The sequence below is a fragment of the Stegostoma tigrinum genome, chromosome 5 (genome assembly GCF_030684315.1).
Source record: "Stegostoma tigrinum isolate sSteTig4 chromosome 5, sSteTig4.hap1, whole genome shotgun sequence".
Lineage (NCBI taxonomy): Eukaryota > Metazoa > Chordata > Chondrichthyes > Orectolobiformes > Stegostomatidae > Stegostoma > Stegostoma tigrinum.
In genome coordinates, this window is record NC_081358.1 from 40,588,406 (window position 1) to 40,802,426 (window position 214,021).

Here is a 214,021-nt window from a genome sequence, read left to right on the forward strand (position 1 = left end):
GGTGGCAGCAGAGTCGAACTCTCTGCAGCAAACAGCAATTCATGCTAAATCAATTAGTAATTTCTAATTTTGTTTTAATGGATTTTTGTTAACCAAAGATTCTAAAGATTACAGAACAAAAGTAGAGTAAGGTCATAGATCAGCCATGATTTCATTGAGAAAGAAACAGACGGAGGGGCTGAATGGCCACTTCCGATGACTAATTTTCTATCTTATAGCAACTTTCATTTTTTTGCTGTATCAACTTCAATCTAAATTGAAATATAAATGAAGCTAATTGTAAGGGAACAAAATAAATCAAGAACCAAGAGGTTAAAAATATAATTCTGTGCCAGCAGTCATGGGTGACAATTTCACTGCGAGAATAAGCAATTGTAAATAAATTGTTTACCAAGGTCAGGCAGTCAACTTAAATCAGCGCTGTCTGTTGAAGCCTACCTCATTTTTATAAGCTTGTCAAAGATTCAAAAGGTCAGGCATTTGTTTTGTCAAATGCATTTATATTTATTTAAATACTGCAGAAGGTGAATTTTACATTTGGACAATGCATCACACCTGGGTGAAGATTGCTGCTTATATCACCACCTACTGGCACTGAAATGACAGTGCAGTTTTTAAAGGGCAGGTGCATTACTTTTTAAATGAAAAACATCAACTCCTGATTTACTCCAATTTTAACTTTTTAGCTGAAAAATTCGAGCGTTGAGTAGTTTTTAAAGCCCTTTCGCTTTAATGGTTTCCAATGAATTTGACTTATCTGCCAGTATGAACGTTAGCAGGATAAGTAAAATTATCTAAAACTGACTGATCTTTTGCTAAAACTAATCACTATGGTCACTACAATAGTGCTACCTCCTTTAATTTGAACATGTTTCACAAATTGTGGAGCCTTATCAATATGCTATTGAAAAGAAACACAATTTGAGACAGTAAAGGGCTTTTGTAACAACAGGAGCCAGTCCTGGTAACATAGGGACATTCAGCCCCTCAGCCTGTCTGTTATTTGGTAGGAGACCTGCGTCCTAATGGTACACATCCAATATGCTTCATATCCCTTGGTACCTTCTGCCAACAAAATCTATCAATCCAGGTTTACTAACCATTGACTGCCATTTATAGAAGAGAATCATTATAATCATAGAACACATACAGTGCGGAAAAAGGCCATTCAACCCATTGGGTGTGCAAAAATTCTCTGAAGAGCATCTACCAGACTCAGGCCCCACCCTATCCCTGTAACCCTGCATTTTACCATGGCTAATCTACCTAGCTGCACGTTCCTAGACATGAGGTCAGTTTAGCTTGGCCAATCCACCTAACCTGCATATCTTTGGACTAGAAACCCAAACTTCTACCAACATTTACATGAGGAAATGTAGAATTATGGGGTTGTAGAATTGTACATTACAGAAGGAGGCCATTTAACCCAATGTAACTGTACCGTCTCCTGAAAGAGCTATCCCTCTAATCCCATTCTCCGGCCCTATCTTCATAGCCCTTTAAATTCATCACTTTTAAATAAATATCCAGGATATTTATTTATTATCGCGGCGGCACGGTGGCTCAGTGGTTAGCACTGCAGCCTCACAGCGCCAGGCACCTGGGTTCGATTCCCACCTCAGGCGACTGTCTGTGTGGAGTTTGCACATTCTCCCTGTGTCTGCATGGGTTTCCTCTGGGTGCTCCGGTTTCCTCCCACAGTCCAAAGATGTGCAGGCTAGGTGGATTGGCCATGCTAAATTGCCCATAGTGTTCAGGGGTGTGCCGGTTATAGGGGGATGGGTCTGGGTGGGATGCTCCAAAGGGCAGTGTGGACTTGTTGGGCCAAAGGGTCTGTTTCCACACTGTAGGGAATCTAATCTAATCTAATATTTTTGAAACCTCCTAAAGAATCCACCTCCACCACACTTTCAGGCAACACATTCCAAATCCTAACAACTCTCTGAGTAAGAAGTTTCTCCTCATCTCATGCCTCACACTCTTACTGGCAATCTTGAAATTATGACACCCGGTTACTGACATACCAACTAGTGGAAGCAGGAAATCCATCTTCACCTTGTCAAAACTGCTCATTATGTTGAAAACCTCAATAAGGTCACTTCTTAATCTTCTCTGCTCCAAGGAGAATGATTTCTCTAAACTTTCCTTGCATCTAAAATGCCTCATTCCTGACATCATTCTTGTAAATCTCCTTTCAATCTCACAATGAAATGGAAAATCTATGAAAGGTGATCTGACCAATGATTTGTAGAGGTGTAGTGTCATTTCTTTGCATTTATACTCTATACCCCTATTTATAAACCCATTTCAACTTGCCTGGCCATCTTCAGAGAATTATGCACCCCAAGGTTCCTTTGCTCCTGTACTCCCCTCAAAGGTGTACCATACAACTTGTATTGTTGCTTCTTCAACCAAAATGCAATACCTCACGTGTCTCTGGATTGAATTTCATCTGTCAGATGCCTGCCAATTTGGCCAAACTGTCAATGCCCCTTTGAAGTCACTCAGCATCATTCTCACAATTCACTCTTCTCCCGAGCTTAGTATCATCTGCAAATTTAGAGATTTTGCCCTTAATACCTATTTCAAAATTGTTTATATAAATCAGAAAAAGTAAGGTTCCCAACACTGATTCCTGGGGAACACCAATTCCAGCTTGTCTCCAGTCTGAGAAATGCCTGTTTATACCTATCCTCTGTTTCCTATCTTTTAGATAAATTCTAGTCTGTGCTACCAAGGACCCATCAGGATAGTCTGAGGTTCTGGTAGATGCTGTGCTATTAGCTGCCACTGCTCCCAGTGCCAATGGTCAAATGAGGAGCTGCCAGTCTCTCACTGGCCAGCAGCTTTCAATGGGCAAGGCCTCCGATACCAGAGACCTCAACCAGGCCCAAAAGCGTCACCCAAGAACCTGATGGCACTTGATTTCTTCTGCCTGGAACTAAATAAAAACGAAAGAACTGTGCATGCTGTAAATCAGGAACAAGAACAAAGTTGCTGGAAAAGCCCAGCAGGTCTGGCAGTATCTGTGAAAGAAAAAACGGTTAATGTTTCAGGTCAGTTCTGAGGAAGGGTCACTGGACCCGAAACGTTAACTCTGTTTTTTCCTTCAAGGATGCTGCCAGACCTGCTGAGCTTTTCCAGGAACTTTGTTTTTGTTCTGCCTGGAACTGACTGCTTCAAGAATGAGGGTTCCTTGCCGGTTCTCCAACTGATGAGTGAGACTCCCCATTAATTCTTTAAAGTTCAGGCCTGTACATCTTCAAAGGACAATATCTTCTGAACAAGTCACAAAAGTTGCACGTGCCAAGATGTGACTTTCTATGGAAACTTTGTACCTTTTACCCAGTCAGTCAGAATCAGAGAATTGTAATGGTACAGAAGACAATTTGACTCATCATGCCTGTACCAGTTCTATTATCAGGTGCTGATTTCCTGCCTTTTCACCACATCCCTGTACAAAATTTCTATCCAAATAATCCTCCAATGTTTCGGCTGCCTCAATTGAACCTACCTCCACCACATTTCCAGGCAGTTCATTCCATACTGTAACTGCTCGCTAGGTGAAAAGGTTTTTTCTCTTGTCACTCTTATTTCATTTGCACATCATTTTAAATCTATGGTCTCGTGTTCTTCCTTGTTTTACAAGCAGAAACAGTTTCTCCCTATCTACTCTGTCCAGCCTGCTCCTGATATTGGAAACATCTATCAAATCTCCTCTCATGCACCTTCTCTCCAAGGAAAGGACTTCCAACTTTTTCAATCTATACTCAATGTTGGAACCATTCCTGTAAATCTTTAAGTAAGAATTTTACTTCTACATGTGTCAGTAAAGAATTCTTAAATATGTAAGGCTTTCTTGTAAATATTATTCTCTTTACAATCCACTAGTCAGCTATGGAATATTCACTTTGTTTTGGAACTCTAAAAGTAATAATAATAAAAAAAATTTTTTTTTTCTGTGCCATCGTTATTCCAGTCTGAGTGACCATAACTTAGGAGACACCTTCTTACCTCCCTCATGATAGAATCAGGCAGTTTAGGAGGTCATCCAACCTCTTTAATAGTGTGACTAGATCATTAGTCTATGCCTCCAGATTACCATCCAGTAATATAACTGTTATGCGCCTGGATTCAATAATGTCAATCTGCAGCTGAAACATTTTTTTTAAAAAACTTCCATTTCATTGACTTTCTGTAGCTTCATGCAAAAGTTGTCTCCATCTTTCTTGATCAATTCTGTCTTTCATCTTGATGTCAGAAATGATCAGTATGTTCCAACTGGCATCTATGTATTTTACCAGTTTAAGTTGGAGTTGAATTAAGTTTCTAGCTGTTTGAATATTGGCATTTGGATAGTAATTTGTGGTTTGATTGCTAAGTAAAATGATTGCGTTTTGCATCACAATTCATGCATACATTGAAAACTTGATAGGCTTACATTTTCATCGCAGTATTCACTGTACTTGTGAGCCACATATTGGATGAATACTTTCTTACAAGATAGCATTTTCTGAGTTTCAGTTGAGCCAGTTCTTAGCATAAGGTAATGTCGTGACTCTGCTCATGTGCTTTGCATTTGAAAACCATAAATCCCAGGAACATATTCACCTGTGAGTTAAAAACAAATGCATGCTCAAACTGTGGATAAAAAAGTAAACGTTGCATTTATGTCATGACTGACATAATCTAGAAACTTTCCAGCCAAAATAGTTTTGAAGTGCTCTTATAATGTAGGAGCTATGTGGTTCACATTTAGTTCTGCAGAAGTTAACAGCACTTTCTTAATATGTCTAAATCATTTTTATCTGTAAGCTCAGATTTGATCCCTGTGTAATCAGTAATGATAAGGGTGTCATATCTTAAGCTGGTTAATTTTTTTTTTCTTTTTAATATCTTCTGGCTTATTATGTCTGACAGGATTATATTCTGAATGTGAAAGAAAATACTACATTTTCTAAATGATATTGCTTAAGGTTTCTCATTTTATTCTTTAAGGTGCTATAAGAAATAGTGTCTTGGAAATCTGAAATCATTATCATGAGTCTTTCTTGCAAGGTGTCAAGGTATTATTAATACCTTGTAACAAAACCATGCATTACACTGCACTGCACATTCACATCGAAAACAGAGATCAGGACTGTCAATCTTAGGATGCAGTGGTTCAGTGTTAACATCTTACATGCTGTGGGACATTTAAGTGTGCTTGATTGTGCACATGTTTAATCCATAGATAACCATGAATTATGGACATGCAGAAGGAAGAGTTGAAAAGGGAAAAATAACATCATTTAATATAGGTTTCAGTCAAAGCTTTGTTCATTTATGATTCTGTATAGTGGATATGCAAAAGTATACATACTTCAAATAATAAAATGTGAGGCTGGATGAACACAGCAGGCCAAGCAGCATCTCAGGAGCACAAAAGCTGACGTTTCGGGCCTAGACCCTTCATCAGAGCTCATTTTGTGCTCCTGAGATGCTGCTTGGCCTGCTGTGTTCATCCAGCCTCACATTTTATTATCTTGGAATTCTCCAGCATCTGCAGTTCCCATTATCTCTGATACTTCAAATAATGTTTGCATGGAATTTTCCATCCCTGTTTTGGAATGGACAGTGTTGAGAAAGTTAGGAAAATACAGCAAGACTATATACATCAGAATCTTGATTTTGAGAAGAAGTTCTGGATTTTCCCCCCATGCTTTAGATGGAGACTTCAGAGTCTTGCTATTCAATTGTAACTCCATGCTTTTGCATCTTATTATTAGCTGTCCTCAACTTAATTCTAAAATATAAAGAGAGAACATTGGAGAAACTCAGATGTTCTACCTGGCACTGTCTGTGGAGAGAGAAACAAAATTAATGTTTCAAGTTCAGTGTGACTCATTACCTGATGAAACTCCACAGATGCTGCCAGATCTGCTGAGTCTTTTTGCTTGCATTTCATGTCTTCAGCATCCTTAATACTTTGCTTTTGTTTTTGCCTTATTCTTATACCACTTCCAATTGTTCTCTCCTTCCCCGAGAAACTAGATGGCACACCTTTCTGACATGAAATTCCGTGGGGATACCCAGTGGTAAAGCTCACTGAATGCTTGTCCTGGCCATCATCCAACTGCTCCTTCAGCGCAAAGTTGCTGCAAGTCCTGTAGACACCATCCTCCTCAATTCTTCACCCACCCAACCAGACATTGGTAAACTACCAACCTCCCCACATCATCATATCTGCTGTCAGACCAACTCTTGCCCATCTTCAACCTTTCAACACTTGATCTTGGAGCTCAGAGACATCTATAATTTGAAAGTGTCTGCCAAGTCACTAAGCACACAGACACACACAGACACACAGACACACACACACACACACACACACACACACACACACACACACACACACACACACACACACACACACACACACACACACACACACACCTGCACATAATGTAGCTTACAGTTATGAGCTTATGTCTTTAGAACTCTCACTTTGCACTTACTTGGGCACTGCCAGCCTCTGTGGCTTGCATTCTCCCTTCAGTACAGAGGAGGAGGCAGACAGCTTATCACAAAACAGTGCAGGGAATGGATAAGTAGTTGTACATGACCAGGTTGCATCAATATCAGCCGCACGGCATGTGCCAGCAGGCTACATAGCAGTCACATGGTATGGGCTTCCACCAAATGACCATTGCCTGAAAGTCAAAGGTGTGTAGTCTTTCGTGGGGCCAAGGGAGATCCATAGGCAGTCAGAGAATATAATTATCTTCACCCAAGAAATTCATTTCATATCAATCTGGGTAGTTGGCCATGGGATCAGTCAAATGGTTGGTTACTAGAGACCAGGGATTCCTGTCCTTTCAGTTTTGGAATTGGTGTATTGTCAGGCCTTCGGGTCAAGTGCAGCCAACAGACAGGTCAGTAAGTGAGCAATGGAGAGATTAGTCTCCGGGCTGTGCCATTCCCAGTTGGGGTTGTCCTGATTGGCCACGGTCAGTCCTGGGAGTTTGGGTAAGAACAGACACAAGGATTTTAAGGAGACAGTCTGTGGAGTTGTAAGAAAAGTGACCATTGGATGGTATCACTAAAGGGATGACTCGAGTGAAACAGACTCTTCAAGATTTAAGAGTGAGACTTCATAGAGCATAGGAGGGGAATGGGAGGCCAGTGACCGTCACTATGGCTTCCACATGGGGAGAATGTATGGCAAGTAAAGGTGATCAACACGAAAAGGAGCAAGACAAATGAAGGCAATCATGTTGTTTCTCAGGTGGAGCCTGGAAAGCACGCGCAAGAAATTAAATTTTGAACCATATCATGTTGGATTGAATGTTGACCGTACGAAAACGACACAAAATGGCTAATACCATATGCGATCTGACCCAGAATAAATTACTTTGTTTTTCCTTTGGGGGGAAATGAAACGTTTGATATTTGAAGCCTCGTAAGAGGCAATTGCAATAGTCAGGACCACATAATGAAGCATATCTGAATTCAATTTGCATTTCATCAGCAGAATGCAGAATTATGGACTCGAGTGAACACAAGCTTATCATCTACACACGAATTGCTTCCATGTCACGTAAGCAAATGAAATCAGACAAAAGTACTTAAAGGCCTCTCCTGAACATTTCATCAGAAGCACAATCCATGGCTATGACTGGAAGACAACACTCTGGAGCTGCCACATTTGTCCATTGAACTGTAAGCATGCAAGGATATAGGCTGTGTTGCTTTTTCTTTTGGGGGAGCACTGCCACCATGTTGTCTTACTGGCAAAATTCTACTCCCCTAATGTAGCTTGAAAAGTTTGGTTATACAAAATATATTTGGCTCAGGTGATATACCTCAGTGCTACATATAGAAACATAACAATTATGTCCTTGGGAATGCTCCATGCCACAATCTGAGTCTTCATAATGGTGGATATGAGGCACCAGGCTTTCCGTCAATAAAACTGTGAGATCTTTCTAAACTCCTCCACAGATTATCAGCTCACACATCTGCCCTGGGCTTTACCTTTTGGCCTTGATTCAAACCTGAGGATAGAAAGAACAAAGCAGCAATTACAACTTTGTCAGCAAACCCAACAAGAACAGCAACCTCCAGCAGCTGCTGCACACCATCGAAACAGAGAAGCAGCAAATGAAGATCCACCAAGATGGTGGAGGAGAATGCAGACAGTCCTTATCCAGAGGCCTTGTTGTCATATTCTTTAACTGTCTGAAACAAAATGTAGTTGGCAATTAAAGATGTCTGGTGCCATCATCTTTGAACTCCATTATCTGCTAGAGTAGGTTTTGTGCTCAGGAAGATAGTATGGCAATCGCATTCTGGTCATTAGGGTCCCAGCCCGTTTGCCCAGAAGATGTGGGTGATGCTCCCTTGGGGTGTGTAGATCTAGAGGGCCTGCTGACAGTGTGCCACCCCGATGCAGGCTCATCTTTCTCAACTTGGATTTTAACATCATTAGTAAGGGGGAGGCAAAGGGGCCAGGCAGCTCTGGAGTGTTCTTAAGAATCTCCGGGGATACTGTGTGTGATATCTCCTCTCTGTGGGAACTTGTTGACATTATCTTTTTGCTGTGAGAGGAAGGGGCACCTGGAGTCAGGTCAAGGTCCCTCACACTCCTGACCCCTGTCCAACCATTGACACTGAGCTCAAATGGTTAGAGTGATGGAGTGCAGCTTTGTTTCTATATCAAGGTGTTGACTTGAGACTCTGTGGTGGTCATCACCTCTCCATGAAATATCCAGTCACACTGTACTGATAATGTTGGTGGATTCCTTCATCTTTCGATCCAATTTACTGTGTGCTTCTAACAAACGCTTGCTGTTCCTGGCCTGTCTGTATGTTGTGATGGGGCACTAATGGTGTAGATCGTGGGATCCTCTATTGCTTGGTGCTGAGCAGGGCCATGCTCCCTGACAGTCATCAGAGTGTCAGAAAAAAGTGGTATTTATCCTTCGATCAGCTGTGGAAATGTGCCACTGAGCTGATTACTATTGTGCCCCCAAGTCTAATCTAGAAAAGAATACCCACTGAGGTGAAGATCTCTGAGCTGATGGATGGAGCAAGAGATAGCCTCATTGGTGCATCTCTGAGATTTCTGTAGCTTCTTGCTCAGAGGTAGAGGTGGAGCTGAGGGTATCCAGCACAGACATCTTCCGGCTGGAGTTTCACTGAACATGCATTAGAGTAGCGAGGGAATTAGTTGTGCAAGATGGTTAAATGTTTGTGCAGGCTAAGAATGAGTTAGCAGTGATGTTAATGGGAAAGTGGCAGCACAGCACAATGAAGCTTTCTGGGTTGGTTGCAGATGGAGTTCTCACTACCCCCACAAGTGGTTTCCTTCTTCTTCTCCTCGAGAAAAGTGAGAATCCTTACATCTGTCAACTGTCTGACAGTCCGGGCCCTCTTGGCCTGGTTGTGGATCAAGGTTTCATCCAGTGAGGCAAAGAGAGGGATCAAATGTGATGGAAATGGCTTGAAAAGCAATTGGTTTTGCTGCAGGAACAGGGGATGTGGTGCGGCGAATGAACGGGAAAGCACAGACAGGGCAGAACATATTTGTTGTTGTTGTAGGGGGTGAGGTGGGTGAGCCCTGTCGAGTGCACATGGACATTGTAATAGTGAGAGTTGTAGTCAGTGAGCCTTGGTGCAGTCACAAAGTTTGAGTGACTCACGGCCCTGGGAGCATGAGGGATAGAGAGAAGATTGTGGTACTTATGCTTTTGGAGTGTAGAAGATCAATGACACAGTTCCTGCACTACTGTGCATTCCATTTCACTGAGGACGCAGGGCTGACACTGACTGCAATCTGTTTCTTAGGTTGGCAATGTCTGCTGGCAGGGCGTCCTTTGCATTGTCTACAGGATAGCCCTTCTCTGTACCAGCCTGCCCATCAGCACCTCCAGGTCACTCTTCCTCAGTAATAACCACTATGTGAGGACTAGTTCCTGGCTTGGAGAATCGGACCATAACATGATAGAATTCACACTGCAAGCTTGAATCAGATGTAATGGTGTTACAATTAAGGAAACGAGACTACAAAAACATGAAGGAATATCTGGCCAGAGTTGATTGGAAGGGGAAGCCTAGCAAAGAAGACAATGGAGTAGCAATGGCAGGAGCTTTTGGGGGTAATTCAGAAGGCACATCAGAAATTCATCCCAAAGAAGGAGAAACAAAATAAGGAGAGGACAAGGCAACCATGGCTGACAAGCAAAGCCAGCAACAGTGTAGAGGCAAAACAAAAGTATATACTGTGGTGAAGATCGGTGGGAAGCCTAAGGATTGGGAAGCTTTAAAGTACAGCAAAGGTTGGCTAAATAAGCCATAATGGGGAAGAAGATGAAATATGAACATAAATTAGCTGGTATTATAAAAGAAGGCTGCATTAGTTTCTGTTTAGATGTACAGAAGCTAAGAGAGAGGCAAGAGTGGACACTGGACCTCTGAAAAATGAGGCTGGAGAATTAGTAATGGGGAACAAAGAAACAGTTGGAGGTACTGAATCAGTGGTTTGCATCATTCTTCATGGTGGAAGACACCAGGAGCACACCAGACCTTCAAGAGTCAGGAGGCAGAGGTGGATGCAGTGACCATCACTAAAGAGCAGGTCCTAGGGAAGCTGAAAGTTCTGATGGTTGATAAATAACCCAGACCAGTTGGGCTGCACCCCAGAGTTCTGAAGGCGGTAGTTAAGGAGATTGCAAAGGCATTGGTGGTGATCTTTCAGGAATCTCTGGAATCAGGGAGGTTGCCAGAGAACTGGAAAATGGCTAATGTAACAACTCTGTTTAAGAAAGAAGGGAGGCAGAAGACAGGAAACTATAGGCCGGTTAGCCTGAACTTGGTTGTTGGTAAGATTTTAGAGCCCATTATTAAGGATGAGACTGCAGAGTACTTGTACAATAGGGCTGAGTTAGCGTGCCTTTGTCAAATGGAGGTCATGCCTAAAAATCTGTTAGAGCTTTTTGAGGAGGTAACAAGCAAGTTAGATAAAGGAGAGCGAGTGGACTTGATCTATTTGAATTTCCAGAAGGCCTTTGATCTGATGCCACACAAGTGGCTGCTAAATAAGATATGGGCAAATGGTGTTGTGGGTAAGGTACTGGCATGGATAGAGGATTGGCTGAGTGGTAGAAGGCAGAGAGTGAGATAAAGGGTCTTTTTCAGGATGGCAACTGGCGACCAGTGGAGTTCCACAGGAGTCCATGTTGGGACCACAACTCATGTTATACACTAATAATCTGGATGAAGAAACTGAGAGCATTGTCAATATGTTTGCAGATGACACAATTACAAGTTGAAGAACAGGTAGTGTTGAGGAGGCAGGGAGAGGCTGTAAAAGGACTTGTACAGGTTAGGACAGTGGACAAAGAAGTAGCAGATGAAGAACAATGTGGAAAAGTAATGCACTCTGGTAGGAAAGGTAGAGGTGAAGACTATATTTTAAAAAGGGAAAGACTATGGAAATAGGAGTTCTAGTTCAGGATTCTCTGAAGCTTAACATGTAGATTCAGTTGGCATTTAGGAATGCAAATAAAATGTTGGCATTCATTTTGAGAATGCAACAGCATGCATGAACTGCTGTAGCTGTATAAGGTTCTGGTCAGACTGCATATGGGAGGACGTAGGAGAATGGGGTTGAGAAATGTTTCAGCCAAGATCAAATGGCAGAGCAGACTCAATGGGCTGAATGGCCTAATTATGCTCCTATATCTTAGGCACTTATCGTTTTATTATGATGCCAATAGCATAAAGGCTGCAAGGTACTGGCAATGGTGAGCAATTCCACCTCTCCTGCCATGTAATTTTAAGGGGATCAAAGAGTCTGGGTATAAAATTAACTGGGTAAAGAGAAGAACATTGTATAGTTGCTTTGAGCATGGGCAGACTGGCTTCCAAGAAAATGTTTCAAGTGAAAATGGGAAAATTCAACTCTTAGCACCTGAGTATGCACTTACGTATGTGTCAGGTTTATGTAGCGAATTGGAGAAGCATTAAGGATGGAAACTCTTTGAGTTCTGCTGGCTCCAGCTGCTGTCTATTTATTGGTGTTTCGACATCTTTGTGTGTTGACATGTCTGCCTGTACGTCAATGTCTATATCAGGTTGTACAAATATCAGTCTGTGTAAACACTCCATGTGCTTCTGGTGATGAGCTCTGCCTGTGATGTAAAGGAAAGTCATGTATTTTCTGGTGTAGGAGATATGTCGATCTATTGAGAAGCTGTGAATGATTAGACAAGAATGAAATTGTCCCAGCCCCTGAACAATGTGGGCAATAATGAGAAAGTTGGAAGAATCACACGAGATAGCCAACAAGGAGCTTCACGGCATCGGGAGCAGAATTTCCCATTTTCCAACTAAATGTTGAATGATGAGATGGGATTCTTGCTTGTGAGACATAGCATGTATTAACATCTCATTGTTATCTCATCTTCCTCAATAAACGTGCAGCTTCCCAATTTTTACACCTGCTGGACAGAAACCAGACTGTAACAGTCCCCAACACAGAAGTCAGAGCAGTTACCTAGAGCCTAGAGACTACTTGCTGCATGGGTAGTGACAACATGCATCCCAAATCCACTTGGCTCTGGCACATACCAACTCCACGGCATCACCATCACATGTCTCCAAACCACTTACCATATGTATCTGCACTGCAATACTGCTCTGGCATCACTCATTGAAATACCAGTACAAGGACATTTTGCACAGGGATGGGTACTGATCTCATGGATTTGACAAGGGTGCAGCTCAGAGCTGCTCACTCTCTTTTTGTGCTCACTTACCTATTTCAATGCTCACTGCATCACTGCCTTGTCTTGCCTTTTGTTGATTTTCTCCCTCAACCTGACCTTAAAAGCTCACAGTATTTTTGACTCGCCTTGCTCTTCAGCGTAGATATAAAGCTAGGCAGCTCATCATGGCTGTCATCCAAGGAAACATCATGTTGCCGTCTGGCACTATGCTCTGTCAATCTCATACCTACACTACATGTGAGCAGCCTATGTGGGAAGCACACTGCATGTGTTTCAACCAAATGGCCTTGTCTTAAAATCTAGGGCTAAAAGGCCTCAGTCAAGTCAAGGGGAGGGGTTGCTTCTATGGTGGGCACTGGGGAGAGTAGCACTGAGTTAGACAGGGTTATACTTGGATGGCTAAAAACAGGTAAGCTGTATGACTTGCAGAGATAAATTGGAGGGAGATGTGGGTGAGGCCCACTTTGAGACCCCTTCTACCCAGGTAACTGACATAAAAAAATTCAGTGAGCTTCAACTCTTTGTCCACTCCCCTAAGCGCAGAACAGTTAGCAGACTTAACATGACTTGCTCTTTCTATTTCTCAATTTCCCATTTTTCCTATTCTCTTTCTTGCTCTCACTTTTTCCTTTCCATCGTTTTCTTCCCTCTTTTCTCTTTTTTTTGCGGTTTCCTCGATCTCTAATTTCTGCAGCTCCAAATTTAATCTCTGTACTGCTATTCTATCCATTTCACCATCCTCACTTTACAATTGTTCCCAACCAATTGCAGACTTCACAAGTGAGAGAATCAGTGGAAACCTGTGAAGGTGCTGGTGGCTGGCAGCACAGGTGGGCACTGCCAGTGCAAGGTTGGTATCATGAAGGCAGCTCAAAATAGAGGCCAACACTGAAGGTTTGTAAATTATACAAAATATGATGATAACGTGAAAAGTATAAAATGGTCTGCAGCCCCAGGCCACCATCACAGAGGAGGAGCTGAAATAGTCTGTGGTCCAGGATGTGGCCTCTGACGCTCCGCATGTCTATGTTGGGTGGCTTTTGCTGTATGAACCTGTTGTTTTGTGGGCACCAACGTGCACCCTGCTGGCATGCTGCTGAGACATCGGCTGTGGTCTCTAGTGCATTCACCACCCAGAAAATCCAGGCAGAGTCTGGAGACTGCACGTAACTGGTACTTTAATTGGCAGTTTAATTTCCATTTCTGTATTTAACGCAAGCTATAACACACAGCAATGAATTCAATTTGTTTGGCTAATTCACTTGGAAGGTGAAATAAGTTTCTGATTGTGAAGTAGATTTGTCACAATTTGTACGCTAAGTGATGTTGCCATGTTCCATCTGACTATTACATGATTGCTCAGGTAATATTTAAGCAGTGATTTTAAAATGAGATTGTTTACAAATAAATGCAGAGAATCAAAGAAGTGCTGCATTGCAGAAAGAGACTATACAGCCCATTGTGCGTGCACTGGCTCTTTCAATGTTTGATTTTAATTATCTCACAGTTGAATGGGTTCAATATAGAAGGCCGTAGTATTTACAGAACCAGGCCATTTGACCCATCTAGTCTATGCCGGTGTTTATGCTCCAGATGAGCCTCTTCCCATCCCTATTGGAACAGGAGTAGGCCATTCAGCCCTTTGGAACCTGCCTCATTATTCAAACTCAGTGCCCTGCTCTTGCTTTCTCTCCACAGCTCAGATCCCACTAACCCTAAGAACTGTTTCCTTTTCAAAAACATTCAAAATTTTGGCCTCAACCACTTCCTGTGGCAGAGAATTCCTCAGCCTCACCACTCTCTGGGTCAAGAAATTTCCCTTATCTCAACTCTAAATGGCCCACACTGTATCCTTAGACTGTGACAACCTGGATCTTGACTCCCTGGTCATTGGGAACATTTATCTGGCATTTACCTTGTCTAGTTCTGTTGCAACATTATAGTTTTCCACTAAATCCATGTCAATATAATCTTAATTGATCCATTCTCTTGTCATAGGTCAGTTCTGCCGTCCTAGTCTGGTAAATGTTTGTTGGAATCCCTCCATAGTCAGAACATCCTTCCTCAGATACGGACTCAAAACCGCACACAAAACTCAACGTGTGCTCTAACCAAAGCCCTGTACAATTGTTCCTATACTTCAATTGTCTCACAATATAGGCCAACATACCATTTACCTTCTTCATTGCTCACTGCACCTGCATGTGTTTTGTTACCAAAATGGGTAACCTCACATTTATCCACATTACACTTCATCTGCCATGCATTTGCCCACTCGCTCAACATGTCCAAATCACACTGAAGCATCTCTGTACCTGTCTCTCAGTTCACTTTCCCATCCTTTGTGTCATCTGCAAACTTGGAGATTATACATTTCATTTCTTCTTGGTGATATTACATTCAGTTCCCTCATTCAATCATTAATTCATATTGTGAATTGCTGGGGTCCAAGCACTGATCTCTGTGTTACCCCATTAGTTACTGTCTGCCATTCAAAACAAAACCCAGCATCTGCAGTTCCCATTATCTCATCTCCATTTATTCTTACTGCTTTTTTCCCACCTGCCAACCAGTACTCTATCCATGTTGGTTAGCTACTCCAACAATCAGATTCAACTGATCTTCTATTTCTTTTTCCCCAATGGACTGGAACTAATTACCCACTAAATGCATATTTACAACCCCTTCTCTAATGAATAATACACCTCACACAGCATGAGCTCTTGTTAGATTATGTTGCCAAGAATTCCAGAGCAGCCTCAATTTTGTAATCCAACCACCACCCCTCTGACACCCAAACAGACTGCATAATTCGCACCAATGCTCCTGTAATTCACATCCGACTGGATCCAATTCCATCCTATGACTGTTAATGTACCCTTTGTCTCACAGTACCAACAGACACAGGACTGGACATAAACATTTAACAGTAATGATCATGCCTGGATACACAGCTCTTTGTGACACACCCTACCCTGCCAGCACTGCAAACTAACCAGGGAGCACAGAGCCTATCTGGGGTGCAGTGGTAGTATTTTTGAGCCAGGAGGCCTGGTTCAAGTTCAGAGGTGTGTACTGCATCTCTGAGCAGGTTGATTAGAAAATAACTTTTAGGACCAAAAAATGCTGCCATACTTACCTTTCATCTGGCCAGTTATCCTGATTTTTCTGAACTTCACTTGGAGACACGTTGGAGACTTCAACTCAGTCAATAACCTTGACTTAACACGCTTGTAAGGACAACAAGGTAAATATCTGTATTCCTGAGCAAAGCCAAGCTTGCAGAGTTCAAACCTCTTATAAGCAATCAGGTTTCTGAAGGCAACGATTTCTTGAATGCGTCGAAATTAATTTGAATGGAACATTTACTTACTTGTGCTTTTAATGATGCAAATACATACAGGCACGCTTCCCGACACCCGCAGTCAGGAAAGCCAATCTGCCTTTTAAAAACAGACAATTTCATTGCTAAAGTTAATCTGTCAGACAGAATTTAGATTTTTGGATGACAAGGTGTAGAGCTGGATGTACACAGCAGGCCAAGTAGCACCAGAGGAGCGGGAAAGCTGACATTTCGGGCCTAGACCCTGAAGCCTCCTACTGCCTTAGATTGTTGGATTCTTGGCCAAGTAATTTTCACCACCTGTCATTCTTCTCACCTCCTCTGGAGGATTCCACCCTGTGTCGCCTCTCAATATTTTTTGCGTGTGGGCAAATTTGATGGTTAAGAAAGCAACAATAAAGTTGGTGGCTTTGCAATTCCCATACATACAGCACACTTAAGAGGCAAGTTAATTATCTCATTTCTCATCATAGCAGATTTGAATCTGTTCTCTGTTCACTTTAAGCAGGTCATTTAAACAACACATTATTCATGAACTACCAGAGTCCAGTCAGTTTAAATATCTTTGGAGTTATTTAATCAGCTTAAAGACATCCCATTGTGTTGCAGGTCTAAAGGGCTTTTTGCAAAGACGTCTGTTCCTCAAACATGAAAGTTTGTGTTACGTGACATTTTTTATGTGCATTCCTCTTGAGTGTGTCAGACGTGGCTCATTGGGGAGCACTCTCTGCTCAGTCTCACAAAGGCAGGCAATATACAATCGTTGTTAGTATTGGTTCGGAAGGTTTGTTCAGACTTGTATTGTACCAGTTATTAGATGGTGTTGGATTTTCAGGAGGTGCCTGTTGAGTTGAATATTTCAGGGCATCCCATGATCTCATTTCCTCCATTGTATTAGTTGCACAGGGGGTCCGATTTATGAACATCCAACTTATACTATGAAATGCATTCCTATACAGGGGTGTAAGTATAAATATCTGACATATGAACATTTCCTGTACTTATGAACAACTGCCTAAAATTGTCCTGCATTGTGTTCCAAGCCGAGTACAAATTAATCAGTGAACAGACTCAGAAACTGTATACCTTCACAATCTGGGGATTGCTTGTAAGTTAAAAAAAATCATAGCGAACACTTAGAACAGGAAATTGTTGGGAATTCACAGCAGACCAACAACATTTGAGCTGGCAGGACAGATTCATGTTTTACTTGTGATCTTGCATTTGAGCAGATAGTTTTCTTATTTCCTTTTAAACATCTGACTGCTAGGAGGAAAGTGGGTGAGAAGGTGAATGAAATGTCTTTAAGATTTCCACTCTGGCTATAACATCAGTAGAAAATGACGGAAATCCCGAAGAATGAGGAAACCAGACATCTTCTGGTCATTTGTATCATTTCTCTGTTGATTTTTCGCCGAAGAAACTTTCCTGGATGTTTCAGCATGTACGGGAATGGATGGGTTTAAGAATATTTAAACAATCAGCCATTACATTCATCCCAGTGCAAGGGATACAGTGAGATGCCTTCAGCCACTGGGATTCCCTCTTGTTGAGCTGTTAATAGTTGGTCATGTTGCTGAAAGCTGCTTTGCATTGTTGGTGTGAACTTCATAATCAGTTACAGTTTTGTTGGCATTCCCTTTTACTGTCTGCAAATAAAAGATCATGTTTTGAAATGTCCAATTGTATGCCTTTAAATGGTGGTTCCCCTACTGTACAATGACAAATTGCAGCTCTCCAGTGGGGATAGAGTAGCACTGACTTTGTGAGGGTGTTTGGATGAGATGAAGCTGTGGACAGGTAAACTGCGGGCCTGGTGGTTAAACAATCATGAGGGTAAGAGAATGGATAGCATTTGTCAGGGAGCATCAGCCATGCCAGCTATATACTGTGAAAAGTATGATTTTGTGGCAGCTGTGCCATGACATTGCCAGTGAAGGGCAATGCCAGATTGCCAATGCCTTTCAAAAATGGCATGGGTGTAAGTGGTGGCAGTCTTTAGGGGGATTGCCAATGAATAGCAAGTAGTTCTGGGAAGTAAGTGCAGTACGAAGGGGTCAGAATCAGACAATAGAGTTACCACAGGAGTATGGTAGGTTGATAATGAGGTGAGTTTTCTATGGTACAATAAGAAAACCCATTCAGCCTTGTGGTGGAAATTCCTCCTAAAAAACTTGATGTAGCTTGGACTTAGCCAAAGAAACAACGCTCAGCCATTTGATTCAAATCAATACTTCACAAAGAAAACAACTTGGTCCTCGAAATTTGTAAAGTCTCTATTCCTGGACTTGGGTATCTGAGTGTCACAAATTTCCAATGGCTTCTATTAATGCTTTTGCACAGAAAATTATGATATCAGTTCGTAAATAAATGGCTAAAGACTCAATGTTTGCAGCAATTTCTCAACATTAACTCAATATTTTGAATGAAATTGAATGAGCTTTATTATCGCATGTATGCAAATGAGTACAGTGAAAAGTTTACAAATCACCACTTACGGCTCCATCTTAGGCACAAAGCACAAGTGCAAAGATTTTTCAGTGCAAGTTCTTAGGAAAAATAAATGAGGAAATTAAACAAATAAAATGTCTAGCATTACAGATCACAGGAAGAAATTAGAAAGCAGAGAACTAAAACGTTTAGAGTAACAGTCCTTCCAATCCAGTTCACGCTGGTATCTAGCCTCCAGTCCACACCGTGCTTTGACTCCAGACTGTGTGGGGTTCACATTGAGGCTGTCAAGACTGAGAGCTGGCTCTAGAATGACCACGAGGCTGGAAGTCCACGCTGAGGCCACGTGAGGCCGAAAGACCCCCATGGGCTGCTGCCGAGATACATGAGGATTTAACCGATACGAGTATTTGCTGTTTCAGTCCATAAGAATTGAGCTGAATTTTATCAGAAATTGGCTTATGTCAATTTTGGTAGGCTTCATGGAACACTTTTGCGAGGTCTAATGGGTTTTCTCACATGATGTTCCCAGACTCACCTCATTAGTTGTACACCACAACCCACAGTGCCCTGTTCATTGTTTCCTCCCACTCACCATTGATGGAAGGACTGACCTCTACTGGGCCATCCTGGAGATCTGGTGCTTGAGTCAGTTTTAAAGTCCTGCCATGCTTCCTGTCAAATACTGGCAGTCTGGAATTGCTCTTCTCCATGTATATAGAGGAAGGGCAACCCCAAAGAAATACTTCTCAGAACACATAGGTGGCATGACTGTCAATTCACTGTACAAATAAGTGTACATCTATTGCTATCGAAGAGCCAGATGACACAACATACCCATCTTTAACATCATCCCATTTGCAACCCTGTCTATGACACCTCAGAGCGTAGTGTAACCCAGCTTTCTCATCATTCAATGGGAGACCATTACAATTGACAATAGGTGCAGGAGTAGGCTATTCGGCCCTTCGTGCCAGCACCACCATTCATTATGATCATGGCTGATCATCCACAATCAGTATCCTGTTACTGCCTTATCCCCATAACCCCTGATTCCACTATCTTTAAGATTTATTCAGCAAAGTCTTCAAATGCTTCAAATTGTTACTATTTTTGCAGCAAAAGTGAAAGTGACCAAATAGTGAGAAGTTGCTTTTACCTCTGGGAATAGACAGGAGCTGCTTGCCTTTCAAGCACCAACAAATTTATAACTAATGAATGATCATTGAAGCAAGCTCAGATCTACCTGAACTAGGAGTCAGTGAAACCCTGTCTGACTTGCAGCACGCAATGCTACAACTCTTCATCATATCGAAGGTGATATTCTTCCTGTTCGATATCTTCCTCTTCCTAGTGAGAGCAATGCTCCCACTGTCCCAGCTTCTCAAATTCCACCACATCCTTCTTTACCTGCTGCAGATGTACAGATCACAGTGTTTATGATTATGCAGCAGGCGCTGCACTGTACTTCAAGTCCTAGCACCCCCCACCCCCCCACTGTCCAACCCAAGTGCCGTATACTCACCTTCAGCAGGCCTATCATCTGCTCCACCACTTCCCTGGTGTAGAATGGGCTGCATTGTATCTACCCTTAGCTTCAGTCCAATGGATGTTTAACAGAATTATCAGCCATGGTAACCCTTGTCTCTAGTAAGGCATTCAACCCTTGAAACAAACCAGGAACGTGAGAGTTCTTAAGTACACAGCATCGCAATAGCTTCATGGTCACCGGCTCAGACTTCACAGAGGTGGTATCAATGGTCACAGATGAGTTGTACATTGATGGAATGGAATCCTTTTCTTATAACAGAAGTCATCTGTTATAATATGGCCCTCTCAATGCAATGTGTGTACAGTCTATGCTGCCCTGCGCCTGCGGGGCAATCGGCTATGTTGCTAAAGCCTACTTCCCACTGACCTCAGAGAAATGCAACGGAGAGGTGTGATGTGGCATAAACTGCAGTGATAAGAGCTTGCTGCCCTTGTACAGGGTACTGGTAAGACCACACCTGGGCTATTGTGTGCAATTTTTGTCTCCTTAGAGTCATAGATCATACAGTTGTGCAGCTCAGAAACAGATGCTTCAGTCCAACTTGTTATCGAAATTAAACTAGTCCCATTTGCTAGTATTTGGCCCATATCCCTCTAAACCTTGGAGAGACTGAGATAGCATTATATTCACTAGAATTGAGGATCTCATTGAGATCTATACAATTCTAACAGGACTAGGTGTGTGCAATGCAAGGAAAGATGCTCCCAATGAAGGAGTCAAACATGGTTCTTAGGGCTAAACAGATCAAAGAATTTGGAGAGAGCATGGGATAATGGTACTGAACTGGATAATCAGCCATGATCATACTGAATGGTGGAGCAGGCTTGAAGGGCCAATTGGCCCACTCCTACTATTTTCCATGTTTATATGTATTACTCTCAAATGACTGTCGCACAGCTAAGAAGCAAAGAGGGTCATGGAATGCTTTTGCAAGGAACTTTACCATTGGAACTTATAATCATGAGTGCTGCACAGGCCAAGTTGTGCTGAGACAGTGGCAGATTTTGAGTGCTGTATGAATACTGAGACCTTGTCCTCCCATCCCATATCACCCAAGAAAGGTCATATTGCATGGAACAGCATGATGACAAATAATTCCAGCTCAAGGGATGAGGAATTCAGTTCTGTGATCCTATGCAACTCATGAGATTTTGCATCATCTTTGTGCTTTGTGGCCCACAGATGCCACATTTATGGCCACTTGTGATTTTCTGCTTTACACAGCTGATTATCTTCAATCTGCAATGACCAGTGACATGGTGAAGACTGACTGTGACCAGCACTTTAACCCCACACAGTTGCACACTGCATGCATTTTGCATGCAAGATACTATGATTACAGATGACTTCAACCTACACTATGAAAGTGCCTGATTAATGCATTTTTCCCCTTGAATGGCCTGACATAACTTACAAATAGAGCCCACGTGCACAGACAGGTAAAATAAACACTGACTACACCCATTGGTTGCAGCCATTTTCAATTTGTAGCATGCATTTGTAATTCACCTGAGTATGGGAGACAATGCAGGTCACACGTGGGGCAGTGAGTTGCAAACTCAATTTGAAAATCATGGTCTTGCCCCTTGTTCTTTTCTCCCTGCATTCCTGTTGAGCCCATCAGAACTAAACTTCCACACATTCCCAAACACCTCTTTGAATATCCTCATCACTTTCAACATTACTTCCTGACCTCCAGCTCTACAGTTTAGTCACGCTAACCATTGTCTCACTATCAAACCATGCTGATGGTGACCACTGATAATTGTGCCCCCATCCTGCAGTATCTCATGGCTTCAAATGCACCAGTGCTTTCAGTCATTGTATGTTGAAATTTCCTCCTTTGCAATTATTGTCCCCTCTGCATCCTTGCATGCTGCCTTCAATCTGCAGAATTGAGGTCTCCCACTTCCCTACCACAAAGTTAGCCCCTGATAATCCCCTTAACTATTTCCTAACCCACTGAACGACTTGCCCCAAGTGATGAATGACTAGACTGATCTGCATGCAGTTCTCCAACTAACTTACTGTGAGCACCGAAACTGGCTGAATCAAATCTGCAGGATTGATCATAGCCCACTTTCTACACTGTGATGACACATAGCTCTGAACTTGAGCCCAATCTACATAGTGATAAATTTTCTCCGATAACACTGCTGTAAACTGTCTTCGGATGTCTCCCTAAGTTAAATGTTATATTTAAACACACGTTCTTAATGTTTGAATAGCTGATAAGTAAGTATGGAGGAACATTACAGACTCTTAGATCTTTCACTTATGTGATCTGGATGGTTTTATGCGAAAATTTCTTTCAGTAGATTAAATAGGTCAGGGCTTAGTCCACAACTGGATTAAGTTGCACATGGTGCTTGGAAGGTACAGACTCAGATGGAGTGAATCATCTTTTTATCATTTTGTACTTTTTTTTCATCATGTGAGATCCGGGAGTGATTCGATCCTGTTGACACAAGAAAAGACAACTACAGAAATTATTCTTCATTAAAAATTTTGCATTTACACAGCACCTTTCACAATATTGCAAAATGCTTTACAGACAACTGAAGCTCACCCTTGTCTTGTAAGATCTATAAGTTAGATTGCACACATCAAGTTCACACAAACAGCAGTCTGATGATGACCAGATAATCTCTTTGGTGATGCTGCATAAATATTTCCAAGGACGCCCGGGATAACTTGCCTGCTACTTTTTGGAAGATTGCCAACAGTTCTTTTATGTTGACTTGAGAGGACAGATTGGACTCAATGTTTCTTTTAAAAGGCAGTGCATCTAACATTGCTGCAATCCCAGAGTAGAATCCTTGATTTTGTGCACAAGTTTCCAGAGAGGCCTTGAACGCACAACCTCCTGACTCAGAAGCTGGCTTTCCTTGTCTGCTCCCCACTCACAATAAAATAGGAGCTAATTAAAAATCACCCACTCGGATTGAACAACCTTCCAAAACCAACAGCAACAACAGAGAGCTGCATCTGATATTAATTATCTTTCCATATTTTTACAGCGTGGAACCATTCCTGAGATTTTTTTAACATCTTTAATTGCTTTTGACATTTGTTTAATGGAGGACAGTCTCAAGTATAAATAATAGTGGGTAAGAAGGGATCACCTCTTGGTTCTGCTCTATTTGGGTGTAAATAAAGCATGTTATGAATAAATATCCTTCCTTTAATTACTGCCATCTGTTTGACGTACACCCATTATGCAGACCGGGAGTTGAGTTCAGTTAGGAGGTGATATTCATGCAGAACCTTTGAAGACAGCTCTATCTTTCTCATTCACAGATGCTTGGAGTGAAAACTCAGCCAGTAACTCATTTTTTAAACATTAGATTTTCGTCTTTTGTCTTTCAGACATGTTCAGCAACATTGTCGAAAGAAAATTCTTGGCAGATCAAAGAGGTCATAAATGCTGATTGGGGATGGTACCACTTAATTGACAAATCAAGATTACGAAGCTGCGTGTCACACTTATTGGAGAAAAAGCAACATGCCTTTCGATTTACAATCCTGCTCCAGTAAGAACCACTTTACGTCTGCTTTCATCCTCCTTCCCAAATAGCCTTGGTGGAATAAAGAAAAGCCAGTTTGGAGGGCACAGTGACCTTCATATCAATTATTTACTGATAAGTGACAAATTAGAAAAAGCACTAGGTGACCTGGGCAATAGTTATCCTTCAACCTGTGTCACTAAATTAGATTTACCTGTTCTCACACTACTTCGCTGTTTGTTGGAACTTGCTGCGAGTAAATTGGCTTCTGCATTTTCTTACATTATAACAGTGAAAATGCTTCATAACACTGAAATGTCTGTCAAACAATTTGAGATATCATAAAGTTGTGAAAAGTGCTGTATAAAACATAGAGTTGCAGTCAATTGACAGTACAGGAACAGGTTAATTGGTCCATGTAGTGCTCATGTTCCATACAAGCCTCCATCCATCAGACTCTATTTTATATAATCACCATATCTCTGTTCCTCTGTTTTTCATGCACATATCTAGCTGTCTCTTAATGCATCAATGCTATTCATCTCAAAAAGTCATTGCAATAGTAAATTTCAATTCTAGTAATGAACATTGTAAACATTTTTACAAAGGCATGGAATTCTTTGAGCCCAGCAGGCTAGACAAATGACACGCGTAAAGCAAAACAGAAAAAAAATAAGAATTTCGGAGATAGTAAGAACTGCAGATGCTGGAGCCAGAGTTAGCACAGTGTGGAGCTGGAGGAACACAGTAGGCCAGGCAGCATCAGAGGGGCAGGGTCAGTCCCAAACCGAAACATAGCTTTCCTGCTCCTCTGATGCTGCCTAGCTTCAAAAATAAGAATTTGCCCATTTGTCACATCTTTCAGGATGTTGACATACCCCAAAGCACTTTATATCCAATTAGTACTTTTAAAGTATATTTGTGGGTCATAAGAAACATGGTGACAATCTGCACATAGCAAACTTCCACCAAGGAGGAATGAAATAATTAGTATTTTGAGTCATCAACTGAGGGACAATTAAAGACCAGAGCAAGTGACTGTTCCTCTTCTTCAATATAGCACTGTGAGATCTTATAGTTCTACTTGAGAAAGCAGATGGGGGCACATTTTAGCATCGCATGTGAAATACAGGACCTCCGACAGCATTACAGTCCCTCAACGCTGTAATGATTGGCAGCCTAAATACACATTACAGTCTCTGGCACAGGATATGAGATAAAACCTTCGGCCTCAGAAGTGAGAACACTACCAGTGAGTCATTACTGACACTTCCCAATAACCTGGAGGACACAATGTTCCCTTAAAGAAAAATAATAACTTTATTTTGCATTACTTTCAGAACATCTATGCCCGGAGGTGTTCGTAGCTACGTTATGACAGGCAATTGTTGTAGCAACAGCAATTTTAGGAATCTTGGCAAAATCAGAGTTTAAAACTGCATAAATACATGGACCTACGTCCACTGTATTTCAGAACCAGAATCTGCGAAAGTACATATTACACTGCTCTCCCTTCCACATGACACTCAAATTTCATGTTCAGAGGCACAAATACAGATGTTTTGCAGACTTAAAGGTCACTCCTGCATGTGACTGCGAAGACTAGAAATTCAGAATCAAGTTACACCATTACTTTTCTGAGATTTCAACTACCACTTTTCCCAATAGCTGTGCAAAAGCTTTTCTTAAATAGTTTAGGTTTGCATTTGAAGATTTATTTTTCACCTCTGCCCTTGAGAGAAACAAATCAACTCAGAGTTGTCACAAAACTACATTTCTCAGGCATTAGGCTGGGGCAATCCGAACATTCTTTCAGACTTTGTTTGCAAGTGTTGATTTTGGAAGTTAATTCTTCCTGTTCTGCAATGAAGAGTCTTTGGTCAGTTTCCTCAGGGCAGCACATTAGCACAGTGGTTATCACTGCTGCTTCACTGTGCCAGGGGCCCAGGATAGTTTTCAGCCTTGGACAACTGTCTGTGTGAAGTTTGCATGTTCTCTCCGTGTCTGCGTGGGTTACTTCCATATGCTCTGGTTTCCTCCCACATCCAAAGATGTGCAGGCTAGGTGGATTGGCCATGTTAAATTGTCCATAGTGTCCAGGGATGTGCTGGCTAAGAGGATTATGTATGGTAAATGTAGGGATCCAGGGATAGGGTGGGATACTATTCGGAGGGTCGGTGCAGACTTGATAAGCTGAATGACCTCTATCTGCTCTGCAGGGATTCTACAATTCTTTGTTTTAGCTCGTGGATTTCTTTATATTGAATTCCCAAAGTATTTCAATCAAGGTATCATGCGCTTTCACAGTAAGGGAACAAAATAATTCTTAAACAAAATAATTCTGGGAAGTTTTCGTGTTAAAATATCAGAAGCATATTTTAAAGAATAGAATTCTTGGTGATTGTGGGAGGATTATAATACAATTTAATAGAAATCCTGTTGTTAAAACATACATGATCCCCAGAATGGTTCTCCTTAACTTAGTTTACAAAACCTTTGAACAAAGAAAATGAACAAATAAAAACCTTCCAAATTAGCTTAATTTAAAAAAGGCATTCAAGTTTGAATATGAGGATAGTTTGTGCAGATGGGGAGGAGAATGTTCAGGAGCTGAAGGTGGAGTACTGGGTAGGAGCAGGATCATTTTCGGGACTGACTTTCACTTTCGTTAATAAATCTTTTCAAAAAGCCACGATTTGTTTCCAGAACAGTGTGTGTGCTTTGACTGGGACAGCATGAATGACGAAAGAACCACTTATGTTTCAATTAGTGCAATGTCAGTAAGGACATCTTCATCGATGGGGATGCAGTCATCCAGTACAAGGCAGTAATGTGTATGCAGAGAGCTAGGAGTTCATCATCAACTGGGTCTGCTCTATCAAGTTAGTACCTTCTTTATAGCTATACCTTGGGCTTACTCCAACACAGTTATCATGAGCATCAACTGTAACAGATAAGCATTTATTACATCTTACAGGAAAGTCTTTATTATTTACTAAGTTCCTATTGCAACATCTGGATATCTTAAAGGGCTTTACTGCCATTTTTTGCGAGTGTAGTCACTGTGGTAATATTGACGATGTGGCAGTCAATTTGCATACAGCAAGGTTCATCAAACAGCAACACGATAATAACCAAACCATCTGTTTTTCTGGTAATTTAGAGGCTGAGAGGTAATTATTGCCCACGGAGAACTCTGACTCGAAATATGAGATCTTTTACATTCAATCTGAGAGGACAGACAGGGATTCAGTTAATGTCTCATCCAAGATACAGCAGTGCTGCACTCCGCCAGTCCTACAACAGACTGTCGGTCTAGAGTTTATGTTCAGCTTTCTAGAGAACCTGCAAATTTCTGCTTCAGAGGAGAGCACTGGCAGACTGCCTCAATTTAGCACTGAAGGTACCCAAGCTATTTTGCGGCAATAAAGTGCCACATACCATCTACCAAGTTGGTACAGGAAGGGGAAGTTGTCACAAGTAGAAATAATTTTTGAAACAAATATCACAAAGTTCAATGTAGAAAAGGACTGGGAGTGGATCAACTACTAATAGAAGTCTAGGCCCAGATTATTGTGATGTTGTGAAGGCTCCAGGTACCTTTTAAAATTCTGGATGGTACCTGGTTCCAGCAGTCCCATGCTCATTTTCACCGTTGCCAATTTTTCCTCATAGAGAAGAAAGAACAGTGCAGGAGTCACACACGAGGGTAACTGAACTCAGCAGGACTACTTAAACTCAGTGCTGAGTTTCAAACAGACTGCATGTTTGGTATCGCAAGGGCCTTAACCCTGCAGAAATGAATCCAGAAATTGTTGGGAAAGCCCATCAGGTCTGGCAGCATCTGTGAAGAGAAATCAGTGTTAACATTTCGGGTCAGGTCAGAGGAAGGGTCACCGGATATGAAACATTAACTCTGATTTCTATTCACAGATGCTGCCAGACCTGCTGAAGTTTTCCTGCGATTGCTGTGTTTGTTTCTGACTTAGGCACCACAGTCTTTTCGGGTTTTCCTTAACCCTGAAGCACAGTAGTTACAAAGTTATGCCTTTTGCAAATACTCTTGAAATATATATGAGACATATAAGAGATGCGTGAAGTTATTTAATTCCAAGTTATTTAAAAAAAAGTATAACAACCTGCCTGTTTCAGTGGGGTGTAAAAAATATCCATGCTGCAAAGTTGTTTAAATCACTAGCCTTTTAAAAATGTTAACTCATAGGCCTGTGTCAATGCAAGGTGAAAACAAAAAGCTCTATCAATTACAATAGCTGATTGTTGCTAGTATCCCAATTGCAGTCATTATGTGGCTATTAATGCTTGGCTACTTTCCACAATATTCTATTATCTCTGTAGGCGATTCAAAGTTCATAATTTTATTCACAGCTCAAAGCATTTATTGCAGGATTAACTGTCTTTGAGCAGTAATTAGAAAGAGATCGAACACCTGAGGGGACTGAAATATTTTGAATGGGACTTCAGTAATAAGAGTGTTTTTTTTTCAAAAAGGCACTAATAGATAGTTAGATATTAATACTTATGTCATCTCAACATGCTGAGGTCTGTCATGGTGAATATGGGTGAGTTGGCATGGAAACAGTGAGAGCAAAGGCTGGTGGATAGGAATCATGGTGGTCATGAGTCAGCAATACATTGCTATGGGAATGTGCTGGGGCATGATTTGACATTATGTTGGTCAGGAGCAATGAGCAGCTGTGGGATTTGTTCGGTTGGAACAGGTGGGATGGATGAGATATAGGAAATGCATGGTTGGGTGAGGTGGCAAACAGGACACGGGCTACGTGGCTTAAACATGTAATGAAACAACTCAGACAAGTCCCAGCAAATAGAAGTACTCATTTTAAACATTTTTTTCTCAGCATTCTCTGTGATCTGTGTCTATGGTGGTGGGCTTGACTCTATCCTACAGCCACACCTCTTGAGTGAAGATTATACCATTTGGGTATGTTTCTTCCATGGGGAATGTGAAGAGTTGGATCATTCCCAACTTCCACATCCTGAATCAGGAGCAAAGATCCAGGTCACCATCACAACTCTGAACTATCTCCACAAATTATTTCAATGGTACAACTTTGACTAGAATATAAAACATTTTGGCTATCCTGACATTATGAAACATACTAAATAAATAAACAGACATAAATAAATAATGGATGGATATCTTGGTTTGGGAATACATTTACTTGAATGCAACTAGGGAGGAGGGACTTCAATTCCATGGAGGGATTAGAGAAGCTGGAATTGCTGTCCTTGAAAGCAGGGAAGAAAAAGAGACATTTCAGAGATATTCAAATAAATAAAACAAAAGCAATAAAAATATTTTTACACTGCAAGCTTTTGTGATCTGGAACTGTTTAACAGGGTAGTGGGAGCAAAGCCAACAGCAACATTCAAAGTTGAATTACCTCAGTACTTGAAAGGGAAATATTTGGACTGTAAGGAACATCGAGAAGAGTGGCAGAATTGCATAGCCCTTTGAAAGGTACAGCATAGGCACTGATGGACTGAATGACCTCATTCTATGCCAGATAATTCTTCAATTGCATAAGTCTTTATTTTCTTTTTATTGTCCTAGAATATGTCCTAGAATATGTCCAGAAAACCGATCTATATATTGAAAGGCACAAGTGTTCTCAAAAAAACCCCACAGAATGGCTTATTTTTAATGCTTAACATTTGTTCAGTCCTTCTTCACCTATTCATGTATCAAATTCAAAAATACATAAGTGATGCATTGTTATCAAAAGTTTGGTGGCATTGACAGAAAAGTAACTGTATAGTTAGCTGCTGGTAAAATCCTGTTTACAATGGTTTGTATACTCCTTCTGCTTTTGCACTGGGAGTTACAGTGCAGAAAAAAAGCAATTTGGCCCAAGAGCTCTATGTGAATATTTATATATGACACCAACCTCCTTTAACTTTATTTCATCTCTGCCTAATGGCATATCCTTCTGGTTGAAAAGAATGAGCAAAACAGGAAAGGGATGTATGAGCAATCTCACACATCCCACAGAAAAACATCAGTGTTTCCCGATTATCATAGATATAAATATCCTGGAATAATGAGGAGATGTGGTTTAGCAATGGATAAGATTTTCAGATAAACCATTTGTGCAGACTTTAGAGCAAGGAACTCATGATACAACTAGAATGATTATTAATGTTCACTTTTTTTAATGAAGATTGCAGGAGGATATGTTAGGAACAATAGCAGGCATACCTAAAAATTTCAGTTTTAACCCAGTGAAGCTACAACCCAAGACTACTTGGACATCGAACATGAAAAAACAGAAACAGCATGCAATAGACAGATATTATGATGCTGGCTGATGTTACAACTGGACAAGTCAGATCACAGACTGAAATCTGGCTTGGTACATCTTTTTGCTAGCTCAAAGAGGTGATCCATCATTGAAACACAAGCTTGCAGTGCTGCAGATGTGGTATTAGGAATAAAACAAAAGTTTATTATGCAAAAGAAATGAAGATAGAATAAGTCAAGCTATTTACATATAACACATTTTCAAAGATTTCAAAATGCACAGTCAAATAAAATCCAATATACTCCAACACCATCACATCACAGTATTCAAATATCAGAAAACGCTCACTTCACTATTGCAGTTGACTCAACTGCTTCTTTCCAATTCCCAGCCTTGGGAGCTTGTTAGCCTCTCCCTTGATTATTCACAACTGACCTTATACATTTTTCAGCTTCAAATAGCCGTTCAAATTCTAATCAAATACTTCTTGTCTATAAATTTCAAACTAAAACCCTTTCACTGAGATAATCTATTTCCTAACTAGGCTGAACTATCTTCTTTCTTCAGGAGAAACATCTTACATTGCATCTAACTTCAAACAGGATTTATGTGAACCTAAACCAAAAGCTGTCCAACCATTTTTGTTTTCTTTGTAGCCAAAAAAAATCAATGCCTGATTCTTCTAAACCAGAAGCAAACTTTTGAATGTTTATTTCGTTCAGTTGTAAAACTCTCACAATGCAAACAAATTCCCATTATCACTCCATGTACTCTCTTGTTCTCTCTCTCTCTCTCTCTCTCTCTCTCTCTTTCTCTCTCTGTCTCTTTCTGTTTCTCTCTTACTGGTTTAAATAAAAATCTGACAGAAGTTCTGACAAGTTAATCATTAAGCCTCATACTCACAAACCAAAATCCACATGCCACTAATTCAAAATCCAAACTCTAAAGTAAATGATATTAAAATATATATAAATCACATACGTTATATTACATACAGCCATGTGATCCCATAGCCAACAAATCAGACGTAAGCTCTGCAGTCCTGGCACAACATGTTGGAAGTAGTGGTGGTTAAATAACTCATTGGAGGAGGAGGAGGTTCTATAAAATATTTTATTCTTATTGATAGAGGAGTCCAGCATATCACTGTAAAAGACAAAGCTGAAATGTTCGCAAAAATCTCAGTAAGAATCTTCTGGATGATCCATTTGAGTCTCCTCTTGAGGTACCCAACATCACAGATGCCAGTCATCAGCCAATTTAGTTCGTTCCATATGATATGAAGAAACATCTAAAGATACTGGATTCTGCAAAGACTATGTGCCCTGATAACTTTCAGGCAATAGTACGAAAGGCTTTTGTTTCAGAATTAGCTGTGCTACTAGGCAAACTGTTTCAGTACATCTACAACGCTAGCATCTCCCTGATGCATTGCACAGGTATGTCCTATCTACAAAAAGCAGGATAAATGTAATCTCTCACTTGTCACCTTATCAGCCTATCCTTCATCACCACTTATTTGCTAAGTGATGGAAGTGATCAGGATAGTGCTATCACTATATATCAAACAGCACTTGCTGAGCAATAACCTGATCACTGAGGTCCAGTTTCTACCAGGGTCACCCAGCTCCTGACCTCATTATGGCCTTGGACAAACAAGAGATGAAGTGAGAGTGAATGCAAGGCTGCATTTGAAATGGTATAGCATCAAGGAGCCCTAGTAAAATTGGAGTCAATGGGAATTAGGGGAAATCTCTCTCATGGCTTGAGTAATATCTTGCACAAAGGAAGATGGTTGTAATTGTTTGAGATCAATCATCTGAGTCCTAAGCCACTACTGGGGGAGTTCATTAGTTCATTAGGTGCAACCATCTTCAACTGCTTCATGACCTTCTTTCCTACTGGGGTGGGATATTTTCTATGATTGCACAATGTTCAACGCTATTCATGACTCCTCAAATATTGAAGCACTTTGTATTTATTTGCAATAAGGCCTTGCCAACATCCAGGCCTAGATTGATAGTGGCAAGTAACATTCATGCCACATAAATGGCAGGCAATGACCACCATAAACACCAGAGATCCTAACCCTTGACTCTTGATATTTTCTCGCATTACCATCACTGAATCCACCACTATCAACATTCTGGAGTTTACCATTGATTAGAAACTGAACTGGATCAGCCATTTAAATAGCCAAAAGTATTTAGTTACTGGAACAGATCAGAAGTTAGGAATTGTGTCGTGAGGCACACACATCCTGCCCACCAACAGCAAAGCCCAAGTTACAAGTGTGATGGACAACCCACTATTTGCCTAGATGAGTACAGCTCTAACAACATCAACAGAATTCAACACCATCTGGCAAAAGCAGCCCATGTATTTGGTACTGCATCCATCACTTTCAACAGTTACTCACTGATGCCTAGTGACAGCAGGATGTACTGCCATGACTCATCGCAGTTCTGTTGACAGTTCCTTTCAAATCCACGAACTCTGTAACTTAGAAGGACAAGGGTAGGGGCATGACATCACTGCTGGCTGCAAGTTCCTCTTTAAGCCATGCACCATCCTGACATGGAACAATATTGCCATTCCTACGCTGTTGCTGGGTCAACATCCTGCAGCTCCCTTCTTCACAACACTGTGGGAGTATCTAGCCAGCCTGAACTGCAGCGGTTCAAGAAAGTGGCACACTATCGCCTTCTCAAGGTCAATTAGGGATGGGCAATAAATGCTGGCCTAGCCAACAATACCAACATCACGTGAATAAATGAAATAAAACCTGAATATTGGCACTTTCTTGATCCACTGCAGTTCACGCTGCTAGATACTCCCAAAGTATTGGTAAGAAGGGAGCTGCAGGATTTTGACCCAGCAATAGTGAAGGAATTGCAATGTTGTTCCATGTTAGGATGGTGCACGGCTTAAAGGGGAACTTGCAGACAGCGGTGATGTCACGCACCTGCTACCCTTGTCATTTTAGTTGCAGAGTTCATGGATTTAGAAGGGACTGTCAACAGACCTTGTTATCTCAGACTCCAGCGTCGGCAGTTCCTACTATCTCTGCGATGAGTCATGGCAGTACATCTTGTTGATAATACTAACCAAAGGTTTCTGAACGTTTTCATCTTTGCAATCAGCAGTACAAATGCAAGGATGCCGCATTTCAAATGATCACAACAGTTTATACTACAGGAGAAATAGGGGCTGACTGGTTGGCAATAATTCAGTTCCATTACTTTCAATCCAAGACGTATTTGTGCATTTGACTTCCACCAGCTGCCACGATGGGATTTGAATTCATATCCCCAAAGCATTAGTCAGGATCTCTAGATAATGAATCACAGAAGTGTTATGGCACAGAAGGAGGTCAATCATACCTGCATGGGCTTCTAAGCGAAACCATGAGGTAGTACCATTTTCCTGCCTTTTCCCCATACCTTGCACATTATTTCTATTTAAATGGTCATCCGATCCCTCTTGAATGCCTGAATGGAACTTGCCTCCATCTACTTCCAGGCAGTGTATTCAGGCCCAAACCTTATATTTAGTGAAGCAGATTTTTGTCACATCATGTTTGCTTCTTTTGCAAGCCACTTTAAATCTGTGCTCTCTCGTACTTGTTCCTTTTCTGAGCCAGAATAGTTTCTCCCAATTTCTCTGTCTGTCCCTCTCAAGGCATAGAAACGTTCTAATATACCTCCTCTTAGCATTCTTCTCACCAAGGAGAACAGTTGCAACCCCTCTGATTCTACGTTCCCTCCAATTCACATGTTGCTGTGCGGATCTCTGAGGTCCGTGCATGGTGGGAACCTCTGGAACAAATGTCAACATGTTCACACACCAATCAATGAGTACACTGTGCACAGACCCTTTAATCATCTTCATGGCTGTGAGACTCAGAGTCCAATCTGTCTTCATAACTGAAGTTTCTCACCCTGAAACCATTCTTGCAAATCTCTCCAATGCATTGACAGCCTTCCTATAATGTGGCACTCATAACTGTTCATAATATTTTAGCTAAGAGCTGAGAGTGCGGTGAAATGACCACTACACCACCATCTCCTCATACTTTAATCTATAATTTAGGTACTTGAATATATATTCACACATGAACCGTGAGCTCTGGCTGCTGAACTGAAAGAGTAGAAAAATACTTTCTTTCCACATTTTCAACTAACAATAGTGGTTTGGAGAAACCCTGGTGGGGGGATATAACAAAAATCAAGAGGTCAACCATTGTTAGAACAGAAACTTATTAAATTTAAATCAAACTATTGTTACCAAGGGTGAAGATGCCACCCAGCCCTTCAGTGAACAATGATCCCTAAATACTTCTATTGTGCTCACAGAATCTGCATGCATCCTTTCTTTGGACAATGGACTTGAGCATGGACATGCCCACAACAGACATACAGACAGTCAGGTGCTACTAACTGCTCCGCATCCCACTGGCTGGACAGACCCAGGAGCAGACCCACAAGGATGTCTTCCAAAATGCCAATCCCCCTCCGCACAGGGTGCCCATATGTCAGGGATGAGAGGCTGAAGTGCAACCAAAAACGTAAAAGCAGCCCCTTTCAGAAACAAAGCAAAAGATGCAAACAAAACATTCAAAGTAAACGCATTGCCTCTAGGCCATAAAACCTACGTGTGGCCTGGTAGCTGGTGAACCTACTCAAAAGTTTATTGTTTGATTCTGCTGCATGCAACACCTTCCACTCCAGATCACTGAAGGAATGAGGGAGAACATCCTTAGAGAAAGTCTTCTTCTAGGGACCTCCACAACCAGAAGAAAGAACATTACCCCAAAGTGTATCTGGGTGGCAGGCAAAGGTGAGGAAATGGTGAGAGCCTCCTCTGTGACTATTTCAAAGGTACAAAGGAAACTTCTTTGAGACAGCTCAAACTCTTAGGGTATAGGATCCCCTGGAAGGGTTCGATATCCAGGACCAGTGTCAAATTTGAGATGGATGCAAGTTTATCTGGAAGCTCACCGCATGCTTGACTTGCCCTTCTATTCTGTCCGTCTATCCAGGGATAAAATCAGCAAATCCAATTTCCTTAAAGGCTTCTAAAATAGCAATAAGACTTATGTAATGTGATATTCCAAGTTGCTTCATGGAAGTGTTTATCATAACAAAAACCGACACAGAGCCACGTATAAAGAAGACATTAAGAGATGAAATAAAAGTCTGCAGACGAAGGAAGTCAATTTTAATGAACATCTTAAAGGAGAAGGGGCGGTGCAGACTATAATAGAGGGGATCCCATGGTTTAGACGTCTCTAACAGCTGCCTACATATGCCGGTAACATATGCACAAGGCCTAATGACTATTTTAGGTGGGCGTGTGAATTCAACCCAGAGGGAAAAACCATGAATAAACCGGTAACATTTGAAAATGAACATGTTTGGTATGCTGGAGCTCAAATTTGAACGTCGATAAAAGAATTGTCATTCTTGCCAGAATCATTCACAATTTTTATTGGTTTTTCCTTCTGGGCGGTAAATGGTCCTGATCCCTGTTGGGGTGGATTACTCTCAGGTGCCCTTAGAATGCTGGATATTGGCTCCACAATTTGGCAATCATTCTGCCTATTAGGAACAAGGTCTAATTCCCACCTCTGATGTGCCTAAAATCTGCATTCATCTTCTTTGAGTTTGATTCTGTCTGACTGCAAACCCTGGAGTTTTGTCTTGAAATGTGCCATGCTCCGCTTGGTTTGGCAGCTCTGTTCAAGATCATAAGCAATTGGTTTTTAAACCTGCCAAACACAATAATTCTTGCTCATGGTAAATTATGTGAGTTTACATTTTATACTATTAACTTGTTTTAACCTGTCTGTTGCAAAATGACAGCAGTTGAAGATTTGTTTTACTAAGTCTTAAATGATGGCTCCTTTGCCGTGTCTGCAGTGTGATGTCACTGGCGCAAAGTCAGGACAGCAGCTTTTCAGTTGGAGTAGGGTAGGTCAAGTGTCTCCTGCAGCACAGTGGGCAATGCTGGGCATCACAATTCAGGAACAATATAAAGGCAGCAGAAAGGGCATAGAGGCAGTTTACTCGGACGCTGGGAGGGATGAGAGAGTTCAGTTATGAAGAACGATAGAGAAAGTTGCAACTCTTCTCAGAAATCACTGAATGGTTACAGAAGGATATTATTTGGCCCATTGTGCTCTGCACTGCCACTCTGTCTTATCCCCACTATTCTGACACATTTTTCCTTTTCAGATATGAATCTACTTTGCTTTCGTATTGTTCAGCTGAAGCTGCCTCTACCACACTTTTGATAGTGCATTCAAGATTAACATGACTCAATGCATGAAACCAGTTTTCCTCAATCTTTCAGTGCTTCTTTTGCCAATTATCTGAATCTGTGCTGTCCCTTTCTCAATTCTTCCATGAATAATTTTCCACGAGTGTTGGATAGAGCTAACGGATACAAACAAAAAGAGGGTGTTGTGTGATTAAACACGGCAGCGCTTTCAAAGTTTGTAAGTTGCTATGATTTCATTTACTTATTATTTATATATGTAGGCTTTGCTGTCATTTATTGACCGACACTCCTCCCTTGGCCTCCTGTCCCTGTAAACATCTCTCTCCCACACATCTGCCAGTGACAGATGAAATCCAGAAGATTTAAAACCTATCAGATGGTGGAGACCCTCTTGCTGGACCTCACTTACCACTCCCGACTGTTCAATCCATCTACTGCTGGCTTCTATCCTCATGCCTCATTTATAACAATTGTCCTGAGCAAGATCTACCAGTAGATATTTGGATAATGAAATGGGAAACACAGAAAGTCACCAACAAGTTCCTTACAATAAATCTTACCAGCTGAATGGCAGGCTTTGAGCTGCCACAGCAAAGGTGGCCCTTGAAAAAGAGGTTCTGGACATGACAGAGCTCTTGTAAAACCAACTTCAATAGTTAGTGTCCCAGTATATAAATCCCTGATGTACTTGTGGATCGGCAGTAACAATGCTCACATTATTGAAGAGTCTCCACTCTATGGACCACATGGTGGATTAATCACCTTAAACTCAGCAAATGAAGGGGCTTTGCTCAGGGGATTTGCATTAAATTGATGAATAATTATTGTCCATTTCCTGTGCCTTTGAGAAGGTGGTGGTGAGCTAACTTCTTGAACTACCATAGTCAATCTGCTGCAGCTACATCGCTGAGAGAGGATGAAAGATCTGTCTCTTAAAATCTCTGATCTCAAGGCGCACTGAGCGACGTGGGCTATGATGAGATCTGTGGGAGAATCATGTGAGAAGTCTGACAAGGCTGATCCTGGAATCAGGAGCACCTCGCTCCATCTTTTGTGCTGTTGAGAATTGACATAGTGAGTTTCTCATGAGTTAGCAGTGAGTTGCTAATTAAGGGAGCTTGTGAAATGTCTTGTTAATACAATTCATTAATATCCAACTTCCTACCTTATCAAAGATACCAAATAAGCTGGACTGTGAGACAAGGAAATCAGAGTGGGTACCTGGCAACTTCAGTTAACCACTTGGTCTGAAGGGTCTCTGGTTAAACTCTGTGGGCACTGACAATGAAAATAACTCTGGATATTGGCATCCACTATATCCCTGAGTGCAACAGTCTTCTTACAGCAGTATTACAATGATAGTTCAGGGTAAGACAATGAGTCTTGATGAAGACCAAAACGTTGACTTCTCTGCTCCTCAGATGCTGCCTGGCTTGCTGTGCTATTCCAGCTCCACATTTATAGACTGTAGCTTCCAGCATCTGTAGTCCTTCCTGTCTCCTGAAGCAATGGCCGAATGCTGTTATCAGTCGACTATTAATCAGGAGGCCCAGGGTCTCTAATCCACATACAGGAAGCTTCTGTACTTCAAAGTTGTACTGGTAACTTATTACATTAAACTGCTCATTCACAGTACATTGGAGTCACTAGCTAGGCCAATATGTATTGCCAACCCCTTCTTGGTCAGATGGGAACTAAATTTCAATGGGTCTGGAGTCACATGTAGGTCAGTCCAGGAAAAGATGACAGATTTCCTTCCTTAAAGGATGTTAGTGAGCCCGACTGGATTTTCCAACAATCAACAACAGCTTTGTGATTTCATTTCATTGGATTGAAATTCCAGCAGCTACCTTGACGGGATTCAAACCCGGGTCACAGAAACACTACCTGGTGTCTCTGGATTAATAATCTAGTGATAATATCACTGGACCATGGCCTCACAGTGAACTATCATTGTCATACTGCTATAAGAACATTGCACTTAGGGAGGGGCACCCAGCTTATGGAAAGGACCAGGCTGCATCTCTGGGCTCTTTGTTCACTGTTGTAGCAGTCATTCACTCTGTGAATGCTCACAGCATCCTTGTCTTATATTGCCTCTGTGCGCTCTGGCCCCATAGCCAGAGTTTACCAGCCTCATATTATTTGTCTTTTCTCACCAATTAGTGCAGTCATACAAGTCAAGAAACTGGCTGAAGTTGTTCAGCAGATGTCAGTTTAGTCAAAAGGGATAGCCTTCAATCAGGAGATTCAGTAAGTCAAGGGCAGTCTTGGTCAATCAACCATTCAAGGTGGTCAGAGACAGGATGATCTCCGCATAATGTAGCTGAATGTAAGGCAGCCAACCACCCGTCCTGGCTCTTTCTGACCTATTTTGTGCTGTTTTCCTTTTGGAATGAGAGAGAGGCAGGTATTTTAGGAGGTGGAAATGGGTGGCACAGCTTTGACTATTGGTGCAGGTGGGGAAGTGTCCTGAGTGAGTGAGTGGGCAGTGCAGAAGGCATGAAGTGTTAGTGGTGTCGGGATTTGGTGGGGGGGGTGACAGTGAGTGAGGGAAGATGTTGCAGTGGGAGAGCACGAGCCTTGCTGGGAGATGGATACAGTAGCAGAGATCAAATCAGTGAGAGATTTCAGAGAAGATGGTGGCATTTATGCATGTGGAGTGGATAAGGTCATTGACTTTCTTTCATTGCTGCTAGGCATTCCTCCAGGTGGTTACCTCCAACCAGGTTGGCATGGTCTGGTATCATGGTTTCCTCTGCTGGTTCTAGAGGAAGAGATGACCCGCAGTGACACTGCACTCCCCCCATTCAGCAGCACCTCCAGGTCCCTGCCTGCAAAGCAGGGCAACAATTTCTCCCTGTCTGCCACATTCGAGGCAAACGTCAGTAATCATGCAGGGCAGCTCTGAACTGACAGTGCTAATCTGGGTGCTCAACAGGCTTAAAAGACAGCGCAGGCACAAGGCATGCTAGTTAATTCTAGGATATCCTAGCAGTGGCACGTGTTCTGGAATGGCACATGGTAAGATGGGGCTAGATTTGGACACAAGGAGTATCCTACAATGCGATGAGTTGGATAAGATACAGCATGGGGAAAAATGATAGACCTCAAAAAACTCTCCTAAAAGCCCAACACAATTTGCACTTGTGCGAAAAAACAGTAAGATTCAATTCATCATGTAGGACAGCTTCTAGGAGGTACATTAATCTGAAAGAGCTGAATATCCAACTGGGAATATAAATATCATTTCTTTATTTTCCAAAGCAATAGATAACCCAGGAGGTTTTGAAAAATTTTGCTACCATCATCAGCTGTTGTGACTTGAGGAAATTTAGGGAGTCTACGAAGTAATTTTTTTTTAGAAAGTGCTGCATTTAGAAAAATATTTTGTATAATGAAGAGAATTGCCATCAATTGTGACCAGGTAGTTCTGTATAAATGTGAAACAAGGACAATATTACATAGGGTATGCCGAGACATAGCAAGCCTTTGATGCCAGCGAGAGCAATAATTCCTCAGAGACCAATGGACAATGATACAGATGTCAAAAAAACTAAAGATTGTGGAGGACATGTTTGATGTGATCAAATATATTCTAAAATGCTGGCAAAATGAGATCAGTTAGACAAGACAATCATGTTCAGAGAAATAAGAAATCAGGCAATGGAAGAAGCCCACAATAGAAGATGGCTTGAGGCTGTAAGGAGCTGGCCAAAAATGTCAGTTATATTTGCAGTCACACAGCACTTGGAAGCCAGTATGAGAGAGTGCTGTGACCATTTCATCTCGGATGTGAGCTAAAAACATTTAATTTTGTTGAGTGCCAGTTTGCAATGATCAGCTTCCTGCTTTGCTCTTGTTCCAATGATTTTGACAGAGTCTGTCTAGGACCTGGCTTCTCAACATGAACTCAACCATTGTACACAATGCATATAAAATCTGGCTTTCAAATACATTCATTAAAAAAGGCTGTCTGTAAAAAACTTTACAATAAAACTTGACCTTTTTAAATAAAAAAAGGATGCACGGCCAGAAAAACATTTCCACATTGATTGTTGCTAAAGTTAAGAACAGTTTAATTTTAAATTCCTACTTCATCACTCAATAAGCATTCGTATTTCACAGGCATCAGCTTTAACTCAGTAGTTGCTTTGATTGTTTAATGATGATTAAGGATTGAATAAGCAGGCTCTTTTTTTCTAGAAAAGGAATGGCTGAGATGTGGCTTTGTTAAATAAAGGTGTTTAAAATGAGGAAGGGATTTGATAGAATGTATGCCATGACATCTTCATTTGTGGGGAGCCCAAAACTAGGACTATAAATATAAAGTAGTCACTATAAATCCACTAGGGAATTCAGGAGAGTCTTCTTTACCATTGTGACCAAAATGTGGCTTTTGCTTCCATAAGTATTAGTTGAGACAAATAGCACAGATCCATTTAAGAGTAAGTTAGAAGTGTACAAATAAGAGAAAGAAAGAGAAGAATGGAAAAGAATTTAAACATTGCTTATAAAAACACAAAAAAAGTCAAAGCTTTTCATCAGAGATAATGGGAACTGCAGATGCTGGAGAATCCAAGATAGCAAAGTGTGAAGCTGGATGAACACAGCCGGCCAAGCAGCATCTCAGGAGCACAAAAGCTGACGTTTCAGGCCTAGCCCCTTCATCAGAGAGCTCTCTGATGAAGGGTCTAGGCCCGAAACGTCGACTTTTGTGCTCCTGAGATGCTGCTTGGCCTGCTGTGTTCATCCAGCTTCACACTTTGTTATCAAAGCTTTTCATCTTTCATTTATCAGGATCAGTATGTAAGAAACATGGAAAGAAAAAGACATCGATTACATATAGCATGACAGGACAGTGCTGATTGGCTGGGCCATCGTTGGAATGAAAATATAGCAAGGATAGCTAACTGTCAATCTCCATTCTGAGACTGGGCAAGTAGATGCTGATTAGTGAGGGTATTGCCATGGGAACACAGCAATGATTGGGAATCTCTATGACTCCTCTTCTTCAATGGAACATACGTACGAATTCCTTTTGCTGACGTAAAATGATTTCCTGGGTCTGCAAATTCTAACATACACAAGCACACTGTGAGTCCATCTGATAATCTTAAATTGGTTTCTGCTGTAACTTTTAGTACAGTCTGCATTACTTACGAAATGTTTTCCATTTGCAAAATGTTATACATGGTATTCTGTTGCTTTCAAGCAGAGGCCATTTGAGCATGATTAGCACGCTTCTCATTGGAAATAGTCAATAAGATGTGTTGCTGAAATTGTCAACCAGTTATCAGGGTGTACAGCCTATGTACCTTGCATCACACTGGTGCTGAAAATGATACTGAACATTACTCATTTGTGTGGTCAGCAAAAGGATTTTTTATCTTAACAACAGCATCCTTTTAGTGAAGAAAAGTACTGTTGGGTTTACTGAAACATAGCAGTGTGAAACTGCTGGTCTCAAATGTCGGATAAATTTTTGAATTGCCTTCCACTTCCAAGACAACTTAAGGGTGACTGAGCACCAATTTGCGCAAAAACCGAATTTGAATTTATGCAAAATACAGTGAATGATGAGGGCGTGCTAAAACCATCTTGCCTGATAATGCCTAACCTGATCAATGAATTCAACATAAAACATTGGTTCAATATCAGTCGGAGTATTTGCCCATTTCAGAGCTCCAAACTTTAGGAAAGATGAGAAGGTATTAGAAAGAACTTAGTTCCAGAGATGAAAGACTTCAGTTATGCAAATAGATCAAGAAATCTGGGTTATTCAAAAGTTATGAAGAGTTTTGATAAAAGTCCTCAAAATCAGAGGGGTCTCAACAGGAATGCTGGGAGAGCTGTTCCTATTTGGCAAAAAGGATCGAGAATAGGAAGACGATAAAGATGGTCGGCAAATGAAGGAACAGCACCATGACAAATGTCTGTTTTGCAGCAACTGGTTAGGCTCTGTTTTAAGCTGCTTGAGATTTTGCTGGTTTTCATGGCGTCATTTACATTGAAGCTTTCTTTCTGGTTGGCTAAACATAGCACAGAATATAAAAGCTAAAATGATAATTCAGTCAATGAGAATGATGAGAGAAAGAAAGGCAACAGTTAGACAACGGGGAAAGTCTGTAGAAGGAAGAATGCAATGGTAAAATCCTGTTGCATCTAAGGAACAGCAATCCAAACATTCCTATAAATCAACTAGTTTTTAATTTGACTGAGTAATAAAAGATGTTATGAGTTACACTGGTCTAACTGTGTCAATGATTTATCTTTCAGATATAACTGAGCCCAAATATATACCTTGTTCATTTCACCTATTGACAGACTTTACTGATTTAATTATGTTTTTAAAATGATTGAGACAACAAAATATCTTAACTCTGCTGAGATTTACATCAGTAATAGGTTACTACGACCTGCTTGATACAGGATTGCTGAGCTGTGTGAACTGTACAACCACAGAAGGTGCTCCCAGAATAGCAGGCAACCAAGTCTTTTGCTTGTTTGATCTAATGTAAGTATACTTTCAAAATACAGTAAACCTTTGATCATTGTGGTTACTTAGAAGAATAAGCCATTGGTAATCATAAATATATGAATTCAAAGAACGTAAGATGTACAAAACACTAGAAACATTAATAGTTTAATTATAATGACTGGAATGCCTTCATTTTGAAATTTGTTCTTCCTCTGTGGTGCATATTATTTATAGTACATAACAGGCTAATCTGCCCAACAGTTCCAGGCCAGTATTTCTGATCCACATAAGACCCCTTCCACCTGATTTCATCTCACCCTATCAACATAGTCCTTTATTTCTTCCTTTATTCCTTCCTCTCTTACACACTTACAGAATGGTCTTGGTATCTTTAGGAATTAAAGACGAATTCCTCAAGGACGTCACAGCCAACAAATCCAGGAGAAAATCTTAGGGTTTTTAAATAAAGCTTGCACTTTCCTTGAACACTTTTTGAATTATCATTTTTGAAATATTGAGAGATTGAAGAAAAATGTGTTTTGACCAATGGTCTTGAATCATCCAATTGCTTAAAAAAAGTCTGTCCAACTCTAAATTGTTTTGCAAAAGACATTAAACTGGAACGAAATCCTCAGAAAAATTTCCGTTTGAGTCGGTAAACTTATGAACACATTTCTGTGGCATCTGATTTCACATTCTCAGCATAATTCATAAATGAAAATGTGGGGATGCAATTTTTTTAACATTAGAATCACTATCTTGTGTGATCGAAGTTGAATTTTCATTTGGGTTTATTAATGCATCTGCAGTGTAAGGTTTCAGAGTGTGCCTACTGCCAAGAGTGAGTGATTCGTGGAGCTATGATGTAGATCGTTTTCACTGATACTGTGGATATCTCAGGCCATTTACTTTCTGCAATGAAGAAAGCTATTTGACCCATTGTGTTTGTGTTAGGTCTCGAAAAGAGCTACCTAATTAGCTCTAAATCCCCTGTTTCTCGCCCGTAATACTTATTACTTTATAAGTGTCTGTTCAAAGAAGTGACAATGTTACAATATCTTACTTCAGGACACTGGGATATAAATTCAAGAAGATGTTCCAATTGACACTGGGGTCATGAAACACAATTAACCACGCAGTCTGAAATACATTTAGACTTCAAACAACCTGGAACTGTGTTTTATTTCGCCTTAGGGGACACATTCATAACTTGTGTATCCCTTTTAGTTTTCAGTTAGCATAAGTTCTGGCCAGAGCTGAATGATTAAAACCATTGTGCCTGTAGAACTAAGATTTGTTTAAAAACAGGTTAACTCAATGCAAAGAGATAGTAGAAGGGTCCAGACACAAATAGTCAGCTTTCCTGCTCCTCTCTTGCTGCCTGGCCTGTTGTGTTCATCCAACTCTACACCTTGTTATCTCTTAACTCAATACAAACTGTTTAGTTTAAAGCTCTAGACCAGAAGTGTTCGGTTAAAATGCTGAAGGAGTTATTTGAAGGTGAGAATGTATAAGTTCATTTGTATGAAGACTCAAGGAAGAGGCTATCAGACTCTGAAGACTGGAAATTGAAGCCTCAGTTAAGATAAGCCTTACAGATGAGGTAGTGAAGGGAATTTTCTCTGTTGTGGGTGCTATAAACAAGTGCTGTCGGGATGACTATGATTGTATTTTACCATGTGCTTTGAAATCTTTATACTTGAGTTGTACATAAACAATTTGCTTTATTCATTTCTCATGCAGATTTTTTTGTTGTATTGCTTGTGCCAAAACTGTAGCATTGTCTCCTTATGTTTCCACGAAGGACTAGCTCAGTAAAACCAAAAACATAAAGCCAGATCTCAGCCTGGGATTTGACTTGTCCAATAAGGACATCAGCTGTGACCGTAACTGTAACCAACACTACACAGTACTCCAGATGTGGTCTCTTTTGTGGCCTGGACACCTGGAACATAGCCTCCCCACTACTGTATTCAACCCTCCTTACAATAAACAAAAATATTCTATTAGCTTTCCTAATTATTATTTGCTGAACTTGTGAACTAGCATTTGTGATTCATGCACTAGCACATTTAGATGAAATCATCTTAGAGCTCTGCAATCTTGCAATGTTTCGGTATTATGCTTCATTTTTATTCTTCTTGCCAAAATGGATCATTTCACATTTTTCCATGTAATATTCTATTTGTCAGATTGTTGCCACTCACAATCTATCTATATCCTATTGTAACCTGCTATATGTTCTTCGCAACTTCCCTTCCGATCTTTATAGCATCAGTAAATGTAGCAAACATACCTTTTGTCCCTTTATCCAAGTTATTTGAATAGATTGGAAACAGTTGATATTCCAGCACTCACCATGGCAAAGAATTTGTTACATCTTGCCAACCTGAAAAAGACCCAGTTTTGACGACTCTTTGCTTCTTATTGGTCAACTAATTTTAATACTCTATCCCCTGAACCACGAGCCACAACTTTCCACAATAATCTTTGATGTGAAACTTTGTCAAATGCCTTTTGGAAATCAAAGTACAGCACATTCACTGATTTTCCTTAATCCACAGTATGTTACTTTCTCTGACACTCCAACAGATTAGCCAAGTATGGCTTCTCCTTCACAAAATTATGTTGATTCTGAGTGATTATTTTGAACATATTTAAGTGCCCTGTGATAATTATTTTATAATAGCATCTAACATTTTCCCTATGACAATGTCGTTGGCTAGCCTGTAAATTCCTGCTTGTTATCTCCCTTCCTTCTTGAATAAATGATTTATATTTGCTAAAATTCCAATCTAATGGAACCTTCCCTGAATCTAGGAAGTTTTGGAAATTTAAAACCACATATCAACTATCTCACTCACCATTTCTTTTAAGATGCTAGGAAAAGTCCACCAGGACCCAAACACTTGTCAGCCTTCAGCTTCACTAATTTACTCAGTACCACTTCTCTAATGACGGTGATTTTCTTCAGTTCCTTCTTCTCTTTCATTTCCTAATTTATGGATCCATCTGCGATAATACCTTCCTCCTCCATCATGGAGATTGATGAAAAATACCTTCTCAATTCATCTGCCACTACCTTATTTTCAATTATCAATTCCGCAGACTCACTTTCTACAGGGGCAATGTTCACTTTGTTAAAGCGTTCGTTCTTTTAAACAAATGAATAACTTTTATTATCTGTTTTTGTATTTCTGGCTAGCTTTCCCTTGTCCTCCAATTTTTTCCTCCTCTTACTATTCATTCTTTGCCATCTTTTACACACTATCCAATCTTCTGACCTGCCACCTTTCTTTACACAATTACATGCTTCACTTTTAAATTTCACACTATCTTTAATATTTCTGGTTAACCATGGACAGTGGTCAGTATCTTGGAATTTTTCTTAGTTGTTGGAATGTATTCATTTTAGAAATATCCACTTAAGTATCTTCACTGATCTCTGATTAACATTGAGTCAACAGTCTTGATAACATTCTTGTAAATCTTTTTTGCACCCTTTCCCATTAAATAAAATCCTTCCTACAGCAGGGCAACCAGAAATATACTCAGTACTCCAAATGTGGCCTGTCCAATGTTTTGTACAGCCGTAACACGATGTCCCAATTCCTGTAATCAATGGTCTGATCAATGAAGGCAAATATACCAATGCCTTCTTCACCACCCTGTCTACCTATGACATTACTTTTAAGTAACTATGTAACTGCACCCCTAGGTACCTCTGTTCAACAACACTTCCTAAGGCTCTACCATTAAATGTGTAAGTCCCGTCCTGGTTTGTCTTACGAAATGTAACACCTTGCATTTAACTGAATTAAGACTTCTTTCTGGCTTCCTAAATGTCTGATATCCTTCTATATTCAAGCACCAATCCAACTTATTCTGCAGCCATGTTTTTGTGTGGCAACAAGATCATACTTGTTTTCTCTAATTGTGCTCAGTTCATCTACATTATTACAAATATTGCTTCATGTGAGAACAAAATCTTGTAGGGGTCTGAAAAAAATTGGGCTATGGCGAGATGTGAGACAGAGTTGGACAAGATATCCCGGAAGGCCTGTCGTGACATCAGGAGTCACCCATACCAACATTTTATGCAACTGCCAAGTGGCGAATTACCAGTTGATGAAGATTATTGCTTGTGAAATACCTTATTGAGGGCACAACTTACCTCATTAATATTCAGCTTTCTATCTTGCCAAATTTACAAAACAACTCACCATCTGGAAATATTGACATGAAAACCAGCGTGTACTCTATTGCTTGCTCTGAAAACCCCCATGTGGCCCACCGAACTGTAACAAGGGGCACAATCCACAGGTGCCAGCTGCCTATACATTTTGTCCATGGATATTGGCATCCAGCATCTGTTAATCCTTCACAACCATTGTGGCAACCTCTCCAGTACCTCGCAGGCCATTGAGGAAGAACACATGCATTCGATAAAGCATTGCAGGTCACGTCAGAAGGTGGCATGAAAAGGCCGTTGCAGGGGCCTTTGGCATACAGGGACAGATAGCCAACTCACAGATGGGATAAGGTTGTATCCCAGAGCTGCTCACTTGCTGGATTAGCTCAGACTCACTTAGCAACTACCTGCAAGCTCGCAGTACCCTGCTTTGTCATTCCCTGCTATCGCATGCCTGTTAGTGCATTTGAGTTTCACCCAAAGCCAATGGCTACCACCACATCTGTTGTAAAGTGCTGTTTAGTGCATCTACACTGACAAGCTACTTGTCAATACGGATGTTTCTGTGGTGGGGGAAACATGTCGATGAATGGCCCACCGAGATGATAATCTAACACCTACAGCATGTGACAGCTGCCTGTGCAGCAACCACTTCATTCAAACAAATAGCCATGATGGAAAGTGGGTGAGGCAAGTCCTCAGTCCACTTTCAGTCAGAGATCTCAGTGCTGTCAGTCAGTGGCACAGTCAAGTATTCATTTGGGACATGATCATGTGATCTGTCCCAGTCCAGACAGAACAGGGGCTGAAGGGGAGGGAGGGTGTTTGGTGGTCAGTCCCGTGGGGTGGATGCAGAAGCGGAGATAAGGCCATTGACAGGAATCCCTCAAGGGGTATGAGGAAGAGCATTGAAGGGTGTGGCAGGCTACAGGGAAAGGAAGCAATGGCAGAGATCATCACCATGGCGTCCACCAGAGGATGGGTATCATCAAAATGGAGTGCCAGGATTCAGGGGCAACAATGACAGTTATAAGTGGAGCTTTACAAGATAGGTTTCCATATGGGATAACAGGTGGATACGTTGGCTGCTGGGTTCATAAGGAGACAAGTTGGAGCCCAGTGCTGACCATGTTCAGGGACAGGGAAGATGCTCAGAAAGTCACTCTGCTCAGTCTTCGGCTGGGAAAGCTGACCAATCAACAATCTCCTCATAACACTGGCTGCTGCCCACAAAATGTGGCCCGTGCTGATGCTCCTTCCCCTTAGCCTCTCCACCAACAGTGCCACCCCAACTCTTCCAATGCTCCTTCCCTGAATTCCCATGGCAACCGGGCCTCACCTTCCCTCCTGCCCTGGAATGCCAGATCTTGGACTCTGAGGATTGCTTGCAGTCCAAGTCCTACTCACTCTAACCTCTGGCATGACTAGAACTAGAGAGCTCCTGAGTGAGGAGTGACTCACTTGGGAACAGCTAGTTTCAGCAGCGATGTGTCACCTACACTTTGAAGGATGAGAAGGGAAAACTCCAACATGTGTAAATCCTTGCCTCTGTTATATGGTAACCAATTTGCATGATCCCACATATAGCAACCTGGTACTGAACAGACCATTGGTGATGTTCATTAAGAGAGAAGTATTGGCCTAGGTCTTTGGTGGGAACTCCTTTGTTCTTCTTTGAAGTTGCGCTGTTGGATCATTTACACCCAGCTGAGACGGCAGATGAAGCAATGGTTTAACTTGCCACTCCAAAGATTGCCATTTCACAAAGTCACCATTAGAATATCATATCACTGTGGGAACCAGAAATGTATAAAATAGGGCAACAAGTGGATTATAGAAACTTTTAATATGGAACCAGACAAGGAAATGTTTACACACTATTAATCCAGAAAAGTGGAAAATCCAAGAATTAAAATTACACTAAATCAAAATGCATGGATTCAAAATGTATTTCTTTTTAAAAAATGATAACGACAGAATAAATACCAAACATAAACAGCATTAAATATATGGGTCTAACACTCCAATAAAATGATAGTAAAATAACATTGCAACACAATTCTGCAGGGAGAAAAAGTAACCTTTGTCATGCCATAAACTACTATTGGAAGTAATTTACATAACTTACTGAAAGTATTGAGATTAATAAAAGTTCTTAATAGAAGTTACAATCAAACCAGCAAGGTGGGGACAACATGGGTGGATGGAAGAAATATCAATCTCCTGAGCTTGATTCTTATGCTAAATGTGGATAAAATATATTTTTTGCTCTCATCAAATATTTCTACCTATAGTCAGACTTCACTTGGAATGGAATGTTGCATCATTACACTTGGTGCTCCACAAAATATTAAATGCTACACTGAAAACAGAAAAACATAGATAGAAATATACAAAGCATGGTAACCTAGAAAACCAAACATTAATGCATACAGTTTCTTTAAAAATAGGTCGAGGTATTAGTGATCAAGTTTTTGTTGCTTTCTGGACAGTCCTAATTTAATCACACGTATTTTTCCATGAGATTGGTCGAGGCAGTGTGCACAGGAATAGATGGCGAGGGGCATAAAGAAGATACTGCATGTTGGGCTTCTCACTTGTTTCATTTTGGATATCACTTTATGTACGGTTGATTGCTTTACAGGAGGGCTGTAAAATGTAATAAAACAAAATTACGATGAGAAGAAATGGAACACCTGAATATAATTCAAAAACATAAATAAAAAGAAGCAGAAATGCATTGTGTGCGTGCGTGTGCGTGTGTGTGTGTGTGTGTGCACATGTGTGTCTATTAGTGAGCTCTTTGGGTTGAGAGGATTTACTCTCACATCCATCTCATTCACAAGGAGTTCCCACACTTTGGTACGATTCCACAGGATCTGTAATGAATTTCCGAGTGGATAAGATGAAGCAGTTAACTAACTGATGTTTTAAAAGAAGTTGATAAGATAGATAGAAACGTATTTCTCCTGGGGGCAGTCCTGAAAAAGGGGTCATAAACTCAACTTTAGGAGTTAGGCTGGTCAGTGGTGATATCAGGAAGCATCTCCACTCAAGTGGTGATGGAAAACTAGAGCCATTCGCCCCAGGAAGGTGTTGAGATTGGAGAATCAAACAAAAATTTCAAAACTGAAATTGACAAGGCTTCTGTTCAGCTACAGCATTACCAAATGGACTGAAGAAACGGATCAGCCATGATTTAATCGAGTTGCTGAGCAGACAGGGCAACTGAAGAGCCTCCTTATGATTCTGTGCTCCTAGGTTTGTAGAACCTTAGAATGACCACTGCACAGCAGGCTATTCTGCACATCTTGTCTATGCCTGTTCTTTACCTGAGCAACTTGCTGAGACCCCTCAATACAATATCCTACATTAACATCTTTTTTCCTTCAATTATATGATTCAACATTTTTTTGAAAACTTCACCTGAATCATCCTTCACAAAATTTTCCATCAGTGCATCCTTGATCCTAACCACTCGCTGTGAAAATGGCTTTTCCTTATGTTGTTTTGCTTCTTTTGCCAATCACCTTAATCACCAACCTTGATAGACCAATGGCAACAGTTTCTCACATGAGCCCTCACATGGCTTTGAACACTTCCATAAGTATCTTGTTTCCTCTAGGAAAGGCCCCAATTTCTCCAACTTAGCCACATAACCGAAGTTTACCATCCATGGAACTTTTTGTTGTGAATCCTTTCTGCAATCCCGCTCATGCCTGCACATCCTTTCTAACATGTCATGCCCAGATTAGGACAGAATATTCCAGTTGAAGACCAAGGTGCCGCTCACCTGAGGCATTGTGAACCTCAGGTCAAAGTGCCACCAGCTGTCTCACTTTGATGAGAGAGCAGTCCTATAGTCCTCTCAGATGATGGCAGCTTTACCTAAATAAAACTCTGCACAGTGGCAGACAACATTTAGGTCGTTTCCTAAATAATTTGTTCGTAAGATCTTCATATTAAGTTGGCCAAAGAAATCTGTATGTAATCTATATTACAGACTATGTTGGAACAATAACCTCCCACCACACTATTACCGCCAAGAACACAGTTAGCAGGAAGAATGATAGGGCCCAGGAGGAGGTTATTTGGCTCATCATACCCAGCTCTTTGAAAGATCTACCCATTTACTTTCATTCCACTGCTCATTGTCGACAGTCATGCAATATTTTCCTGCTTGAACTATTTACCAAGTGCCCTTCTGAAACTTACTGCTGGACCTGCTTGCAACATCCTTTTAGAACAGCATATTCCAGAACATAATAACAGCTTCTTCTGTAAGACATTTCCCTATATCTTCCAATAGATGAGAGCTCTCTGGTAGTGATTAAGATTTTGTTCAGAATGAGAGGTTCTGCAGTTGAGATTTTTAGTTGCCGTGACCTGCTAAGAAAATGATAACTCTGACTAGGGAAACTAGAATACAACATCACAGAGAGTTTGAAAATTTAGGACTAAGCCAGGAAGAAATTTCTTCACTTAGAGGGTTGTGAATTCTTGGAAATCACTGCAGCAGGCAACTGCGGATGCTCAAATAAAAGCAAAATGCTGATCGGCAGCAAACACAGATGCTGATCAGCAGGTCTAGCAGCATCTGGGGACACAGAAACAGAGTTAATGTTTCGAGTTCCAAGATTCTTCTTCAGAACTGTGGATGCTCAGCAATTATATATATTTAAGACCAGGGTCCATAGAGTTTTAGGCCCTAAAGTGGTTAAGGGGCATAGGGATAAAGCAGGAAGGTGGAATTGAGGTTAGTCATGATCGTTTTCAAGGACCGTGTAGATCTGATGGGTCAAATGGCCTGATACAGTTCCTATTTCTTGTGTTAAGTTCATACATTACAGGACAAATCAGGAGAAATTACTTTAATTGGGGCATTTTTATAAGCAAAGAAATGCTTTTCATTTTAAATGGGTAATTTTTGTGAAGAAGTGTGCCTAATCACTATTACTTTTGGACATCTGATGTCAGGGGTCAATTTTAAACTAACCTGCCCACTATTATATTAATGAGATTAGGTACTAGGCTGGCTTGAATTGCACTCCACCTAATTTTAAACAGTAATAAGGGGTCAGGTCATAAAACCAATATTGTACACAAACCTCAGTTTAAAATGAACCAATACTCCCCAAAGATTGACAGTGAGAAACAGAACATTTCCTCATCGGTGCTTAACAAAATGGATGGAACAGAATCTTCAGAAACAGTCAGTAAAATTCTTGGAATCCAATGCAGGAAAAATAGAACTGGATTTATTCCTTCTCCATATAGCAGGAAATCTCAATGTCATGCTTACAGTATTCATTGGAGCATGTGTAGCGAAATCATTGCTCTCTTTACTGGTGTTCAGTCTTTCTATTCCATATTATGCATGGCATTAAATTGCATCTGAGAGAGCTGTACTGGCAGTGCAAATGCATCACTGCTTGAGAAATTTTACAGACTCCTTAGGTTGTGATTTGCTGGTGCTTCATCTGTTACCTATGTAAGTAACTTCACTGCTTTCGCACACTCGCAATCATACATATGGTTCACGCATTCTTGATAATCAGCAGTCCTTGAATTTACCATTAAAAGAGTAATTCTGAGCTCCTGTATTCACCTGTATTGAATCAAAATTGTCCATACTGTACACTGATGGCTTCTCCTTGCATCCTGTAATCCCAAATCATGCAAAAATCACAAAAGTGGAGAACAGAACCCAGAACAGCCAAAATAGAACATGAAAAACAATTCTTTTGAGCATAAAACAATACCAACAGGTTGCAATGTAAGAACAAAAACTCTTTGGGTAAGTAAAGTAACCTCACAGGACAGTCCTGAGCATTAGAACAATGAGTTGATATTTCGGATCTTAGTGTTCAACTGATGACCATTGCGTTTGTTTTATCTCACAACAAGCCTAAACCCAGGACAGCGCTTCTTACCAGGATTTTTTGTTACTTTTCCTCTGGCTTCTGCGTGTCAAACTTTGTTTTTGCAGTGAAAATAATGGTTTGTGTAAAATATCCTGAAGAGTGGATGAGTAAAGGGTTATTCAAATTCAGTTTGTATTTGATATGTCATTAAAATCTTGTAAGTATGAGGTCATGTTAACATTTAGTACCTTTCTGCGGATAGCAAGAATGCTTCCTGTTTACGTGGCCTGCCACACTGGCTTTTAATTTTTAACACATATTGTTTTTGCCAAAACAGTGTCATACATTTCAAGAAAAACATCTGAATGTATCTTTGACCAACTTTGACCTTCTTTGTTTTGCAATAAGTTATAATGATATGGTGAGGGATAAATTGCACGTGTTTCTAACACTATTATCTAGCATTAGACTCACAATGTCCAGTTCAAAGCAATGGCTGAGTTTCCCGAAGTCTATCAACATTGAGAGAAAGACCTAAAAGCAGGACCATATGTCTAAAATAATGAGGATTTAACCAGTCAAGTCCTCAATGTGAATAATCAATATGCGTTCTGAATGAACAACTTTTCAGCATTCCTCTTGCAGACCAGTATTCTGTTGAGCTGCAATCATTCATCTTGAAAAAAAGACACATTCAACTTTTGGGTCACGTTAGCATTTAGAGATTGTTCCTGCACTCTCTGAGTCCTGAAGTGACAGCATCATTGTGTCCCAAGTTCTGGCCCCACTGGAAGTGGAAGGAAATTTCCTGAAATTCGCAGACTGGGAACGGGTATCAATCCAGTACTGTTGTTCCTGCAGTCTGGCAATCCGCTGAAAAATGACCAAACTGTTTATCCATTGCCGTGTAGAGGTCAACATCACTCCGCGAAAGTCTGAACCGACGATCTGGATACTGGGTGTTGTCAAATGGCACGTGATGAACACATTGTACATGGGTTTTCAGATTTCCCTTCTGCGAGGCACTGTAAGGACAATATCTGCATTGGAAAGGTCTCTCTGCTGAAGCACATAATAGAAAACTGAATTAAGAGTCACAATTCCAAAAAACAAATTGCTTTTCACATATTCATGTGTGCTTAGAACAGTTTCTGCTTTTATCTAGAATAAATCAGCAGCTCTTGTACAGTATTCCCTCAAATGCCAAGATCCAAACTTGGCACTTAAAGCTTTCTGCATCATTATTTACCTCTCTTTTCCTTTAAGAAACATCGGAGGAACCCATCTCTTTGACCAAGCTTTGGTCATCTGTCCTAATGTCTCTTCCCATGGCTTTACACCTAATGTTGTTTGTTTGCACACCTATGAAGCACTTTAGAGTGCTTTGTAATCTTAAATGTTCTATGTAAATACATGCTGCTGTTATGGTATAACAGCATGTGACAAAGTATGAAATATGGCTGTTCATGTTTAATAGGCAGCAAATGCACAACATACATGAAAGTTTTAACATCTTATTGCTGTTTATAAGTAGGCAATATAGAAATACCAAGAAATATCTACTAAATTCTGAAGAAAAAAATACATTTACACAGATATTTTTACTTCTCCAAGTCACATCTGCATTAGTTATGGCTCAGTGGTAGCAGAGAAAACTTGAGAAGTTTTCAGTTCAATTGCCCTTCTGGGGCTTGAATGAAAATCAAATATTGAGCAAGTGTTGCACTGTTGGAGATGCTGATTGGATGAGCTAATCAACTAAGGACCCACATGTCTGCTTGGGTGGATTAACAAGATCCAGTGGCACTATTTCAAACAAGAGTCATTCCAGGATCCCCTGGCCAATGTTTACCCTTCTGTTGAAGTGCTGGAAAAACTCAGCACATCTGGCAGCATTTGAACAGAGTTAAATTTCGAGTTCAACATGACTGTTCTTCAGAACTTCAGTTCCAAAGAAGTCTTTAGACGCAAAATGTTAACTCAGTTTCTGTTTATCTCTCCACAGATGCTACCAGACCTGCACAATTCTCTAGCATTTTCTGTTTTATTTCAGATTCTCAGCATCTGCAGTATTTTGCTTCTACTACCTCAAAAACAGATGATCTGGTCATTGCACACACACCCTTGTTCAAAAGCTGTTATATTCTTAACTTTTCCCAGTTCTGACAAAAGGTCACCAATACTAGGGCAGATTTTCCACTGGCCACACAACCATTATTCCAGTGTCTGTGGACATTGCACATGGGGATGCTGCTGAATCCCCATGGCGGCATGTTCTCAAGGAATTGCCTGGGAAATTGAAGATTCCACAGGACATTTCCAGTATGCTTGGAATGTTTGAAAGTCTCCATTTAACTTGAAGACTTTGGAGGATTCCAAAGTAATTAAGTAAAATATCTGGCACCTCACCCTCCCAGCATTCTGAGCTTATGTACTAATGGTTATACAGAGAGGTGATTGGAATCTCCTCTCAGAAATCCACAGCTTCCTTCTTTTATAGAAAAATGGACCAGAGCAGCAAACTGCATGAGACTGCTGCTCCTCAGAAAGTCCAGCCCGCTAACTCTACAGATTTGCTGAGTGTTTCCAGCATTTTCTGTTCTTACTCCAGTAATATTGGATGAATTACATTAAAACTGTTCCTCATGCCCTCAATGGTTATGTTTATTAATCTTTCAAGCTCAAAGAAAAGAAGGATTGTGCATCAGGAGCAAGAAAAGGTTCGAAGAATGGTGTGACGCTTCCTGCAGGCATTGCCCCATTGGTCAATCATTCAGCATCATTGATCGTCTTGGTGCCAGAGTAATTTTCAACCAGAAACACTAATGGCCTATTAGTGTAGGGCAAACAGGGATTTACTTTTGGATGGAGATGAGAAAGAAAGGAAAAACAAATAGAGGCTTCCGGGGGGAGTTGGGAGGTTTGGACCAGGGACAATTCACACTGTGTGGCTCACCATATCCCATCCCTAACTCTCTAACTTTATCCCCCATTCATTCAACAGGAATCTCTGAATTTACAGGTTTAACTTTGCTGTGATTATCCCACTACATCCCTGACCAAAGTCTATTGAACCACTGACATAAAATTCTTCTCATAGAGACTGCTTAAATGGTACCCTCAAATTCTCCATTTCCCCAACAAGAGGAAATGTCTTCTCCGCATTTGAGATAACAAAGTGAAGAGCTGGATGAACACAGCAGGCCAAGCAGCATCATAGGAGCAGGAAAGCTGACATTTCGGGCCTAGACCTTTCTTCAGAAATCACGGCATTTGGAGATGAAAAGATCGAGGGAGGTTAGGAGGCCTTGGGATGGTGTCCAAGAGGAGGGGGTGCGTTGGAGGTGGGAGAAGGGGTCAGTTGAGGAAGAGATAGGCTCACGGTTAAAGAAGTAAGCGTGGACGCGGCGGAAAAACTGCTCAACACCCAAGCGTGACCAGTACTCGTTGATGTTTGGGTGGAGGGGACAAAACTAAGACCTTTATTGAGGTCTGACCATTTGTCCTCAGTAAGGGGGAGGTCTGGGGGAATGGTGTAGACTCGGCAGGGCTGGGTGTTGCTGTCTCCTCGGGAACTGATGGTTGTGGAGGCGGTGAGCGGAGCGACGTTGACGTCGGCTGTGGGCAGAGTTGCATTGGCTGTGGGTGGAGTTGCGTTGGTGGGCGGAGTTGCAATGGCATTGGTGGTGGGCGGAGCTTCATCAACATCGGTGGAGCAGGGTAGGAGGCGGCAGCAGCAATGACAGTAGCTGTGTCCTCAGTTTCTATGGTGTTGGGCTTGCAAATGGAGGCGGTGACATTTGTTGCCCTGGAAGTGGTGTATCCGGCGGCGGAGGATGTGACGTCATCTGTGGTTGCTCCAACAGTGGACACATGGTGGCGGGCATATTTTAGGGAAGGTCCTGGGTAGGGTTGGGGATTTGGGAGGTGGAGGAAGCCCAATTTTGGCGGTGGGCACCAGTAAGTTTCTTGTACTTACGGTTTGTTGTGTCCACTAAAGGTGAGTAGAATTGTGAGTTCAGGTTGTGAATCCTACGAAGAATAAAAAATAGGAGAGGTCCTTTGCAGGTATGGGAGAGAGAGGCACTGAGCTGGGGTAGGCTGGATTCTAGTGCTTGGAGATGCCGGCGCATAGCTGTGTGTGTGTTTCACGAGTTGCAGGGAGAAACGCTTCTGAAGGGTCTCAATGTTCTGAGTATAGGTATTGTCACAGTTAGGACCAAATTGGGAAGGCCTGAATGTGGACTGTAGTCCATTGGGGATGATCTGGTTCCGTAGGTAGGTGCTGAGGAAGGTGATGTGGCTATAGTACCTGGTTTGCCTCAGGACGTGGTCGAGCAGTTTCAAGGCTGAAGAGATTACGAGAGAGTTGCAGTGGGAGAGAGATCCACTGAGGTTCTTCCAGAGGGAGGAGGGTAACTTCTTCAGGGACAGCATCCTTAGAAGAGGCTTCGCAGTGGAGTCAAAATTGTTTCAAAGATAGTAGGAACTGCTGGTACTGGATAATCTGAGATAACAAGGTGTAGAGCTGGATGAACACAGCAGGCCAAGCAGCATCATAGGAGCAGAAAAGCTGACGTTTCGGGCCTAGACCCATTTCTGAAGAAGGGTCTAGGCCTGAAACATCAGCTTTCCTGCTCCTATAATGCTGCTTGGCCTGCTGTGTTCATCTAGCTCTACACCTTGTTATCTCAGATTCTCCAGCATCTGTAGTTCCTACTATCTCTTCTCAGCATCTGCACTGTTAAGCACTCCCACTTGTGAATCTTAAATGTGTCAATGAAACCACCCCTCATTCTCCTAAATTCCAATTAATACCTTTATACACATTCTTTGTCTATTTTAGTCACTTTGCTATCTATTTGGCAATTTGCCCTTTGTCACTACACCACAGTTGTTTGATATTCTATCAGATAATATGAATTTATCTGCTACAGATGCACAGCAAATCTTCAATTTTTTTTACTACTCTCCATTCAGCATGTTTAATGATCTAGCCAATATCAAGATATCATAATCTGACAGGAGTTGAAATCTTGAACATCAGCTCAGGTTAAGATTCAAACCCAAGACTCCTAATACATAATACAGCTGCCCAAACACTTTCCACTTGATCAATCAAAAAGCTGGTCACCGACATAATGTGATAAAAGAAAACATCAGAATAGAAATGTTCTCTAAATAACTTGTCTGTATCGCAGGGAAGTGTGCTTTTCTTTAGTAAAGAATGAAAGACAAAGGTAGGTAAAAAGTCAATGCAGAATATAAATGCAAAGATATGAAATTGGCAGAGTAATGAATGGGGTTCAGAAGGATGGAGATTGTAGCCATTTGAGAATTTAGGTCACTAACTATCTTGGTTCAATTACTCATATTCAGTATGGAAAGGTTCCATTGATCCTCAAGGACCAGGATTTAGTCAACTCAAACAATCATTTTTATAAGCCATTTTATATTCTAATCAAATGCACAATTACCTCAAAAAGGGAAATGAAAAATGCTACCTTATGCAATCAGGATGATGGAATCTATACTGTTACAGAGCAATGGTATTACAAAGGAATCAACAAATGTACAGGGATGGAACAAACCATTTTAGTCCAACTGGTCAGCACTAGTGTTTCAATGAAAGGTCATTCATTCTGTTTCTTTCTCCACTGAAGCTGTCTGACCTCTCGATTATTTCTAGCATGATCTGATTTTATTTCAGTTTTCCAACATCCGCAGTATTCTGCTTTTCAATTGAAGAATGCATTCCAGTCTCCAATTCTAGTGCTAACTAGATAGGCTAAAATGGTCTTTTCTATCGTTGTACCTTTGTCTAATCCTTTTAACACCATAGCTCCATAACATTAAAGATTCCATCATCCTTGTACCAATGAAAGTTCATTGACTTGAAACACTAACTCCCTTTGCCTTTTCCATAGAGAATGGGATGAGGTAATGGTGATTCACTGGACTAGGATAGTTCTTGTGTAAATAAAGTTCCATTCTCAAACTGAGGATACATTTCAGCTGTTGTGTGACACCATGCATTGTGCTAAATGGGACATCTTTCAAACTGATATAACAACTGAAGGTGGGGCATCCATAAGATGCTGTGAAGTACCAACAACAACATAGTTGTAGCCAACCATAATCTCAATACTTGGCATATGCCCCACTCTATCATTACCATCAAACTGGGAGATCAATCCTGATTCAATGAACAGTGCAGGAGGACATGCCAGGAGTAGCATCAGGCATTTCTAAAAAATGAGATGCTAACTCAGTGAAGCTATAATATAGGGCTATTTGCATGACAAACAGTGGAAACTGCAAATAACAGACAGGCCTAAAGGATTCTACAAACAATGCATCAGATCTAAGCTCTGCAGCCCTGTCATATACAATTGTGAGTAGTAGCACACAATTAAACAATTAAATGAAGTGGAGACTCCACAATATTCCCACCCTCAAATATGGGGGGGGGGGGGGGGGGGGGGAGCATATTAGAGCAAAAGACAAGGTTGAAGAATTTTCATTTACAGCCAGAGAAGCCAAGTAGATGACTCATCTAAACTTCTTCCAGAGACCTCCAGCATCACAAATACCAGTCTTCATCAAATTTAGTTCTCTCCACATAATGCAAAGGGTTTGGTGAAGGCATTGGAAACTATAAAGCTACAGACACTGACAACGCTCTGCCAATAATACTGAAGAGTTGTTTTCCATAACTGGCTACACTGACACCTTAAACCAAGCTGTTCCCGTATGGCTAAAACATTGGCATCTACCCAACAAGGAGCAAAATCGTCCATGCATGTCCTGTACACAAAATGGACAACAAATCCAGTCCTGATCTTGATATTTAATGGTGTTAGCTTCATGGAAAGTTACTACCAATATACAGGGGTCAACCGCTGACTAGAAACCATATTGGGCCTCGTATATAAATACTGTGGCCACAATCAGAGCCTAGAAATTTCTGTTGCAAAATAACTCAGTCCCCGACTCCTCAAAATCTGCCCACTATCTACAAGTCAGGAATATGAGCGAACACTCCCCACTTGCCTGGATGAGTACAGCTTCAACAACACTCAAAAAGATTGACAATGTCTAGGAGAAAAACAACCTGCTTGACTAGCATCCCATCGACCACCTGCAATATTAATTTCCTCCACTACCAACATTCAGTAGCAACAGTGGTGCACCATCTACAAGATGCACTACAATAACTCACTAAGGCTCCTCTGACAGCACCTTGCAAATGCATGTCCTCTATCATCTAATAAGATAAGGGCAGGGCATACATGGGGACGCCATCATCTGAAAGATCCCTTCAAGCCACATGCCAATCTGACGTGGAATCCTGGAACTCCCTTCACAACAGCATTGTGACATCCCTACACCCCAAGGACTGCAGTAGTTCAACAAGATAGCTCACCCCCACTCTCTTCAGGCTTAGTTGACGAAGCCCATATACAGTCATAATCCAACAACATGGAAACAGGCCCTTTGGTCCAATCAGTTCATGCCAAACATAATCTCAGACTCAATTTGTCTCACCTGCCTGCTCCTGGTTTATATCCCTCCAAATCTTTCCTATTCATGTACTTATCCAAATGTCTTTTAAACATTGTAATTGTATCCACATCCACCACTTCCTCAGGAAGTTCATTCTTCTGTATAAAAAATGACCTCATTTTTAAAAAAAAAATCTGTCTCCTCTTATCTCTATAAATGACTTGAAGAAAGACTAACCTGCTGAGTACTTCCTGCATTTCCTTTATAGTTATACAGATTTTATCTATCATTGTCTTAAGCAGTCCATTGGAAATATAGCTTTTTTGTCTCTTTATGAAGCAATCACTAACCTCTGGAGCCCTCTGACTAAAACTAGTGGCTACAAACATAAGTTAGTAACTAAAAAATCCATAAAATGCATTCATAAAAATCTACTTTGCCCAAAGAGTAGTGAGAATGTGGTACTCATTACTGCAGGGAATGGATGACCTGTATTACATTTGTATGTTTAAAGGGAAACTAGATCAACATGGGGGAAGAAGTGGAAGGATATAAACAAAGACTTGCATTTCTACAACATCTTTCATGACATTAATAACAAATTTTGAAGTATATTTACTGAAACAATGTAGCAATATCCCATGAGTAAGTAAAAAAACAGAACCCAATTTGCACACCGCAAGCTTCCATAAACAGCAAATCTGTGACAGTGATCACTGATCTGTTTTGATGATGCTAATTCATGGATAAATATTAGCAGAACAAAATTCTTCTGTTATTCTTCAATATGACACTTCAATATAATGTGTGGAATTCTTTACCACAGTGGGCTGTCGAGGCTGGGTCATTGAGCATATTCTGGGCTGAGATAGACAGATTTTTAATCAGTGAGGGAATCGAGGGTTATGGCGAAAAGGCAGAAAAGTGGAGTTTGAGGATTATCAGATTAGCCAGAATCTCATTAAATAGCAGAGCAAACTGGGCTGAATGGCCTACTTCTGCTCCTATGTTTGGTGATCTTATTGTTTCAAACCGCAGTTTATGTTCATGTGAAAGCTGTTCAAACACAAGATTTACAGTGTTCGTTGGAGAGGAGTGTTAGGAGGATAAATAGCAGCAGAGTAGGTGGCTTGAATGTCCTGTTTTGGTGATGCAGATCCTTTGTAATTCAACATCATACATGGTTTATACTGGGCATAATGGGGCTTTAGTATTGGCTCCAACAGTAAGCTTTATCCCTTTTCCTTTCCAGATCGAACATTTGTTGATGGGACATTTACACCTGATACCATATTCAAGTAAAACTGCTGCTGCATTACAGCTATCACAAAAATAAGCTTCTACAATGGAAGTGAAAATCACAGTATTACAAGCCCAGCAACCTTTGTGCTGCTGCGTTCATGAATAGCTTCCCACTGGTACTGATTCATATCACTATAAGAAAATATCTCACAGGAAGATGTTTTCTGTCCATCAAAGCTTAATAAAATGTCACCCGAACATTAACAATCTCAAGTCCGGAAACAAATTCAAACATCCAGTTGCTATGGTATATGAAGAATCATTGCTATGCCACCTCATTAGAATAATCATCGGCCTTATGCTGAGATTTTAATGACACTGTTCATATTTTTCATTTTTGTTGATGGACAGGACACACTGAAAAGATATTTAGGTGGGAACACTGAATTCTGTAGCTTTGTTGAAGTGGACTGTGTGGTTGCAGATGTAAAAATAAAATGTTTCATTGGTATAATGCCTTTAACAGAGCAACACATCCTAAGATGCTCCACAAGACCATCATTAATCTAATATTAGCAGTGGGCCCATGAAAGATATCAATATTGCTTGGTAAAAAAGGTAAGGTATCAGGAGCACCTTAACAGAGGAGAGGGAGGTCGAGTGCTTTAAGGTGAGAAATTCCAGAGCTCGAGGGCTGAACAGTCAAAGGCAGAACAATTAAGTTGTTACATGTGCAAGAGGCCAGGATTGGGGGCATGCAGAGATATCAAAGGATAGTGGAGTTTAGAGGGGATTACCAAGATACAGTGGGCCATGACATGCAGGGATTTGAAAGGAAGAATGAAAATTGTTAAGCGAGGTCATTGCATGGCCATTAGCCAATGGAGCTCAGTGAGAAAGTGACGATAGATGAACTGTACTTGGCATAAGTTATGGACTGCAAAGTTTGGATCAGCTCAAATAGGCTGGATGATGATTAAGGATGGGAATAAGAGCTGGTAAAGCAGAGAATGACTACATGAAAATCCTTGCTAAGACCATAAAAATTGACAGCTTGTGGAAGGTCACAGGGTCCATTAATTGTGCACCTCACCTCATGACGGCTAGGCCATCATTGCTAACCACTTCTTCCCAAGCTTTTGCTGTCAGCTCAGCTCCTGCGAAAGGTCAACAAAAAAGGGGAAGTATAAAACAAAATAAAGGGCCATTATGAGACAAAGCACACTGGAAAATTCCCAACTCTTTAAATGATCAAAACCAGCATTGAAAAGAACATAAATATGGGAAAAAAGAATTAGTTACAAAAATTATTAAATGTGATATAAGCCACGACTAAAAGGTCAAGGCAACTTTCCACAGCAAAATACTGTGAAAGCTGAAAATTAGAAATAAAGACAAAAATGCTGCAAACAATCAGGGGGCATCCACTGTGAGAGAAACAGATAACATTTCATGATTGATCTTTCAACAAACTGGAAACATGTTTTAAGCAAAAAATATATTTAACTGAGCTTCACTGTTGCTTGTAACAATTTGACCTTGGTTTTCCAACCAGAATTGAAAAACTTACTCCTGATCCCGACTGGATTTAAAAAAGTACAAACAACTAGGTCGGAGTTTTCTCTTTGAATGTCCAGCCCAGGAGTCTCCCCAGTTCTAGTAGTCAGGTGCAGAGCAGGAATTCACAGAGTCAGTTTGGAGTGGTTAAATCCACATTCCTTTTAGATGATAATTCCAGGATTGAAGGCACCTGAAGCTACTTTTGTTGTGACTGACACAAGGCAACTGAAAGGATTGGCATACCAGGTGGTTAAGGGTTAGGGTGTTGAGTGGGTCAGCAAGTAGACAGGCAGATGGATGAGGGGCTGTAACGCCAGTTGGATGAGTAGATAGGGTGGCAGGTATGTTGGTTGAGTACTTAGGGTAGGGGGGAGAAGGGGGTTAATACATCCACCAGGTCCTGGTGGACAGGGTTGTACAGTGAAGACCACAACGCTGGACCCTGGTCTGGGTTTGCCACTTGAGTCAGTGCAGTGTCAGCTTACTGGGCGAACACCCAGTGAAGTGGGGAGAAGATCTTCTTCATTCCACCAGCGTAAGTGCTGTCTGCCACCTTATCCTTAGCTATCACTGCAAATGCATCCCCTCTCATCAAAGCCCACGCTCTGCCACTCTCATTATTGCTGGCAACATCTTCCCTCACTCACTTGTATCCAACCCAAACCCCACATCACGAACCCTCCACCATGCCCTCTGCACTGCCTACTCACGCACTCACTCACCTCCCTTACTTTCTCCCCAACTTATACCAGCAATAACAGCTGTGCCACACACTATTATCTCACACTATCCCTCTCTCATTGCAGAAGAAAATGGCCCAGAATAAGGCAGGAAGAGCCAAGATGGGTGGTGGGGTGCCCAACACAGCTCCTTACAATCTCCTTCCCCGACGAGGGGAGGGAAGCTGACCCTGACCTCTTCAAGCCGACTGACTGATCCCTGAACTGATATCAGAGATTCTCAACTTCAAGTATAGAAAAGGTTGAGAGTAGGGAGGTCCGAAATAAAGTTTCAGGGACACAAGATGGCACCAGCAAGCAAGAAGTTGGTTTAAAGTGTGTCTACTTCAACGCCAGGAGCATCCGGAAAAAGGTGGGTGAACTTGCAGCATGGGTTAGTACCTGGGATTCGATGTTGTGGCCATTTCGGAGACATGGATAGAGCAGGGACAGGAATGGTTGTTGCAGGTTCCGGGATTTAGATGTTTCAGTAAGAACAGAGAAGATGGTAAAAGTGGGGGGGAGGTGTGGCATTGTTGGTCAAGGACAGTATTACAGTTGCAGAAAGGATGTTTGGGGACTCGTCAACTGAGGTAGTATGGGCTGAAGTTAGAAACAGGAAAGGAGGTCACGCTGTTGGGAGTTTTCTATAGGCCTCCAAATAGTTCCAGAGATGTAGAGGAAAGGATAGCAAAGATGATTCGTGATAGGAGTGAGAGAGACAGGGTAGTTGTCATGGGGGACTTCAACTTTCCAAATATTGACTGGGAACACTATAGTTCGAGCACTATAGATGGGTCAGTTTTTGTCCAGTGTGTGCAGGAGAGCTTCCTGACACAATATGTAGATAGGCCAACAAGGGGCTAAGCCACATTAGATTTGGTACTGGGTAATGACCCTGGCCAGGTGTTAGATTTGGAAGTAGGTGAGCACTTTGGTGATAGCGATCACAATTCTGTTATGTTTACTTTAGTGATGGAAACAGATAGGTGTATACCACTGGGCAAGAGTTATAGCTGGGGGAAAGGCAATTATGATGAGATTAGGAAAGATTGAGGGAGCATAGGATGGGGAAGGAAACTGCAGGGGATGGGCACATTAGAAATGTGGAGCTTATTCAAGGAAAAGCTCCTGTGTGTCCTAGATAAGTATGTACATGTCAGGCAGCGAGGAAACTGCAGAGCGCGGGAGCTGTGGTTTACGAAGGAGGTGGAATCTCTGGTCAAGAGGAAGAAGAAGGCTTATGCTAGGATGAGATGTGAAGGCTCAGTTAAGGCGCTTGAGGGCTACAAGGTAGCCAGGAAAAACCTAAAGAGAGAGCTCAGAAGAGCCAGGAGGAGACATGAGAAGTTGTTGGTGGATAGGATCAGGGTAAACCCTAAGGCTTTCTATAGGTATTTAAGGAATAAAAGAATGACAAAAGTAAGATTAGGGCCAATCAAGGATAGTAGTGGTAAGTTGTGTGTGGAGTCAGAGCAGATAGGGGAAGTGCTAAATGAATATTTTTCAACAGTATTCACTCTAGAAAATGACAATGTTGTCGAGGAGAATACTGAGATACAGGCTACCAGACTAGGTGGGATTGAGGTTTACAAGGAAGAGGTATTAGAAATCCTACAGAGGGTGAAGATAGATAAGTCGTCTGGGCCGGATGGGATTTATCCTAGGGTCCTCTGGGAAGCCAGGGAGGAGATTGCCAGGCCTTTGGCATTGATCTTTAACTCATCTTTGTCTACAGGAATAGTGCCAGACAACTGGAGGATAGCAAATGTGGTTCCCTGTTCAAGAAGGGGAGTAGAGACAACCCTGGTAATTATAGACCAGTGAGCCTTACCTCAGTTGTTGGTAAAGTGTTGGAAAAGGTTATAAGGGATAGGATTTATAATCATCTAGAAAAGAACAAATTGATCAGGGATAGTCAGCATGGTTTTGTGAAGGGAAGGTCGTGCCTCACAAACCTTATTGAGTTCTTTGAGAAGGTGACCAAACAGGTAGATGAGAGTAAACCGGTTGATGTGGTGTATATTGATTTCAGCAAGGCACTCGATAAGGTTCCCCACAGTAGGCTATTGTACAAAATGCGGAGGAATGGAATTGTGGGACATATAGCAGTTTGGATCGGAAATTGGCTTGCTGAAAGAAGACAGAGTGGTAGTTGATGGGAAATGTTCATCCTGGAGACCAGTTACTAGTGGTATACCGCAAGGGTCGGTGTTGGGTCCACTGCTGTTTGTCATTCTTATAAATGACCTGGATGAGGGCGTAGAAGGATGGGTTAGTAAATTTGCAGACGACACCAAGGTCGGTGGAGTTGTGGATAGTGACGAAGGATGCTGTAGGTTGCAGAGAGACATAGATAAGCTGCAGAGCTGGGCTGAGAGGTGGCAAATGGAGTTTAATGCAGACAAGTGTGAGGTGATGCACTTTGGTCGGAGTAACCGGAAGGCAAAGTACAGGGCTAATGGTAAGATTCTTAGTAGTGTAGATGAGCAGAGAGATCTCGGTGTCCATGTACACAGATCCTTGAAAGTTGCCACCCAGGTTGACAGGGCTGTTAAGAAGGCATACAGTGTTTTAGCTTTTATTAATCGAGGGATCGAGTTCCGGAACCAAGAGGTTATGCTACAGCTGTACAAAACTCTGGTGCGGCCGCACGTGGAGTATTACATGCAGTTCTGGTCAGTGCATTATAAGAAGGATGTGGAAGCTTTGGAAAGGGTGCAGAGGAGATTTACTAGGATGTTGCCTGGTCTGGAGGGAAGGTCTCACGAGGAAAGGCTGAGGGACTTGAGGCTGTTTTCATTTGAGAGAAGAAGGTTGAGAGGTGACTTAATTGAAACATATAAAATAATCAGAGGTTTAGATAGGGTGGATAGGGAGAGCCTTTTTCCTTGGATGGTGACGGCGAACACGAGGGGGCATAGCTTTAAATTGAGGGGTGAAAGATATAGGTCAGATGTCAGAGGTAGTTTCTTTACTCAGAGAGTAGTAAGGGGATGGAATGCTTTGCCTGCAACGGTAGTAGATTCGCCAACTTTAGATACATTTAAGTTGTCATTGGATAAGCATATGGACGTACATGGAATAGTGTAGGTTAGATGGGCTTCAGATCGGTATGACAGGTCGGCACAACATCGAGGGCCGAAGTGCCTGTACTGTGCTGTAATGTTCTATATATTCTATATAACTTACTGTGCCAGGAGCCCCTGAGTGAATGTGTCTGCCTTGACTTGATGGAGAAATGCTCCTCTTAGACTCTGAGACATTGCTGCTTGATTGAAGCATGTGGAGTGTGTCTGCTGCATATTGCAGCCGGCACATGCTCCAGATGTGATATTGACATAGCATGGTGATGTAGAGAGACATTTCCAGCTCCTTGACCAAGACATGCTGCCTGGTTTTGGGTCTGCGCTAAACAACAAGGTAAGACCAAAGTACTGTGATTGAGTGGTCAATGCTCTAAAAGACAAAGCAAAGTACGGCTGTCATGAGCACCCCAAGGGTGCAAAGTGAGTGAGCGGTAAGAGAGTTGCAGACTCTCAAAAGTCCTGAGATGCTAGTCCAGTCCATGAGCTAGATGCCTGTGCCCTCCAAAGTGCAGCATGGCTCTGCAGAAGCATATTGTAAATGTGCAGATGAGACATGATGATGCAAAGATGCTGGCAAATGTTATTTGTCAACATCTGTGGGTGTGGGACACATTCCATCTAAGTTTCTTTTCTCTTGCGTGGACCTCCAAGGACGATATACGGCATCAAGGACTGGACTTGGGAATCAATGCTGAGAAATGCACTGACAGGCGCATTCAGACACTCGGAGTGGGTGTGCCAATGGGTAGCTTAGAGGGAACATTGCACATGGAGTGCATGTAGGTGTTCCCATGGAGCTTGCACAGAGATGTTGTGCAAGTGGTGTCACCTGGTACCCACTCTGGCTTTCATATTGGGAATTCTCGACATCTGGCTTCAATCAGGCAGGTGGAAGAAATATTAGTGTGCTTATTAATGAGGCGAGATAAACTAATAATGAGCATGTTAATGAATGATAATCTCTACTAATGGGCTTCTTGCCACTAACTAGCAAGGATTTGGTTTCAACATCTAGGACTTGATTGGGAAAAGCAACATTTTTGTCTTGACATTGGCAAGGGCCTCAAACAATATTTCCCATGATTCTCCCAAATTTCTCACTGTAGCTTACATCATTCAAGGCCTAGGAAGGTCTTGCCCAACATCTCCTAACTGTGAGCTGGGAGGTTTTCAAGGGCTTCCAGATGCTAGGTATTTGACCAATGGAAGTTTCAACTTCCTGGGCAATTTGTGCAGTTAGCTGTAGAATTTGCATGGTCCCAATGTGCAGTTCCCACAGAAAACCTGGGCCATTACATTATACTGCACCATGGAATTTTCTTTCTCTTTTACAAAGAAATTCAAAGTTTGGGAATGGGTAATTCAGCCAATGGTGTCCACGTTGTTGTTTATACTTCACCTGAACCCCTGCAGCCTCTTGAAGCTAACCCTGCGCCCACCAATATGTCCACTTGCTGTGAACTCCCAGCCAAACCCATGAGTCCAGGCTGCATGACACTTCTTAGCATGTCGTCCCAGCTGTGATCACCAAACATGCCAGACAATTTCCTGGCGGCTCTCCCAGACAGGACTCTCCTTCGATGGAGGCTGAAGTTTCACTCTGAGGTGATTAAAGTTTCTCGGAGTGCAATTTGGCTGCAGGATCTCTGAATTAGTGGGGTCAAGGTGACTTTTCTGTCAGTGGGATGGAGAAGGGATTGCCTCATCAAAACTACCCCTATGTGACTTCCTCCTATCACAACAACTTTTGCCTGTACTTAAATTCACTTTTGCAGCATGCATGCTTTATTCAACTTACTTCTGGTCCATCCACTGTGAGAACAGGAACGAGTGTAATAATAGGTGATTTTGCTTGCAAATGGCTCTTCATGTATAAATGTGTGCATGTGGTAAGAGGCTGTATTCAATTTATCTATTACAGGTACACAATATACAGCTAGTGACACAGATTCAATGACATTCTTGTATGTAGGACTGTGAGCCTCCGATTTCTTTCTACTTGATGTCTAAGATTGGAAGTCAGGATTGCTGTACCAAGATGAAAGTCTCCACTAAGTACGGCATAGATTTATGCTTCTCTGCAGAACAAACAAAACGAAGGACACTGAGATCAGTCACTCCATCTTCAGAAAGATGCTCTCTCTCTTCTCTTCAGCTTGGGTTCATGCCAATGTCATGGAGATGCTTTACCACTCACCCCACCCCCACTAAATACAGCAGAATTTTGAACTTGATAGAGCACAACTGTTAACAATTCACAGTTTTCCTTAAAATGAAAACATTCCTATTGTGGCAGTTGCTAAAAATAGTCTATCTATGGGGGCAATCACTTTTGCAGCAAAATTAAAATAGATTTTCTGCTAGTCCGTAGAGAAACAGGAGCAAATTCAGAATTGAATCTGGCTGTTTCTAATTGAAGCAGCATGTACAACACACAAAAGCCCATCTATCCTTCATTGCAGTTACTTTCTGCATTTAATATTCTCAAATTATATTCATATCAAAGCAAGAAATGAATGTCACGGTGAAAACTGAATACTTTGGAGTCATCAAATCACTGTATGTTAAAGGTAAAAGGGCTAAAGACTTTAAAATCATAAATATTAACAAGAACAGGGAGGTTCATTTACAGCCAATCTAATGTGACAAATGGTCATATTCCTATTAGCTAAATTGTATATTCAACACATGGATTACTTTAAAGTGAAGAAAATTGAAAATTCTTCCTTTCTTAAAATCTGAATTTCCTGTAGTATATCAGTACATGTTTTTGTGGGGTTGTTTTGCAAATTTAAATCACTCACAGCATGCAGGCATGCAATTCCAGAGGGAACAACTTGTCATAAAGTATAATTTAGCCAAAGGTCTGAGACGAACAGTGTTTGATAATAAGACAGACTTGTCTCAAACTTTTTAAAGTTATTAATAATTACTACTATTGTTTGTCGGCTGGTATGGAAACAATAAATTGTTTTCGGAGCCATGGCAGTTGATCAGAATACCTCACTGCATCTTGGATATATCAATAGAAGCTTCCTTAAGCACCACTGCTAAAAGCAGTAACTGCATTTCTACAGCGCAGTTCACAATCTCAGGAAGTCTCAAAGCGCTTTCCAGTCACTGAAGTACTTTTGAAGTGTAGTCATTGTTCTAACATATATAAAAAAACATGGCAGTAGATTTATGCACAGCAACGTCCCATAAATGACACTGTGATGGTGACAAAATGATCTGGTTTTTAGTTGATGTTGATTGAAGATTGATGATGACCAGGACACTGGGGAGAATTTGCCCTGCTCTTCAGCACCAATGGGATCTTTCTTACTCACGTGAGAGGGCAGACAGTGTCTTGGGTTAATGCCTGATTCCTTCATTAATGTACTGACCTAGATTACAGCTAGCAAATCTCTGGAGTGGGACTTGAACTCATGACCTCCAGACTTAGAGGCACAAGTGCTGCCCACTGAACTGTGACTGAGACGCATATGTCTGTAAGCAGTTATCAATCTATAAGAGGTCATTAGCTCAGTGTCCTTCGACAAACTCCAGATTTTAAGTCTTCAGATCTACAGCACCGCGGATAAATAATGCAGTGATAAACGAACAACATCATCTATAGGGTAATGAGCAGAAGGGATTTGTCACCATCCTGTGTCCCATTGATTAGAACTGACACCACAGGAAAGGTGAGTGATTATCAAAGTGTAAAATACGTGACCAATTCATTGCTGATGAATGACAACATCAGTTCAAAAAGACCAACATCGACCAGGCAATTATGATGCTACCGAGGCAGTCTCAAATTCCAAGAATCACCATCCCGTCATCATTGCTGTTGTTCTGGAACTTTGGTAATGATCTAATGAAGTCATTGTCATATACCATGGTAAGATAAATCATCAAATGGGCCTGGGTGTCTCTTAAATGCCCTTTTTCACACAAGGGAGGATAGCAAGTAGTGTTAAATGTAAACAGTCTACTTGTGAATCAGCCCAAATAAGTTTTACCCTGAAATAACCAAATAAAATTATTCTTTGACTGATTCAAATCCGAATATGTTTTGGGTGATGGGAAATGCAAGTTCAATTAGTTTGGCAGCTGCTTTCTCAAAGATTGTGTGGAAAAATATGGTTGGGCCAAGGGTCCCTTCTGTACTATCTGATTCTATGACTCGATAAATAATTCTAGCTCAAAAAATTAAGTGCACTAGCACTGCTGAAATACACCACTTGCCTGTTGCCACTTGAGGAATGCAGAAGGACTTTTGCACTGAAACAAAAAAATACAAGTGTTAATATGTTTTAGTTTATATGGAGAATACTGTATGTTTCATGTTATTACAAAACTTTCAAGTTGTGAGTAATGAACACTCACCGTAGAAGAGGGAGGTGATGGCCTAGTGGTAATATGGCTGCACTGTTAATCCAGAGATAGTAAGAGCTGCCAATGCCGGAGTCAGAGATAACACAATGTGGAGCTGGAGGAGCACAACTGGCAGCTTTCCTGCTCCTCTGATGCTGCCTGGCCTGCTGTGCTTTTCCAGCGCCAAACTGTGTTAATCCAAACCCCCAGATAACATTCTGGGAATTCAAGTTTGAATCTCGTCGCGGCAGATGGTGGAATTTGAATTTAATAAATATCTGGAATTAAGAATCTAATGATGCCCATGAATCCATTGTCAATCGTTGGTAAAAACTGATCTGGTTCACTAATGCCGTTTGGGGAAGGAAACAGCCATCCTTACCTGGTCTGGTCTACATGTGACTCCAGGCCCACAGCAATGTGACTGACTCGTACCTGCTCTCTGGGCAATTAGGCTACCTGGCCAATGACAACCTTATCCCATGAATGAATTAAAGAAAAATTCCATAGGTCTTCTGTAAAGTGGGCTGGTTTTGTAAATGAGTTCGTAGGAACTGCAGATGCTGGAGGTAGCAAGGTGTAGAGTTGGATGAACACAGCAGGCCAAGCAGCATCAGAGGAGCAGGAAGGCTGACGTTTCAGGCGTAGACTCTTCTTCAGAAATGATTTCTGAAGACAGGTCTAGGCCCGAAACATCAGCTTCCTGCTCCTCCGATGCTGCTTGGCCTGCAGTGATTTTGTAAATGAACAGGTTTCACACTGAAAAGTTATAGAGGCTACATTTTACGTAAAAGAAAATCTCAAACATACGTATAATGATTTGCTCCATGATTTTGTGAATGCTGCTGCATGATTATTTATTGCAATTCATTACATCTATCAAAAATAAAGCAGCTCTGAAAATGAAAATTTAAAGACTCTGCTAAAGTGCCATGGAGGAATTTCAGTTGAAAATGCTGAGTTCAGCGAGCACCTTCAAACTGTAACCCTGCAAGCCTAACTCTTAAACTTGCAACTGTCCCTGAATCCAGCTCTGATCTTTGTCTTCTGATGTATTAAATCACTATGATCTGCCTTTAACTCAAAGAGCTTGGCTCAATTCCCAGTCTAGGTCATCATTTACAGAACGGTTTGCCCGAATGGCATTTTGCCCATGTTTGAGCTGACTCACCACTAAGACAAGGCAAGGTTGTGGGAGTGGATGGAAATTTCTCAGGAAAGTACCACCTCCAGATGCCTAAAAATACAAGCTGCCCTTGGAGCAGCACAGATGGATAGGAAAGGCCAGGCAACCATGGCCTCCTTCTGTGCTCTATCACTCCAAGGGATCTCTCTCTTGCAGTATGGAATCCAAGTTGCAGGTAAGTGTAAAGGGGATAAAAGAACACAGTTCTTGCAAGTTTTAGAGACTTTGGTTACGAATTGTCAGTGCTTTAATGGTGTTCTATCAGAATGGAAACTCACTACTCGTCAAATGCTGGTGATTAGCGGACAAAACAAATCAGGTCTGAAAACAGTCACAACCCAATTTTACAGCCACTGAGAGAAGTTCAAGATGAAAGAACAATGGAATGATCTGGTGTTGCTATACAGAAAAGCTTCACTAAAGAAGCAAGAGGAAGGCAAGGCTAATATAAAACACAGCAGGACTCACAAAACAAGTGCACAAGCCTTTATAAATCTGTCGACGACTAGCTAATAAAGTAATAAGCAGATCATGTACTGAGAATTTTGTTTGTAATTTATATTGTGTGTCCTCTATGTCACTCTTCTCTGCAGCTCTGAAATGAGTTGTGAATGCCTCCAGCTTTTGATTAAATCAGCTGGGGGTAAAGATCTTCGTAATAACAGTGCATGACTGCATCAGGAATGAAGGCGTACAAAATGGCTTAAATCAATCATTAGCGATTCAGGATTAAATCCCTATGCCTCCCCTGTTCTAAATGCTAACTGGAGACATTATTCTTATGTGATCATATTTGCTTAATTCTGTGCAAAAAACAGATGAATCCTGAGCAGTGGTTTCACTACTTCATGCACTTTAGTAGAATGGTGTGATTTTCTGATTGAAGCACATCTGGATTTTCTAATTTAAAAAAATACAGCATTTTACAGCCCAGAAGGAGGCCATTCAGTTCACAATGTATGTTCCAGCTCTCTGAAAGAGTGATTAATTAATTCCATTCCCCCTTCTCCTTCTCAGCTCATGAAATATTTAATCCTTTTCAAGTATTTATCTAAAGCACTTCTGCAAGTTACTATTGAATTTGTTTCTATTGCCTTTTCAGGCAGCACATTCCATATCACAACAATGAGTTCACCGTATCAAAGAAATTCTCCTCATCTCTGGTTGGTCTAGTTCCTCCTACAGTCCAAAGCTGTGCAGTTTAGGTAAACTGGCCTTGCTAAATTGCCCATCATGTTTAGGGATGTGCAGGCTAGGTGGATTAGCCATGGGAAATACAGGTTTACATGCAGAGATTAGGGGGCTGGGTCTGGGTGGGATACCCTTCAGAGGGTCAGGGTGGGTTTGATGGGCTAAATGGTCTGCTTCCACATTGCAGGGATTCTATGGGATGAGGTCTCCCTCATTGGGTTTTTAACCGATCATCTTAAATCTGTCTCCTCCAAACACCGACTCTCCTGCTAATGGAAAGAATTTACCCTTACCTACCTTTACCAAGAATTCTAAATTTTACCTTCTCTGAATCTCCCTTAGACTTCTACTCTAAGGAGAACAATTATCTAATACCTCCACATAATTGAATTCCTTCATTCCTGGTACCATTCTGGTAAATCTCCTTCACACCTTTCTGTGATGCAATACTGTAGCTGAGGTGTAACCACTCAGTTATAAACATTGAGCAAAACCTCTATATCATCAATACATATCCTGGCTCAGAAGTAAATAGTTCATTATAATCCTCAACTGAGGCTGATGATATTGCATGCAATTCTTAACCACTTATTGTTGAAAAGTGAGACATGTGGCCAAAGCTTGTGCTCATCAGGACAAAAACAAGAAAACCAAATTTCAAATGATCACAACAATTCATACAACAGGAGTTTGGGTGCTGATTGGTTGACAAGTCAAATCTGAATGTGTGGTTCAGGCATTTCCATGAAGGAAGAACCAGTGAAATTTCAAGCTCTTAGATATTCAAAACAGACACACACACAAGAACATTGTCATCTTGTTTGCAGAGAATGGATCCCTGTGCATGAATGCATATGGATTCTAACAAGTGTAATTGATGGTCTCAGCAGATTACTTCTGACAGTTGGTGATAATGGGAGCTGCAGATGCTGGAGAATCCAAGATAATAAAATGTGGGGCTGGATGAACACAGCAGGCCAAGCAGCATCTCAGGAGCATCTGAGAGTTCCTTGCTCCTGGTCGTCTTTTTCTGCTCAGCCGGGAAGGTCAGACAGCATTTTACAAATTGTGCTGACTTGCTCTTCTTAAAGATAGTCAGTCCCTTTTAAAATAGAACCACACTGAATAATATCATGGCAATTCTACGTGTGGAAAATGAACAGCAGGGCAGACAGAGGATTCCAGAGTGACAGATGTATCACTTGCAGCATTAATGGTGAAAGTAGGCAGGAGGAGAGAAGCTGTAGTTCTGAGGTGTCCAGGACACAATAAATGACCACCTTGGAGGAGCAGGAGGCTAGCAAGGTCAGTTCCTAGATTCTGGTCCTCAGGATTTGGCAGCAGTACCACAAGAAACACCCTGACCTCTTTATGGATGGTCAAGGGCAAATGATTGCTGCTCCAAATGACATGTCCAACCCACCACAACACCAATTTCTCACACTGTCCAATGCACGACACTCCCATTACTCACCCAGTAGTACTACTGCCTAATCATGACTGACACTTAAAACACATGTATACCAGCTCACCCTCACATACCTAGCAATGCTGTCTGCATTACAATGTCCTCTGCAGAGGAGGCTGTTCTCAGTATCATGGAGCTGACTGTGACAGAGCTCGTGGTATGTGGCATATCTGAGAACTTTGAGGACCATAATTTGTTCTTGGCTTCTGCCTCCTCCCAACAGAAAAGTTGCTGACAGTGTGAACTCTAGTTTTCCCCCACCATCCAACCTGCTGCCCCACTTCCCTTAAACTAATGTTCACCTTCTAGATGCCTGCTGTCAGGTACCTAGATCTGCCACCTGATCAGTCACGGCAGCCACAGGGGACAAAGCGAGAGACAGCATCACTACAATAGCAATAAAGAGAGCACCACTTGATCCAACAGCAGCTTGGCTACTCACTGTATATACTTTGAGGCTAGAACTAAGTCGGAATCAGTGTGTGATGAGTCACTGGGCATGAGCAGGCTCTGGGAAAAGACAGTTGATAATCACAGAAAGGTCCTGCTGTGGAGGAGTCTAATGAGAATCTTGATATGGTGGCATCTCGGATGAGTGTGGACATAGAGAGCTGGGTGCATTTGCTGATGTGTCACTCCTGTCCCTATCAAAAAGCACCGAGATAGTTGGTTCACAGTTACCACAGAGCACCCTCTAAAGCCTACTCTCTCTGTGGCTACTACTCTGTCTCCCTGCACACTGCAGAGCCAGAACCACAGGTACCCCACACCTGTTGCAGCTTTTGGTGGATAGATCACTGTCTCAAATGCCATTCCTTTGAGGATATCGTAATGCTTTCAGGTAAATCCAAGAACTGACCGTATTTCTTCATTAATGCTCCCAAGTACTTCTGCAGACTTTGCAAAATGACCTTACCTGTAATCTGAATGCCTGGCATTGGTGCAGAGTTTGTCTTACATCTCAGTGTGTGATGTTTGCAGAATGATTTAGACATCTGTTACTCGTGCCAAAGTTATCAAAATCAGGTAACCAAGTAGATGCTTGGTAGAAAGGAATTTGAAGACTGGTCGAAAAACATAGTATGCACTTGAAGTTTTTCACCTTGCACTCATCATTACACATGATTGCTTCTTTTGAATTTTAGTGTTTTTGTCTGTGTCCTTACCAATTTCCATCTCATCCGCCAACCTCTTGTCATGTACGCTGGTATGATGCCTGGTATCTAAGCCGTGTGGCCAATGACTGACTGATTAAATCAAACAGCACTTTCCTTTCATTGTTGGCAATGGGCAGAGTGCAGACTATATTCTTCCAACTGCCCTACTGGAACGCTAAACAAAATGTCTATGTATGGTGTGATTCATGATTGGGATGCTTCTGCCGAACAATCTTAAGGGTACCAAAGCCTACGCTAATAACCAATTTAAGGTAATTAATCAAATTTGTAACATAACTCACATAGGCTTGCCAGAGGTTGCATTGATTCAGTGATTAGGGATGCCTTCTTTGCAAACCAAAGTAATACGTTCAAGTTCTGTGATAATGGGAACTGCAGATGCTGGAGAATCCAAGATAATGAAATGTGAGGCTGGATGAACACAGCAGGCCCAGCAGCATCTCAGGAGCACAAAAGCTGACGTTTCGGCCTAGACCCTTCATCAGACAGACTCTCTCTGATGAAGGGTCTAGGCCCGAAACGTCAGCTTTTGTGCTCCTGAGATGCTGCTGGGCCTGCTGTGTTCATCCAGCCTCACATTTCATGTTCAAGTTCTGTGACTGTTTTGAATTATCCAGGAGTTAGGGAGTCTCTAGTTCCTTGCTGCTTTCTTCAGTTCAGTGCCTCAATCTAAATCAACTTGCCAACCGATCAGCACCCTTTTCTCTTGTATAAATTGTTGTGATCATTTGCAATTTTGCATCCCCTAATTTGTTATGGTTTGATGAAATAGTTTCTATCTATTTACTCTGTCAAAACCCTTGTGTTTTCTTTTATCAAACAATCTGGCGTATAGAGAGATATTGTAATAATAGACTTCAGTAATATATTTTTAATAATATCATACAGAGGCATAGGAAGAAGCTCCCATGTACACGGTACCTATTAGAAATTTGCTCTTCGACATGACTTCAGAGAGCGAAACATACAACTATTGCTTTGTTTAAAAAAAAACTGGACGGAAATTTGTTGAGTTACTATAAATGAACGTTCAGTCCACCGAGGGAATCTTATATGTCGATTCAACTATTTTGAAATTTAATTGCTTGGGGATTCACAAAAGGTACATTTTCAAACCTGTCAGCTGAACTTCCTGACAAAGAGGCTTGCGAACAGGAAAACCTTGACAAATTTTATGAGTGATCTGATATTTAGACAGTGACACACCTGTCACCATCATGAATTATGATTTCATGTATGTTGTAAATTTGGACAAGTGACATCTGCCGGGACCCGAAATAAAGCATGGTGGGATTTCAGAAATAACTTATGAATCTTCTTTTGGAAAGTTAGCAAGTCAAATCAAACATGCAATCTAACAACCAAAACTTGTTCACCACTAAACTAAAAGACATATTTCAAAGAATTATTGCAATAAAAAATTGGATTCCCCTCCATGAACTGCAGGACAATAATCCAATCAAAGTGTTCAGAACACATCATAAACTGCAACAAAAGCTAAACACTGCATAGGCTGGAAATGTAAAATAAAATACACATGAAAAAGACTTACATTTGTGTAACTGCCAACTGCATCCACAAGACATTGCAAATTCTGTTATAGTCAATGAAGTAACGAAGTGTAAACATAGTTGTATTGCAGAGAAAACAGCAGTCTGTTCACACACAGCAAACTTCCACAACAAACAATAATGATCATGTAGCATACTTTAGCAATGTTATTGAGGGATAAATGTTGCTCAGGAGGGAAAACTCCCTTGCCCTTCTGCAAAATCATGTTATGGGATCTTTTCCATCAACCTGAGACAGATATTTGGAGTCTCAGTTTAGCATCCTACTCTAACGGTGGTGTTTCTGAAAGGCAGCAGTCCCTCAGTACCATGCTGAAGCATGATTTCCATACTTGGACTAACAATGTTCTGACCCAGAGGAAAAATCACAACTCACTGAGCCACCGCTGAGATGAGATGAGGTGGTGTATGTGTATATTCACAAAAAACTGCATATCATTCATTTAGCTATCTTCAGTCATACATTGTGAGCACAGTCATTTTAAACTAGACACAGAAACGTTCAGCATTCATTATGCAATTCTTCACATGATATACAAATACGTAGTTTAAATGCTCCTACAATGAAATTTACTTGGTCTTTACAAACCTGAAGCACAAACTTTGTTTACGAAAAGCACTGGAATGTCTTTGTGTGTGAGATATTCACATTCAGTTTTGGTGTGAATTTTTTTTGTTTTGTTTTTCCTCATGCGCTGCCGTAAGGTGAAATTGCACAGAAAGAATTCATGCAATAAAAACACGATAGGATCACAGCAAAAAGCAGACATGAGATTGCTACGTGAGCACAATGAGGATGGCTGATGCATCAGAACAACAGCAAGGCTCCATGCTTGCTTCTCATAACTGTAAAGAGCGCTATGAATTAAAGAGGCAGAGAGTGAGGATAGCAGCAATTTCTCTTGAAAGGCTGCTGCTCCCTGTCAATATCAGTGTTATTCTGATTGTATAGATCTGTAGGAACAGGTAAACAAGCAGAACTCTCCCCATTAATGACAAGAGGCTGAATGTTGCAGTGGAAATACTGCAGTGGGAGGACAGCAATCATGCTTAAGCCACACGTAATGTTTTCTGCCAGGAAGAAGATATTGGTAGTGGAAATGCTGTCTTTTACTCTCAACAGGTATGGGAGAAAATGGGGAAGGAAGTTTCAAATTTGAGGAAAGGTGCAAAGGTGAGATTATTCACACTTTGATCATTCAACAAAGTTTAGACCTGAAATATGCTCGCCACAAATTCTGTTCTCCAAACACGGTATAACACCAGTAATGGAGGATGGCATATAATGACATAATTCCTTTTAGCCTGACACCAGAACTCCTCTTGCAAAAGTCCTTCAGACTGGCCTATACAAATGACTTCTCGACTGGTCTTAAAGAGTCACATTATGTTTCAAGTTGCAGCACCAAATCAAAATGTAGTCTGAAACTATCAACCATATAAATATCTGTACTAAGAGCAGAGTGTACCACTATTCGCTACATGAATGCTGAAGGGGTGACTGCAGTGTTTGACTGTCAACAGTGTTGAAAGAGATGACAATCCCTATTCTTAAAACGTAAAGCTTTTGTAGTGAAGTTTTCCTTTTCTGTAAATAGTAAACACTTGCTTGGCCTATTTAACAGTCATAGTTCTTCATGCAAAATAACTCCATGTAACAGAAGATCAAAAGAAATCTGAGCACTATAATATGCGTTCAAAAAACTCTGCACATTTTGGATTTCAGTTTGCATTGATAACTCTGTAATCCCCTCTAACCTTTCAGGAAATCTCCCATGCCTCTTGTGCACTCCCACTCCCTTCACTTCACTAATGTGGGCCATGCCTCTATCGTCTAGTCCTGTTCTGGAATCTTGCCCCTAATCCTTACTGGCATTCTCTCTTTCATGAAGATGCTCCAGCAAGTCTTTGTCAACAACAATATTACACCCTCATGATGCACAGTTTCAAATCTTTTCTGGTAAGACGATGATGTGAATGCATGTTGCTGTTGTGACAGATAAATTGACAAGTGGTCCCAATCAAGTGGGGTGGTGTCTGGCTGTGGAATGGTTCGGGGTTCCTGAAGGTAGTGTGGGGAAGCTGATGATGTTTAATAGGCTTGATGATGGTGAAAGAGGGGAGCAAGACTGGTTCCTGTTTATTAAGGGGATGTGTTGCTCAGGAGATGATTGGATTTTGGGGTCATGTAGAACCATCTTGCTCCTCTTGGTTCGCGAGCAGTGCTGTGAAAATCCTTCTCTCATAGGTTCAGCCCCTCCCGCTGCCTTTCACATGCCAGTTTTCACGAGGCCAGGGAAACCCAGCCGACATGAGTTAAGAAACAGAATGAAATTCAATAATATACAATAAAATTGAGTTGAAAGTTCACAAGGCGCTTTATCATATTTCAATGACCAACTCATGTCTTTCAAATAGATTGGTTACCTCATCTTCACCCTCATTCTCTCTGTTGAAAACCAGAAGTGGGAAGATTCAAGTTGAGTTTATGCTTCAGACTGTTTAAATTGAACCTCCGATATAAAACCCCACGCATATTCGGGCTCTGTCCATTATTTTGCATGTCTCCTTTTTTTTCCTTTATTCATTCAAGGGATGTGGGTATAATTGGCAAAACTAGTATCCACTGCCATTCCCTATCTGTTCTTGATCTTGCCAAGTCATTACTGTGGGTCTGGAGACATGTGACCACCAGACCTGCTAACTTGGCAGATCTCTTCACGAAAAGAAAAGTTAGCGAATCAGCTGGGGCTTCTACCAAAATCAGTGACAGTTGTCATGGTCCACATTACTGAGACTAGCTTTTAATTTCAGATTTCAATTAAAAGACGCTGTAAGATATGACGCCAAGTCTCCAGAGTATTAATTAGCTTGAGCTTCTGGATTATTAGTCGCGTGACATTGCCACTACACCACCATTGCTGCCAGTACCAGGCAAGTGTTGAGATATTATTACCTCAATGATAATATGAGCATTAACTGCAGTTCATTACATATCAAATGTGAATAACTGGCTTTCAGTACATTCTATCTATAAAACAATGATGTTCAATGTAATTACTTCCACAATCTGACCACTGGGTATGAACAGATGAAGACCCTGCCACATCAACAAAGATCTTGCAAAACTACACTGAGCCTTCATGTTCCAGAGCAGTTTTTCTTCAGGGTATGGAGGAAAACTGGAGGCTCTACATGCCTGTCCCTTTAAGAATTCTGTAGAGCATTTTTAAAGGTACAGACAAATGGCATGGAAGCGAATATGAAATGAGAGGCACAAGGAATGTTTGTCTCTTTTTAAAAATAGAACTGTTCACAAGGCAGGGATTTAAAGGTCTAGAAGCTAGGTAAAGATAATTTCTTTTAGCCAAATGGATGGTGAGGATCTAGAATTTCTGTCTGAATAGATGGTAGAGGTGAAAATCCCATCACATTTGAAAAGCTCTTGTAGTTACACAATATCAAAGGAATATTCGAGGTTGCAGAAGAAGAACCGAGGAAATGGAATGAGGGTGGATCAGTTTTTCTATTGGCCAGCACAGACATGATGAGCTGAATGGCTTCCTCTGTGCCATAAATTTACATGATTCTATGAATAAGAAAATCCATTCAGCTTATCTACCTCAGAAGAACTGGCAGTACTCTGTAACAGATTCCAGGGTGTTCTGCCTCTACGCTTTTGACTGCATGTCTGTTGCTTATGTTCAGCATTCTTTGTGCAAAGGGAATTTTCTGACATCAGAAGTTAACGTCTCACTAAATTTGTCAAGTTATATTTTCAGCCTTCTTTTAAGTGACAGCATTGTGTCAGATTGTTTCCTTTTCCACCCTGTTTACAGGATAACTTTGATATTTTATTTTTATTCACAGGGCCTCCTTTAAAAGGCTAAACACTTCAGATTTCTATAATACTGAAGCCAGTTCTCTAATGTTAATAGTTGGCTTAATTTGATACCATTACAAAGCCTCAAAGCTCTCATTGTGTATCAGTGAACAAGCTAGGCATGCTCTTGTTAATGTTCTAACCTTGAGATGGGCAATCACATGTCCGAGAGATGTCATCTGCTACTTTGTACAGAGGAAATACACTCTGGTGCAGCTCATGTCAGTCATAAGCCTACTCCTCTTAGAGTAATCTTGTCCTCACTGTTTCCATGCAGAATGCCCTTGTTAATGATGCGTGTCGAAGCAATTTCACCTCTTGGGAATGCTGCATGGTTTGTTACTTTGTACTGCGCTTTTGGGTTCAGGGCAGATGGAGAATGGTATTTTTATTGGCCTCAGGCACAAGTTTTTGTGACTAGTTTTGTTAAACAGTTGTTTTTAGTCAAAGAACTTTGTTAACTGGCCTTATGGGATTGCCATGTAAGTAATTCTCCTCTCCAATGCAAATACATGTGAGGGAGCTACTGACGAAAATCTATATTAATAGATTATTTCAATATAATGTGTTGCATGATCTGCTGGAGGTAGTAAGACCTCAAATATAGTCACTTATTTAAGATATTCTTTATTTTTATTTTTTAAACATACAGGAGGTAAGATTATTTGTTTCCACCAAGCAATCCATACCCTGTGTACATATAAAGGGCGGGGGGAGGAATTACTTTTTGTGCAGGAGTAGCAAAATACAAGAGATGGCAAGGAGGTATTTTGACCAAAGTTAGGAACAATCTTCCCCTACACTCCTCCACATGGCTAAGGCACAAATGCACAATCTGATTGACACATGCCATACAAAGGCTGCTGAGAAACTATAGAGTTCAAATTAGAGGAACACTGGCTAAAAAGAGAGTTGAGGACTGGCTTTCCATACTCATTGCTGCAAACAAGCTTTGCAACCATTTCACTTTATATTTGACTGGAAGTGTTCATTTCCTGCCAGTCAGGAGCTCATTTGAAACATTTTAGAAAAGTTATTTCTGTTTCAGACAAGCAAAACACCCCACTAATGCGGGAAACCACAGTGTGTTCATTATGTTTTATTCATACTTGAAGACAGGCAGCTTAAATTAAACGGGTCTGATCATAGCTGTTGGTTTGTCGGTGAAATAAACCTGGTCCAACTCACTCAATTCAGCTGCATGATTTAAACAAATTCATTTCTAACTACTCTCCTGCATCTGTGTCTGTGGGTGGAAGACTGTCCTGGCAGTTTTCTATTTAAATGCCTGTCACTATGTGGTTTTCTCCCTATTTTTAATCGCTGAATCAGACTACTTGCATTCTCGCCATCCTACTCGACCCAGAGTTAGCTTTCAGCTCATTATCTTCTCCAACATAAAGACCTCCCAGTTCCACCTCTGCAATGTTATGTGCCTCGATGCATATATTGCTGAAACCCTCATCTTTCCCTTAAAGGCCTGGTCATCCAACTCTCCCCTGCTATATATCACATGCTCCCATTTCCCACAGCATTGCTGGCCATGCTTTCAGTCACCTAGGTCTCACATTTGGAGTTCTTTCTTTCGAGCAGTATGCCTGTTCATATTCTACTCTTCCTTTATAACTCTCCTTGAAACCGCGCCCCCGCCCCCACCCCACCTCTTGGTCACCATTCATGACTTCCTCTTTGACGGCTCATTGTGGCTCAGTGGCCTCGAGTTAGAGAGTTGGGGCTTTTGAAACCCAAAGATTTGAAGGGGAAGTCTTAGTAATACTGCAGTGCAGCGTTGACGGAGTGCTGTAGTTTCGGACGTACTGTCTTTCAGATGGGAAGTTAGAACAGAGACACTGCTCGGCCACTCAGATCTTTCCATTTTATATTTTATCTTTATCTGACCCCATCAGCACTATTTTGAAGAAGAACAGGTTTTGTCAACATCACTGAAATAGGATTACCCATTCATTATCATGTGGATGCAACTGGGAGTTTGCTGTGCACAAATTAGCTGCCATATCTTCTACATGCAGAAGTACTTCGTCGGTTGTAAAGTGATTTAAGGCAGCCTGAGATCATGAAAGGTGCTCCTAAAATGCGATATTTCTTTTGAATTTTTTTTGGTTAAGTGTTTTATCGATTCTGACTCTGGGAAGTGTCTTACTGATTCATCTTAAAACTCTACTCACCTGGACTTGTTGCTATGTTACTTTAATGCCACCTTATCAAGTGCATTCTGAAGTTCTATGCAAACCAAATCCATTGCAGTGCTCTAGTCTACAGTTAATATAATACTTCATCAAAACAATAAAACTGATTTCTTTGAGAAATCCATGTAACTTTACACATAGCTAAGGAACACTATTTGCCATAGTTTTAACCATTCCTTTTCTCCATCCTTCCAGCTCCCATCTATGCAACTTAAGCTGCTTTCTAATTTATTGTCCCCTGTACATGACAATGTACAGCTCTTGGCCCCTTTTGTGGGGGGGGGGGGGGAATGGGGGAAGACAGCCAGTGTGTGATCAGGAAACTGGCAGTAGGAAGGGGGTGAGAGGGTGCTGAAAGCCACCACCAACTCCATCTTTACTGCTCACTCCTCTGCAACCTCCACCCCACAACACTCCTTCTGTAACCTTGCCTGGGTCCCTCCTTGATCTGAAGTCTCCTGTGAGTGTAGTTGCAGCAGCAACCACCATCTCACCTTTGGTGCTACGGGCACAGATGAGCTGCTGTGTTCATCCAGCTCAACACCTTGTTATCTCAGATTCTCCAGCATCTGCACTTCCTACAATCTCTGCTTGTTCCTGATTGGCCAGCTGCTCTCAGCAGCCAGGCCTTGTTACCAGGGTCCTTGCTCCTGGGGAATGGCCTGTCAGTTGCCTGACAACTGTCCGAGTGGCACAAGACGTGGTGGGCCTTCTTTGAAACAGGCAATGCAGGGGGTCTTGCTGAGATTCCATACGGGAGCTGAGACACCACAAAAACTGCCCAATGTGTATTCACCTCTCTGTGGCAGGTAAAATTGCAGCTCTGATCAGAGGCAATGCTACACGTAATCACAGTTTGCCACTTCATTTTTCAATTACAATGTGGAGAAGTTATTAACAATGGCTCACAACTTTAAGATGTCAACCCTGAGACAGGACATCTGCGCAACCCAATGGCTGAGGTTCCCAAGCTGTGTGTTGCATTGGGGTCCTGAACTGAGATAATGGAGTTACAAACCATGAGGCAACAATGCCAGCCATATTGCTCAGTGCTAACAGCTGTGAGATACCTTTAAATTTTTGCATTTTATTCTGATGGTGCATCTGGCATGATCGACAGTTCTTTGAGGCCCTGACTATCACTGCAGCTGCAAAAAATAATCTATGAAAACGTATCTTTTACTAAAGAAACCCACCATCCCCAACCTATTGCTCTACAGGCTGAAAGCCACCGCCAGATTACCCTCTCCCAAACCAAACCAATTTTCACTCTGAGGCCACATGAAATTTGGAGCATTAAAGTGAAATTACATTGAGAAACACTTCTAGCAATGCTGCTCTATGGTTAGAATGTGACCTCAACATCACATGGAGTCATTCAGGTGAATAGCATTGATGCATTCAATGGACAGCCAGGTAAGTACAGGAGGGAAGGAGGAACAGATGCAAATAGTGACAGGGTGAGATGAAGTAGGGTGGGAATAGGCTCATGTGGAGCATAAGCACCAACACGACTGGTGGCCTGATTCTGTGCCATAATTATATCCTAGCATGCTCCTTTAGCACAGACCTAATGCAGCAATAGGCAGGTTATATTGCCAACTGGGGACACAAGTCTCATTTTTTGAAGCTATTACAGCAATTTAATAGTACAATCACAAAAGATACCAGCTACTAAGACAGTTAGCTTGTGGCCAGAAAATAGCAATTTAATACAACACTTAGAGTTGGAGATTGTGCTAATAGCTGCCTGGAGCCACTGCCCTTTTTAATTTGAACATTTATGCTGAAGAAAGCAATCACTGACAACATTAATTATAAACATTTGAGTAAGAGTGCCCGATGCTTGCATTACTTACCATTTGGCCTCTGTCACTTTTCATCACTCTGGCTTACCCATGCATCATTCACACTTATAATGATGCACTTACTTATCTGACTGTCTTATATCATATACAGATGTCTTCTTCACAAGCTAAATCCACTGCAGGCTTAACTATCAGACTTGATTCTTAATGACTGTCTATAACCAAAGTCTGCATTTGTTGAATTTTAAAACAGCCTCTGCATAAATTGCTAATGTTAAAGCATTCAATATACCCTTAACATTTTAATACAGTAATTCATACAGTATGCATCATAGATGGTTTAGAATGGTTAGCAGGGTAGGTGGGTGAACAACTGTTTATACACAGAAACAGGAGGAAGTCATTCAGTCCCTTGAGTCTGTTCTGCCATTCCAATGGATGTTCTGTATCTTAACTCCATCTCTCCACTTTGGCTCCATGACCAGTAATACCCAGCCCTAACAAAAGTCCATCAGTCTTAGTTTTGCACATTTTAATTAATCTCCCATCTTCAACCCTTGATGAGGTTGACGTGAGTTCCAGATGTCTACTATTCTTACTGCAAAGAAGTATGAGCTGACATCACTTCTGCTTGGCCTAACGCTAATCAAAATATTTTAACCCTTTGTTTCCCATCAACAAATTAAATCCTGGCTCTTCAATACTTAGGAAAGTAAAAGACTAGGCTTCAGAAACAGTTCTTACAATTCAGTCTTTTATATACAACAGCAACTTATATTCTTTAGTGTCTTTACTGTAATGAAACATCCCACAGTGCTTCATTACAAAACAAGATACGTCAAGAGCTGTACAACGTGATATTAGGTCAGGTGATCAAAAGGTGGTCAAAGAGGAAATTCCAGTGTTAGTGCTTTCCCTCATTTACCTACACCCCCTTCTTCACTAGTAATTAGCTGTTGTCCAGAAAAGGACCAGAGACATCTCTCTCCATTAGAGAGAAGCAACTAATTATATATAGCTCAACGATAACCACTCCACAAGCATGGGGTGAGGCTAGGCAACAGGCTTCCATGAGCTACCACAGCTAATGCTGGGTTTGGGCCCACACTGTCATCATTTAAGCTAACCGATCTCCAAACTTTAACTAGCCACCATATAGGCTCATGGTGCAACAGCAGAATGGAATGTGACTCTAAAACAGACAAACTGACATGCAAGGACCCACAAACTCATACCGACTATTTTTTGGCATTCCAAATTGTGCAGGCATTCAAAACAAAACAAAATTAATCCAACTTCAGGCAAAGGTAAAATTAATTGTCTGAGGAGTGTGCCTCCACAATGTGAAAGAAATAAAGTTCTGCACTTAGAAAAAGAGACAATACAGAAACAACCACTATAACTGTCGCAACTTCATGGAAAAAGGCAAAATTGAAAGTAAAAGAAAACGAGCCTTGCAAATTTAAGGTATTTAGACAAATGGAAAGCATGGCCAGTGATTAGTGGGTCAGGAAGATCTATAATAAGCTGTATCACTAATCGAGCCTGAACTTTGTGAGAATGCTGAAGTATATTAAAATGGATGTTATCTATGCTTCATTTTCATAACGCTGTTGGCAAATGAATTCATTTACATGTCCAATTCGAACTGTGACAATGACATCTGATAAATATGTAAAAGGTTACTTTACAGCCCAAGAAACAATGACATTTGCTTACGGCACATATGGAGTTTTTAACTACAGAAATTAATTAGCATTACAGATCCTCAAAGCATTTGCATGTGTCTATCAATTATAGGCAGGGTTATTTTTACAACATGGGTGGAGACTGGGAAAAGAAGGATTTTAATGATGAGGTATGGGAATCACAACATAGAACAGGGAATGGTACAATGTAACAGATAATGCCCCTTACCTGCATGGGATTTCATGTGTGTCCTGAGATGCCTGGGTTGACTGAAACTTTTTCCACATTCTCCACAGGTTGCGTCTCTGTGCTGAGTAGCAAGCATTCCTACAGTCATTAAGGAAAAGTTGAGAAAGAACATTATTTCAGGATGATACATCATTAGTATGTCTAATGTGTTGTTACATGAGGCTACCCTTCAGGCCCTTAGATGATAACTGTCAGGTTTCATCATAGCAGCCTTTGTCATGGTTGGCACACACAGAACAGACAGGCTGCATGGATTATGTTGAATTAAATGAATGTGCACTAAGAAGTGCCCACTTTAGGCATGTGTGCATTTCACAGTTAACGGATCCACTCTTCATCCCATCACTGCACCTTGTCTAGTAGGCCCATCAAACTGGTAGAGATAAATCACATGACTAACAGGATGTCAACACAACAAGTGCTTCATTGTCGCTTCTGGCCTTAAGATCTTGGAGACAAACGCAAAATGAACAGAGATATCCTGGACTCCTCAAATTTCCAACTGCCATCTAACTGCCTTCCTAAGCTCAGGCCTTCAAGACTCAGGCTTAATGGATATCTATGAATGGAAGTGTCATCAGACAAGACAGCTCAAAAAGGAATGAAAATTCCTGTCTCTGTGCTTTGATAAACAACAGTAAGCCTACTGCATATGAAATAGGACTGCTGATGGGCAGGTTGCTGTATAATTTCATAATCTTGCTGTTAGAGAAATAAATGATATTTTAGGTCAAAGAATCATTGTGAGTGAACTCAGAAAGTGGTTTCCACTGAGTGACAGAAATTCCTTGGCAAAAGCTGGTAAGTTTAATATATCAGTGACAAGTAAATAGTTGCTTGATAGTAAGTAAACATTTCTAAAAGAAGGCAAGAAGCTGAAGCTTTTTGTCTTGCACACATCAGAACTAAAATGAAAGAAACAGACTTGAAAAAAGGGACATCTACAACGCGAGGACAGGGTGCTGATTGATTTCGCCATCACTGGCATTGAAATACAGCAATTGTCAATCGTCATTCTCAGTCTCAGAAGATAGATTCTGATTACAGATTTCACACTACCTCAGATTACATCGGAAGAGGTTGATTTCGCAACAATGTTTGGACAACAGGTGTAACTACTTGTTTCAGGCTGATACTAATGCGGTAAACTGACATTTTTTTTCCATTGACAGGAACCTTTGGTCAAACCTACCGACTGTGGTTCTGCCTATCACACAATTGAGCAACCTGACATTGTGGTGCCAGCTATGTAGGCCGTACATCCCAATGACTGATAAATCATGTCAAACAAATGTAGCATTAACCATTCAGAGTAAGCAGCACACCAGTCACACTCAGCTAATCTGTGCAGGCAAGTGTCAGAACACCATGTCCAACATTGGATACAATTTTTCTCTTCAACAACATTTATTAAATAATCCAGACTCTGCTAAGAGTTACACTGGAAGCCAACTTAACATCAGTGGTTGAGCTCGCATGATGTATTTGGCATACTAGAAGCTACATATATTAACGCACATAACTTATGTCGGCAAAAGGAATTTGAACACCTTTCTTTCATGGAAGAGAAGGGAGTGAAAGAGACTGCTAATCTCTGCTATATTTCTACAGCAACATTCTATCCAAGCAGAATCTACCTGTCTGACCTCATACTGAAGATGGAAACTTGACTGTTCTTGCTGCATCTACATACCAATGATGGCCAATTAATCAGTACCATCTTCATGTTATATATATTGGCATCTCTTTTTTCAAGTCTGTTCCTTCCATGCTAATCCTGATGAGTGCAAGACAAGAAAAAAAAATCCTATGACTTCTTAAATTCTATTAGCAATGTTTAAATCAATGACAACATACACTTGAAAGTATATAGTTCCTGTAAAGTAGGAAAGTATGCAGGGCTTCCCAGGAGCAACATTTGACACAAAAGGAGATATTAGAACAGGTGCTTAAAGATTTGCTTTAAAAGGACAATTTCATAAAGAGTCTTGACCAGGGAAGTGAGGGATGGGGCAGAGCGGTTTAAGCGAGAATGTCAGAGCTCAGCACCTTAGCAAGTGAAGGAACAAATGCTAAAGTCACACCAATTAAACCAAGACTAAATCTTCTTTGTGGAATGTACCTAACTTCGTCATCTGAAATTAGTCAGAGAATATTGTTGAATTTAAAGTATTCAAAATCTGTTCATCACAACAGATTTTTCATAGAATCACTACAGTGTGGAAACAGGTCATTTGGCCCAGCAGGTCCACACTGCCCCTCCAAAAAACTTACCACCCTGACTCTTTCCTACCTTTACATTTCCCCATGTCTAACCCAAATATCCCTGGACACTACGGGCAATTTAGCATGGCCAATCCACCTAACCTGCACATCTTTGGATTGTGGAAAGAAACCCATGCAGACATGGGGAGAATGTGCAAACTTCACATGGACAGTTGCTCGAGAGTGGAACTGAACCCGGGTCACTGGCGCTGTGAGGCAGCAGTGCTAACCACTGAGGCACTGTGCCATCCTTTTAAAATCCCTCACTGTTGGAAAATGACACCTGCAATTCATCTTATCTTTACCCCTTGATGAATCTATACCCCTCATTCACCTTATCCATACGCCTTATTTTATTTGACGTAAGCCTGAATCTCAATCATCTTGATAGTTATTTGAAGCATTTGTACAACAATGTTTTAGAGGAACTCTTACAATTTATTCATGTCAGTTTGACATCTCATTCAAAGCTGTTATTTCAAGTTGTCCAAAGAAGTGTGTTTGTAACCTGTACAGATGCATTTGCAGATTATACTAACATGCAAAATTGCAAATATTCTATCAAAATGGAAGTTCCTGGGGAATTATTCTTTAATCAAAGAAAGGCAGCAAATGTTGTGTGGCAAAAGCATGTGGTTGTTCCTGTGAGCCAGAAATCTGAAGCAAAGCAGGAAACATAACTTCAGGCAAAAGACAGGGTCAATGGCATACATGGATCACCCTTTAAAATACCAGTATGGATATGATGGGCTGAACGGCTTCTTCCAATCCATTTGGTCCTATGCTTAGATTGAGAGATGACTCTCTCCCTGAATCTTGCTGTGGTGATGCTGGGTGCTATTTAGACCAGCATTCAACAGGTGTTTAGTGTTGTTCAGCAAAAGGAAACATGGTGGAGGCGTTCATTGTTTGCATCGGGAGCTGTAATGGACTCTGAATGTAATGCAGTGCAGCAGGTTCTTGGCAATCATTTGATGTCCCATAATGCTGTTGTTAGTTGATATGTTTGAACCTGATGGAAGATGGACAGATTATGCTCCTATCCAAGTGACTGCAGCTTGACTGGTTGTTTGCACTTCAGAAGAAAAAGTAATTTATTGGGCATGCTCCTTAACAAGAGACGGTTAGAGGCTGGGAATTCTTCAGTGGCTGATTTATTTCCTGGGTCCCCAAAGAATGTTGCTCACCTTTCAGTCAATAGTTACAAATGAGATGGAATACCCTCTCCTTGTTTGGGATGAGTGCTACTCCAACAACACTCAAAAGGCTTGTCACTGTCGTGGACAAATGAGCCCTCTTGATCACCACCCCATCCAATACATTACAATTCACTCCCTTGGTCACCAACATACAGTGGCAGCAGTGTGCACTATCTGTCAGAATCTAGTGCAGCAACTCACCTGCGCATTTTCAACAGCACCTTCCAAACTTAAGACCTATACCACCTAAAAGAACAATTGGAGTGCATGCCCAAAAGCACCACAACCTGTAAGCACCCCTCCAAGTCACGCATCATACTTACTTGGAACTGTATTGCCATATCTTCTGTCTTACTGGTTTAAAAATGTGGAACTCCCTTAACAGCATTATTGGAGTCCCTCCACACTAAGAGTGCAGTGACAGAAGAAGAAGGCTCACCACAGCCTTCTAAAGAACATTTAGCAATGGGGAACAAAAGTTGGCCATTTTAGGGAAACTGTGAACTCATGAATGAATTAAAAAAACTCTTGTTAAAGACGCGCTTTCAATACAAGTCCACTCTATCATTAAACTACTTACTTTGAATTCCATAACTCTGGCCTCAACTCATCTGCTACTGGAGTACTTCTCTAGCCTTTGTCATATCTATACTTTACCACGTCAATGTCCTCTTGATCAGACTCCCATCTTCCACCCTGTGTAAACTGTGCTCATCGAAAACTGTCTAAATATTAAGTTGCACCATGTAACCATTACCCCTTTATTTACTGGCATACACAGGTTTCCAGTGTGGAAAGTTAACTTTAAAATCCTCATTCTTGTCGACTATTCTCTTCACAGCCTCACTCCTTTCTTTCTTTGTAACTCCCCCAGTCCTACAACATTTCAAGATTTCTGTATGCCTGCAATTCCAGCCTCTTTTCTGATTTCATTTACTCTACTACTGACCACGCTTTCAGCTATCAGAGACTAAAGCTCTGGAATTCCTTCCTTAAAACTCTCTGCTTCTCTCTCCTTCTTTAGAGTGTTCCTTAAAGTCTATTTCTTTGACCAAGATTTTAGCCAATTCTCTCAATGTCTTCTTCAATGGTTAAGTGGCAAGTTTTTAATTTGATAATTTTCTTGTTGAACACCCTGTGCCTTTGTTACTGCTAAAGACGCAACACAAATTATCCAATTCAATTATTCTGATACATTAAAGACTCAACCATGTTTAAAGGGTGTTGTGGTCTCTCCTACCATGATGGTGCATCATAACATATTCAAACAGGTCAGTTTAAAAAAAGTTAATTAAATCAATGTGGATTTTGATTCGTGTACCTGCCCAGGTAAGGACGATGAAATTTCCTTCCCTAAAGGACATGATGAGTTTTCAATAACAATTTATTAATTTTCTTGGCACCATCACCGACAATGATTTCTTTTTCCAGTTTTATCACTTGCTACACTGGAATATGAATTCCTGAAGTCTCTGGAGGACATGCCACATGCCCAATCATCTTTAACTAAATAATAATAGCAGTTGCTTATTTTTCTGACTTCCTGGAAGTGAGGTGCCATACTGTATTCTAGAAGACTGTAAGATATAACAACAGTTATCGGCCATTTGGCTCAACACGTCCGCTCCACCATTCAATAATATCATGACTGATCTGACAACTCCTCAACTCTACTTGCCTGTCTTTTCCCTATAACCCTTAATTCCCTTACTGATTAGAACTTTTTCTATCTCACCTTGAATTATACTTAATGACCCAGCTCAACAGTCCTCTGTGGTAAAAAATTCCACAGATCCACTACTCTCTGAGATTCCTCCTCATCTGCTTTACAAAAGTAACCCCTTATTCTGAGATTATGCCCCTAGTCCTCTACTCCACCACAACGGGAAACAACTTTTCCACATCTACCCTGTCAAGTCTCCCAAGAATTTTATAACTTTCAATAAAGTTACCTCTCATTCTTCTATATCCAATGGATATGGGTCCAACTGACTCAACTTCTCCTCATAAGATAGTCCCTCTACACCTGGTATCCATGTAGTAAACTTGCATCCAATGCTAGTATATTGTTCTTAGATAAAGGGAACAAAACCATTCACCGTATTCTAGCTCTGATCTTACCAATGCTTTGTATACATATTAGTGAAATAGATAGTGCAACCATATTACTGTAAAATATCAGACAGCTGAACAAACATCCCTTTCTCCAACTGATGTGTCAGTCATCTTATATCCATGTTAAATCCAACAGGAAAAAAACGTTGGTTCACGGGATCAATATCTAATATTTAAGAAAAAAACCTGTCAACTTTATGACATTTTTATTTTAAACAAAAGAGGAATCTGACACCCTTCACTAAATGCATATTCTTTCCTTTTGAGTATTTTTTAAATCAAAACTGAGCAGCACTGAGGTGAATTCAAAATCAGAAAAACACTCAGGTCAGATTGTCCTGGTACTGAAATTTTGAATTTCATTTTGGCTGTCATTCACAAAGTGGACTTGCAAGAATGGTGGATATGTTTGAGTTGTGGATAGTGACAGTATAGGACAATAGATAAAAGCAACAATGGTCTAATACAGTAATATGTTTTTGTGCATAAAATAAGTAGCTATGTTAATTAAGACTATTCTAGGGAATTGTGACGCCTCACAATGGAATAACAGAACTAAGATTCCTAATGATCAGCAAGATTTTTTTCTCGTGATCTTTCACTAGCCTAACAGCAATGCTGAAGCAGGAAAATTTAAAGAAATAGTTATATTGTACCAGATTCCTTCCCATATCTCCAGCATCACTTTTCATACAATCACAGAATCATGCTCTATAGATCGAAATCATCTGGCCCATCATGTATGGTCCACCCTGGGGAACTGCTGCCAGCCAACAATGGTGCCATACTAATGCCTCTAAACGTAATCTCTGGATTACCTCTCATTCCAGAGGCCAGTTAGGAGTTAACCACATCACCATGGGCTTGGAGTCACATGTAGGCTAGACCAGATAAGGGCAATAGATTTCTTCCCTAAAGGACATCAATGGGCCAGATTTGGTTTTACAACAATTGTTGATAGTTTCATGATCACCATTAGTAAGATTAAGTTTTAATTCCCAATTTTATTCATGGAATAAGAGTTCCACCAATCACCATGGTGGGATGTGAACCAATGCCCTTAGAGCTTTAGCCCTCTAAAGTGGCCCAGCATGTCAGACAGTCCAAGGGTGATTAGTGATGGACAACAGATACTGGCCTTGCCAGGGATGCCCACATTCCATGAAACAATTTTAGAAAAGGCTTTTCATTATCAGTTTCTGGCAACGGGACTTCACTGTCTGCTACAAAATGCAACCCATTAACTCTGTTTCCCTGTTCACAGATGCTAGTTGAGCTGACAAGTGTTTCTAACATATTCTGTTTTAATTTCAGAAGGACCTATTCTACCGAACAGTATTCATAGTGTTGCTGTTACCAAGGCTTAATTTTCTTGTGTATCAGTTACTAATCCACATATTTCGTGTGAGCCATCTGAAAAAGACTTCCACTCTGCTGAGAGATAAAAATACAAATGAGCTCATAGTAAAGCTTCAATTATAGAGTAAACTGAAATACTAACTTGCTTCAGCTCTTGGATCCAGAAAGGGACTGTTCACTCTCCAGCTTTGGTACAAAGCAGATAAATCTTGTGGATTGTAGGTTGCTAGCATGTCAAAAGAATTCCTGTACTTGATCCTGTCTTCCTGTTCATGAGGTGATGCTGGCTCAAAAGTGCCTAATGACATAGAATGTCCTGCTGGACTGGAGCGTCGTGGCATTTGCCCATCTTGTACGTAGTACCCTGATGATGCCAGTTCAGCTATTCTTGCTGATCTGTATTCTGATTGAGGCAGCAGATTGGCTTTGTGTTTGGTCTGCCGGGCAGCTGTGGGCAAGGTTTGGCGTCCTGACTCTAGACCAACCTGGGTGGTTGTTGGATATAGTTGGCAACAATTACCAGAAACTGCACCACTGACACGACTGTCTTGAAGAAATCGATCTGTTGTGATCTTCTCGGTTGCAGTTCCGTATGTCTGAACTGCAGGGCGTCCATTAACAAACTTGTTTCCAAAACTACCAGCTTGTGAAATCTTGTGCTCTAAACTTATATTTGATTGCACATTTTGTTCTGAAACAAAACCATATTGCTTACGATTGTTTGCTTGCTGGTACCAGTAACTATCTGGAACTGGGCTTATAGACTTCGTACCGGCAAGAGGGAGGGAGACTCTGTGCTGTGAAGGAGCATGTGACTTGCTTGAGATCCCTGACAACAAGGGAGCAGCTTTGGGTGTTGGTGATTGCCTTTGGCAAGGGGGATGGGTACGTACCAGTCTAGGTGTGGGCATGGGAGAACTTACTTTACTGTTCAGTACAGGAGGAGGACCTGTGCGTCGACTGCTAGTAACTCCAGGCAAACTCTGACTCGTGGCTTTCAGCCCATTCCGGGATCGCCATTTTGGAGTTGGCGTATTGAGGTTCAGCTTGTGTAGGACACGCTGATGCATCAGGAGCACTTCAGGGTAAAGGGTTGTGTGATCGCAGAACTGGCAAAAATGTGTGATCATAGCATTCTGTGGTGGTGAGGTAGGTGAACCCCGGAAAAAGAAATTATCATTGCAAGCAAACTTTTTGAAAAATGTTAAGGTCAAATCTAAGGGAAATTCATCTTGGGCTGCATTTGTGTTGTGATCAACGACATGCACTTTATCTGCACCTTCTGAAGGCAACTCTGAACTCTTTCCACAGTCTGGTTTGTTCTGAAAACCCGCTGGTGAGCTGGGCTGGAGGATGCTTTCTTCGACTCTGTATGATCCAACAGACCCTTGCTCTTGTTCAACCCTTGGTGCTTCCATTTGTGAAATCAAACTACATTCCCCAGAGTCTGGAGGGAGCCCTTGAACATCCAAGCAACAGTTATCGTCTTTTGAAGGAAGAGAGCTTCCTGGTCTATCAGGCAAAGACTCGTGACTCCCGTTTGTGGGAACTGGAATATCTTCCTGAGATTCATTCTGAGGAGACAGATGATGGGAGGCTGGGTTGCATGGAGGTAAAGGTGGCTCAGTCACTGTGTAGTCACAAGGCAAACATTTGTATGGCTTTTCTCCTGGGGAGATACAGTAAAACAAAACAGTTTCAAAATGTGTACTTTCACAAATAATACACATTTATTATTTATAGGCCAGGAATAATTAATTTGGCGCATATCATATGGGAGAACTAAGATCTGCATTGCTACTGAACTGTTCATGACTTCGAGACATTCCAAAAGCACTTGACAGCCAATGATATACTTCTTGAATTGTGGTTACTGTTATAATGTAGAAATTGCAAGAGCTAATTGTTGTGTAGCAACTTGCCATGTACAGCAAGGAGACAAATGCTTTATGTTCCCCAGAAGCTGTAAGGAAACCCTTTAACATCCAAACAATAAGTTACATTCCTTGAAGCGAGAGGAATTCTGGTATATCAGGCAAAAGACCACAAAACCGGTTGGTGGGAACTGGAGATTCATTCCAAGGAGCCAGATGATGGTAGGCCTGAGTGGCACTGGAGTAAAAGTGGCTCAATCATGAGTCATCAGGCTAACCCGATCCTCTGTTTGAAAGATGTTGTTTGAAGGGTAAATATTGCTCAAGGCATGGGGGAGAATTCCCCTGCTCTTCCTAAAGGAGTAATTGGGAAAGGACGGACTGAGCTTCAGTTTAACACCTCATCCGTAGATGGCATCCCCGACTGTGCAGCATTTTCAATTACGTTAGACAGTTACAAACTATTAGCTACTGTGTATTGTCTGCTTCTGGATCACATTGGCTCAGAGTTAAAAAAAAGGCTTCCATTTTAAAATTCTCATCTTTGTTTTTATAACTGATGGAAAAACAGATATACATGCATGTTCAAAAACAGTGATGTGTTTGGAAGGGTACCTTATTTCTTAATTTTGGTATTGTTCCAAATGGCTTCCTCTTAGATTTGCAGTACTTTTCCATTTTTACTTGTACTAAACTCTATTATGCACACGTAATGCTTATTTCTTCTAGAACACTGGGCTTCAACAACAACTTATACAGCAGCTCTAACTTAATGGAATGTCCCAAGGCAGTGCAAAAGTGCATTGTAAAATAAAGGATGAACTGAGTCTTATGGGAAGATACTTGATCAGGTGATAAGAACCTTGGCCAAAGAGTTAGATTTTAAGGAGTAGGAAAGTGAGGTAGAGCAAGGGTATTCCAGAGCTTGTGGCCCAGGCAACTGAAAGCACAGCCACAAATTGTTTTCAATATAAAACTGGGATGCACGAAAGGCTAGAATTTAGGTGAAAACAGGTATCTTAGAGAAACTGGAGATGGTTACAGAATTGGGAAGGGACCAAGGCCACAGACAAATTGACAATAAGGGTGGAAATTTTAAAATCAAGATATTGCTTGACCTCACCCAATATTGGACTGGAATTCATGCTCCAAGTCCAAATTCTGCATTCATACTAATTATGTACATATCATCACTAAGCAACATATCATCCATTACTTAGGATGCTACAGGAAGGTTTAAAACATAACTTCTACTAAATGCTTTAATTTTATATAGATTTTATGGCGCAGTATGGCACTATTATATACCGGCATTTGTATTCCATATGATTCTCTTGTCACCTTCATATCCCCTGACAGCATGCCCCTTTATTTCTTTCTCTCACATGCACTGATCCAGCTTCCCCTTAAATGCCTCAATGCTATTCACCTCAGTTAGTCCATGAGACAGTGAGTTCCGCATTCTCATTGCTCTCTGAGAACAGATGTTTCTTGTGAATTCCTCATTAGGTTTATTAGTTACTTATATTTATGGCTTCTAGTTCAGGTTCCCTCGAATGTGAGAATATCTTCTTGATACCTAACCTATTAAACACCTTCAGAATTTTTAATTCTGCTTCATTTCCTTGTATGAATGTTAATTAAGTCAAAAAAGCATCAGAAATCAGCGTGACGGACTGCCCCAATTACAGCACGACAAGGTTATAGCGACCAAGTTAAAATGTATGCTTCACATTTCAAATGTGCCAACCTGGCAGAAAGGATAGTTCTGTAAAGTAAGAGAGCAAAATTCACATCATACTTTGAACAAACTTTAAAATATTGCTTGTCTTACATCTACAAATTTCACAAAGGGTGAGATTCCATTCATAATTTAAGTTTGTCCTTTGACTTAAAGAACTGAAATGTCACAGTTATTGGAAAAGATTGAAAACAGGTTGAGATTGTTTTTTTTTGACTGATCTGGCTGAGGGCTGTAAAATTATGACTGGGTTGGGCAGGGTAAATGTGCAGACTGTTTGTTCCACTTGTGAGAAAACATAAACTGAAATACCAAAAATCCAGGATAATCACTAATAAACAGTAGAGAAAAAATGCTTTATTCTTTAAGTATTTGGGATATAAAATGGAGATCCTGTGGTGATCTGGATCATTACACCACAAGCCCCTAGTATATTGACATACATTTTGAATATAGACTATTGGATTGGTGCTAACTTTGAGCTTGATCCATAACAAGTTTACATAATTTTTCATTTCACATAGTTGTAAATTTTAAAAGTCACAACAATTTGCTTGTATTGTGTGTCAAAGTCTAACTGTACAGAGCTGGACACAAAGCCCTAAAAATTCTGTTTCAAGCCAATCACAAAAATGAAGTCTTTATTAAATTCTGTGTTGTTCATTTTCTCTACAGCTTCAATTCTGGTGGAATTGCTTTTGGAATTCTGGTGACTCTGCATATTGCAACGATTCCCAAAAATGATCAACTATGTTTTAGTCTTTCACATAAATCATTCACAGAAGTTGAAGAAAACTCAAACAGTTCATTACATTACTAACTCAGCTTTCTAAGTTGTGATCGTCATAAAACTACTCAGATGCACAATGACCCAGATCATAACTCTAATGGTAGACTAGTCTTGCTTCAGTGACTTCTTTCACATTCAGTGACATTATCATAACACTAACATCTCCCCTGAAGCTTCCTCCTCTAGAGGTCTCCAGGATAAGTGCACTCCTCAATTCTGGCCTCCTATGTCTTGCTTATTTGTATTGCTCCACCACTGGCGATTGAGCCTTCAACTGCCTTGGCCCTAACCTCGGAACTTGCTGCATACATGTCTACATCTCTCTTTCCCCCTTTAAGGCAATTTTTTTTTAAAGCCTCTTTGATTAATTGTGCTATTACTCTATGTGGGTCTATGTCAAACCTTATTTGATAGCATCCCTGTGAAGTGCTCTGCAATGTTTTCCAACATACAAGGTGGCATAGAAATGCAAATAATTGTTGTTAGTGATATCACAATTTATTAATGGGTAATATGCCTGAAATAAGTGCGCAGAGGACGGTATCCCGTCACCAAGTCACTCTTTATTTGCACATGGGGATCGTTGACACTGAACCAGCTCCTTCAGAGCCAGCTCTCAGAGTTATCAGAACCAGTGACACAGAAATAATGGGAACTGCAGATGCTGGAGATTGCTTGGCCTGCTGTGTTCATCTAACTTCACACTTTGTTGTCTCAGAACCAGTGACACTCCTGCTTTTATCTGTCAGCGAGGGTGCTCTGATTGGACCAGATTAACAGCTCCAATCTGGGAACCCACATACCATGACATTCACTTGGCTGATCTCATTACAATTATTACATCTGTGTCTCTCTGAGTCTGAGGACATGGGCGGGTTCTTTTATTTGTTGCTCCTTCAGGGCACTGGATCAGGTTCCTCCAACTCTTCCTGATACGGGCGGTGTATAACACACAGGGGCTCGCTCCTTGCACCTGGGGCATCTCGGAAGAAATTAATTCTCCTCTTCAGGCAGCAAAAATGTCAAGGCGGTGATATCCTCAATTCCAAGGTATCTTCAACACTTGACAGAGAAGGAGAACGCACAGGTTCTGCAGCAATTGGAAAGAGAGTCGAGGAGCCATGCACGTTTTGCTCCTGTACGGTTTGCGAGCTAGCAGCTTTCACATCGTCCATGTGCTTGTTCTGAACCGTCGCACCTATCCGAACTTTATACATCGTGCGTCGACCATGCTTCTTACCCATGCAGGGCCATTCCTGTGGTTCCTACACCAAACCTCATTCCCGGAAGCAAACTGTCTCTTTCACTTTGTGGAGTCTTGTGTCCAGCATTGGCATTTCTGATGCTGTTTCACCCTCTCCTACCCCAGTTTGGGAATATCAGATTTAACTTGGTGCAGAGTTTTCTCCCCATTAACTGGAGCTATCCCTGCCATTACATGAGGGGTGGTCAGACAATCAAATAGGAACAGGGACAGTTTGGTATTGACTAAAACCATAGGCAGTTTCCTTAAGCCTGCCTTCAAAGTTTGGACTCCTCTTCCTGCCAAACCATTGGATGATGGATGGCATGGAGCTGCCCTTGTCTGAGGGATACCATTTGACTGTAGGAAATACTCAAATACCCTGCTGGTAAACAATGACCCATTGTCTGTGACCAACACTCCTGAAAGTCCTTGTATTGCAAAACATGCATGTAGCTTTTTTTATTGTGGTCCCCATGTCTAATGGATAAACTTTATGCACATCCAGCCACTTTGAGTGGGCGTCCACAATGTCTAAAAACATTGAGCCCATGAAAGGGCCTGCATAGTCAATGTGTAACCGAGTCCAGAGTTTACCTGCTCATTCCCACAAATGTGGGGGAGCTGCTGGCCGTAATGTTTGTCTTATTGACGTTGTGGGCACTGCCCAACCCATGCGGCTATGTTTGCATACAATTCCACCAACAGACATAACTTATTACCAACATCTTCATTTTGGAAACTCCTGGATGATCTGGTGGAGTTCAGTCTGAATCTGATGGGAGCTTTTCCTGGGGACAATTACTCTTGCTGCCCATAACGATATGCCATCTTCTACTATGCCCTGGTCTCACTGGATCCAACAAGGCCTCAGTTCTGGTTGTGATGGTCCTTTGGTTTCCCCCATCACCACCAGCTGTTTCAGATTTCCAGGACTGGATCTTTCAGTGTCCGAAGTCTGATATTGTCAGCTGTGACAGGAAGTGTGTCTAGAAAATTCAAAATCATTATGTACTCTTCCAATGGCAGTACCACTGGAGGTGTGTCTGCCAGCAGGAATTGGCTCATTGCATTGTATTTGCTACTTGGCCTCACAGACAGTATTCCAACTTGCAATTGTTCGCATTTTGTATCAAAGCCCATTATTGCCCTTGGCTTGAAGCTACAGGCAACACTGCCTTATCCTCTTTAAGTAGATCTAGCAGGGGTTTGTTGCCCATTATTATTACAAATTTGTGTCTGTAAATGTATTGGTGGAACTTCCTAATTTCAAATATGACTGTCAAATCTTCCTTCTCTAACTGGGGGTCTTTATGGTCTGGGTTAGACAAAGTCCTGGATGCATCTGCTATTGGGCGTTCCTCTCCAGTTGGACACCTATCAGCTAATACTATACCGATGCCGTAAGGAGACGCATCACATCACCAGATTTTGCTTGGGATCATACTGTGTCCACACCTCAGAGGATGATAGCTCTTCTTCACTTTCCCGATGGCTTTTTAAAGTGAGTGGAGGTAGATATAGGGAAGACGTCAGAAGTAGGTCCTTTACTCAGAGAGTGGTCGGTACATGGAATGCATTGCCGGAGAGGGTAGTGGAGTCGGCCTCATTAGGGGCATTTAAGCAGCTATTAGATAGGCATATGGATGACAGTAAAAGGTAGGGGTGGAGGTTAGATAGACCTTAGGTTTAGGGTAAAAGTTCGACACAATATCGTGGGCCGAAAGGCCTGTACTGTGCTGTACTGTTCGATGTTCTATGGATTGACTACATGACTTCTACAAGGCTGACTTTTTTGTTAAGAGTTGATGCAAAGGTGCCAGGACAGAGGCCAATCTGCATATGAACTTTCTGTAATGTTTCACCAACACAACGAAAGACCTAAGTTCTGGTGACATGGGATTCGGGGCACTTTTGATTGCCCTCACTTTATACTCCAATGGGTGAAACCCGGTCTTGTTGATTCTGTAGCCCAATAAGTCACTATTTCTCCCTTCTTAGGTGTATGCCAGCCTGGGAGAAGCATCTAAGGGCTGTGTCCAAGTTCTCTAAGTGTTCCTTATTGGTCTTCAATGTTATTAGCATGTCATCTCAATAAATGGTAACTTGAAGTAGACCTTGCAAAACGTTTTCCATCATCTGCTGAAAAACTGCACAGGATGACAATACCCCAAATGGCAGTCTCATATACTGGTACAACATATCTCGTGGGTTTTGATTGTGGCATAGTTCTGGGAATCTTCATGTAACTGCAATTGCAAATAAGCTTGGTTCATGTCCAGCATTGTGAAGAACAACCCCCTGCCAGTTTAGCAAATATCTCCTCAATGCAATCACATCGATATTTATTCAGCTGTGAAAAGTGGTTTACCATTTGCTTAAGATACCCACAAAGGCAAATTGATCCATCAGGCTTCACAATTGATACAAATGCTGCCCATTCCACAGACTGGAAACTTCCTGTCACCAAGTTACCCTTTATTTACACGTGGAGAGTCGTTCACACTGATCCAGCTCCATCAGAGCCATCTCTGAGAGTGAATAGAACCTCTCACACTCCTGTCTACATCTGTCAGCCAGGACTCCCCGATTGGATTGGACTCGATTAACAACCCCAATTAGGGAACTCATATTCTATGAGGTCCACCTGACAATGCCTATCACATAGTCAGAGGTAAATCATATTAAAAAAAGGTGTAGCAATTGAATCAGAGCTGATTTCAGGCAATGATCAGTGTGAAAATTGTGTTTAATGAGATTAATGGTAGAAAGTATCTAAATACATCCATCAGATCATCCTCATAACAAGCCTGTGCCTCACGGAATCAGCTGACCACATAGTTTGACAAGGATCACAGGTTTGATGTGTGTAGGCCTGTCAGTCAATGTTTGGCCAGAGTCCCAAAAGCCCCATTCTTACATTTTATCAGTACAACCCAGAAGGATATAATTCAGCCCATCCAGTCCACGTGAAGTTAAAAAGGGCAATCCAGTCAGTCTCATTGCACTTCATCCCATAGCCCTGAAAATTTAACTGCCCATCAAATTTTCTTTTAAGATACCTGATTCTATCTGCTTCCAACACCCTCGGAGGCAATGTGTTTCAGGTTGTTACCATGCACTCCACTGAAAAATTCTTCCTTACTTTACTCCTGCATTTCTTACCTCAACATTAAATCTGTATTGTCTTCTGGTCCTTGTACCATTGACTAATAGCATGAGCTTCACTTCTTCGACCTTAGTTGAACTTGCACACCTCCATGAAATCTTTTCTGTAATTCCATTGATCCAAGAAGAATAACTCAACTTCTCCAGATCAACTTTGGAGCTAAAATCCCTCGAACCTGGAGCAATTCTGTTAAATCTCCTGCACATCTTCTCAAGGATCTTATATCCTTCTTAATGAGAACTGAAGTCTACACTCTCTTGTGGCTTAACAAAAGCACACAGGCTAGGGGTCCAATGATGGATCTGCTATATAACGTGTAATAAGCTTTTCTAATTCAGTCATGGGACATGGGTGTTGCTGGCCTGGCCAGTAATTGTTGCCTGTCCCTAATCTAGCACTGGATTGCGTTTCCAGTGCAATTCAGGTTCAAGTGTTTGTCTACAAGTTGGGTGCTTTCAGTCCACACAATAGATGCAACAACTCTCCTACTTGAAGACTATCATAAATAAGATTCCATATCTACAAGATGTATTCATTATCTGCACTTCTGTATTTGATTACATATGCTGTACCTATTTAGGTTTTCTTTAAATTCTTCATTAAAAGTTCAAGAGATTTCCTTCTTGCTTTCTTAGTCTGTAAAGTGGAAACATGCCACTAGGTGGTCCCATTTCTAAACTGCATCGAGATCTCAGCTACAGTTCTGACGTTGCTTTACAATTACATCATCCATTGGAGCTCTTTCTTCACTAGAGAGCAGCAGAGACTGCATTAACTTTCAAAAAGAATTGAAGTTCACTGCAGCTACAGAGAACAGCTTTAAATTGCCACTGAAAGAAAATACATGCAAAACAAGTGCTGTGCCAATTATACACTGGCAAAAATCCCTTGAAATACAGAAGGCCACCGGCTCAACTTTTTGAATTCTTGATATTCACTCATAACTGACATCTAATTACATGCAAACAGCCTGAACAATTACAAAAAGTAACCAGTGTCAACAATTTGCTCCTTCCTGACACATAAAATTCATTGTAATTCCTCTAGCTGTTGTCTTGAGCAATCTCAATTTGAACTACTCCACTGGCAGACATGCCTTCAGCTGCCTGGACCTCAAACTCTGGAATTCCCTCTCGATGTCGTCATACCAGTCTATTTCTCGCCTTCATTTAAGACTATCCTTAAATACCTAAAATTTTCCCTCTCTTCGTGGTCATCTGCCCTCATATCACCTTTGGTGCCTTGGCGTTAAGATTGGTTTGATAACAGTCCTGAGAACCACCATGGGACACTGCACAGTCCTAACAGTGCTTAGTAAATATTGGTAATCTTGCTATATGGGCAATGCAGCTAAGATTCACCAGGCTGATTGCTAGGTTGGCAGTGTTATTGTATGAGAAAAGATTGGGTCAACTGGGCCTGCATTCACCAGAGTTTCGAAGAATAAGAGGGGATATCATTGAAATGTATAAAGCGCAGTCGAGGGCTGGGCAGACTTGAAGTTTGTGTTTCAGGTTGTTACCATGCACTCCACTGAAAAATTCTTCCTTACTTTACTCCTGCATTTCTTACCTCAACATTAAATCTGTATTGTCTACTGGGATGATACTTCCCCTGGCCTGTGGGGTTTAGACTAAGAGGTCACTATCTCAAGATATACAGGAGACCATTTTGGACAGAGATACAGAGATTTCTTCACTCGGAGGGTGGTGAATCCACGGAATTCTCTACCATAGAATACTGTGGGGGCAAGGTCAATGAATATATTTAAGAACACGATTAATAGATTTCTTGAAGCTACTAGTTTAATTTGGGAAACTTGGTTAGCATGGACTAGTTGGACGAAATGGTCTCTGTTTGTGCTGTACGACTCTATAGCTCTAAGAGTGTTGAAAGAAATGGGAAGAGAACAGGAGCATGGCATTGAAATAGAGGATCAGCCATTATTATGTTGAATGGTGGAGGCGGCTCAATGGGCTTATTGGTCTAATCCTGCGGCTATTTTTGATGTACCTTTGTTGTTAGTTTTCTCAAAGACATTTATCAAAATTTTAAGCAGATTTTCCAAAGGCACAGGAGAAGGTACAAAAGAAGATTTACAAAGATGAAGGCAAAACTGAGCTTATAACTATCAGGAAAGAACAGAAGGGCTGGGATTTGTCTCTCTAGAAACAAGGATGCCAAGGAAGTGTTGTGATGAAAATCTTTAAGATTATGATATGGTTCAATTCAATAGATAGGCATGGAGATGATGGTCCTACTTGCGGACAAAATTCATGGAGCATTCACAATGAAGTTCAACATGGGGATGAAAGGAATTGAACGATATGTTGATAGGCTGAGATGAAATAAGCTGGGAGGAAGTTTGCAGTAACCATAAACACCAGAATTGAATCATTAGGTCAAATGGCTTGTTTCTGTGCTGTGCCTTCTCTGAGATTCCACGCATGTTTGCAATTTGACATGAGAAGTAAATAGTTAAATTGTCAGGCTTTAACACATAAAGCAGGGCTGATTATTATTAGAAAGCTTGTAAATTTCCATCTGGAATTTTAACATTTATGGGTATAAATATGGAGTGGAATATCAACTGATGCAAAGTTTTGTTATTATGCATCCTAGGTAACAGTCATGGATAAATAAACGTTATCTGTTCTCATACGATGTTGTACAGAGCCTTTCAGCAACAGGATGAACAGCAGGATATTTCTTGAGGGACCCCAGTTCTATCAATCTTCTTCTTTCCCTGCATCAGATTTCGCAGAATTCATACCACACTCATATTCATCAGTAGCGAATGGACAAGTTCTCTGCCCCTGGATCTCCTGTGAGGAGGATCAGAGAACAGCTTTTTTCTCTTCCACCTTCATTTCTCACATTACTCTGCCTTGGGGAATGAACATCAGGTACTTCAGGATACACTCCTGCTTTAACAAATTCACCCCTAGTCTGATTACAACCAGGCAACTGTGGAAGCCTCCTTTGTCTCATATAATCATAATAACTTTCTATTCTTTCACCCTCATGTGTTTATCTGCTTTTCAGATGTCAAACTGAGGTGGTGTGTGTTCTCCCAAGTGGATTTAAAACATTCTTCAGCACTATTTGAAGAGAAGGGAGAGAACTTCCCGGTATCCCGGCCATTATTTATCCTTCAACCAACATCGCTCAAAAATATTTATCTAGTCTTCATCACATTACTAAGTTTGGGAACTTGCTGCAAGAGCAAATTGACTATGCATGTTTTTTTCATTCACTGATAGGACCTGGACATCAATAGCTGGCCAGCATTTACTGCCCATCCCTAGCTGCCCTTGAAAAGGTTGTGGTGAGACTCCTTCTCAAACAGCTACAGTCTAACTGCTACTGGTGGATTTCTTACATTACAACATGGACTGCATTTCAAAAGTGCTTCATTCACTATAAGGCAAATTTGGACATCCTGAAGTATGAAAGGTGCCGTATACATACAAGTCTTTCTTTGTACAGGGAGTACTGTAAATCTGTAGCTCTCTTCCAAGTGGCTCAAAACTTTGGTACTCAATTGACAACAGCAAAATAAGATTTTGTTATGAGTATTAACAGTTTACAGAACCAAATAAAGAGAAGATGGAGTTACAATGTAGATTATCAATTGTCTAATTGAATGGTGGAACAGGCTTAAGGGACAGAATGGACCCCTGCTGTTCCTACGATCTGCTAGTCTTCTAAAACAGCACAACTGGGAAATGACAATGGTACTAGTGGTTTTAAATAAGCCAGCATGTAAAATTATATGCAACACTCCGAAATATAGATGGATTTCAACTACTGCCTATACTGAGACACAGCATCTCCAGGATCATCAACTAAATTTGACATTAAGCCAATAAGGATACAGGACAGCAGATGACCAAAAGCTTGGGAAGAAAGTGAAGTTTTAAGGAATGTCATGAAGGAGGAAAGTGATGTTGAGATGCCGAGATGTTTAGGAGGGAGCCTCAGAGCTTTGGATCTTGACTTCTGAAGGTACAAACACTGGTAGAATGAGAAAAAAGTTTGTTTAAGCTTTTCTTTCATACTGTTGAATGACAGATAGTTCTGTTGCTTTTCCAGGAGGCCATAATATTTTGATTTTGTTCCACCAAGTGAAGCAATCCTGAGTGAGCTTTTCCCAGGACTCCAGGTCAATATCAAACTTTCTAAGCGAAGCTTGCAGAGTAACATTTTATTTGATTGTCATGACAGCCTCATACTTTCACTCTGCACAGAAAATCTGGGTCTACGGTCTAATCCATCTCTGGCTAAAGACATTTCTCCTGAATTTTCTGGTTCAATTTGTGGTTGATTATCTTATATTTACGGCCACTTGTGGAATTATTATAAGCCATTTGCCTCAAACTGCTCCATGAAGTAGCCAGGTCATCTTGCCTATTTTTGTTGCTGATCCTGACCTAAACCAAGCACTTACCCACTTGACAGAAAAAGCTCAGAATGTTTACGGCCTGCTCAAAATATCCTGACTTGAGATATTTTCCTATAGAAATAAAACTGGCATTGGGATCAGTGTGTAGTCATCACTGGGAATAAGGATAGGAACACTGCCTCACTTTGTATCTTGTCAAAAATTGTCTGACATAAAGCTGTAATTGGCTGGAGAAAGATCTACGCATCGTTTCATGTGCAACTCAGAACACAAAAGACTGCTGTTCTGGTTTGCATCCAGTAACTTTTGAAAGAAAAAGTTTCTTGAAGAAGTAATGATTCCTTTACAGAGTGTAGCACAAACAGTATGACTAACATTTACATCACACCTTTAAGTGGTAATATGTCCCAAGCTTTGGAGAAGCATTAGCCAACAGTTGACAGTTGAGTCATGTAAGGAAATGTACTATGACATGCAGATTTAGGTTTCAGGAGCTACTTCAAGGAGAAGAGAGAGAGGTAGAGATATTTTGAGAAAATTGTAAAGTTTAGGACTGGGTGCATGGTTCCTAAATGGTGAGGCAATTTTAAAACTCAGGGTTCATAGCAGGTCATAGAGCTGGAGGAGATTTCAGATAGTGAGGGAAGAGGGCCACAGAGGGATTTGTAAACAATTTATAAAATCGAGTACAGTATAAATGTTCCAGTATTCATCTACTTTCCCCACAAAATTCGTCACAATAATCAGCAAGAGTGGCACAGTGGATAGCACTGCTGCCTCGCAGTGCCTGAGACCTGGATTCAATTCCACCCTCGGGTGACTGTGAAGTTTGCACATCTCCCCGCGTCTGCATGGGTTTCCTCCAGGTGATCTTGTTTCCTCCTGCAGTCCAGTGTTGTGTAAGTTAGTTGAGTTCTGAGGAAGGGTCACCAAACCTGAAACATTAACTCTAATTGCTCTTCACAGATGCTGCCAGACCTGCTGTGCTTCTCCAGCAACTTGTGTTTTTGTTTCTGATTTACAGCATCTGTAGTTCTTATGGTTTTTATGTCGGGTTCGGTGAATATGCCCTACTAATTGCCCATATTGTGTCCAGCGATGTGCAGGTTAGGTGGATTAGTCATGGGAAATGCAGGGTTACAAGGATAGGATAGGGGAGTGAGTCGGGGTGGGAGGGTCTTCACGGGGTCAGAGTGGACTTGGCAGGCCGAATAACCTGCATCCACACAGTAGGGATTCTATGATAAGCCAGGATGGTAAAAGATTGCATCTGAACTTTAGTTATGTATTCATAGGATGTGGCGTCACTGGCTAGGCAAGCATTTATTAAGAGAGAAAAACATGCAAGTATTTGTATTGTGTAAATAGCAGTAGAAAGTCTAACAAATTGCATGTCAGGGCTCAATTTGAACAATCAAATCATATATTGCTGTTTTCTAACCAGACATTTTATGAGTACAATGTGAGATTCATGCTATGTATGTTGATTTGTATGCTAATTATAGACAATTTTTAAAAATGAATAAATGTTTATTTCTACTCCAGAAAAGTGCATTAATGAGAAAAAAGCTCAAAGAAATAACATTAATTGAATTTTAACTGTGTTTAATTATATGAGAAATGTCAGCATTATCTGGTGATTCATTTGAATCCTTATAAATAGACAGAGGCTGAAACTGTGGGTGTTGAGTTTGGATGTATATGCTTGTAATGTGCAATTCTGCAAATAAATACAAAACTGTGTAAAAATTGAATGGATTGATTCTATTCTTCACCATTGAGTTTTCTAGAGTTTAAGGAATAAAGTTTTTATGTTTTCTCTCCTTATTCTAAGTAGTAAATGTTTAAGGGCCATGCTAAAAGCTAGTAGATGCTGAAGAATTTGTGCAGCTTCTACCAGTGATAATTTGGATGGAGAGTTAGGTATTAACTGAACCTCCAGACATCAGAATGATCAAAGCAATGAAATATCTATCATTTTCGGAGCAAATCACTGGTCGTTCATTTCAAAAATAATCAAATTTGCAAGCGTTCTGAAAATCAGCAATATAATTGAATTCCATGTTTCCAATCCTTGGATACATTTGACACTAGGAGAAGGGGTAAGCTTGAGTTTTTGCAATAATTTAAGATGTCCAACATCAATAGGCACAGAGGTTCCACAGTTATACTTTTGGACTGGTAATCTTGAGCAGGGAGACAGAGCCCAAAGTGGGTTGCAGGCTGATGTTTTTGGGCTGTGAGCTCTTAGACAGCAATGGCTGCCACAAAGCTATGTTCCCTCCAGACTTACAGGTCCTCTCATCACCCATTCACGTCCCTCTTGCAGTTCTCACCAAGGGCTGGTGACAATTCTCAGGCCTTGAAGTCCGGTCAGAGTGAGAGAAAGTTTGGAAAGCACTGATACAGATCTAACAATCTGAAGTCTTGAGTTCAAATCCCACTACAACACCTGAGGAACTTAAAAATAAAAAAGCTAGTAACACTGGTCACAGCCATGAAGTGACCAGATTGTTAAAATAAAAGAAGTCTGGTTCACTAATGTTCTTCAGGCAAGGAAATCTGCTGTCCTTATTTAGTGTAGCTTTTATGACCTCAAATCCATAGCAATGGGATTAATTGTTATCTGTCCTCTAAAATGATCTAACAAACGTTCAGTGATTAAGGATGAACAATACATGTTGACCTGGCCAGCAACCCTCACATCCTGTAAATGAGTTTAAAAAAAACTCATGATTTTCATCCCTGGTGAACTCAGCAAGTGATGTTCAATCTGCGACTGCATTGATATGGAACATGTTACACGATCTCAGAGTTAAAATCGCCCTTATTACAGTACACTTTGTGTGGTCACATTGTGGTCATTACGGTAGCCCACACTGCATTCAGTCTGAGGTACACATGTTGGCAGAATTCAGGTGGATTGTAAAGTGGATGAGAAAGTATCAAAAATATGCTAAAGATAAAACAGTTGTAACATTCTATAGTAACACCATGTATTGAAGGCTCTTTGATTAATTTATACTGCAGTCTAAAGCACCACACATGCACTGGTGAGCCTGAAAAGGTTGCCCTAAATGCCACTAAGACATATATGTAAAACAAAATTCTAATTTATTAATGACAAGCAAAAAGAAACTCAGCAGGTCTGCCAGCATCTGTTGAGAGAGAAACAAAGAGTTGCTGGACTCAAAATGTTAACTGTTTTCTCTCCAAGGATGCTGTCAGACCTGCTAAATTTCTCTAAAACTTTCCCTTTGTATTTCAGATCTCCTACATCTGTAGCATTCTGTTTGTATTTCGTTATTTGATTTGTTTGGTATAAAATATCAGATTACCTATCAAGATGTTTCCTGATGGACCTTAAGTGCTGTGAACACTTCTTAAAAGAACAGAAAACAAAGATCAAGGAACAATACAGCACAGAAACAGGCCCATGGGCTCACCAAGACTGTACCAACACACGACGCCTTATCCCTATCCCACTATTTCTTGCCTATTCATATATCTGTCAAGATAGTTCTTAAACGTTGCTATTGTATCTGCCTCCATCCCTTCCTCTGCTAGCACATTCCAAGCACTTACCACCCTCTGCGTAATTAAAAAATTGCCTTTTCAACTCCTTTGAACTTACTCCCTTTAACCATAAACCTTTGTTGCTAGTAATTGACATTTCTAACCTGGGAAAAAGACTCCGAACATCCATTCCATTGTTGCCTTTCATAAATTTGTAAACTTATATCAGGTTGCTTCTCATCCTTCAGTGTTCAAGTGAAAACAAACCAAGTCTGTCCAATCTCTCCTCATAGCTAATACTCTCCAAACCAGGCAACATCTTGGTAAACTGTTTCTATACCCTCTCCGAAGGCTCGACATCTTTCTGGTAATGTGGCAACCAGAACCGTACACAATATTCCAAATCTGGCCTAACTAAAGTTCTATCTAGCTCTAACTTGACTTGACAATTTTTACATTCTATGCCCTGATCAATGAACTCAAGTGTGCCATTTGTCTTCTTCACCATCTTACTCACTTATGTTGCTACTTTCAGGAAACAGTGGACCTGTACACCTAGATCTATCTGTATGTTAATACTGCCAGGAACTGCCATTTACTACACTTACTATTTCCCTCCTTCCAAAATGCAACACCTCACAGTTGTCCGGATTAAACTCCATTTGCCACTTCTCCGCCCAAGTCTCTAGCCCATCTACATCCTTCAGCAACCTCCGGCAATCTTCCTCACTATCTGCAGCTCCCCCAACCTTTCTGTTGACTGCTAACTTATAAATTAGGCCACCTACATTCTCTTGCAAATCATTTGTACATATTACAATAACCGGCATCCCAGCACTGATCCCTGTGAAACACCACTAGTCACATATCTCCACTCAGAAAAACAACTTTTCAATGCTATTCTCTGGCTTCTATGCCAGTTTGGGATTCACCTTACCAGCTCGCTGTGGATCCCATGTGATTTTAACTTTCGCATCAATCAGGTATGAGGGACCCTGTCAAAGACCTTGCTAAGTCCATACAGTCAACATCTACCACCTGCCCTGATCAATCATCTTTGTCATTTCTTCAAAAAACTCAATCAAGTTTGTCAGACACTACCTTCTCCACACAAAGCTATACTGCCTATCTCTAATAAGTCTATGTTTTTCCAAATGTGAGGAAATCCTATCCATAAGAATTTTCTCCAATAATTTCCCTCCCACAAACTTAAGGCTCACCAGCCTGTAATTTCCTGGGTTATCCTTGGTGGTCTTAAACAAGCAAACAACATTGGCTATCCTCCAGTCCTCTGGGACCTCTCCAGTGGCTAAAGAGGATACAAAGATTTTGTACCAGGCCTCAGCAATTTCCTCACCTGCCTCCCTTTGAATTCTGGTATAGATCCTATCAAGCCCTGGGGGCTTAGTGCTTTTTAAAACACCAATCAGCTCCAATTTTACACTGATATACCAAAAAATATCAGCATACCCTTTTTGAGACTCAATCTCCAACATATCCTTCTCCTTTGTGAATACTGATGCAATGTATTCATTAAACATTTCACCCACTTCCTCTGGCTTTGTGCATAAATTCTGTGCTTTGTCCTTAAGTGAACTTACCTTTCCCTCACTACCCACTTGCTCTTTCTACATCTATAAAGTGCCTCGGGATTTTCCTTAATTGTGTTTGCCAGAGACATTTCATTTCAAAATACCAAGAGGTACTAGAGAAGGTGAAAAAAGACTTTTTACACTAACTTGAACTGCAAGGTAATACCTAAAGCTGCACTAGGCATTAATTAGATCACACGTCAATTACTGTGAACATTTTTCATCTCCTTATCCAACAAAAGATACACTGGCTTTGGAGGCAGTCCAGTGAAGGTTCTTAAGCTGACCGTAAGTATGGAGGGATTTACTTATGAGGAAAAGTTGAGTTGGTTAAGTTTGTACTCACTGGACCTCATTGAAGTATCTCTGATTCTTAGAGGTCTTGACAGGGTTAGTGCAAGACAAGTTATTTTCTCCTGTGGGAAAGTCTAGGATCACAGACTGCAACCTCAAAGTAAGGGGCTGCCCACTTAGGAGAGGGATTAACTGGAATTTCCTCTGTAAAAGCATAGTGAATTTGTGGAATTTCTTACTGTTGACAGGTTGGATCATCAAACATATTCAAGACTATGACAGACAGGTTTTTAGTCAGTAAGGGAATCAGGAGTTATGGGGAAAAGGCAGGAAAGTGGAGCTGAGTATCAGCAAATTAGCAATATTTCACAGAATGGCAGAGCAAACTTGATCGTCCAAAGAGCCCAGTTCTGCACCAACATCTAGTAGTCTTACGGTCAGTCAGGAATATGTCAACAGGGGCATTTCTATAATGTTTGCTTGTGTGGATGTAGATGGGATGTCTCAACAGGTGAGATCAGAATGAAGGACCATAAATACATGACAGCCACCAATAAATCCAATAGAGAATTCAGGAGAAACCACTTCACCGACAGAAATGGTTAGAATTTGGAATTTGCTACCACAGGGAGTGTTTGAGGTAAACAGTTGTGATATATTCAAGAGGAAGCTGGATAAATTCAGGAGGGGAAAGATATAGAAGGGCTTAGCCACAGACAGATGGAAGAACCCACGTGGAGAACAAAATTGACACAACCAAATGGAAAATGATGTGCCACTATGCAGTAAACAGTTTGTTGTACTTTATAATGAAAAGAAATACAGACAGATTACTTTGCAGCTGATGTTTATAAAGTGAGGAGGAAATAGAAACTTAACCAAATAGTGCACATAGAAAGAAAGTCACAAACGGAAACTGCAGACCAGGAAAGGTGACCACTATTACTGGCTCACCACAAACATACCACAAACGTAAAAGCAGAGCAGAGCAATGGGAAACGGAGTCAACTTATATCTAAATTAAACTGTTATTTGAATTCTGATATTTTATACACCAGGGTTGTCCCAAGCTTTTGCATGGGGAACGTTGGGCTATATTTCAAACTATCTCTTACTTGGAAGGGCCAGTGAGAAACGTTTTTTCAAAGGTAAGGTTTGCTTTGACACAACAGTAAACATGCACTTCAGAAATGGAAACTTGAAACAAATACATCAATAATTTTAATAAATTAATAATGGCCAAAATTGGCCTTTGAAAAGATCTGAGCAATTAACTATTAAATCTTTGGGGTTTTTTTTGCCTTTTAGTTGAGACAGGAAGAGCCACAGAGAGGCAAGCTATGTCCCGAAACCTTAACAGCAGAGGAGGTGATGGGACTGGGGCTAAATTAAGGAGTTGGGCTTAACTAACATTGATTTTGGTTCACTGCTGGTGGTATACACTCTGAGTTAGCTTCCACAGACTTCATATAGGAGTGGGGTCTGGAAGCAGAGTGCTTGTCAACCTGGATATTCTTCCCCTCCCAGTTCAGTGTGGGGATAGGTTTTTTGGCACAGAGAGCAGGCAGGAGTGGATGCCTGCATTTTTGTGTGCCCAGATAGCATCATTCACTCACACAGAAGCATAAAATCTCTCACACACAGAAACAGATTCACGCGCACACACCATGGCCCCAAACGGCATAATCTCAGAGTACGGGGTCAATTATTTAAAACAGATATGAGCAGGAATTTGCTCTCTCAGAGGGTGGTGAATGTGTGGAATCATTTACCACAGAAAATTGATCAGATTATTCAAGGCTAAGATAGAAAAAGTTCTAATCATTAAGATAATCAGAGTTATGGGGATAAAGCAGGAGAGTGGAATTGAGGATTATCAGATCAGCTATGATCTCATTGAATGGCAGAGTAGATTTGTTGGGCTGAATGTCTACAACTGCTCCTTGATCTTATGGTCTTAAGGTGCAATCACTCTGGGAAACTTGGCAGCCAATCACTCACAGCACATGCAGAGAATTTTCATCTGTATGAAAAGCAGGAAAATTGTCCCCAGCATGCTGACCAAAATGTATTCTTCAGCCAATAACACTCTGAAACAGATTATCTGCTCTTGATCAGATTGCAGCATGTGGGAGCTTGCAGTGTGCTTACTGGCTGCCACTTTGCCTGCATTACATTGGACAACAAACTACAAAACTTACATTGGGTTCCCCTTTGTTCATGGAAGGTGCTGTATAAATGCAAGTTATTTCTTTAATCTACAGACATGTTTGCCAATATCTTACTCGCCATTGTCAGTTTGCTCACTCATTTAAAAATCAGCGTTATTTTAATTGCTACAGCAGAAACCTCCCCTTTTAATTATTCAAAGTGTTCTCTAAATTCGACAAGAATAGATTAATGTCAAAACTATATTAATACATCTTATTAGGCTTACACTGAGGTTTAGGAATGAGATTAGTGCAGTGATAGTAGTCTCCCTACAATGTTTTACACTAGTGTGGGTGGGGACAGAGACTGACTGATATCGCTCACTGCATTTCATTCTGCAGAATACCTTAGCCCTCGTTACAACTGAAAGTGCACTGCAGCATTATTACAGCATCTGAATGTAACCGAGGTAATAAGTTATGTTAAAAAGAGTTAAATTTAAATGTTTGATATGATTACTGAAAAAAGCATGGACTAAACCCGAGAAGTTAATAATAGCAAATGATAATTGACAGAAGATATGTTACAAGCAGCTAGATTTTAACTTTGCTTTTGTAGTTCAACTTATTAACGACACATCAGTGCCGGTAACCTTTGCCAATATATTTATTGACAAAGTTCAGTGCACTTACTTTTCATCGACCTTTGTGTTGCAAACTGTCATCACATTTCATGTTATGATGATGAAGATTAGGAAAGAAATGCAATAATGCATTCTAAATGATGCCCAACTTGTCACAATCACTATTGCACCATGCCATGCTGCTTCTCTAAATTGTTCTGGACGTGATTCAGTTTGATAAATGAAGGGTTTTGATCAAATAAATGAGGAGAAACTGTTATCACTGGCAGTAGAATTGGTAACCAGTGGACACAAAGAGGATTGCCGAAGAACCAGAGGGGAGATTGGGTGATTTTTTTTCCTTGGCACGGTTAGAATTTTTGGCTTTAAGATCAATGCAGCAGAAGCGTGCTTCAGTTCAGGGGGCCCCAGCAACAGTACTGGGCAGAAGGGAGTTGTTCCAATAGGCCAGGCTTTACCTGGACCATACTGGGACTAGTGTCCTTGTGACTCGAATAACTGGAGATGGATTGTGAGCCTTAAATGGATTAGAGGGAAAGATATTTCTGAAGTTGGGATACATAGGCTCACAAAGCAATTGGGTCAGAAGCCCTGAGTTCAAGTTCCACCGCACTGGATGTGTGTCACGATATGACTGGACACATTGATTAAAACAGTTTTTTTTAATGGCAGCATTGCAAGGCAACTATTTCAATATTGATACCCAGAGTGAGACAGGAAGGAACAGAGTGTAAAATTATCAAAAAAAATAGAATTAGAAGGGGGAAAAAGGCGAAAAGGCAAAGTTAGTAGCTCTTAAGTGCATGTTGGATTCGGAAGAATATAATTGTGTTAATGGTACAAATAAAATTAAACGCATATGATCTTATGGAGAAATGTTCCAAGGAGATCAAAGATGTAAACTAAATGTTCAGGGACATGTGACTTTTCAAAAGGACAGGCAGGATGGAATGGGTAGTGGTGTAGATTTGTTAGCATGACATGGAATATCTGCAAATGCAAGACTTTTTCTGTGCTGCAGGCCACTCTGACTATCAGAAATATTCAGCTTTTCTATTCTTCCTGCCAAATCGCATGACTTAAAATTTTAGGTATGATCAATGTGGAGTAGGATGGGGTGGGTGTGAAATCCTTCTCACTTAGATCAGGTAGATTAGGGTGGATAGGCAACTAGGCTGGTCCAGCTGCTTGCCTGCTGATTGCAATAATAATCTTTCAAGATAGTTATAAGCTCACAGTTCTGGTAACATTCTTGTAAATTATTTTCCACCCTCCGCAGTGTATCTATATTGACTTTCAAATTACATGGAATGCAACTGTACAATACTTCATATTCTATCCAAGGTTCTGCACAAGTTTAGCATAACTCTTCCACTTCTCAGCTCTGTTCTTCTAGAAATAAAGCTCAGTGCATTTTTCCCCCTTCAGATAGCCTTATTAACCCGTTTCACTCCTTTTCATGATTTTGTGAATTTATACCCCTAGTTCCTTGGCTCTTCAAGTTCAAATCGCTATTTTCCAAATATTGTGTGACCTTCTTCATTTTTGTTACCACCTCACACATAGTTATGTTGAAATGAATTTGCCAATTATTATTACATGCTATACAGTTACTTATGCCCTCCAGAAATTTGTCGCAGCCCTCCTCAGAACTGAATATGCTCTTGTATTGGCTGCAAATTCAAAATTTCAGGCATGCACTATTTCATCAGCATCCTCTAATACAGAAAGATAGAGCCTACCTTCTGCTCTCCACTATAGTCTGACTTCTTAGCCTATATTCTTTGGTCTTCTTTTCCTTAACCTTTAACAATAAGTTCAGGAGCTCATGAATTTCTCTGTCAGCTAGATTGAGACTGGCCATTGAGCTGCATCTGCCTCTTTAATCCTTTTCTTTTTCTAGATGGTCACAGAAGTGTATTTTTAGGATTGTCTTAAAAAGAAAGCCCACAGAGACAGGAAAGAAACTCCAGGACTCAGAGACGCATGCAACTGAAGACATTTGATTAGGGCAAGGAAATCAAGCATGTTGAGGAAGCTAGAACGAAAGGAGTACAGAGATCTCAGAGGGTTGTGGAACTGCTTAAAGTTAAGGGCCTGGAAAGGCTATAGAAGAATTTGAAAAGAAAGATGGAAAATTTAAAACTTAAGTGTTATCTGATTTTTTATTCACAGGGGCGTAAATTGAACAGGACTGAATATGAGCTAGAAAGTGGAAAGCAAGTTTTTGATGAGCTCAATTATAACCAGGGTGCAAAGTGAGAGGCCAAACAGAAGTGAAATGGACTGCAACTGACCAGATAAGACACCTATCAGAACACCGTTTTGACACAAGCATGTTTTCTTCTAATGGCAGATATATATACCTTTCTAACTGGATGTGCAAACATCCATCAATAACCTACTGGGGCCTGTACATACCACTCGAAAGGTAATTGCTTACCTCTTTCTGATTGTGGCTGTGCATCATTAACTGAATGCATCTCCATACCCTCTTCAGAACTGTCGACATCTTCCTCCTCCAGCCCTGGTGCCAATGAATCTTCTGGGGTTGAGGTCGAGCCCGGAGTACTGGGCCGGCTGGTTGAAGTAGAGTCTGCTTCACTTGTGGAACCGGGCTTAACATCCTGGCTAACCTGTCCACCTTCATGTCTACTGCCTCTATTCTTTCTATGTACTCTGGAATGGAGCACCACCTGATGATAGGTCCGGAATGCTTTCCCACATTCCAAACATTCAGTACTTTTATTCTGTGAAGATCTCCGCCCATTGCGTGACATGGGTCTGATATCTGTGCCATTGTTGCTTTCCCCAGAGGTGGCTAACTGACTTTCTTTCTCTTGTGCACTATTTGTTCTATTGCGTTTCTTTGGACAGCTGCTGTTATGAGTGTCTTGTTCCCGTTTGCGCTTCTCAGTATCAGTGAAAATGTATGCTCCCTTTTCTTTATCACAGATAATATCGGTCTCTGGCATGGCCTTGTCTGATCCAGTGAGATCTGCCACTTTTCCCTTTGTGGCCAACTGCCAAGCTTGATAGCTACTCACAGGATCCAGTTCAGCAATGCCCTTAGCAAACAAACGACTTGTAAAAGTATCCAGTGACAGAGATGGTCTCAAGTTCAGAGACCTGAAGAAACTGTCCTTTGTGCAGTTTTTGGTGGTGCCATTCATCACTGCCTCCCTTACAGTCTTTATCTGTTCTTCAGGATGTTCCTCAAATGTTCTAATGTGCAGCTTTTCGTGTTCTTTTAAGGTTTCTCTGCTTGGGAACAGGTAACCGCATTTCATGCAGATCTGGTACTGTGAGCAAGTAATGCTCATTCCATCTTCTTGCACCACATCATTAATGGTGGCTAAACCCTCAGAATCAGTTTTACTGACTTTATTTCTGTTTCTGCTCCTCGTGGCATGCACCTTCATATGGTTCTTGAGAAACCAGCGTTCCTTGAACCTGCGTCCACAGACATGACAACTATATTCAAAGGAGCCATTATGTTTCTTCATGTGGGCCTTTAAAAACCAGGATTGGTTGAAGGTCTGATGGCATGTTTCACATATGAACTCACTGGTTGGCTGTTCGACATTGTCACTCTCGCCTTCATTATTTGGCTTCTCCACGGTAATGTGAACTTTTTCTATGTGGCTTAACAACTCATCGTCTCTAAGCGTGACATACTCGCACAATTTGCACTTGTATGACTTGTGCTGTAGTTGCACATGCTGATCCAATTGGTCTTGTTTCTCAAACCTTCCTTTACAACATGAACATTGGAATGCAAAGGCACTCTCAAGAGAATTTGGCAGAACTTCCTTCTCTTTCTTAAGCCTCCTTAGAACAATCTTTCCGTTCTCTGCCTTTGTAAATCCATTCTGGGCTTGGTTGCAAGATGAAGTGCTCTGTGCAGAGCTGGTGGGCATATTAACATTCTCCAAAGTGTTGAACTCAATGGGCTGTTGCTCGCTCAAATTTGTGTTTTTTCCGTCACTCAAGTCTCCAATTTTGTGAGTCCGGATGTGTATTTTAAGATTCCCTTTCTGAGAAGCTCTGTGGTCACAATATGGACACTTGTAGGGTTTTTCACCAGTATGGGTTCGCATGTGGACTGACAGAACACTGAGGAAAGTGAAGCTCTTTTCACAAATGTGGCAAGTAAATTTTTCAGCCTTCTTCTCTTCACCAGCATCTCCAATGGGATGGTCATGATGTAACATGCTAAGGTTGTCTGCCTCTCTGTCCTCCTGAAACTCCGTGTCTACGTTCTCTTTTAGATCCTTCACAACTGGCCTGTTCCTCAAACGCCTGCTTGGGGGAACCATCATAGCTATTTGACAAGGCTCTTTTGTTTGTTCCTGGGAACCCAGTGGTTTTAACAACAACTCCATTTAACTCCTTCAAGTGCCATCATTACAGATGTGTTCAGCTGTCAAAGTTGGCCAAAAAGTTCAGTTTCTTCAGCAATTGGACTCATCAGTTGAAATTATCATTCAAAGGAGGGGCCAAAGCCTAAAACTGAGAAGAACAAAACACATTTCAGGCATTGTCACTGAACATGATTTCAAAAATTTCTTACCCAAGTTCTGCACTATTAATGCTTGGAGAGTATGTAAAACGCAATGTATTAAGAAGAAGAAATATTTAGGACACGAGCAATGAGGAGGAAATTTGGGCCAGGCTTCCTGCTGATAGCTATCAAATATCAGGAGAGCTTTCATGTGGATGTCAACAAAACATGATCACCCTTGGATTGTTTTGGCTCCATCCACCATCAAGACAGTGTCCTGCCATTCCCTGTTTACATGCTTAGTTGCCCTGCCAGAGCCTGTAACACAATACCCAGCAATCACAGTAAGTTATTGTATTGGTACAGCAGGCTATTAGGGAGGAAGTTGTCACAAAATGACTGGAGTATGAGTAAAAAAAACTCTGCTACAATTAAACACAGCTTTAGGGAGACTACACCCCTACTGCCTTGTGCAGTTTTAGCCTCTTTACCTTAAGAAGGATACAGGACTTTAAAAAAAATTCACAGATTGATTCTGAAAAAGAGAGGATTATCCTACGGGAAAGATTGCATACAGTAGATGTATAGCCCCGGGGGTTTAGCAGAACAAGACGAGATCTAGCTGAACCATTTAAAATTTACAGCACCTTAACAAGGTTAGATACTGAGAAAATGTTTCCCTGGCTAGGATCATTGCGTCTTATCACGGGGATTGGCCATTCAGGACTGGGATGTAGAGAGATTTTCTTTTCACTCAGCGGTTGTAAATTCTTGGTGTTTGCTGTCCAGAGAGTGGTGGGTTTTCAGTTGTTGAGTGTATTTGAGGGTGTTTGGGCACTAAGGGAATTCAGGGAAATAGAAACAGTACTGGAAGAAATGGACAGAGCTGAATTGAATTAGCTTTATTGTTACATGTATTCAAATGAGCGCTGTGAAAAGTTTCTAAGTCGCCACTTGTGGCACTATCTGAAGTACAAGGTACCTAGGTACAGAATCTTATTGCATGGTGGAGCAGGCTCAAAGGGCTGAATGGCCAACAGCTGCTCCTATCCAGTTCCCTCTCCCCATGCCCCTTTTCTGATGAAGGGTCTAGGCCCGAAACGTCAGCTTTCATGCTCCTGAGATGCTGCTTGGCGTGCTGTGTTCATTCAGCTCCACACTTTGTTATCTTGGATTCTCCAGCATCTGCAGTTCCCATTATCACTGGTACAATTTTAACCTCACTGCAAAGCCTCTTCCAGGGATGCCTAACCTGAAGAAGTTACCCTCCTCCCTCCAGACCAACCTCAGGGAATCTCTCTCCCACTGCAACTCTCTTGTAATCTCTTCAGCCTTGAAACTGGTCGACCATGTCCTGAAGCAAACCAGGCACCACAGTCACATCACCTTCCTCAGCACCTCCATTTCCTACCTACCACCTCATCCCGCCTCCCTGACCTGTCCATCTTCCCTGGACTGACCTAACCCCTCCCTACCTCCTCACCTATACTCTCCTCTCTACCTATCTTCTTTTCTCTCCATCTTCGGTCCGCTTCCCCCCTCTCTCCCTATTTATTCCAGTTCCCTCTCCCCATCCCCCTCTCTGATGAAGGGTCTAGGCCCGAAACGTCAGCTTTTGTGCTCCTGAGATGCTGCTTGGCCTGATGTGTTCATCCAGCTCCACACTTTGTTATCCTATTTGTTATGTTCTTTTAAACGAACAGTACCATTGGTGGGCAAGGAAGAGTGGCTAAAGTATGAATAATACTTGAAAACAAAATGTAAAGGAGTCAATACCTTTTTCAGAACTCCTAGGGAAGCAGGTGAACCATCTATTAGAAAAAAATAATCTTTGTAACATTTGTACAATTACTGCTTCTTGTTTCACACAGATTCCTCTTGTTGGGAAAAACAACACACAAAATTTACAGAATTCCTGCCTAGCCCCACTTACAAGAAAAATTTTCATAACTTTTTTGCATTTTATGCACAATTATAATCTGATCACATTACAGAGTGTTTACAAAACAATAACAGGGTGGTTGGACTTGATGACCATGGAAGGTGTGTTCATAGCAAAGACGTGGAAGTTAATTATTAACCTACAAATCATTCCAATATGTTTAGGGCAGGCAGTTAGAGTGGCAGAGTTCCCAGTCAGCCAGAACGTATGTGTGGCGGCTGCCTCCTGACTTTAAAAGACTCCATGCATAGGTTCTTGCTAAGGAATACACTCTGTGGCAAGCATCCTTCTCACTTCAAGGGACCAGCAGAGAAGTAAAGCTGGGAGAATCAATATTCCACTCCTCATGGGGTAAGACTCAACTAGAGGCTCAGTGGTAACTTTGCCAACACTCCAGGATTGCCTCGTGGTGTCCTAAACTAGGAATGAAAGATTAATCTCACTATTGTAAGAAAAAGACAGGTGTAAAACTGTCGGGACAACAAACGACAGTGCATTTACTTTCAGCAGCTATCAATATATGAATATATGAATTAGTAGCAGCTGTAAGCCATTCAGTCCTCGAGACTGTTCCAATGTGCAGGAAGACTGTGACCTCACCTCCGCTTTCTTGCCTGCCTCAACACCCTTTGACTTACTTGGTAGTCAAGACAGAATCAGCCTCATTCTCAAAAACATTCAATGCCTTGGCCTCTCCTGTACTCTGTGGAACTGAATTCCACAAACTTGCAATCTTCTGAGAGAAAACCCAACTCTCATTGTCTCCATCTCAAATGGGAGACAGCTTATTTTTAAACCAAGGCCCTCATTCTAATCTCCACCATAAACGGAAACACATTTTCAGATTATGATAACAAGTCTCCCCAGGATCTTGTTTCAACAAGATTACGTCTTATTCTTCAAACTCCAATGGATATAGGGCCAACCTGTCTAACCTTTCATTACAGGATAACCTGCTCATCCTAGGAGTCAGTCCAGTGTACCTTTTCTGAACTGCTTCTCTTGCAATTATTTTTTTTTCTTTCTTAAGGTCATCAAAACTATACACAGTACTTTCACTATTTCCCAGTACAGTGGAAGCAAAGCCTTCTTACTTTTAGAGTCCATTCCTTGCAATACATAACAATATTCTATTTGCTATCTGAATCACTTACTGCATCTGCATATTAACTTTTGTAATTCTGGTAGCAGAACATACAGATTCCTCTGTACGTCAATTTGTTTGTTTTCTCCTGTAAAGCAAAATGGGAGACATACAGGTGAAAAGGTCTGCTCGAAAGTCAGAGATCATCCAATCAGGTAATGAAGGAATTGGTTCAATATCTTCGACTGGCGCAATAAGGGCAGATGTGGCAGGAATCCAATGGTAAGAATCTGGGTGCTTGCAATTGGAGGTGAGTGGTCACTCAATCACTCTTCAAGAAAGCTATCCAATTCAACATGACTTACGTTGTTGTGGACTCTCTGTATTTAATAGTCTCTGACAGCTTAACAGCTAAATGTAAAAACAAGTCAAGAAGAGAAATTTCAGCAAAATCTCTTGTTCTCCAAAGTTATTCCTGCAACATTTGACAAATCGTGTCTAAGTTGCTCACCTACTGTATTCAAGGCTAGGTAAATTCCCCAGATGTGCCTCTAAAGTACAAGCAATAGTTGAGCATTTGATAACATTAGTCCTTTTAAAATATATTCATCTACTTTGGAAAAAATAAATAACTGGATAGACATAGTGATCAAGAAGTGGGTTAGATCAACAGTAACAGTTTGACAATCAATAGCATCACTAAATGAAGGTAGTGAGATAAAGACAGCCAAGAATGGATACTGGAAACAAAGCCCAACAACCTTGCCCTGACAACAACTTAAGCAAATATTGAGTACAGAACCAGAAGGAAAAGTCACCTAAGTGGACTACATTAAAATGTAGAATGAGGGAAGTTTAAAGAAAGCCAGAGAATAAATAAGATAATGTCAATAAACCCACTAAGGCTGTGGGGACATCGAACAATACAAAATGGACAGAGCAATCTCTCCCTTCTTGGCCAAAGTCGGTACTTTGGGAAGACCTGCAACCTTGGTAGGGAATTCAGGTATGTTAGTCATTTCTTTTAAATGGTGTAGTGGGTCGGGATCAGATGCTTATTTAACACCCTATCCAATTTTATCCCCAAGCCAGAAATGAGCCCAGACATGTCATCTGAAATGGAGACAGGAAATTGAAGGAAGTCACCTTAGGTTGTTCTTGAACAATGTGGCTGAAGAAGTGCTGTTTCAGTTAGTAGATTATAAATGCACATCTTGCTTTCTGCCTTGCAATCAGATTGAAGCAAATTAAAATAAAACACTTAGTATGATACAGATGAAGAACAATATAAAGGATAAAATATATAGTACAAAGTAATTATTTTCTTTTAAAAGTCATTCAAAGGAGTTTCTTAAGAAAAATGTATGAATTCCTAGAAGGAGCACTGGGATATTACATCAACTGTGCAGGTCACATTACCTGAAACAACTGTACTTGAAGACTGTCCTGCATGATAAGCAAAAGCTATACGATCACAAGATTACAACATAAACATCCAATCTGGACATCTTCCAGAGCAAAAGAGAAGCCAATCTTTGAGCTGCTAATTGATTCCACATGGAAATAAAGTCCCTTTATTTGTGGTGCTGAAAGATGCAACATGATCATTTTGAGTTCAGATATACCAAAAAGCATAAAAAAAAAACTGGCAGCACTAGCACTGTTTACGTAACCCGTTCTCTTATATTCATCCTATATTCAACATAATATCATACACATGGTAAGAAATGGCATTTGAGAGAGGATATGTCAAGCCCGTTTTTTGTCATGGCATGCAATTGATCAATAGGTTCTTTATACAGTCTCGCTCCATCTCCCTTTTACGTCTTCTTTTCCCTCTTCAACGTCCCACTCTCTGACAACTCCAAGAGGCACTGGAGCCATTTCATAAGATATTAAAATTGAATTGGCTGGCAAAAAAAAATTATTTTTCTCTAAAGTAATGGGCCACTGTAACCTAATGGGCTTCTATGACTAAGTTAGCTTTATTACCTTAAATACCAACATACTTCTGTGTGATTATCTTCTCAAACCTCTACTGATAAATTAAAGCCTTTTGGCTGGAAACTAGAGGAGCGGAAGTCCTTTTTTAATGCCACTAAGTGCTTCAGTCACCCAGTCAACAGTGATCAGAATTTGTTAATAAGCAAGAGACTTTTTCGATACCACTCAAACCTTCAAATCATGAGCAGACAATTTCCTAAGGGATGTAACAAGCCAATCACTCAAAAATAAACATAGGTTTAAGCATTTAAGTTCAAATCTGCACCACACAGGCCCCAAAATAATTAAAATTTTTTGTGAAGTTATTTAACGAAAGGAATCACATTCTGAAAAGTTTCCTCAAAATTGTGCATTTCAGTTCCTGAAAATGGTGTGGAGCTAGGGTTTTAATATGGTTAAAATACGGCATGAACTTTGGAAAATTTCGCCCCGAACACTTCCACTACCGCTGAGCACAAAATAGTACATGAAGGCACGGTGTATTCTTAATAAGGTGAGCAGCATCAAAGTGCATAAGAAAATTCATCACGAGTCACACAGGGACCCAGCCAAATATCTTGAGCAGTTATTTAATTTAGTGAATTATACTTCAGTAACCCTGGACAAAGTATAAATCTACAAACAGAGCAGAAATGGGTTTGAGTGTTCAAAATCCAGTAAAGTAAAACCCCGGTGTCTCCTGATATCCCCCTGCTTTGCTACCTGCATGTTTCGTCAAGGCAACCCTGTTCACTCCACAGATTACCCATGACACAAAACAATGACCCTCTTGCATTTCCATTCTCCACATCCTTCACCCTCCCCATTCTCTGATAGTTGAAAACACAGGAAATAATGTGTGTTACAGTTCAGTCAGGGAGTCAAAGTACAAAAAAAGGACACAGACAAGTTGATGAAATGGATGGACGGGTGACAGGTAAAGTTCAATCTGGAAAAAGGTGAAGTCATTCAATGTGGTATGAAGTCCATGAAGCAGCAACATCATGTAAAAGGGGTGCCAGAGCAGAGGGACCTGGTTGCGTATGCACATAAATCACTGAAGGTAACAGGACTGATTAAGAGATAATGGGAACTGCAGATGCTGGAGAATCCAAGATAATAAAATGTGAGGCTGGATGAACACAGCAGGCCAAGCGGCATCTCAGGAGCACAAAAGCTGACGTTTCGGGCCTAGACCCTTCATCAGAGAGGGGGATGGGGAGAGGTTCTGGAATAAAAAGGGAGAGAGGGGGAGGCGGACCGAAGATGGAGAGAAAAGAAGATAGGTGGAGAGAGTATAGGTGGGGAGGTAGGGAGGGGATAGGTCAGTCCAGGGAAGACGGACAGGTCAAGGAGGTGGGATGAGGTTAGTAGGTAGATGGGGGTGTGGCTTGGGGTGGGAGGAAGGGATGGGTGAGAGGAAGAACAGGTTAGGGAGGCAGAGACAGGTTGGACTGGTTTTGGGATGCAGTGGGTGGAGGGGAAGAGCTGGGCTGGTTGTGTGGTGCAGTGGGGGGAGGGGACGAACTGGGCTGGTTTAGGGATGCAGTTGGGGAAGGGGAGATTTTGAAACTGGTGAAGTCCACATTGATACCATTAGGCTGTAGGGTTCCCAGGCGGAATATGAGTTGCTGTTCCTGCAACCTACGGGTGGCATCATTGTGGCACTGCAGGAGGCCCATGATGGACATGTCATCTAAAGAATGGGACGGGGAGTGGAAATGGTTTGCGACTGGGAGGTGCAGTTGTTTGTTGCAAACTGAGCGGAGGTGTTCTGCAAAGCGGTCCCCAAGCCTCCGCTTGGTTTCTCCAATGTAGAGGAAGCCACACCGGGTACAGTGGATGCAGTATACCACAGTGGCAGATGTGCAGGTGAACCTCTGCTTAATGTGGAATGTCATCTTGGGGCCTGGGTTAGGGGTGAGGGAGGAGGTGTGGGGGCAAGTGTAGCATTTCCTGCGGTTGCAGGGGAAGGTGCCGGGTGTGGTGGGGTTGGAGGGCAGTGTGGAGCGAACAAGGGAGTCACGGAGAGAGTGGTCTCTCCGGAAAGCAGACAGGGGTGGGGATGGAAAAATAGCTTGGGTGGTGGGGTCGGATTGTAGATGGCGGAAGTGTCGGAGGATGATGCGTTGTATCCGGAGGTTGGTGGGGTGGTGTGTGAGAACGAGGGGTATCCTCTTTGGGCGGTTGTGGCGGGGGCAGGGTGTGAGGGATGTGTTGCGGGAAATGCGGGAGATGCGGTCAAGGGCGTTCTCGATCACTGTGGGGGGAAAGTTCCGGTCCTTGAAGAACTTGGACATCTGGGATCTGCGGGAGTGGAATGTCTTATCGTGGGAGCAGATGCGGCGGAGGCGGAGGAATTGGGAATAGGGGATGGAATTTTTGCTGGAGGGTGGGTGGGAGGAGGTGTATTCCAGGTAGCTGTGGGAGTCGGTGGGCTTGAAATGGACATCAGTTACAAGCTGGTTGCCTGAGATGGAGACTGAGAGGTCCAGGAAGGTGAGGGATGTGCTGGAGATGGACCAGGTGAACTGAAGGTTAGGGTGGAAGGTGTTGGTGAAGTGGATGAACTGTTCGAGCTCCTCTGGGGAGCAAGAGGTGGCGCCGATACAGTCATCAATGTACCTGAGCAAGAGGTGGGGTTTGGGGCTTGTGTAGGTGCGGAAGAGGGACTGTTCCACGTAACCTACAAAGAGGCAGGCATAGCTGGGGCTCATGCGGGTGCCCATGGCCACCCCCTTAGTCTGTAGGAAGTGGGAGGAGTCAAAAGAGAAGTTGTTGAGGGTGAGGACGAGTTCAGCTAGGCAGATGAGGGTGTCGGTGGAGGGGGACTGGTCGGGCCTGCGGGACAGGAAGAAGCGGAGGGCCTTGAGGCCATCTGCATGCAGAATGCAGGTGTATAGGGACTGGACGTCCATGGTGAAGATGAGGTGTTGGGGGCCAGGAAATTGGAAGTCCTGGAGGAGGTGCAGGGCATGGGTGGTGTCACGGACGTAGGTGGGGAGTTCCTGGACCAAAGGGGAGAAAATGGACTGATTAAGAGAGTGGTTGGTGGGTGACATAGTGGCACAGTGGTTAGCACTGCAGCGTCACAGTATCAGATTTGATTCCAGCCTTGAGTGACTGTCTGCATAGAGTCTGCACATTTTCCCTGTTTCTGTGCAAGTTTCCACCAGGTTTCCTCCCACAGTCCAAAGATGTGCAGGATAGGTGGGTTGGCCATGATAAATGTGGGTTATCATGGATAGGAGGGCAGTGGGTCTGAGTGGGGTACCCTTCAGAGCGTCAGTGCAGAGTCAATGGGCCAAATGGCCTCTATACGCATAGTAGATATTCAATGATTTATAAAGTATACAGTATCCTGTGGTTTATTAAGAGGGAAGAGCAAGGAAGGTATGTGTAGATTGTATGAAACACTGATTTAGCCTTAACTGCAGTATTGTTTCCAGTCCTGGGCTCAGTCTTTTTCACCTTGAAACTGTACTATACATACATCTGTGGTAGTTTACTAATGTAATTTGCTTCATTGCAATGAACAAATTGCAGTGCAACACATAGATCTTGAAAAGCTGATTATTCTGCTAAATGCAACACAAATAAAACATGGTTAATTGTTCATCACCAAAAAACCATCACTAAGCTTGAGCATTTCCCGCCTACAAAGTGTTTGTACAGTTAGGTAAGTGCACATGCTGAAAAGCCACAGGCCATGACAAGATGAAAAAGATTCTTAATTGGTTACCAGATGACTTTCTCACTTGTACAAAACTCTTGTAAAAAGGATTTCACACTTTGGTTATAAATAGTTAGACCATACAAGATTTAAATTAATAAACCAGACTTCTGCAATTCAATGAGAGACGTCATTCATTTAATAGAGACAGGTATAAACAGAAAAGACGAAATAAGGGATTGGGCATATAGAGATTTTGTTCCTTGAAACATTTTATTCTTTTACTATTTATTCAATTAGAGAAGAAAGTTTTTTGATTTTCTAGTGCCTTTCGCAAAATCAATTATATTTTAATCACGTACTGTAATGAAATGTTGTAAGATACTTCATGGGAAACCAGGTATGGCACTGAGCTACATAAGGGGATATTCAGGCAGATAACAAAATACTTGGTCAAAGAGGAAAGTTTTAAAGAGAATGTTAAAAAAGAAAAGTATAATAGCGAGATGGAGCATTGGAGGGTAGGTATTCCAGAATGTGCGGCCCAGGCAGCTGAAAACATAGCTACCAATGGCACTGTGTATATTGTCTCAATGTTTCTCTTTATTCACTCGTGGGACATGGGCACTGCTGGCTGGCCATAATTGATAGCCCGTCCCCAAATGCTCTCAAAAGTGGTAGTGGTCTGCTGCTTTCTTGAACTGCTGTACCACGTGCTGGGGGTTGAACCACAATGACCTTAGGGAGGCAATTCCAGGATTTTGACCTAGTGACAGTGACGGAACAGAGATATATCTCCAAGTCAGGTGGTGAGTGGCTTGGGAGCAAACTTACAAGTGTTCTCATGGATCTGCTGCCCTTGTCCTTCAAGATGGAAGCGGTCATGGATTTGGAAGGTGCAGTCTGAGGATTTTTGGGGAAGTTCTGAAGTGCATCTTGTAGATAGTACACACTGCTGCTACTCAGCGTCAGTGATGGAGGGAGTGACTGCTTGTGGATGTAGTGCCAATCAAGTAGGCTGCTCTGTCCTGGATGGTATCAAGCTTCTTGAGTGTTGTTGGGGGCTGCACTCATCCAGGTAAGTTGGGAGTATTCCATCACACTCCTGACTTGTGTCTTGCAGATGGTGGGCAAGCTTTGAGGAGTCAGGAGGTGAGTTACTGGCCACAGTATTCCTAATCTCTGACCTGTTCTTGTAACCACTGTGTTTACATGGTGAGTCCTGTTGAGTTTCTGGTCAATAATAACCCCCAGGATGATGATAGTTGTGGGATTCAGTGATTCTAACACCATTGAATGCCAAGGAGCAGTGGTTAGATTGCCTCTTATTGGAGATAGTCATTGCCTGACATTTGTATGGCGTTAATGTTACTTGCCATCTGTCAGCCCAAGCCTGGATATTGTCCAGATCTTGTTGCATTTGAACTTGGACTGGTTCAGTATCTAAGGAGTCATGAAAGGTTGGCAGTCTAATCTTATGATGGAGGTCAGGTTACTGATGAAGCAGCTGAAGATGGCTGGCCCTAGGATACTACACTGAGGAACTCCTGCAGAGATGTGCTAGAGCTGAGATTACTGGCGTCTCCCAAAAACCACAACTATTTTCCTACAAGCGACCTGTGGATAGTTTTCCCCAATACACATTGGTTCCCATTTTGGTCGGGTCCACTGATGCCACAAACAGTCAAATTCAGCTTTGTTGTCAAGGGCTGTCACTCTCACTTCACCTCTGGAATTCTGCTCTCTTGTCCATGTTTGAACCAAGGTTGTAATGAGGTCAGGTGCCGATTGGCCCCGGTGGGACCCAAACTGGGCGTCACTGAGCAGGTTATTGTTGAGTAGGTGCTGTTTGATAGCTCTGTTGATGACACCTTCCATCACTTGATTGATGATTGGTGCAGATTGACAGGGCAGTAAAAGGCCACATTAAATCTGTCCTGCTTTGTGTGTAAAAAGACGTACCTGGGCAATTTTCCACATTGTTGGGTTGACGCCAACGTCGTAACTGTATGGGAAGAGCTTGACGAGGGGAGTGGCAGATTTTGGAGGACACATCTTTGGTGCTTTTGCCAGAATATTGCCACAACACAGCCTGTGCATATCCAGTGTCTCCAACCATTTCTTGATATCATGTGGAGTGAATCAAATTGGCCCAAAGCTTTTAATACTAAGAGATACTTTTGATATCTAATCATTGGTGCAATGTAGAAAATATAACACCAATTTCCGCATAACAAATTCCCACAAACAGCCATGAGTAATGACCCAAGAACCTGCATGTGGTATGATGGTTACGGTGTAAATAATGGCCATGACACAGGGAGAATTCACCTATTTTTCCTTCTAAATAGTGACATATTTGTGCTTGACTGTGCTCACAGTCACCAAAATAATACCTTCTTTCGCTCAGCTCTACGTTTGTCCAAAACAGTATCCTGAACAACAACAGCAAAAACTTGCATTGTTACAGCAGTTCGAATGTTGTTAAACATCCCATGACGCCTCACAAATGTGTTATAGCCATAAATTTCACATTGAACATTTACAGAGATATTTGGAGAGGTAACCAATAGCTTGGTTAAAGTAGTAGATTTTAAGAAACATCTTGAAAGGCAGCAAAGTAAGGAGCAGGAGTAAATTCCAGAACTTAGGGCTCAGGCAGCTAAAGGCTTGTAACGAAAACTGTGAATCCACAAACGACCAGAACTGGCCGACCGCTGAGATTATTGGAGAGGAGATTATTGAGATATGGATGGGCAAGATCATGGAGGAAACTGCAATGAAGAATGGGAATATTAAAATCAAGGTGGTCGTGACGTGACGACTGTTCAGGGTGGCTGAATAGATCTTTGCTCACAGGGAGCAACAGGTCCCACAAACTGGTGGTAACAGAGTATAGGATTTGCTTCCATTTCTTTCCTTCTCTGCCACTGGCTTGCCTCATCAATATTTACGATTCAAAGTATAATGCAGCTTATAGACCAATTGACGACATACTGAATGATTGGTAACAAACTTCTCCCAGTCTTTAATACTAACGGTGCCATGAACAAGTACAGCTTCAGATCACCTTTGTATTATTTACTTTCTCCAACCCTAGAATACTGGTCATTTAAGAAATGGGAAAGCAGGAGCTGGTGGTTTTTTGTGATCTGGACATGATATCCAGTCTAGAGAAACCGACACTGCAGTTTTGCCTAAATACTTGTACAGTTGTCTTCAGGAAGGACAGCAGCATTTGTTTGGCAACCCTCCCACTGAATAAAAAGAATGTGGCAGAGACATTCCAGGAGAAAGACATTTCTCAAAAGCTCTTACATGTTGCTAATACACAGTCCAAGTGTCACCATTGTACAGGAACACAGTGATGACAGCTGTTCTGAATATTAGATGTTTGTTGACCTGTGGAAATCATTGTTGTCAAACACTGACTGCCATAGTTTCTGGAAAGCTGAGTTGGCACAGCCTAGCTGGTGTAAGATCTTTTGAGATAAGAAGCGGTGACAGCCTTAGAAGGGTTCAACATACTCCAGGATCCACGGTGGCTCAGTGGTTAGCACTGCTGACACTTAGTGCCAGGGACCCGGGTTCAATTCCAGCCTCAGGTGACTGCCTGTGTGGGGTTTGCACATTCTCCCTGTATCTGCGTGGGTTTCCTCTGCGTGCTCCGGTTTCCTCCCACAGTCCAAAAAATATGCAGGTTAAGTGGATTGCCCATAGTGCCAAGGTGGGTCAGACATAGGAAATTATGGGAATGGGTCTGGGTGAGATGCTTTACAGAGGGGCCGTGTGGACTTATTGGACCAAATGGCTTGTTTCCACACTGTAGGGATTCTATGATTTGATCCTGAAGACTCTTGTAGTTCAGTGATTATGTCCTCACCTCTTGGTTAAGAGGCGTATGTTCAAATCTGATCTGCTTCAGAGGTGTGTCATCTGAGCAAATTGATTAGAAGGTATCTATAAATGCAAGCTTTAAAGGGGCTTTTGTGACACAGTGATAGTGTCCCTGTCTCTGAGACAGAAGACACAGGTTCAAGTCCCACCTTCTCCAGAGGTGTGTAATAACATCTGTAAACAGCTTGATTACAAAATAAATATTCCAGAGTCCCTCTTTCAACATATATTCCACTGGAACATTTGGCAGACCAGATATGGGTTGACACATAAGGTTTCTTCAGGCAACATTCAAAGACAGTATTGAGAATTGAAGAGTTCAAGAATGGGTTGGAAAGCTGGTGCAAAATGGGCAGCAACAGTGGATTTACTGCAACTATTGTATGTCTCCCTGGTGATCAGTTCAGGAGATTTCTGACTATTGTTAGCAGCAGTCCATTATCTCAATGACAAAGCAGGAGTTCAGATAAACATAGGAAAGTCACCAATCAATATACTATTCAAAATATGTAAACACTTAAACAATAGCTATTATGCTATTCTGTCATGTCCAAGAATCTGTTTGTGCAGCAAAAAGGAAAGATAAAACACTAATCTGTTAAAATGTGAGTTAAATCGTTATTCTCAAATTAGGATAATCCAAACATAAAATGCTTTCCCTTTAATTAACAAAAAAGCACCTTAAATAGTTTAAAAATGCATCCTTAAATCCAGGATATCCTGACATTCTTGAGCATAATGTTTAGATTACAGAGTGTTTTCTGATCTGAAAACAGACATTGTTGTAAAGGCACAAGCTCTTTGAGAAACTCTGAGACTTTCATCATATCAGCACTACACCCAGAGGGAGAACAAAGGACCATCATTTAAAAAGAGCCTTTAGTAAATACATATATTATAAAGGCATGTGCTTGTTCACTCTTGGAACTTGCACACGGCTGGGATACTTTAGCATTCCAAGCAGAATTATTTTTTGAGGGGGAAGAAGGCATTTTTAGAAAAATATAAAACATCTGAGAATTGAAGCCACCTGTCAGGAAATGTGAGTGGAAAATGACATGAACACCCCACAGCATTCAAAATAAGATGAAAATATGAACATCAGATGTATGAGATTGTACACACACATTTATATACACAAAGCAATAAAGGGGTTATATTCTATACTAAACATAAACAAAGATAAAAGAAAGTTTTGCATTATGCATTGTTTTTTTCCAACCTCTATACATCCCAGGGCACTTCCAATCTCTATACATCCCAGAGCTAATTGAGTATTCTTGAAGTCCGGTCACTGTTGTAGTGTATGAAATGTGGCATCAAATTTACACAAAATAAGGTTCCACAAACAGCAACATAATAATAACCAGTGATATTTTTTGTGATAATGCTTGACATGTTAAAAATTTCTTAAACCTGGCAAAAATTCCATTGGTCTCCTTCAAAACAGGATTTTCTACATTCATCAAACAGGGGCTCTTGGCTTAACATCTCTGCTAAAAGCTGGCATCTCCAGCACAGCAGTGCTCCCATATTAGATCACTGGGATAGCAGCTTGGATTTTGAGTTGTGCTTGACCGGATAAGTGCCTGACTCAGAGGTAACAGTGTTTGGGTCATAACAGTCATTAACGGCTATGGTCTACATTCATGTAGGGTTGTTAAACATAATCTCTATTCACAAAAGCATGTCACTTAGAAGCCTCAAGATTTGTGCCCTGTCTCCTTCAGATAAAGATTTAATTCCCGATTGAATTTGATGCTCTGCTCTTTCACAGTTCAGAGATAAAATGGCAAGGTTGCCACAGTGCTATGAGACCACAGGACTGCTCTCTCATTAGAAAGAGACAATTGGGGGTGGTTTCACCTGAGCATCATGATGCCTCAGGTGAGGGGAGATGTTGAGAACGAGAATCCTTTATGGTAACCTTAGTCATTACAGGAATTGCACCCACACTGTTTGTATTACTCTGCATTGTAAACCAACCATCTAGCCAACTAAGCTAACCAATTCCCTATTTCAGGGACAGAAGCTTCATGAACAGAGAATTGGGATGGATCTGAATTGGGTCCTTTTAACTTAATTTGACAACTTAATGATCTCTCAGTTGGTAGTTTTTTTATCTGTCCCTGCTGCTTTAACAAGTAACTGGGGTAACCTTTCTCCAAGTGATGGAAAAAAGCATAGCTTCTACTATTACTATCCATAGTTCCTGGCTACAACATGCATGTATAAGTGTGCAAAAGTGTATGTTACTGCAGCAACTCCACAGGACCTCGTTAGATGAGCAGTCAGATTGGTGCCAACAGCATGAGGTTTGGTCCCATTTTGGCTGGGATGGATTCAGGGTCAGCCTCCTTGCCCTACCTGTGGTGGAGATGCATATGTTCTGTGTCGGATCTGCTCTTGGATAGAGAACTGAAGAAGAATCTCCCCAGCTGAACTCTACCTTACATAAAATGAGGATTGCTTTCTTCTGTTAAAGCACCATGTTGCCATCAATCTGCTGCAGGTTAAGGCTTGTTTCTGAACACCAATATGGTGCCTCCTTCTGGTAAAGATGCAACATCCTTCTGAATCATTCTGCTTCAGTTTGCTTCACCTCATAATCAGTAAAATGGTACCACTTCCTAGTTTACTCTGAAATTTAACATACTGTTAAAGCATTGTTGCTTAGATATAAAATTAATGCTGAATGAATGCTCGATTTTCATTTGCATTTGACCTGCTGTTCAACTGTTAACTCTATCACTTTCTGCTTTGTAGTAATATCAATATTTCTGCTGTAAAAACCAGTCACTGATAAATCCAATAGTGAATTTAGGAGAAATTCTTTACCTAGAGTATGGGGAGAACGTGAAACCTGCTAACACATGGACTAGTTCAGATGACGAGGATGGATGCATTTGTAGGGTAGACAGAATAGCACAGATGCACTTCTACAGACATGAAGGAACAGAATAGATGTTTAAGATTATATGGTTAGATGCATTAAAGTGGTAGGAAGCTCATGTGGTGCACAGATACCAGCATAGATCAGTTGGGCTGATTAGCTTGTTTCATAGCTGCATGCTTCATGTAAATGTTAATTAGATGAGTGAGATTTAATATTCCACTTGGTAAATTACTAAGGCTGGCTCTGTTACTCTCTTCACCTCATATTTGCACTTCTCTACTAAACAAGCAGTAGTCAATGATACTATTGTTCTACTTCATCATAAATTAACTGATTACGCCATAGTCTAAACAATGTGGGTTCAAACCTCACTCCAAATCTTAGAATTACAGAATCCCTACAGTGCAGAAATAAGCCACTTGGCCCATCAAGTCTGCACAGACCCTGACCCCGCACGAGATTTTTAACACAGCTAACCCACCTGACATGGACACTACGGGCAAATTTTTAGCCTGTCCAATCCACCTAACCTGCATATCTTCAGGCTGTGGGAGGAAAACAGAGCACCCAAAGGAAATCCAACCAGACCTGGGGTGAACATGCAATCCTGACCTGCAGACCGCAAATCATTTACTATACTCCTTATACACTCACGATCATGTGGCCTAAATCAGTTCTAACTCTATTTACAAATTTACTGATGACATCGCTGTAGTCAGTTGGATCGCAAACAACGACAATTCAGAGTACAGGAAAGAAGATAGAGAGATTAGCGGCATTGTGTAAAGACAACAATTTCTCCCTCAATGTCAGCAAATTGAAGGAACTGTTCCTGGTTTACAGCATCCGCAGTGCTTTCGGCTTTTATGAAGGAACTGGTCATTGCCTTCAGGATGTAGAGTAGAGGATACGCCCGTGTCTATCAATGGTGCTGAGGTGGAGAAGTTCGAGAGCTTCAAATTCTTAGGTGTAAATTTCACTAAAGATGTGTCCTCATCCATCCTTGTCAATGTTACAGTGAAGGAAGCACGCCAATGCCTCTACTTCCTCAGAAGGAGAAGGAAATTCTGCATGTCCACAATGAATTTATCAATTGTTATAGGTGCACCACAGAAAGCATCTTATCTGTATGCCTCACAGCCTGGTACAGCAACTGCTCTTCCCTAGACCGCAAGAAATTACAGCGAATTGTGAATGCTGCCCAGATCATCACGAAAACCAACCTTTTTTCCATTGACTCCATTTACAGTTTCAGCTGCCTCAGGAAAGCAGCCGACGTAATCAAAGGCCTCTCTCACACCAGTTAACCTCAGGGGATCTCTATCCGCCTCCCCGTCTCTCCCAATTTATTTCAGAACTCTCTCCCCCCTCCCATTTCTGATGAAGGGTTTAAGCCCGAAACGTCAGCTTTTCTGCCCCTAAGATGCTGCTTGGCCTGCTGTGTTCATCCAGCTCTACACTTTGTTATCTCAGATTCTCCAGCATCTGCAGTTCCTATTACCTCTGATACAATTTTAACCTCACTGCGAAGCCTCTTCTAGGGATGCCTAACATGAAGAAGATACCCTCCTGCCTCCGTACAAACCTCAGGGGATCTCTATCCATCTCGCCCTCTCTCCCTATTTATTTCAGAAGCCTCTCCCCCTCCTCAATTTCTGATGAAGGGTCTAGGCCCGAAACCTCAGCTTTTCTGCTCTTAAGATGCTGCTTGGCCTGCTGTGTTCATCCAGCTCTACATTTTGTTATCTCTTATATATCTCTTTCATCAGGCAGAAGATACATAAGTTTAAAGACATATACCAACAGATTCAAGAACAGCTTCTTCCCCGCTGTTATCAGAATTATGAACAGACTTCTTATGTATTAATATTGATCTTTCTCAGCACTTCTCTGCAGCTGTAACACCGTATTCTGCAATCTATTCTATTACTCTGTTGAACTTATGTAAGATACAATTTGTCTGGACAGCATGCAAAACAATACTTTTCACTCATGTCTCGGTACATATGACATAATAAAGCAAATCAAACTCCACATTAACATCCACCCAAGACTGGAATCGAACCTAGGGACTATGAGACAGTACTAAACTGTGCCACCAAGCCATTGTGAGCATATGATTGTGGCTCTTGATGGAACCTTGCATTGTAACAACCAAAGCCTTTGGAATGAGTAGTTAAACAAGGGGTTCATTGATCTTTTCAGTTGGAGATTAAAATCTAAACACAATTTGAAGAAAAGCCCTGACCAACAATCCTTCCTTAACCAATTCAAAAAACCAGGCAAACTGTCTTTCATTCTACTTCTGGGATTGTGGTTGGCACAAATTGTCTGCAAGGTGAAAGTGACCACTATCAAAGATAAATTGTACAAAGCTTATACATGCTAATTCACCATATTCTGCAGATCATGATTCCCAAATGGACACATATAGTCATTGAACTTGGATTAGTGTTAAGTGGTAAATTCCTGCCATTTAATAGCACAAGCATGTGGAGAGGAACAGCGCAGATATAACAAAACAGAATTGAGAATTTTTTTGATTTCATGCGCAGTTTTCCAGATTACCAACATCTTTTTTAAGTTTTATTTTTATAGCTCTCTCAGTGCACAAATAATAAATTTCTATTGAAATCTGTTCCACTGCCAACAAAACATCAGACCATTCAAACATGATTTTAATCTAATTCTATAAATATCTTTATATTCCAATTCTTGAGAACTAAAGGAATAGCAAATGTTGGAATGGTGCTGCAAATGGGACAAGAAATTCTGAAGCCAAAAATAAGACTTCCTCTTGAAATACAGGATCATAAGCTAAAAGCTCATTTTCAATGCAGCTAAGCTCTGATTGATGGCATGAAACGCATTCACTATATTGAAATGTAGAATACCACTGATGACAAAACCTTGGGGATATGCTATTCTCAGAAAAAAAATCAATAAACTATTATGAACAAGCAACATTATTTCCTCTAACAATTGCCCATTTGAAGAAATGCAAAGAAGGAACTACCACCGATCAGAATCATAACAAGCACAAGTGAAAAACATGAAAACAATGAATTAAAGATCCACTGGCATTCTTAGTAAAATAATTTCCAACATGATATTTAAAGACATGCTACATACTTTAACACATATTCATTAACAATCTGCCAAAAGCTTTGATATTCTTCAATTAAAGCTTTATTCTGCAAGATGTCCGGAATTTACTGCAGAAATTTTTTGAACTTATACTTGCTATACTGTTATTAAAGGTTTTACCTCTTTAGGTGGGAGTTCCTTGCCAAACTAAGCACAAATCAGCTCTAGTTTCACTATTCGCAATTATGTGGATCACAGGAACAGGAGGAAATAAAAACATTGAGTTGTAAGATTGTCATTGGAACCAACAAAGGGAGCAGATGGGAAAATTTCAACACAATTATTGATTTCTTAGATTCAACCAGACTTGCAAGGTTCAGGAACCAAAGCCAATTTGAAACAGACGATCAAAACACCAAAATTAATCAAATGTGTGCCAAGACTGTACAACAAATATCTTCCTTTTGCCAGCCCCACCCCCACCAAACTCAGTCCCTAGATATGTTTTAAAGTTTAAATGTGGAATATTGTAGAATGCAGTTATCTGTTATGTTATGAATTGCTTTTCAAGCAGATTGAAAATCTATCAAAAGCTATTCTGATTTAATGGAAATATTTGTTTGACAAATGGTGCAGGAAATTTCAATTTCTAATTCATAGAATAACACGTTAAGCCAGTGCAAAAGAATATACCATGCATAAACAACCTAAAATGTATTCTAAAAATGAAACAGATTACATTTAGAAAATACGCATTCCTTTCTGCTATCTAAAGGCTCTTTTCTAAAAGCCAGGAAGGACCTACATTAAAATCATATTATGATGTGGATTTACTGCTCAAGATTTCCATTCAAAATGTAATGCAACTGATGCAATGAAGCCAATAATATATGCTTGGGAAATCCACAATGTACAGATGTTTGAATCACATACTCCTACTTTCTAATCCTCCGAAGGCAATATTTTAAACTTGCACAAGAAAAAAACCCCTAATTAAATAACACAATCACAAAAATGGTGCAGGAGAGAGTAATCCAAATTTGACATCTCTGCGATACAGTTCAGTTCAAGATACCCTTTCAACATAAATAGTCAAGCAGTTACACAAAGTCGACTTTTACAATAAGTGTTCACTTTTCAATTGAGCCTGAAATAACAGCACATCCAATAGTTTGGGTCTGGAATTAGTGCCCAGCACAGATTCACTGTTAACTGATCTTGAAACTATTATGTCTGACCTATGTTATTTAGCTCTGGTGTTACCCACATAGAAAATCAAAGAACAAAATCACAGTCAAGGTGCATGAAACAGGCCAGACAGCTTCCTCACAGCAAGTTTCCACAAAGCCAATAGTCCTTTGATCAGTTTTAGTGGTGTTGGTTGGAGCATAAATAGTGGGCAGGACATAGGAGATTTTCCTTACTATACTAAACATTGCCATACTGAGTCTTTTCCATCCTCCCAAAGACAGCAAGTAAGGCCTCAATTTAACATTCAAAAGATGGCAATTCCCAAAGTGCAAAACTCCTTCTATACTGCATTAGCAATCTCAGCTCCAAATTTATTCTCAAGTCTCAGGCATCTCTACTCACAAGTATCTGATTCAGGCAAGAGTACGACCTGCTAAGCCATGGTTAACAGACGGTGATATCGATCTGTTCTGTGACAATATCTTTAAGTAAACAGCCTAATACATCAGCTCTATGGAGATCTGAAGTCGCAGCATTTCAATTTGTGGTGAATTTGCTTTAACATCCCACAAATCAATCTTTTATCATAATTTCAATCTTCTGTAATCCAACAGTACTGTAGCCTAATCTTCAACATTTTTATTAGCAATTGTCAACGAATGTATCAAACAGCATAGAAAAATGCTATTCACCCCATCATCCCTATAATGGCTCTTTGAAAGAACGATTCAATTAATCCAAATCCCTAATTCTTTTCTCCATGGTTTGGAAATCTTTCCTTTGTAAGTGTGTATTGAATTTCCTTTCGAAAGTTACTATTAAAGTTGTTTCCACCATGTTTTCAGGCACTGAGTTCACTGTGTCAAGGCAAGACTTTTCTCGTATTTGTGGCTATTCTGCAAGAAATTGGCAAATGATTGAACAAACTTTACGATAAATATCTACTCAGAAAGTACAATCTACAGTACACATGTATACTTTCCCAATGAGCTGAATGAGGTGAACAAGAGATTCCCTAGGATCAGACAATTAAAAATTTCACACCAAAATGCTGCAATGTTCAAACATGCTTAGATATTGCAGTAGTACAGTTGTCAGCAATAATGCAAACATTATGCTAAAGTATAATATTATGTCCTTAAAACACAAATCAAGTTGTAAAGTGTTTCTTTCTTTTCATGCTCCTATCTTCACCCTATTCTTCATTCATGATTTATTTCTGATCATTTTAACATGATTATTTTCTCTACAGCTGAATATCCCCCTTCTGTTCCTTTGCAACTTCAAAAAAAATCACAATGAAAATTGTCAGTGCATTCCCATTCTGAAATTCCTGCAAGATTGCCCGAAGAGAATCACAAGAGTCAACAACTTTGTAAATCTGAGGAGGTATTGTGGTGTAGTAGTCATACCCTTACCTATAGACTGGAAGATTTGAACTCCAGTCTCGTCTGCCATGGAGGTGTGTGCTAATATGTCTGAATAGGTCGATTTAATTTTTGCTTTTTTAATAAGCAAGACCAAATTTTTCACAGATTCACAAAGCCATGAATTTTCAATCCCCGATCAGGAGCAGAGTTGGGATAATTCCCCTGCGGTACCACAAACCTGACCTGGGTTAAATTACCTCAGAAGTTCAGATTTTGATCCGGTGGAGTGAGGGTAGATGGAAATGGGAGTCAAGCATGCAGAAAGAATATGGAGACCACCAGGCATGTCATATCACAACCAAACGGGCCAATTATCAGTTTTCAAGTCCTTGCAATATACTTAGGGCAAGAGGTAAAAGCAGAGAGGCTCCTGGTCAGTTGTGTTTAATAGGGGGTTGCACCCCTCGAACTACTGACCCTCTGAGCCCCCTCCTCCCATATGCAATCTAACCAACCAAATTTTCCAAATCTCAACAACCTCCTCAAGCAACACGCTAACCCTCCATCTCCAAACACTTTAGAGACCCCCAGCAACCCTCTGCCACCCTCCACACCTCCCAATGCCACCTCAACCAGGTACCAATCTTAGCCAGTTACTTCATCCACCTTAGCACATCACATACCTACATATTCACTCATTCATTCACATTTACACTTAATATACTGAGACGCTCTGTGACATTTCAACTCTTACTTGCTGGAGTGCAGTAACTAGTGCTTTAAAGGTTGGGAGCGGGGGGAACAAGGTCTCTGCATGGATCCTCTCTGCTGCTCCTTCTGAGGTTTCCTGCACTGACTTAGTTTGGGAGAATCCTGCACTGGAAGATTGGCCAGGCAAAGAAATCAGAGGAAAATAACAAGGTAACATTTTGCCTGGTTTACATCGGTGAAAGAGGTACTGACCGGAAGACTTCAGCCATTGAAACCATGCCCTGGCGTCCTCTCAGGTGCATGTAAAAGATTCTACGGCACTGTATTTTGAAGGAAAGAAGGGCAGATCCTTTAGGTGTTTCGCCAATATTTTTACCCCACTCAACATCACAAAAAACAGGGCTAAAGTCATCATGACATTGTAGTTTGTGGGAGCTTGCTATGTTCAACTTGGCTGTTGCATTTTCTGCGCTACAACAGTGACGGCACTGCAAGTAATGCATTGGTTGTAAAGTGCTTTGAGGCATTCTCTGATTATATGAAAAGCATTATCTAAATGTCAGAGTTTCTCTTCCTTTCGCGTGCCAACAGGGCACAGTCCTGGCATGGTTTCCATTTATGCTGTATCGTTGTATGATTCTATGCAGTTCATGATTATGTCCATAAAAACCTATTACAATGCTGGACCCACGACAAATATCCATTTGACATGCACTGTTGTATTATGTAGCTTAGACCTCTTGGAGGAATTACAGTACTCCTCATTTGCAATGTAGTTTTCTACTGTAACTTGCTAACTTACAATATGTAATGAACATTTTTTTTGTTCTTGTTATTCTGCTGTGATTTCCACATGATCATCCTTCATCACTTAGTACAGTGTGCCTTTGATTAATTGTTGCTTCTGAAAGGGGTTGTAAGCTGGAAATCACATTTCATAGAATCATAAAATTCCTACTGAGCAGAAAGAGGCCATTCAGCCCATCGGGTCTGCCCCAGACTTTTCCAGATTTTCAGAGTCACCACAGAAGTTTCAGATTTTTAAGACATATTCAGAATTCTTCAATTTACCTGTCTTTCAGATCCAATTTGACAGAAAGCACGGACCAGGTTTCTATACTGAACAAGGTGACTATTTATTACAGATAAAAAGTTTCCAACTAATTAAACAATTATGTATCATCGATGTATGAAAACTCTAACCTCTTTATAATGTACCCCTCTATATACACATATAAACCAACAGACATGAAGAAAACATGGGTGACATGGGTAGAGGGAAAGACTAGAAAAGCAATTCAGAGGTCCCTGTTTACAGGATTCACTTAGATGGTTCTTGTGCTGATCAGAAAGCTGCTTCGCAATCTTCCCTCTCAAGATACTTTTACTCATCCTTGATGGTGATTCAGGCAGCAGATAATTGTGTGATATTAACAGCTGTGATGGTAGGTGAGGCTGCAGCAGGAGGGAGATCCCCAGTTGCTGCAATTTCTTTGCCATTGGAACTGGATTCACCTTCATTAAAGGACCGTGTGTCTGCTCAAGTGCAAGAGCATTCCTACATTTTAAAGACACCCTGCACAAGGTGTTGAACTAAACAGATGACAACCCTGCCTCGCTCAGAAGAAACCGACTTGGGCGAACCCCTTGGATGAAGGGACACAATTCTTCAAGAGCACCATCAGCAGGAGGAAGAGATAACAAGGTGTGGAGCTGGAGGAACACAGCAGGCCAGGCAGCATCAGAAGTGCAGGATGGTGAAGGAATCTGAGAAAAGATTGCGAGTGACTTCAAGGCCAAGAGTCAAACCACTTTCCAGAAACACAATGTGTCAGAGGTTTGGCTTAGGAACAGGCTCATCAGCCATGCTTCGACTCACAGTAGGCATGACCACAAAATTTCCGAGGAGAACAATCATACTCATTTGAGAGTGATTGCTGATGATAGCTTTTACCTGTTTGTGACCGCTTCCTATTTACAAAGGTCTTTGATATATCAATTAAAAGTCGCAGCTTACAACAACTAGAAAGAGGAAATAAATAAAACTATCTAGAGAGCAAAGACACCTTCAACACTCCAGCGGTCTGGTGGTTTCAGCCAGAACATTCCCACCCCCAAGCTGTTCAGCTACCTGGGAGGCAATCTCATAATTGTTGGCAGGCAGACGGTCTTTGTCATTGATAACTTGTTACTAAAAAAATACTAATGAAGAGTATCTTGGTTACTTTTGTTATAAATCCGTCAACAATTTTTAGTTTTAAAAAACAGTTCTTTTCAAATTGCAGTTGAAAATCAAAAACAAAATGTTACAGTCTTTACACTAATACGAGAAGTGGGAATTGGTGGCAACTTTCTACTCAAGATCTTCATACGGTAAGGTGAACATCCAGTAAAGCTCCCCCTTACAATGAGGTGCCAACTGTAGACAGCTCTCACAGCATCTATGCATGGCAGCTTTGCAAAACAAAAATCACAGTTGCTTTGAATTATACTTAAATAACAACATTTAGCTGGGGCAGATTGAAGCAAAATTTTTGTCATATTTGTCTGGCATTTTAATTTGTCCACTTAAATAATTTAAAAATGCCATTTGTAAATAGATCATTGCAGTAATTATATTTTCTGATCCCATTTTCCCATCCGTAGGGTTAAAATGTTAACTGGTTGCATCTGTTTTCTTCAGTTTTTGTTGGGAGCAGATGGATTCCTGTAATGAATTGTTCTTCATTTACTGTAATGAATATATTTTTTCAAAATTTTGAAATATTTCTTAGTTAGACACAGTCAGTTTTTGTCTCCCCCTGCATTCCTAGAAATAGATCTACAAGTGAATTACAATCATCCATTTACTAACATTTCCCAAACTATTTTTGTTCGAAGATGGTATTTAATGTGGATTCTTTCTACAACTTTGAAGTGTGACTCTATGCACAGTGTATAATGTCTTAGGGTGCAACTGAAGGCTGTGAAATCGAACTACAAAAGTCTTGCCTTGCTAAGTGCATGAGCTGTGAGCTAAAAAAGTGAATTTTGCAGTATATTCACTTTTGTCTTTAAGCTTTTGTACATTGTTTGCTGGGTTGATTAATCAAATCTGGAGTGATTAATGAAATCATTGGTCAGACAGCTGATTCTGCAGTGCTCATAAACCAACACAATACAAAGTGAATCTCTATTAGCAAAATGTCGGTTCAGATATTTCTTGTGTATATGAGTTGCATGGTCTTTCCAAGCATTCTATGCCAAATCAAAAGGAGCACCTGGATAACAGGGTACCTTTAGTTTCAAAGTACAAGGCTTGCAGACAGAGGGAATGTTGCACTGTCAGAGGTGTCATCATTTGGTCTGCCCTGTCAGGTGGATATAAAAGATCCTGCAGCACTATTTCAAAGTAGAGCTGAGATTTTCTTCAGTGTCTTCACCAATATCCAATGGTCAACCAAAAAAGCACAGGTGATCTGGACATCATCACATTGTTAGTTCTGAGGAAGGGCCACTGGGCCAGAAATGTTAACTCTGATTTTTTCTTCACAGGTGCTGCCAGACCTGCTGAGCATTTCTAGTAATTTCTGTTTTTGTTCCTGATTTACAGCATCCACAGTTCTTTCGGTTTTTATCATCACATTGCTGTTAGCGGGAGCTTCCTGTCTGCAAATTGCCTGCTGCTTTTCCTACATTACAATAGCGAGTACATTTCTGAAAGTACTTCTTTGCCTCTAAAAGATCCTGAGGTTGTGAATGGTGCTACTTGAATGAAAGGTTTTCTTATTATGCAAACAAGAGAGGGTTACATTAAATGGTTAAGTGTATATAATTACAAGTTTAGGTGATGTATGTTTTCTGCAAATTCTGAGACTGTAAGCTATTAGGTGTCTGATTCATGATGCTAGATGGCGAGATGTAGCAATACCCTTTAGTCTGACAGAGCAAACAAGTACAACTAGGAATTCTATCGAAAAATAAGGAAAGTGGAACAAAACTGAGCTTTAGAAAAACATGTGGTGAGATAATTTCCTCTTTTAGGACAGTCACTAATGTAGATATAAATAATTTAAAGTGGTGTAAGAAGCATTAAATTTAGCAGAATTGTTAGAATTTCCAAATTAATAATAATTAATTATAATGTCAGAAAACACTGTAGATTTGACAACAATTTGCACTTATATAGTGTCTTTAATGCCTAGGGACATTTTTTTGAGGTTGATAAATATCTTCTATGCAGAAGTGCAGAAGCAAAATGTTTAGTGCTTTAAATCAGAAGTGCATACTGCAGCCTCTTAAAGTGGATGCTACAAGATTTTAATCCATCAGAATAATTTAATTTTATTGGAGATCACAGAAATTACTCAGTAAATAATGTAAATCTTATGACTCTGAGGTAATGAGAAATATCTCCTGTAATCTTTCCATCAAAACACGGATAACAGTTTGAATGGCATTTGATATACGGTTGTATTGATAAGGTTAAACCCTGCGGTTCAATCCAAATTTTCCACTGCAGCTCAAAATAACATTCCACATACGGTGCATTTGGTAATTGCCAACTCTGTGTCTACCTTCTACAATGATAGTGAGAGGTCATACAACAAAAATGCCCTCCTTTCATGATAAGAAGCAAATGCATAACTGAAAAGATCATAATCAAACACATTCAGTATACACGCCTAAACCTGGTTTCATCACTTATTACTTCCCCAACACCGTTATGCACATCCCCTCCCTCTCAACTAACTCTTGAATGGCACTAACACTGACAGATTAAATACCATTTAAAGGTCTGCAATAACTACTAGCAATTTCTTTTTGATGAGCTTCAGGCAGCACTTTAATCAATGAAGGAAGAAAAAATTGATCTATTGTCTTAGTGGTTTTAATGAAAATATTGCAAGGGGTTTTCATCTTGTTCAATATCTGATGATTCACATGATAAACAATGGTACTGAAATATCCAAAGCAGGAAGGAAAATATAGAATGAGTTCTGAGCTTATATTATAATTCAATGTAGCAACTACAATCTCAGTTCCATTTATTTCCTGTTGTTTTACATCAAGGACTTCAGCACTATTTAACATTGTTACTGGTTCAGCTGACATTGCATTATAATTGAAAGGAAATATTCATTTTCTATCAGACAATAACTATTGACAGATAAGTGCAGTAGTAACTGCAGAGATGGAATGAAACACAGGCAATCAAGGTACTGTAGGGGAAGCTACACTGATCCCCAGTCCAGTAACATGTAAACTTTAAAATCCCTCCAAGGCTTTGCCATTTCTCATTCAGTGACAATTTCCAGCCCTTCAACATTCAAGATCTCCACTATATCTGCAAACCGCTGCAGCCCTATAATTTGCTGAGATCTCTTCACTCCTTCAATTCCGGCCTCCTGTGTATCTCCTAATTTCTATCGCTCTACCACTAGTGGCCATGCCTTCAGCTGCTGGGGCCCTAAGCTCTGGAATTCCCTCCCTTGACATGTCACTCTCGGTCTCCTCCATTAAGAGACTGTCTAAAATCTGCCTTATTATATTTGCATGGTTCGTTTTCAAGTTTTGTTTGTTGACAGTTCAGTGAAACATCTTGAGGTGTTTTACTACCTTTAAGGTGGGATATAAATGCAAATTGTTGTAGTATTTCAAATCATTGTTCCGAACATGAATGAAATAGAGACAACACAGCCCATCTTTGCTTCAGCTCATTGATCTAGAAGAAAAACAGTTAAACAAAACAACAGGTACCAGTTGGTGCAGACCACGGGTTCACCTCAGACTGTGATCTGCATCATATTACTATAAAGAACTGGCACTTGTACCACAGTGCGAACTGCACAAAAACTTATATTGGATTGGCCAAATCTAACTGTTTCCAACCTTTCTGTTACATCTGAACCTGAGATACACTTCTGACCATCTACCCAGGCTATCACTAAGATTCCTCATGTTCACTTTTGTAACTCTGCATCAGTTACAGCTCTTTCCACGTTGGAACCCTCATCCATGCCTTTGTCACTCTTAGACTTGTCTGTTGAAGTGACATGTGGCAGTCTGTTTTATTCTCCCGTCCATGAATGTCAGCTTTACCAAATCTTTGATGCAAGTCCTGTTTACCTATCATCCTGCTAATCTATACTGGATCCAGTCTGGCAATGATTCAATTCTCAGCCTTGTTTTCAAATCTTTTGGCTGCTTCAACATCCCCAATTTCTGCAATCCCTTACTGCTATTGTTATGTTCTTAGCAAAAGTGGTCTGTTGATTTTTGACAAAAATCATCTGATCTTTAATACCTGGAATCTTTCATGGACTAAAATGCCGTCAAGAAGGGAAAAATGCTGACTTAAGGTGGCCATCAACAAGTGAAGCCTTAACCCCGTTCACCAAATGGTGCTTTCCCATGAATAGCCCGACGCTAATTCCAGCATAACTCAACAGCTCTTACATGACCCCAAAGTTTCATTCTAGGGTCACAAGGTTGAGACAGTTCCTGAAATCATTGATGAACAAGACCCAGTATGAAGTGAAATCAGGATGTCATCAAAATGTCTGAAACCTCTGTATTTCCTGTTTGATTTACTTCTTTCCGGAAGTGTCACATATTAGGATGAAAGACTCATCTGCACATTATCAATCTTGAAAAGAACAAATTAAGCCAAACACAGGAATAAACAAGTGTACTATATTTCAAGCAAATGCTTTTGAAGAGAAAAGAAAGTAAACAATAGATTTGGAACAGCAGAACTGGGAAATTTTCCCTCCCTCCCTGCTTTTTCTCTTTACCTTAGAAAATAACAACAATGAAAAGCAAATTAGAGAAACATCTATTCATTGTAAACTATAGATGATATCCACAAATTTCACCATTGCAGTGGATACAAATCAATAATTAAACAACTGTGGTCTTAGGTGAAAACAACTTCTCAAAGACTCTAAGGATTTGTTTTTAGAACTTCACATTCTTGATCTTTCCTTTTGTAAAATACATGCTCCTTTTTTTAAAACTTTCTACCTGTGTCCATGTGTATGTGTTTGATTTAGTATTTTGTTACTTTTCTTGGGATCAGTAAGTCAGAAAATTCCTCTGTCCTTCACTCAAGAACATACCGTAATTGGCTCCTTCATGTTAAATTGACAAGCCATATTTTAATTGAGGGATGAGAAAAATAATTTAAAATATTTGTTGTGGTCAACTAAAGGGATTAAAAAGAGAGAAGTCATTTCATTCCTCCTCACCTGAACGTTACACTTAACAGCCCCTTGAAAAATCAGCACTTCCTCAGCTTTAGCAATTTGTGTGCTCCAGATTTTCATTTCACCATCACAATTGGCAATGCCTTGAGTTGCCTAGGCTCCTCAGCTCTGGAGTTCGCTCAATACACCTCTCTACTTCTCTTCCTTCCTATAAGGCATTCCTTAAAACCAGCTTCTTTGACCAAGCTTTTGGTCATCTGTTCTAATGGATGAAATTTAATGTCCGTCAAGATGTGTCTGGAACTGGGGAATCTTGGTGTCTTCCCTACACCCCACCTCTACCACCTCCCCCCAGTCAAGGCTGAGTCCACAGAAGGAAGATTTACAACAGGAAAAGTTGGGACATACTGGATTAGAATGTTGAATTCACCACACAAGTAATTGAACGGAATATTAGGAATGCATTTAAAAGGAAGTTAGATGAGCAGCGAGACACAAAGACATAGAAGGAAATATTAATATGGTAACTGAAGTGTTTCTGTGCTGCTAATTTTTATAATTTCACATCACAATGGTAAATCACCTTCCAGTGTGAAGGTCATTGATGCACAATGACCTAAGTCCTCACAGAGATTCAGCAGTCCCAACTGAAATAATAACAGACTCAATCCTGAGTAAGACCTACATATCGAGTTAGATCGCTTTATATATCATTGGAGAGCATGAAAGTGAAAAATACCATGAAGTGTTATGAGGCAGTAATATTATCCGGAGGTTCCTTTGGCGGTTATAAGCCACTCAAGCCTTGCTCTTGCAGTTTATGACATCTAAATCTTCACGATTAGATTACTGCTTTGTAATCACTCCCAGGTACCCATTAGTCTCCCTTTATTTTCAGGAGATGAATGCCTTCTATAGTTGAAGTATTGGGAAATGATTGCATTTAACTTGCTGGATTTTCATAAGGCAGGCCAGAACAAAATACAGGAAGTTTGGTGTTGACATTTTGTACCAAAAGATTTCTATAGCAATAAATGTAAAATCCATGTGCAGTTCAGTATTTCAGCCACATTCCCTTCAGGAAGAATTTATAACCAGAAGTGTCTGACCAAAATGTTATTTGTGTATTCTAAAGATGGTTAGCATTGACAATGACTGCAGTATTGACTATTTGCACCCTGTAACAACATGACATAATGTTGTTTGTTCCCATTTGGAAACGGGTCATATAACAATATTGATTTTAATTTTTTATTACAAAAATGCTTTTCACAATTTAAACTCTTCCATATTGTAATAGTAACTTAGTAACTGTAAGACTGCAGTATCATCAATGTTTCTTCAGTATATATTGTTCAGCTAAAATTCTAGACTGATCAGAATTCGGCAGCATTGCACTCAGATCGAATTAAAGCTGTCAGCCCATCTCCAAATACATTTCAACTTTCTTCAGATTGGAACTGTTCACTTTTAATTGAGTCTGTGAAATCCAATTACGTTGCCTCATAATTGACCCGGGTTAATAAACAGTCTTCAAAGGCTGTAATACACATCAACTAATCTACACTCTGATTGTGATTAGTGGGCCTTGTACTGTCAAGCAATGACATAGGCTTTTTGAAAAAACAAATAATAACACTGCTGCGGGAGTCCGAGGGTCAGCGACTTCAGTGTATATACTGGTTTGTTCCTGATGGGATTCTCCCACACTAATTCCAGGAAACTTTTGCACTGAACCCTAGCAGTGGCTGAAGGAGTTTTGCTTGTTGAGATTTGACAGGCATGCCAGCCATATTGAACAATGAGTTAGGACCAAGTCACAATTTGTTGCGTTTTGGCATAGTGTATCATACATGATCTTACATGAAGAAGCCTGACTGGCCTTTGATTTAGCACTTTATCTAAATGTCAAAATCTGACAATAAGGCTGCCACACGAGATTTCCTGTTCAAGCCTCTGCAATGTGCCTCTCGAAGCATGGTCTCGTCACTCAGAAGCATTTTCCACTGAACTATGATGAAAATAGGAGACTATAACACAAGGCAAGTTGACGGTGTAAAGTGATGTTAAGATGGTGTGGCTGGTATTCCACAACAGCCTTATTCCTCAGTTGGGTACGAACAAGGCTAACTCAACTGTTTGTCCATCTGCTCTATTATGGATATCAGAGGTCAAATTCTGTCGCTAATAACGAGTGAAGCATTTTATTGATTACCATTCAAATGAATGTGGAGAGGGGGAGGAAAAATTAAGGGGGTGATTAATTTTACTCTTAAATAAATTAGGTTGTCCAGCTCATTGTATTAAAGGAATGCCACAAGATCAGCACTTATCACATAAAGTCAATCATTCACTGTTGCAATCCTATTTTCAATTTGAAGCCCAAACAGTTGTCGAGGCCAAAAGCTCTAAAATTTCCTCCATAAAACTCCCCACCCATCACTCTGATTTAGCTCTCATCACTGCCAGTATGATACAGCCTAAGTGTTCCCAATACAGATATTTCTCCTTTAATACGGTAGTTACGTTGTTGTATGACCTCGCACTATAGGAAATTGCCAAACAAAATCACGTTATAGGGAAATCGTTATAGAAAATCACCAAACTTGTTCCACAGAAAGCTGCACTATCCAAACAGCGTCCACTATTCATCAGTTGCATTACAGCCAATTCACCTTACCGAAACACGTGTTACAGCAGAAATACCTGCATGTTAGCCCCTTAACATTTACCATGAAGACTGAATTCACATCTCGTGAAATTTATTAACATCACTGTCTATTTTCACTGAAATAAAATCTCAGACTTACCCACAGTCCATGCTCTGTGCTTACTGATCACATAGAGCAAAGATACAATAACTGCAAGTAGCAAACTGCGATATTACTGTTAATGAAAGTGATGTGGGTACACTTAAACTAGAATATCACAAGTCACGATGCTATCTGACTGTCATTAAGATGCACGGCCTTTCTGGTCTGGGGTCTACAAAACAATGCAACTTCCTTCTTCTCCTTTAAATAGTGGAACCCTTTTCTGATTAAACACAAAACTATCTATATCGATATATTGTCTCTATGCAATATGACAACACATTGGCAGGCATACAGCTCAACCAGATCTAGTGCTTACAAAGTTATCACGACTTAGCCATGTAGCTTCACTCTGTGGTGTGTGGTCTGTCATCAATGATGGATGCGTGTCATTTACCATAGATGGGTAGTTGTTGTCTGGCACTAATATAATACTTTCAATATCTGATTCATCATCCTTTGTGTTGAGTGATTTTTCATGTGCACATCATCATATAACTTTTGCATTGCTCATTACAATGTCTTATGACCTACGATATCATTGTAATATCCTTCCGTGACCCAATGTGTTCAAATGATAATCCTGAACTCTGATATTTTGACTGCAAGTTGGGATAACTGTCAGTATGCCCGTTGATCATGCTCCCTTCTTTACATCTATATGTCATGCATTGACAGGTGACAGTGTGGAGGTGGGGTGTCAAAAACTATGAGCATCTGTTTGCAAACATGAGAGCTGTTGGCGAAGGATTGTTTTGAAGAGTAGCACATAGACATAACACAGCTATCCAAAAATCTCAGCAAGTCATTTTACGCTTGACCATCGAGAGTTGAACAGTGAACACATTACGATCTGCGAGACCATCAGGATGACAGTAGAGAGGAGAACGGTGAGGAGAACAGGATAAGATATTGGACAACCCATTTCTTCCACATGTCTCAGAAGGGTCTACTTTTGTACTGTGGACCATTGTCAGACACAACTTGTTTGGAAACAACAAACATACTAAATATGCTAGTGAATGCATCATCAACCGTCACACCAGTGATAGCTTTAGTTTGTTAATGCAATAATTCAACACTGTCCTTCTTTGAGACTCTCACAATTTGAATTTTCGACACTCATAGCATGTCACATGGCTGTGTAAAATTATGCCTGATTTCACACCTCTGAAACCACATAAGATATTTTGTTATTTCAAAGGTGCAATACAAATATGTCATTATTGCCTGTCAAATAAAAAGCAGATGCCAGACCTAGTGCTGAACCTTTATTGAAAACAACATTCTTGTGATGTGCCTAAAAGACCTTGATTACTCTCAGCTTTATATACAACAGCAATCTGTTTGGATTTTTATCTTCATTATCTGAAACTATTGTATTTACAAAATGCTCTGTTTTCAAGAAGTTAAACTGGAAAAAATGAGGATGATTTTGAATTGTGCATTGTCAAAACAATGTGGCTTAGTAATCACTGCATTCAGTCTGTTACCTCATTGCAAATAATGCATAATAAATGCAAGTTTATCTGTTGTTCCTCAGTTCTTTCTCAATGAAAAATGGTAGTTGTATAACAGTAATGTTTGCTGTTTTATTAAGTTAGCATGTTGTATGGACAAATACAATTTTCATCTACATTATATGGGATATGGCTGATTAGTTGTCATGGAGTTCAGATTTCTGTTTCCACGTGGAACTTTAGACTGTAATATGAGACATCCCAACTGGTTCCCTACCATAAGCATTATTATCTGTCTACTAAATGACTAGTTTTATATTTCACAGCACATCATGTTACTGCTAGTCTTTCAGGCCATTCTGCCCAACACTGATGCTTCTACTCCTCACAATCTCATCTGTCCTCTCTTTATCAAATCTTATCAACAATGTTCTTCTACTATTTCCCTGTCATGTGTTTATGTGATATCCCCTTAAATGCATTTTTGTGATTCCAACCAAGTATTCCAAATGACAAAATAACTAAAGCAAAAGAAAGGTAGCACCCCCTCCAAGACACACATCATCCTGACTTGGAACTATATTGCCATTCCTTCACTACTTCTGGAATAAAGTCCCCTGGGGATCTCTTCTTCACAACACAGTAGATGTAACTACATTCCTTGGATGACAGTGCTTCAGGATGGCAGCTCCACAGTCTGGCAGCTATGGGGGAAGCTGTCCATAGTCTGTGCTGGTGTCCTTTACTCAACGTACTCTAGACTGCCTGTTCAGGTTGTCCCTTGATGCTGGTTGAATGGTGGCCGCTGCCTGGTGGCATCACTATTGTTTTGGGGATCAGAAGCCTTTCTTGCTGGCTGCTTCCGGAGCCCACTCAGGCCATCTAAAGGGAACAGCGTTTCTTGACTGCCTTTAGGGCCTTTTCTCCCCCTCCTCCTGACTGGCAGGGGCCGGGCTAGCTGGTACTTTGTCCTTTTCTGTATCTCTCTCTCTCTCTCTGTGCTGCTGGTCAGTGTTACTGGGTTCGTATATCGGTTAGATCATGGCTCATGGCTGGTGAGGAAGAGCAGAGGAGTTGCTGGATTTTGTATGAACTGGAAAATGATGGCTGCTCTGGTCCAGATGGAATTCAACAGCTTTCACACCAGGGGGCAGTGGGAGGTACCATTCTGGCTGCTGCATCATGGGAGGGGTTAATGTTGCTGAGCTCCATCGTGGCTGGTGAACTGTGGGTCAGGGGGCCTGTTGAGCTCAACAGTGGCTGTCACCCTTTGGAGCCTCTTACAGACTTGTTGCTATGTGATATCTGCAGAAAGACCGTAAGGTTCAAAAGCAGAAGTAGGCCATTCAGCCCATCATTTCTGCTCGGCCATTCAATGAGATCCCGGCTAATCCTCAACTCCACTTTCCCGCCATTTCCCAGTAACCCCTGATTCCCTTACTAATTCAAAATCTGTCTCTGTCAACCTGGAATATACCTAATGGCTCAAGCTGAACAGCCCTCTGTGGGAAAGAATTCCACAGATTCACTAGAGTCTAACAGAAGTTCTTCCTCATCTTTGCCTTAAATTCACAACTCCCTATTCTGAGATTATGCCTTCTTAACCTGGACTCTCCCATAAGGGGAAAGAATCTTTCCACATCTATCCTGTGTAAGTCCCTTCGGAATCTGATATATTTCAATAAGGTCATCTCTCATTCTTTTACACGCAGCTCCAGTGGGCGGTTTGAGTGCCAGCGAACTCCTCAGGCAGCAATACAACATGGAGACAAGTCTAAATCTGATTCACTGGGAGCAGACCCAAACCTGAGAGAGGGAGAGGTCACACCAAAATGGCGCCAATCAGGTCAGGTAATGTCTAGAAGTAAGCAACGCAACATTCACAAGATTTCCAGTTCTAATAACTTAGCAACATTAAAGTGAAACAATGCTAAAGGGGGCAACATTAAAGTCAGGCTTCCTATATTTCATACTAGAAAATCACATGAAGGACATTTACGTAGAATGATAGGGAAATGAGAGTTTTGACTGCAGGGTGCCATTTTGAATCAAATAGCATGAGTGTTTTTAAGAGGAAGTTAAATAAGTACATGATAGAACATGTAATAAAGATATGCTAATAGGGTGAGCTAAATTAGGCCTGAGGAGAGGCTCATGCGAAGCACACGGCAACTAGGCTATTTCTGTACTGCAAAATTCTGTGTCATTCTGTATGAACAGCAATATCACAACTAGAGTATAACTAAATATGCTAAATTCAACAAATCTTCAAATGATCTATTTAATTTCAGGTTAGGGATGAATCACTACTAAAGTTGAGTGTTAGCCCAAGTCAGTAACTGCAGCTATGAGGTTTCCATTGTTGCTCAATGGCAGCTGAGACAAATGTTGAAATTGGTGGAGAAGCTAAAAATAAAATTGAAATCACCATTTGCTCACCCATCACACTTTTCAACACAAGCAGAAAAGAACAAATTTGTGGTAAAATGTGTTTGCAAATATTGTTTGTAAGTATACAGGGCTATTAGGCATTTGGTAGAAATTTGTTTATCTCCTGTTACTTAAAGAAGGCGAGTAGATATATTCTTCAGCGAGTATTTTGTCCCATGTATATTTTTGCTTCTATTTACTTTCACATTACTTTGGAAGAACACTGTCAGCCTTGAATATATGGCCCAGCAATAATCATATGACTTTAAACAGACTACAGCTTGGTAACCCACATTACCTGGGCAACAGCTGGGATGTGGGATGCTTTAAACAATCAAACAGCAGACCAAAAGATCTATTTATTTTATTCTTGCCCATGCAATGGTGAAACTTCCATGATGCTTGTCATGACCTCAGGATGTCCTAGGTTGCTTCACAGCAAATGTAATGCTGTTACTGTTGTAATGTAAGGAACAGGGCTGTTAATTTACACAAGATCCGACAAACATTTGACTATGAGCCAGGTGGCTTTTTCTAGTGATTAAGGTTGAGAGGACAGGTTTCCCTTAAGTGTAGGAGGCTGACGGGTGACCTTATAGAGGGACATAGATAAGTGAATAGCCAAGGTCTTCTCCTTAGCCAAGAGCACTCCAAAACCAGAAGGCATAGATTTAAGGTGGTGGGGAAAGATTTAAAATGGACCTGAGAGGGAACTTGTTCATTCAGAGAGTGCTACATACATGGCTGCCAAAGGAGGTGGTAGAGGCTAGTACAATTACAACATCTAATAGACATTTGGACAGGTGCATAGATAGGAAAGGTTCAGAGGGATATAGGTCCAACACAAGCAAATGGGACTAGTTCAGTTTAGGAATCCTGGTCAGCATGGAAGAGTCGGGCCGATGGGTCAGTTTCCCTGCTGTGTGACTCTATGCCTCTAATGGGGAGATTGCTTTTGTTTTTTTTCAAAATAATGTCAAGGGCTTTTGTATCTGAGAGGGCAAATAGAACCAGATGGAGTAGTGCACTTGACTGAAACCCCATCTAATACTTGAACCATTCACTCCCTCCAACACCGGCATATAGCAGCACCCATCATCTGCAACACTGCAACAATTCACCAAGTCTCCTTCACCAACATCTTCCAAATGTCTGAACACCACCACTTGGATGGACAATGGCAGTTGACATAGATGAACGCCATCACGTACAAGCCACATGCTCACAGGACTTGAAACAAAACTCCACTCCCTTCACAAATAAAAACTAAAAGAATTGCAGATGCTGTAAATCAATAACAAAAAAATAGAAGTTGCTGGAAAAGCTCAGCAGGTCTGGTAGCGTAGGTGAAGAAAAAATCAGAGTTAACATTTCCAGTTCTGAGGAAGGATCACCGAGCCTGAAACGTTAACTCTGGTTTTTTAATTCACTGATGCTGCCAGACCTGTCGAGCTTTTCCAGCAACTTCTTTATTTGTTCCAACACTTTACTGTTGCAAGTACAAAATCCTGGAAATCCCAACAGACAGCGTCTTCACTGATGTAGCACTCTCTCTGTACTCTCACTGATAGTGCCTTTCTAGAAATATGAGATCCCAATCTGGGATAACAAAGTGTGGGGCTGGATGAACACAGCAGGCCAAGCAGCATCTTAGGAGCACAAAAGCTGACGTTTCGGGCCTAGACCCTTCATCAGAAAAGGGGGATGGGGAGAGGATTCTGAAATAAATAGGGAGAGAGGGGGAGGTGGACCGAAGATGGATACAGGAGAAGATAGGTGGAGAGGAGAGTATAGGTGGGGAGGTAGGGAGGAGATAGGTCAGTCCGGGGAGGATGGACAGGTCGAGGGGGGCGGGATGAGGTTAGTAGGTAGGAAATTGAGGTGCGGCTTGAGGTGGGAGGAGGGGCCGGATGCAACGCATCTACCACCCCACCAACCTCCGGATACAATGCATCATCCTCTGACACTTCCGCCATCTACAATCCGACCCCACAACTAAAGACATTTTTCCAACCCCATCCTTGTTTGCCTTCCGGAGAGACCACTCTCTCTGCGACTCCCTTGTCCGCTCCACACTCCCCTCCAAACCCACCACACCCAGCACTTTTCCCTGCAACCGCTGGAAGTGCTACAGCTGCCCCCACACCACCTCCCTCACCCCGATCCCAGGCCCCAAGATGACATTCCACATTAAGCAGATATTCACCTGCACATCCGCCCATGTGGTATACTGCATCCACTGTACCCGGTGTGGCTTCCTCTACATTGGGGAAACCAAGGCTTGGGGACCACTTTGCAGAACACCTCCGCTCAGTTCGCAATAAACAACTGCACCTCCCAGTCGCAAACCATTTCAAGTCCCCCTCCCATTCCTGAGACGACATTTCCATCCTGAGCCTCCTGCAGTGCCATAATGATGCCACCCGTAGGTTGCAGGAACTGTGACTCATATTCCGCTTGGGAACCCTGCAGCCCAATGGTATCAATGTGGATTTCACAAACTTCAAAATCTCCACTCGCCCCACTGCATCCCAAAACCAGCCCAGCTTGTCCCCACCTGCCTAACCTGTTCTTCCTCTCACCTATCCTCTCCTCCCACCTCAAGCTGCACCTCCACACTTTGTTATCTCGGATTCTCCAGCATCTGCAGTTCCCATTATCTCAAGTTCTGGGAGTGGGATTTGAATCCATTGGCTCTGATTCAATGAAAACATATTGCCAACAAAACTCTGGTTGGCTAGAACATAATGAGCACAAAGTGGACCGAACTAGAGAGGAAACTGAGTAAATATGATGCTGAATATAAGCTAAATAATTGCGTAATGCAAAAACCTGAATTATAATTGATGCTTTTGTTTTCAATTTTGAAAACTCCCTTGCTGATTGCACAAATAGAATCAAGTGCTGTGTAATCACAGGTTCATAAATCCATCTTTCAAAATCAAGAAATGACCTGGATTTGTCAATTCACTTCAGTGCTTAATTTTTTCCAATGTTCAACGGTCAGGATTAATGGTCTCAGTCAGTTTTCTGACACAAAATATTGCAAAGTCTCTTACCACTGGTAAAATGAGGTAATTAGAATTTCTAATTGCAGCCAATAAATAAAAATTAAATTACAATGTTCTACATCAAACCACATTGAATTCAGAGTCCACAAAAAAAAACAAAATGGTCTTGCTAGTGTTCATGCTCAAGAGGGCCTCCGCCCACTCAATTTTATCTCACCTCATCAACAGTAACTCTATTCCTTTCTGCTTCATGTACTTCCATCATATTACCTTAAATGCATCCATACTATTCATCTCAACAACTGCATGCCATAGTAAGTCTTACATTCTCACCACTCTCAATATGAACATTTTTTCTCTTTAGCTCCTTATTGGACATATTAGTAATGATCTTACATTTACAACTCCATGTCCACAAATGGAAACACTTTCTTTAAGTCTTTCCTATCGAACCACTTTCTATCATCTTAAGGAGTTTTTTAAAGTCCACCCCCATCTCTGGCAACCTGAGGAAACAGACAAAACCTGTTCAAACTTTCAGGTTAGTTACAACGCCTGAGTACTGGTGTCATGCCTGTAAATCATTGTTGCATCTTCTCCAGTGGCTCCACAGGCTGTTGATGATATGAGAGCCAAAATGATACCCCGTATTCTAAGGAGAGATTTTTAAGTGATCCCTAAAACCTTGGGAACAACTACATCTCCACTTGACTGGGTTGAACTGAAATAATTCTGAGGGTGTCAGGACATTATCTGGCTCATAGAGACATCCAGCCGAATTAGGGAGGAGAGAGCTAGATGGCTGATAACTGTCTAGTTCCAACTGCATCATCGGATGCAATAGGTACTATTAAGTCTATACATTGTAACCCACAAGCAACAGTGTTGAGTTCAGGGCTTTATAGGGACTGGGCTGGCACCTCAACCTGCCAAAAAGCGCCAGGCTTCACCAAGCAGCCTCACACAGGGTCTGGATGACATCCCACCAAAAGCAAAAACTGCACCAGCAACACTGGGAGCCTCAACTGGCAGAAGACACACCCAACCACAAAAACTTTACCCTCCTGTGGTCTAAATAACATGCAACACAAATTTAGCTTCTCTGATTTTCAATTCTGTCTCTCTAAAAATGGATCTGGCCTTGTTAACTTGAATTACTGCTTTTACTAACTCCTTTATCTGTATATTTACTAAAAATTGTATTTTCAGAATAAGAAATAAATAATTCTAAATTACCTCAGATCTATGACATAATCTGAAAGATGTTTCATCTCCAGATAGTCCAATGACTGGTTGTAACCTGAACATATTAGACATTTCCTGTGACACATCTTGTAGGGACTCCTACTGTCTAATGTATCATTACTGGAAGGGACTCTTCTCTGTTGCAATGTCATAACGATTCACAGTTCGAAGTGCAGATCCCGGCTGGTGTGGAAATGCAGCCTCAGACTTGGCTCAATATAACCTTGTATGTGACATTACAGAAAGATGGACAGATGAAAAACAGAAGAATTTGGAGCAGGTGTAGGCCATATAGCTCCTCGAGACAGCTCTGCCATTGAGTAAGATCATCATTTATCTGTCCTTGACCTTAATGGCTTTTTCTTGCCTGTTCCCCATAGTCCCTGAGTCCCCTACCAATCAAGAATATCCCTCTCAAAGCTTTGAATACATTTAATGAGATGTAGCTGCTTATTAAATGTCTACCAAAAATCCAAAGATACTGCATTTCATTTACCCTTTTCTACCTTGCCAGTAATATCCTTAAAAAGCTCCTTCTCAAATTCTTAGAGGTGAAGCTCCTTTCATAAAACATGTTAACTTTCTCAAAGCATATTCTAGTTCTGTCACCATGCCCCTCATAAAAATTACCCAATAGAAATGGAGTAGCAACCCTTGAGGCATCTGGAAAGGTTTAAAAAGGTATTTCATCCCAATGGCAAGACAGTATGTAAGTTAAAGACAAGGAACTGATAGTCATTATGAATAGGAGAGGAACGCCAAGGTACAGGATTGAGTCTTCAGGCAAGTGATAGAGCAATCAAACCCCCAATCCTTGGTTTGGATGGCTACTGAAAGTGGGAATGATGCAGAATTACATGATGAAACAAATGAAAAACCAAATAACCACATTAAATTCCATTCCATTAGTGCTCTAAAAGCAGTTCTTGACTCTTTGTCTAGTGTCACTTTGTCTGGAGCTGTTTCTTCAGGTCACCTTTGCCAGTGGCAGTTTACGGTTGGTTTTAAATCTCAGAGATAGGTCCTGAGTCTATCGCAACTGGAACAGGAATTGAAACCACACTGTTGCTGTTATTTCTGAATCACACACTGGCCATGTTACCATGTCCAGGTATCAGCAAGCATGGGTCATTGAAAACTGGCCATGTACAAGGGGCTAAAATTGGAGACCTTACACAACTGTATGGTTGGGAGTGTCACAGAATTGGAGATGATGAGGACATAGAAAAATCTGAACACAGGGACTGGGGCTGTTTTAGGTAGAAAAGCAATACTGTACTAATTTACATCTTAGCTCCTGGTAGTCAACTCTACCATTAAGCACTTACTGCAAGTATCTACCTTACACATAGTTCAATAACAATTCAGAATGAGCCAGATTGGTGTCCTGTGAACTTCAAATAAGGGCACTGTCAGATTGGGTTAATAAGTCTAGGGGTGATCGGTGATTTGATGAGTTAGGATATGGATTGCTGCATTTTAGATGTTTACCAAAGTGGGTTCAGTCAGGAGAGTTTTGGAACAGCAGACGAATTCCTGCAGATATTCCAGAATGCAAACATTATTACTTATCTAACAAAGGTGTTACTGCTATGTGAGTTACCTCCTCAGAAAAGCTTAATAGATCAAGATAAGAGACCAACTGATATTTCTGAAAAAAAGCTGATATTTAATGATTCAACTGAAGTTTATCAAGGTAAAAACAATAACAGATGATTAAATACTCAATGAACTATAAGAGTTCATTTACAGTGTGATTGAATAGAGACAGTGCAGCAGCAGTTTTACAGCCCTTAACTTCCAGATTAAGCTTAGGGAGTTGGGGCTTCTTCGTTTAAAATATAGCCATCAAAGACAACTTATCACTTACCTTGGCAAAAGAATCAGAATGTCCCAGAGTACCAGTCCTAGCTCATCAACTGACTCTCAGACACATTAAGCTCACCTTTCCGGGGTTTATCTGATGTCAGCTGCCTCAGAATGACTGTTCAGCACCCATACTTGCTGGTACTACATTGCCAAAACTAAGACTGCCAGCCATGGCTGGTTATAGCACAGATGGTGTAATCACGTGGCCTCCTGCCTCCAACTGACCCATCCCCAAAATCTTACCAGTGGCCACTTAATATGCCAATCTTCACAGAACTATTGCATTTTGTTCCGAACTCTTTCCGGGAATGTGGGTAACACTGGCAAGATCAGCATTAGCTGCCCGTCCTTAACTGAACCACTGAACTGAGAGGTTTGCTGGCCCAGTGCAGAAGGCAGTTAAGAGTCAAGCACTTTATTGTGGAGTCATATGAAGACCATAACACGTAGGAATGACAGGTCTCCTTCTCCAAGGGGCATTATTAAAAGATGCAGTTTTATAACAAACATAGATAGTTTCTATAGTCACCATTCTGAGGCTGGTTTTAGACTCCAGATTTATTGATTGAATTTAAATTCCACAAGCTGTTTTGGTAATCCCCTAATTACTAGTGCACTGGCATTACCATTAACACGCATCAACTCCTTTTCACCATCAATTAAGAAGTGAATAGCCTTATCGGTTGTTTGGACGATGCCTGATTGTCAATCAAACAACCTTTCTCCCCCTACCTCACCATTTTCTAATATTTTTGAAATCATCAAATAACACTGTACACATAAAACTTTAAAAAAGCATAATTTGTTTTAATGCCTCTCTGATTTTTGTCAGGGCTACTGTTTGCAGCAGCATTCATGGAGATTAATCTTTAATTTCTTGAGACTCCGGTTTGATCCTGGAGGATTGATAGTGCTGGTGGACACCGAAGAGTCAACTTAAGACAAGGTTTACACATTGGGTGCGTGATCTGAACATGACAACCATTTAGCTCCTGGAAAATTTATCGAATCTGATTTCAGACTAGGTGAATCGCAAGCCTGTCTTTAATTTCTCTTAAAAAGCTTTTAAAATTCGGTGCGTAGAGCATACAACTGACCTTAAACCTATGTCATCTAGTTTTAGACTCCTCTATCCTGGGAAAAAGGCCTTGTCTATTTACCCTATCCACGCCCCTCATTATTTTATAAACCTCTACAAGGTCATCTTCATGCTCTGATGCTATAGGGAAAAAAGCCCCAGCCTATTCAGCCTCTCCCTACAGCTCAAACCCTCCAACTCTGACAACATCCTTATAAATCCTTTCTGAAGTGTTTCAAGTTTCACAACTCTTTCCTATAGAAGGGCAGCTAGAATTGCACCAAGGCTGAAGCCGTAATGTGCATCCTCATCCAGAAGTGCTAAGTGGATGAACCATTTCAGTCTCTTCAGTGTCACAGAAGTCAGTCAGTCCTCAGCCAATTCAACTCACTCTGCATGACAGCAATAAAAGGTTGAAGACACTAGATACTGCAAAGCCTTAAAGGCCCTGACAATATTCAAGCATTTTACTCATATTTAATCGTGCTGTCGATATCGTTGGATGGAGATGTACGCTGTAGATCCATGTTCCAAGCCAGGCTGTTTCGGTACAGCTCGAACACTGGTATCCACCTGACAATGTGGAAATGGTACAAGTTTGTTCTGTACACAAAATGCAGGACAAATCGAACCCAGCCAATTGCTGCGACATCAGCAATCCATGATGTACTGTGATATGGGTTAAATATAAAACTAGTCATTTAGAACATAGAACATAGAACATTACAGCACAGTACAGGCCCTTCGGCCCTCGATGTTGTGCCGACCTGTCATACCGATCTCAAGCCCATCTAACCTACACTATTCCATGTACATCCATCTCCAACTCGCCTCACCCTACCTTCTACGTATAAACCAACATTTTCCTAACTACCATCAGCTCTGATGAAGGGTCACCAGACTCAAAATGTTAACTCTGGTTTCTCTCCAAGGATGCTGCCCGACCTGCTGAGCTCCTCCAGGGACTTCCGTTTCTGTCCCTTTGCTCTTCATTCCAGCTTTAATTCCCAGTAGAGTGTGGGCCTGGTGCAGCGGGAGAGCCAGGGAGACAGGAGATGGAGAAGGTCTATAAGACTGATTGTTTCAAGAATACATAAACATACAGGAGGCCATTCAGCCCCTTGAGTCAGTTCACTGGATCATCACCAATCCCTACTTCAAAGTCATTTTTTCATACACCTTATCAACAAAAATCTCTCAATCTCAGACTTGAGAGTTCCTACTGAACCCCACTATCTACAGCTTTTTCTGGGAGAAGCTTCCAGATTTTCACTGCCCTTTGTGTGAGGAGATGCTTCCTGACATCTTCCCCAAATGGCTGTCTCCAATTTTAAGGTTATAGCCCCTTGTTGCAGTTTGTGTTTAATTTAACATGTTATGTTATGTACAATACAGCATGGAGATTGGGTACTGTTGAGTCTGATATGTTGAAGTACAATCCAATTGAGCATAACTTTCTCACCCACACTGCTGGGAATCTGGAATGCACTGCCTGAGACTGGGAACCTCACGGCCTTTAAAAAGGATGTGCACCTGGAATGTCATAATATTCAAGGCGACGGGCCTGGTGCGGGGAAGTGGGGATTAGGGTGGATCCAGAATGGTTTTTGTCAGTGCAGACATGATGGGCCAAAGGGCCTCTTCTGTACTGGATGACCGATGAATATCACAGACTTGTGCACATTGTCTGCGTTTTGTTGTTGGTGTTCTTATGGAAGTTATTGTTAAATACATACACCTACCTGACTGATTTAGAACATAGAACATAGAGCAATACAGCGCAGAACCGGCCCTTCAGCCCTCAATGTTGCGCTGACCTGTGAACTAATCTAAGCCCCTCCCCCTACACTATCCCATCATTATCCATATGCTTATCCAAGGACTGTTTAAATGCCCTAATGTGGCTGAGTTAACTACATTGACAGGCAGGGCGTTCCACGCCATTACCACTCTCTGAGTAAAGAACCTGCCTCTGACATCTGTCTTAAATCTATCACCCCTCAATTTGTAGCTATGCCCCCTTGTACAAGCTGAAGTCATCATCCTCGGAAAAAGACTCTCACTGTCCACCCTATCTAATCCTCTGATTATCTTGTATGTCTCCATAAAATCCCCTCTTAGCCTCCTTCTCTCCAATGAGAACAGACCCAAGTCCCTCAGCCTTTCTTCATACGGCCTGTGCTCCAGACCAGGCAACATCCTGGTAAATCTCCTCTGCACCTTTTCCAGTGTTTCCACATCCTTCCTGTAATGGGGCGACCAGAACTGCACGCAATATTCCAAGTGAGGCCGCACTAGCATTTCATTGAGATTTCACTGAGAGGAGGTGTTGACAGCTAATTTTATATCAGAATGTCAAATGCTGTAATGTCACGTAGCCACTTTAAAGGTACAGGTCCTGTCAGGTCTGGAATCCCTGTCATAATCAGCACCTATCACTGAGGAAACATTACTCTCCATGGAAGGAATGGAAATAACACACATGGTCAATAGAGGAAAGACTTTGGAGAGATGTGGAGTAAAGAGTTAATTATAAATTCACTTTAAATATAGCCACCGAGCGCATGCAACAGTAGTCTGTCACATCAATGTCCAATCTGAACCACAGAACTATAGCCTGAGTCTGGAGGGTTATAGAGCATAGAACATTACAGCACAGTACAGGCCCTTCAGCCCTCAATGTTGTGCCGACCTGTCATACCGATCTCAAGCCCATCTAACCTACACTATTCCATGTACGTCCATATGCTTATCCAATGACGACTTAAATGTACCTAAAGTTGGTGTAGATTCTACCGTTGCAGGCAAAGCGTTCCATTCCCTTACTACTCTCTGGTAGATACTTAACAATGCTTATGCTAGTTAACCATTTGGGATGTCTCATGTTACAGTCTAAAGTTCCACATGGAAACAGGTATCCAAACTCCATGACAACTAATCAGCCATATCCCATATAATGTAAATGCAAACTGGGTTCAACTGTGCAACACGTTAATTTAATTAAACAGAAAACATTACTGCTACACAACCAGCATCTTTCATTGAGACGTAACAAGTAAATCTGCATTTATTATGTACTATTTGCAATGAAGTCGTAACAAAGTGCGAAAACAATATGCTGCATTGTATTGACAATGCATAATATAAAATCCTCATTTATTTTCTGGATTTCTTAGTGCAAGCACAGCATTTTTGAAACACAATGATTTCAGGTACTGAACACAAAATCCAGATTGTTGTCATACATTAGGCTGAGAGGTAATCAAGATCTTTTAGGCACGTTACAAGAATGGTGCTTCCAATAAAGGTTCAGCATCTTTCTTTTAATTGGGAAGCACATTTCTATAGAACCTGCCAAGGGGCTTCACAGCCGCATAATCAAACACATGCTCCACTGAGCCTCAAGTCCTGATATTGAGCTGTCATGCCTGCTGGGGCAACGATACAGGTGACCAAACGTTTTCATTGGAGGTTTCAAAGAATATATTAAAGGGAGAGGGAACAGTGAGGTTTAGGTTAGGAATTCCAGTCAGCTGACGAATCTTAGCACACTCATGACTGCAAAACATCAGATTGAAAATGGGATTGCGAAAGCTGATACTTATTTGCCTTCATGTGACGAGTACTGATCTCGCTAATGTTAACCTTATGTTTCACAATGGAATGAGTGAAACATAAATACTGGCATGGATCAGTTGGGCTGAACGGCCTGTTTCTGTGCTGTTACTTCTGTGTAATGGAAATAATCACTGGTATGTTTGCACGTAGCCTTGTAAATGAGGGGGTAACTGTTTCCCATTTCTATGTCTTCATATCATGGTTCCTGATTCTATCCTTAAAAGCGTCCCAGTGCATAAAACATGTGGCATGTTGTTTCCAATTTATCTCTACCAGCTCAGAAGTGGTCTGCTGCTTAAATGATTTAAAACTCTGTACCATAAAATGAAAACAAAATGTACAGAAATGACAGGTCCACTTATTTATCCAGCGAAGCAACATTGATCCTGTACAAATGTAAATAGTTATCAGCCTGCATCGTAAGAACTCATAATTACTGCAAGCGACGGACTGTCAGCTTCGCTCAAAACATTTCTTTCAGTTGTGCCAACAGAAACAAAAACAAGTTTCAAGGTCAATGAGAAACAGTTGCTTTCTGTTTTATCGGATTTCCCAGCTCTGCAAGTTTTTAGAAACAAAAAGTTGCGATTTAAACAGGATGCCATTACGATGGTGCCAACTTTTCCCATGTTACAAAAAAAAAGGCAAAAAGACATCGAGCACCACCTATTTCCATTTGGTACACTGCAGTAAAGCAATTCAGCAGTGAAAAACATTTCCACAGAAACCTCGAACCTTTGCCAACAGCTGACCAAAGCCGTCAGCAACTGGAGAAGACTATTCGTTCCAATAAAGTGATTTACCCTGAGGCTGAAGAAATTGCAAGCACATACCTGAAGCAAACTGTCACCTTGCAAATAAGCAGAAATGATCAATCTGTCTAAAAGCTCACGGGGTCAATTCAAATTTCCTTCTCTGCACCTAAGTTCAAATCTGAATACATATATTTCTGACAAACTGGACTGACTTAAAACATGGGTAGGCATAGAATCTACAACAGAAAGATGTCAAGCAGCCCATCTTCTGTGCTGGCTCTTTGAAACAGCTATAAGGAAACAATGACCTAGTGGTATTCTGGCTAGACAAGTAATTTAGAGACCCAGGTAATGTTTTGGGCACCTGGTTTGATGGAATTTGAATTCAATAAAGTCTAGAATTAAAACTGTAATGATGAATGTTACGGTTTAAGCTGCTTACAGCACATTGCAGATCACAACAGCCTGGACCAGAAACAAAATTTTTCTTCACTTGCCTAGCTCTTTTGCTAAAGACCTGAAAGTTAGTTTTCTATTAAAAGCAATTCCACTTTGCAACAGAGATAATGGGAACTGCAGATGCTGGAGAATCCAAGATAACAAGGTGTACAGCTGGATGAACACAGCAGGCCAAGCAGCATCTCAGGAGCACAAAAGCTGATGTTTCAGGCCTAGAAGGGTCTAGGCCCGAAATGTCAGCTTTTGTGCTCCTGAGATGCTGCTTGGCCTGCTGTGTTCATCCAGCTCCACACCTTGTTATCCAATTTGCAACTGGCTGGTTCTCAATGCCATTATTACTAAATTCTAAAGGGATAGATTGAATGACTGTTTGATAGATTATGTAAATAGGCAAAACAGTAGCAAACAGATTTAGTTACAGGTAAACGTGAGGTCAACCAATTTGGAATTATGTATGAACAGAACAAGACACTTACAAAATGGATGTGTTATGGTGCAGTGGATAATAGTGTCCCTCCTAATGAGGCAGCAGCTCCAGGTTTGGTCCCCATCTCAGGAGCTTGATGGCCAAGAGAAATGTGTTCATAACATGGCGAAGACCATAAGATACAGGAGTAGAATTTAGCCCTTCAGCTCAACAACTCTGTTCCACCATTTAATCACAGCTAATATTTTTCTCAACCCCACTGTGTTGCCTTCTCCCAGCACCCCTTGATCTGCTTACTGACCAATCATTCTCTCTCGTAAATACACTCATTAACTTGGTCTCCACAGCCCTCTGTAGCAGTGAGTTCCACAGATTCATCACCCTCTGGCTGAAGGAAGTCTTCCTCATCTCAGTTTTAAAGGGTCATCATCTCTTCACTCTGAGCCTGAACACTTGGATCCTAGTCTCTCCTATTAGTGGTTGCCTCACCCTCTCCTTGGTGTGCTTCTTCTTCCTTGCAATGAGTTTCTGCCATGCCTCCTGTAAATTACCCCTAGAAATTCCTTTAACCAGGTTGTGTAACAGACTGCAAATCCTTCCAACACATGTTAAGGGCCTGTGGCAAAAGCGAGGCATATTCCTGGTTAACCACATGATGAAAAGAAAGTTGGAACACTTTGAAATTTGAGGAAGTCTCAAAGTCCAAGAGTCACCAGCCAATCAGAGATGCTGCCAATAAAACAGCCTCTGGACTCCAGTGACTGAGGTTGATCCCATGGGAAAGGGGGGTCAATTCTTGCGGCAGGGGCCATGTGGTTCTCATAGGGTGGGAGGATTCATAGGGGGAGAGGGAAGCAGCAAGATTGGAAGCACAGGCATTGGGCACCCCTCAGCAGCTACCTTCTGCCCTAGATCTAATGCTTTAATGGTGTACAGATTAATGGGACTCCTTTCACAAACTAACAGACTGCCTGCAATGGTACCAGGATGCTGGGCCAATTGTTTCTCATCCTGCCGAGACATAAAATAATTGCAGCCTACGCGGGATGAGGCCCATGAATGATTGTTAATTGACCACTGAAGGGCCTCAGTTGGTGGTGAGGCAAAAAGCATGGCCTCGGGCCTACCCAGCCTGAACCTATTTCAGTAAAGGCAGGAAGGTGATGGTGTTCCTCTCTGCCACTATCCCACCCAATGACATTCACTTCTCGTCTTCAGGCTTAGGATACTCTACCCTTGGTGTCTCCCCCTCAATCGTCAGATCAGTCTGCCACATTCTGCTTGTTGATTGTCACTTGGGAAAGTACATTTTTTACTCTGCCTGTACAGAAATAAAGGTGGCTCAGGGACCTTTATCATGTTGGTTGGATGGGTCTTGAACAGCTGTAATATCTGGCTTGCAAAAGTAGAGCACCCAATTTAATCTTGCCTTCACCAAGCTATCTATTATAGCTGCAATGCTGGCCCTTCTACCAACCAAGTCTCCAAGCTGTGTTACTGCCGCCATTGATAAGCTGGATAGAATGGTGATCCAAATTGAATGTATAAAAATCATTTTATGCCAGCAGGAAAATTGGAAACCACAATCAGTAATGTTATCTCCCTTCATGTAGTACATTGGGCTGTCCAATGATTGCGGATCATGGTCTTCACAGCAGTCTTTCCACGACGCCATGTTACCAAAGGAAAGGAATGAAACCAAATGGACCTTCTGGTATCAACCTAGGCATCATCAAAAATGGCAAAAGCCCAGCTCTGTCAACCCTGCAAAATCCTACTTCCTAATATCCAGGGGCTGACGTCAGAGAGCTAACAGGGAGAGCTAACTCTCAGTCTCATCAAGAACAGTCTAACATACCTTACAGACAATGTCTCAGACAACACCATCCCCATCACAATCCCTGGATATGATATGACTTCTCTCACAGGCCCAACACAGGTAGCAGCACAGCTGAATACTATTGGAAGATAGTTGCTCTGTAATTCTCTATATCGATTGCAGACCACATGAAACCTTATGGTATCAGGTCAAACCTGGGCAAGGGAACCTCCTGCTGATGATTTAGCACTTCTCCTTATTGAGCAGCAAATGGAAGGGATGCTGAGGGTGACAAGAGTGCAGTGCAACAGTGCAAATGGGTGGAGGACTTCAATATACATTGAGACTAGCTCCGTAGCACAACTACTGTACAAGCTGCCTCACATAAAGCTAATGGTCGACAGATAAACCAATGGGTCAGATCTAAGTTCTGCAGTCCTGCCACATCCAGTTGTGAATGACAGTCGGGAGCCCAGCATGTTAGTGCAAAACACAAAGCTAAAGCATTTGTAATCTTCAGCCTGAAATGCTGAGTGATGATCAATCTTGGCCTTCTCCAGAATTTCCCAGTATCACAGATGCCAATTTTCAGCCAATTCAATTCACTTCAAGTTATATCAAGAAACAAGTGGAAGCACTGGATACCTCTAAAGGATATGGGGATTGCTAACATTCCAACAGAAGTATTGAAGATGCACCTCTAGTCAAGCTGTTGTAGTTCAGCTGCAACATTGGCACCTATCCAGCAATATAAAAAATCGCCCAGGTATGTCCTGTAGACAATAGGGAGGACAATTTCAATCCACCCACCTACAATCCAGCAGTACCCACATGAACATCACCAAAATGGTGCAAGGAGTTGTCAATAATGGGACCAACTGGTATGTGCTCAGCAATAAGCTGCTTACTGACGCTCAGTTTGTGTCCTACCAAGTCCATTAGGGCACGGTGGTTAGCACTCCTGCCTAACAGCGCCAGGGACCCGGGTTCAATTCCAACCCTCGGTGACTGTTTGTGTGGAGTTTACACATTCTCCCCTTGTCTGTGTGTGTTTCCTCCAGTTTCCACTCACAGTCGAAAGATATACTGGTTAGATTGATTAGCCATGGCAGCATTTGATCTGGAGTGGCACTGAAGGAGCCCCATAAAACTACTGTCACTGGAATAATCACCATTGGTTGGAATTGTATCCACCTCAAAGGAAGATGGTTGTGTTTTTTTTAAGGTCAATCACCTCAGTCATAGGACATTACTGCAGGTGATCGTCAGGGTACAGTTTTAGGACCAACCAGCCTGGATTTCACCAAACTTCACTTATAACATAGTGTTAGCTGCATAATGAACATTAAAAGTGGCTTGCTAAAGAGAAGATTCATTGGTCCTTAAAACTAATGGATCTTGCTCTGTGGACTTAACATGTCAAGGCAATATTGATGGTAAATAATCAGACAGCTAATTGGGGAAAGAGGATCCAAGAACTTTCGCAGCCTCAACTACAGTGAAATCCAACACAAATTGATGAGGCAGGATGAAGTGTGCTTAACATCTCCAGCCAAGAGTAAATAAAGAGTAAGTAAATTATTCTGTTTGACATGTTTTTGAGATCCTCAGCATCATAAACACCAAGAAAATATGTTCACTTCTACTAGAAAGTCATTAATCAGTGGTCATTGAAATCAGAAGGGAGTTGAGGAGAACTTTTGCTCTCAGCTAGTTCTCAGAATCTGGAGTTCTGTCTGAAACAGTGATTTATGATGATTCCAAAAACAATTTCAAAAGAAAAACGGAATAGACCATGGAAAAAAGGAATTTGTAGGGTTACAGATAAATATTGGCAAGATGCAACTAAGCATGGTGGTTCCTTCAAAGAGCTAGAGCTGTTATGATTGGCTGAATGGTCGGGTTCAGTGCTGTAAGTAAGTTTCAATTCAGTTCACTTGCCTCAACATTAGCTGGGATGAACTGCTGCAGTTATCAGTAAAACATGGAACTGAGCATTGTTGTGTGGGTGTTTGGTGTGGGGGGTGGCAGGGGTTGAACATTGCTTTTGATCCCAGCACCAAGGAGGTCAAAAGGAGAACTCTCCAGTGACTAGGTTCCAACCTGACAGAGGCAGTCTGGCAGAGCCAGTCAGTGAAGAAGGACACAACAGAGCAGGTTTTCCACAGAGCAGTGTTGCTGGACTCAACCATCTTCAGCTATTTCATTAACAACCTTCCCTTTCTCACAATGTTAGGAATTTGTTAACAATCCCAAATTATCCAGCTCCGTTCTCAACTCCTCTGACAGTGAAGTGCCTGGAGCAAAACCAAGACTACATTCGGGTTTGAACTGACAAAAAACAGTGAACATTTGCAACATGCAAATACTAGGCAGTAGCCAGTTCCAACAAGAAAATGCTAATTCTGCACCCTTAAACATTCATGGAATTCACATCACCAAGCTCCTATGAACAATATCCTGGGATTAACCAATTCCCAAATGTTTAACAAAACTAGCCATACCTATGAGGCAGTAAGAAGTTGTGTATTTTTCAACAAGTGGCTTATTTGTGAACTCCTCAATGCTTTTTTCAATGCATACAAGGCTTCAAACTGAAAGCTCAGTGTGAATGCAGGTAGCTGCAAGAAAACCTATGAAGCCTGACCCCATTCAGGACTGAGCAGTCTACTTAAGCAGCATCACGGCAATCTCATTGTGCAGTGTGCTTTATATACAGAACACACCAACCTGCAAAAAGTCATCTTTCAGGAACCCTGCAGCCCAATGGTATCAATGTGGATTTCACAAGCTTCAAAATCTCCCCTCCTCCACTGCATCCCAAAACCAGCCCAGCTCGTCCCCCATCCCTAACCTGTTCTTCCTCTCACCTATCCCCTCCTCCCACATCAAGCAGCGCCTCCATTTCCTACCTAGTAACCTCATCCCACCCCCTTGACCTGTCCGTCCTCCCCAGACTGACCTATCCCCTCCCTACCTCCCCACCTATACTCTCTTCTCCACCTATCTTCTCCTCTATCCATCTTCAGTCCGCCTCCCCCTCTCTCCCTATTTATTTCAGAATCCTGTCCCCATCCCCCTTTTCTGATGAACAGTCTAGGCCCGAAACATCAGCTTTTGTGCTCCTAAGATGCTGCTTGGCCTGCTGTGTTCATCCAGCTTCACACTTTGTTATCTGCTCTTCATTCATTATCCCTTTTTGCTGGCTGACCCACGTTAGCTCCCAGTTCCACAGCACTGCAAATTTAAAATTGATCCTGTTCTTATTTTCAAATCCCTCCACAGTCTCCCAAACCTTACCTTGTCCATCCCTGTAATCTCCTGTCTGACGATATAAAGCTTCAGGGTTACAGGAATAGATTGAGCAAATAGAACTGACTGGATTGCTTTGCAGGGAGCTGGCATGGACTCAATGGGCTCAATGGACTCTTTCTAAGCCTCTGAAAGATCTCTGCACTTATCCAATGCTGGTCTTCCATGTATTTCCAATTTTCAGCTCTCTACAATTAGAGGCGGTACCCTAAACCTCTGCTTTCCCTCTCCTCTTGTAAGACAATCCTCAAAAGCTACCCCTCCAACAAAACATTTGTTCACCTGTCCTCATATTCCTTATATGGGTCTGTGTCAAATTGTATCTGTGAAGTGCCTTGGGAGCTTTTTCTAGGTTAAAGATGCCATGCAAATACAAGTATAGAAGAACAAAGTTTTACAAGTTAATTATTTGCAATCACAAGTGCAGTGTGCCATCTACTACAAGCTCACAGGAGAACGGATATACGTTGTGCAACAAATTTCACTCAGTTTCTCACTGACCACATTCTTCTTTACAGACCAGGTTGTCCAGCTTCTCAGAATCAAACACAGGAGAGTGGATCCCATAAAACTTTGCAGCTTGTAAAAATGTCCATTAATTCATTATCACACCTTCTTACCCAGTTTGCTCTAAAGTAAAGCTATCTCAAACAAATGTCAATGAAAAGAGGAAAATAAATAAAACTGTTTGCTGTACCAGTAAACAGATTCAACATACGACTTTTAATTCAGGCTAATGTCATCTATAATAGGAATCCAATGTCTTTAATTGTGCAGCCATAAAGATATCCTTCCTCTTCAATTATAGAATCATTTCCACACACTTTAGAACACAAGGGCTGAGTCTGGCAGTAAAATTAACTGTGGCCTTTCCTGTCAATGTACTCTGATCTCTTCCTGTTAATTTATCCACATAATAATCTTTTTTCAAAGTTCAAACAGTAGAAAGGGAAAAGGAAAGGGTGCCTATCGACATACTGGCTCAAACTCCAGCAATATCTTGGTTGTTATTAACTACATGTATGTATTACACCCTTGGGAAAAAAGTTGCTATTTCAGAAACATTCGATAATCCCCTAACACTAATCTAACAGCACCCTACAAAAGAAACCCCAATGATAAAAGTGATTTGCCTTCGAATATTTCACAATATCTGTCATCTGCTTCTGCATGACATTTTGCACATGTCACTCTAAATCCCCAGAATTGCTTAGCTTTGCATCCCTCTACCACATCCACAAAGATGAAACTTAGCCTTAAAATGAAGACTAATAACATGGTTGCTGCTCTGAAGCAGACAACTGTCTCTGATCCTGCTGCTTAAAATGTATTATATAAAGCAAAGCCAAGAGGGTTAAACAAAGGGGAATTTGAGAGTTTCCAAAGTAGATAAATGATTACTCATTTTATCTCCTGTACAATTAACTAATCAGTTAACACAACCACAGAAAGAGACCGAGTTTCCATTGTTTTCCTTGCATACCTATGATGATATATAGATTAAAGATTAAGATTGCCAACGTTTGTTTTGGAAAATGACATCATACAGGATGCATTGCTAGGCTCAATGTAAGGACAAAACAAAACATGTAAATCTGGAAAGATAACAGCACCCAAGGGGCAGTAAGGAAATGAATCAGTAATCATCTAATTCCTGAAATAAAATCATTTTCCTTTAAGTAACTGAAACCTGTTTTACAGCAGGCTTCACAGCATATTTCTTAATATAGTGTAGCATGATTCTATTATAGTTTAGTGCCAAATGTAAATATAAAATGCCATTCTACAATTATTATTAGACAACAAAAGATCATAATTATAATCCTGGGCATTCCATTATCTAATCTGAAAATTACATGCAGAACATTTACAATATATTTTATGATCTGCTTACCTTGATGTGGTTAACTTTGAATTGTAGAATTGAATTAAATTTCCTGTAAGTCTCTCCCTGTTCAAAAAAACAGAATTACAATGCTGCAACATGAACAATCTGTTCAATAACATCAACTTTGCTCCCCAATTGCTGACCAAAAAATACTGCTCATTCTTTGCATATCAAGAAGGCTTGAGTTAAAATAACTTTTTTTTAGAAAACTTCCCATTCTGAAAGGAACTATGAATCATCATTTGAATTTTCTGTTACCCTAGACCACTTCTGCAATAAATAAAAAAGGAAGTGGTTTTACTTAATTTCTAGTCAATCTGTCAAATTGAGAAAGAAAAGACACAAATTTAAATAGGAATGACCATAAAAAAATTGCACATTATACAGTGAACTTGCAAGGTTGATTCATTGCATTCTGCGACCTGTCATTTGTTAAAAATAGTAAAATTGTTAAAAAGTAGTTCTATGTTACATATAAATTTCTGTACTTATCTGCATTTTCGATACACTCCTCTGCTAACCCTTTCTGACTCCTTCTAAAAGTACTAACACCACAAAATCATTACTTCAACATCTGCACTGGATTAAGCGGACAATAAAATGTTCAGCTCACAGGCACATACGTGCTTCATGTAAGGGAGCAAACTCATACTTAAAATCCCAGAAATATGAAAGGTTTCAAAAGTAATTTTCACTGTGAACACAGAATTATGAAGGAAGGCGAAGTTATTATTGGCAACCGTAATCAAAGGAAAAAAACTCTCTCCAACATAGCAAACAAGACACAAAATATAAAGCATGTCAGTAGAATGCATTATAAAATCAGTGAAGCCTCTTATTAAATCTCCCTTCAAAGAATGTAAATTGACCTTGCATTTGCCATAGGAGAGTGGGTTGTACCAGTCCTTGTCTAATATGACAGCTATGCATTATGGCTGCCTTTGCTGTCTATTAGAATATTAGTGAAACTACTTTTTTTACATCAGACAATTTTATCTCCTGTTAAATAAAATCAATCATAGTCTTTTTTTTAATATGCAAGAGGCCGGAATTGGGTCCATGCATTAATCTGAAAGAAGTGTAGTGTAGGACAAGGTTGACAACTTTCAGTGAAGCAGGGAGAATGGTGAGGGTAAGGGCAAGGTCTTGGACAGTGTTTGGAAACAAGGGCAAGTGAAAATAAAGGACTAAAACTTTATTTAAACCTATGCAAAGCAAGGCCAGTTCAACAAACATAACCACAATCACCTACCTTTAGGTTTTGGGCCCTGTGAAGGCAACAATCCTTTGGGACCATAATGTCCCATTCTAATAACAAAATATCAGGCTCACCCATGCGTGCAGCCTAATGCTGTAGTGCTACATTTACAAACAGGAATTAAAGTTCCCAGTAAAAGAGAGGAGCTCCCTGCTTTTTGAACTGAAGCCTATCCTGTTGAATGCATATCCTTTTAAGCCTTTTGATTATTTTTCAAACCTTTGTTTTCATTAAAAATAGAAGACAAAAATCATATATTATGAGGCAGCAATATGGGAATGCCTACCATACATCCTACCCCCACACTCCCAACACAACTCGTCCTCAATGCATGAAATGTTTTGCAACAGTTTCCCATGTTAACTTTCCACCTTTGAAATTGAAAGAAGTTGAAGCCATAGGTCACAATGTTTTTGAAAAGAGAGCTCTTTAATTTTGTCATAGCTGATGAAACGTGAACAAAAACTATCATCTCTGTAAGTAGCTTTGACGTGCATTTGGCTAGGTAGAGTAATGGACACCAGTGATTTACTGAAGGGAGCTGACAAAATTAAGGAAAAGCACTAAAACAAATAAAAGGAAAATACTGTGAATACTGTAGATCTTAAAACAGAAAATGCTGCAGAAACTCAGTAGGACTGATAACATCTGCAGAGAGGGAAACAGAGTTACATTTAAGTTTTTTTTCGGATTATCAAACTTGAAACATTAATTTCGCTTCTCTCTGCACAGGTACTGCCAAACCTTGCTGAGTTTCTCCAACACTTCCTGCTTTATTTGTAAGTACTTAAAGCCACTGTTTTACTGTAATAAAAACTAAAAGTGCTAGAAAAACATGGCAGATCGGGCAACATATGTGGAAAAGAAAACACAGCTAACATCTTGAATGTGGTAGTGAAAGCTCCCATCCAAGACAACAACAGAACTTCTTCAACTTTAATGGTTTTGACTTCACAGGCAAATGCACCAAGCAATGGTACATTTCGAATTAGATATTAGGGGTAGCATTGGAACAGCCTGACAAACTACTACTCCCTTAGTGCCATCTGAGTGCCAAGAGCAGGTTCAATAAGAACCTGTTCACATTTGCTTGCCACCAAAGTGGGTACAAACTGGTGGATACAAGTTTGGTATAATTTGTCAGTACTGTACTCTGATTCTGTTGTTATGCACAGTCACCCTACTTGTTTAATTTCATGCGGCTGAATCTTACATGGACCTGAATCAAGTGGGCTACAGCAAGTAATGTGGCAGAACTATGCCTGGTCCAATAAGGCTTATCTCACTGTCAGGAACAACTCACTGCATCTTTTAACTACATTCTTGGCATCAAAGTGAAATTCTCAACAGGGAGCAGTCAGTTACCAACTAGAGCAGATTTGTGACTTATCGACCTCTACATCTTGCTGAATTCACATGCACTTTCCATCCCACCATTTGCTGCAAGCAAACTAGGTGCCGAGAATTCTCGACAAGGAAATCAGAGCAGGTACCTGGTAACTTCAATTGGCCGCTTGTTCCAGAGAACCTCCAGGATGGACACTGGGCACCAATGTCTCAGGGCAGCTGCATGGGCACTGGCAACCCATAGTCCACATCCAAAAGCTGCCAGCCCCCACATGCCACATTTACAATCCACTTATAGAACACTTCTGCACATCCACGCTGCACCTCGGAGCAAAATGACATCTGTCATTATTATGCTGCAGTCAGGCTACTTTGTGCTGAGGAACACACACCCAGTTCATGGACTAGGTCAAGCTGCATTTCCATAATGCTTACTTGTCCTCTTAGCATTCATCCACTCTGAGCATATCTGGACGCTCATGGCATCCCAGTCTTGCCTCACCTGTTTTGATCCCAGCCCCTCAGCCAGCCATACCAAGTTTTTATTACTGCTCTAATGTCATACCGTTCAGTGCAGGCACAAAGCCAGGAAGCTTATCATGGCTGTTGGAGTCTTCTCTCAGGTCAAGGGAGATTCACTTCATTCAATAGATCCTGGCACAATAAATTAATATTAGCTTCTGATACCAGTACAAGGGCTTAGGCTTGAATCTCTCCACACAAGGGGTGAGAAAATGAATCATGTGCAGCCCACCACTCACCTTGATTCTTTTTGCCCTACTTTCATGCACAACAGCTATGACTCTCCCCAACCAGCACTGCTTTCTGGAGGAGAAGACGGACTTCTGGTGGTACAAGTGGAGTTGCCTACTTAAGGCCTTCAAACTCTTTCCAGTACCAATACAAAAACACTGCACAGTGGGAAGTGAGCGCTAGATGTTTTTCTTCTTGTTAGCGACTCTATTGAAATGGAAGGTGTGGTTGTGGTATGTGAGTACGGAGCGGTGGGGACTAAATTTAGGGGTATCAAGAGGGTAGCTAGTTCGGCAAAGATGCTACCCCTGTTTCATCCACGCTAGTAGACTTGCAAAACACAAAACACCTCCACTCACCCACTTCCTAACATGCCTAACTGCCTCCTTCCCTGTAGCCTAGGGTTTACCTGCGTCAAGACATCACTGACAGTCTCCTTACAGTACCAGTAGTGGCTATTACTGAGTTCTGGCACTGTTGGGACCACTAGAGATGTGAGCCAAACAATATGAACAGCTTGTTTTGGCCATCCCAGCGTTTTTTGCTCTGGGACAAACAATGATAGTCAATGGGTTGGCTTGGAATTGAATTTCTTCCAGGAAGAAAAGTGTACCCCACCCTGCCTTCCCCTGAAAAATACAGCCCATTAACTTGTTTTTCTCTCTCCACAGATGCCTGGCTTTATGCAGTGTAAAAGCTTGCATTTATACAGTATCTGAAATGTAATAAAAACATCCCAACAGGTGCATTCCGGCAACAATTTTTCTCAAGAAAAACTGGCAGCATTGATGGAGATGTCAAGGGCTGGAGACTGAAGTTGAATCAAGTTTTAGATTTTAAGGGGTGTCCTAATCATGGGATAAAGTGATATGGAAGTTTAGTGAGGGAATTTCACAGCTGAGCATTTTGGAAATTGAGTATACAACCATCAAAAGTGGGGTGAAGGAAATTGGCAATGTCGAAGAGAGCAGAATTGCTAGTGTACTCCACATTTTCTAAATAGGACTCTTGTTTGATGCTTTGGTTCAGTCTGATGCCATTTCATGATAGTCATTCGAATTCAATTTTCAATGGACACACTTGTTGGGTAGATACATAAAATGCCTTGGAATGCTGTGTACACTTTGGATCCCCTTATCTATTAAAAGTTATATTGGTTACAATCAAGAGATGGTTCACAAGGATTATCCAGAGTATGGAGGGACGGTCTTATAAGGGAAGGCTGAGTCGGTTATCCCTTTTACTCACTGGAGTTTAGAAGAATGAGATCCCGCCTCACTGAAACATTCAAAATTCTTACAGGGCTTGGCAGGTTATATACAAAGAGGTTGTTTCCTCTTATGGGAGAGTCGAAGACCAGAGGACATAATCTCAGAGTAAGGGGTTGCCCAATCAAAATAGCAATGAGGAGAAATTTCTTCTTTCAGAGAGGAGTGAATCTGTATAATTCTTTACTACAGAGCGATGTGGAGGCTTGGTCATTAAGTATATTCAAGGCCGAGACTTTTAATCAGTAAAGAGAAAGAGCAGGGAAGTGGAATTGAGGATAATCAGAACAGCTATGATTTCACTGAATGGTGGAGCAGATTTGGTCAGCTGAATGGCTACATCTGCTCTTACATCTTACGGTCTTCAACTCGAAACTGTTCTTGACCTATGGGAGCTAAGAAGGGGAATGAAACAAAAGTACTAGACTTTGTCTTGGTTCTATTTATATCAACGACTAAATTATTGTAATGTAAAGTTATCTAAACTTTCTATCTTACAGAATTTATTACGGCTAGTTAACCATCCCAAAGAGACTCCAAATCTGGGAAAATGAAAGCTACATCTCAAAAAATCCACCACATGATTTGACCAGAACCAGGAAGTAAAGGGGTAGCTGTAAGGGCAGGGTATGTATTTGTCAGTGCGTTGCTGTGAAAATAAAGACAGCATGGTTGCAGAAGAAAATGTGGTCTTATACATTGGGATAAAATATGCAGCTGTCTACAGAGATTTACTAACAGCCTGTCTTTCAGAGCGAACAAAGATATTTACTAAACATATGGCACTCCCATAAGAAAATATATCAGTGTTTTCAATTAGCTTAGGATAATAATATTCAGATCCTATACTCTAAATTCATGCAGGCTTAGTAATCTGAGTTCATTCCATCCTTGTGGTCTATCAGTCACTGCAATTTTCAAATAAAACATATTGTTAATGGAGTTTTTCCTAATCCTAAATTAAGGGGTTATAAAAATTGAACAGGTTGGGGCACTTTTTCAGCAAGAAAGAGATGAATTGGATTGGGAATGGGGTTGGGGCACCTGTTAGAGGTCTTTGATTAAAAAAGGGTTTGATAGGGCAGATGTTTTCACTTGTGGCCATAAATATAAAGACTGTGTTTATTATGAATGTCCCAGCAGATGGAGCAGAGAGGGCACTTACTTAGAAACACAGTTTAGTTGTGGAACAGCAGATGCCCAGAGTAGAGGTGGCACTGCCCAAATAAACACACTGAGGCAAACATCTGAGCATTGGCTTACTGTAAACAGTACCTCCGATTGTTAAAAACATTTCAATATGGAGTTTGAACTGTGAATGAAGTTTAGTTTGTGAAAAGAAATATCTCCTCAATTTTATACTGGCACTGGTTCAGATTGGAAAGGGGCCAGTATCACACCTTAGGCTGATGGTGTATGACTGACCTCCTGTCAGACTAAAACAATGACAGAAATAGCTGGAGAAGCGCAGCAGGTCTGGCACTGCGTATGGAAAGAAAGCAGAATCAATGTTTTGGTCCAGTGAACTTTCTTCTGTCAGATTAATGTATTTCCAAGAGGAAAAGTCTCCACAAAGCTTGGAAATCACCGAAAACCATGACGGGCCTCCAAAAGAAGAAAATCTCATCACAGACAGTTTAACAGATTGACCACACTATCTGCGCACATGTAAATGCAGCGTGGCAAAGAGAACTATGTTGTGGCACAGTAACGTCACCACATCTGCACATACACAAGGCCCAGTTTGGTGTTTGAGTTTTTGAGTTTGGGCAAATTATTCCCAAACATGAAAACAAAACACTGCTTCTATTGGAAATCTGAAACGAAAACAGAAGATACAGGAAATACTCAGCAGGTTAGGCAGTGTTTATGAAGAAAGATGTTTAACATTTCAGGTCAATAATCTCACATCAGAAAAGTTGGAAAGTTTGAAGAGGTTATCAGCAAGTTAAATGGGACATGGTGCAAGATCAAATAAGTCAGTCTGTAAAAGCACGAAAGGCAGATAAATTAATGGACGACAGGTTTCATGGCGTAGGGGCAAAGGGAGTGGTGATGGAGGAGGTAAAAAAACAAAAGATGTGTCTAAAGGAGTTGTGAATGGTAGCATCCTGAATAGCTGCTGTCTCAAAGCAGAGAAAGCATGGCTGTAAATATAAGACAGTCACCAATACATCCAATAAGAATTCAGGGGAAAGTCATGAAGGAGCAAGAAATAGAAACTTATGTCATAGATTGAAATAAAGAGGGAGTGAGAAGAGACTTGTACCGAGCATAAATTGGGCCAGAATAGAAAAAGCAGATGAGCAAAAGGTAGTCTGGATGAAGAGTTAATACAGTGTTTTCAGGATAGTTTCAGAACAGCGTGTTCTGGAGCCAGTCAGGTAAAGAAGGCTATACCTAACCTGGTATTGTGCAAGAAAATAGGATTATTTGATTACTTTGTAGTCAGAGACCCCCACTACCATTATACAGCCAGTTTGAGGGAGAGAAGAGTGGGTCCAATATCAGTGTGTTAAACGTATTTGAGGACAATTATGATGGCATAAATATAAAGCTAGTTAACGCCGAACTGGCAAATTAGATTAAGGTACAAGTCGATAGAGGTGCAGTATATGAGTGTTGGATGTAAATGATTAATGATGATGGTTGGCAGATTAATTAAACTGGTATTTTGCTTTGCTTTTCACTGTGCAGGATACAAGGAAAATCCTAGAAATAGCTGTAAATAAAGAAATGAGGAACTCAAAAAGTTATAACCACCAGGGAAGTGGTACTGAACAAACTGTTGGAAGTTTCATCATCTTCTTTGAAGAAATAGTTAGTGAGATAGTTGATGCATTGGTTTCCATTTTCTAAAGTTACCTAGATTCAGGGAAGGTCCCATTAGATTGGAAAATGGCATGTGTAATTCCTTTCTTCAAAATGGGAGGGAGATAGAAAGCAGAAAACTACAGGCCAGTTAGCTCAACATCTGCCATAGGGAAAATGTTCAAGGCTATTATGACGGAAGCTATAGGAGGGCAGTTAGAAAAAGTTCTGCGTAAGCAGGCAGAGTCAACATCGTTTTGGGAAAGGAAATCATGTTTCACCGAATTACTGGACTTCTTTAAGGTAGAACTGTAGATTGGGTTTAAAGGGAAACTGGTGGATACACTGTACTTAGATTTATAGAGGACATTTGACCAAATGTCACATCAAAAGCTACGGTGGAAAATTAAAGTGCTTAATGTGGGGAGTCATGCTTTAGCACAGCTAGAAGACTGGCTAGCTAATAGCAAACAGACTGCAGGCATAAATGGGTCATTTTCCGGTTGGCAAAATGTAACCAGTGGAGTGCCACAGGGATCAAAGCTAAGGAATCAAACTTGTACAATTTATACAATGAACTGGATGAAGGGACAAAAACTATGTTTGCTAAATTTGCTGATGACACAAAGATAGGTCAAACAATAAGTAATGAAAAGAACAAGGAAGCTTCAAAGAGATACAGTGAATTCAGTGAGTGGATAAACATCTGGCAAATGAAGTGCAATGTGGAAAAACGTCCATTTGTGCAAGAAAAATAAGAATATTATCTAAATGTGGAGAGATTGCAGTTCTCTGAGAGACAGAGATATCCTACTACATGAACTGCAATAGCTTTGCATACAGGTAAGGGACAGAAAAGCTAACAGTATGTTCTTGTTAAAGCAATGAAAATTTCATATAAAAATGGAAAGGTTATTCTTCAGCTCAAGAAGGCATTAGTGATACCACAACAAGAATGCCGTGCGCAGTTCCAATCTCCTAATTTAAGGAAGGATGTAACTGCAATGGACACAGTTCAAAGAAGGTTTACAAGGCTAATACCCGTAATGAGTGCTTTGTTCATGAGGAATGGTCTGACAGGCTAGACTTGTATCTGCTGGAGTAGAAAAGTAGGAAGCGACTCGATTGAAATGTATAAGATTCTGAGGGGTTCAGACATGACGGATTTGAAGAGAATGTTTCCTTTTCGGGGAAAATCCAGAACTAGGGGGTCACTGTTTCAAAACAACGGCTTGTCCATTTAAGGCACAGTGAAGTGGAATTTTTTTCTTCTGACACAGGGTTGGAAGTCTTTGGAATGCTCTTTCGAGCAAGAGGTAGAAGCTGAAATTTTGAATTTATTTAAGATAGATAGATTCTTGATAAGTAGTAGGTGAAAAATATTATTGGGGATAGGTGGAGATGTGGAGTAATTAAGTTAGCTAATTTGTTGAATGTGGAGCAAGCTTGAAGGAGCTGAATGACTACCCATAATTTATATGTTTAAACACCATCGTGGACTGATTAGTTGAATAACCCTCCTTTATGCTGTTCTGTTCTATATCAGTATTTTGCTTGCACTTTATGCTCCTTTTTTGTTATACTGAAAGGTAATGAGCCAGAAACAATGCTCACATTTATAAAATGCATTTGTTTCTGCTGTCAATACTTTAGAAGTATCTCACACCTATTTTATCCTCAGTAATGCTTACGTCAGAAAACTGCTGGGGTATCAACTGCGATTAACATCTCATAAATCTTTTTAACAAGAGGAACCCGCTTTGCATATTTGTGTACATTGTTTCCATGAAAACCAGCACCAAATTAAATTACAGCAAGAATTTTCAGAAACTGTGCAATATTCACTAGACTGATATCGGGGACGGCAGGACTGTCCTATGAGGAGAGATTGGTTCAATTTGGCCTGGATTCACTGAAGCTGAGATGGATGAGAGAGTATCTGTCTGAAACATAAGGAACTCTAACAGGCTAGACAGACTGGATGCAAGGAAGAACTCTCTGTCTTGAGGGGTGACAGCAGATTCTGCAAATATTTTTAAGACAGGGTATACAGTAAATTGATTCTTCATAAGTAAGGAAGTGAAAGTTTATCTGGGCTAGATAGAAATGTTGAGTAATCAGATCAGCCACGATCAAACTGAAAGGTAGAGTAAGATTGAAGGGCCAAATGGCCTATTACTGCTCCTGATCTCTATGTGTCTAAGTTTCTGGTACTGGATTTACAATTTCTTCAAGCTACATTAAAACAATTATTAGAACAGAATGACCAACAAATCAAAAATAAACCACCCTCAACAGAGACTCTGATCTGAGTCATATCTCATCTTTGTTCACTGATTAGCAAGAATGTGGTCTTCCAGCCAAGGGAGAAAAAGAGAAGACTTGCATCTCTCACAGCCTTGAGTCCTCCTCAGATACTTTACAGAAAATGAAGTACTTCTTGAAATGTGATCAATTTGTAAATTAAGAAAGTGGATGCCTATTTGCGCTCAGCAAACTCCCACACACAGAAGTGTGATAATGACCAAGTAATATGTGTTTTGTTATATTGGTTGAGACGAATTCTAGATACTTTGCCTGCTCTTCTTCAAAACAATCGAGTGGGATCTTTTATATTCACCTGACAGAACAGACAAAGCCTTACTTCACTTTCTTATCAAAGAACACATAAACCTAATCATGCGTACCAACATTTTAAAAAGGAATCCTTATTAATAAACCAATGATTTCTCTCAAATAACCCAGAGTGGAAATCACCTCTGTGAAAGGTGCTGCTGCAGAAGGCTCTCTCTGCCCGGTGTGCAAAAAATATGAGAATTTCAACAAAATCAGCTGAATAGGAAAATTCCTTTGCTTTTCACAATTACGTCAGTTCCAAAAAATCCAGAATGCCGATAGGGACTGTTGATCTTCCCTGGTTCTTTAGTAAGAACTTACAGTCATAGGGTCATAGAGTCTTATACTGCGGAAACAGACCCTTCAGTCCAACTTGTTCATGCCCACCAAGTCTTCCAAACTAAACTAGTCCCATCTGCCCACATTTGGCATACAACCCTCTAAAAGTTTCCTATTCATGTGCCTATCTAAATGTCTTTTAAATGTTGTAACTGTACCTGCATTCACCACTTCCTCTGACAATTTATTTCACAAATGAACCACCCTCTGCACGAAAACATTGCCTGTCAGGTCCCTTTTAAATCATTCTCCACTCACCTGAAAAATATGCTCCCAGTTTTGAACTTCCCCATCCGAGGGGAAAGACCTTTGCTATTCACCTTCCCTACGCCCCTCATGCTTTTATAAACCTCTATAAAAATCACTCCTCAACCCCCTGCTAAAATCAACCCAGATCTTGCACAATCGAAGCATATGTCTCTTGGCTAAGTGGGAGTTGCATTGAGCTTTTTTGGAGGCTTATTTGCCATGAAGTCCACCGAGATTTCTCACTATATCTTACCAAATTCACCTCATTAACTATCTAGCCATCATAATGGCACTCCTTGCATCCAATTCTAGCCCACCTTACCACACACTATTCCTGGAACAACCCACCGCTGCCAGGATGTCCTGGAATGGATGAACATCCCTGATACTGATGCCATCTTTTAGAGGCCCAATGTGCACACCGACGAGGAGCGTTAGTCTGGAGAGGCCCTACATGGTCCCTGGCATTTGCCTTGGACATGGTGGACAAAGGAAATTTGGCACCCCACTTTGTGGAAAGGGGCTTGTAAGTCCTGCTGGATGGGATGATGCAGGGGCAGGATGTCCTCTTCCACAGCATGAGCAGAGTAGGTCATGATATCAGACCATACCAGCTCGGTCCAAGGTTACCACCTGGGTCATTGCAGTCTCAGTATCTAGAGGAATGCACATCAATGTAAGAAAAAAGCCAACGACACTCTGCCAGCATAAGTGGCACCATCTTCTCTCAGATACCTCACAGTTGCAAGAACATAAGAGCTAGGAGCAGGAGTAGGCAATTCAGCTCCTTGAGACTGCTCCGTCATTTAATACGAGCATGGCTGATCTCACCTTGGCTTTTCCTGCCCACTAGAAAATAATTGTTTAACCTGTTGCTCATTAAAAATCTGTCTATTTCCTACTTAAATTTATTCAGTATCCACGTGTCCACCATACTCTATGTTAGTAAATTTCACAGGTTCATTCTTTCTATCTCTGCTACTGTAGCCACCTGCCAGCAAGGCTCTGGCTTTACCATTCTCACTGTTGTGTGCAACATTTTCCTTCACTCGCTGACACACACCCCAACCCCCAATACCTCTAACTCCGCATTCTCTATGCACTATCTAATGACAGACTCAGGGCAACTCCCCACCACCATTAAAAGCAACAACCATGCCACCTACTTTCATACCCCCTGACACCTGCCTCCTTCTCCTTCCAGGAGGCAAAAGGTCCCCAGTAAAGCAGAAAAAGACAAGCGGGTAGCATGCTGCTGACATTTGGATGTGTGGACAGCATCCCGATTCTGACTGCCCAAGTGGCTGACGTACTGTGCCAAGATCCCGAGTGAAGATGTATCTCCCTTAACTCCACTGAAGACTGCTGACAATGAAGACAATCTGCCTGCCTTTTTGTTAGTGCTATGTGATATGTATACAGCATAAATGCTGTCCCCTCCATACCCCACTTCAACTCTTCAGCAGAGTCATCTAGGCTCAAAACATCAGCTTGGTCTCTCTCCATGGATGTTGCCTGACCCGCTGTGATCTCCAGCATTTGTTGTTTTCAGTACAGATTCCAGCATCTGCAATAATTTGTTCCTGACTTTTTTTTTGTTCTCCCATGGGTTGTGTCTGTTGCTGGCTGGGCAGCATTTCTCTCCCATCCCTAGTTGCCCTTGTGAAGGTGGTGGTGTGCTGGCCTCTTGAACTGCTGCAGTCCACCTGTTGTGCGTTGACCTACAATAGCATTAGGGAGGGAATTCCAGGATTTTGACCCAACAGCAGTGAAGGAAAGGTAATATATTTCAAAGTCAAGACGGTGAGTGGCTCGAAATGGAACTTGTAGCTGGTGGTGTTCCATGTAACTGCTGCCATTGTCCTTCTAGATGGAAGTACTTCCAGGTTTGGAAGGTTCCTTCCAAGGAGTTTTAGTGAATTTCTGCTGCACAGCTTGTAGGTAGTACACACTGCAGCTACTGAGCATCAATGGTGGAGACAGTGGATGTTTGTGGATGCGATGCCGATTACAGCAAATTATCCTACAGCCCAAGCGAACAGCTCAGAGATGCAGCCTCATCCAGGCCATGACCTAGGTGTGTGTCCCTGAACACACAGCATCTTTACAGCAGCATAACCATAAGAATTACCGATGCAGCCTGAGGACAGTGAAGTGTCCTGCACGTGGATGATGTGCCAAAGGATTCTTAGTAGCTGGCACCAGTTGGATGCCAATATAGAGTAAACATGGACATGAGATGGTTGCAGCTGGTGTTCATGGAGCGTGCCATGACAGACTGGTGCCCTGTGTGCAATATGAAGGTCCTTTGGAGTAAGTGGCGAGTCCATTAGCCAAGTACACTCTGCTTTCCACACCTGGTCTTTCAATATCCATTTTGTTTGGAGCATTTGGTATCATAGAAAGCTGAACACTAATGAGTTGCGTTGTCGCATTAGTGAGGCATTTAACAAGCTTTAATTCCAAACTTGCTGCTGCCTGGCAAGAACCTTGACTCATCTCTTGATAAATTCACAAAAGATGCAGGGAGATGCTCCCAGTATTGAAAAATGTCTCATTGAAACCTCACGTGATTTTGCTCACACCATTCATAATCTTGTAAGATTCCTCCCGGTACCTGCCCATCTCTGTGCTAACAATGTGAGTCACTGTTTTTTTCAATTGTATAGAGTCATTGGTTATGATACACTGCTACTACACGTTATCTTCTCATTCCTTTGGATGCACACATTACGGAGACAGCCTCTGGCCATAAACGTATTGGCTAGTATGGTAAACTGAGACCATAGATAAAAGTGCATCAGAAAACCCTTCATGTAACAATTGGCATAAATAAATGAGGTTCCCTCCAACAAATCCCAACAATGTACGATTGGAAAGGGGTGAGATCTTATAATGAATGCAATTGTAATGAGTGCAACACAATTTCACCACAATGTTACCAAGGGCTCAAGGATTAGACTATGAAAAGAGTTTACATCAACTAGCTTCATAATGGCTGGAATACACAAAGTTAAGAGATGCTTGCATTTATCGGTCACTGCATTGAGTTGAGAGGTCATGTTGCAGTTTACAGGACATTGGTAAGGTCATTTTTGGAGTATTGCATGTAGTTCTGGTCTCCCTCCTGTCAGAAGGATGTTGTGAAACTAGAAAGCCTTCAGAAAAGATTTGCAAGGGTGTTGCCAGGGTTAGAGGGTGTGAGCTATAGGGTGAGGCTGGATAGTCTGGGGCTGTTTTCCCTGGAGTGTCAGAGACTGAGATTTATAAAATCATGAAGGGCATGGATAGGGTAAATAGGCAAGGTCTTTTCCACAGGGTGAGGGAGTCGAAAACTAGAGGGCATAGGTTTAAAGTGCCTTCAAATGGAGCATTGTTAGAAGTTGGCTAATCTCATGGAAGGAGGTCTTGCAAAGCAGTTGTAGCATCCCCACCACTAGGCCAGAAACTCTGAATTTAGCTGCCACTGTTTAGAAGATGAGTTTGTAATGTGACCAAACAAGTTAACTGTCAGTCTATAAATGTTCCATTGTGCCCACAGCCGACAGTAAAAGTGGGATTGGTCAGTCAACCTCAAGAAAGCAACAGTGAACTACTGCAAATACTTTACCTGTAATCTTGGGTCAGTCCCAACGGAAGTCCAAGGCTCAACCCTCGGAAATGAGGAGAGGAAAAAAGAGAGGCAAAATCACATGGGAAAAAGCACCGTACTTTTTTTTTGTAAGGAAATAGGAAATATTGTTCCTTGTTGAAGAGTATTTGAACAAAGCATAATCAGTCTTTCATTCACTATGTCACAAAGCTTATAAAACACCTAACTTCCTCGTTTGAAATATATCTGTACCTCATGTCCTGAATGTGCATTCAGATGGATTGGCTCACATTCAAACACACTCAACTCACTAAACTAAGCTGTTTTTGTGCATCTGGCTCCAACACCGAATTACATTTTATTTCTGTTGGTTTAAGTATTTATAAAATTTTATAAAGTGCAAAATACCAATAAATTTCTTAACAAATATTAAATTAACATTGGTATCAGAAAGCCAAATCAATGCTAATGATTTATTTCATTATGTAGCATAACCTCCATGCAACCTATTTTAATGCAAGTCAGCTTTTCTATTTTAAAACAATGTTTTTCTACATCGAGCAAGATAAGAGAGTTCACTGAGGTCTGCAAATCCGTAATGTCTGTCTATGATCCTTGGTGCTGGGACACTGGCACAGCATCAACACTAACTTTAATTACAGAGGTATGCTCTGTAATTGAGAAAATGAACATCTGAGATTTAGAACAACTCGTAATCTGACTTCCAATTATACTCACTGCAAATTTCCTTTTAGAAGCTGAGTATTGAATGTACTCCAGTTGCTCACTGAAATAATTATGACTTTTGCTTAAGTTCAAGGAATAGACAAAAATTTCACTAAAACACATCATTTACAAGATTGATACAGAACAGCACAGCATTGAATTATGCATCCTTGTTCACCTATTACATGTATCATAGATCCCTACAGTGCAGAAGCAAGCTATTCAGCCGATCAAGTCCATACTCACCCACTGAAGAGCATCCCACCCAGATCCACCCCCCATTCCTGTAAACAATATGGCCAACACACACAACCTACACATCCCTGGCTATTATGAGCAATTTAACATGGCCAACTACCTAACCTGCACATCTTTGGACTGTGAGAGGAAACCAGAGCATCCAGAGGAAACCCAAGCAGACACAGGGAGAATGTTCAAACTTCATGCAGACAGTTGCCCATGGGTGGAATTGAACCAGGGTCCCTGGCACTGTGAGGCAGCAGCACAAACCACTGAGCCACCTTGCCACCACATGCATGACCATGCAATGGAACTCACCCACCTCATTCTCCCAAACTACTAACCCTTCTGGTCCTTTGCACTTCCTACTCATTCTCTGGGGACATCTCACGATCTTTTCTGCTCTTGCATGACCACTAACTGCTTTTCCATCCAATTCCATCAGAATCAGTCCCTTCTTTTCTCTCACTGAAAAAGGAATCAACCCACGGCTGATGTATCCATAGCATCCTGGCTGACATACATGTAATCTCTTGATTTATTATACCTGTCATGCAGAACAACCCGTGGCTAACCCCTAGGCTGGAATCAGACGAGATCCTTCACTGAATGTGGAGGTAGCATTTGACCGACCACAGTCCCATTTGACCCTGCTAAAGTCTTTCATTCAACTTGACATAGACACTGTCCTGGATTATGACAAGCTGCTACCTCTCCCCTTGAGCTAAAAAGCAACACATGCCAGAGGTTAGCAACTTCAAAGTAAGCATGGCATAAGTAAGAAATGAAGCTAAGGGCAATAAAATTACATGCCCATATTAGGGGCATTTAAACAGTCCTTGGATAAGCATATGGATGATGATGGGATAGTGTGGGGGGATGGGCTTAGATTAGTTCACAGGTTGGCGCAACATCGAGGGCCGAAGGGCCTGTTCTGCGCTGTATTGTTCTATGTTCAATGTAAAATGCATCCAGCACAGATGTGTGTCCCTGAGTGAAGCAAGTAAGTCATAAGTGTCCTTGAGCTCAAACGTGCTGTGAATTGATCCTAATCTAGCTGTGATGAAGTGGAGTATGCTTTGGCAATGCTGACTTTCCTGGGCAAAGGGTGGCAGAGGATGGTCTTCATGGAGCATGTAGGGAAATGGTGAAGACAGTGAAGCAAGCAACATGATTGGGACATGGTAGGGGGACACAGTCTCCATGAACTAGCACAGCTGGTATGAGCAATGACCCACACTGTTGGCATCACTCTGCATCACACTCTAGCCATCTAGACAACTGCTCAACCAAAGGGAAGGCACACAATCGCTCATCACAATAATAGTTTCTTTTCATTGGAGATTGTAAATTTACAATATAGCCCCTAAAATGTGATAGACACTGTGCCTTTGTGACTTGAGCAAGGAATACCAGAGAATGATTACAAGTATGAGCAAGGACAAAACAAATATTGCTCCATTTCCTACTTACATACTGAATAAATCTCAGAATACAACTCTTTATATCTCTGTGCTCTATCCTATTTCCTAGGTTCTTTTTGGGCATTTTATAGCAGTCCCAGAAATCAAGAAAGCATTTTAAAAATCACACCTTTATCCATGACTGAAATTTACTTCTGATGCATTAAATCATAAAGCATGATTCAACACAAAGTGGTTAAAGAATGAGTAATCAGTTCCTGGTTTAATAAGATTCAATTTTAAGCTGGAAGTAAATGATTTACAGTTTCCAATAATATTGGGAGGCAAGAGGCAGATTTAATGCCATGATGTTTTCCCACCCCAGCTAATTTCTACATGTCCAAGAAAATGAGATGAAATATATTAAGCAACCTGTACTATTCTTGTCTCCATATTGCATCAAAGGTTTCAGGGACACAGCAGAAAGTGGACTGCACGTTTACAAAAGTGATATCAGCTAAGAAAAAAATAGACTTGTAAAACTAATAATTAAGAAATACTGATCCAACTTGTCTCGTACACTTTAAGATGGAGGTCTGGTATGACCGGTACATCCATTTCAAGTATGTTTATTCTTTTTATATTTTTATTTTTATATTTTTATTCCCTTCTGGGACAACAGGCTGGCACCCTTTCCTCTAGAAGGATAAAAGAAGTGTAATCTGATAAGGTTATGAGAGGGCTTGATGATGTAGGGGAAACTAAAGCTAGGGGTCACATATATAAGACAGTCAGTACTAAATCCAGTAGGAGATTCAAGAGATAACTCTTTACCCAGACAGTGGTTAGAATGTGAAATTCTCTTACACTTTGAGCAGTTCAGATGAGAAACGTAAGCAATTTTATGAAGAAGTTAGGCAAATCATGAGGGAGAAGGACTGATGTCGGCTCCCATTTAAGCAATATGTTGATATTACAATTCACATTCCTTGTTTCAAAGTTCCTTCATGGTTTACCCACACACCATTTCTCCTATGTCCTCCAGCACAAGGCCCACTTCAGATGCCACCGCACAGCTTATTCTAGTCCCTTGAGTATCCCTGATTTTAGCAGTAATGCCTACAGAAGCCAAGGCACTAAATTTGGAATTTGTTCAGCTCTCTTTCCTCCTTTCAAGCACACCTTCAAACTTATCATTGTGACCAAACATTTGGTCATCTGCCTTCATTAACATCTCCTTCAGTGGTTTTGTGCCAAATTTTGTTTGATAATATTCCTGTGAAGATCATTTTGCAAAAAGCAGGGGCTGTATCAATATAAGCTGTTGGAAACCGTTATTTTTACATGCACAACACATATATTAGGACGAGACACTCCAGACAGCACCAGAAAAGGGAAATACCTTTGAATCAGCTCTCATCTCTGCTGTGAGAGATGTGGGTTCATGCCCACACCAGAAATTTAGAACATCATCTTGTTGACATTTCATTGACAGAGTGTCAGAGATGCTACCTCTCAGGTGAGACATTAAGCTGAAGTCTTGTCTGCCATCTGTAAAACAGAAAGATCTGCAGTTATATTGAACATTTCATGACCATGCCAATGAAGTACATTTTAACATCACTGGAGAAAATTCAGCAGCTAACTTGTTCTCAGCAAAGCCCTACAAGCAGCTGGCTGACAATAACAAAATAAGATGTTTTCTGTGATGCTGACTGAGTGATCAATACTGTCCAGGGCCCTGGGAAACTTCCCCTGCTTTTCTTCAAAATAGTGCTACGCGATCTTCCGCACCTATCCAAGTTGGAAAATAGGGCCTTGGTTTAGCATCAATAATACAACGCTGGAGTGTTAACCTTGATTTTTGTACTCAAGCTCCAGAGTGCAACTTTAACTTTCTGTCCCCAGTGAATAGTGGTACCAATCAAGCCATTGCTGAGCCAGCCCTGATGTGGACATGAAACATCCCATATCACTACTTGAATAGAAGGAGATTTTTTCTGGCATGTTGCCCAAGATGTATTGCTACTCTATTTCCATACATTAGGCCAAAAACCACACTTCAGAAGTATTCTATTGTCTGTGTAGTGCTTTGAGATGCTCTGAAATGCATTACGTAAAGACAACACAGTGTGGAGGCTCCAGCATCGGCAGTTCTTACTATCTCTGATTATGTAAAGACAAGTTATTTGCCATTTAAACTCACTTGCTTGTTCCACCAATCTAAACCAATGTTATAAAAAGCCAGAGATAACAAGGTGTACAGCTGGATGAACACAGCAGGCCAAGCAGCATCAGAGGAGCAGAAAAATTGACATTTCAGGTCGAGACTCTTCTTCAGAAATCATTTCTTCATTTCTGAAGAAGGGTCTAGGCCCGAAACGTCAGCTTTCCTGCTCCTCTGATGCTGCTTGGCCTGCTGTGTTCATCCAGATGTACACCTTGTTATCACAGATTCTCCGGCATCTGTAGTTCCTACTTTCTTTGTAAAAAGCCAGGCCAGTCAATTTAACCTCCACAGTGGGAAATCTTTCATAATTTATAATCCAGGACAAAATGAAGATATTTATGAGATTGTAAGAAATTCTAGCTAGAGTAGATTATTCAATTGTTGAGCCTACTCTGCCATTCAAGATTGATGTGATGCGGCCTTAACTTCATTTTCTTGCCTACCCGAATAACCTCTAGCTCCAATCTAACTTGGTCTACCCTCAGCCCTGAATATATTCAAGGACCCAAGTTCCATTGATCTTTGTGATGGAGAATTCCAACTACAAAGGACCCTCTAAGAGAAGAAAGATGCCCTCATCTTAGTTTTAAAGGGAGACGTCTTACCTTTAAACTATGACCCCTAATTCTAGATTGCTCATAAGGGAAATCATCCTCTCAGAATCCTAGATAACAAAGTGTGAAGCTGGATGAACACAGCAGGCCAAGCAGCATCTCAGGAGCACAAAAGCTGACGTTTCGGGCCTAGACCCTTCATCAGAGAGGATGAATGAATGAATGAATCCTCTCTGATGAAGGGTCTAGGCCCGAAATGTCAGCTTTCGTGGCTCTCTGATGAAGGGTCTAGGCCCGAAACATCAGCTTTTGTGCTCCTGAGATGCTGCTTGGCCTGCTGTGTTCATCCAACTTCATACGTTGTTATCTTGGATTCTCCAGCATCTGCAGTTCCCATTATCTCTCTCAGAATCCTACTTTTTTTTGTCTTAAATATCAGTTTTGTGAGTTTCATGGAGAGTTTCTCTCCATGGTGTCGAGTGCATTCTCTCAATGCATCTTAGCAAACTCGCCTTGCCACCTACCTACCCCACCCCAAGAGCACCCTTCTCATCCAATTCTACCATCTCCCATATCCAAAGCAAGTTGCAACCCAGGATATCCTGAAATGGACCAGCATCCTTCGTGCAGGTGCCATCATTTAAAGCCCGTTGGGCATGTGAAGTTGCTGTGCACAGTTCCTGACATTTGCTCCAGATATGACCCACTTTCCAAGCAGGAATCTAGTCATCTTGCACGATGGGGTAGTGCCAAGGTGGGATGTCCTCTTCCCCCAGCACGAGCAGTGGAGGTCCTGACACCGCACCTTGCCAGCCTGGCCAGAGGCTGCCACCTAACAGTACAGTTTCAGTCAACTGGGGGAAATTCACAGCACTGTTGGAAGAAGTTTTTTTTATATAGAACCCCAACAATGTTTGGGAAACAGGCCATTCAGCTCAACAAGGTCACACTAATCCTCGGAAGTGCATCCCACTCAGACCCAACGTCCTACCCTATCCTTGTAATCCTGCATTTCTAATAGCTTATGCACCTAACCTAAACATCCCCAACACTGTGGGTAATTTAACATGGCCAATCCACCTAACCTGCACATCTTTGGACTGTGGAAGGAAACCTGAGCACCAAGCAGAAACCCACAAAGACACGGGGAGAACGTGCAAACTCCACACTGACAGTTGCCCGAGGCTGGAATTGAACCTGAGTCCCGAGTACTGTGAGGCAGCAGTGCTAGCCACTGAGCCACTGTGCCGACCATCTCCACTACGCCAGCGTAAGTGGCACCATCTTCTCTCAGCTACCTCATACTCACTGTACCTCTGCTATTCTACTCACCTCCCACCAAGGCTCATGCCCTATCAACTCTCACTATTGCCTGCTATATCTTCCCTCACTCACTCTGACCCATCCCAATGCCACTAACCCTGCATACCTTCTGCTCTGGTTACTCGCTCACACATGACAATCTGTACCAACAGTAGCAGCTGTGCCATCAATTTTCATCTCCGTTAATCTCTGCCTTTTTCTCAGTCTAAGAGGAAAACATTTCACAACAGAACAGAAAGAGCCAAGGTGATCTTGAGAGAAGGCTCCTGACTCTGACTGCACTGAGCAGCTGACTGGCCAAATTCAAGCAACAATACTGCTACTGTAGCACACGATACTTAGTGTACTAGGGCTCACTGAGTGATTGCTATGCATCTTGACTTGACTAAGGACAGCTAACAACTATGGTAAGCTTCCTGCCTTTGTGCCTGTACTAAACACCGTGGACATATAACAGTACTGTTGGCCTGGTATCTCTGGCTGAGGGACAAGGTGCATAAATGCAAAGCAAGGCAGGATGCTTTGAACATTCAGGTAGGTTCAAAATAGGCTTGGGCTTCAAAAACGTTAGCAAAGACTAGATGGGTTGAATGGTTTCCTGCTGTATTATCCTGTGATAGACTACATTACAGAATGCTTGTCTGTGCCAGCATCCCTAGAAGCGAGCGAATATTAAGTAAAGATGCTGGATATTGTGTGCGGCTAAGTAGATATTAACACCAAACTGCATCAAATAATGACTGACAGCAGGTCATTATTAGTGATCCTATGCTCATGTGAATCAGCAAGAATCTCAGTAAGGGATGGTGGATGGTGTAAACCAGCATTAGCAAAGGGTTATATTCTGTGTGAAGAACAAATTCCCCCTCCCAGCCTTCTATACTGCAGATGAATGGAAGTGAGAATTATTTCTGGATGATTACAAGTGAAATTCTGTATTTTAGATAATTTTGGTTTAGTTTAGATGTCTATTGGCACAAAATCAGTTTGGTAACTTCATGCCTGAGCTTTACTCCACATTCTGATTCTAAATGGTATCAGCAACACATTAAGACAGACTGTGTTGTTTAAATTGTCTCTCTGAGTATACTGTGAATAAGAAACATATGTCTTTTAGCAAATCTCTTCCTGTTCTTATAAAATAATGTTGCTTTCAAGATTTGAAATACAATTGACATTCAAAGCAACTGGCTCAAAACCAATCTACAACAAGCACTGTGTAAGGCCCTAACACTGACCCAAAGTTAAGTGTTGCACAGCATCATTTTGACACGTCTTTTCAAACATAATTTAAGTCAGCAAATCTACACGTGCAAGGTTCTTTTTAATGTCACTACAACACATGTAACATTCAAGGGCAATGGTGAAGACCATTGTAAACTGCTACAGCTTGCTGTTTTGGCCTTGTTTCCCCCTTTATGAGAATTTAATTTGCATTCTCTCCCATCTCTTGACATGATGAATAAAACGAAGGTTTAGTTACACCCACTGAAATCCATTCACACGTTTATGAACAGATTTATTTAAACTTCTTAATTCATTCAGGCCAAAGAATTCAGTCTGAATTCAGTTACTGGGGCACCGCTCAGTGAACAAAAGCGAAAGCCTTGTACATTGACTGAGAGGTCAGAGTGGGTGATACAAAATTTGAAGTTGAGTGTAAGTTGAATATTATAGTTTTTGTATTTGTACGGGATGACTGTCCCAACAATACTAGCTGTGCACCTCAGACAATAATTTCAGGTAGTAAACTCAATGCACGTGATGGATGGATGGGGGGGGGGGGTGCTGTTTCATGCAAATCTTAAGAGTAAACGCCACCCCCTAAAAGAAAACAATGTAATTTCATCAAAAATCTGCTAAGCATTATTTAATGCGATGTGTAACTCTCTTTGTACAATAATATTACACAAAACAAATGCAATGGGTGAATCAGATTGTGTCCTTCTGTCTCCCTCCCAGTTCCACCACCACCCAAATGCAATGTTTTTCTTAAACTGCAACATTTAAAAAAGACACTTGGTTCATTTTGAAATCTCCAAGTGATTTGACGAATATCCAGATGTTGCTACCTTAGCCACAGTGTGTGTGCACACTTCAGACCCAAGATATAACCGGTAACAAAACAGATCAGCTCCGGACTAAAGTGTTCTCTGTAGCTCTCTGTGTATTTGACAATAAAAGAGGGAACGCAGTATCTAAGGCTTTTTTACACACACACACACACACAGTGATTTATATCCCTTAAAAGCTCCAATAGACAAATTCACTAATGCTCCACACCCCGAAGGGTAAGGGAACGATATCGGTATCCAATTTCCTTTCTCTGCCTCACACTTACAAACATAGAGCTCTTAATGCAATTTTTACCTTTACATTATACTTACAGAGCAGTTCGTTTCCTCAAAATCGCTTGCACAAATTCACTCCCCTTCGCAACAGTAATCCACTTCAATTAATATGCAACAGTCTCTTGAGAAACGAAATCTTTTTTTACGATTTATGGTAAGAATACATACATCCCTGGTCAACCAATCACCCAGCTCCGTGTATTGTAATATTTATTTTTAAAAATGCAACTTGTGCGTATTAAGCTGGTTCTGCGTGTGTGTGCATCATTTGCAAAGACGTAAGCAGTTTACGTGACACTTTATATAGATGCACCTCGTATCATTTATAATCGTTTTATACACGAGCCTAATAAAAACGCTAAACGCTGCTTTCTGCAGAAACCGCCAACTTACCGAAGCGCCTTTTATTGGGAACAAATATACCAACGCAGAGACAGTAAAAAAAAACACGCCTTGGGTTCCGTTGACTTGAATTAACTTTGTTGCTTGTTTGTGTTCAGTTCTGTTGGTATTAGATGCTATCAATGAAAAGCAAACAGCGGTTGCACAGGATGTGCCTAGTGGGGAGAAGGTTACAAGTTGGCGATTACATTGCTTTACAATATTTCCCCTGTTGTTTAATTTCTTGTATTACATTACTGACGTATGCTGCAACCAGGCAGAGGAGTGATAGGGGAATATGAGTCAAGCTCAATTTGTTTGGTGAAGCCACGCCTCTTCCACTGTACTGATCGCTGACTATCAACATTAACAATTCAGAAAGGCAGCTATGTAGCAGACGGCATTTTTTTCTCAACTGTCCTTTAGCATTGATACCAATGCTATTAAACCCCACAGTCCATTTACTTAAACTATGACTCTTTTGATTAAATAATATTATGCAAGTTGTATTTTTTGCTTCTGAAAAACAAAAACCCGCTGCTTTTTTTAAAATGCTAAAACCGCACGTATTAAATCAATCTGAGTTACAAATACAATTGCAAATCCATATCAAAACGCAACACTAACATTATTAGAGTATATGTAACATTTTACTCGGCTTGTGATTTCTGCCGTTGTTGTCAGTAACTCCCTACTGCCATATCTATAATAGCTATAATGTTACCAATGGCACGAGAGTATAATTACAGTATTATATGTTTGCATAGACAATTTCCAATCAAATGTGATCATAAACACTATCTCAATGGATGGTAGAAGCTGATTCAATAGGAGCTTTCAAAAAAAGGAATAAGATATATAACATGGAAAATGAAATAAATGCAAGGTTATGTGCAATGAGCAGTCAGAAACTTAAAAACACAGAAGCATAGAAAATAGGAACAAGAATAGGCCATTCACCCTTTCAAGCCTGCTCGACCATTCAATATGACCATAGTTGGTCATCCTCCTCAGTATCCTGTTCCTGCTTTTGTCAAGATTTTGGTTGGCTCAGTTGCCTAATGGCTAGTGTGTAATGTAGAGTGATATTAACAGTATGGGTTCAGTTCCTATTAAGTTTATCACAAAGTTCCTGCCTTCTTAACCTTGCCTCCTCACTCGAGTCATGGTATCCCTCAGGTCAAATTCACCACCAGATGCCTCTCTAATGAGAATGGGACTATGGTGGCATTACCTGCTTTCTGCCCTTACCCTTTGATTCCTTTTAGCCTCAAGAACTATATCTATCTCTTTCTTGAAAATATTCAATTTCTGGCCTCAACTGCTTGCTGTGACAAGGAATTCCACAGGCATGCCACACTCTGAGTGAAGAAATTACATCTCATCTCTGTCCTAAATCCTAACATCATTATATCTTATATCCTTAGGCTGTGACCCTAACAAAGCAAACTGATAGTTCCTGCAAAGGATTTTCAGGAGCACTGTGGGCCAAATAATCTCTATCTGTGCTTCTGCACAACTATAAGATGAAGACTCAACTGCAAATGTGCGCCTAAAATCTGTGATTCTTGACCTTAATCACAATTCCCCTTGGTCTTGATTTCCTTTTTACACCACAGCAGGAGATCCAGAATATTAATATTTTTGTCATACAAAACTAAATGCAGAGGTTTGCATTAAATTCTGTTGTGGTTGCAATGAAATAAGATTGTGTTTGATTAGCACCCTGTTGAATTGGAAATACACTGAGCACAAGATTAGCATCTGTTTAACAGTTGATAGTGTTGGCTGCCACTGGATTAAAATACTCTAACTCAAGTCCATATAATGTAGGGTTTATATTAGGGCAATATTGTTATAATGCCACATGAGAATACTAAACTTATGTTAGGATCTGGCTAAAGACAGTTAAGTTTTTCTGAGTAGTCAAAGTGTAATATTCCAGGGACTTTCTAAGAGAACAAAGCCACAAGATTCTACATTTTTAGCACAAACAAAAAGCTTCACTATGCAAAATTAGAACAGTAGTAAAATCCACTTCACATAATAAATAATAAATGTGGGGAATAAACTGCTATTGAACACCCCAAAGAGCTCATCAAATAGTAAGTGCTATCAAGGCAAAATTCTCGACAATATGTCCCCACTCCCCAAACTCAGATGCCAGTGAGACAATGGATCATCAAATTTTGTTAAAATTCACAAGGGATTCTAAGGGAATTTCAAGGGGTTTTTGACAATTAGGCCTTAAAACTTTCTCAAGAGAAGTTTAGTTACGGACAATCTCAAGATGTTTTCATGTTCTGGTTGATCACCCTCCTTTCCTGGGACTATGCTTCCCTGAATTCTGGACACAGCACTCCCGAATTTACTCACAGGCATAGTTCCAGTTTTACATCATTAGCTAGATTTACCAATCTCATACTACCCTCTGTTTATTCCTGAGCTCTGATTTTATTCAGTTGTATAAAGCAGCTCAAATAACTCCTTCCTGATTCACAAGAGCACAGAACTATTCAACTCTTCTTGGTACTTTTTCCTCTGAGTCCAGCACACAGAATCAGTGTAGATCGATTGTTTTCTCAGCAGTCCAGCTGAGCAGCAGCATTGTTTAACATAACCTGCCTGCCCCCTTCTACCCTACTACTGCCTGTGTTCTCTGAAATACTCTTTAATGGCCTTTGAATGGTTTTAATTGACCAACTGAAAACCATGCGACAAACTCTACCCATTTTTTAATTCATTCATGGGATGAGAATGTCACTGGCTAGGCCAGCATTTGTTGCTGAACCCTAATTACCCAGAGAGCACTTAAGAGTCAACCACATTGCTGTGGATCTGGAGTCACATGTAGGCCAGACCAGGTAAGGATGGCAGTTTCCTTCCCCAAAGTGCATCAGTGAATGAGATGCGTTTTTCTGACACTTGGCAATGGTTTCACGGTCATCATTAGACTCTTAATTCCAGATTTTAATTGAATTCAAATTCTGCCATCTGCCATTGTGGCATTTGAACACAATTTGCCAGAATGTCACCTGGGTCTCTGGGTTAACAGTCCAGCAATAATGGCACTAGGCCATCGCCTTCTCTAGGCAGATTTGAATGTAGCCATATGGGAACTGTTAAGGCACTTGTTTCCCTGAATTTTATGATTCAGAGTTGCTGCCTTTACATAGATCAAATGGATGCAACAAAACAAAAGAAATTCATTACAATGTGTACGAATGTTGAAATTTGCTACTAAAGCACGAAACATGCTCTCTTATCTACTAAACAATTATATTTGCTTATTTATGGTCAATTGAACTATAATTTTTTTTTCAGTTTGATGCACTTTCAGCAAAGTTCATCCGGCTCTATTACTGCATTGGGCATAAACTCTGGAGAAGACTTAAATATAACATTGGAGATTAATAAAAACCTTTCGAACCATATTCCTCCATGCAGGCCTATTCAATTAAATTCACTTAACTAAACCATTTAGTTTTTGATGCTATATGATTAAATACAAATCTTGTTTCCTGCTAATTATTTGCTATCATCTCTACTTTGATTGTGATTTGACAACATTTTGGAAATTCTAACTTGTGCAACCATTTCCTCCCCAAATCTTCTTTCAAATCCAAATTTCTTTACATTACCATTTTCCATTGTGGCATCTCGAAGCCCATTTCTCTTTTCTTTAGCTCTCCCTCTTATCGTGCATGATTGTCTAGCTGGAAGAAGATCTCCTTTCCAGTCTCTACCAATATAATTTTTAAATTTCTTAAATTTAAGAATTCTTAAATTCTTAAGTTAAGCCACTGCAAAACATATGACACCAGCTGGATAAGAGGCAAATGGATTTCCAGGAGATTGAGAGATCTTATGGTGAAGTGGATAGCATCTCTGCCTCTGGTCCAGGAGCTCAGAGTTTGAGTTCTACTCAGGACTTGATGGTCAAGGAATGTGTATTTTATAGGGTTGCTATACAGGATAATCATTAATTTGCAAATTATTTCTATAAATTTTAGTGTCAGGAAGTAAGAGCAAGAGATATTCCTTAACAGCCATTTGATGAAGAGGATGTTTGAATTCTACCACCACTATTCGCAGCTTCACATTGCAACATGTACGTAAAAGTGCATTTTGCCACAGGAACTTGGACTCCCTGAGTAAATTGTAACACATTATTCCCACCAGAGAGTTTGTCTTTCTCTACCTTTCTTCTGCATAGCTCTAGCACTGCTGATCTGGATGAACTTTGGAACTCTTTATGTGAAAACTGGAGTGCTGGAGAAGGTGTAAAGAATGACTTACAATGTGGATAGCAGAACTGGTGTGCATTTTAATGCACTGAATGATGCTTACTCCTCTATAACTTAGCATTAGCTACTTGGAGTCCAGACTGGAATGGTATACACAGAATCTATTTGTCACAAGTTGATGTGCGTCATCTTCTAAAATTTCATTTAGAAGCAAAGGGCACCACATGGATAATGCCATAATAGAGCATCAAAATAACTGAGTTAAGCTACTATGCCATTTGGGCTTTTAAAGTCAGTTAGCCGCCATGTGGTTCAACACTTAGCACAGATATAATAGATGCCTTGTTTTGACATGCATCTGGATGTACACATAAAATTCAGCATCAGCAGACATAATTTTATGAGATCTGTGGCATTTTCATTAATTACAAGGCAACTTCAAAGCACTACTTGTGCATCTGAAGGCAACATAATTATTTTTATTCACAGAAAGGGATACAGCTTTGCAATCAATAAGATGGTTTTCATGATAGAGAACTCTGCAAGTTAGTACTTGTTTTCCTGCAACTTGTCATGGTTTACAATGAAACACTTCACAATTACTCAGTGAGGGAGAGAACAGCATGTGAAAGTAGACGCCTACTCCAAATAACGTTGTACAGTGTCCTTGTAATACAGTACATATGTTAAAGAAATAATTTTAATATTTGGACTGCTTCATAACATATCACAACAAAGCTGACAAAATAATTTTAGACAACAAAATGTGAGGCTGGATGAACACAGCAGGCCAAGCAGCATCTCAGGAGCACATTGTGTGTGTTGCTCACAACACAAAAGTTAGTACGCAAACAATATTTCTAAGGTTTTGGGTTAGATTTGTAGCTCGAGTTGTGGGTTCACCGAGCTGGTTTGTTGTTCCGCAGATGTTTCATTACCATGCTGGGTAACATCCTCAGTGCAGCCTCTGATGAAGTGTCGGTGTGTTTTTCCGCCTGGTTTTTAAACTCTGGGGTCCGTTGCGATGGATTGCCTCACTTCCGGGTTTCCTCCGTAGTGGAATGTATATGGGGTTGAGTTCAATGTGTTTATTAATAGCCTGCTTTGTGGGGTGCCATGCTTCCAGGAATCCTCATGCTTGCCTCTGCCTAGCTTGTCCCAGGACCTTGGTGGTTCTCCTTGTCCATGTGGATTGAGATGAGTGAGTATCGGTCGTGTATTTTTGTAGCCAGTTGGTGTTCATGTACACTTGTTGTTAGTTTGCTTCCTATTTGTCTTGCGCTCTACCATGATGGGGAATGGGGAACTGCAAACAAAAGTACACCGAAAAGCCACAGACAGAGACCAGGTAATAAACTTCAATAGTAACCATCCCAGCACACACAAACGAAACTGCATGCGAACGCTATTTAATACACTGCAGCAACATGGAACTATGCCAAGAGGAGGAGGAATGCCTCTTCCAAGTGTTCAAGGATAATGGCTATCCAAAGAACTGGGTCAGGAGATGCCTACAGGAACAGCATCAGAAAGATTCTACATGCCCCGACACACTCATCACACTACCCTACATCAGGAACATGTCAGAACTCACCACAAGACTTTTACAACCACTGGGCATCAGAGTGGCGCACAAACTCACATCAACCCTACGATAAGTGCTCACCTGAACTAAAGACCCACTCCCTGCCATGGACAGGACCAATGTCATCTACAAGATCCCCTGCAGAGACTGAGAAACACTATATCGGACAAACAGGAAGGAAAGTAACAACAAGAGTACATGAACACCAACTGGCTACAGAAAGACACAACCAATACTCACTCATCTCAATCCACATGGACAAGGAGAGCCACGACTTCAACTGGGACAACACCAAGATCCTGGGATAGTCTAGGCAGAGACAAGCACGAGAATTCCTGGAAGCATGGCACTTCACAAAGCAGGCTATTAATAAACACGTTGAACTTGACCCCATATACACTCCACTACGGAGGAAACCCGGAAGTGAGGCAGTCCATTGCAACGGACCCCAGAGTTTAGAAGCCAGGCGGGAAAACACACCGACGCTTCATCAGAGGCTGCACTGAGGATGTTACCCAGCATGGTAACGAACTGTCTGCAGAACAACAAACTAGCTCGGCGAGCCAACCAACCTCAAAACAATATTTTTAAAAATAATTCATAAAAGAAGCAGATGCCAGATAAGGAATACTTTTTTAACATAATGAAACATTATAGATTTTGTGACTAAAAACAATCTATTTTTCTATGATAAGGATATTTTGGAAATAACTTATAACTAATCAGAGATAATTATGGAACTGAGCATTATTAGAGTGCCTAATTAGTACAGTTTTCTTTCATCATACTTTTAAAGGGTTAAATAATCTGAACTCTTTACTTTCTGATTGGAAGTACATGATTGTTTAGGTTTGCCAGGGTCAGTGATGCATTTCTGAATGTGGATCTAACCCATGGAAAAATTGGACGGGAGAGTAAAGCATTTTTCAAGACTTGAATACTGTGTACAAATAATGCAGCACACACATTCATGCTGAAGTGCTTGATTCTGATGATGAGAAGCATGTTGTGACTTGTTGGTAAAACATAGCCAGTATTAAGAACGTTAACTTCAAGATTACTCTTACTATTTCTCCCACTATCTCTCTTCAATTTATCAGCACTCAGAAGAAATGTTTTGGCATATACACCAATTTGCTAATTGTAATTGCATTGTAGATTGCAGTCAAACAAAGTTTACATTTAAATAGAAATGAGTTTATCATTTTAAATAGTCTTAGCCTAGGTTAACAAAATATTATTTTGCTGCTATGATTACATCTGTTGCAGGGGGATTCAGACCTAAAAAAGGAGTTTTCACACTATTTTTGTCAGGCACTTTAATTCTAATACTAATTGTATATTAACTGAGAGTTTATTGCATACTGGTGTTGGACAATAATGGGGGATTCACTTGAGCTTCAACATATAGGAACGTACTAAAATGGTGATTGTTGGGTTTCAAGATGCGTGCTTATTACATGTGTTTCTATAAATGAAAGCTTGTAGGTGTGCTAAGATTAGGGTCCAGTTGTACCTCTTACCAAATGCTAATTTGTGACTTTTTCCTGGGTGTATCCAATCATTGAAGTAGGCACAGTAGATCCCCACCAGAAACACTTCAATGTGGAATTCCAGCAGTAAAGACCATGCAGCAATCAAATGTGAAAGTGAACCTTGACCGTTCCTCTCTCTAGGCAGGTGATGCTAACACAATCTTTAAACACACATATATGCGTTCTGGCCAACATGATCTAATTAAGCAAATGCAGAGGAATTATCATCTTGGTTAACATAAATCATAAATCATTCACACAGAGGAATTTTGCCCAGTAGCTGTCAATGCTAATTGAGAGAAGCAAGGATCTTTATATTCCTCATTCTAAATGATAGCTTCTCTGTTAGAGACAATATGGCATCTATTCCTAAAGACATAACAGATTATAAATACACCACAGAATACATCACAAATGTTGTGCTGGGGTAAAAGTATGTTGTTAACTCTGGAAAATTCCTAGCAATTTCATCATATCATTTCCAACCACCTGCTCCTCACATAACCCGCTCTCACATCTCCCACTATTGTCCATTCACCAGATGCAATGTCTACTGACACCAACTGGAAAGGGAATAGATTCCTTTTTGACCCACTGAGATTAATCTTAACTGTTTATAAATCAGAGTAATTCTTCCATCACCAACACATTTATAACTTGTAATTGAATACTCTGGGTAAAAGTCTGGGTCAGAGTCTGAGAATTCTCCAGTGAGTAACTCATCTCCTGACTCTGTCCACACTCTTGCCTGGTAAATGCCGCTCCAACAACACTCAAGAAGCTGACTATCACGAAGGAAAAAGCAGCCCACTTGATCAGCATCACATCCGTTATCTTTAATGCTTGCTCCCTTCATCACAGACAATCTATGGCAATAGTGTATGCCATTTACAAGCTGCGCCAAGGATGCTTCAAAAGTGTCTCCCAAATCACTCAACATCAGCTGTGTTGTGTGAATCAGGCCTTTCACATGCCTGACACCGGACTTTATAGCTGCTATTCTGCTTGGACCTTGATCACAAGGAAAACTACAGAAATGTCCGGGAAACATCCCTGAAGAGGTTCCCATCAATTCCTGGCTTGTGACTAACCAAACTGAAACAGTTACATTCAGAAATGGACCAAATACATTGAGAAACATGATTGGGATGACACAGCTGGGGCATCAGCGAAAGCACAGGAACATGTTATCTACTTAACCCATCAAGCACCAGCATGTTCAGAGTCTGTAGATCACACATTGATGTTATTAGTCATTGCTGACCCAGCCAAACCAAGTGGAAGCAATTTATCCTTGATCCCTGACAGACTGCCTGATAAGAAGCGGGAGAAACCCACAAACTCAATCACCTAGAGGGACAAAGACAATAGGTACATGAAAGAACCTCCAATTGTAAGTATCCTCCAAATCACTCACCATGCTGACTTGGAATTACATCACAATTTTTCTCTATCAATGAGTCAAATTCAAATAAATCCTTCACTAAAACTACTGTGAGTATACCTACACCAGATGGACTGCAGAAATTCAAGAACTCACCACCTCGTTTTTCAAGGACAATTGGGAATGGATGTTTGATGCAGGCCCAGCCAGGAATGTTCGTATCCCATAAACAAAATAATATACTCAAACAAAATATTTTCAAAAACACTATTTTGTTCAATTGATGCACCACCCTCATCCCTGCCCCAATGAATTTCTGAGCTGCTGCTCACAAAAAATGTGGTGGAAATTAGGCTTTTAGGGCAATCTTGGAGTATTAGCAATCCTTGGCACAAGTTATACCTTGACTTGTCATCATGTCATCCAAAAGAATCCATTAAGTGAGTTGGGTTATGAGTCATAAGCTTATACTTAGACAACATAAGAACATTTATGAAAATATGACTCAGACTTTAGATGTTAATAATACTGGCAAATGATAAAATGGCTACTGACTAAGTCAATGTGGAAGGTGGTAAATATGATTGCATTCAGATCATTTTTCCAACCAGTTTCCCTTTGGAGCCTATTATATTTGATGGTGGATGAAAAAAATATAGTGGGATTTATCTTTGTTCAAATATATATTAAAGTTCTTATTACTGCAACAGCAAGAAAACTGATTAATTTAAGTTTTTCATATTCTAGTCTGGAATTTTTGTAATTGCTATAAATTTAACAGCTCATATCTACTTTCTTCTTAGTCTTTTTTTAATTACTAAATTTTAATCATTTGCACATGTATTTGAATAAATTTTCGAAAGTCCTAGAAAATGTTTTTAAGTCATGTATATTTTAAAACACAGTTATATTGGAACAGATTAGTCATTGCTTTTATAATTAGTTGTCTAAGTATGTACGATTAGCTTGTGGGCAGACTCCTAAATATAATCCCATTGCTTTTAGGGAATTTTTGCTCTGGCCTTGACTCTTTGGTATTCTCAAAAATTCAGCCAGCATACGACAACGTAAAGCTGTTACATGAAGGCAACGGGTTGACTGTCAAACTAAAGGACACGTCACCAAGATCTGGTTTAATTTCTTCAGACAATGTTATCATTGAATGATTCTTTTTCCAGTTGCAAGAATTCTTTGTTTCCCCACCACGCCCCTACAATGTTTTGTTTTTTTGAAGGGAAAAAATGTACAGTTTAAGACAGCTTCCTTCAACTGTGAGCAGCGCAGCAGTACTGAAATATTGTGTGTTATTAGTATATGTATTTCCTAAACACACAAGAATTTGTCCGCTATCTTTGTCCTTGCACAGACTCTGGCCTCTTTCCCTCTTAAATTGTGCTAAGTGCATTTGAGTGTATAATCCCTTTGTGTTGGGATTTTGTACTCATGCCCACCATCTTGCAGGCTCAGCATAAAAATATGAAAAAAATGTATTAGCAGAGGACCTCAGTATCCTGCAGTGTTCTAATCTACTCATAGAGATTAGTTTGCTAATTAAAAACAAAAAGAAAAGACCACCAATTTTCAATAATACCAAGTAAATACACTGCTTAGAACAGGAACTTCACTGCTTGAGTGACTCATTAGTAGGCAAGGTACTTGGCATTTATTAAATCCCCTGAAGGCTTGTTTAAATACACACAGGCATAAAAAAAACAAATACCTCAAAATCAAACATTGAGAGTGGCTCTAGACAGCACTGGAGCTCATTAAATTTTAAATCTATTAGTTAATACAGAGCTACTCATTCTACAACTGTGTTTCCTTAGAAGTGACCTATTTTTCGCCATGAGATAGGCACTCGAGTTAACAGATGCTTATCTTGTAATCTGTTTTCCTGCAAGCAGTTCAAATACTTGTATTTAAATCATTTAAAGATACCCAATGCCACTGCATTACATTAAATTTTGTGTCTGCTGGCCTGTTATGATGACATTAAAGCAGAATACTTGTTTTTTCATATACTCACCAATCCACCACTTTGCATTGCAAATTCCACAGGTTAGACCAATTAAGCTTCAGGCTATGTAGATCTACACTGAGTCAGTCACGAGTGAGAAGGAGAGGCAGCAATCAATATTTTCTGGAAATAAAAATAAATACAGGACGTTCACTTCTAGGCCCAGAGGCAACCATTATGCATTAACAGCCAATAACAGGCTACCAGCTGTAATCTAATTAATATATAAGACCATTTGGGAAATCCAGTATGAACTCACGAGCTGTTCATATTTTAACCATGAAAACAAAAATTGTTGGAATCAAACATACTCGGAACAAAGACAGCAGTTAAATCAAAGCTGTTTAGCAGCTTTTAATAAGTAAAATTCCTCTCAGTTGAATAACTGAGTGGGCTTCTTGTTACTGGAAATTGAAATGCATTACAGTCATGTGAGGGGGAGAGAGCCATTTCTGGAGGAACAAGTAATGATTGTCATTCTTTCCTATCCTCAATGTACTTACTCCTGTAGCCAACAGAAATCTCCTTGAAATGTTATTTCTTTTTATGTCTGATGATAAGTGAAGTTTGATGGATATGTGTATATATGTTATGTATATAATAAAAATACGACTGTGGACGGCCAGAAAAGCATACTTAATGTTCAAGGAGATGTTGTCCTTTTTCCAAAATACCTTGCAAGATGCTATTTTCAAAGCTCTGTAAATAGAGGACTATACAAAGGCAGCTTTGGCGACACAATAGCATGATCACATCATTGACGTATCCAATGTGATAAATGTTTAAAGTCAAATGGAAAAAAAATGCATGGTTGTAAATGTCTTGCTTGTCATCTCAGCCAGCAGCCAAAAGAGCAGAATTGGAGAGTTTGCAGGGAGCTTTGTCCTTGGCTGTTTGATTTTAAATACAGCTATGAAATAAACTACCAAGAAAGGCATGCATTCACAGTTCACATGAAGTGTCCGAGTCAACTTCATCTTCTCCGGGAATAGTTACTCCACAAATTACAACTTGCAACATGGTGTGGATGTCAAAATAAGATCATATAGTGTTGAGAAAGGCCATTCAGACCACTTTGAAATAGATAACCTATTCATCCCAGTCCCCAGTCCTATCCGCATAGATGTGCATTCCTTCCCCTTCAAATACTTATCCAGATTCCTTTTAAAAGCTACCATTGAATGTGCTATCGTTGCCCTTTCATGCAGAACATCCCTGATCATAACAACTTGCTGCATAAATAAATTTATCCTCATTTTTCCACCAATTTGTTTTGCCAATAAATCTGTATCCTTTGGATACCTACCCTCCCATCAGTGGAAAAATAGCATCCTCTCTTCTGCATCAAAACTCTGCACAATTTTAAACAACAACCACGGAGTCATCATTATATTGTATGAAAAAAATGAACAAAATAACTTAAATATAACATATTCAATTTCAGGACATTTTATTCCAACACTTTAATAGTATCGTTCAAAAACAAACTAAAATAAAACTGAATGAGCATGTTCGAAGTCATCATTATCTTCGTCATCTTTACTCACATCAAGTCTTGTTCACTCATGTGCTCACTGACCTACATTGGTCCCTGGTTAAATAATGCTTCAATCTCGAAAATCCCACCCTTGTTTTCAAATCCCTCAAGAGCCTTACTCATTGCTATATCATTCCTATATTCCTTAACTCAATTTAAGCTTATTTGTGGGATCTTCCTTGTCACATTTTCCTACATTATGGCAATGACTAATCTTCAAACATACCTGTCTGGCTGAAAAGTGTTTTGCAACATCTGGAGGCTGTGAAAGGTGCTATAAATGCACCTATTTGTATAGCATGCTGATTTAGAGATCAGATTTTGAAACATTGATCAACATCACTTGCGAGAGGTTTTGTGACCAGGAGAATTAATTTGAAAATCGTATTGTGGAATTACAAGGCATGTCTCTCAGCACCTGAAAAGTGACACATATGGCTGATATGAATTGAGGCTTGAAATACTCAAGCTGCAGCTTCTTGATGACACAGTTAATCTACATCAAGACTTCTCAATCATGTGTCTTTGCTCAGATGGAGGTAACCAATGGAGGTAACTGCTGGTCGGTCATAATGGTGGAACTGTGCAGTATGTAAAGACAATCAGGCGTCTGTAAACTTGCTCAGGACTGCACTGTAAAGCTCCTTGGGGACTGTCCTGGCAGCAGGAGCATTACTAAAGTCAGAACTGTACAGCATGGAAATAGACCATTTGGTCCAACCTGTCCATGCCGACCAAGTTTCCTAAACTAAACAAATCCCATTTTCCTGCATTTTCCCCATATTCTTCCAAACTTTTCCTATTCATGGGCTTGTCCAAATGTCTTTTAAATGTTGTAATTGCACCTGTATCTACCAATTCATCTAGCCGCTCACTCCACATACAAACAACACTCTGTATGAAAATGTTGCCCCTCAGGTCCCTTTAACTCTTTCTCCACTCACCTTAAGATTCTGTCCTCTGGTTCTGAACTCCCCGATCACTACGGAAATGTTGAACAACTGAACTGACTGCTTGACAATGTTTCTGATGGTGTCATGGCTCCCATTTGTGCCTGTTTAGAATTAAGTTGGTAGGGTGGAAGGGCCCAGGGTAAGAGAGCCATGAGTCCTGCCAGGATCGTGGGCATGGATCTATGTGATGTTCTGTCAGTGGTCTCAAACCAACTGCTCACTGAGAGAGTGGGAATGCTGTTGATTAACAAAAGTGCATCATGAGGAAATGTCACTGCTGCAAGCCAAGCGTCTAGAAGGATGTTGTATCTGCTCCTCCACCGAGAACCTCAGTGTCCTGTCTGACACAGTACTATATATTGGGAAATGTGGTCAATGTCAACTGTTGCATCCTTGAGAATTCTGTTGCATACAATCAAAGAGCGCAGTCACATTGACAAAAGAAGCAGCGCTATCTACACCCTTGAGGCTTTGGCTGTGACTGCAGCAAGTTAGAGAGCTCTGTGGCTCTTTGTAAAGGGAAGGTGCCTGAGACATTGATGCTCAGTAGAAGGACTGGCTTTAGATTGAGCTTCTTGCTGAGTGGAATTATCCATCCCTCTCCTCTCTTCCTTTCTGCTCTCCCAGTGCCAACAGATCACCCTCAGGCACAGCCAGATTATCAGGGCAACACAAGATAATCTTGCTTTGTGTAGACAGAGTAAATTTTCTGCAAGTGGCATACATCCACTCAATAAGAAGTCCAACAGCAGCCTGTATTGAGAAACCAGAAGCAAAGCTATCAGTAGTGCCCGGTCCATTTAAATAGAACTGACAAGGTATCTGTCCTGCAGCATTATTTTGAGCTGGATGAGTTCAGCAAGATGCTGAGCTATTCAAATATTCTGAATAGAGCCTGCAAGATGCAGAGAATCTTGCTGTAAATAAACTTAAGTCACTCTGATTTGCCTGCCTCATTCTAATACCAACCTTGTCCAATATGGTAACTTCAAGCTGAAAATGGGCATTTGGCCCACTGTATTTTATATCTTCATCTCACTTGAGAAATGAATCTTTTCTGGGACCTATTCCATTAACATCCATTCAATCCTTTGCAGAAAATCGCATGTCATATCTTTAACCACCTTGTCACTGTCCAAGTTGAAAATACCTCACCGCTGAAACAATTGCTGCCAGCCCCAGGTTAAGTGAAGTTTTTCCATTTGTCTCTGAGGCTATGCAGCTACGAGCACTCAAAAATAAAAATAATCCTTTTTTTTTGCTTTCAACAGGACCCAAATGAGCGCACCATTGTTGAAACACAGAAATTGCTGTACAAAGTGATTTAACAAATAATTAATTTGCAAGTAATACATGCTGTCTATTAATTTAGATATAAATTAAGCCTTGTTTGACTCAATTATCAGTCGTACTTTGTCCCTCGGCAACCATTTAGCACTTTTAATAGTCTCATAACTGTCAAAATATGGAGTTTTGTCATAAGATTAAATCATGATAAGTAAACTAATTTAAGATCATCGTTTGTCCCGATCTCACCTATCCCATGTACACGCTGGAGATTCCTAAAGTAGGAATGTGGAATTTTCGTAGTGCATTTCAGAACAAAGGTGCATGCATTATTTGG

General features: G+C 40.9%; 1 protein-coding gene across 8 annotated transcripts; it reads right to left on the reverse strand.

Moving 5' to 3' along the window:
• Nucleotides 1-48,800: 48,800 nt before the first annotated feature.
• Nucleotides 48,801-210,008, reverse strand: znf516 (zinc finger protein 516). 8 transcript variants are annotated; one of them, XR_007247423.2, is made up of 10 exons: nt 199,152-199,402; nt 193,703-193,851; nt 175,705-175,761; nt 118,433-120,501; nt 94,714-96,240; nt 87,613-87,711; nt 77,779-77,820; nt 71,075-71,110; nt 52,795-53,787; nt 48,801-49,510 (listed from the first exon to the last, which is right to left on the reverse strand). XR_007247423.2 is itself a non-coding variant. In XM_048529751.2 (10 exons), exons 5-10 carry the CDS (start codon nt 120,372-120,374, stop codon nt 53,561-53,563), a joined length of 3,873 nt encoding a protein of 1,290 aa, XP_048385708.1. In that variant the 5' UTR covers nt 120,375-120,501; nt 122,270-122,304; nt 175,705-175,761; nt 193,703-193,851; nt 199,152-199,402; the 3' UTR covers nt 48,801-53,560. The 8 variants fall into 8 exon arrangements, 6 of the variants coding, with proteins under 6 accessions (XP_048385708.1, XP_048385709.1, XP_048385707.1 ...); XR_007247422.2 differs by having other exon boundaries at nt 51,970-53,787; XM_048529751.2 differs by adding an exon at nt 122,270-122,304 and having other exon boundaries at nt 48,801-53,787.
• Between the last annotated feature and the right edge of the window lie 4,013 nt (nt 210,009-214,021).

Coding starts and splice junctions, on each gene's coding strand:
- znf516 (XM_048529752.2), bottom strand. CDS start 120,374: ATGGAGTTGTTGTTAAAACCACTGGGTTCCCAGGAACAAACAAAAGAG. Junction 96,241..118,432: donor ACAGCCACAATCAGAAAGAG/GTAAGCAATTAC, acceptor GTATCTCCCCAG/GAGAAAAGCCATACAAATGT. Junction 77,821..87,612: donor ACACATGAAATCCCATGCAG/GTAAGGGGCATT, acceptor TGACTATAACAG/AATTTGCAATGTCTTGTGGA.